We start from the raw sequence: 288,358 nt of genomic DNA, 5'->3' as shown, positions 1-288,358 counted from the left end.
TACGAAAAGACAAGGCATAGTGTTCAGTAGGATATGGTTTTATGGAATGGCTGAGGGTTTGTGAGTGGTGAGTATCGGGAACATGTTGTCTGACTGTGAGTGGGAGGTGCGTTCAATCATGAGTTTCAACGATTCAGTGCTGGAAAGAGAAGGATTGTAGGGAAAGTAGAGGCATGGAACCAGTTGCATTGCTCTTACAAACAATCGGCATGGACTCAAGAGGAGCAAGTGGCTTTCTATGCTTCTAATGAACTTGCTGGAAATATTGGTCTGTGTTACATTTGAAGACTCATTTTACCTCTGGCATTGGCCAGAACCATCCTAGAATGTTAGGGAGCTACCTATTTCCTACTATCCATTAGGGTCCTGCGATTGCTTGGCAACCATACTTCAAGAAGGGACAAAGGTGCTCGGTGTGGGAAATGGGAAATAAAGTATCACACTGACAAAAAAGATGTTCTTTAACATCTCAATGATTAAGCATGATTTTAGAAGTGCAGACCAAACTTTTTCTGGGAGAGCTAAATGCAGAACAAGTGTTGCATTCTTTCAGCTTGCTAACCATCAGAAGTTCAGAGGCTAGAAGAACCAGCAAATCTGTTATTTTTAATGATGTATTCAATTTATAGCTTCCCTAAGTATGACAGTATCGACCCACTGTGATGTTCCACTCTCTTTTACATGTACAATATAGTTCTCATTTCAATGCAAGTGCATTATAATTAAAAGGAAATCCACATTAATAATTCATCATGTCAATAGTTTGTCTATTCCGAGGCACAGACTCTGTTTAACATCTTTGCAAGTTGGGAGTTCATTGATGTAACATAAAAATAATGCATTTATTTTTCCTAGAATTACCACATCAAAATGTGACTCTGACCCTTCACTCATCCAACCTGTGACTGTGAATTCTCCCAATGTCACAGCATGAGCTGTTTGATTTTGTTTCTATGGTTCTGTGTGCCTCTTCACATCCATGCCTGATCCTATGATTACATGTTATAAACATCAGTAGGACTTGTTTAATACAGGGGACAAATATTTATTAAAAGTCTCATCACTGGACGAACACGTGGATCTGATGAAGCAATACCTCGTCACAATAATTCTGTGATTGCAATGGTGGGGTGAGGGAAAGGGGTTGGAGGAGGGAGACCAGATGTGAACATTTCTTGCATTCCACCACTCCACCGTTCTGAGAGTGTAACGTTCAAAGTAAACAGCCCCTTTATTTCCTGGGAATGTGCATTACACAGGGGCAGGAGAAAGCCATTCAGCTTCTTGAGGCCAGTTTGCCCTCCACTTTGATTGTAGCTGATATAATGGCTCTACTTGTGTCCAAGTAAGCAGTAAATTAAACATAATACATAAAAAAGTCAGGGCAGCCCAGGGGTGAAATTAAGAAGTGTTCCCTCTGGCTTCTCAGGTGTCTGAAACAAGCTCCTGTGTTTTTGCATGATTTTTCCTTACACAAAGTGGGTACAGAGTACAACGGAGTTATAGAGTAAAACAACATGGAAGCAGGCTCTTCCGCCCAACTAGTCCATGCTGACCAAGGTGCCCATCTGAGCTAGTTCCATTTGCCCGCATTTGGCCCGTATCCCTCTAAACCTTTCCTATCTATGTACTTATCCAAATGTCTTTTGAATGTTTCCATTGTACCTACCTCACCTACTTTCTCTGGTAGCTTGTTCCATATACTTCCTCTGCATGAAGAAGTTGTCCCTCAGGTCCCTTTTAAATCTTTCCCCTCTCACTTTAACCCTATGCCTTCTAGTTTTAGGTTCCCTTTGACTGGATAAAAGACTGTGCATTCACCCTATCTATGCCCCTCATGATTTTTACTGTGTCTTGGTACATGTGATAATAATAAACCAATTTACTAATTTATACACCTCTGTAAGGTCACCCCTTCAGTCTCCTACTTTCCAAGGAATAAAGTCCTAGCCTGCCCAACCTCTCCCTATAACTCAGGCCCTCGAGTCCTGGTAACATTCTTGTAAATCTTCTTTGCACCCTTTCCAGCTTAATGACATCTTTCCGATAAGTGTGTGACTAAAACTGTACACAATACTCCAGGTGCGGCCTCACCAATGTCTTGTGTAACTGAAACATAATGTCCCAACTCTTATACCCAATGCCCTGACTGATGAAGTCCAGTGTGCCAAACACCTCTTCACCATCCTGTCTATCTTTGACACCACTTTCAGTGAACCATCTGCTTGTACTCCTAGGTCCCTCTGTTCTGCAATACTCCCCAGGGCTCCACCATTCACTGTATAAGTCCTACCCTGGTTTGACTCCCAAATGCAACGCTTCACGCTTATCTGGATTGAACACCATTTGATGGTGAGGGTCGGTGTGATTCGACCTTGGACAGGTAGTATTACATGTGTGGTATCCCAGATTCAATATGTTGGCCTGGAAGTCCTTAGTGCACCCATGGATGTGACAGCAGAACGCTAAGGACCTTCTGGTGACCTCCTGCAGTTCCCATGGCCAGGTTGTGGAGATGATGAGGAGGTTGGTGGGGATGGTTAGTAATGTCTGCTGGTTGCGGGCCTGATCTGAGTCTGTACTATTGTTTGGGGAGTGGGCGGGACAAAGGATGGGAGCTTGTTTGGTTGTGTCAAGGTTTGGGCAGAGTGGGAGAGGGATTTGGAGATTGACGTCTCCATTGGGGGGCTGCTGGGATTCATAGGGTTGGGTGCTTGGCAGGGAGGAGTTTGAGGGATCAGTGGATCAGTGGGTCTTATAGCACCTCAGTCTGGGATAAAAAATTTACATTTCTTTTGCTTATCCTGAAGAAAACTCCTCTCCAGTACTTCACTTCCAAAACATTCTTTGGGGTCAATGGTACCAAAACTAAGAGGGACAGGTTAGACACAACTATCTTGTGTATATCCTGGTATGGGGGTTTAGTTACAAGGACAGGTTTCACAGGGTTGCACTCTCTGGAATTTTGAAGCTTAAGGGATGATTTGATCAATGATATTAAGGGGAATTGATCAGGTAAACAGAGGGGCAGTATTTTTGCTGGCTTGGGGTGTTTGGGCGTGGAATGTTCAAAATTCAAGGCCACAGTGGAGGGGTGAAATTTGAAGCCACCTCCACAAACTTCAGTTGATGCCAGATTAATGTTTTCAAATATGAGCTTGACATAACTGTGTTAGCCAAAGATGTTACAGGATAAAGGGAAAGGTGATTCTATCGAGTTATCTCATAGGTTAGCCACAATCTCAGTCAACGGCAGAACAGGCTCAATGGGCTGAATAAGCTCTTCCCATTCTAATCTTCCTGTGACCCTGGCAATACTCAACAAGTTAGTCAGAATCTGTGGAGAGAGAGATGTAGTTAATGCTTCAGGTTGTTGGCATCAATGAAACTTTAAGTATGTATCTCTCTCCGCATATGCTGCCTGACCTGCTGAGTGTTTCCAGAATCTCCTGCTTTTATTTCAGATTTTCGGCATCTGCAGCTTTTTGGCTTCAGTGACCCTGTATTTACTGGCCAAAAGGGGACAGAAAGGAACTTCTCTCAAAACTGGCTTGGCATATTGATTGGGTTTTACAAGCCTTTCCATCTAATATATAAATAATTCACAACTACACATTACAAGACTGGTAGATCTGAGGCTCCCTTCCCTCAGCATTAAAATCATAAACAAGTATAGAGTCACAGGGAGATACAGCATGGAAACAGGCCTTTCAGCCCATCAAGTCTGCACTGACCATCAAGCACCCATTAATAGTAATCCTACATTTTTTATTCCCCCGACATCCTCATCATGAGGGACATCGATAGGGTGAATGTACGCAGTCTTTTTCCCAGAGAAAGGGAGCCAAAAACTAGAGGGCATAGGTTTAAGATGAGAGGGTAAAGATTTAAAAGGGATCTGAAGGGCATATAAATGGAAGGTTATGTTGTTGTTGTTGAGAGCTTGGTTATGAGCCAGACACTAGCTAAGGGTTAGATTAAACTGGAACCCCAAGGCATCAGGAAAGAAAATGGCTTTTGAGCAATTCCACAATGCCCCACAGTAACCCCACTTGAGATTCTCAATTAGCTGCCATTTATATACTTCAGTCAACATAAATCCAGCTCAGCCACAACTAAAACAAAAAAATCACACAAACCAACCTCCCTTCCATTGACTCCGAATACACTGAGGCCAGCTGCCTCAGGAAAGCAGCCAATATAATCAAGGACCCCTTCCACCCTGGTCATTCTCTCTTCTCCCCTCACCCGTTGGGCAGAAGATACAAAAGCATGAGAGCACAGACTCAAGGACAGCTTCTATTCAGCTGTTATCAGACTCCTGAACAGAATTCTCATATGCTAAAAGATGAACTCTTGATCTCTCATTCTATCTCGTCTTGCCCCTTGCACCTTATTTGTCTGCCTGCACTGCACTTTCTCCATGACTGCAACACAATATTCTGCATTTTGTTTTGCTTTTTACTACCTCGACCAAATATGTATGGCCTGATCTGTCTGGATGGCATGCAAAACAAAAGCTTTTTACTCCATCTCGGTACATGTGACAGTAATAAACCAATACCAAAATTGGCCAAGTGTGGAGTCAAAGCAAGTATTTAGAAAACGGATGAAGTAGGTTTATAACAAACAATGTGTAGGGTTGAATGAAAAAGAACGAATTAATTCAGTAGGTAGCCTGGCATGGGGTGTGATCATTACCAGACCTTTACTGAGTCACCCTCTGCTGGAGAGAATGGGTTTACCACAAATTTATTCAGCCTGAGGAAAGCCAGCCAAAAGTTGTTGTTGACAATCACACTGACGTGGACCAGAGCCAAGGGACTCTTTTGCGGCCAAACAGTCTGTATGTGGGTCAACTGCAGTGCAGGTACAGAGTGACTGATGGTATTTTCCATGATGTCTCCTCTGCTATGCTGGGCTCCAGCCAAGATGAATAGTTTCCTGGCACTGGGACCACACAAAAATACTTCCACCCTCAGAATGAGTGGCATAGCATTTAACCAGTGAGCGACCGGTCCCACGAGAGAGTGTCGCTGTTAGAAATAAATCAGAAATAACAGCGGCATCGCAGAAGGAAGTGCAATCTTATGTGAGCAAATCCTTGATAATTTATTCTCCTGTTGGTTATTTTGCCAGAATGCATAGCTTCAGTCTCAGGTACAGGGGAAAATATTTAGGATAGAGATGAGGAGAAATTTCTTCACCCACAGGGTGGTGGACCTGTGGAATTCTCCACCAACAGAAGACAGTGGAAGCCAAGTTGCTGAATATATTTAAGGAGGAGACGGATAGATTTGTAGGCACTAAAGGAGTGATGGGGAGAGAGCGAGGAAATGGCACTGGGAGAGAGGATCAGCCATGATGGTATTGCATGGCAGTGCAGCCTCAAAGGGCTGAATGGCCTCCTCCTGCATTTGGAAATCACATGATGCTTCCATTGTAAGCTAAAGAGCAGGAAATCCCACCAGTTGCAATCGCATTCAAGCTGCTTTACCATAAGTGCTGCCCTGTTGTCATTTACCAACACCTACTGCTACTCTTCATCTCCTGTTCCCTTCCACAGGAAATTAACCAAACCAGAACCCAGTGAGCGATGTTGTCCAGTGCCATGCTGGGCACAACTCCCGCTGCCGAGCCAGTTACCTGGGTCATGCCTACTCCCTGGGGGTAGCTATAACGCAGTTTGGGAACCCGTGTCCAAGTCTGACGCTCCAGGTGAAGTATTGAGAAAGTGCTGCCCAGCAGACATGCCTCCCTTTGGATGAGATTTTGAAGGGACCTCATTCCCCCTTCGAGGTGCAGCTAGAGTCACGGAGAAATACAGCATGGAAACAGGCCCTTCAGCCTAACTCATCCACGCTGACCAAGGTGCCTGCCTAAGCTAGTCCCATTTGACTGCATTTGGTCCATATCCGTCTAAACCTTTCTGATACCATGTACATCCAAATAAGTGGCTTTTATATGTTGTTTTGTACCCACCTCTACCACTTTCTCTGGGAGCTTGTTCCATTTACGCACCACCCTTTGCATGAAGAAGTTGCCCCTCTAGTACCTTTTAAGTCTTTCCCCTCTCACCTTAAACCTATGCCCTCTAGTTTTTGATTCCCTTTCCCCTGCATTCACCCCATCTATGCCCCATGATTTTATACACCTCTATAAGATCACCCTCTGTCTCCTACACACCAAGGAATAAAGTCCTAGCCTGCCCAACGTCTCCCTATAACTCAGGCCCTCAAGTCCTAGCAACATTCTCATAAAGCTTCTTTACATTCTTTCCAGTTTAATGACAGCAGGATGCCATTTCAAAGAAGAGCAGGGGAGTCACAAGAGACTGCAAATGCTGAAATCTGGAGCAATAAATAAACTACTAGAGGAACTCAGCAGGTCACACAGCATCTGTGGAGCCAAAGGGATGGTCAATATTTTGGGTCGAGACCCTGAACCATGACTGAGAGCACAGAGGAGAGACAGGATACTGGTGAGGCTGCACCTGGAGTACTGCGTGCAGTTCTGGTCTCCTTACTTGAGGAAAGATATACTGGCTTTGGAGGCAGTGCAGAGGAGGTTCACCAGGTTGATTCCAGAGATGAGGGTGTTAGCCTATGAGGAGAGGTTAAGTCGCCTGGGACTATACTCACCGGAATTCAGAAGAATGAGAAGGAATCTTATAGAAACATATAAAATTATGAAAGAGATAAGATAGAGGCAGGAAGGTTGTTTCCACTGGTAGGTGAGACTAGAACTAGGGGACGTAGCCTCAAGATTCGGGGGAATAGATTTAGGACCGAGATGAAGAGAAACTGCTTTTCCCAGAGAGTAGTGAATCTGTGGAATTCTCTGCCCAGGGAAGCAGTAGAGGCTCATTAAATATATTTAAGACACAGTTAGGTAGATTTTTGCATTGTAGGGGAATTAAAGGTTGTGGGGAAAAGGCAGGTAGGTGGATCTGAGTCCACGGCCAGATCAGCCATGATCTTATAGAATGGCAGAGTAGGCTCGACGGGCCAGATGGCCTACTCCTGCTCCTATTTCTTATGTTCTCATAGCCAGTACAAGGAGGTGAACGTGAGGGGTGAGGCAGGAGCTAGCAGGCAATTAGTAGAACCAGGTAAGGAGGGGAATGATGAGCAAATGAGCCCAGTAAGGGGAGTGGAGAGTGGAGGTAGATAATAATAATTCCATTTCCTCTCACTACTTTGCCTGTTACCTATTCTTGCTCGGTAAAGCAAACAACATAATTGAAGGCCCCTCCCACCCCGGACATTCTCTCTTCACCCCCCTCCCATCATGCAGAAGATACAAAAGCCTGAAAGCACATCCCACCAGACTCAAGGACAGCTTCTACCCCACTGCTATAAGACTATTGAACGGTTGCCTAGTACGTTAAGATGGACTCTTGACTTCACAATCTACCTCGTCATGGCCTTGCACCTTATTGTCTGCCTGCACTGCACTTTCTCTGTAACTGTTACACTTTATTCTGCATTCTGTCATTGCTTTTCCCTTGTACTACCTCGCTATACTGGTGTGATGAAATGATCTGCATGGATGGCATGCAAAACAAAGTTTTTCTCTGTACATTGAAACATGTGACAGTAATAAACCAACTTACCAATTTTTTTACCAGTTTCTCTTCTCACATCCCTATCAACTCACCCCCTCCCGATTTTTCTGCTACCCACCTACATAATAGGGGCAATTAACCTAACAGCATTTCTTTGGGATGTGAGGGGAAACAGGGACAAGGAGAAAATGCAATGTCCATACAGAGAACACTCGGGGTCAGAATCGAACCAGGGCTCACTGGATTTTAGTGCAGCAGCACTAACTGCTGCAACTGTGTTGCCAACTGTTCTCCCTCGTACTTGGGGCCAATATTTCTCTCTCTGCTGACAACACTAAAACAAATAATCTCATCATTGTCACTTTGGTGTTTGCCGACCTTACTGCATTTAAAATGACCACCATGTTACCTACAATAGTGATCGCACTTAAGATGGCCCTAAAGTGCTTTCGCACAAGCTAACTTTTGAAAGGTCCTGCGTAAATACAGTTCTTTTTCCATCTTTTATCAGAAGGCATTTTCTCATTGGGCTAGGATCAGATTATTTTTTAAACCTACCGATTTTAGTGAATGATGACTCTGTCTTTAGAAATGTTGGCAGAAATTCAGCACTTCAGAGGGATGGAATTATAAATCTTTGCTCCAAACTGCAAGGACAAAATCTTTTCACAAGGATGTTGCTGGGACTGGAGGGCTTGAGTTATAAGGGGAAACTGGATGAGCTGTGACTGTTTTCCCTGGAGTGTAGGAGGCTGAGGGGTGACCTTCTAGAAGTATACAAAATCATGAGGGGCATAGATAAGGGGAATGGTCACAGTCTTTTTTCCAGGGTAGGGGAGTCTAAAACTAGAGGGCATAGGTTTAAGGAGAGAGGGGAAAGATTTAAAAGGGAACTGAGGGACAAGTTTTTCACACAGAGAGTGATGGGTATGTGGAATGAGCTGCCAGAAGAAGTGGTAGAGGTGGGTACAACTGCAAGATTTAAAAGACATTTGGGCAAGTACATAGGTAGGAAAGGTTTAGAGGGATATGGACCAAATGCAGGCAAATGGGACTTGCTCAGGTAGGTAATTTGGTCGGCATGGACAAGCTGGGCTGAATAGCCTGTTTCTGTGCTGTATGACTCTGTAACTCTATTGCAGTGATCTGTGGAATTAATCCTCTGCTATGTACCAATTTATCAGAACAAAGTTCAGAAAAGCAAAGCACATTGAAAACAAGGTTTAGTTTTGAAGTTCTGATGGAACCTCCGGTTTGGGGAAATTAATCCAGGTTTGGCACTTGGTAATCAGTTCTTTCTGGATGTGTCCCAAGCTTAAAGTAGATGGAGATGGGCCCCTTCAAATGCTGCAAAAATTAGACCACCCTGCCTCAGAGGAGACATCAAAACAGTGCATGTCTTATCTTACCACTAGCACAAACAAGCAAGTGAGATGTCACATGTGCTGTGAGTTGAAAGTGCATGCTGGTCTATTAATAGTCTCGGAATGTGAGTAATGTTTTGTGTCTGAGTGTTGAACTAAATACAAGTATCAAAGCAAGACTGTCTGCCTATTAACAAATCTGGAAACATTAATTCAGGAAAATTTCACTGACACCACCACAGTGAGGCCTTCACATTCTCCGGCTGTGCTCGCACATCTGAGAACCGCTGTCAGACAGCATCAGACCAGAAAAGAAGGTGTAAAGAGGAAAATTCAACACAATCCAGAAGACTTTGCTCTGGACACCATTAACCCTGGAACTCAGGTAACTTAATAATCTACCAGAAATGTGTAAACACATTAAAACTTACTGCATTACCAGCTCGTGTCTTTCTTCAAGCTTGTAACTTTTTGTCTTCAAGCTTGTAAACTTCTGATCTTTGCTGCTCAGTTTGAAAATATTGTTGACTCAATGATGTTATTAGGGAATAGAATTCTTTTATGCAATCGGTAAGATTCCATGACTAATTGCTCCTTCTACACGAGGTGTTTGCACCTGCCATTCATTCCAACGAATGGGATGTCCTCCTTAATTCAATCTCTAATATTCCTGGGGAGTTTGGGTGTGTCTTGCGGGGTCTTAGGAAGGAATAGGGTAGGAGGTAGGGGACCGGGTCGAAGACTGAGGTGGGACACATTTGGGCAAGCGTTACTTAAACTTGATGATGGTTCCTTCATATTCTACCTCTCCACAGTCCACTCTTGAGCATTTTCCCTTTGTTGCTGATATCGAGAGGCCTTACTTCTTTTGACACAGTGTCTATCTGGTGTTAGTAAGCTTGGAGAAGAAAGGATGAGGCGAGATGAAGAAGTCTAATATCACATCAATTTGACCTCATTCATGCCTGAGAGGCACTAATTCTCGAGGTGTCACTTACCTACTGGGCAAAAGAAGTAATTGGCATAAATACCCATTACCAGATGGAGTGCCTCTCAATCAGATGTTCAAGTCAAGGTTGAGGGGGATATGGACCAAACATGGGCAAATGGAGCTAGCTTCGTTGGGCATCTTGGTCGGCATGGACTGGTTGGATCGAAGGGCCTGTTTCCGTGCTGTATGACTCAATAACTCTAGAACAGGAAATCATTTCACCTTATTGGACAAATAGAAAAAGAACTTAGCTCAGGAATGAGGCGATACTGCAATCATCCCAATCAGATCATTCAATATGTGGTACACTGACCAATCAGAAACCAGAATTCTGCACAACAAACCAATGAATTTCTTCCCATTGTTTTTGACCACTTTTTCCTTCTTCTCTGGGGTCAGTGACAATTAGAAGGAAAATCATTTTAATTATGGAATGGGATGTGCCTGATAACACTGACATTTATTGTCCATCCCCAACTGCCTCTGTACTGTCACCCACATCGGTAGGTCTGGGGTCACATATAGGCCAGACCTGATAAAGACAGCAGATGCCCTCCTCTGAAGAACATTAGTTTGCTTAACAATCCAGCAGTTTCACGGTTACCACTGCTGAAATTTACTTTGTTTTATTATTTCTATTTAAATTTACCAGCTGTCATGATAGGATTTGAACTGAATGGTCGCAAACTCTGATTGCTAGACCAGTAGCTACTGTGTCCCCAGTTTCCAGTGTAATAACTTTGCAAGAGAATTTTATGCTTTTTTTTGGTGTGAATTGTTTCATGCTAGAGTTTCCCTGACACTTGGAGACTCCCCTGGCATTAACCCACCCTATTGGCACTCAACATGTCTCAGTTGGAGCAGGATGTCTAACCTGGACGGGTCTCACCGCATAGAATGAAGCTAGCTTTTTGAATGAGCCCTTCAATTAATCCCACTCCCCTTCCTCTTTCCTCAAAGCCTTGCAAATGTGACTTCTTCAACCAACTCTCCATTTCCCTTTTGAAAATTCATGTAGAATCAGTTTTCATTCCCCTTTTAGGCTGTGCGTTCTAGATCACAACAACTTAGTGCACAGAGTGATTTTACACATCCCACAAATGGCTTTTCTGTCAATTATCTTTAAAAAAAGCTATAAAATTTGAGGCTTCATCCAACCAAGCCGAGCACCATGAAATGTTTATAAAACAAGTGAAACTCTCTAGAATGCACTGTTATCCACAATCAACCCACATCCACAAAGTCATTATTGGTGTGGAATCATTTAGAGAATGTTTATATTATTTGCATGTTTAATTCTTCCTGAACCAAGTTGTAACAAATGCATAAAGTATGCCATAGAATTTCTGCTTAAAAAGATCTGGGTTATCTTTAATGCCTCAAAATCTTTTTGTTTTATAGCATGAATGTACCCGCAGTTATTCAGGACTCATTTAAGTTCAAAGAAATGGATCTGTCTCACCGATTGTTAAAACAGCTTAATACTCTACGGCACGAAGAGATTTTGACTGATGTAATTCTCTGTGCTGGGGGGAAAGAACTGCCTTGTCACCGAAACGTTCTGGCATCTAGTAGTCCCTATTTCTGGGCTATGTTTTGTCACAACTTTAAAGAAAGATTCCTAACGCAGGTCCACTTGTTAGGGATCAATGGGGACATTCTAACTCTGCTTGTGGATTATGTGTATACAGGGGAGATTACCATAAATGCGGCAAATGTTTTCTCTGTGATGGAAGCGGCTGCAGTTTACCAGTACCCCAAGGTGCTTGAGGCTTGTTCAACGTACTTGCAAAGTCAGTTAAATGCTGCCAACTGCCTTGGCATGGTAAGGCTGGCGCAAGTGTTCAACTGCAAGAGTCTGCAGAGACAGGCCAAGGCAATGGCACTGGAGCACTTCCTGGAAGTGGCAACTTCGGAGGAACTGAAGGAGCTCTCCTGTGCTGAGCTTGCGGGCTACCTTGGAGACGATGAACTCCGTGCTGAAGAAGAGCAAGTATTCGACACCCTGTCCACCTGGATCAGCCACGACCCGGAGACCAGGCAGCAACACGCACACGAGCTCCTCGAGAAGGTGCGACTCCAATATGTGCACCCCACCTACCTCTTTCACTTCATTGCTAACAACCCCTTCATCCAGGCCTCACCTGCTTGCAGAGGTACCTTGGAATCAGCCCTCAGGTTGTTATTTTCTTTGAGCCCTGCAAACAGCCCTAACATCAGGCCCTTGCTGCACGTACCACGTAGGTGTGCTTCCCAAGAGTTCCTTGTCACCGTTGGAGGTAGGAAGAGCAACCAACAGACCACAAGGGAGGTGTTCTTGTATAACTATATGGACCAGCAATGGCTGGCCCTTTCAAAGCTTCCTGTACATCTTTACAAACCTTCTTGTGTATGTTTACACAGGAACGTGTACGTCCTCGGAGGACTGATCACTGAAAACAAGAAGAGAACCACGAGTGCAAGAGTTTATAGTTTCTCCTTGAAGATGAACCATTGGCGCTCTGAGAAAGACATGCCTCTTCCCTGTTATTCCCATCAGAGCCTTGCGCACATGAATTATATTTTTTCTCTGGGAGGAATTGGGCCCAGTCAAGAGATACTGAACACACTGCACAGGTACGACAGTGTTTTCGGAATCTGGGAAAGGATGGCTCCCATGCCTGTTGCTGTGCTGCACCCGGCTACCGCTGCCGTCAACCAACGCCTCTACGTTTTCGGTGGGGAAGATGTAGTCCAGAATGCTGCTCGCCTGATACAGGTACAGCCACCAGAACTGTTCTCTATTGATTAATTGTGTTCAGAGAAAAGGAGATGTCTTAGCACAAGTCTTAACAATATTTAAAAGTTACTTGGACAGGTACATGGATAGGAAAGGGTTAGAAGGATATGGACCAAACGTGGGCAAATGGGACTAGCTAGATGGGAATTTTGGTCGGCATGGACCAGTTGGGCCGAAGGGCCTGTTTCCATGCTATATGACTCTATGACTCAATGATAAGTTGTGACATTTGACTATGTCAAGGTGTCTGGCCTCCTACCATCTTTCCTCCACAAACTTGAGGACATCCAATACTCTGCTGCCCACTTGCCCACATGTCCCAAACCCTAATCACCCCTCATGATTGTGCACACTGGCTCACATTAGCTCTCAGTTAAAGCCTCAGTTTAAAAATTCTCATCAAATTACTCCGTCCTACCTCTGTGACCTCCTCCAAGCTTTCTGCACTCCACCAATTTTGACTTCTGATTATCCCCAGATTTAATGCCAACACCACTGATGGCCATACCTTCAGCTGTCAAGGTTCCAAGCTCTGGAATTCCCTCCCTAAACCACTCCACCTTTCACTCCAGCCCTAAGGCACTTAAATCCTACTCTTTGCCAAGCTTTTGGTCATCTGCCTTAAGTCTCCCTGATGTGGCTTGGTGTTAAGCTTTGTTTTCCAATGCTCCAGTGAATAGGCTGGGGGGTGGTTGGCCATTCTAAAGACACAATAGTTGTTACTGTTATGTTTTTGATTTATTAGAAGTCATTAAACTCACAGAATTCTGGCAGCCTTACATTCCACCACTCAATAATGCTGCTAATCAGACAGTACAAAGCAAAAACATCAAAAAGTTTTCTGCAAGGTTAGCTTTTGTGAGGTTCAAATTGCTCCATTAATCACAATTTTTTGTGCTATAAACAAACTAGTATTCAGGATTAATGGATGGCCACCAGCAAGGATTTAGGACGACTATGCCAGGATGATTTGGCATGGATTGAATACAAGCTCCCAGAAGTGGCTAAAGCAGTGGAAGACCGATTTGACATTAATTCCCCGCCTCTCCTGATGATTGTTGTTTTAGAAGATTAGTGTCTACCCAGACTGTTTAACCAAGATGCAAATTCCATTAACTGAACATTAGCAGATAATGTCATCAAACCCAGAACACAAGACTGCAGAAGTAAAACAATCAATAAATAATGTGATCATAAATGATTGCCATCAAACATTCAAACGTTTCACCTCTCGGTGATAAGCCCAGAGCAAAGTTTTTGTTCAGAGATTGTGATTAGCCAACAGTTTGTTAAAAAGTTGGTAAATAATTCACCTACTGTGGATTAAGTGACCCAAATTACAAAACATTGGAAAGCAGACTCAATAGAGCCCTATCCCCCATCAGTGCTGCTACCCAATCAAAGGATAACTGAGACCATTACATCCATTCTGATACTAAGTCACATGATATGACTCATATCTGTGTGCAGCTTTCCTGTATTTTGTTTCTTGGACTTACACTGCACATAGAGGCCACTCAGCCCATCGTGGTCATGCCAGCTCTGAGGAACAGCGATCCAACTAGGCCCAATCTCCATAGCCCTGCAGATTTCCCATCTTATAGTATTTATCTAATTTCTCTTTGAAACTTCCAGTGAATCTACTTCCATCACCCTTTCAATCAGCACATCCCAGATCACTCACTGCATAAAAATAATTCTCCTCCTCTCATCATGGGTGTTTTCTTACTTGTCTTGTTCTGGTTACTCACCTAGATGCCAAGAAACCAAATCTCTATTTAATTGACCAAAACACTTCAGAATATTAAACAGCCTGATTAAGCTTCGCCTTAATCTCCTCTGCTTCAACCTCAACCATAGTCTCTGCACCTTAGAGAAGTCCACCAACCCTCAGGTAAATCTCCACTGCACTCTCTCAAGTTCCTGAAGTCCGTTGCCCAGATCTGTACACAGTTATAGAATCATAAAGTCATCGGGTTATACAGCATGGAAACAGGCCCTTCGGCCCAACTCGTCCATGCTGACCAAGATGCACATCTAAGCTAGCCCCATTTTCCCACACTTGGCCCATATGCCTCTAAAACTTTCCTGTCCATGTACTTGTCCAAATGTCTTTTAAATGTTGTTATTGTACCCACCTTACCCACTTCCTCTGGCAGCTCGTTCCATATACACACCACCCTCTGCGTGAAGAGTTGCCCCTTAGGTCTCTCTTCCCTCTTATCTCAAACCTATGCCCTCTAAATTTTGATTCCCTTTCCCTAAGGAAAAAAATCTCAGGCCTAACCAATGATTTAGATGCACTGTAATATCTTTATTATTTTTATTTATTCATTCACAGGATCAGACATTGCTGGCAATGTCCATCCCTAAGTGTTCCTGAACAAAGGAGACACAACCATATGGATGGGTCAGGAGCCACAAAGAGCTGGACTGCATTAAGATGGCAAATTCCCTTCCCTTGATGGACAATAGTGAATTGATGTGGTTTAAAACAATCATCTTGTTTCATGATCATCATTACTAGTTTTTTTAACTAGATTTATTTAATGAATCATCACATTCCCCAGCTGCCTATGGGTAACCACTGCAGCAGGAAAGAAATGGGACACAATCAGAGGTAAAACATTCTACAAATGAACCAAAATCATAAAATAGAACTAATCATCAAATTCCCCAGGATTCAAGCTCATGCCTCTGGATTAATTGTTAAGGTCACTGAATATCAACTAGACCAGTAACTTAACCCCTGTGTATTCAACTCAACTGTGTTGGTGTTTATGCTGTACCCCTAGATTCCTCTTGCACCGACCTGTCTCACTCATCTCCACATCTTTCTGTTCCTCTCTCCCTCAAGCATTCATCCAGCTTCGCCTTAAACCCATCTCACCTCAGCCCTCCCAGTGGGAGTGAGCCCCAAGGTCTTACCACTCATTGGGTAAAAATGTTTCTCTTCAATTCCCAACTGGATTTAATCGTGACACTCTTGTATTATCTCGTGATCCATATTATCCAGGCAGCATCCTGGTAAACCTCTTCTGCATGCTTTCCAAAGCCTCCACATCCTTTCTACAATGGGGCAACCAGAATTGAATGCAATACCCCAGATGCGGCCTAACCAATGTTTTATAAAGCCGCAACATAATGCGGTCTCTCCAACAATCCCATTGCAAAGTTCTCTGAGCACCACCACTCAAATTTCTCTTTTCTATACAGGTCCTCCCCAGGTTACAAGGTTCCGTTCCTGAGAATCATTTGTAACCCAAACAGTTTGAAAGTCGGAAATACATTCGTCCAGCAATATATTTAAATAAAAATATAGGCCAACCAAGGGCAAGGTGTAGTTAAACCAGGGCATTCAATTCAACCATTCTGACTTTTCTGCAAGGTGCAATGATGTGGCCACGAACTGAGTTCGTATGTACGGGCTGTACATAAGTTGAGCATTCATAAGCTGGGGAGGACCTGTAATCAATATCTTCAGACTCTTCATCCCTCCTATAATGCAGGCATAAGCACTTTTAGTGACACTGGGGGTTAAACCTGCTGCAATATTTAGTCAGAAGAGCTTTCTTGTAACACTTGTTTTTAATTCTGTAAAATGATTTAGGTTTACAACATATCTCGGAACATATGGTTCAGAATGGAGACAAGAATGGTTAAGAACATCTGTGGTCCTGCAGCTGTGGTTGGGGACAGGATTATTATTATTGGAGGTAAGATGCAATAGGCATTGCATTAATGGTAAGGACTCTGTCCTGAGCAGACATATTGACACAGAATTTATCAGAATGAGACGGCTAGGAGTGGGTCCCAGGAGATGAATATTTTTTCTCCTTCACATCTTGGGAACAGCCCAGCAAATGCAATGTATGGGCCAGAGCCGACAGGGAATATTGAGGCCAGCAACTACTCTCCTTAAGCAATAGGTATTATGTATAGAGGAAATACAGAACGTGGAAGGATTCTGGATGAATTAAGATCAAGTAATATACATAAAGGGAAATACAGTGAGGGAAAGAACAATTGGATTAAGAAAGAGAGAGATAAAAAGAAACAGAGATAAAAATTTAGAAGAAAATAAATTAATCATTATAAACCACTCTAGGAACAATTTACAGCTGGTGCAAATGAGACTCCTTAGATTCACTTATTCCCTTTTTGGACCAGACAGTTGAATGATATTGCAGGGAATATTCCAAAGAATCATTGGATCTTAACCTTAGCCTTCTTCTGTGTGTTTACTTTGTATTTATGGTGCAATTTCATGAACCTCACAGGGAGCATGAAGTTGTTGGCTTGAGGCAAATTACAGAGCCCCATGCCCTTCATACATTACATCCCACAGCAGTATGCTGAACAAGAGTAGGGGAGATCCCCATGATGCCCTGACCAATATTTATCACTGGACCAACATCACTACAACAGATTAACAGTGCTGGGTACTTGCTTATTGCAAAATGGCTGCTCAATCTTCCAAATTACAACAAACCACACTCCAAAAAGTGCTTAATTGACTATGAAGAAATTCCAGGTATCTGGAGGTGGTGAAAGTTGCTATAAAAATACAAGTTCCCATTTCCAAATCCCAGCACTGGGTCCAGAGCCTCTGTAACTTGGTGAGTCAAGTGCTCATCCAAATACTGAGAACCATAGAACAGTACAGTGCAATACAGGCCCTTCGGCCCACAATGTTGTGCCGACCTTTAAACCTTGCCTAAGACTATCTAACCCCATCCTCTCACATATCCCCCTATTTTAAATTCCTCCATATGCTTATCTAACAATTTCTTGAATTTGACTAATGTACCTGCCTCCACCACCACCCCAGGCAGCGCATTCCATGCCCCAACCACTCTCTGGGTAAAAAACCTCCCTCTGATATCTCCCTTGAACTTCCCACCCGTTACTTTAAAGCCATGCCCTCTTGTATTGAGCATTGGTGCCCTGGGAAAGAGGCGCTGGCTGTCCACTCTATCTATTCCTCTTGATATTTTGCATACCTCTATCATGTCTCCTCTCATCCTCCTTCTCTCCAAAGAATAAAGCCCTAGCTCCCTTAGTCTTTCCTCATAATGCATACTCTCCAAACCAGGTAGCATCCTGGTAAATCTCCTCTGCACCCTTTCCAATGCTTCCACATCCTTCCTATCATGAGGCAACCAGAACTGGACACAGTACTCCAAGTGTGGTCTAACCAGAGTTTTATAGAGCTGCATCATTACCACGCGGCTCTTAAATTCGATCCCACGATTTATGAAAGCTAACATCCCATAAGCTTTCTTAACTACCCTATCCACCTGCGAGGCAACTTTCAGTGATCTGTGGATATGAACCCCCCGATATCTCTGCTACTCCACACTACCCAGAATCCTGCCATTAACTTTGTACTCCGCCTTGGAGTTTGTCCTTCCAAAGTGTACTCCTAACACTTCCCCGGATTGAACTCCATCTGCCACTTCTCAGCCCAGCTCTGCATCCTATCAATATCCCTCTGCAATCTTTAACAGTCCTCCACAATATCCACAACACCACCGACCTTTGTGTCATCTGCAAACTTGCCAACCCACACTTCTACCCTCTCATCCAAGTCATTAATAAAAATCATGAAAAGTAGAGGTCCCTGAACCAATCCTTGTCAGACACCGCTAGTCACAGCCCTCCAATCTGAATGCCCTCCCTCCACCACAACCCTCTGCTTTCTACAGGCAAGCCAATTTTGAATCCACACGGCCAAGCATCCCTGGATCCCATGCCCTCTGACCTTCTGAAGAAGCCTATCATAAGGAACCTTGTCAAATGCCTTACTAAAATCCATGTAGACCACATCTACTGCACTACCCTCATCAATCTGCCTGGTCACCTCCTCAAAGAATCCTATCAGGCTTGTGAGACATGATCTGCCCTTCACAAAGCCATGCTGGCTGTCCCTGATCAGACCATGATTCTCTAAATGCTCATAGATCCTATCACTAAGAATCCTTTCCAACAGCTTGCCCACCACAGATGTAAGGCTCACCGGTCTATAATTCCCTGGACTATCCCTACTACCTTTTTTGAATAAGGGGACAACATTTGCCACCCTCCAATCCTCCGGTACTGTTCCCATGGACAATGAGGACTCAAATATCCTAGCCAATGGTTCAGCAATCTCCTCCCTCACCTCGCGGAGCAGCCTGGGGAATATTGGAGGCCCCGGGGACTTATCTGTCCTAAGATTTTCTAACAGCTCCAACACATCCTCTCTCTCGATATCAACATGCTCTATAACATTAACCTTACCAACGCTGTCCTTAGCATCATCAAGGCCCCTCTCCTTGGTGAATACTGAAAAGAAGTATTCATTGAGGACCTCACCCACTTCCACAGCTTCCAGGCACATCTTCCCACCTTTGTCTCTAATCGGTCCTACCTTTGCTCTCGTCATCCTTCTGCTCCTCACATAAGTGAAAAAATGCCTTGGGATTTTCCTTAACCCTACTCACCAAGGCCTTTTCATGTCCCCTTCTTGCTCTCCTCAGCCCCTTCTTGTTCCTTCCTTGCTACCCTATATTCCTCATGAGCCCTATCTGATCCTTGCTGCCTAAACCTTATGTATGCTGCCTTCTTCCTCCTAACTAGTTATTCCACCTCTCTTGTCACCCATGGTTCCTTCACCCTGCCATTCTTTCTCTGCCTCACTGGGACATATTTATCCCTAACATCCTGCAAGAGATCCCTGAACATCGACCACATCTCCATGGTACATTTCCCTTCAAAAATGTCATCCCAATTGACACTCGCAAGTTCTAGCCTTATAGCCTCATAATTTGCCCTTCCCCAATTAAATATCTTCCTGTCCTCTTTGCTCCCATCCTTGTCCATGACACTGTCCCCTAAATGTTCACCCACCAAGAGATTACCTGACCCGGTTCATTACCCAATACTAGATCTAATATGGCATTCCCTCTAGTCGGCCTGTCAACATACTGTGACAGGAATCCATCCTGGACACACTTAACAAACTCTGTCCCATCTAAACCTTTGGTACTAAGCAGGTGCCAATCAATATTTGGGAAGTTGAAGTTTCCCATAACAACCCTGTTATTCTTGCGCCTTTCCAAAATCTGCCTCCCAATCTGCTCCTCAGTATCCTTGCTGCTACTGGGGGGCCTATAGAATACTCCCAGTAGAGTAACTGCTCCTTTCTTATTCCTAATTTCCACCCATACTGACTCTAGAGAGGATCCATCTACATTATCCAGCCTTTCTACAGCTGTAATAGTATCACTGACCAGTAACACCACACCTCCTCCTCTTCTGCCCCCCCCCCATCCCTTTTAAAACACTGAAATACAGGAATATTCAATATCCATTCCTGCCCTGGTGACAGCCAAGTCTCTGCAAGAGCCACAATATCATAGTCCCATGTTCCTATCCAAGTTCTCAGTTCATCACCCTTATTCCTGATACTTCTTGCATTTAATAAATGCACTTTTGTCCATCTACCTTTCTACTTTTATACTCTATGCTCTGATTCTCCTTCCTCAAAGCCTCTCTACATGTTAGATCTGACTTGACTTCTTCCACTGACCTACCCCTTTGGTTTCCATCCCCCTTACAAACTAGTTTAAACCCTCCCGAACCACACTAGCAAACTTGCCTGCAAGGATATTGGTCCCCTTCTGGTTCAAGTGTAACCCATCCACTCTGTACAGGTCTCACCTTCCCCAGAAGCGATCCCAATGATCCAAAAATCTAAAACCTTGCCCCCTGCACCAACTCCTCAGCCATGCATTCATCTGCCATCTCCTCCTATTCTTACCTTCACTATCACATGGCACTGGCAGCAATCCTGAGATTGTTACCCTTGAGGTCCTATTCTTCAGCCTTCTGCGGAGCTCCCTAAGCTCGCTCTGCAGGACCTCATCCCTCTTTCTACCTATGTCGTTGGTACCAACATGTACCACGACTTCTGGCTGTTTTCCCTCCCGCTCAAGAATGCTGTGGACCCGATCAGAGACATCCCGAACCCTGGCACCTGGGAGGGAACATACCATCTGGGATTCTCACTCATGTCCACAGAACCTCCTGTCTGTTCCCCTGACTATCGAGTCTCCTATCACTATTGCCCTCCTCTTCTCCCTTCCCTTCTGAACGGCAGGACCAGTCCCAGAGCCAGAGACCTAGCTGCTGCCGCTTGATCCCTGTAGGTCATCCCCCTCAACAGCATCCAAAGTGGAAAACCTGTTACTGAGGGCAACAGCCTCCAGGGTCCTCTGCACTGTCTGCCTGTTCCCTTTCTCTCCCCTGACAGTCACCCATCTATCTGCCTCCTGGACCCTAGAAGTACCTGCTCTCAGGGGGGTGACTGCCTCCCGATGCACAGCATCTACATAACTCTCTCCCTCCCTGATGCTCCGCAGTGTTTGAAGCTGTGACTCCAGCTCATCAATTCTGAGCCGAAGTTCCTCCAGCCTCAAGCACTTACTGCAGATGTGGTCACCGTGCACCACAGCAGGGTCCACTAGCTCCCATGTCATGCAGCTGCAGCATATCACCTTGCCCTCCATCTGAACTATTCCTTCCCTACCTAGCTTTGTTCTACTTAAAAGCTATAACAATAACAGTTAAACCTTACCTTTACTTACCAGCTACTCACCCGCCTCGCCCCGTTACCGCCTAAGCCCATTGAGCCAAAGCCCAATCACTCTGCTCTCTCTCACTCCGCTGCCTGTTCCGAACGCTGCCTGCTGGATATGGCGGTCTTCGTTTTAACCTGTTCGCGCGCGTGTGCTACTGACTGACATCACACGTCTGCACAGTCTCTCCCCGCTATCCATGAACTGTTAGGAAAAAAAACTTATCTTCTTGAACGTTGTGGGAGTACCTGCCTCCACCACCTCTCATGCACTGAACTCATGTACTAGACTCACCTCACTGATAACATTAGTGGGTCTGAATTTTAGGCAATGAGGTTTTCCCTGGTTTGATTTGAATCCTACATAAATTACTGACTGAAGTTTAGATTTAGGTTGCTTTAGATTAAAGTAAGCTTTTCTGATTTACAAAAAGTTGAGGAGAAGGGCTTAGAACTTCTGATGCTTGGTACAACTTTATGTGTGCTATACAGTGCTGTTTTATTTTAAGGTTATACACAAATTGTGATCCAGGACTTACCAAGCATTCTATGAATTAACTAACAATCTGCTGGAGGAACTCAGCAGGTCAAGCAGCATCTGTTGGGGGAAAGGATTCCTTCCCCTTCCCCACCACAGATGCTGCTCAACCTGCCGAGTCCCTCCAGCAGATTGCTTCTTGCTCCAGATTCCAGCATCTGCAGTCTCTTGTGTCTCCATTCCATGAACTAACACAGATCAACATTCCAAGGATCCAAGTTCAAATCCCATCAGGCCAGCTGAGGAATTTAACTTCAGTTAATAATCTGGAATTTAAAAATGATGACTAGCTGTTCAGCTTTTGAATCTAACTTAGACTTTCAAACCTTGTGGGGACCTTTCTTGAATTATTTTCAAAATCTCTGATTTGGTGACTAAAACGCAGATATTGGCTGACACTGTTACGTTTTTAAGGGGTTTTCCTTGTTTTTTCAATCAAACAGCTTTGGTTTTTGGTAGTGGGAGTAGATTTTTTTTTAAATAAAATATTTCATTTTTTTCCTTTATTAACTAACTATTATATGTGATTATTAATTGAGAGTATTGTGATCTTAAGCATGATTTAACACAACGTATTCAGTAGTATTTTTACTCTCTTTTTTGATGCATATATTCTGTATTTTTTCATGGATTTAATAAAAATATTGCAGAAGAAAAATGATGACTAGGAAACTAATAAATTGTTGTAAAAATCTATCTGGTTCACTTGTCCTTTGAGGGGGAAATCTGCTGATTTTACACAATCTGGTGTGTATGTGACTCCAGACCCAAAGCAACATGGCTGACTCTTAAATGTCCTAGCGAGCCACCCTGTTCAAGGGGTAATAAAAGTTGTCTTTGCAGTCAATGCCCATATCCTGAAAAAAATGGATAAATATAAAAAAATCTGCAGTCTTCCTTTTGGATCCCTTGACCCACTCATGCACTGTGGCGGTCAGATATGCACATGGTGTTCCATTGCATGTTGGGTGCATTTTCATCCCACCTAAGTATAGGCCGTGACTGGTGCAACCTCTCTTGCGGGAGCCTGTGAGAGGTTTGCTTCTTCTTGACTTAAAGGGGGTCAGCTTGAGCAGTTTCCAGCCCCTGAAGTCCACAGACGGAACCCTGCTTCAGGTATGTTAATAATAAGTTTATTAACACGCGCCTCACAGCTGCTAATCCTTCATGCCCCAAGATATCACCCAACATCAGCCTCACCCACCAAACAGCTGATTGTAATCCTTGCAATCCATCCAGACCTGACCTGTACTCTTAATCTCTCCCCAGCTGACACCCCACAGTCTCCCAGTCATGGATCTCATTTGCTCACAATTACCCCTGCCCTGCCAATTTAACTGCAACCTATTCTGCCCTTGCACCCCCATGACCGCATGGTCTTCCTGCAGCAGTGGGACCTGGCTGCTCGCGTGCTCCACCGATTTATTATGTCTTTAGCAATGAGAGGATACTCCGACAGCACCTCCCAAACCTGCAAGCTCTACCACAAGAAGGTCAAGGGCAGCTGGAGCTTTGGAACACAATCACCTGAAGATTCCCTTCCAAATCGCACACCGTTCCTTCATGATCACTGGTCTAAATCCTGGAAATTCCCCCCACCAGCACTGTCGGAACTTCTTCACCAGATTGACTGCAGTGGTTCAAGAAGGGGTTCACCACTACCTTCCCAAGGGGTAATTTAGGGATAGGCAATAAATGCTGGCCTTGCCAGTGCCATCCAGATTCTGTAAACAAAATAACAGAAAGCACTGGAGAAAAATGTGACTTCTGTTCACTTCCTCAGTTCTGATGGAAGCTCATCAACCTGAAATGTTAACTCTGATGTTCTCTCCACAGATGCTGCCTGACCTGCAGAGTATTTCTGGAATTTCCTGTTTCCATTTCAGATTTCCACCATTTGCAGCATTTACACCTGAGAATGATGGCTTTGTTTTAAGTTTGCTTGTTATTCCCTCAGGATACACAAGGAGAACTATTGCCTTTGACACAAAGAGCAGCCAGTTTATAAAATGTGCCGATCTGAAAGAGAGGAAGATGCATCATGGAGCCACAGTTGTAAATAATAAAGTCTATGTTACCGGAGGCCGATATATCACTTCTGACCACACCATTGAAGACAGTGATGCCTTTGACTGCTACGACCCAGAGGAAGATAGCTGGACCTCTAAAGGAAGCCTCCCACACAAGCTCTTTGACCATGGATGTCTAACGCTGCAAAGCATTTCCTACAAACCCTGCACACTGTAAGTGTTGTAACAGAGCATGACAGGAACGGGTTCAAGCAGGAGAAGACTATTGCACTTGTCCTTGTGTAGTATGCCACTGTCAAATATCTTAATTACCTTGAATCCCATTTGTTGATATGGGCCTGTCACCTTCCTCCCGAGACCCATTGTCACTTCTTTGTCCCCCAACATACCAGGAAGTGAGTTCACTTTCTTACCACACTTAGTGCAAAATAATTTCTCCTTCACTTCCTACTCTGCCTATTGATTACCAAGCATTGCTGCTTAAGTTCTGGCCTTGGCAGGAAGGATTACTTGGTGTAAAAATGTGTTGGCTGTTAAGGCACAACAGGGGTATTGCACAATAGTTCCATTGACATCAGTAATTGGTAATTGGTAATTGGTTTATTATTGTCACATGTACCGAGATACAGTGAAAAGCTTCGTTTGCGTGCCACTCATACAGATCATTCCATACATAAATATATCGAGGTGGTACAAAAGGAAAAGCAATAACAGAATGGAGAATATAGTGTTACAGTTACAGAGAAGGTGCAGTGCCCTTGCACAAGGGCCACGATGAGGTAGATTCAGAGACCAAGAGTTCATTTTTCTCATACAAGTGGTCCATTCGAGAGTCTTATGACAGCGGGTTAGAAGCTGTCCTTGAGCCTGGTGGTATGTGTTCTCAAACTTTTGTTTCTTCTGCCCAATGGAATGGGGGAGAAGAGAGAATGACCGGAGTGGGAAGTATCAGGCTGAGTCCATTATAGACAGGTCATAACATATTGCCTTAATATGCCAAAATCTGCATGGATTTAAGTAACTACAGCATGTCTTTTTTCAAGAGAAGATCCTCAGGGTTCTCAGCCCATGATTGAAAATGGGTCCAAAGACCCCCAGAGTCCTTCACAGGAATAAGAAATGAAATACCTTACTTGATGGAAATACAGTGATGGGGGTGGTGTAGGGGACGAGTGTAAATGGGTGTTTGATGGTTGAAGTGGACACGTTGGGGTAAAATACCTGTTTGCTGTTATATGACTTTATGACTCCATGACACTGGACCCCATGTATAAAGGGAGGGAGATTTGCCTGGTATCCACATGACTGAAATAACAGGGTAATATTAATACAATGAAACATCACCATTTTGAAGTAATTTAGTTGTATGAGATATGCTATAACCATTAGATGATGGACATAAATGCCATTGATTAAATATCCATTATCAACATTTGCCTTAAATCATTGCCCTGCCTTAAGATTTTACACATCCTTCAGTTCCATTGCAGCAAAGGTTTAGATGGCTATGATTGAAGGTATTACTGTCATTGAGGCATTGCTGGATTAGGGCTGTAACATGACCAGAATATCAGTCTTTATCTTTCCTGACCTGGAGGCAGACTTCTGGGATTTCCTGATGGCTGTTTTTCCACTCCCAATATAATTCATGAGAAATAACCTGGAGATGGTGTTCATCAAAAACCAAATCTCATTTTAAATAGGAGATGGGGGAGAAGCCTAAAAGGATTGAAGACTACCTCAAATTAAGGCTCATCTGTTTGATTCAGGCCACCTTAGCAATCTGTACACTGCATTGACTCTGGACAAAATATGTGCTGTATGTCATAATAGCCACCAACTTTCAATTGGTGTTAATAGAAATAGTTTTTTTATATATTCATTGATGCAAGCAATTACCTCTTTGGAGCATGGAAGTGTGAAGTGGTGGGGATGGCATTTTCAAAGTTATAACTGCTTTATTTTGGTGTTTATGTCTTTGCAGGTGATTAATCCAATGATTAATATGCACATGGGTCTTCTGGTGAGAAAGTATCCGCAGCCTCTGGCCAAGAGGAGGTGGGGAACCTGAAGAGTTCCAAGCAAGAGTTTAAAGATTTCACTGCGATCACTTTCAGAGAAAGCAGTTGCTTGTAAGATGCAGTAGGAGGAAACAGTGTTAGCAGCAAGTATCACCACAAGTGCCTTCTCTGTAAAGACAAGATGATGAGTAACTGGACTTTGTGAGAGAAAACAGAACAGTTCATCCTTGACTACAGAGTGCTTCCCACTGTGAGGATCGGAAGACTAAATTGCATAATCTGCCTTGAGTCTCCTAGTGAATTGCTGGGAAAAGGGCTTTCAAGGGAAAGGAAGGGGTTAGAATTTTTGTAGCTTCTTTCAAAACATAAGGTCATTTTTGCCATCATCTAGCTAACTTTTGAAGTATAATTATTGTTGTGCTGTAGGAAACCCTGGCAGCAGAGCTATACACAGCTAGTTCCCAAAAACAGCAATGTGGTTAATCTGTACTAAATGACGAAAGGTTCAGGGATAAGTACTTGCTGGGATGTGGAGAGAATTCTCCTTTCCTTCTTCAAGATGACACCAACAAGTTTAGGGCATACAGTACTTGTTTTAAGGTCTCATTCAAAAGACGGCACTTCCAACAGTGCAGTACCCAGTCTACTGTAGTGCGTGACTCAGCCCTGATCTTATGTTCAAGTGTGGAATGGGACTCGAATTCACAACCTTCTGACTTGGATTGAGAGTGCAGCACTGAGACACAGCTGATTACTTTGTAACCAGAGAAGAAGAAAGGCATTGAAACCACTGTTAAACTAATCAGTGTAATGTAAACTTTGCTTTTTCAAATGAGATTACATAGAGATAATGATTGCTGACAATGTTGGGCTGGTCAGGCAGCTCAGGTCGATGAGCCTTCTCCAGACCTTCTGATGTTCACAGCTGCTCTCTCTCCACAGATGCTGCTGAACCTACTGAGCATTTCCAGCATTTTCTGACTTCCAGCATGAGATATATATATATATATATATATATATATCTATATCTATATATATATCAACCCCTTTCTCATCTCTGGTTACAACGCAATCATCTGCGCCTCAGTGGGTGGTACTCTCAGTCTGAGTCAGAAAGTTGGGAGTCCGAATCCCACACCACAGATTTGAGCATAACATCAGTGCTGAGACACCCATGATACCCAGTATTGAGTGGGCGCTGCAATGCTGGAGATACCATCGTTGGGATGAGACCTTAAACCAAATACCCATATGCCCACTTAGATGTCAATGAGATTTACCACTTGAGTGTCTTATTTTTCTGAAACAGATCTATCCATTTCCTTCGACTGTGTCATTAATTATCAGTGGTAGGAATATCTGGCAATAAGCATATTGTAACGTCCAGCTTTAACAACATTCAAGAAGCTTCAGATAATCCAGGGTGCTTGACTAGTACCCAGTTTAACACCTTAAACATTTATTCCCTCCACCTCCAGTGCACAGTAGCTGCACTGCACACCATCTACAAAATGCACTGCGGTTACTCACCCAGGCTACACTGACAGCACTTCCCAAACCAGTGACCTCCACCACAAAGAGGGACGAGAGCAGAATGCACCATCTACAGCTTCCCTCCAATTCATCTATCATCCTAACTTGGAAATATATCGTCATTCCTTTATCACCGCTGGGTCTAAGTCCTAGAACTCCTGCCCCAAACTGTCAGCAGTTCAAGAAGGCAGCTCACCCCCACCTTCTCAAGGGCAATTAAGGATGAGCAATAAATGCTGGACTTGCCAGCCGCATTTTTGAGAATTCTTTTTAGAAGAAGAAGAGGAAGATAGTGATTTGTCAATTACATATTTATACTCAGATTGATAGCAACATTCTTAGAGGGATATTTATTTATTGATATTGTGTGCTCAATTATCACCAGTTACTTTTTATTCATTTTGTTTCATTTTACATAATTTCAGCAGTTTTTGTTTAGCCACGTATACGAACTGAACTTTGATATTGTAAGAATGAAGAAAATAAGTGTCACTGTGTACAAATGTGTCTTACTTTAAGAACTCCGATGATGCTAAAGTTTATTTGTTGTATTCTTGTTCTGTCACTAATGTTATAAACATAGAACATAGAACAATACAGCACAATACAGGCCCTTCGGCCCACCATGTTGTGCCGACCTTCAAACCACTCCTAAGACTATCTAACCCCTTCCTCCTACATATCCCTCTATCTTAAATTCCTCCATATGCTTATCTAACAATTTCTTGAACTTAACCAACATATCAGCCTCCACCACCACCCCAGGCAGCACGTTCCATGCACCAACCACTCTCTGGGTGAAAAACCTCCCTCTGATGCCTCCCTTGAACTTCCCCCCATTACCTTAAAGCCATGCCCTCTTGTATTGAGCATTGGTGCCCTGGGAAAGAGGTGCCGGCTGTCCACTCTATCTATTCCTCTTAATATTTTGTACACCTCTATCATGTCTCCCCTCATCCTCCTTCTCTCCAAAGAATAAAGCCCTAGCTCCTTTAGTCTCTCCTCATAATCCATACTCTCCAATCCACGCAGCATCCTGGTAAATCTCCTCTGCACCCTTTCCAATGCCTCCACATCCTTCCTATAATGAGGCGACCAGAACTGGACACAGTACTCTAAGTGTGATGATTAAATGGAATTTGTGAATGATACAGAAAGTTCCATCAATCATTCAAACTGGGAAGGATTTATGCTAATGTGACAATGGAGTTTATTATGCTGTTTTTTAAGCACAGAAATATTTGGCCAACTACTGCAATCCACACACACCTCCTCCCACCTCTCTTCACCTATCACCATCCCCTTCTATTCCATGCTTCGTTGTTGTTGATCCAATTCCCCTTTAAATCCATCTCTGCTATTCACCTCAATGTGCCATGTGAGAGTGAGTTCGAGATTCTCTCCACTCTCTGAAGGAAAATCTTTTTCCTGAATTTCTGACTGGATTTATTGGTGTCCTTCTAATTGCTATGACCCCTCTGTTTTGGTTTTCACACACACACATGTGGAAACATCACTCGGTCTAAGTCCATAGATCCCTCAAAGTTGCCGCGGAAGTTGATGGGGTGGTTAAGAAGCGTATGGTGTGCTGGCCTTCATTAGTGGGGGATTTGAGTTCAAGAGCCATGAGGTAATGTTTCAGCTCTATAAAACTCTGGTTAGACGACACTTATTGTATTGTGATCAGTTCTGGTCACCTCATTATAGGAAGGATGTGGAAACTTTAGAGAGGGTGCAGAGGAGGTTTATCAGGAGGCTGCCTGGATTAGAGAACATGTTTTATGAGGAAAGGTTGAGCAAGCCAGGACTTTTCTCTTTGGAGCGATGCAGGATGAGAGGTGACTCGATAGAGGTGTATAAGATTATGAGGGGCACAGAAGGGGTGAACAGCCAGCACCTTTTCCCCAGGGCAGCAATAGCCAATGCCAGAGGACATAAGTTTAAGGTCAGAGGAGGAAATTTTAGGGGAGATGTCAGAGCTAGCTTTTTTTTTAAAACACAGAGAGTGGTGGGTGCCTGGAATGCACTGCCGGGGTGGTGGTAGAGGCTGATACAATAGGGACATTTAAAAGAATATTAGATAGGCACATGGATGTAAGAAAAATGGAGGGTTATGGGCTGTGTAGGAGGGAAGGGTTAGATTGGTCATGGAGCAGGTGTTTATTTAGGTCAGCACAACATTGTGGGCCGAAGGGCCCATACTGTGTTGTACTGCTCTATGTTCTATGGTCTATGTCTACCTCATTAAATTCTTAAAATGGGTTAGTTTGGATAGATGGGATAAATTTGGATTGGCATCATGGTCGGCACAGACATTGTAGGCCGAAGGGCCTTTTCCTGTGCTGTACTGTTCTACGTTCTATGTTCTTTCAAAATTTTGAAGCATTCTTTTAAGTATGCCCTCTACTTTCTAGAGTAAAGAGCCTTACAGTAGGGATCCCAAGTCTTCACCTTCCACCCCACCAGCCTCCATATTCCTCTGTAATTTCCAGCCCTTCCAGTATGAAATCTTCACCTGAAAGACATAAAGCTTGGCACAGTAGCACAGCTAGTAGAATTGCTGCTTCACAGCTCTGGCAACCTGGCGTCCATCCCAACCTCAGGCGCTGCCTGTGCGGAGTTTGCATGTCCTCCCTGTGATTGCATGGGTTTCCTCCAGGTGTTCTGCTGCCTTCCACATCCCAAAAATGTGCGGGTTGGTAGGTTTATAGGCTGCTGTGTATTGCCCTAGTGTGTAGTTGAGTGGTAGAATCTAGGAGGAGTTGATGGGAATGTGGGAAGAATAAAATGGGACTAGTCCTTGGCTTCCTCTACAGCCAGGGTGAGGCTGAGAGCAAACTAGAGGAACAGCACTCCCTGTTCCACCTGGGTAGTCTATAACCCGATGGCATGAACATTGAAGTTTCCAATTTCAGGTAAACTGCTCCCCCTTTGTCCCTTTTTTCTCTCATCTCAATCTACCCAGTTCTTCCTACGAGCACCCCATCACCCTGTTTCTTTCCCTCCTCCATCCACTCCATCTGCCCATCACCCATTCATGCCTCCCACTGGTTCTGCCAACCACTGTTTCCATCTGTGCTCCCCATCTGCCTCCCTCTATTCCATGCTCCACCTTCCTCTCCTATCAGATGTCACCATCTGCAGCCCTTTGTCACTTCCACCTATCACCTCCCAGCCTCTGTTGCTATCCCCACTCTCCCATCCCTCATCTACCAATCACCCCCCCTCACCTGCATCACCTGCCAGCTCTTGCTCCACCCCTTCCCCTCACCTCTTTATATTGACTATCTCCTTTCTATCTTTCAGTCCAGATGAAGGGTGTCGATCCGAAATGTCAACTGTCCATTTCCCTCCAATAGATGCTGCCTGACCCGCTAAGTTCCTCCAGCGTTTTGTGTGTCGCTCCAAAATCCAGCATCTGCAGTCTCTTATATCTCCAAACTGGGACTTGTGTAGCATTAATGTAAATGGGTGCTTGATGGCCAGCAGAGATTCTGTGGCTTCTCTATTAGAGGCACCTGAAGATGCTCAGAAAAGTTCTTGATGCATGATGAGCCGTCAAAGGCTGTTAGGGGCTTGAATAGATTGCCTAGGTCCACTCAATGGTAGCAGCCAACTTTACCTCTTGGGGTGAAAGGCCAGCTGTATCCATGGAAGTGTGGGCAGGTACAGACAGTTGTCGGTGAGTCCAAGCACAGGTTAGATCCAGGGAAATCCAACCAATATCTCAGCTGTCTTTATGGAGATTTGCTGTTCTGCTTCCTACATTACCGCATTGACTACCCCGGGAGGACTTCACAGCTCCTAAAGTTTTGGCAAAACATAACAGCACTCGAAAATCTTTTTATTAACAGAAGTTCCTTTACAAAGTTCTGATAGGTTCAACAGGGGTGGATGCCAGGAAGATGCTTCGTTGGTTGAGGAGTCTAGAAACCGTAGTAACAGTCACAGAATACGCCCATTGTGGAGTGAGATGAGGATGCGGACAGAAGATTCATAAGATATCTCTCTATGCAGATGACCTGTTACTCTATATTTCTAATCCGAACGAATCTATCCCCGCAGTACTATCACTACTAGATCAGTTTAGTGTTTTTTCTGGTTATAGATTAAATCTTAATGACAGTGAACTTTTTCCATTGAATATGCAAACCCCAATTTATAGGCAATTACCTTTTAGATTGGTAACTGACTATTTTATGTATTTAGGTGTTAAAATTACCAAGAAACATAAGGACTTATTTAAAGCTAATCTATTGCCTTTAATTGACCATGTTAAACAATTATTTACTAAGTGGTCTCCACTGTCTTTATCATTGGTAGGCCAAATTAATGCGGTTAAGATGAATAGTTTACCAAAATTTTTATATTTATTTCAAGCGATTCCAACTTTTGTCCCGAAATCTTTTTTTGACACCATTGATTCTAAAATTCTTTCATATATTTGGCAGAATAAAAACCCAAGGTTAAGTAAGAAATATTTACAAAAACTAAAAAAGGATGGTGGTTTGGCCTTGCCTAACTTTAGATTATCTTATTGGGCAATTAATATTAGATATTTAATTTTTTGGATACAAGATTTAGATGTAATTCGATGCCCCAAATGGGTACACCTTGAGCACCAATCAGTACTTGAATTTTCATTAGTTTCTATTTTAGGAGCTTCACTCCCTTTTGCACTTACCAAATTAAGTAAACATATGACTAACCCAATTGTCAAACATACAATATGAATATGGTTTCAATTTCGTAAATTTTTTGGATTGAATAAATTTAACTTGTCAAGTCCCATTCAATCTAATTTTTTCTTTCATCCATCCAGAGTTGACTCAGCTTTTTCCATATGGAAAAGGAAGGGAATAGTATGTTTTTGTGATCTATTCATTGATAACTGTTTTTCATCTTTTGAACAATTGTCTAACAAATACAATTTACCTAGATCACACTTTTTTCGATATTTGCAGACTAGAAATTTTTTAAAAGCTACTATACCCGCTTTTCTGACACCTTACAAAACTGAAACTACGGAAAAAAATTTTAGGTCTTAATCCTTATCAGAAGGGCTTGATAGCAATAATCTATGATTTAATTATGAAAATACATCTAGAATCACTGGACAAAATTAAGAATAAATGGGAAAGCGAACTCCAGACATCTATACCTACAGAGACTTGAAAGAAAATTCTTCATTTAGTTAATACATCTTCAATGTGTGCCAGACACTCGTTGATACAGTTTAAGGTAGTTCACAGGACCCATATGTCCAAAGATAAGTTAGTTCGTTTTTATCACCATATAAATCCTATATGTGATAGATGTAAATCGAATATGGCTTCTTTGACACATATGTTTTGGTCCTGTCCTCTTTTGGAAAAATATTGGAAAGACATTTTTAACATTATTTCAAATGTATTGAAGATTGATTTACAACTGCACCCTATCACTGCAATTTTTGGATTACCAAGGATAGAGTCTGGCCATTTATCTGCTTCCGCTAACCATATGATTGCTTTTGTTACGTTAATGGCCAATCGATCCATTTTGCTTAAATGGAAGGATCCAATACCTCTACTACTTTTCAATGGTTCTCTCAAACTATATCATGTTTAAACTTGGAAAAAATTAGGAGTGGTACTGTTGATCCTTCGCTTAAATTTGAAGATATTTGGAGTCCATTTATTCAATATTTTCATATAATGTAGAGCCCCTTTCAATAACTTTTCAACTTAGAGGAACAGAGTTGATGACATAATATTGCTCTGTTTCTACTGAGAAATTTTAGTCCAGTTTTTTTTTCTTTTTTTTTGTTTGTTTTTTTTAATTTTTCTGTTTAGTTTATATTGTTTATAATTTTTCTTATTGATTTGGTTTTTTTTTCTCTTTCTTTTTATTAATTTATATAATAAATTTTCTTTCCTTTCTTTTATATTATATTCATTTACTAAGAGATCGTTGGATCTACAGATTTTTTTATATCTTATTGTTCTTTATGATTATCTATGCCATGATTGTTATCCAGATCTCTTTGTATTACATGCACAAACATTGATGTTATATATTAATCTGTATTAATTTGAAAACTAATAAAAGGATTGAGAAAGAAAGAGATGAAGAGACATTTCTTCACTCAGACGGTGGTGAACTGTTAGAAGTCTCTACCCTGGAAGGCTGAGGGGACTCAGTCTTTGTCTTAAAATACAAATCAATAGATTTATATCTATTAAAGGAATCAGGGGTGTGGAGAGAGGGAACTAAGGTAGAAATCAGCCATAATCCTGATGAAGCAACAAACAATCTGCCGGAGAAACTCAGTGGGTCAAATAGCATCTGTGGGAGGAAAGGAATTGTTGATGTTTTGGGTCAAAACCCTTCATCAGTCCTGCATCAATACTCTCACTCTCTAGCTACCCTCACCTCAAAGATTTTGATCATTTTTTTCTCTCCTTAACTGCCCCCATTAACTCATCGACCACATGGCCTCTACAATTTATCCCCATGGTCTCACCCTATCAGAGATGTTCTCTTTGTCCTATCCATCCCTCCCCCAACCACTCAGCAACTTAAACGTTTCCCAGTTCTGCCAAAGGGTCATTGACATGAAATCTTAATTCTGTTTCTCTTTCTACTGATGCTGCCTGACCTGCTGACTGGTTCCTGTATATTTTGCTTTTAATTTCAAAAATAACCCTTAGGACATTAATAACACTACAGAGTAAAAGCCCAAACGCTGAGACGCACGAATGAACAAGAGAGTGAGAGCAAGAGAGAGAGAGCGAGTGAGAGAGAGAGCAACAGAGGGCGAGCGACAGAGAGAAAGAGAGTGAGAGAAATCTGACTTCTGGCAAAATAACTTGGATTGTACATCGATCAGAATTTAATCTTTTGGTTCCACTTCCAGATTCTCGAAATATAATTTTCAAAGTCGAGTCTCAAAGGGAAGGTAAATATTTAAAAGGTAAAAACAAGTGAAGAGAATCTGCTGTTGATTGAAGAGATCTACGTGTTCATTTCATAACCATGGGTATATTTATATCCATTGGACTAAGGCAGAGACTATGACAGTTGACCAACTTGCTGACATCTCTCAGTTTACAAAGCTGATTATTTTTAGCAAGACGCACAACAGTATCATGTGAGGAGAAGTACAAGAGTTGATACACATTACAGGAGACCATTCAGCCTGTAATGCCTGTGCTGGCTCTTTGAAAGTCATACAATCGTACAGCACAGAAACAGGCCCTTTGGTCCACCATGTCCATGCTAACCTTTTTGACCATCTACCCTAATCCTATCTGCCCACATTCAATCTGTATCCTTTTTAAGCCTTGTCTATTTAAGTGCCTTTCTCAATGCCTCTTAAACACAGTGATTGTATCTGATTCTACCACCTCCTCTGGCAGCATGTTCCAGATATCAACCCCTCTCTGTGTAAAAAAAATTCCCTCTCAAATCCCCTTTAAAACTCCTTTCCCCTCACCTTAAACCTATACCCTCTTGTTTTTGGTACCTCTACCATGAGCAAAGGAGCCTCACTATCTACTCTGCCTATGCCTCATAATTTTATATACCTCGACAAGTCACCCTCAGCCTCTTTTGTTCCAAGGAAAACAAACTCAATCTATCTAATCTTTTGGCATAACTAAAGTCCTTTAATCCAGGTAACATCCTGGTGAATCTCCACTGTACTCTCTCCAGTGCAACCACACCCTTACTATGGTAGTTAGAAGCAGACAGCTCAAGAGATAGCAGTCTCTGCTTTATCCCATTCACTTTGAGTTCTCCCCACATATGTTTTCCTTTACAAGCACACAAAAATTAATGGAATTGCATTAATGTTAAATCTGACATTTGTAAATTTTTGTAAAGTGAAGGGATTGAAGGGTAGGGAACAATTTGGAACTAAGCCACAGATTGAATTGGCTGTGTGATTTCGAAAACAGCCCTAGGACAGGACACTTTTACTGGAAATTAAAAGTATAATCAGATTTGTTCTGGACCCATCCAACTCTTTCCAAACAGCTTAAGAAATGCATGCTATTTTAATCAAAGCAGAACCTTTGGTAAAATAGAACTAATCTTTCAATTAATAAGCCAAGCAAAGGAAAACATACCACACAATCTGGTGCTAATTGTTGTTCATTTCACCTTGTGTGTAATTTTGCTGTCCAAAGCCTTATAAATTTTTTGAAACTTTGAAGGACATGCAGTTAGAGTTGACAGTCTTCCAGGGTTGAATTGGAAACTTCACTGATGGAAGATTAATCTCTAGGGAGCAAAAAAAAAATCAGGTGAAAAGTCATTGGGCATTAATAAAACACACTTTTTAAATTTCTTTGAAAGATTTTGTTATTGAAATGTTGAAAAAATTGACTGCCTGAGTTGTACAATCAGATAATGAAGTCTGTTCACGTTCTGATTGGCTGTGGGAAGGGTTTCCATGACGATGGATGGAGCAAGCAATTAATGGTGGAAAAGTGATTGGAGGGAAAATGTCACATGATGTCACAGGAATACAGGTGAGCAGAGTCGACAACCTGAACTCTCAGCCAGACTCAAGAGCCTCGAAAGAATGGAGAATATGGGGGTGGGGGAACCACCAAGGTTCATCTTTATCATTTATCAAGGTTCATTCTTCCCCGATACCACTCTTTGCAGAGCCAAGACTATCTCCCCTTCTATCTCTCAGAACATACACAGTGGGGGTAGGATCAGCATCTGTAGTGGACTAGGTGTTCATTGAATAGGTCCACCAGAAGGGAATGGCAACATAGCAGAAACCTTTCAGTTCTCATTATCTCATATTTTCACATTACCATTTTTTCCTCATATCCTCCTAACAACAAAAATGGTCATTTGGACCTCAGAGCATTCCCAACCAGTCCCATCCCCCCAGTGAGTTGCCTTCAACCTATTCTCTGTTGTGTGCCATCCTACAGTTCTCCAGCCTCACACTCTGCACTAGGGATAACTTACAGCAGCCAATTAACTTACCGGCTGGTCTTTGGGATGCAGGATGAAACTGAAGCACCCAGGGAAACTCAGGAGAACGTGCAAACTCCACACAGACAGCATCTGAGATCGGGATTCAACCTGAGTCACTGGAGCTGTGGGGCAGCAATAACTACTGTACATGTTACTACACAGTAGCATTTCAAGAAAGGAGGAACTGACCATAGAAAATAATGGGCTGAATCTTCCATCAAAAGCCAGGATGGACTACTGCCTTCTACTTACAATACTCTACAGAAATTCAGGACTGCCAGGAGAAGGTGGAGGTCCCAAGATTGCGCTCAGCTGATCACTGGCCCCAGGACAACTGCACTCAACTGCTGTGCACCTCACACAGTGCAACAGAGGAACACCATCATCCACAGATCTCCCACTAGATAGGTCCCATCATCTCTTTGAGAAGATCACAAACCACAAATTCTGGAAATCTGAAACAAAACCAGAAAATGCTGGAAACCCTCAGTAGGTCAGGCAGCATCTGTGGAAGGAGAAGCTGTCTGGGACCCTTCGTCATGAATTCTTCTTCCACTGCTTCCACCTCTGTGCCTATTTCTCTGGCCAGGAGTCCGCACCCTACACTGCAGACCCTCTCTCCCATCTCCAGAATTCCCAATCTATACCCCTCCCTGTAGCTTCATACCTTAGCTTGATCTATTCATTACCAACTGTCCATGGAACTTGCCCACTCTATTGTGAACCATCATTTTATGTCATTTCTCCATCTTAATCTATAATCAATATTAAACATCCATTTATCTGTCTAAATTGCCGGGCATGTCTTCCTGTTCTGCATCTTGTAAATCCTACATCCTTCTATCCATGTTCTCACTCTCTAACTGCTCCCGTTCACTCATTGACCAGGTAACCTTGTTTACAGCTTATCCCCATGGTCATCCCAGTTTTACCCCATCAGAGACTTCCCCCTCCCCACCCTCCCTGCAGCTTAACAAGCTTCTTTTCTCTCCTTCCCAGGTCTGACGAAGGATCTTTGACCAGAAATGTTAGCTCTTGAGTTGTTTTTCTTCCCACAGGTGTGGCCTGACCTGCTGAGTATTTCCAGCGTTTTCTGTTTTTGTTTTAAATTTCCAGCATCTGCAGTTTTTTTGATTTTTATTGACCTGCTCCTACTTTATTGTGTTCTTGTGACTATTGAAGAGGAAAAAGAATTTGACCTGGATAGGTGTGGTGGTAGGAATATTAGTTTATCCAAATAGTACATGTTCAATTCAACAATAACCAAATGTGCACAGAGACATCTCCTCCAGAAACACTTTGACCGAAGAAAGAAAATTTTCTATTCCTTCCAGTCCTCCAGTGTTTTTGACAGCCACACGGCTTCCAGAAGTTCTTTATAGCCTCTGTGGTAATTTTAAGATGCAGTCACGCTTGTAGGAAAAATGTCAACTTGTGCATAGCAAGATCCCACAAACAGCGGCATACTAATGACCAGATTAGAAGTCGAGGGATAGTATTGGTTCGGATGTTCCATTCGGTGAAAGTGGTGGCAAAGTAGCTTTAGCTATCATTTACAAATGCCACACAATATTCCCCAACAACGCAACTGCTTGGCGGAGCATGGGAAGCTGAAATCAGAAAATGCTGGGAACAGTCATCAGATTGGATGCTGTCTGAGAAAATAGGTTAATATGGGAAACACAAACTGATCACCATTTTGCAAAGTATTGAAGAGTCTTCAGAGGCTAGTTCAACTCTAGTTTTATTTGCATCAGGATTTTTTTTACTGAGCAAGCAGGAATTTCTGTTGACAATTCTTGAAATGCAAGCAATTACTCGCCCATTCTCTTATTCCCTTACAATCAAGTCAAGCACCCAGCCTTTGGGATATTTTGCATGTATATTTCCAGACATCACCTCATCCTGACAAGTAACAACATGATCTGTAGAATGGACCATAATAGCTGGGCACCATGTCAGTTGCCGGAATAGCTTGGACAAAGTTTAATCCACCACAATTTAAGCACAGCATTAGCAAATTACTATCTACAGACATCAGAGGAAGGGAAGGCTGGGTGTGTTGGACGGAGGGTTGCCAGGGCTGACATTGTCTGATTAGATAGAAGCTGTGCAAAACTGGATGACAAATGGGAAAAGCAGATAACAGATTCGGCCAAATTATAATTGCAAATTAACCAGAGACACATTTGACTCTTGTTGTCTTCTCCACTTTCCCAGTGTCTCCTTGTGCTTGATGTATACGAAGCTGTCTCTTGCCTTATCCAAGTTCTCCTTGCCTTACCCCTGAAAAGTTGGATTAACTTAGTTCTTATTTTTGTAATTTATAGTAATTTTTATGTCTCACACTGTACTGCTGCCACAAAACAACAAATTTCATGACATATGTCAGTGATAATAAACCTGGTTCTGGTTCTGATTCTTTCTACTTGCTCTAGTTTGGAATGCCAACACAAAAGGTGTTTGCAAGCCAATAAAAAGCTTCCTCTCCCTACGTCAGCATAAATCCATGGGGTAGACCATACAACAAAGCCAGTTACTTGATCGCAAACAGCCTGCAAACATTTCACATGTCCCATGATAGAGAAGGAAGCCATTCAGCCCATTGAGTCTATACTGGCTCTCAGAGCATTCTCATCAAATCCCACAATTATTTCCCTGAAACCTATTCTCCCTCACATGTTCATCATCTCTCCCGCCAATTTTCCTGCCACCTACCTACACTAGAGGTAATTTACAGCAAGGAGCTACCCACACATCCTTGGGATGGGGAAAGAAACTGGAGCAGCTGGGGGAAGCCCAGGCAGTCACAGGGAGAACATGCAAACTCCACACAGACAGCTCCAAAGGTCAGGATTAAGCCCAGGTCCCTGGAGCTCTGAGGCAGCAGCAGTGTCTGCTGCACCTACAGGCCATCCACTGTAAGAGAATAATTTCCTCTTTTCATTAGTTTCTCTACAGTGACCCTTCTGAAGTTCCTGAGTCCCACTGTCTGTTGATGTAAATCAAATGGAATCCCCACCGACACCTTTGCCAGTCTGAAGTACATCAAACTCGTTCAGTTTATTGCCACTGTGCACAAGTACGGTGAGGTACAGGTACAATGAAAAACTTGCTTGCAGCAGCATCACAGGCACATGGGTGGACAACACACAGAATATAAATTATACAAAGATTATATAAGACAGTGAAGAAAAAGACTGTGCAAAACAAGATATTAGTGCAAGAATAAACACCATCAGAGACAAGTCCATGGTAGTGCAAGCGGTGGTCCATAGTGTTCTGTTGCTGAGGGAGGGTTAGGGATTTGCAGGTCAGTTCAAGAACCTGATGATTGTAGGGAAGTAGCTGTTTCTACAACCTGGTGGTGTGGGACTTCAGGCTTCCATAAGCCAGATTTCTGTTCTCCCAGAGTGATATACTCAGTGATTAAACTCACCAGTGGTGCCTTCAATTCTCTCTCTAAACCTCATCGCCTCGCTATCTCATCATTTTTTTCAAAACCTACCTCTTTGAGCAAACTTCTCTGTGACTGTTCAATACTTTCTTCTATCTGGTAACACTCCTGTGAAATGCCTTGAGATGGCTTATATTATTGGAAGCTGTTGTGTGGGCCTCTTTAATACCAATATACAAGTGTGGATATGTATACATATGTTTACATTTGGAATATAGTAGATGAATTACCAGCACAGATGAATAGGACCGGATGTAATACAATTGCCATTCCTGATACTTGCTACAGAATGACCAAGGCTGGAAGATGAATATCCAGGGATTTCCTGTACTGGCGGCACAGTGGCACAGCTAGTAGAGCCACTGCCTCACAACATCAGAGATCCAGGTTCAATCCTGACCTTGGGCACTGTCTGTGTAGAGTTTGCATGTTCTCCCTGTGACCGCATGGGTTTCCTCCAGGTGCTCCTCTTTCCTCCCACATCCCAGTGACATGCCAGTTGGTAGATTAATTGGCCACTGTAAATTGCCCCCAGTGTGTAGGAGGGTGGTAGAATCTGGGAAGAGTTGATGAGAATGTGGGGAGAATAGAAAAATGGGCCCCACACAGTCAAAGAGAGAATGTGCAAACCACACACTGACAGCATGGAAAGTGATGTCATTCAATCTGAAACTCGGGTCCTAAATCTAAACAAAGGAAACTATGAAACTTTGAGGAGTGAGTTGGGTGTGATAGAATGGGGAGCTTTGATGGAAGCTATGACTGTGCGGAGGCAATGGCTAACATTTAAGGAACTACAGCAGTTACATATTTCTTTCTGGAACAAAAAAAGGAAAAAAACATCCCAAACATAGGAAAGGAAAGAAGCTAAGGATAGTGTTAAAATCAAAGAGGAATCATACAAAACTTCCAGAGAAAGCAGCAAGTCTGAGGATTGAAAACAAGCAATTGAGCAAGTAAGCTTATCACTGCAGCTCTGCCTGTATGCAGAGCTGCAATGATAAGCTTACTTGCAACAGCATCACAGGCAGATAGCAACACATAAGCAGCATTCACAAGAAAAACATAAATTAAACATAATTTTTTTAAACATAAACATGTAGCGGTTGCTACCGCGATGAAAAAAAAGACGCTAGTCGAAGGGTTTCAGAACAAGAACTGGTTTATTTTCCCGCCTTGCGCGGGCCTTTTAAGAGAGCCTGTTCCCGCCCACTCAAAACGGCAATGACGTATATGCTACGTCATCAAATCTTTCCCGCGCGCGGGTTCTCTCTGTCACTCGGGGAAGATGAAGGCCCACCGGCATCTTGGGCCTCGCTGCTCCAACGACGCGCGACCCGACTGCCGAGCCGATTCACTTGCTCGGACGGAGAGTCGCTACAAACACAACTTTTACAAGAAAGGACACAATCAGAACAAACAAAACAAAGTTAATTTTAGTGCAAAGTGATCAAAGTGGTCATAGTGTTGCTAAACTGTAGTGATTAGGGTTGTGCCACTTGGTTCAAGAACGGAATGGTTGAAGGGAAGTAGCTGTTCTTGAACCTGGTGGTGTGGGGCTTCAGGCTTTTGTACCTTCTGCCCAATGGTAGCTGCGAGAAGATGGCATGGCCCGGATGGTGGGGATCCTTGATGATGGATGTCATCTTCTTGAGGCAGCGCCTCATGTAGATACTACCGATGGTGGTGAGGGATGTGCCTGTGATGTATTTGGCTGAGTCCACTACTCTCTGTAGCAGTCCAGCAGGGAATTAAAGGAAATGAATCTTGGGTAACAAAAAAAGTAGTGTGGGAGCAATTCATGGCATGATGAGTCAATAGATCCAAGGGCCTGATATTCCATATCCCAGGGTATTAAGAGAGGTAGCCATGGAAATACCAGATACATTTGTTGCTGTTTTCCAAAATTCTATCATGTAATCCCACTATTAAAAAAGAGGGAGAGGGTAAACAGGGAACTATAAACTGTTTTGCCTGACATTAGTACCAAGGAAAATGCTTGAATCAATTATAAAAGTTGTGATAATGAGGCTAAGAAAATATTAATAGGATTAGACAAAGCCAACATATCTTTATGAAAGGGAATTCATGTTTGGCAAACATAGTGGAGTTTCTTGAGAATGTATCTGGTAGAATGGATAAAGGAGAACCAGTAGATTGGTGTATCTGGATTTTCAGAAGGCCTTTGATAAAGTCCCACATAAAACGTTAGTGTGCAGGATTAAGGCACATGGGATTGGGAGTAATATACTGCCAAGGATTGAAAATTGGTTGACAGGAACAGGGAGTTGGGATAAATGAGTCTTTAGTGGGGTAGCATAGCTATCAGTGGTTAGACCTCAGATATTCGCAATCTATATCAATGATTTGGATGAGGGAAATGAATGTACTATTTCTCACTTTGCAGATGACTGAGAACTGGGTGGGATTAAGAGCTGTGGGGAGGATGCAGAGGAGCTTCAAGGTGATTTAGGTAAGTTGAGTGACTGGGTGAATTCATAGTGGATGCAACATAATGTGGACAAATGTGAAGTAATCTACTGATAGATTGGGAAATGTTTATGTACAAAGGCATCTGGGTGTCCTTGAAAGTAAACATGGTGCAACAAGCAGTTAAGAATGCACATGGTATCTTGATCTTCAATGCAAGAGATATTGAGTACAGGAGGAAGGATTTCTTGCTGCAGTTATACAGGACTTTGGAGTATGCTGTGCAGTTTTGGTTCCCTTACATAAGAAGTGATATATTTGCAATTAATGTTCACCAGAATGACTCCTGGGATGATGGAATTATTATACAGGGAGTGATTGGATCAGTAGGCCTGTCTTCACTTGAGTTTGGAAGAATGAAGGACATCTCGTTGAAACACACAAAATTCTGGCAGGGTTTGACAGGGTGGAAGCGAGGAGGATGTTTCCCCTGGGTGTGGGGGTCGATAATGATGGGTCACTGTCTCAGGATATGGTCTAGGACTTGAGGGCTGAGAAGAAATTTCTTTACCCAGAGGTGGTGAACCTGTGGAATTCTCTCCTGTGGGAAACTGTGGAGATAGATTTTTAGATACAAAAAGCATCAAGGGATTTGAATAGGAATATGGTATTGAGATAGAGAATCAGCTGTGATTATATTGACTGGCAGAGAAGGTTCAGAGGGTTAAATGGAGTACTCTTGCTTCTATATTTCTTTGTGTGTGTGTGTGTGTGTGTGTGTGTGTGTGTGTGTGTGTGTGTGTGTGTGTGTGTGTGTGTGTGTGTGTGTGTGTGTGTGTGCGTGCGCGCGCGTGTGCGTGCGCACGTGATCATGGTGAGAACTAGTTAGATCACATGGTGAGAACTAGTTAGTAATTCTTAGTAATAGTGGTTGGTAGTTATAATAAATAATATTTACAATTATATGGGAATAATAGGCTGACATGAATTCACACACATGCCAAATGTGTGTTAACACCGAAATCCAGTTCAATCTCCTTTTAAAAGAATATCATTCGTGGTTCTGTCTCAATGTACAAAGTCAACATTTCTGTGATCTGTAGAATAATTATGGCATGCCAACATCAGGTCATATTTCACAAATGAAGATGTAAATCCTTGGAATGACATGGATTTCTCCAGACATTACACCTAGGGTAACAGGACCAGGATAAAATTATGTCCAACGTTATGAGAGACCTAGATAGCGTGGCTAGGAAGGATTGTGGGGCAGTGTGGGTGGAAAAGCAGTTGGCACAGTTGCTAACTCCAGCAACTTCAGGTTCAAGTTCAAGTTTATTGTCATAGCCATATACACTCAGGGTATAAATGCCACGAAAATTAGTTTTTTGCAGCAGCAGCACAGTACATTACAAACATGACAAACAAAAATTACATAAATCTAAATTAACATAAATTATACATAATTTACACAACAAAATAAACAAAGAGAAACATAATGACATTAGTGCAAATTGAGGGGAATATAGTCTGAGGTAGAATTAGGGTTTCTCAAGTCAGTTCAAGAACTTGATGGTAGTGGAGAAGAAGCTGTTGTTGATTCTTGAGGTGTGGGTCTTCAGGCTCCTGTACCTCCTGCCTGATGGCAGCATCAAGAAGAGGGCATGGCCTGGATGGCGGAGGTCCCTGATGATGGATGTTTCCTCCCTGAGACATCACCTCTTGTAGTTGTTCTCGATGTTGGGTAGAGCAGGACCCATGATGGAACTGGCTGACCCTTGGTTTTGATCTAGGTTTACATGTTCTCCCATGACATATCGGTTTCCCAAGGGCGCTTCAGTTTCCTCCCATGTCCCAAGGATGGTCTGGTTGATTGTTTAATCAGCAGCCTAATTTACTCCTAGTGTAGCTAAGTGGCAAAAGAGTCAAAGGGGAGTTGATAGGCATCTGGGAGACAATAAGTTGTATGATCACAGGGGAATAAGGGGAAGGGGAGAGGGACTGATGGGATTGCATGGGCCCAATGGGTCAAATGGCCTCCTTCGATGTTGTCAAAGAAATGTCCCTTATCAGAGGGATCAGTAACTCAGTGCCTAGAATTAAGGTAAGGAGTTCAGGAGGACTTTTAACCCGTAGACTGGTGGGGGATCTGGAGCTCAATGTCTGAAAGTGTAATGAAGACAGAAACCCTCATCACTCCCACTCTCCGAGCAGGATCTTGAAGAACAAACCCTACAGGTCAGAGAGCTTGTTGAGGTGGAATTGCTGAAATAGTACAGACATGGTGGGCTGAATGGCCTCTTATTTCTCAAATTTCTCCAGGAGAAGACCACAGTACTGAAAGCCTTTTACACTGTTCAATTAGATCGTGACTTAACCCCATCTGCCAGCCTTGGCTCCTTCATAACCTTGCTGAAACTTCCAGGGCTCTGGGGATAGAACAGGGGAATAGGATTAATGGGAGAGCTCTTTCAAAGAACTGGCACAGTTTTGATGGGCCAAAGAGTCTACTTCAGTGGGATATGGGTCCGAGGCAGAAGATGAGGGCCAGTGTAGCCTTGTCCTTCTTCTATTTCTTGTGTTCTCATCACAGTGATTCGAACAAAGTAACTCCTTCAATCTCAGTCCCAAAATTTGCAATTGGCTCCTTTACCCAGTTCGCCAACCTTGTTAATTTTTGGAGGGGGGGGTGAGATTTGCAGATTCACGTAGCCCTTTGTGTGATGATGTCATCACCCTGAATAGCCTGCCTCTGAATCTTCAAATTATGCCACCCCTGTCCTTATAGGAACCTCTTGAAGATCAGACAAACTTCTGTGGTTCTGAGGGGTGAAGTGTGCTTGATTCTAACAAAACTTGAATGATGCATAATACACTGAGACAGCCCTGGTAAGTGAATTAAGATTAAGCAATGCAACTGGAAAATATTCACATCTCCTTTGTGTGATCTGCAGTGTTTCAGATGTAATGACCATGTCAGTGATGGGAGCCTGAGAGTTAACCAGAGGGCTGGTGGTTTGGGTGAAGCATGGGAAGGAAGTTATTGGAACCAAGCCACTTGGCAACAAAGTCCAAATAAAATAAAAACGAAACATTATTCATTACTTGGAAATCCAAAGATTCATAACAATGTTCTTCAACCACATTTTTGTTGCATGAGTGGCAGCCATGTTGTTTCTTTAGCTGGTCAAGCAATCTCAGTAATAACTACCATTTGCAAACAAGAGTACTAGGAACGAAAACTAAACAAACAAAACAGGGTGCTGCCTCTCCCAGCCTCCTCCTCATTACCTCTGCTTCTGTCCCTTTTCAGCATCAACTTCCTCCTCCCTTCTTTGCATCCACCCTCCTCCCTCTTCTTCTGCCTTCCTCCTCTTCCCTCGTCCTCATCCACCCTTCCCTTATCAACTCCCCTCATCCTCCTCCACCTTCCCGTGCCTTCACCAACCCTTTCTCCTCCACTACTTTCACCTCCCCTCTTCCTTCATCTCCACTCTTCCTCTTCCTCCTTCCACCACCTCTTCCATGTCCTCCTCCAGTCACATTAACACTACATGCCCCAATCACTGTCAAACCAGGCAGATATTTGCCAATGAACCAATTTACTTTCTCAAACTACTGCTGTCAGTTACAGCAGCCAAAACTCCCCTAGAATGCCAAAAGTCTTGTGCTATCTCTATGGTAACAAGCTCAGTTATCAAGAGGGCTGCAGAGCTGAGAGGATATGCCATTGGCTAAGCAATGGGTAGGATCCATAACAACATTAGAAGCAAGAGTAGGTTATTCAGCCATTTGCATCTGGTCTGCCATTCAGTAAGATCATCACTGATCATTTACCTGAAGCCATTTTCCTGCACTGAACCCATATCCCTTGATTTCCTTAATATCTAATGATCTTGGGCTTCAATATCTCAATGACTGAGCTTCACAGCCCAATGAGTAAATAGTTCCAACAATCCGCTACCCTCTGGGTGAAAAATTGTCTTCTTGTCCCTGTCCTAAATGACCTACCTCTTTTTTTGAGACTGTAACCTCTGGTTCCAGACACCCCAGTCAGGAGAAACATCAACCCTGTCCTGCACAACAAGAGTTTTTGAAGTTTCAGTGAGACTTAGTGACTTAGTTGATGTGCACCAATTGCTGTTGCTGACCTTGGGGATCAGGGCATGGCCCTTTCTGCTCTGAATTGGAAGGTTGTGAGTTCAAGCATTACTCCAGTAAGGTGAGCACAAAAATGCTCCAGTGCAGGAGGAAGAGAATGCTGCCCTCTCAGAGGAGATGCCTCTTGGTCGAGCCAGCTCTGTTTGCCCTCCCAGATGGATGTAAAAAAATCTCATGGTGCTACCTCAAAGAAGGGCAGGGGAGGTTTCCCCAGACAATATGTTTCCCTCAACCAACATCATTAAAATGGATCAACTGGTCACCATTGCAATGCTATCCTCATTGCAACCCTCACTAAACTTTGGTTCTCTCTCAACTCGACTTTGCCAACCCATTGATCATGAACCGAAGCTCATGAAAACTCCACAGCTGCAATCCTAACTTTTGTTCATCATCCACCACTTCAGTTGGCTCAAACTCCCCACACTAAACCATTCTCCTTGTTTTCACCTCCTTTAATAATCACTTGTGGCTCAGTGTCAAACTTTAGTCTGGTAACCCTCCCATGAAGCACCTCGAGATGTTTGATTTTACTAAGCCAATTACACAAATCCTTTCATTGTTAGGTCTGACTAATATAACACTTTGGAGGCTGGACTGTGGGGAATACTCTCAGGTACATAAGTTGGTGCGTTACACATTGAAAGTTAGGCCACAATTAAACAATCAGCAGCACTGGAGTGAGTCTTTGATGTTATGCCTGGTATAATTTGGTCTTCATTACAGATCACTATTGTTTACTGCTGTCTTGCTCTCCCTGTTGCTGTGGGAACCAGATTACAATCGATCTCTCTTTAAAGGTATTCTCATGGGAGAAGTAATTGAGATTAAAGGGGGTTTTATGCCAAAAAAAATTCAGCTTTGGCAACATAACCTAATCTTTTCACGTTTTCAATAACATGTGAAAAATTCTGCACTTCTTGTTCCAAGTTCTCTTACATTAGAAAATCCGGTCTCCAATTGTCATGCTGTAGTTCCACCCTCCTCTCCAGCAGGGGTATCGCGCAGCTCTTCAGTATTAGTGAAATTATCAAGGCTGATTGGATGCTGACCTGGATGCTTCATCACATGACCTCCTGTCACCAGGTACCCCACCTGAACCCTTCCTGCCATTGGCCATCTGCACACACACATCATCATGGTGACTCCTTTCCCACAGTCAGAGCAAACTTTTTGTTGCCTGATGTATGATTCAGACTTTCCATCCTCAATAGTTCTATAACTAATTAGTGAAAAGATTCAAAGAGAATAGAAAAACACACTTCATCTCCCAGGCCTTTCCCACAGCCCTCAAATTGGCCTTCAATTCCTGGGCATCGGTACAATTCCAGAAATTTAGCAACCAGATCCTGTTCCATAAGGAAGGGCAGAACCAACTCCACTTCCGAAATGAAAACAGGAAGTGCTGGAAATATTCAAGCAGTATCTGGAGAGAGAAACAGGGTTAATGCTTCAGATCTGAGACCCTTCATCAGAGCTAGTGTTCTAGACATCTCTTCATGTAACAAATCTCTTCTTCCTAGTCCAGTACTTATCCATTACTGTAAATAATTGAATTCTAGTGGTGCCAGGCATACCCTACTGCATGTTCTTCCACTATAATATTCTAACTCTACCCTTACATAGAACAGTACAGCACAGGAACAGGCACTTCAGCCCATGGTGTTTGTGCCAGCCATAATGCCAATCCAAACTAATCCCACCTGCGTGCACATGGTCTACATCCCTCCATTCCCTGCCTGTTCATCTGACTGTCTAAATGCCTCTTAAATGTACTATTGTATCTGCTCCCACTACATCCCCTAGCAGCCCATTCCAGGCACCTACCACTCTCTTGGGAAAAAAAAACTTTCCTTGTAAATCTCCTTTAAACTTTTCCCCTTTACGTTGGAACTGCCCAGCTAATCATGCCTCTCTGTGGTCACATCTTCCCTCGTGACCTATCTTGGTCCTGAGTCCTCCCTGTGACATCCCTGCTCTTTGTCAATGTTGAATTTGAGACTCATGGCAACATTCTTCTTTTTCAGCATTAGTCATTCTCTAGGATGTGAGGAAATGTGGCTGTGCTAGATACCCCTTGGCCATGAAAGAGGGCAGGGACACCAGGCAGGAGATGAATTGAGTCAAGGCAGTGCCCTGTGTACAGGGCATTGGTACACAGAGTTTCCTTGAAATAAAGGACTGATACCATGGTTAATCACCTCATGGACACTTTATGGCCAATGAGGAACATTTGAAGTGGAGTCCCAGTTATATGAAACACACAGGGAAACTGCTCCCACAAACAACAACGTGATAATGACCAGATCCTCTGCTTTTAAATAATGTTGACTGAGGAATCAATATTGGCCCAGAACACTTTGTCTTCAAGGTCTGCAATCCTACCCTTGTGGAGCATTAAGAGAATGAACTCTCTTGGTTGACACAATGACCTGTGGGTTGACCATAAGGACTTAAGCCAATATCTATAATCTACAGGTTGTGTCATTGTAACTCACCAAGGCTACTTCAAAACCGTTTCCCAACATCATGATCTCTGGTGCTGAGAAGGAGCAAAACAGCTGATATATCCATCTCCTCTGAGTCCAACTTCCTATCCACACACTCTCCTAACGTGGACCTATCACTGATGCTCTTCCATTGTCACCGGTCATTGACCAGAATTCTCTCCTACAATTCCATTCAGGAAACACCATTGCCACAAGGCCTGCATATAATCAATGAAAAATTCCCAAAGCCTCATTTTAGCCTCTCATATATCCCCATTCATATTCTCTCACTAGTGATAATAATACCTATTAGCAATGCCATGTGAAGTGTTGCTTTAACATTTGTGAGTTCAGAATCAGAATCAGGTTTATTATCACTGACATATATTGCGAAATTTGTTATTTTGCGGTAGCAGTACAGTGCAAGACATAAAAAAATTACTATAAGTTACAATTACTATTTCAAGAAACAGGGTCATATGGACAGTTATTACAGCACTGAATGTACCACACTTTTGTCCAGGTGACTATCAACTATGGAAATAAACAAATGTGTTTCCCTTCTCGACTTCTAGTCAAAGCAGGTTATGTAATATTCCACAGTGCAGTACAAGAGGAATCTGATACACTGCACTATCCAAGTCCCATTTTCCAGAATCTCCTCACTCTGTACCCTCCTCTCCTTTAAGATGCTGCTTGAAATCCAACCACCTTAACTGAGCTTTTGGTTGCCACTCCTAATCTCCATTTCCTTGGCTGTGCCTTTTGCATTAGAAGTAATATAAAGATGCAAGCCACTGTGGACAGATGGCATGAGACTACTTCCCATCAATGCAGAATAACATTTCACCAGAGCCATCTCCCAAAGGACTGTGGCTGCTCACTACCGCCTTCCTAAGTGCCATTAAGGATAGGCAATAAATGTCAGTCTTGCTCTTGGTCTATAGTACTCCTGGAACTTTGAAAGAACTTGTCAAACCAAAGTCTATCTCACGTCATGAAGCTTTAACCTTCTTTGTTCCTGCGATGTTCAGCCACATTTATTGTCAAGGTTGGAGAGGGTGTTAGTGAGCTCTTCCCACCCTTGTGGTGGTAGGTGGGAAGAGCAGGATATCCTTCTAGGGACAAGGAAGGAACAGCACTACCTTCCTGAGTGTGCCCCTTATGGTCTGCTCATTACTGATAGCCTTCTTGCCTTTTTGATGTTTTCATTTTAACTCTTTCGTGGGACATATGGACATTGCTGACCAGGCCAGATTGTAACTGCCCTTACTGGAAGATGACAGAGTATATGTAGAAGTCAACCACATTGTTGAATCTGGAGTCATATATAGGCCAGATCGGATAAGGATGGCAGATTTCTTTAATCAGGTGAAATGGATGGACTTTTACATCTGTCTGGTAGTTTTGCTGTCTGTTTACTTCAGATGTACTTAATCAACTGAATCCAAATTCCAAGATACTGTGGTGGGATTTGAACTCCAAGTCAGTCTTCCTGGGCCCTTGAAGACTTGTCTGATACAAACCACTCAGATTCCTCCCTTCAGTTCCCCTCATCACCTTCTTCCCTTTATTCCATGTTCCACTGCCCTCTCCTATCAGATTCCATCTTCTTCAGCCCTTTGTCACTTCCACCTATCATCTCCCAGCTTCTTACACCATTTCCATTCTCCCCCTCCCGCACCTGCCTATCACCCCCCTCACCTGGATCCACCTATCAGCTGCCAGCTCTTGCTCCACCCCTTCCCCCCACTTTTTATACCGTCTATCTCCCCTCTTTCTTTCCAGTCCGGATGAAGGGTCTCGACCCAAAACGTCGACTGTCCATTTCCTTCCACAGATGCTGCCTGACCCATTGAGTTCCTCCAGCATTTTGTGTGTTGCTTTGGTTCCTGTACCCAGGGAAGTGGCTAGGAGGTCATCGCAGTGGACAACTATAGTGCCTCCTGTTGGCCAGTGGCCACATCAACAGTGACCTGGAGGTGAAAGGGAAGGATATCAAGTGGATTTCATACAAGAGCGCTGAGTTAGGTAACAAATTTGTTTTTGAAATGTATTTATTTATTAGGACTATCATGTGTTTTCAGTTTTAAATAGCATCAACAGAGCAGGAGCAACAGGAAAAGTTCGAACAAAGTGACTCACAGGATGGGACTGTGTGTTTGTCTTGTGATAGCTTGTAGTAATTTGATCTCAGGAAGAGAGATCATTGATTCTGCAGCAGCAACTACTGGAGAGGTCAAGGAGGGGACTATGGGTTTCAGAGGGGTGCAATTCCGATTTCCCTCTCCTGTCTTAATAAGGTTTCTCGATGTGTGCAGATCCTAGTGAACTTCCAGCTCTTGTGTCCCCATCTTACAGGAGCTGATTTTGACCCCACTCCCCATGCAAAGCGATGATGAAATAAGGAAGATCTACATGAGCAGGTGGCAATGCCAACAACATTTGGCTGTTTTCACAGCTGCCCGATGCAACCAATTGCCTCACCTCTCAACAAAATCCCCCCTCGAAAAAATCTTTCCATGGGCTTTAGACAAGTTCCAACAACAAGCTGATTTGCCGAGTTAACTGGCTGACAACTAGATCAACATTTATTACATTGATGGCTGCTGAAAAACAAATGGGTCATTAATTCTGATCTATTGCGAGCGCTGATAATTGCTTGGCCTTTAGTATATAAATACATATTGCTGCCTCCAGGAGTCCAAGGTATCTGTGACCTAAAAGAGCCGAGACCTGTATTCTTATAGCACCTTTCATAGACTCAGTTCACTTTACAGGTGAGATCACTGTTCTAAGGTTTGAAATGCACACAGCAAGCTCCCACAACTGGTATTATTGATGACAGACATACAGCGTGGAAATAAACCCTTCATCCCATCATCAACCACCCATTTACAACAATCCTACACTGATACCATTTTATTCTCCCCACGTTCCCATCAACTCCCCCCTGATTCTACCACTCACCTACACACTGGGGGCAATTTATAGCAGCTGATTAACCTACCAACCTGCACGTCTTTGGGGGATCTTTGGGAGCACTGGAAGGAAACCCACACAATTACAGGGAGAATGTGTGAACTCCACACAGTCCTGAAGATCAGGATTGAACCCGGGTCTCTGGCGCTGCGAGACAGCAGTTCTACCACTGTGCCACCCAGGAGGGTGATATTAATGTAGGATAAATACTTGCCCATGACCCCAGTGGATAGTTCTTGTTGTATTCTTCGTAATCTTAAACCTGCTCTAGGACCATCTGACCTCTGTTATAAATATGGGCAAACTATTGTTAACGTGTCCAGGAGTTGGATGGCTGTGCTCTGGGACACCACACGGAAACTAGCTTGAAGATAGCTCCCCGTCACTTAACCAAGGACACAGAAGGCTTGAAAACCAAAGAATCTGAAGATGTTGGAAATCTGATAAAGGGACTTTGACCTACACAAGAACATGCAAGAAAATAGGAGCAGGAGTAGGCCACTCGACCCCTCTATACTGCCCTGCCTATTCAATATGATCATGGCTGATCTGCCACTGCTTAACTCCTGTTTTGTGCCAGATCCCTGAAGCCCTCAATCACACAATCTTTCAAAAATTTATCTCCCTCCCCTATAAATACCCTCAATGATCCAGCCTCCACAATCCCAACCGGGTAAAGAATTCCAGAGATTCACCCACCCACTGTGAGAAGAAATTCTTATGCACCTCAGTTTCAATTAACTGCCCCATTAACTCTGTTTCTCTTTACATCAATTCTCCCTACCCTGCTGGGTGGTTTTTGTTTGTCAGCTTTTCCTGCTTTAACCACAGATTTTTTTAAATCAAATCCCTAAAATTTTCGAAATGGAAGATGTGAGATTTCTCCAACAGAAATTTCTGTGTCAAAGTTTGTCCGGTATGACTCTTACGAAGCACCCCAGCATGTGTTACAATGTTAAATGCAGGTTGTTTGAACCACATTTCCATCCTCGCCAGACCTGGTGCTGTTTCCATGGTTACAGAGCCAAGCCAAGCAAATCTCTAAAAGGTACACGTTCCCCTTGACTCTCTCCTCACTGTCTTAGGGAATATTCTACATGGGCATTCCTTCTCCTTGACATTCAAACTGGGAAATTGGCTTTTCCCTTTTCACCTAACCTCCTTGGCCTTCTCCACCACAATGGAGGGTATAATAGAGTCATATAGTCACACAGCTCAGAAACAGGCCATTCAGCCCACCATGTCTATGCTAACAATCAAGTACCTCTCTATACTAATCCCATTTACCAACATTTGGTCCATAGCCTATGATGCCTTGACGATTCAAGTGCTCACCCAGATGCTTCTTCATGTTAGTTGGCGGCACTCTTGCCTAAGTGAGAAATGAATTGAGCACAATTTAGGCTGGAACTCCAGCGAAGAGCCTGGAAAGTGCAGCAAAGTCAGGGGCACCACTGGTAAACCAACACCCCATTGCCCTTGCAAGTGGACATAAAAAAATTCCCATGTTGCATTTGAAGAAGAGGTGAATTTTAAGGAAAGGTGGAGGTGGGAGGAGGGTGAGCGAGAGGGAGGGCAAGAGAGAAATGGAGAGAGGCAGAGGGAGAGAGGGAGGAAAGGGGAAGGAGGAAGAGGGAGAGAGAGAAGGCAGGAGAGGAGGGAAGAAAGAAGGGAGAGGGGGAAGGAAGAGGAGGGAGTATGAAGAAGGGAGAGGGGGAGAAAGAGAGAGGGAAAGAGAAAGGGAGGGAGGGAAAAGGGGGAGTGAGAGGAGAAGGAAGGGGAGGGAGAGAGGGGAGGGAGCAAGAGAGGGCGAAGGGGATGGTGGAAGAGGGAAGGAGACAAAGGGAGAGAGAGGGAGTGAGAGAGAGAATGAGAATGGGGTAAATAGAGAGAGGGGGAGAGGGAGAGAGAGAAAGAGTGGAGTGAAGGAGAAAAAAAGATGGTCACCAATGGTGGAGTGTGGGGAAGTAGTCAGAAATGCATGAGTGAGACTGGCTACGTACAAATTGATTGCTGAGTTTCCTACACTATTGAAGTATTTGGTTGCGTTAAGGGTAGTTGGGTGGGGCAGAGGTGCATCAAAGTTTGGGTGACCTAGTTGGGATGAAACTTCCTTGACAGAGAGAGGGGGAACAATTTTGGACCAGCATGAATGCAATGGGCCAAAGGGCCTCTTTCTGTGCCATACATTTCTGGGACTACACTTCAGTGGCTCTACGGTGCTTCGGCACCCGAGTTAGGATCTTAGAAATTCACAGCATGGGAGGCCATTCAGCCCATCGTGCCCATGCTGCTCGTGAATGGACTTCACGTTAAGTGGGCTTCCTCGCTCTGGGTCTGTAGCCCTGCAGGTTACAACTCTCTGAAAGTGGCGGGGATACTGTATCAGTGATATTCTGCAGACCGTACTTTGCTTAAGGGTTTTACTGCGACTTCGTCGGAGTTCAAGTAAAATATGCAATACATTGCAAAGAAAGTCAACTCGTGGAAAAAGTAAAAGGAGAAGTCAGCGGAGTTGCATAAGTTACTGGGGAATGCGTAGCCTGAGATCAGGATGTTGCAGATATTGCTAACGCGGGTTGTGTAAACTGCACCAGGTCACGCTGTTCAGACAGAAAAACAATGTGCCACGTGAAAGGGGCTGAATGACGTTTCGGATCGCACCGCGCTCCCCGGGCAGCAGCCTGGGACAGGGGCGGGGCCTCGCACTCTTCCGGCAACAGAGGCTTGCGAGGATAAATAGGAGGCACGGTGCAAATCTCTCCCTTAATTAAACCCCGCAAAGCGCAGGGAGAAGGCAGAAGACAATCAGGCAGCAGCGGCAGCAGCAGCAGCAGCAGCAGCAGCAGCAGTAAACAGGCAAGACTGCAGAAAGTGCAAATGCAATAAAGTGTAGAGGAAGGAGTTACTTTGAAAGAGAAATTCTTAGCACACTTAAACTTTGTGACTGTGCAAAACTTTATCAGAGCAAGTGCATTCCCTACTTAAAGGAAGCAACGCAGCCTTTAAACAGAAGTGCCTTCGCCCAGCCCAAGGAAAGGAGGGAAAGTTCCCTTTCAGAGTGAAGCAAAAGCTTTGCAATAAGAAGCGTTAACTTTCCAGGCTCGGTCAGGATGCCCTTCTTGGGTCAGGACTGGAGGTCCCCCGGTCAGAGTTGGATCAAAACCGACAGTGGCTGGAAGAGGTCGAAGGATGATGCAAATAACAACGTGGATCCGCTGAACAGGTGAGTTGTTACCTGTACCGGAGGTCACGGTTTGCCCTGACCTGCCGTCTCCTTCCGTGTGTTAGTTGGGGTTGAAACTGCTGATCTTCATCCCACGGTTGGCAATTATTCCGAGGGGGGAGGGGGGAAGAGTAAAAAGGGGAGTAATTTTGGAAGAGCAAGCAGGAAGGAATAGGGTGACGTTGTAATAAAAACTCAACAGATCGGGTAGCAGCGGTGGGGCGAGAAACGGGTAACTTTTCAGGTCAAAGACCTTTCGCCACCAGTAACAATAAGTAACAAATTCAGGGTTTTTGAGTCGAGCCTATACCTTAAAGCTGGGTGATGGAAAATAACTGTCTCTATCCCCTTAGGAAATTGGATCATTAAAGTACACATTTCTCTGAAAACCCTGCTAATAAGTAGAATTGGGTCAGAATTCACTCTGAAGGAAAAATGCTTCATACCCGCGTTTCACTGTGTTTAAAATATTGTAAGCGTCGTTTTACTTTAAAGCATCACTTCTGTAAACGGTTTGAGTTGGCTAACTGCCCGGGGCAAATCAGACACCACAGGCAGCGTTTCTCTTCTGTGTTAGTAAATCCAAACTGGCTAGCAAACCAACGGAAACACGTCAAACACGGTGCAAAAGTCTGTCTTAAAGTGCTACTTCTGTTTTTAAAAACTTGACTGAAGCCTTAATGTATTTGCTTGGGGCTTGAAGCTTCTTACACTACTTGTTGAAAGCATTGTAACAATTGAAGATTTACTTTGTGCTGTTGTATCCCAGTAATATTGTGCAAATTCAAGAAGGCACCTCCTGCTTTTCATAATGCCAACCTCTCTTCCCTCGTGATCTAATAATTGTTGCTGTTGATGACCTGGCAAAATAATCCGTGCAACGCTTGTCGGTTGCAATGGATGTATCTATCATTCCTACCAGCCTTGGGGCAAAGTTGGATTAATGTCGCAACAAGTTTCCTGATTTGGGACCAAGGGGGGTTGCCTTGCAGGAGGAGTTTGCTGACCTTCATGGGTGAGTGTAGGCAGGCTTTGTGATGTGGGTGGCATCTCAGCCATACCCCGTTCACATCTGGATGTGTTTCCCATCTAGCTGTTGACATGAGATGATAATCAGCAGTGGCTAGACTGAACAGGGATGTTGCATAAGGTTGTCTAACTTTACACAACATCATCACTACAACTTGCATTTTTGTAGCACCTATAGCATTGCAAAGTTGCCCCATGGCACTGAACGATTACCTGGTAAACTGTTAATACTGATGGACATGAAGGCATTTTGGGTCAGTACCCCCAAAAAAAGTGCAAAGTAGATAGGTTTTAATGATTGTTGTAAGGGAGGGAATTGGAGAGCAGGCAGTAGAAAGCTGGAGGAAGTACAGATGGCCAGAAATGGATATACAGATCTTGTGACCTTCGCTTACCCAGTGAGCTCAGAGTTGGAGAGGCAGTGCTAATGTTAACTCTTCTGTGGTTTATCATCTACAAAGCCATGAGGGGTAAATTGTGGGCTTACTCGAAGGTTGTTTGAAATTGGCCTGTTATTGGACTTTACACAAACATCTCTGCATTGATACCATTTCACTCCTACTGTGTGAAGAGTAATCCAATAGATATGCTGTTTACAGAGCTTGCTGATGTCTCATCATTTCCTGCCTCGGTAATTAATAAGGAGACCTATACAGACTGAGGTCTTGGCAAGCTGCCAAAATGGTATTACATCTCAAAAGTCAATGCTGATGAATGTTGAGAGGTGCTGGGGAGAGGATGAGGGCATCATATGGGCTTGGGCTTTTCAGGGGTCAAGTTAGGGAGCACTTGTACAAGACAGTGGGAGTTTGCAACTTTCTCTGAACCTGGTGCATTAGGGGTCAGGTATGGGGATGAGCAAAGTGACTGGAGTTGGTATGTAAATCAGCCATGGTCATATTACTTGGAAGATTCAGGTCTTGAGTTCAATAACCTCCTCCTGTTCCCAGATACTTTCTATGTTTCTGTGTTTGCCTGAAGTATCCTTGAGTGAGTCAGTCAGTGAGTTTATTCATTGAGCAGCTGAGCCAATAAGACTAAACAAAATCAGATTCCAAACTGGATATGTTGGGACAGCTGTTCCAGGCAATGTTGTGGCACTCAGCATCATTTGGGTGGACGGCTGGATGTGAAGGCAAGGAGTAGCCATGTGCAGAGGTTGTTTTGCTTCTGCCTTGGTTCTTCTGGTGTGTGTGGGTAAGACCAGAATTGGGCTTCGGTTGCTGCATTCACCAGGTGAATTACCTACATGTGTCACCAATACTTTCTTGTATTTCCTCAAACCTATAAGGAAGCCATTTGGCCCATCAGGTCTGTGCTAACTTGAGAGCAATCCCATCAGTCCTATTCACCAACTTGTTTCTCTGAAACCTCAGATGCTTATCAATTCTGTCCTCCAACCCCTATTCACCTACATCTATCTGTACTGGGGATAATTTACACTGGTCAATTAATCCAGCATCTAGCATGTCTTGGGGATGTGGGAGGGAATAGGAGCGCCCTGGGGAAAACCAGGTCACAGGGAGAATGCAAGCTCCACACAGACAGCATTGGAGCTGTTCAGAAGCAGCACTACCTGCTGTGCCTCTGCTCAAGTGATCGCTGACTGGAAAAACCACAATGGGCAGCAACCTGCAAGGTATGGCCCCACCACTTGCCAAGGCTTCTTCAACAGCACATACCCAACTCCTGAGCCTTGCCTGGAAGAATGAGGGCAGCCACTTCCAAGTTCCCCAAACACATGGTACCAGCTGGGAGATGGCATCTCTGACTGCCCCTCCATCTGTGCCACCAAAAAGGACAAGGGGAGCAGGCACACGGGAGCACCATGAGGTTCTCCTCAAAGTTGCAAATGTATTATTGTTTCTTCATCACACTGGGTCTAAATCCTGGAACTCCCTCTCCAACAGCACTGGGTGCATCAAGGAGGAGGCTTCTTGGGGCATTTGTGAATCAGCAATAAGTACTGACCTGGACAGTGATAGCTAGAGGTGAAAAATTAATTTAAAAATTGCTTTGGCCATTCCTTCATTGTCACTGGATTGAGATCCTGTTATTCCCTCCCCAATAGTATTGGGAGCACCACCTTCTCCTAGGCAGATCAGGCTTGACAATGAGTTGCTTCCACTTCAGTTGTGTGGTGGACGAGGCCAATGTACGATCTGCAGACCTTGCCAGTGGGGCAGCTGGTGCTCAGTGGAGCAGGTGGGTGGGATATTGTCTCTCCTCTCACTACATGTGCATGACCTCTGTGCTCCTGTTGGAGAGACTGGGGGTGCTTGATCTCTCTGAATGCCCCTTGTTTGAGGAGTCAAGCTAGGAATTCCTGTGTTACTGAGGATGTTACATTTTCTCTGGAGATTTTAGGAACCTTCTTGAAGCTTCCTCTTCTCTTACACCATTCTCCCCCCCCCCCCCCCCCCCCCCCCATAAACTCTTGTCCTAATGTGGCTTGGAGTAGATTGCCTATTTCACGGGTCCAGTACTGGGCATGTGAATTGTGACCTGTTCACTGGAGCTGGTTGTGGGTGAAGAGTCTGATCTGGAGATGTTGCCTTTGGAGAGGACACTGTTGGTTTGCCCTTTTGGCCAATTAATTTGGAGCATTTTTTTTTGAAGAGATGAATTTTGGTATCTCCCCAGTGCTTTGAGGATCAGGATGTTGGGTTTGGGCTCTTGGCCTTTTCCCACACAGATTCCAGAGGTTTGATGTCACTTTTTCCAAGGGCCAGTGGGTATGATCACTAAGTGCTGGGCTTGTCAGGGTGCCCACAACCCAAGAATTGGTGGCAGAGTGACCATCCTCCAGTTGAGTCAACTGCAGTGGAGGGGTAGTAAGAAAACTGGCAAGAGGTTAACATTATTCTGTTTGTAAATCCTGTCTCCTTTTTCTTCCAGCCCCCACCAACTTTCTTTACCACCCATTTAGGCTGCAACCATGTACAGTCTTGCAAAAAAAAAGCAGGGGTTGTTTGGGTCACCAAGCAAGGTGATGGAAAGTACTTTGAATACACAAGATAGATTGGATCTTTAAGGTAGTTAAAGGAGATGTGGTTGTTCTTCTGCCTTGGTTCTTGTGGGCAGAGTCCTTCCTGAAGGCTGTCATCAGAAAGCCCTCCCCATGCAGGTCAGTGGTAACCTGGAACTCTATTTCCATTCCACCACCTGCCCACCACCCCCCCCCACCCCCCCAACCACTTCAGGGAGGGTCCAGGAGATGAGGTGCAGACTTGCTGTGACATTGAATGGTGGGCCAGGGTGGAGGTGCTGCCCCGCCGATAAGGTGAGGGAAGAATGAGCATCTACAGTTAATGACATAGTTTGGATAGACTGCAGAGGTCAGATATGTCATCGATCTGTGGAAGCAGTTGTTTTGTTTCAGTTCTTCTCCCCTGCGCAGCCTGCCAGAATCTGACTTTTTAACGATGAGGCTATCTGCCAAAGCAGCCAGTTTACAGCCTGCAGGGTAATGTCTTCCAAATAAGTTTCTTTCCCCCCCCCCCCCCAACTGTAGATAAGAATGGATGGAGCCCAGTGAGGTTTGGTAACTCTGTGCTGCCCCATTGTATTCTAATCTGAAATAGTCTCTGTTCTTTGTAACCCTTTTAAGCTTGCTCTAAAGATGTGGTTTGAAGTTGTGCTGTACACTAATGCTATAAATAACTTGCCCACAGAGGCCTGTTCACACATGCACAAAATAAATTCCCTCTTGAAGGGAACTTGCAGCCAAAGATTATGAAGCACTAAGTCTTGCACTTCCCCAACCTAGATAAAGAACCAAAGTTTATAATGGCCATGTAAATTTTCAGGCAACTTTTCCTTTGGCATTTTAATTGAGTGACAGAAGTTTTGAAGAAATGAAACTAGTTTATTTTCTACATGAAAATAATTAGGACTTCCAGCATTTGATTTGTGTTTGACATGAAGGTCCTCCTGACTTCTCCTACTCTGTTCTCTCTCATGTATTTCCCAAGATTAGACCCCTCTCTCCTTTGCTGCAAGTTTCAATCATTTCCCAGAACAATTTGTTCTGTCCAACAAAATACGTCAGTGTCACTGCATGATCTGGTACAAGTTTGTTTTCAAATGTAATGACCCATCAAGACTTGTGGCGGTGAAAGTTTCTTCATCAGAAGATGTGATGGCAGTCAGACAATAGAGGAAAATCTACCAGGTAGAAGCTACCTCTAAAATGGGGTGGAAATAGCGATTAATGTCAACAGATCCCAGAGTGGTCCTGCAGAAGTGACTTAAAACAGTGCTAGAGATGCTCAGCTATCTGGGTAGCATCTGTGGGGAGAGAAACAATATAAAATGTTAATTCTGCTTCTCTCTCCATAGAGGTGGCTCAGCAGTTAGTGCTGCTGCATCATAGCTCCAGATAACTGTGTTCAGTCCTGACCCCTGGTACTGTCTGTGTGGAGTGTGCATGTTCTCTCTGACTGTTTCCTCCAGGTGCTCCAGTTTCCTCCCACATCCCAAAGATGTGTGGGTTGGTAGGTTAATTGGTCAGTGTAAATTTTCCCTTGAGTGAGGGGTAGAATTTAGGGGAATTGGTGGGAATATGGGGAGAATGGGATGGCTGTAAGCCAGTGTGGACTCAATGGGCTGAATTGTTTCCCATGTACTAAGGGAAAACAAAGTAATAGGTTGTACTTTGCAATGAGTTGTTCATGCTTTACAGTACATGTTTCCTTTCCATCTTTGCACAGTTTCTGCAATGAAGAATTTGATAAAGAGAACTTTTTGAACAATGTTGGGTATGATTTGATGACAAAGAAAAGAAAGAAGGATCTCTTGAATAACAACACAAAAATCCAATGTGAGTCTTGCTCCTTTTTTTTTGTAGACCAAAACTGTTTAAGTTGACAAACTATTTAAAATGCTATTGCTCTCCAAAGCTGTCCTTCCAGAGTGCAGGCTCAGCTCCTCACTTTCAATCCCTTGAGCAGCAAAATCTTGGCTGTGTTCCCAGTGTAGGATTGGGAGAGTGACCCACTGTCAGATGCTAACTTTTGGGCAAATTGTTAAATTTGGGGCCCCTCTCCCAGAGATGTAAAACTTCTAATGATACTCTTGATTGAAAGCTGTGGAGTTCTCCTGTGTCCCTGACCAATAACTATCCCTTAACCAATGTCACTTAAATGAGTTACCATGTCTTTGCCAGACTACTTTTGTGGGATAGTGCTGTGTGCATTGTCTGCCATGCTTCCCACCTGATTTCTAGACAGTCCCTTGGGATTAAGGATGACTTGCTTCCACTCCGTTTTTGTGGGTTTGGAGATAGATGTGTGAACTACAGATTCTGTGGAGGTGGGGCAGGAGGTGCTTGATGGTGGGTAGTTTGTGAAATGGTCTCCTCCTTCCTTACAGAGAACCTCTTTGTGCTCCCAGTACATGAACAATAACATTCCTAAATGCACCTTCTCCAGTACCTGCACATCAGAAGCACTTCATGTGCAATGAAGGACTTTGGGTTGTCTTGAATGGAACTTGAGAAAAACACTATGGAAATGCATACCAGGAATTCTGATCCTGGTATGCATTTCCCTTTACCTCTGGTAGGCAGCAGGAAAGGTCCTAGAGAAGCAGATCTGACTCTCTATTGATCTTGTACAATTTTTTTAATCTCCCAAGACATTGATGGGATTACATCACTGTTCTTGTAGTGTCTTTGCCATTTTGAGATGATAGGGGTGCTGTCAGGTTCAAGGGGATATTAGATATGTGGCTGTTTAGGATATTAAATGGTTGCTTTATCTGTCTCAGATTGCCTGTTTGTTCACTGATCTGGAAGTTCTGTGAACTGCTCCTGCTTCCCCACCTGTAACTTCACCTGTAACTTGACCAGTAGACCGGCAGACTTCTGGTTTAGTGTGCAGACAGGGTTGCCTGCACTTGTGCTAAGCAGCCCTGACAACATTTCTGTGTTAATACCCAAGATGTATTTACAGCACAGAAACAGGCCATTCAGCTCAGCTGTCTGTGCCAGTGTTTCCGCCTTGCTTGAACATTCTCCCCACCCCCAATCTCCATCTCCTGCCATTCCTTTCTCCCTCCTGCTTATTCAATTTAAACACACCCCTGCTGTTCCCCTCTGTGGGAGGGAGCTCTGCATTTTTCCTGCTTTTTGGATAAAATTTTCCAAAATTCCAAATTTCCAAAATTGGACTTGTGTGTGATTTATATACTGATGATATCCAACTGTGGTCTCCCTACAAGTGGAAGCATCTTCTCCACACTTAACTAATCTTAGACTTCCAGGTCACCCTTGGACTAGTCTTCCCTTGAGATGATTGTTGCAGCCTTTTCACTCTAATGGTATAATCTCTGCCCTGGTATTATCCTTGAATCCCTTCACTTGCATTCTGGAGGAGTTACTGGTTAGGCTCATCACAACTATTGGTTTCACTGCAATCTCTGTACTGAATATTACATTCCCTAGATACTTACAGTGGAAGAAATGAAGCTGCTTTGTATAAGGGTATGTTTTGTCTGAGTGTGCTTGGGTGTTGTTGGGTCTGGGTTACTCTGACACTGATAATGGAGCATGATTGGTTGTGAATCATCTTGTAATGCTCAAACAAGTGACCAGATGCTACTTGGAGCTGAAGGAAAAGGTATCAGAATATGGATCCTTAACATTACAACATGCATAATTACTTCTAAAGTTTTTATATTATTGTCTATAAACCCCACTGAAGTGCACTTTCCACAGACAAGTATAGAATTTACAAAGCACTTACATTTGATGCTGTATTGAATAATGTCCTTGGATGGTCCAATAAGTGCTCAAGGTTACAAGTTGCTAAGGCTGGCATATGATGTCCACTATAAAATAATTCTCTATGCTACAGCACAATCAGCCAGGTGAAGGATCCAAATGATCTGGTTGTAACTGGATTAATGCTCTAAGTGTTTGTGCTGTGGAGAAAGAACAGGGGGTTTTGAACTACTTAGATTGTGCCTTGAAAGAGCCAGCATGAGCTCAGTGGGTCAAATGGCCACCTCTGCTCCATGATGGTCTGTCCTTCAGAGATGTTTGTTGTCAATTGTCCTTTTTGAAGTGGTGATGGAGATCAGTGGGATTGCTTGACATGGGAGGGAATGATGTATTGAGCCAGTCTAAGCCCATTGACAGTACCCTCACTAAAAACTCAGCATCACAAGTTGAGTGTGTGCAGAACCAGAGTTGGTGTCAACAAAATGAGACTCATCACATGTTAATTGGGGAAGAGATCATAGAAACAGCACAGAAACAGACCCTTTGGCCCACTGAGTCCAGGCCAACCAACAAGCAGCCATTTGCATAATACTATTCTAACTTTTTATTCTCATGTGGGGAAAATAAAATAAAATTACACTCCAGCACCTGTTAATAATCACGTTCATTGCTTTGGAAAACAAATTGCTTTTGCTCTGGCCATTAATGCAGTTAATAAAGTCCATTATCTTTATCTTTGCTCTCAGATTTTCACCATGATACTTGGATCTCAGTTCACAAAGGAAGCACAAAGGAGGTGAGTAATTCTGTGTTGAATTATGTGAACAGCTGTGTGTTCAAAGCCTCTGTTTTAATCCTATCCCACTGATGGCTCTGACAGTCTTTGTTTCTCCCAGCGCCATGGATATTGCACCCTGGGTGAGGCTTTTAACCGCTTGGACTTCTCCAGTGCAATCCGGGACACCAGAAGATTCAATTACGTTGTCCGGGTAGGTGGGTCTTGCATTTCCACTGAACTAAATTTCTGCCAGTTACTTTACCTTATTTATTATTTATTTGCCATTTTGCGTCATGGCACCAACTCCTCATTATTACTATTAATTCTTGATTAAACCAGTGGTAGAAGTGGTAATTCCATCTCCTGAATCAGAATGGAAATGTACTGCTCTGTAACTGGACCTGCTGGTCAGATGTAATGTAAAGCAGCATTGTGAACTGCATCATTCCTATGGCATACAGTAAGGCTGCACATCATTTTTCTAATGCATCCATCTATTTGTGTAAACTCTAACTGATCAGGGATGACTGAACAGGCTACAACTTCAATCTCTGGAAGGCTGAAAACTGATCTGATTCAGATCTTGAAGGGTGTTCATTAGGGTACCGGCACAGCAGACATTTCCACTTGTGGGAGAGCTGAACCAGAGGTTGCTGATAAATCCAAATGGAATTTGGAGAAAATCTTTCCCTGGTGAGCTGGGGGGAGGGTGGAGAGAATGTGGAGCTTGCTCCCACAGGGAGGGGGTCGAGGCAAACAGCAGTGATGTGTTTAAGAGAGCTGATGTTGTGTGGTTGGGGGAAGGAATGGAAGTTTATGCAGATGGAATGAGTAGGAGGGGGTGCCTGTGAACAGAAACACTGGACTAGTCACATGGCCAAGGTTGTAGGTTCTGTGCATCTCTTTTGCAAATCAAAAAATACTGACTTTTCACTGACTAGCAGCCTGTAACCCCATGAAATGCATCTTCATTTTGTGAAGACTGGCTGCTTCAAGGAGTTGATGAGAATGTGTGGAGAATAGATTACAGGGGAAATAAGTGGGGAATGGGAATGCTTGGAAAAGCTGGTACGAATTGAATAGCTTGCTCCTTTGTCATAAGGAAGTATTAAAATATTGTCTTTGGATAGTGTTTTGTTGTTTGTCCAGGGTTTCTGCAAATGTTAATGGTACCAAACCCTTGAAACTGATATGTTTATGCTGGTTACCCTTGGACTGATGAAAGGATCTGTTACTCTGAGTAATACCAACAGCAGTCCTGATTGTCCATCACAAGTCAAGTCATCGTGCCAAGCAACAAAGCCAACAGCTGATACAGTATCCAGTGTGTTGTTGCTGTGTTGGATAGGTGCTGATGGAAGTGGAACTGTTTTGAATTCCTATCGTGATCCCACCCCCATCCCTAGCCCATGTCTTGTGACTAATTAACTCCTACTTCAAAGTTCTGCAAGTTCACTGATCTATATATTGCAGTCCTGCTTGCTAAAGTGCAGTGAATCCATTAGTGATTGGATTATGCTTTTTATTCTAAAGAAGGAACTTGTGTTGACAAACACTTCATGGCCTCATGATGTCCCAAAGAGCTCCACAGGCTGTGAAGTACCTCCTGTTTTCTAATCACTGTTGTAGGGAAATAAAGCAGCCAGTTTGTGCATAGTAAACTCCCAGAGACAGGCTTAATGATCAGATGATGCAGTGAACAAATAATTGGTCAGATGTACTGAGATGCACTGAAAAGATTGATTTGCATGCCATACATACAGATCATTCCAAAAAAGTACATCAAGGTAGTACAAAAGGAAAAACCACAGAATGCAGAATATAGAGTAATACAGCACAGATATAGGCTCTTCAGCCCAACAAGTCCATGGTGATCATGGTGTCCACCCAGCTGGACCCAACTTCATGCATTTGGCCCACATCCCTCCAAGCCCCACCCCTCCATGTACCAAGTGCTTATAATACTATTGTACCTGCCTCAACCATATACTCACCACCTGCTGTGGAAAATGTTGCCCCTCGGGTCCCTTAAAATTTTTTCCCCTTTCACCCTCAACCTCTACCTCTAGTTTTGGACTCTCCTACCTTGGGGGAAAAGACTGTCACCATCCACCTTATCTATGCCCCTCATAAACACTTCTATAAGATCGTCTCTCATTCTCCTACTTTCCAAGGAGACCCAGCTTGCCAACCTCTCCCTATAACTCAGGCCTTCTAGTCTTGGCAACATCCTTGTAAATCTTCTGACATTAGTTAGAGAGTACATTGCAGGTAGACATTGCAAGGGATACAAGGTAGATTGAGAGATCAAGACTTCATCTTTATCATCCAAGAGCCTTAACAGCAGGATAGGACCTGTCCTTGAGCCTGGTGATACGTGTCCTCGGCTTCCGGAGGAACTCAGTGGGTTGAGCAACACCTGTGGGGGAAGGGGGGGAAAGGAATTTTTCTCACTTCAGGTTGAGACTGTATCAGGACTGAGAGGAGATGGCTGGTTATAAAGGGGGGAGGTGAGATGGGCACATGGGTGGAGGGTGGACCATGAAGGATGACAGGCAGATGGAGCCAGGAGGGGTGGAGTTGGGAGGCAGGCAGGTGGGTGATAGGTGGAAGCAGACGAGAAAAAGATGTAGTGATGTTGGTGGTGGGGTAACTATTGGCTGGAACTCTGTACTTTGAAATGGTGCCACAGAATAACCTGTGAGAGCAGACAGTGCCTCAGTTGGCCAACTCAAAGAAAGCTCCTCTGATAGTGTGGTACTCCCCTTGTACTTCATTCATTGGGGAGTCATCCTGGATTTTTTTTTGTAACTAACTGGAAATGTGTTTAAGGTGCATGTTAATTGGACAAAAGACTGTCTATCCTGGATGTGAACTGAGATGAGATTAGCAGTATTTCACTCTGATAAATCGGCACAGATGCATTCCCTGTAGGGACAGTATAGTGTGCTGCTTTGAAGAGTTGATGACAGCCTGCACCACAAAGTGTTTGCTATCAGTGATGCTGTGCACTTGAATACATAAAACTGTAGACCAGAAAGATTATGTAGTTTATCTCATTCCACCATCAGCTCTTCACCTATGTGCCAGTAAATTCATTTTCAGCAGACAGTTTTGACTCCTGTGCCTGACTGCTGAGAATCATCTCCTATTGAGGAGAGTGAGATGCAAAATTGTCCTTGATAGTGTGCTCTGAACATGTATACAGTGGTGTATCTATTGACTGCAGAAACTAATGGAGCTGAATGTCATAAGTGACATGCAATGTACAAGTGAATACATGCCAGTTTACTGTAACCAACAACTAATGTTTACCCTGGGCTCCCCTATAAGTTTTTTTTTGAAATTTTCCCCAACTGACTACCCCTCCCACCCTTCCATAAGAGCCACAAAATAGATGAAATTCCTGTTTTGTCGTCTTCATAATTGTTTCCAATGAGAAACTCCATTTCCCAGGGAAGTGGTCTGATTGAGGCAAGTGTTTGAGTTTGGCTTGGCTTTATTTTCCACTTGTTTAGTAGTAATTAAGAACCAGTACACATTGTACTAGTTGCTTAATCTTCACAAGCAACCAAAAATTAATGTTCAATTTCACTTAAACTCACTTCCCTGTTTCTGGGCAGCATTGGTGTCCTTTTGGATTAGAAGCTTTGGAAACCTGCTGTCATTGGCTGGTGTGACCCAAAATGCCACATTAGAACAGCTGCATGGTTTTGCTGTGCTAGAGTGACACTGATTTATTTTTTATTTGCAGTTGCTGGAGCTCATTGCAAAATCCCAGCTCACGTCCCTCAGTGGGATTGCCCAGAAAAACTACATGAACATTCTGGAGAAAGTTGTGCAGAAAGGTGAGTGACTATCAACACTTCTGACCTCTGCCTCTACATCCTGTTGATTAAAAACCCACTGGAGCAAACACAAAGAAATATTTACTGGGATGATACTGAAACTTCATAGTCTGAGGGTAAGACTGAAAAGGCTGGGGCTTGTCCCTCTGGAAAGGAGAAGGCTGAGGGTAGGCACGAGGATTTAAGATTATGAATGGGTGTGATTGGTTAGGTGTAGAGAAAATGTGCTTGAAAGTTGGGCGAGAGCTCATGAACATAAGGAAGACTCTGGCTGATCCAGTTGTGGGAAACTTCTTCCCCCAGAATTTGGTGGGAATGTGGAATTTGCTTCCTTGGGGAAATATCGAGGTGATTAAGAGGAATCTGGATAAACACAACAAGGGAGAGAGGAATAGGAGATGATGGAATGAAGTGGGATGTGGAGCAGAAATTCCATAAAGCTGGGGAACTGTTTTTGTTCTTTACAAATATTTGTAGTATTAAAAATGAAGATTTTCTAAAACTAATCTCTGGCATGAATTGTCTGAAATTGATTCTACTGAAATATTAAGAATACCAGTTGGTACATAAGTGGGAATTGGACACTTACAACCCCCTTAATTCTGCTTGTCAGTCCCAAATGGCCAGTCCTTTTTTCTGAGACACAATCCCTCTTGCTACCTAGATCTTGGTGAGATTGCCTCTCATTCTTGAGCTCCAGTCAGTGTAGACTAATTTTCCAGGATTTAAGCTTGCCATCATCCTAACGATGGAAAACTATCAAGAACTGGAACTGCTTGCATTCTTGTATAGTTAAGGGATTAAGAAGGCATTAGAAAATCACTGGGCAGTTCTGGTAAATCCTCACTGGTGCAGAGCTATGGATAAGGAGCAGACTGTAAACTCTGCATTGATAAGGGAAACATCAGTGGCCACTAATTGCTTAAAGTCCAAATACTAAACATTAAGATGGAATTTTAATCAATTGTTTTCAAACATAAATAGGAGTTGGTGTGTAACCACAAAATCCCAGCCTGCTTTGGCATTCAATAAGAAGCCTGAAATCCACTCCATGTTGTCCTTAACAATAAAAACAAAATGCTGGAAATACTCTGTGCCTTAGGCAACATCTGTGGAGAGGAATGGTGTTAATGTTTTGTCAGGACCCTACATCGTTAGTTTCTTGGATGCAAAGTGAATTAATCCATCTCAGATGTGAATATTCTCAATAACTGAAGAACTCTTTAAAAACTTATAACCCTCTGGCTGAAGAACTTTCTTCGGTTCTTTATGGAACTTATCCTGAAACTATTAGTTTTTCTGAAGAGTCCATAATGATTAGTCTAAAGGAACAAGTACCTGGCCACTGGGTGGGAGTGTCCCTGTCACTTGCCACAGTCAAGACAGTTCTTAATGTTATGCTACAATTGATTATTGCAAATACTTTCCATTCATGACAAAATATTCAGCTTAACCAATTTTGAATTTTGATTCCTTGCTCCTTCCTGTTTCTATAACCACCTCCAGCCTTGCAATTTCCTCCTGCTACAACCCCACCCAACCCCCTACCAACTCAAACCATCCATACCCAGCAATGGTAACACTGCTCCTGGTGCACTGTTTTCTAATGTTAAGAATATTGTTTTCTTTCTTCAGTGCTGGAAGACCAGCGTGATATCCGGCTAATTAAGGAGCTGCTCAACAGTCTGTATGCCACTATTTGTGCACTGGTCAAAGGTGTGGGAAAGTGTGTCCTTGTGGGAAACATAAACACCTGGGTCTACAGAATGGAGGTCATTCTTCACTGGCAGCAGCAGTTGAACAACATTCGTATCATCAGGGTAAGTCTGGGCAAACAGCAACTCTGGAGGTGCAATCACTGTGGTAATGTAGGAGAGAACTGGTACCCAACAGTAAAACCACAAGACCATAAGATGTAGGAGCAGAATTATGCCATTCAGCCCATTGAGTCTGCTCTGCCATTCAATCATGGCTGATTTTTATTTCAAAAACACCATTCTCCCCATAACTGTTAATCCCCTTTGTTCTTACCTGTCAATCTCTGCCTTAAATACACCCAATGACTCAGCCTGCTCACTCCATTGTGGCAGTGAATTCCACCCATTCACCATCCTCTGGCTGAAAAAACTCAATTTTAAAGGGAAGTCCCTTTATTCTGAGCCTGTCGCCTCAGATCCTAGACTCTACTCCTAATGAAAATATCCTCTCCACGTCCACTCTATCCAGGCCTTTCAATATTTGGTAGGTTTCAATGAGGTCTTCCCTCCTTCTGAACTCCATTGAATATAGGCCCAGAGATGTCAAATGCTCCAAGTTAAGCCTATCATTCTTGTGAACCTCCTCTGGACCCTCTCCAGGGCCAGCACATCCTTAGGTATGGGGCCCAAAATTGCTCTCAATATTCCAAATACAATATTGGCTGGTTAATCTTCGTTTTGTACGTGAAGCCAGATGATCAAAAATTTTGTCAAATGGATATGAGAGAGCAGGTTACTAGTGGAATTGCACTGAGGGCTGCCACAGACATGTGAATGTCCTAAGGAGATGAGGTAGATTTGGGGATGGTTTTAAAGGAGAAAAGAGATCTAGGTGTTTAGAAGGGCAATGTCAGAGTTTGAAGTTGAGGTAGCTGAAAGCCTGAGCATGACCAAAGGCCACTTGGAAGTTGCAATATGCCTCTAAAGCTCTTAACGCTTGGTTATAAAATGGAACCTTGGAGGACATTTGTTATCATTGAATAAGAATATGTAGATTTTTCTAAACTTGTAACATTTTTGTGTGGATGTGATTTTTTTTTAATACCAGGGAAATTTTTTGATCAAGTCAATAGTGGATAAGTACAAATAGGGGATAAGCAATTGGAGTGCAGAGATTGTGAATGGCATTGGGTCTGGAGAAGATTGGAGTTGGCAAGGGGCGAGGATGTGAATTTTAAAATCAAGGTCACAGATGTAGTGGGCCAAAAGGCTTGTTCCAGTGCTGTACTGCTGTTAGTGTTATTCTGAGAGCCAGTGTGAGTCGGCAGACTTAGGATGAATGGGACTTGAGTAATGATGCATTGTCTATAATATTGTGCTTGAGATCTGAGGCCAGGTGTCTTAACCTCTTTTCTTGTACAGCCTCTGTCTCCAGGATTGACTCTCACAGACCTACCAATGTGCCTGCAATTGAACATCATGGAGAGGTTGTCTGATGGGAGAGATATTGTCAACCTTGGACAGGTATCTCCCACCCTGCAAGTGCTGAGCGAGGACAGGCTTCTGTGGAAGAGACTGTGCCACTACCACTTCACAGAGCGCCAGGTATGGCAAGCTCAGGTCGCAACCTAGTTTCAGGTTAGAACACTTTTGGAGAGTGCTTCAAAAAGGACTCTACTCCATTTTTATCATCTTTTGTACCTAGATTCGCAAACGTCTCATTTTATCTGAGAAGGGTCACTTGGATTGGAAGAAGATGTACTTTAAACTTGGGAGATGCTACCCAAAGAGAGAACAATATGGGGACACACTGCAGTTCTGCAGACATTGCCACATCCTCTTCTGGAAGGTACAGTGGGCCTTCACAAATACATGGGTTTAGATCATTGCAGCCCCTCATTATCCTTGCACTGTAATAGATTATTTCCTGCTGTTGTCTTGAAATCCAGAATAGAAGATCCAGTGGCAATTGGCAATATCTCAATAGGTTCAAATCCTTTGTTTTGACATCCACTGGGGTCCAGTGTTCTTTTATTTATGTTTGGCATTAGGAAATAGAGGGGGTCATTTGCTTGGCATTCTATCCACCACCTGAAACATTCATTCCCTCTACTGTCAGCATACAGTGGCTGTACTGTATACCATCTACAAAATGTACTGCAGCTGCTTGCCCAGGCTACTCCAACAGCACTTCCCAAATCTGTGACTTCTACCACAGAAATGCAAGGGCAGCAGGCACATGGGTACACCACCCTCTGCAGGTTCCCAAGTCCCAAACCAAAAAAAAACAAGCTGCTGGAGAAACTCAGCAGGTCAGGCAGCATCTGTGGAAGCAAAGGGATAGTCTGTTTCAGGTCGAGACCCTGCATCAGGATTCCATCAGATTATCTCCTCTTGAAACTCGGTCCTGATGCAAGGTCTCGACCTGAAACACAGACTATCCCTTTCCCTTTACAGATGCTGCCTGACCTGAGTTCTTCCAGCAGCTTTTTTTGCTCCAGATCCCAACATCTGCAGTCACCTGTGTCGTAGTTCCACACCACCCTGAATCACTGTTCCTTCTAAAATCCCAGCACTCCCCAATAATTCTTTCACCAGAAGGACTGCAGTCCTTCACGACTCAATGCCACCTGAAGGGTGGTTAGAAAGGGACAATGAATGCTGGCTTTGTCAGTGATGCCCACTTTCTGTCAATGATGAAACCACAAGGGTACTTTGACAGCTAATAGTAGTCATGGTCATGGGTAGGATCCTTGCCCCTCAGGCAGGAGGAGTTGGGTTCATATCCCATTCCAGATCATTGAACAAAAACTTGGACAATCCCTTCGAGTGCAGCACAGGGAATGCAGCATTGTTGGAGGTGCTGTTGTTTGGATGAAATGTTTAACTGAGGTCCCCAGCTGCTTCCTTGATTCAACCAATATAACCAACAATAAACTTTTGTTATCACGTTGCTTTTGTGGGAGCTTGCTGTGTGCAAATTGGTAGCTGTGCTTTGTATGTTAAAACAGTGACTGCACTATAGAGTACTTGATTGGTTGTAAAGCAATGTGAGGTACTTCAAGGGATACAGAAGGTACTATAGCAATGCAAGTCAATAACAAGTTCCTTTCACTCTTTACTTTCAGGATACTAATCATCCTTGCACAGCTAATGACCCTGTTGGCTCTTACACTTCCATTTCACCTCTTGAGTTCATCAGTCTCTTCAAGTTCTGAACTTGAGAAAATTCCAGAAGATTCCCAGTCTGGAAGAGATTCCTGCTGTGCCTTGAGAACTGAGCTACTAATTTTATATACATTGCATTTACCAATGTAAATACTGTACAATAATATTTATACTTTTTACACTGAAGCTGAAATAGAAGTGGGTTAAGTTTATTTTTTATATTACAAAAAGATCATGGTGTGTAAATATTGCTTGGGATGATTCTGGGAGTAGAAATTTACTGAGGCAACATTTCAAGGAGAGGAAGGTTAAGTTGAGATGTCAGATAGGAGGCATTTGCTCCTAAGATGGGATTGATGTGCATTGTAGTGGCAATGCATTGAAAGAGTCCCATGTGCCATTTCTGGCTAATTGTTCAGATAGCTAACAGTATGTTTCTGTGATGGCCTCTATTACTGGTTTGTTGATTATAATATTAAGATGCACATGTTACAAAGCATGAATTGGGTTAGCTCCTGCCATCCCTTTCTTACCTAGTTGCTGGGATATTGTGGAAGTGATCTACACTGCCTTGAGCTGGTTTCTTCACTCATCTGATCTCAAGTTGTCAGTAATGTTGACTGTAAATTGGAGCTGCAGAAGCTGTCTTCTAAATTCATGGCGGCTACTTTGAGAATGGAACCAGTTTTTGAGCAAACAAGTTTTCAAATCCTAGTTTTCCTAACCTGGTGAATTTGCTGATTCAGTGTCTCAGCTGAATTCTCTGCAAACCTCACATAATCCCATTCTCTCATGGTGTTCAGCACATAATAATGTGGGGGTTTTGTAGGACATCTGATTGAATAGTGGCAGAGTGGAGGGGAGAGAGTTTGTTTTGTACTTGTGCTTGGTTCTGTTGTAGTAATTTTATTTGCTATTAACATTGCAGCCATTATTTGTACTTTTTATGATATGTTATCAATGTGTTGAATGTAGAGTACTGTCTGATCCTGCATCTAACTGCTGTGATGGTTATATAAATGAGTTGTTTACAAAACTCTGAAGGAATCATATTTGGAGACTTTTTTATTTTGCAAGAGGCACAGTATTGGACAATGATTGAATGGAAGGCATGATTTTTTTCAATTGAAATCAACAGTGAGGTCCCAGCCATTTCCACGATCTGGCATAGGGCAAATCTTCAGTACTGAATGAGGCAAGAGAGATTGGATTACCCAAAATCCATGGCTTCTCCACCAAGAAGGAATTGTCCTCAAAGATAGAGGGACAGTCAGTGTTGGCAGGAATGGAGATGGTAGGTCCAGTACTGGAGTCAAGGAGATTTTTGAGTTGTGTGGGGAGGGTGTGTTTAGAAGTTGTGATGAAAGTGACAGGAATATGAGCAGCATCAGTAACCTTTTTCATAAGAAGAATTGGGTAGTGGATGGAGAAAGGTCATCCCATTCCCATCATAATTTTCAATGGGAGACCAATGTGAGAAGTGAACTTTGGGTTGTATCTATATAGGACAGTCCCAGCCTAGGCAATGAACCATGTGAACATGGGCGATGGAAGATGTTCAAAGCTTGCGCATTCTAAAATGGCTTTAATTAGATCAGTAACAATGCTACTGCTAACAATACTACTGGAATCCCATAAGGCTTTAAGTGTAGACGCTTTCTGGTAATGTATAAACACTCATTTAAAAATTCCCCTCAATACAAGTCTTTTAATAGCCTGAAGTCTTCTAGAAGCAATGTTATATATGTAGTTATTTTCATAGGTGATCTTGAGAGCAATTAAGCTTCAGAATGAACACTAGAAACTTCAGAAAGCTTTATTTCAAAGTCAATTTGAGTTCTGCAGTACACACACAATTCCAGACTTTTTTCTTCACCTGAGTTCCCACAGCTGCCCTGACTGAGACTCTTGGGTCTGATTGCACAAGCTGTCAGATGTTAAGAACTGAAAATTCTCAGTGCAAGAGTAGATTGTTGGAGAGCTTGGCTTCTTTGCTCCCACAGTTGGAAAGGGAGCGATAGTTAATCTTTTAATCTCTGAAGCATATGGGAAAGGTTTCAATATTGGGGGCAAGGTTAGATTGTTTGCAAAGCTATTGGCAAAATGTGTTTGGATAAGGTGAGCAGGTCGCCCAGCCACAGTGACAAGTCTGTCAAGTCATCTGATGAAACATTTCTAATTTTTCCAGTAAAATCCTTTTAAAATTCATTCTCAGCAAAATGACATTTACTTTAGCTATTACAACTTGTTGCAAGGAATTGTTTACAGCAGCAGTAATTTGTAAAAGACCAGATAGGATAGTTCATGGATTTGAAGTGTTAACAGATTTGGTAATTGTTTTACAAAGGAAACCAGTTCCAATCTCTCAGACTGCAGTTTCAACCAAGATAATTTTGCTTCTACTTTTTCTGGATGAACTTTGCATCAATGTAAACCAGATGGCAAGTGGTTGACTTGCACATTGATTTGAGTAGAAATAAGTGGGAAGGAATGCTAGATGGCCTTCGAACTTGTGATCAATAATTGCACTGTCTCAATTTCTAAATTTGTTTTTGTGAATTTTAGGAATTTTTTTGCCTAAACATGCAGTTGAAGTGTTGCTTGTCTTTAGTATATAAAACCATTCACATCAACCTTTTGTTGCATCAGCACACTAAGCTTCTGAATATCTGTAACATAGTGCTATTCTCTGATGTAAAATACTACTTTGTAAATTTTTAATTGATATCTTTTTAATAAATGATATCTTTTGAAATGGTGTTGAGTGAGAGTCTTCAATTTGCATGTCTACATCTTCTGAAAGCCTTGTCCTGTTAGGCTGGAGATCATCTAGAGTCTCTTCTACTTTAAACCCAGCATACCAGCAGAAATGGTGAGTACTTAATCCTTCAGTACAGCACACAAAGCCAATCTGTCAGTGGGTGACAATGGGGGGGATGTTTTCCCCTTTAGAGGGCCCAGAACTAGAATGTCATTAAATTGATAAAAATCCAAGAGGAAACTTGAGAGAACCTTCAAGAAAGATTGGAACTTGGCTGTGGTCAAAAGGAACACCAGAAATGGATTTGAGGGGAAGTTGGTGTTGGATTAGGGTCCATATTGTTAGTTTTTTTTTTAAAAGTTTTGGCTCTTTACTTATGTTTTGTATAATCATCTGTTTGTCTAAACCTTTAGTAACTTGCAGTATATTTGGCTCTGGTACCTTCTCACAAGCTGTTATCAGAAGATTCCCTTTATCTAAGCAGTTTAGATGGGTATGCAGTATAAAGGGAGAGCATGAGGAAAAGTTCTTCTGTTACTTCGTTTTACTTGCTTGCTGGTAGAAGCTGACACTGTCTGACCTATACTTTGAACATCTAATAAAACTGCTGTAACTGTAAGATTTGCACCTCATTCTTGACTTCTGGAAAAACCTCTGGACAACATCGTCTCCAGATCTAACACTGGATAAACAATGTTTTCATGAGTTGAAATAGATGAAGAGGGTGCTTGCATGGAGTGTAAGCATGTGCCATAGGCCTATTTCTCTGCTATGCACACTAAAATTTGCAACTTTGTTTCCCCAGTTCCTGTGGAATTCCTGTATGACTTGCTCCTGCTTATTTGAAGTTATCAGCTTGTGATAGTGCATAACTTCAAGGATTAAGAGTGATATGTTTTGCATACCTTTGGCTGCAGTTTAAAACCACATGATGGGTTATTTTGCCACCTTGAATCAGATTTGACAGAGAACATTTGTGTTTATAAGTTTAATCTAAACAAACCTAACAGGACTTGGAAAATATAACCCTGCATTTAATTCTGGTGATGCATTATCCTGAAGAGAGACTAATTTTCAAAAAATGCAATAAGCTCCATTATCCAACAGCTGCTAAAGTTTCTGCCTAAAATAAACTACTAACGAGATTGTTTTTGATTTAATGAGGAGGGAAAGCCAGTTGCCAAAGGGTCTCTCACTGGAACACCAGTCTGGCTGCCAAGGGCTTGACATTAACCATGGCAGTGAAAAATAGTTCCTTTCATACCTGCTGAATAATAAAAAGTATGAAGAAACATCAGTAAGTTGAGTGTAGAATTTGATCAACTGGTCTTGAACATTGCAGCTCGAATCCAACTTGCAACAGTTTGCTCACTGTGTCTTGGCTCTTGGTCCAACAAGGTCTCATCATGTTGCTGAGCTTCCTCTTTGGAGTTGCAGATTTAAAAACTAGCCAGCTCCCCTACTGCAATCTCTAGTCTCCTCCAGTTCTGGGTTGCCCTAAATTTCTATCACCACACCCATGACAATTGCAGTTCAACTTTCCAAACCCCTCCCTAAGCGTTTGCACCTCTTCTTTTAAAATATTCCTTCAAACTCTAACATGGAGTCATTGAAAGATGCAACACTGAGACAGGCCCTTCTGCCCACTGAGTCTGTGCCAGTCATCAACTACCCAGTTGCATTAATCCTACATTCTCATCAACTTCCCCACCCTCCAGACTTCATGCAGATCACACTGGAGGTCAGGATTGAACCCAGGTCTTGGGTGCTATGAGGCAGTGTCTCTACTAACTGTGCTACCTAAGGTTGACCAACTGTTTGGTTCTTCATGGTAATATCTGCATGTAGCTTGGTGTCAAATTCTTAAACATACAAAACACCTTGAAGCATTTAGCAATTGGAAAAAATACAAGCTGTTGCAAACAAAAATATAAAGAGTAACTCAACCCTCTTTCAGAGAAAGTTTAAATCCATCACAGTAGCAATCGTGGGGGAATATTGAGAGCTCCAACAGGGAGGCAGTGAAAGATCTCAAACAGAGATACAGAAATTGCCAAAGCATAGCATTTGCAGAAGAGAGTTACACAAGTCTCAGAGACAGGCTGAGGACAAAAGGGAAAATTACCAAGGGTGAGGAATCTTGTGGGGAGACCAAAGAAATTGGTGATTTTTTTTGGAACAAAGATTTGAAGATGCATTCAAAATCACATGGGTTTTGATAAATGAGGGAAATTGTATCCATTGGCATTAAGCTAGGTAACTGGAGGAGACTGATTTAAGATAATTTAAGAACCAGAGGGGAGAAGTGTAAAGAATTTTTTGATAGTGAATTGTGACTTGGAATGCACTGCCATATGAAAATAGATCCAAGACCGAAATTGCAGAGAGTTGTGAATGCAGCCCAGTCCATCACACAGACCAACCTCCCCTCCATTGATTCTGTCTACACTTCCTGCTGCCTCAGGGAAAACAGCTGATGTAATCAAGGACCCCTCCCATCCTGGACATTCTCTCCTCTCTCCTCTCCCCTCTCCCGTCAGGCAGAAGGTACAAAAGCTTGAGAGCACGAACCACCAACAGCTCCTATTCCACTGTCATCAGACTCTTGAATGGACTTCTCATATGCTAAAAGATGAACTCTTCGTCTCCCAATCTTCTTCGTTGTGGCCCTTGCACTTTATTTGTCTACCTTCACTGCACCTTCTCTGTAACTGCGACACTAGATTCTGCATTCTTTTTTCCTTTTTACCACTTTGATGTAATTATATATGACATGATCTGCCGGGATGGCACACAAACAAAGTTTTTCGCTGTATCTTGTTGCATGTGACAATAATAAACTAATATAAATTTCAGAAGTGAACTGGATAAATCCTCAGAAGTGAAAAGTTTGCCAGACTCTGGAGGGAAAGCAGGGGAAGTTGGACCAGAGAGTTTCTTCAAAAAGCTGGCACAGGTATGATGGGCTCGATGGGCTCAATGGCCTCCTTTCCTGTGGTGAGGTTTTCCAACAAACCAGAGGTGAAGCAAAATCAGAAAATGCTTACAAAGACATTAGAAATTCCCAACCGTGAGTGAAGGTTGCTACTGGGATGAGTTTGCTGGGTAGATCCCACCAGTTTGTGTCATGGGATCAGTCCATTCAGTATTACCTGGGGTGAAGCCAACAGCATTCATGTTGAGTTCCTGTCTGCATACCAAGCTGGCTATAGAGGAAGCAGAAAACTTAAAACCTGCTGCAGCTGTTTAAAGGGTTTTGGCAGCTAAAATGCTCAAACCTGTCATTTACAGAAGTCCATTAAATCCTCCAACAATTTCTGGTTAGTAAAATGAAGTATTGATGCATTTTATAACACAGGAGGAGGCCATTTGGTCCATCAGGCCCATTCTGGCTCCCAGGGGAGCAATCCAAGTCAGCTCAAGTCAAGTGGAGTTTATCGTCATGTGCACAAGTATGGTGAGGTACAGGTACAATGAAGAACTTGCTTGCAGCAGCATCACAGGCACATGGGTACAGACAACACACAGAATATAAATTGTACATAAATTGTACAAGACGGTGAAGAGAGAGAGAAAAAAAAGACCTTAGTGCAAAAAGAAGAGTGCAAGAGGTGGTCCATAGTGTTCCGTTGCTGAGGTAGGGTTAGGGTTGTACGGATCTGTTCAACAACCTGATGGTTGTAGGAAAGTAGCTGTTCCTGAACCTGGTGGTGTGGGACTTCAGGCTTCTGTACCTCCTGCCTGATGGTAGCAGCGAGAAGAGGGCATGGCCCAGATGGTGGGAACCCTTGATGATAGATGCCGCCTTCTTGAGGCAGTGTCTCCTGTAGATGCTGTCAGATCTATTCCTCTCCTCATTTCACTTCAAGTTCTCTCTCACAGGCCCATCAACTTGCTCCAATTCTCCTAGCACTCACCTACATTATGGGTAATTTACAGAGGCTGATTAACTTACCAACACATCCTTGGAATGTGGGCAGAAACTCACATGTTCATGGAAGGAATCTGTAAACTCTGCACAAAATGGCACCTAAGGTCAGGATTGAACCTGGTGCCTTCAGGGAACTACACTAACTGCCCTTACCTATGGATGCATTCTTGAGTTCACTTGGATACAGTTTTATAGTGTTTTTTTTTAATTGGACTAATTAAGAAGTTTCATTAGTCCAGAGGTAACTAATATCTAGGGTTTTTTTTAGAGTTCTACTCCCAACACAGAAGTTTGGATTGAATCCAGTTAAGTTAAATATGAATTAAAGAGCTAATATCAGTGATGACACCATGAAACTTCTGGATTATTATAAAATCTAAACAGTTTCACTAAAGTTCTTTGGAGAAAGAAGCCTGCTCTCCTTAACTGGTCTGACTCCAGGCTGCAGCAATGGGGCTGACTCTAAGTACATAAGATCATAAGATATCGGAGAAAGAATAGGTCTGATGCCCTTGAGTCTGCTCAACCATTCAGCAAGATCGTGGCTGATGTGATCATGACCTCAAGTCCACTTTCCTGTTTACTTGCCATGATTCTCAACTCCCCTTAGATCAAAAGTCTGCCTTGGCCCTGAATATATTCACTGACTCTGCTTTCACAGCTCTCTGAGGTAGAAAGTTCCAAAGATTCGGAGCCCTCTGATAGAAGAAATCCCTCCACTTCTCTGCACTTCGTGAGTTCTGCAGGTTGTATCAAACTGCTGCACAAACATCACTGTACAGTCTGTCATGGTTCAAGAAAGTGGCTCACCACTCACTATCCTGAGGCAGTTAGAGACAGGCTTGGTAGCAACACTTGCATGAGGAAAATAAATAAAGCCATCTCTGGCTGGGCAAGACTCTTCCTTTCTCTGCCATCCTGATAAATCTCAATCTGAATCTAATGCACGGTATGGGAAACTGTTGAACCTAAAAGAAAGGTATTGCTTCGTGTGTATGTTATGGAGGCTTGGAACTGCCAAGAACAGGAAAGGAACAAACTTTGGAACAAAAACAATGAATTCATCTCATTTTTGAAAGAAAAATAGAACATTCTGTGATCCAACTATGGTGCAAGATTGTTTAAAAAAAGATAGGGAGGCAGACGCTCGTCTTCTCCATGGCCGTGCCCAAGAGCATGAGATCAGCAGCATAAACAAGGATTGATAGCAATGGTGAGAGCACTAACTTGGAATCTGTGCCAAAAAATGAGACATCTGCGTTATATCTTGAGGAAGTGAGACTATCCCAGGCTTGGCAGTGGACACATGAAAACTTTTGTTGAGAGGAGCTGTGGCATAAAGTGCAGGTGGTACTTCCTTGCCTGTAAAGTACTTCAGGACGTCCTGAAAGGGGCATGAAAAGGGGACAGAGCTGCGAAATAAGGGGGCTGGTTATTTAACACTGAGGTGTTTATAAATGTCTTCTCTCAGGGGGTAGTGAATCTTTGGAATTCTCTGCCCCTGAAGGTGATGGAAGACAGATCATTAGACATATTTAAGGTGGAGACTGATAAATATTTGAAAGACCGAGGAATTGAGGGTGATGGGGAACTGGCACAGAAGAGGAGTTGAGGCCAGCATAGATCAGCCATTATCATGTTGAATTGGGAGCAGGTTTGAGGGGCTTGCTGCCTGCCCCGCTCCTATTTTCTTGTGTTCATAGTATAAATGGCCTACCTTTCTCTTAAATGCACCGGCACTACTCACTTCGACTATTCCAGAGTACGTGAGCATCAGTCACACCAGATGCCTCACCCTGACTCCAAAATATGAACACTAATGTATGCATGTGCCTAATGTATACAATGTAATGTATGTGCCTCTGATGCTGCTGCAAGCAAGTCTTATATTGTACCTGTATCTCACCAAAATTGTGCATATGACAATAAGCTCGACTTGATTTGATAAGTACCTACCACTGCCTTATGATAAGAAAACCACTTTGCGGGAGGGAGTTCCACGTTCTCACTACTCTCTGGCTAAAGAAGTTTCTTCTGAATTCCCAACTGGATTCAATAATATCTGTTACATTGGCCAAACATTCTCATAAGTGGAAGTATTTTCTCCACCCTTGTCCTGTCAACTTTAAAGATAGTTTAACACTGCCATTTAGTTCTAGTTCCATTCTTGTGAATGATTTTTGCACCAGGGTCCCTTTAGTAATATGGAGACCAGAACTCTGCCCAGCACTACCAAATAAAATTGAACCAAGATTCCGCACATATTTAACACAACACTACTTTTCAGTTCTATCCACAGTACTTTGATTGGCCAAGTACTTCAAATGTGCTACTACTTTTAATGAATTGTGAATCCCTATCTCTTTACTCCTGTTCCCATTTCCGCCACGTCCAAGGAGAATTTGCCTTCCTTATTTCTGCTGCCGCATCAAAGTTAATAATATTGAGACTCATTTGTACTTCATGAACCCAATTGCATATCTACCAATTAATCCAAAATAGTTTTTAAAACCACATGAAGAATTACTTGAATAAAACCAGTAATCTGCAGAGAAGATACTCTTAATAGAATGATTGCATTGCCATACAAGTGACCCTGATCAATAAGCATGGACTTGTAGTTCAATGTGAGTACAAATCTTACTGTAGTTGATCGTGAACTTGAATTTGTTTTACCTTCAAATCTGATAATAAGAAGTTGGCTTGGAAAAAATGCCCAGAAAGCTGTCAGATTAGCATTAAAAACACAATTTGTTCTTTACTAAAGGGGTTAAAAAAAATCTGCCTTTTTATCTGGTCTGGCTCTATGTGACTGCAGCCCTATATCAGCACAATGGTGCGGCGGGTAGTCATAGTGTCATAGAGTAATCCAGCATGGAAACAGGCCCTTCGGCCCAATTTGTTCATGCTGACCAAGATCTAAGCTAGTCTCAGAGATAGAACTGCTGCCTCACTGCTCCAGCAACTTAAGTTTGATTCTGACCTCAGGTGCTGTCTGTGCGGAGTCTGCACGATCTCCTGTGACCGTGTGGATTTCACCTGGGTGCTCCGGTTTCCTCCCACATCCCAAAAATGTGCTGGTTGATAGATTAATTAGCCATTGTTAATTATCCCTAGTGCAAATGGGTGGTAGTAGAATCAGAGAAGAGTTGATGAGCATGAGTGAGAATAGGTTACAGGACCATAAGAGGGAGAACAGGACTAATGGGAATGCCCAAGAGCTGACGTAGACTTGATGGGCTGAATGTGTCATATGCAGTGTGGTTGATTGTTAAGTGTACTCTAAAGGGCCACCAAACCATTGCATTTCAACAAGAGGACCAACACCAACATCACAAAGGCAATCAGGCCACACAATAAAGGTCAGGCCTTGTCAGTGTTGCCCATACCCTGAGAATTAGTAGGTGATTGAAACATATGAACACATGAAGTAATGCAGCAGTAGTCAAAGTCATGTTTATTGTCATATGCACAAGTACTTGTATGCACAGGTGCAGTGAAAAACTTACTTGCAGCAACATCGCAGGCACATTGTATCAGATACACAACATTCATGAGAAAAAAACAGATTAAACAAATAATGCACTATTTTTACAAAAACAAACACAATTAGAACAAAAAAAATAAAGTCAATTGTAGTGCAAAGTGGTCAAAGTGTTGCTATACTGAGATGGTGATTCGGGTTGTGCAGGTACAGTGAACAGAAGACCTGAGCAGGCTGCTTTTGTGGTACTGGGCACAGTTTTTATAAACTGTTTACTGGAATGGGTTACAGTCTGGCTAGCAACAAGTGAAACCTCTAGAAGGTGGAACGGATTCAAATAACAGACAGCTGCATGGTCCAAAATTCCTTACTGCTATCTGATAATCAGACAGTGGCTCCAAGTCCAGTTTCCTTCATTTTCACCTGACACATTAAACTTGTGGTCATAATAGGAGTCATGCTGGGGGAAGGGAGAAGAGAGCCATCTAAGAGGGCTCTGGTGCCCTCAGCAGGATGCATAAGCAATTTCTCTGGTCCTGTGCTTTATTTGTGGATCTTCTGTTCTCATGCAATGTGAATTTTCAATCTCTGAATATGCTACTCTTTCTGTCCATACTTAATTCCAAGGACATAGCATTGTTGACAGTTCAAAAGCCTCAGGGTAACATTCTTTAAAATTTGACATTGCAGTTATTCTGCAGAGATTTAATCCACCTGTTTAAGTGGATTTGCATTTGTTAGCATCTGTTGTTAAGTGGTTCCCCTGTCTCCTTTAAGGGGACATGCAGTACATGGAGGGGAGGGACCTTGAGGGATTTAGGCTGAACGCAGGAAATTGGGACTAACTAGGTGGACAAGGTGGTCAGCATGGACTCTTTAGGCTAAGGGGCCTGTATCTGTGCTGTTTTGCTTTATGACTCTAAGTCCTCTTCATTCTTGCACTGGGTTGACTGTGGGTCAGTGGGCTTCAATGTCATTTCTCAGTCAGGAGGTGGTGGTTCAAGGAGAAAATGTAGTAAATGCTCAACAGGTCAGGCAGCATATGTGAAGCAAGAGACAGGGTTAATGGTTTCAGGTCAATGACCTTCCATCAGAACAAAGAAAAGTTGGAAATCAAGGGGCAGGGGTGGAGAGAACAAAGAGGGTATCTGTGACAGCATGGAGAACAAGAGGGACTGAATGGTGGTGGTACTGGCTGAGAGAGGGTGGTGAAAGCTTGTTAATTGTAGTTGATCTGTCCAGAGGAGGTGTAAATAGAAGGATAGAGAGAGAGAAAAGCAGCAATGCAGGAACTGTGAGATACTGGAAATAGCATGTCAGGCAGTATCTCTGGAGACAGAAACAGAGTTAATATTACAGGATGATGCCCTTTCATCAGAACTAGTCAGTTCTGATACAAACTGGAAAGGCTGGTGATTTGAAATGTAGTATTAACTACAGAAGGTGAGATGTTGTTCCCTGAGTTTACATTGGGCTTTGTTAGAACAGTATAAGAGGCCAAAGACTGAGAGGTCAGAATAGGAGTGGGAAGGAGAATTAAAGTGACGGGCAACCGGGAGTTCAGTCACCTTTACATATTGAATGATGGGGTCCTGCTAAGTAACAACCAAACCTCCATTTGGATTCTAACTTGGAAGAAATACAACTGAATTGAGGCTTCACCTAGAAGGAGTGCTTGGATCCCCAGATAGTACAAAGGTAAATGGTTTTGTAAGCCCTGTGCCTCAATGAGAAGGTGCTGTGTGATGGGGACTGGGCATTGTTGGTGATGGAAGAGTGAACAAGGGAGTTGTGGAGAAAATGGTTCCTTTGAAATGTTGAAAAGGAAAGGGAGGGGAAGACATGTCTGGTGGTGGTACCTTGTTGAAGGTGGCAAAAATTACAGAGGATGATCTGTTGAATGTGAAGACTGGTGGGATGGAAGGTGAAGACAAGGCGAACCCTATTCTTTCTCTGGGTGGAAGTACACAGCGAGTGGTTGATATCTGGAATGTGCTGCCAGAGGAGGAAGTAAAGGCAGATACAATCACTATGAGGCATTTAGACAGGTACTTAAATAGGCAAGGCATAGAAGGATATGATTGTAATGCAAGCAAATGGAATTAGTGTAGTCGGGCAAAAAGGTCAGCACGGACGTGGTGGGTCAAAGGCTCCATTTCTGTACTGTACAACTTCTATGAGAAGGGATGAGCGAAGTGCAAGAAATGGAATGGATGCAGTTGGGAGCCATTGTCAACACTGGTGGAAGAGAAGCCATGGGAAGAATAAAACATTGTGGAAATGCTGATGTTAAGATTTTCTCATCAGGATAGATATGGCAAAACTAGGGAAATTGGGAGAATGGAATAGATCCCCTACAGGAAGCAGGATGAGACAAAATAACCAGCCCTTCTGGTTTCTATCAGATCTAGCCAGTTCTGGTGGCAGGTCAATCCGTAATGCTAATTCCACTTTTTGCTCTCTGCAGATGCTGCCTGGGTTGCTGAGCATTTCCAGATTCTCTTTCATTTCAGATTTCCAGCAACTACATTATTTTGCATCTTAAAGATCTTACAAGCCTTTTCACTCTCCTTTATTCCAATTCACCTCACTCTATTTATATCTCCACCAATCAGATCAGCTCCAGTTAAAAATCTTCCCTCTCTCAGCCTGTACTTGGTCTCCACCTGGTCAGATATTCCCTTTACTCTCTACACCCCTCTCCCTTCACTGCAACTGTGAACTATGAAGTTTTCATAGTTCTGATCAAAGGTCATTAACCTGAAACATTAACTCTGTTTCTCTCTCTACTAATTCTCTCTCCACAGATGTTGTCCAACCTGCTCAGTATTTCCAACATATTTTTATTTGACTTGCAGCATCTGCATTTTTCTGCTTTTCAATTGTGAGTTCAAGTCTAACCCCAAGGCTATAAAATCTAGGCTGGATACTTCCAGTACATTTCTGAGAGAATGCTGCACTGTCGGAGATGTCATCTTTAAGATGAAGTCCAGTCTCTCATCATGGGTGGGTATAAAAGACTGGAGACACAAGAGACTGCAGATGCTGGAATCTGGAGTAAAAAACAAACTGCTGGAGGAACTCAGCAGGTCAGGCAGCATCTGCAGAGTGAAATGGACAGTCAGCGTTTTGGTCAAGACCCTTCATCTGGAAGGGTTGACAACTGAAACATTGACTGTCTATTTCCCTGTACAGATGTCGCCTGACCCACTGTGTTACTCCAGCAGTTTGTTTCTTTGCTCCTGAGTTTTCCCCAGTATGTTGTTGTTTACCTTGTGAGTTAAATGAATTCCCAAATGCATTCCTACTCTTAAGCAATGCCCAATCTTATCTTTCAGGCAGAGAACAGATTAGATTTATTTGTAATTAGGAATATAACAATGCAAGAAACATGCCCATGAGGCTTTTTTGTGACTACAGCAAAGACTTTTTGAAAAAAAAGTTTTTAAAACTTCATTGTACAATATTTTTGTATTTTGATATGGAAATATTGTGTGTAATAACTGAAAAACTCTTTCTGGAAAGTCTCTGTTGTAGTCACAAAAAATCTCAAAGGAGAGTAATGGGTCAAGGAAATTCATTGCTGAAATATTTGTATATGACTAAGTTTTCTTGCCTTCTAAACCACTTGGACACTCGAAGAAATGGAGAAAATTGGTCAGATGTTTTGCAAAGATTGAACTGCTTTGCAAATAACAAAGCAACCAAGCTCAAAAAGGCATTAAGGACCTGATAGGAGTTGCTCATATCTCATCTGGCACGTACATATCCATTTACTTTTTGAAGAATTTGGCTTATAACAACATTGGTATTGGTTTATTATTGTCACGTGTACCGAGGTACATTCAAAGGCTTTTGTTTATGTGTCATTCAAACAGATCATGTTATACACACGTACATCGAGCTAGTAAAACAAGAAACAGAATGTGGAATATAGTGTTACATTTACAGAAGAAGGGCAGTGCAGGTAGACAATAAGGTGCAAGGGCCACGACAGGGTAGATTGGGAGATCAAAAGTTCATCTTTTAGCAGATGAGAAGTCCATTCAAGAGTCTAATAACAATGGGATAGAAACTACCCTTGAGTCTGGTGGTACATGCTCTCAAGCTTTTGTATCTTCAACCTGATAGGAAAAGGGAGAGGAATGACTGAGGTGGGAGGGGGTCCTTGATTATGTTGGCTGCTTTCCTGAGACAGTGGGAAGTGTAGACGGAGTCAATCGTGGGGAGGCTGGTTTGCGTGATGGACTGGGCTGTGTTCACAACTCTCTGCAATTTCTGGCAGTCTTGGGCAGAGCAGTTGCCATCTGGATAGGATGCTTTTGATGGTGCATCTGTAGAAATTGGTAAGATTCATCGAGCACATGAGGAAAATTGAATGGTTCCTTTGGATCTTTCCAGTCATCTGAGAGGACAGACAAGGCCTTGGCTTAATGCTCCATCAGAGAGACAGGACTAACATAATCAATAGTGCAGCACTGCTTCAAACAGCACTAGGAATGGACAGCTTGGATTTTTGTGCTTTACTCTATGGAATTGGACTTGAGCCACTAGAAAAGGACTTGAATGCACAGCCTTCTGACAAGGGTACTACACATTGAGTCACCACTGAAGCAAGCCTACATGTCTGGGTGTTGGCAATGAGGCCACCACAGTTACCTTCAAAATCCCTGAATGATGAATAATGTCCAAAGATGACTCTCCCACTCAGCACCCAGTAAACTGTATGGGAAATGTAAATATTGAGTGAAAATAGGACCCAATTCAGCTGTGTTAATCTGCAAAAGAGAAAGCCTGATGACTCTCAGTGTATAGACCAAGAAACGGGCAGTCAAAAAAGAGGAATCAGAGGAATTAGATCCCATCGGATCCACAAAAGAAAGAAGAAACTACTGCTGGGAACTCCTATTTCTTTAAAGGTTCTTAAATAAGCCACCTGAACCTCTCAGAGTTTGGAGCTTTAGTAGTGCTGTCCTCGACTGTTCCTTTAGAGGAGACCACTGTATCTTAAAGTTGACTCTCCCTCCAATTTTCTTTCCTCTTGTGATATGTCCGCTGCAGTCCCATGTATACCTTGCTAAACAGTGTAGCTCAATAGTATATTTCCCTACCATTAAGGAATTTTGCTTTGGTTACCAATCTTTGGGCAACTCCAGTCCAAAATCACCACATATTGATGACCAATCAACTGCTGTAATGGCATAACCAAACAACACAAATCACTGAGAGTTACCATGCAGGATGGACATTCTCAAACCCCTTGTGTGTAAATAGCTACGTCACACTTGCTGTAACACAATGCAGAATCGTATCTACATGACTATCTGAACATGACATAGATGGCAAAAAGAAGTGTTAAAAGGTTACATTTTATTGAATTATTTTACATTGTGGAACAACAAGACTTGGAGGTTTTCACACTGAACGAATAGGATTGGTCCTTTCCTTGTGATACTATTGCACGAAGGGACAGTCTGCATTAGTTTCAATGGGCAAAGGTATAGTAAATGACTGTAGGAAACAGTTCATTACTGTGTGTTCATTTAATGCTTAGAGTTCATTCTTCAGCAATATCTGCAATTTAATGGTTTCTTTGCAAATCACATTCCAATGGCTATAGCTTGAATTATAGTTTCTTTAACCGCTGTATCCCTGCTGCCTCAGATGTTTTTTAAATGCCCATTTTTGTTCAATACTCAAAATACTTCCTGCCAAATTAATTATATCCCTCTAATATATTTCCTACAAATCATGCAGACCAAGGGCTGAGACTGGAACCATTGAGATTTTTTTTATTCCAAATATCATTGCTTTGTACTTCCAAACTGTTGCACAAATTCTGTGAAGGTATAAACATCGCCCCATCCGACAGCAAGGTTCATACTGATGAAGTCATCCAGGTTCATTTTTGCCTCTAGGTTTTAATCAAAATCACAACAGGTTAGGAGAGCAAAGGAAACAATGCCTCTTATCAACCCTCTCATCAGTGGAAGCAGTTTTACCTCATTTATTCTAGCAATATCCTTCACAATTTCATCTTAAGATGAGCATTAAAGTGCAACTTATTTTGTTCAGCTTGCAAACACATCAGATACTGTGTCTTATGGACATAGCAACCACCTAGGAAGCTACCCCAAGAAGCTCAATACCATTCAGGACAACAAACTTACTAGACTGACACCCCATCCACCACCTGAACACTTGATGCATTGTAACAATTCGTCTTGGCTTCTTCAAAAGCATCTCCTGAGTCTAAAATGTCTTCCACTTAGAAGGATAAGGTGCAGGGAACACCTTTTGTAGGTACTGTACCTCTTTGATTCACACTCCCAGCTTGAGTTGGAAATATATTGCTGTTCCTTCATCGATACCCAAGTCTAAATCCCAGAACTCCCTCACCTTCAGTACTGTGGGAGTATCTTTACCACCAAGGCTTCAGTGGTTTATGGTGGCAGCTCACCACCACCTTCTCAACGGCAATAAGCAGTGACTTTTCCAGCCATAAACACATCCCAGAATAAATAAAGAAGGGAGACATTACACACAGCTGCAGAACCAAACACCTTTACATAAGCACAATCCAAGCTTTAGTTATGTTAGAAAGGGTGCATAATCTGTTTTTGGAACACTTACCTGCAGTTTGAATACATGGATATGGTGGAGGAGTCATACGCCACATTCCGTGAGCATCTTTCATATGAGATCGATCTGAAGCAAATGTCTTCAGGTACAGATCTGCTCTGAGAACTCTCATTTTCCTGCACAAGTATCACAGCACAGTACGTGATGGGTGGGTTAGTACATTTGCAGATGACACAAAGATTGGTAGCATTGCGGATAGTGTAGAAGGTTGCCAAAGGATACAGTGGGATATAGATCAATTGCAGATGTGGGTGGAGAAATAGCAGATGGAGTTTAATCCGGGCAAGTGTGATGTCTTTGGAAGATCAAATGTAAAAGCAAAGTCTACAGTTAATGGCAGAACCCTTAACAGCGTTGATGTACAGAGGGACCTTGGGGTCCAAGTCCACAGCTCCCCGAAAGTGGCCGCACAAGTCAATAGGGTGGTAAAGGTGGTGGTGGGTGCCTGGAATGCATTTCCAGGGATGGTGGTGGAGGCAGATACGATAGAGGCATTTAAGAGGCTCTTAGACAGGCACATGAATATGCAGAGTATGAAGGGATATAGACTCTGTGCAGGCAGAAGGGATTAGGTGCAATTTGCTTAATTAGTTCAGCACAACATTGTGGGCTGAAGGGCCTGTTCCCGTGCTGTTCCATTCTGTGTTCTATATGTGATGTTACAGAATGTGGCTTTAGTTTCATATCTCCGTAATCTTTGCTTTCCACATTACAGCCCCAGAGAATGCGGCACAAAAAGAAACAAGCTGCTATTTTTGGATTGATTTACTGCAGGCCTGTTGGAGTGGCAGGAAGTGGTAGCTGACAGCCAGAATCACATTAGGTCTCCTGTCAACTAACCACAGGTCCTAACTACAGGTTCTGTTCCTGAGAACTGTTCGCAACCTGGACAGTTTGCAAGTTGAAAAGCAGGAATGAACTGAGTTCCCACACAGCAGAAGATGCCTGAAGAGGTGGGTTGTCACATAGGAGAAGCATTTTAAATCTTATTTAAATCTCATTTTGCCATTCTTAATAATAAAGCTGATATTAACAAATTTAGCCTGATTCTATCTCAGGCTAATAATATTATTTTGAAAGATTTTACTGCAGACAAGGCTTTAAATGGTATTGATGGTTTTTAAAAAGGACACTGCTGCTGGCCCGGATGGCGTGTCATAGATAGGATTCACAAAATGGACATCAATGTGTTAACTAGAATGTATTCTTCTTGGGTTTGATGTGGTTAAATTCCAGCTAGCTTCAAGAACAGGTGGTGCCTGCAGTCCTGCAGTAGCCAGCAAGTCCATCCCGTTGGTCTCCCAAACGCTCGCTCGTATGTACAGGCTGTACATGTTCATAATCTGGGGAGGATCTGTAAGGGGATCCTTGGATTTGGTCGTGGAGAGATGGCACCCTCCAGCATCCGGGGTTCGATCCTGACCTTGACTGCTGTCTGTGTGGAGTTTGCACATTCTCCCTGTGACCATGTGGGTGCTCCAGTTTCCTCCCACATGCTTAGTAGGTTAGTTCGGCGCTGTAAATTACCCCTTAGTGCAAGTGGATGGCAGGAGAACCGGGAGGGAGTTAATGGACAAGTAGGTTACAAGGAAAATCTGGGGGAATGGGACTGATAGGAATGCTCTGAAAGCTGGCATGGACTCGATAGGCCAAATGGCCTCCTATATCATAAGAAAGTGGTAGTTTAGTTTATTGCACTCCTGCATTTCAGCTACAAGAGGATTAATCACCTTCCAGGGAGGAACAAAAGGAAACATCTCAGTGGAAAAAGAGCAGGAAAGTGGAAAACGACGCTGGAGCCTTATTTGATTCCAATAGTTTTCAGAGCTCACCAATGTGCCTGCTGAGATTCAACTCAATGATAACAGCCTAGTTGTTTTTACTAGAGCTTTCTGGGCATATGGTAGCAACCCAGAGACCTGGATCAATGATCTGGAAACACGTTCAAATCCAGCCATGGCACCAAGGAAATTTAAATTCTGTTAATTAAGGAAACTGAAAATAAAAAGCTGGTGTTAATAATGGTGACAGTGAAACCACTGGATTGTCACATTTGTCAGGAATGTTCCTTAGGACAGGAGATTTGCTGTTCTTACCCAGCTTGGCCTCTATGCATCTCCAATGTGGTCTCTGAGTCAGTTCAGGAAGCCACTCAGTTCACTGGGAGACTAGGGGCCACTAGGAGGGTGGGGGTGGGGGTGGGGGCAGGGGCAATCAGCCAGTGATGCCCAAATCCTGAGAATCAGTAAATTAAAAAAAAACTTTCCTCACCTTCTAAAAACCGGTCTGATGAGGTCTTCAGATCGGAAGGCTTCTTTCACGTAAATATCAAAAGAACACGGAAACGGTAGTGTTGAATCCAAATCATAGACCTCACAATGCTGTCCCCCACAATCATGGAGCAGGATAACATGGTAATCCTGGTTTAAAATACATCATTGCAAAGATTGAATGATAGGTGCCAAATAATTGCACTTATTAATGCATCCATAATTTTCGCTTATTGTGGCATTTGTACTTATCTAGTGAATCCATCAAAATATCTCATAGTATTTGTACAATTATTGTGTAAGACACAGTTATTATAGCAATGTACAGCCTCTATTCTGCCATCAAAGATTATAAAGAGCTACGAAATTATTGAAGAGACAATCTGCCTTTAAACGGTATCTGGTGCCTGAGTAGCACCAAATTCCATTCACCCATCACCCCTATGCTTGCTGACCTACTTTGGTGCCCAGTCCAGCACTCAAATCCCTCCAAAGTCTCACTCCTGCTTCATACCTTAACTTCATCCAGCCCTGAAAGTCTCCAGACTCTATCATAACCTGCCTAAATACTTTCCCCTCCCTCTCCTATTATAAGATTCTCCCTAAGTCCTACCTCTGTACTCCAGCTATTGCAGATCCATAGCACAGTAGTTATGATACAAGGACCAGAGACTTGGACCATTCACCCAAAGACACCAGTTCAAATCTTTGCGCAACAGCTGGGGAATTTAAATTCAAGTAAATAAACAGATCTGTAATAGTTAATAAATAAAACCAGAATGGCAAAGTACGATACAGTCATAAAAACAAATTGAGATGACTAATGTTCTTCAGGGAAGGGAACCTGCTGCCCTTACCCAGTCTGATCCATGAGTAACTAAGACCCACAGCCTTCTGAACTGGCTCAGCAAGTGACTCAGGTTAGGGGCAGTTCAGGGTGAGCAATAAATACTTGTTCACCGAGTAATACCATGTCCCATGAATTAATAAAAAAGATCACCCAGACCAATGTTTCTTTCTTCAACTTGACAATGTCTGATTCCACTTCTGTGAAGTACTTTGAAAGACCCCCCTAAATACAAATTATTGTAGATGCTTCTGTACTAAGTTGTGCCTTGAAGAAGTTTGTCTGGAATATTCTGCCTTCCCATGTAGAATTGTGCAGCTAATCAGATTGCATGTCAGAAAATAAATGTGTCAGTGGTTGAATAATTGACAAACTTTAAGTTCACCTGGATCTTTAACAAGGACACAATCAGTTACAAAGAAATAAAAACATTTGCCTAATCAAATGTACCCCACATACCAGGATCATTTGTTGGCCTTTATAAAATCGTACTGAGCTTTCCCTGATTCCAGACCATACTGAAGTGAAACTCCTGGAGATCAATTTTACCATGCCCAATTAGTCTCGTCAAGGAACAACTAAGCACCATGGGTGATAGTTGATAAAGTCTGCCAATAACAATTGTTGTAGTCTTAAATTGCTCAGTGCTGCCTGAGTAAATTTAACGGACCCTGCTGCAGTTTGTAAGCCTTCACTGAGAAGGTTAGAAGCCTTGAAAATGGAAGCACCTTGTGGCTTATGATTTACCTAGGACAGAAAGCAAGCAAGGACAGTGTAACTCAATAATGTACAGTAAAAACTTCCACTGCAGCATATGCCAGTACAAGTCGTTAAGATGGTTAAGGAAGCATGTGGGATGCTGGCTTTCTATGTAAAAAGGGACATTAAATTTAGAGAAAAGTCACCTTGGACCTTTTTAAGAAACCTCAGTTGGAAAATGTATGCACACTTCAGGAGGGATGTCAAGATGTTGGAGACTGTTTAGAAGAGGTTTAATTGTAAAGAATAAGGGAATTCAGTAATGTGGAGAACCTGGGGATGCTGGAATTGCCCTCCTCAGAGCAAAGAAGGTCGACAGGGGAATTAATAGGGATGTTCAAAATCATGAAGGGTTAAGGCTGGAGACACAAGAGAGTGCAGATGCTGAAATCTGGAGCAACAAAAAAAAAGCTGGAGGAACTCAGCAGTTCAGACAGCATCTGTGGAGGGAAATGGACAGTCAGCATTTCAGGGTGAGACCAGATGAAGGATCTCAGTCTGAAACATTGGCTACCCACAGAGTTCTTCCAGCATTTTGTTTGTTGCTAGGTTAAAGCTGTCACTGTTGGCAATATTTTCACATGGAGAGTTATTAAGATCCAGAATGCATCATCTGAAAAAGCAATTGGACATGTATTTGATAGGACTAATTTACAGGATTACAGGGAGAAAGTTGTCATGTAGGATTTATTGAATTGCTCTTTGCGTCCTGCTGGATTCCTATATTTGAATAGGAAACAGAGATTAAAAAGATATTGGCAATACAAATGTAAATATAAATATTGGATAAGCAAGAGTATTACTTACCCAGATTACAGGCTGATCTTCATGGCAAGATCTCTGTCTCCATACGGGCACCTTTACAGTAAAGAAATGAATAAAAATAAATTAAAATCAGATTTATAAATTATATTCTGCAGTGTGCTTAAGTAGCTAATGGGCCTGTTTACTTGCTCTAATTACTGAATGATGTTTAGGCATATGATGAGATCGATTCAATTAATGTAACCAATAGAGAACCGGATAAAACAGGACCCCCCCTGCTGACTCAATGCCAAACAGTACATTGGGAGGATGAGCCACTCAGAACACGATTCTCCCTTGTCCACATCAAATTAGTCACCCTCAAATGGAGCATCTATGAGCTCCGATACTGAATGTTAATACTGACAAGTTTCTAAACCTATCTCAATACTATCATCAGTTATTGATGTTGCTAGCATTCTATTTATACTAGGCAGATAATGTTTTTGCTATTTGGGCAATGCTTAGCATACAAGCTCATAAAACTTATTAATGTAGGGGGCTATTTGGCCGGTCATGCCTATAAGGCTGTGCAAAGAGCTCTCTAATGAGCTACTCTTTCCCAACAGCCCTGCCAACATTTCTTCTTCAAGTATTTATTCAGTGTCCCTTAGAAAGTTCCTGTAGCAAACTCTTCCACCAACCATTCTGTCAGATCACAGCAACTTGCTGCATTAGAAAGAAGTGTTTATTGGCAACACTGTGCCTGCCAATGAGTTGGAGGTTTGGTAGGACGTATGACTTATAGCAAACTGTCTTCTGTACCGCAAGCAAAGAAAATTTACTTAGAAAACATTGCCTGGTTGAACAGGAAGGGAACAGAAGCCACAGCATCATCTCCTGAAATAAACAGCATAATTTCTCCCAAAAATGCAGCGAGTGGAGGACATGTACAGGAGTGGAGAAATTATGCCCCTAAATTCACACACAACAGTACAGCACTCAGCCTGATTAGTGGGGATTGCCCAATCACCATCTACCTGGCTGGCTAGAATGATGCCACTATGTGCAGTAGAGTAAAAAAAAATTATCCCTCACCCTGGCCTCTCTGAGGAAATATGAAGTGATTGGGCTCATGAAGCTGGCTCCAGGTCTAGCCTGAGAGCAGACTCCCTAGTGTAGATGCTGGAGAGTCTCAGCAAGCTCCTGCTCCACTGTAAGACTACAGTGGCAGAGCACAGCCAGGATATCACTGGCGCAGCTCACCCAGCAAGACCAAGACCTCTGTGTCAGCATGGAAACCCTGAAACTTACCAACACTTTTAAGTTCAAGTTCAGGTTTATTGTTGTCATAGGCATACATGCACAGGATATAAATGTCATGAAAATTAGCTTTTTGCAGCATCACAGTACATTGCAAGACGAGGACAAACATAAGTAACATAAACTAACATAAATTATACATAACTTAACACGTGTGAAAAATAAACAAGATAAGCATAGCAACACTTGTACAAGATTGAGAGAGAGAGAAAATAGTCCGAGGTAGTGTTAGGGTTTTTCAGGTTGGTTCAAGAACCTGATGGCAGTGGGGAAGAAGCTGTTGTTGAACCTTGAGGTGAGGGTCTTCAGGCTCCTGTAACTCCTGCCTGATGGCAGCATCAAGAAGAGGGCATTGCTTAGATGGTGGGGGTCTTTAATGATGGATTTTGGCTTCCTGAGAGATTGCCTCTTGTAAATGTCTTCAATGGTGGGGAGAATTGTACCCTTCATGGAACTGGCCATGTTTTAAGAGGCGCCAGCAGTTCTGCATGTTGCCCAGTGAAATCTGGGTCTTTACGTTCAGGTGCCGTTTATTTACCAGTTGGTTATTTTCACAGCATTAACAAAAAGTGGCTAACTGGAAGAGTTCTTCTTCCTTGCCAGTCCCTCAGGAGCGATGATCATTTATTTCCACTCCGGTTCTGTAGATTCGGAGCTGACAGATGACGCCAATATGGAATTTAAATACATCTCACAACACAGAACAAGGCCATTTGGCCCATCAGGTCTCTGCCAGCTCTGAAAAAAAACAATCAGTGCCATTCTCCCTCTACTTATTTCCCTGAACCCCTGCAACTTATTCTCTCTCTCACTCACACACACACGTCCATCAACTCCGTTTTGATTCTTTTGCCACTGAGCTACACTAAGGGTAAATTACTGTAGCCAATTAACCCACTAGCATGTCTCTGGGACGTAGGAAGCACCCGGTGGGAACCCACGTAGTTACAGGGAGAATGTGCAAACCTCGCACAGCAGCACCGAAGGAGATCAGGATTGAACCAGGATTTGTGCCACCATGCCGCTCTATAGATTCTTCCATAGTGTGGCAGGAATTGCCTGACTGATTGTTTGGGAGGCGGTGCACTCCTCCTGCCGTTTACTCTGGGCTCCTGTGTGCTCTGGTCACGAGTGAAGTTCTCACTCCCTTCCCAAATGCTCCTTCTCCAGTTTGGGCAGTCATGGGCTGGAGATTCTCACGTGTCGATGAAGATGCTGCATTTTTCCCCAGAGAGGCTTTGAGAACACACTTGAATTCCCTTCAGTCCAGATGAAGGGTCTCAACCTGGAAGGTCAACTGTCCATTTCCCTCCACAGATGCTGCCTGACCTGCTGAGTTCCTCCAGCAATTTATGTGTTGCTCCAGATTCCAGCATCTGCAATCTTGTGTCCCTCTCTTGAATTTTCTCCCTGTTTGCCTAGAAACCTCTTCCCGTGGCAGAGCTTGGATAAGGCGTCAATTTGAGGAGTCCAATGTCATAGCGATAGATACAACATGGAAACAGGCCCTTTAGCCCATCAAGTTAATGCCAACGATCAACCACCCATGTACAGTAATCCTACATGAATCCCATTTTATTTTCCCCACATTCCCGGACCAGCGAGTGGTGTGGTCTGTCCATCAGAGCTGCTCAAGTATAATTAGATCCTCAACTGACCAAGTGGAGGACACTGACATTGATTCACTTATCCTTTGAGTAAATTTGGAGGATGTCGTGGAGATAATGTTGATGGCATGTCTCGAGTGTTTTAAGATGCATGCTGTAGGTATCATAAGACATTAGAAATTTTGCTTTGATTCCAGTCATAATTATTCAGTTTCTTGTTAGTGCTCAGTAAGGTATTAATCATGGATCTGTGGATCACATTCTTCCCACTGAATCAAAAGTTGAAGGTTGAAGTCCCACTGCTGAGACGTAAACACAAAAACCTAGCCTGGCATTTCAGTGCACTGTTGAGGGCACACTGCACCACTGTAGCTCCTGCCTTTGGAATGAGATATCTGCCCTCTTAGGTACTTGAAAGAGATATCATGCCCTTATCTGAAGACGAACAGGAGACTTTTCTCCCGAGCCCTAACCAAAATGTATCATTCAAGGTATACTTTATTCATATGATTATTGCATTGCTATTTGTGGATTTCAACATTACAACAGTAATATTAGAACAAGGTACTTCATTTGGCTGCGAAGTATAATTCTAACCAAGCACACCTCCAGATGGAATAGGGGATTGGATGGTCTCATGGGCTTGGTGTAAGAAGGTTATGGGTTCAAGTTCTACCCCCCACAGACTTGAGCCTGAATCTGTGCAATCTGTGACTCAGCGTGGGATGTCTGTTTCTTTTGGGTGAGGGTGGGAGTGGAGGGAAGAAGTGTATTAAAATTCTTGTACTTCATTTGAAGGAAATGCACATTTTAATTTTAAATTGCACTTACCATCTTTTGATCATTTGATATGAAGACAGCATACCATTCTTCCAAAGGATGCTGCCTTTTGTTCTTTATATGTTCACAAAGCTTCCATACATTTTCTTCACTGTAAAGACACAAAAGAGATTAAAATGCTGGATTGTTTTTCTTTGCAAGTTAAATGTCTGAAATTGAAATGTTCTGTGCATTATATGAGAAAAGATGCAACATCAGAAAAGGGAGGCTGATGACGGGATGATAATTGGCAATTGGTTTATTATCATCACATGTACCAAGCTATAGTGAAAAGCTTTTGTCTGCGTGCCATCCAGTCAGATCATTCCATACACAAATATACTGAGGTAATACAAAAAGAAAACAATATCAGAATTCAGAATATAGTGTTACAATTACAGAGAAACTGCAGTAAAGATAAACAAATAAGGTGTAAGGGACACAATGAGGTAGACTGGGAGATCAAGAGTTCATCTTTATTGTACAAGAGGTCTGTTCAAGAGTCAAGCTGCTTTCCTGAGGCAGCAGGAAGTGTAGACAGAGTCCATGGAGGGGAGGCTGGTGTTCGTGATGGACTGGGCTGTGTTCACAACTCTCTGCAATTTCTTGTGGTCTTGGGCAGAGCAGTTGCCATACCAAGCTGTGATGCATCCAGATAGGATGATTACTCTGGTGAATCCGTAAAAATTGGTGAGGTTCATTCGGGACATGCCAACTTTCCTTAGCCTTCTGAGAAAGTAGAGGCACTGGTGCGCTTTCTTGGTAATAGTGTCCACATGGCTGAACCAGGACAAGTTAATAGAATGGAGGGTCTTGATGTTACTTTGCGAGGGATGCTGCCAGCAGATCTGGAGGGCAGCAGAAAGTGTACCCAAGAAATGTGAACAGATAACAATACCAATTAAAAAACAAACTGCTGGAGGAACTCAGCACGTCAGGCAGCTTCCGTGTGGGAAACGGACAGTCGACATTTCAGGTTGAGACCCTTCATCTGGATTGAAAGAGCAGAGGGGAGATAGTCAGTATAAAGAGGTGGAGGGAAGGGATGGGGCAAGAGCTGGCAAGCGAAAGGGGGATCCAGGTGAGGAGGGGTGATAGGCACCTGGAGGAGGGGAGAGTGGGAATAGTGACAGAGGCTGGGAGGTGATGGGTGGAGGCAACAAGGGGCTGCAGATGATGGAATCTGATAGGAGAGGAAGGTGGAGCATGGAATCAAGAGAGGGAGGTGGTGTGGGCAGATGGGAACAGTAGGGGGAGGAGACCCTATGGAAGGAGTGTTGTGTGGGTGATGGGCAGATGGATAGGGCGGAGGGAAAAGAAACAGGGTGATCGACGTTGGAAATGCCAACAACATCGGCATCCCATGAACAAATACTCAATACAAGGAGGTGGTCAGAGACGTACTTGAGGTGATGAGAGCAGCAAGGTCACCAGTGAGAAAGCAAAAGGCAGGGGGTGATAGGCAACGAACAATCCGCTCAAGGAACTTACTGGGTTGAGCAGCATCTGTGGGAGGAAAGGAATTGTCAATGTTTCAGGTCAAAACCCTACATTAGGTCTTGTGTCTCTGGGTGATCATGCAGGTGGGTTGTGACATTTGTAAAGGGAATGCAGAGGACAAGATTAAGTGAGACGGGAGGTTGAAGTCACCGAGGATGAGGAGCTGAATGAGGGAATAGTGAGGTCAATCCAAACTCTGCAGTCCTGCCACACCTGGTCGTGAATGGTGGTGGACAATTAAACAGCTAATGGGAGGAGAAAGAGACTCCAAGAACATCCCCATCCTCATTGAGGAAGGGACCCAGCATGTGAGTGTTAGAGACAAGGTTGAAGTATTCGCCACCGGGTTCGAGAGTTGAGTGGACGATCCATCATGGCTTCCTCAGGAGATCCTCACCATCATGGAAGGCAACCTTCAACAAATCTGCAGAGACGAGAGACTGCAGATGCTGGAATCTGCAGCAACAAACAATCTGCTGGAGGAGCTCATGATGCAGGGTTTTGACCCGAAACATCGATAATTCCTTTATTCCCATAGATGCTGCTTGACCCACCGAGTTCCTCCAGCAGATTGTTTGTTAATTCAACAAGTCTGATTCACTCCACAAGAAAAGGCCAAGAGCACTGGATACAGTGAAGGCTTTGGGTCTTGACAACACCCCAGCAACAGTACAAACAGCCTGCAGTCCTGAACTCAAACCAAACAGTTCCAGTATAGGTAAGAGACTGAAGGATACACCCTCGTGCAAGCAAATGGGACTAGCGTAGATGGGCAAAAAGCTCAGACTCGGTGGGTCGAAGGGCTTGTTTCTGAGCTGCATGACTCTATAACATCTCAGTCTGCCAAACAGGTTCAAAACATTAGACCAAACTAATCATGATAATCATAAACAATTCAACAAGTTATAGGGAGAGGTTGGGTAGGCTGGGACTTTATTCCTTGGCGGGGCGATCTTATAGAGTATAAAATCATGAGTGGCATAGACAGGATGAATGCACAGAGTCTTTTCCCCAGGGTTGGGGTTTCAAGATAGATTTAAGGTGAGAGGGGAGAGATTTAATAGGAACCCGAGGGGCAGCTTTTCCACACAGAGGGTGGTTCGTTACAATAACAACATTGAAAAGACATTAGGACAGGTACATGGATAGGAAAGGTTGAGAGGGATATGGGCCAAACGTGGTCAAATGGGACTAGCTTAGATGGGCACTTTCTCTGTAACACTATATTCTGCATTCTGTTATTGCTTTTCCCTCGTACTGCCTCAATGTACCTATGTTTTGAAATGATCTGTATGGATGGCACGCAAAACAACGTTTTTTTTAAACTGTTTGTCAGTACATGTGACAATAATAAACCAATTCCAATTCCATTTCCAATTCTTGGTTGGCATGGATGGGTGGGGCTGAAGGGCCTGTTTCCATGCTGTATAACTCCAGGACTCTAAGTTACAGAGCTAGGTTTAATACTCCTAAAGGTACAGCAGGCTGGGTGCAAACTGAAGCCACAATTATTGACCCTGTCCCCACAAGCACAGGCCGGGCCTGCAGCTTACCAGTAACAGCTGGTGTACACACAATCCTCCTTTACGATGGCCGGCAGCTGGCACTTAGCGCCTGGGTCCAACCCGGCGAGGTTTGATAAACTCATAACACCCCCGGAGAGACGGCACTCCAACACCGAATCTGATTTATTTTCTCCTCGGAACCCCTTCACTGTGACACAGAGCGGGAAGCAGAGTGATCCCACCCGGAACCATCCGCCGGAGCCAGTGACGAAGGCCGAGTGACGGCGGAGAGGGAAAGCGGTTGCACACGGGCCACCCCGCCCACCCTATGACGTAGTCAGGGCTATCGGCTGCGCGCGCACTTTACCCCAGTTTCCCCAGATTTTGCCCTTTTTGCAGGAAAATATCTCCACTTTGATTTGGACGTTTGCAGACAATTCTTTTTATTTTATTGGTGCCTCTGCAATGCATAAGCACAGTGCACTTAAACCTTTTTACGAATATATCTGTAAATTGTAACCGGCGTCAGTTATGATGGCCTGAAGATATGAAAAGTTAGGGAGACACAAGAGGCTGCAGATGCTGGATTATGGAACAACAAACAATCTGCTGGAAGACTCAGCGGGTCGAGCAGCATCTATTGAGGGGAGGGGGGGAGGAATTGTCAACGCCTTGTCTGCTCACTCAGCTAAGCATTAAATCTCCTACTGTACTATGAAGAAGAGTGTGGGAGTTCTCTAATACACCCTCTTCTAAATATCCGCCTGTTCCATAAATACTCTACAATTCAAAAAAGCTCATCTTATTATTAGAATTTTCCTGTTTCGAGGAGCTTGCTGCCTTTCTGAGATCTCACTGAGTGTAAAATGTTTCCCATGTTTCCTACGTTACAATAGTAACAGCGCTTCAAATGTATTTCATTGCAAAGCATCTTAAGACAACCCAAAAAGGATGAGAAGGATCCTACAGCAAGGCTTCCTTTCTTCTGCAAATTTGATCAATGTGGTCTACATCATGTATTTGCACACAGGGTTTCTGGATCCTACTTTCCATTAAATAATATATCCAGTAGTTGCTCAAGAGCATATCACAGCATTTAGTTAACCTGGGATGTTGATCCTTTCAACTTCACTTAGCTGGAAGGTTCTCCTTGTGCCACTGCTTTTTCCAAAATTGCTAGCTGTAATCTGTAAATTTATAGCTAATGACTGGTTAGTAAGACAGGCTTGCCCCACACAAAGCCATGCTGACTGTCCCTAATTAGGCCATGGTTTTCCAAATGCTCATAAATCCTATCCCTAAGAATCCTCTCAAGTAACTTCCTTACCATTGATGTGAGACTCACCGGTCTATAGTTTCCAGGATTATCCGTATTTCCCTTATTGAATAATGGAACAACATTAGCTACTCGCCAGTCCTCCAGGACTTCACCTGTGGCTAGAGAGGACACGAAGATATTGGTCAAGGCCCCAGTGATCTCATCTGTTGCCTCTCAATAACCTGGGGTATATCCCATCAGGCCCTAGGGACTTATCCACCTTAATGTTCTTTAAGAGACCAAACACTACCTCCTTTATCTTGAAATGCCCTAGCATATTAGCACGCTTCACATGGATCTCCCTATCCTCCACGTCCTTCTCCTTGGTAAGTACTGACGCAAAGTACTTCCTTAGGACCTCTCCCACATTCTCCGCCTCCAAGCACATGTTCCCTCCTCTATCCTTAAGTGGTCCTACCTGCTCCCTAGTTATCCTCTTGCTCTTGATGTATGTATAGAATGCCTTGGGATTCTCTTTAATCCTACTTGCCAAGGACTTCTCATGGCCCCTCCTGGCTCTCATAATTCCCTTCTGGCTTCTTTATAATCCTCAAGGCTCTCTTTGATTTTTGCTTCCTAAACCTTACATACACTTCCTTTATCTTCTTGATGAAATTCACCACCTCTCTCATCATCCAAGCTTCCCCTACCTTGCCATCCTTGTCCTTCCTTCTTACTGGAACATACTTGTCTTGTACCCTGTGCAGTTGGTCTTTAAACACCCTCCACATGTCAGATGTGGACTTGCCCAGAAACAGCTGCCCCCAATTAACTCTCCCTAGTTCCTGCCTAATACTCTCGTAATTTGCCTTGATCCAATTTAATACTCTCCTGCAAGATCCATACTTATCCTCATCTATAGCTATCTTAAAACTTAAGGAGTTGTGGTCACTGTGCCCTAACTGTTCTCCCACTGAAAGGTCAGTCACCAGGCCAAGTTTATTACCCAACAACAGGTCCAGTGTGGCCCATCCTCTTGTTGGACGATCTACATATTGATTTAAGAAACCCTCCTGATGCACCTAACAAATTCTGCTCCATCTAAACCTCTTGCACTAAGGAGGTCCCAGTCTATATTAGGATAGTTGAAGTCACCCACTACAACAACTCTGTTGTTTTTACGCCATTCCCTAATCTGCCTGCATATCTATTCCTCAATGTCCCAGATGCTATTGGGGGGTCTGTAATATAATCCCATCAGAGTGATTGCACATTTCTTATGTTTGAGTTCTGCCCCAGAAAAGGTTCCAGTGATCCAAGAACCTGAAACCCTGCCCCCTGCACCAGTTCCTCAGCTACACATTCATCTGTTCTATCTTTCTATTCCTGCCCTGACTGGCACGTGGCACCGGGAGTAATCCAGAGATTACTACCTCAGAGGTCCTGCTTTTCAGCCTCTTTCCTAACTCCCTATACTCACTGCACAGGACCTCTTCCCCCTTTTTACCTATGTCATAGGTGCCAATGGGCATCATGACCTCTGGCTGCTCACCCTCCCCCTTGAGAATGTTCTGTAGCTGCTCTGAAACATCCTCAACCCAGGCACCCAGGAGGCAATGCACCCTCCTGGCGTCTCTTTCAAGGCCACAGGATCTCCTGTTTGTCCCCCTAACTATCGAGTCTTCTATCACTATTGCTCTGCCTGACTTTACCCTTCCCTGCTGAGCCTCAGAGCCGGACACAGTGCCACTGACCTGGCTGCTGCTGCTGTGCACCGATAGGTCATCCCCCTTGCGGTAGCCAAAGGGGTATACTTGTTGCTGAGAGGAATGGCCACAGGGGGACATCTTGGTACACATGACAATAACCCAATACAAGAAATGAAATAGAAGGCTAAGTTAAGTAACAAGCAGATCAAGTGCAATTAAATTAAGATGGTTGTTGATATTTCATACAGTTGGGTTTCCAGTAGTTGTAATTCAATATGGACCAGTACAAGACAGAGACAAACACCCAAGAGAGACCTAGCAGTCAATAACAGGTTATTGGGGAGACCGTGGAGAGGGTGAAGAAGAGGCTTACCAGGATGCTGTCTGAATCAGAGGGTATGAGCTATAAGGAAAAGTTGGACAAACTTGGGTTGTTCTCCCTAAAGTGTTGGAGGCTGAGGGGAGACCTAATAGAGGTTTTTAAAATTATGAGAGGCACAGATAGGGTAAACAGTCAGAATCTTTTCCCTAGAGTAGAAATGTCAAACACCAGAGAACATGCTTTTAAGTTTAGAAGGGGGACGTTTAAAGACCACGTGAGGGACAAGCTTTTTATGCAGAGTGGTAGGTGCCTGGAATGGGTTAACAGGGGTAGTAGTGGAAGCAGAGGCTTTTAGATAGACACATTGTGGGCCGAATGGCCTGTCCAGTGCTATACTGTTCTATGTTATTAACAAGGAACAGAAATATGCGATTAGCATCTTTCAAGACCTCCAGATTCCCTGAACTACTTTCCAGCTAATGATGTACTTTATATCTATAGGAAGTACATCTATCTTGCATACAACCTAAACAATATGGTAGTGCAATAATTAACTGATACTTTTTTTTTGTGATGCAGGTTATGGAAAAAAAGATTAACAACTTTTGTGTTCATTGAAAAAATAACATGGATTTTTTTCTTATCTGAAGGTGTGAATATGGCCTCAGATAAATTCTTATCTGAAAGATAGCACTTCCTGCAATGAAAGGGTGGTCGAGAGAAATGCTCATCACATTTAAAAAGTACCTGGATAGGCCTTTAATGAGGCATAACTTATAAGTCTATGCACTGAGAGCTGGACAATGAGATTAGTCTTGATGACTCTTTTTCAGCTAGTAAGGACAAGGTATGGAAGAAGTCTCTTTCTGCACTGCCAATATCCGTAATTCCTGCAGTGCCACACACACTTATCCGCTTAGGTTAGTTGCTCACCTGGAGTGAGACTTGAAACTACAATCTTATGACTCAGTGAGCACACCACCACTTTATCAATATATCGGTTACGAGAGAGAAAATCACCAGCTCACTTTAGGACTATAATGAAAGTGAGCAGCGAAAAAGTCCTTGAAATGAACAAAATTGTGAAATATTGATTGACCAGACAGAAACTGGGAAGCTGCAGGGACGATAAAATAGAATAAGACAGCATAAAAAGAGCCCATCAGGCCACGTCAGCTCTTTCAGCACTCCCTGGTTCGTCTCCCGCAGCCCCACAAATTTACTTTCTTGTTTATTCCTAAATTAAGAGCTCTTTTATTTCAAAAATAAACTTCATAATAAAAAATATACAAAGCAATAAACATAGTGCAAAACTCTTTATATACTTAGTGTCATATGGTCAATGCATTCAGTCATGTTAACACTTTTTTTAAACCATAGCACCATTGCCACTCATGTGAGCCCCTGCAGTGCTACACCATTTCAATGTTTGAGGGGCTTTACCACCAGACTCAGCCCCTCAGCGTCCAGTGCTGGCAGGACCCTAGACTGTGGTCCTTCCCCACAGAGCCTTTCCATCGGCAGAAGTACATGTTGAGGGATGCACCAAGCTTCAGTGCATCCCTCAACATGTACTCCTGCAGCCTGGAATGTGCCAGTCAGCATCATTCCCTTACGAACATCTTGCTGTGCTGGAAGACCAACAAGTTTTGGGCAGACCAAAGAGTGTCTTTCACTGAGTTGATGGTCTTCTAGCAGCACTTGATATCTGTCTCGGTGTGTGACTCTGGGAACAGCCCGTACCACCAGGCTCAAGGACAGCTTCTATCCCACTGTTATAAGACTATTGAACGGTCCCCTAGTATGATAAGATGGACTCTTGACCTCACAATCCACCTTGTTATGGCCTTGCACCTTATTGTCCGCCTGCACCACACTTTCTCTGTGACTGTAACACTTTATTCTACATTCTGTTATTGTCTTCCTTTGTACTACCTCAATGCACTGATCTGATGAAATGATCTGTAAGACTGGCAGGCAAGACCAAGTTTTTCACTGTACCTCAGTACATGGGACAATAATAAACCAATTTACCAATTTAGATCAGAGAGTCCTCCCTTACGCAGTTGCTCAGGATGAACTGAGGTAAGAACCCTTGCATCCTTCTCCACACCCTCTTAGCAAATCTAGTCTGCAAAGGGGTGGGTGACCATCTCCTCCCTACCGCAGCCGTCCTGAGAGGCATGCGTTGGGAATTATATTTTGTCTGTAGAAGAAGCATCTGACTGGAAAAGCCCCGAAATTAAGAGCTGCTCAAGAATAATCAAGACCTGACTCACACCGACATTGGCAACCACCTCCCGTGAACCCAAGCCAGCAGGGAACCCACGTGTTTCTTTGTTTTGACCACGCCCCCGTCCGTCGCGTCACGCACCTAATGTTTACCAGGTTCTGATTGGACTGTTGTGATGCAATCAAGCGGCGGTTTGTACCACGTGACTCCAGCCGCCACGGATTCGCTGGAATCCTAACCAATAAGGGACCCCTTGCCTTCCAACAGGTTTGAAGTCGAATCCCTCCGCGCCAAAGAGTACACTTAATACTCTTTCAGCCAAACGGGTGGAAAGTCTCCACATTCATCAGATTTATTCACTTGCGTGAGGGTTTTGCTGGTTTTATGTGGAGTGGCAGGTCCCTGGTTGAGCATAAGGGAGGTCTATTTTCCCCGGCGGAAGGCGAGGCGAACGGTGCTACGGGAGGAGGTGCGCGGGAAAGTTCTGGCGCTGGAATTGGCGGCGGTTAACGGTCGGTGGTTGCCGCTCGCCGCCTCGCCACCATGGTGATGCTGAGGAGCGGCGCGTCCCTGTGCCTCAACTCCAGCTCCGAGTTCATCGCCTTGTCTGTCGGCGACAGCCCGGCTTTCGGCAAGAGAGGCCGGGGCTCGTCGGTGAGCGGGCGGGAAGCGGCAGTCATGGGAGGGCGAGACTCCCTGGGATGAGGGAGGGAGGTTGCTTGCTGACCGTGGGCCCAGACCAGTGACGGTATATTGTTACCGCGGGCCGGGGCGGCTATGGAGGGGCTGTCACTCAGGCCCCGGCCGATTTTGTCCTCCCTCATCTGTCTTTCCTGCACCCCTCCCCCCCCCCCCGGTCGATCACGCGGTTGGGGTCCGGCGGCGGCTGCCCGTGCGGGACCTCTTCCCCAACTGCCCTTCTTCCCCCTCTTTCCTCCCTGTCCTCTCTTCACTCACTCACCACCCACCCCCGCCCCCCGACATTGATCGAGGCTCTCTGGGCGGGAAGGAGGGAGGGCGGACTCGCGCCTTTTCGGGAGAAGGGGTGGGGCTGCTTTGAGAACGGAACCAAGGAGCCTCCGGCCGTTCTCTAACGGCTTGGTGCCGGCTTGTCCTCACTGGGACGAGGCCCCGAGAGTCGTGGGTGTCTCTCTCTTGTTCTTAAGGGCTCCGGGCGCTGGCCGCGGCTCCGGAATTAATCGGTCACATGAGCGCGGTGTCCCCATTTGAAGTCCTGCACTTCACATCCCTTCCACCGTTCACTTAACCCCGCTCACGATCTTTTCTCGTCCCGCTGCCCTTCTCTTGCTGAGTTAAGTTGGATGATCAAGGCGGATTTTGCGAGATTTCCCAGCCGCCTATGGAAGGGGCCATATCCCAGCATTCGTAGCTGTAGTGAAAGTCCTCTATCCCTAGAACAGAGCCTCTAGAACTTCTGCCGATACCCCCAGAACACGGGGCACTCCTTGTCCACGGCAAGAGCAGCGTCCCACGATGATATTGATCATGGTTACCTCCTAAAATCTGGGCTATCGTATCCAGTTCTCGGTGCACATTTTAAACAGGACATAAAAGCTTTGGAGAGGTGCAGACTAGATTTGCTAAAATAGTTGCAGGAAGAGGGATTTCAATTACGCGGAGAACTTGGTCTAGAGGAGATGGTGGGCGGGTGGTCAGATTGAGTTGTTTACGTTTTTGAAAGGCTAGAAAGTTCCCACTTGCAGAGAAACAAGAACCAGGGTTCATAGAAATATATATTTAAAAATATAAAAAATACAATCATGTTGATCATCCAAACTCAGTACCCTTTTCCTGCTTTCTCCACATATCCTCTTGATCCCTTTAGTGATTAGTACTAAATTTCGCTTCTTCATGAATATATTTAATGATTTGGCCTCAACTATCTTCTGTGGTAGAAAATGCCATGGGTTCACCACCATTTTACCTCATCCACTGCTAATTAGCCTATCCTGTATCCTTGGGTTGTGACCCTGGTTCTTTTCTTCCCTCAGCATCGGGATCTTGGCTGCATTTAGTCTGTCCATTCCCATCAGAATTAATAATCCAATCATCCTAATCTCAATTTCTATCAGTCCAGTAAATCCAGGAATAATTGCTCCATTTTCTCCATAGCGAGGGCATCCGTCCTCTGATAAGACAACTAAAATTGCACACAGTACTCAAACTGTGGCCTCACCAAGGCCCTGTACAATTGCAGTAAGACATCCCTGCTCCTGTACTCAATTCTTGCTATGAAGACAAATAAGCCAATAGCCACTTTAACCACCTACAGACTTTCATTGACTGGCATGCAAGTACACCCAGGCCTTGCTGCATCTCTCCCTTTCCTCATATCTTTCTATTCAGATAATCTACCTTTCTGTTTTTGCATCAAAATGAATAACCTCATTTATCCACAAATGCTTCTGCCATGCTTTATCCCACTCCCACGTTCTACCCAAATCACACTGGAGCCTCTCTGCATCCTCCATAGCTCAACCCCCTCTTCTCCCCCCCTCCTTTGTGTTTACAAACATCTAAGAATTAAATGTGATATCTCCATCTAAACCATTAAGGTATTATTGTAAACAGCTGGGGTCGAAGCACTTAAACTTATAGTGCATCACTAGTCACTGCCTGCCATTCAGAAAAGGATATGTTTATTCTTTGTTTTCTGTCTGCACACTAGTTCTTCTTGAAGTTACATTAACCCCAATCCCATGTACTTTAATTTTGCACTGTAATCTCTTATATGGCATCTATTGGCAAAAGGACCAAAAGTGAAATAAGGAAAAATATGGAGTGGAGTGTGCTGCTGAGTTAATCTGTGGCAGCAGTTTCAGTTGTAGCATTTAAAAGGAAGCTGTATAAAATCAAACAATGTACAGGACAGTGGGGGGGGGGGGGGGGGGGGTGAAACCAGCTGGACTGCTCTTGTGTAGAGCCTGGATTGCTTTGATGGGCCAAACGATCTCCTTTTGTGCTGTAACCATTCTGTGAGTCACTGAATTCGGTTGACTTTTCAATTGCAGATTGGGTGACTGCTTTGCAGATCACCTCCATTTTCTCCAAGGGTGACTCTGATCTTTAGGTTGCCTTTTGACCTCTAATTACACTGTTCTGATGTCGTACAACTTGAGCATGAGAAACAATATCTCATTTTCTGACCAGACTTCAGTACTCAACATGGAATTCTGTCTTTTAAATTTTCTTTGGAAGCTATAAAATTGATCTGGATATTTGGGTAGATTAAGATAACTTGCACTTGTCTTGGTGCAAAATAAATTAACTAGCCATTCATTTCATCTAATTTGGGGATTTACTACTGTGCCAAGTAAATGCCTTTGATTACTTGTACCTTCAGCTATCCAAATAATGATGCAACTTGGGAAATTACCTGTTCATGGTTTAGCATGGTTATCTCTTTGAAATGATTACAGCAGTTTTCTAATAGATATTACATTTGAGAAATGCATGGAGGACTAGTGTATAAACTGTCTCTTGGAGTTATAAAGATCTCCTTGAAATCCATTTTTGAAAATGTGACAGATGCTCAGTAATTTAAAACCAAGGTAAACAAAGTGGATTTTGTTATGACTGTTGGCAGCCAGATCTGAATAGGGTCTGAATTATTGGTTTCCTCTACTCGTTCATAGTATACAATTGATTTTTATTTACATCTGGGTGAACAAATTAATTTGTATAACCATTTATTATCCTATAATTATTAGGCATCTATTTAGCAGACTTGGATGGTAAACTTGCTCAGAATTGAGAACTATCTGCAGCTGTGTGGAGGACAGGCATCTCTTCAATCCAAAGCTGGCTCGATTTGTTTGGTCTTGCAATATTATCAATAGCCACATCTATAAATGTCTTCTCTGGGGACCTTGACCATAATTTTTTTTACTTTAGTAGAAACTTTAAAAATAGTCCATTTGAAAAGCACCATATTCAGGTGTCTCTTTAAGGCACAGGAACAGCTGTTTTTTTGTCGCATTACAAATTCTAAAATTCTCTTGCCATAGAGCTAATGTATTGGCCAATCCATTCTTTATTCAATTCATTGGCAGCAGTCTAAAATCCAAAATCAGAGTTGATACTCATTTTGCTCCACCTACTTGTTGGATAAAATGTTATTTGTGGTCTGAACTGTATCTGTCTTCAACATATTAGAAAAAAGCCATAGTTGCTTTCATGCCCTAATGTTCTGAGATGATTTACAGCTAATGAAGTACTTTTGAAGTTTGTTTTCATGTTGGAAGCCTTGCATTTAATTTGCATGTAATGAGTTTCCAGGATCAGTAATAATATTGAATGAGTTGAATATTGGGCAGATGGTTCTGCTTGAAATAGTGTTTTAGGATCTTGTATGTCATCCAGAGAAGATAGTTGGGCCACAGGTTCATATCCCTGAAAGACGGCACCTCTGAAAATGCCTACCTTTTATGATATAGCTGCCTAGATCTTCACTGGTACTTGAATAATGATGAGATAAAATGAGCATATTGGACTATGTAAATCATGGGGTCCTCACACCTTTGTTTCTTCAATATGCTGGTTTATTGTCTCCAAGGGCTGAATTAACACCTAATTAGGTGAAGATTGGTTTGATTTTTGATGGTCTTTCAGAGCGCCAACTTTGATTGTATTACAGAACATCTAGGCTTGGAATTTGGCTGATGTTGTTTCGTGACAAGACTCCTGTAGGAGCAATGTGTGGTACATGTCTCTGTAGAAAATACAGTACCTGTGTAGCGGAAAGGTTCCAGGTCCTATGCCTGAAACAGACATTGAACCCCTTGCAAATGGTGGTCCTTTTTGTATCACCTTTGTGACCAAATATCCCTTTAAGACTTTTATTCCAAGTTTGATATACTCCAAACACATTTGGTGCTTGGCAGCTGTTCTCAGGAAATCTTAATTTATTAGTGGTTCTCAATGGGACTGCTGGAAAGTAACACCTAAGCTATTGAGGTATTTTAAAAGAAGATATCTTGCTGAATGTGGAGTCTAAGATGGTTATTGGTTCCCACATTCGCTCACTTGTCTCAAATGAGGTCCTTAGACGTTTCGTTTTGCCTAGTGTTTCTTTAACAAACTGGGACAGGAAATGTTCCCAGCTCTGAGTTCATTTGACCTAATTTTAGCTGTTAGCTGTGTTAAGACAGATAAACATCAAGATAAAAATATTGAATGTGCTTTGCTGTTTCAAAGGAAGCTTGATTCCTGCCAACAGATAGTAAGACTGATAGCTAAGTGCTTGGGTGAAGGTGTATTTTAATGAATGTCTTGAAGAACAAGAAGCTTAGAGAGGGAATTATGAGCAAGGCTCTGGCAGCAGTAAGCATAGTTGCCAATAGTGGAGCAATAAAAATCAATAACAAGTCAGAGGCTGAAAAATAAAAAAACTGCAGAGATTTCAAGATTGCTAGAGGTTACAGAGAAGTATGTATAGGGCTAGGAAATGGACCTGAATTTCATTGGCTATTCCTCGGAGTCAAGAATGACTTCCGCCATAGTTCTCTGGGTTTGGAAATTTTTGAGAGACTGCTGTGAGATTTGCAGACTCTGCCACAGGTGGAGTTTGACAGGGTAGGTGGTGGTGTGTTGTTTGCTCCTCCTGCTTGCCCGTGGCTTCTTTGCTCCATTTGGTTCCTTATAAGTTGCCTCTCTGCCAGGTTGAGTGGCCTTTCTCAATGGCAGTCTTACTTGACCCTAGTCTGTATTGGGGTTAAGTCTGGTGAATCTGTTAGTATGCATCATGGTTTGCATGTTTTCATAGATTAGGTGGAGGGACAGTAACAAACTTGAGGACAATCAAATTTGAGAAGTATCCTCCATAATTCCTCTGACAGTAAAATGCTTTAGTGAAGGCTGTTTACAGTTGTTGATGCCACACTTCATTTTTCTTGACTTGTGTGGTGAAGATCATGTCCATTGTGTCTCTTTAATGGATAGAATTTGCATTGCAACTCCAGGAAGAGCATCTCTGGCCACTGAGAAGAGGTGATCGAACAGGATTCTTGTAATGACATTCTCTGTGGAAAAAGAGTAGGAATACTCTATAATTAGTTCAATTAGACTTATTTCCTTTCTTAAACATGATCATGATTATGGCATCTCTGAGATCCCTTGCATGCTGTCTTCTTTCCAGATTGGATTATGAATCGGTGCTAGAGGTACTACTTTGTCATGTTTTTGTACTTAAGGGATTTTGTTATTACTGGAGGACTTGTTTTTAGCTGTTGGGTGACCTTTTCAATTGAGCTGGGGTAGGGCTGAGGTTAGTGGAATAGAATGAAGGGCACTTGGATCTAAGGCAGGATATTCGTTGAGATCTTCAAAGTGCCCTTTCTACTAGGTGTAGACTGCCTCTGTCCTTGAATCTTCTATTCTTGCATCTTGGCGGGTTGAGTCCTTGTCTTGTAAGTAGTCTTGATATTGCTGAAGAATATGTACAAGCTGTGGTTGTCAACTAGTTCCTGGATCCTCTGGACTTCCATGTACCTTTTTTTTAAGGTGAAGGATAGTATTTTTGTGGAGCCTAGATTTTAGGGCATCTGGATAGTTTCCACCCCATGTGTTGTGATTTATTAGCTCCTGGGTCTCTGGGTCGTTCTCATCAAACTAGTCTAGGTGTTTCCTCATAGACTAAGCGTTGTCAATTTCTAATTATGGTGGATTTCAGAGCAAAGCAAGCACTAGAGATACTATAGCTTCTGTTGGTTGAAATTCATCAGATTGTTACTAAGGTGTTGACTAAATAAAGCTTTATTTTGAGGGCAGTCTTTTTTGGGTCCTTAAGTATTGATTTTCCTGTAGTCACATTTCTATTTTGGGGATTGGTTGATGGAGGTGGTAGAATAGGAAGAGGATGATTGGCATGTAAATAGAGAATGGTAGTCCATAGAGATTAAACTTTAAACAGTTTGTTAGAACTAACAATTTCCCACATTCTTCCTGTAGAGGTGGTTATATTTTGAAATAGTACAATACAGTACATTTTTAAAAGATTGTAGAGATCATCTGGAACTTACCCTGAGGCTGTGTGCTCCATTGATTATTACTGCTCAGATTTGCAGATAACTTTTTAGCCTAGCATGCAACAGATGTTAATAGATTTTGGTATTTTTGACCCATCTTTCACATTTTTTTAAACAGAGGTACTTATCCAGGAATGTGAAGGAAAGCAGCAATGGTAATCTGTTCCCTGTCTTGAATAAGAAAACTCAGTTGCACCTAACTGACACCTCCTTAGATTCAAGTTGCAATGAAAAGACCATGGAAGAGTCGTGTGATAATGGGGAAGAAGTACAATCATTTACCAGGTAAAGTACTGAACACAACTATTATTGACCACTTTGATTATTCTGCTGTTACAGGTTTCCCTCTGATGTATGGGTTAGGGTTAACCCTAACCCTCTTATACACCTGGTATTTTGCTTAACACGCAGGATGTATCCCAGGAAAGAGGGCACTTATGGATCCAGCACAAAAGAGTCAGTATTCCATTATAAATGGACTGCTGTGGTGAGAACCTGGCACAAGCACCTACCCTCGCAGATGCTGTGATGGAATATTGGGTTACGGGAAACTGGTGTGAACTGTTGCTTTCCCCTTTACTGTGCTATGTCAGGTACCTGGTGCATATTTAGCTATGTATCACACCACAGTGTGGAAAGGCTCCCTGTGAGAGCTGCTGTTGAGGGGGACCAGGGCAAGTGATACATCTGCTCAGTACTGAGGTGGTAGGGCTGAATGCTGCACCCTAGTCATCAGGGTGAGTGTAGGCCATTCTTGGATTGGAGCACCTGCTCTGTTGTCACAGACTATGGGCATTCTACAGCCTATCCCATCACCTCTCTTGGATGTGATGGCAGCTGCTGTCTCCCCTTTTCCTTGGCTGCATAGCTCATCTCAGTTGTGAGATTTCCCTGGTAACAAGCTGAAGGACCAGGCTGCAGCCTTGATACTCAATTCTCAGTGCTGAGTGGCTGCACCACTTAACCTGGCCTGCCCAATTCAGCCCTTGGGCAGACCCTACTCTCCACATTGAGCTACAGGGCAGTTCATTGCTGGATTTGCGCCAGGTTCCAGTATAGCCATGTGCAGCCAGAGAGATCTTTCTTGAAGCTCTGGAGGGCTATGTATCTGATTGTTCACCAGAGGACCAGGAACATCATAAATCAGCACTCTGGAGTAGCGCTAAGCAGGGTACCAACGTATTTCAATCTTGGCTTCTCTACCTTGAGTCCATTTGTTACCACTAGAGAGCACCATTGCATTACTGTAAATATAAATCAGTGTAATTGACCCAAGTTCAGAAATCTCTGAGAATCCTGGGCCAAGTTGATGAGAATGAAAATTGATAAATCCCATGGACTCTGATTTGCATCCAAGACTGAAAGTGGAGGCTATAAAGATTGTGGATGAATTAGTGATCATCTTTCAAAATTATATAGATTCAGCAATAGTTACAGCAGATTGAAGGGTAGCATGTATGACCCCACCAATTGAGAAAGGGGAGAGGGATGATAAGGAACTATTAATCTGTTGGTTGAACACAAGTGGAAAAAAATGCTGAAATTTATAATGAATGTTGTAATTAAAAATGCCTAGGAAAGAAAAAAAATGGGATTGAGCAGAGTTGGTACAGATTTAGGAAAGATGAATCATGTTGGATTAATCTACTTGAGTCCTGTGAGGATGTTTTTAGTAGAATGGAGAAAGTGAAACCAGTCAAAGTGGTGTATTTAGTTTTTCATAAGGCTATTGATGAAGTCCTATGTGGGAAGTCGATCAAGTCTGGAGCATGTGGAATCGGGAATAATATACAGGCATGTATTGAAAATTGGTCAACAGATAAGCAGAGTAGGAATGAACATGTCTTTCTCAGGTTGGCAGGCTGTGACTAGAAGGGTACCTTAGGGATTGGAGTTTGGATGCCATCTCTCCACAATCTGTATCAATGATTTGACTGAGAGGACCAAATATTACATTTCATAGTTTGCTGATGATGCAGAGCAAGTGGGATTGAAATTGGGAAGGAAATTCTAAATAGGCTTCAAAGGGATATGACAAGCCAAATGAGTGGGTGAGAACATGGTAGATAGAATATAATGTGGGAAAAATGTGTGGTCATCTGCAAAACACACAAGCAGAATGTTTTGGTGAAAGCTTATATAAAGATATTAATGTTCAGAGGGTCCTAGATACCCTTGTACACATCACTGAAATCTTCCTTGCAGGTGTAACGACCAACTAAGAAGGCAAATGGCATGTACTCTGAGAGAATTTGAGTACAGGAATAAACATGTCTTACTGCAATTATATAGGACTATGTTGAGACATCACCTGGAGTGTTGTGTACAATTTGGGACTCCTCACCTAAAAAAGGATATACTTGCCTTCGAGAGGATGCAGTAAAGATTCCTCAGACAAGTTCCTGGGATGGTGGGTTTGTCAATAGGGTGACTAGGCCTATATTCCCTAGAGTTTAGAATAAGAGGTGATCTCAACAAAACATAAAAATTCTTAGAGAACTTTACAGGGTCGTTGCGGGGAGGTTATTTTCTCTGGCCGAGGAGTCTAGAACCAAGGGTCACTGTCTTAGAATGGGGGGTTTGGCCATTTAGAACTGAGGTGAGGATGAATCTCCTAATTTGGAGGGTGGTGTTTCTGTGAAATACATTACCTTAGTGCTGTGTAAACTCATTCAGTTGATTTAAGGTTTGTAGATTTTAGATGTTACGGGAATCAAGAGAGTGTGGGAAATTAGAGCTGAGGTACAGGATCAGTGCCATGATCTTGTTGAATAGCAGAGCAGGCTTGAAGTGAGATGGAATGTTCCTAATTTTTATGTTCTTTTATCCTGCTGGCTGTGGCTGATTTGTTCCACCATTCAATTCTGTGCATGCACAGGTCTGGGACTCGCTAGATTCAGATGTGCTGAATTTGTCAATTCACTTCACTGCTGGACTCTGCAGAAATGTGGAAAGCATGAGGATTTTAAGTGGCAATCATCTGGCCCTTTCACCTTCCCCCTTCCAAAATGTTATCATTTCAGTGTTTGAATACTTAGGAACTCTTTTTTTTTGCAGGCAATCAGTAAGACTAAAAACAAAAGGTAGAAATAAAGGTAAGTTGATTTTTTTTTAAAGAATAATTGTTTTATGCATTTTATTTCATTGTAACCAAGTATATTTAGAAATTTCAAATGTTTTGCAATGAGCCTTATAATATGCCATGTTATGGGAATTTTCTGGACTGATGTCTTGTTCTTTAAAAATGAGACAGCTTAACCTTTTTAAAATCCATTTGGGGCTGCCTCTTTGTTTTTGTTCAACCTGAAAATACTGGAAGTGGTAATATGCTTTATTGCTCAAAGATTTTTGGCAAAGTTGTAAACTTGGTGTAATTCTGTAACTTATAAAGGACAAGTCATTGTTGCCTAATATAGAACTTTCAATTTAGGAAATAGTCCTGAGGTATACCTCCTGAGTATAGTAAGACATTTGACACTGGTCAAATGAAGGAAAAGGTGTGATAACACATGAAAAACTTTTGAGTAAGAGGTAAATTTTAAAGGTGCTCTATAAGGAGAGGTGAGAAAGGTGGAAAGGCTTAGGGATGGATTTATGAAGCTTGAGCTCTAAGCAGCGAAAGGGGTAGGGAATGTAGAGAGTAAAGATAAAGACTTAAGAATTAGAAGAGGGCTGTAGGACCAGGAGAAGTAACAGGGATAGGAAGAAGTGATCATGAAGAGATTTGAGCACAATGAAATTTTTATATTTTAGGTTGGTGGATGAGGAAACATGGTGGGCCAATAAGCATAAATCATAAAATAATTTAAGCATAGAAGGAGGCTATTTGGCCCATCAGGTCTGCACTGGCTCTCCAGTTCTACTGTTGGCCCTTTCTCTATTGCCTTGCATATTTTCCCCTCTTTATGCATCCAGTTTCCTCTTGAAAAACACAATGGAATCTGCCTCCACTACATCTGCAGACAGTGCGTTCCAGATTCCAGCTACCCCTGCATAAATATAAATTTTTCCTTTATGCCACTCATATTTGTCATCCCCTTTATACCTGTGACTTCTTGTCCTTGATTACTATACCAAAGGGAACAGCTTGCCACTGTCTGCTCTGTCCAGACCCCTCATCATTTTATATACACATCTAATCTTTACTCAGTCTTCTCCAAAGAAAACAGTCCCAACTTCTCTCATCTGTCCTTGTTCTTCCTTCTGGGAACCACTTGTAAAATCTTTTCTGGGCCTCTCTAATATCTTCACATTCTTCCTATAATGTGGTGACCAAAACTGAACTCAATACTCTAGCTGAGACTAGACCAATATTTTATAAAAGTTAATACGACTTCCCTGCTTTTAGACTCTATGCCACTATTGATAAATCCCAGAACTGTGTATGCCTTATTAACAGCTTTCTCATCCTGCCCTGCTATTTTTAATGATTTGTGCAGACATACCTGTTGTTCCTGCACGCCTTTTAGAAGTGTCCTTTATACCTTGTCTCATTCTTCCTACCAAAATGTCACCTTGCAGTTCACTGCATTCAGCTTTATCTGCTATGTTTCTGCCCTTTCCACCAGCTGCAGTCTATCACTATCCTCGTTGCAGTTCACCAGTACTTCAGACTTTTAGTGTTATCTGGAAATTTCAAAATCATGATTTGTAACCCTGTGACCAAGTCATAATACAGGGGGAGAAAGTAATGGCCCCAATACTGATGACCACTATTTAACTTCCTCTAATCTGACAAAAATTCATTCACCTGTTACTTAATCAACTTTAGCCTCATGCTATTAATGTTTTTTATGCCATATTCTTTAGCCTTGCTGATAAGCCTATTATGAGACACCTTATCAAAGCTGTCCTGAAGTCCATTACACCTCATCCAGTCTATATGTTACCTCATCAAAATAAACATTATTTGCCTTTAACAAATCCATGCTGGTTTGCCTTAATCCATCTTTCTCCAGGCGACTATTTAATCCCAAACCCATCATTGAAGTTAAACTGGCCTATGGTTGATGGGTTTATCCTTGCTCCCATTTTTGAACAACAGAGTAATATTTGCTGCTATCCAATTCTCTTGCATCGGCCCTATATCCAAAGAGCATTGGTAGATATTAATTGAAATCCCTGTGATTTCCTCCCATACTTCCCTCTAAATCCATCTGGTCCCGATGACTTTTCTAACACACATGCTATCAGTTTTTAAGATATTCAGTGTTCAGCTATCTCCTATCACTATCTCAATTATCACTATTACTTTGGAAGTACCCAAGTCCCTGGTGACGCATGCAAATATTCATTCTGTACCTTACCAGTGTCATCAGTATCTGTGTGAAAGTACCCTTTTTGTCCTTAATGGGTCCCATTCCTCCATGTTCTACCCTTTTGCTATTTATATCCCTATAGAACTCTTCAATTCCCATTTATGTTAGCAACCAATCTTTACATTCTTTTTAATTTTCATTTGCTCTTTGCTTTGTTTGGAATCAACCTGGTTCTTCCAAGTATTTACAGCCCTATGTGTCATATGCAGTTTATCTTTGCTTTATCATCCTCTGTATTTTTATCAGTTTTTCAGGGAGCTCTGCTTGTTTTTCATTTACTTCTCTTGGGGAAAGTGCTTCAGTTCTCTCTTAATCATCTCTTCCTTAAAGGCACCCCATTGTTCTGTTAGTTTTTCCTGTCATTGTTTGGTTCCAACCTGCCTAAACCAAATCCACTCTTATCTCAGTGAAATTGACTTCCTCCAATGAATTACTTTTACTTTTGATTGTTCCTTTTCTTTTTTTTGGTACCATCGATCATTATCTCCTACCAAAGTTTGATGCATTTTACCTGGTTCAATTTCCAGAACCACACCTAACAATGCTTCCTTCTTTGGATTAGAAACTAATTGCTCTAGAAAATTATTTGTTACACATTTTAGGACTCTTCACCCTCTGCTCTTAACATTATTACTGTCTTAGTTTACATTGGGGCAACTAAAGCACCCCCTACCCCTGCCCATAACTACCTTGTGGTTTTTATACTTCTGTAATTTCCCTGCATTTTTGATGCTCTATATCATTCCCATTCATTGGTGACCTATAAAATACATAACTGTAAGCTCCCTCTGCTGTTTTGCAGCTCTGATCAAACAAATTCTGTCTTTGACCCCTTTCTAGCATTAAAATATTCTTTTTGACTCTGTTCCTCCTTTCTTTCCTTCCCCATCCTTCCCATATATTCAGCAATATTTAATGCCAAAACCTGTCCTTATTTTAGCCGTTTCTGTTATCATCACTGCGTCAAACTTTTGTCAGTGCTTGCAGTTCATCAACCTTATTTATCACATTCTGCACATTCACACAATACATAGTAACCAAATGTATGCATTTCATTTCTGTTTTCATTGATTCCAGTAAAATCCTTGCACTAATCTAATCTAGTGTGAAATGGCTTCCCCATTTCAATTTGCTTTTTGACTTTTAAATTTTGTATCAATTTTCTTTGCCCTGACTCTGTTTGCTTGTGCACCCTGATGCTTGTACTTTGCATCAAGCAACCTTGTACTGCAAGTCGAGTGTAAATTAAATGTGTTGAGCTTGGTTAATGTAATGGTCATGCATGGTATCCTTTCCACTGAATATAGTTCCCATCACCCGATCAGTCCAGTGCAACAGATCTGAAATGGAAGTGGATGGAGTGCAAGAAGAAGGTGGTATTGATACAGAAGTGCGGCGCAGTTGTCGGCTCCGAAGAAATCGCTACAACACCTTAAACCAATCTGTGCTCTTTGATAAATTGATCACAAAGTAAGAGCTGAGAAAATATGCTTAAGATTCAACGATTAGGAATTGGTCTATTGCTGTGTTACTAGAAACTAATTTTTTTTGCTCCATTCCAAACATTTTGTTGACCAGCACTGCTGAAGCAGTTTTGCAGAAAATGGATGACATGAAGAAACTGCGTCGTCAGAGAATGAGAGAATTGGAGAATTTAAGAGTAATCAATGATACAGAAGAAGAAGAAGTAGGTTTATACTTTGGGCAATGCATGATTTTACTCCTGTGTAGCACTGAGGGAAAGCTTTATTGTTGATGAGGGTTAAATGATATGCATTTTGAAGTGCTATTTTGAAGAATGATAGGGGAGTTAACCCAGTGCTCTAACAATAATTAGCCTTCAAATGACAACCTAAACCATATCATCTGGTTCCATTGCTTTTTATGGGAGCTTGCTGTGCACAAATTGGCTGCCTTATTTCCTACATTACAATTGTACTTAAACTCAGACATTGGCTCTGAAATGCTTTGGACTATCCTGAAAGTGTCGTGAAAAGTACTTCAGGGATGCATGTCTTTCTTTTGCACTGATCATTTTATAAACATGGATGTTCCAACCAAGCTATAAAACTGAGCCGAGCGACGCCAGGTATGGCCCTATCAAAGGGGTAAAGCTCTTCAGTGTTGTGCAGTGATGTGCTATTGATACTGTCCTTTTCCTTTTGTAAAGGAGAATCTGGATGTGTATTCATGTGTGAAAAAGAAAAGAACAACTCAAACAATAGATGAAGAAACCACAGAGGATCATGAAGATGGGAGTGGTGGTAAGGAACACTAGTTGTGCATAAACAATCGTGTGTTTTCCTTCTCTGAAGAAGTCTTTCTATTTTTCTAACACATTTTGCATCAAGGTGCTATTAAGGCCTTTCTCCTGCTTAAAATGCTGACCTGATATTTTAAGCGCTGTCAATGAGTGGGACTGAATTGAATAGTTTCGAAGAACCTGTATGTACAGTAATTACAGCAGGCTGAATTACCAACACCTGTGGTGTAGGCTTCCGTGTGTTACTGGTGCCTAATGTCTTTTCTGCGATGTAAGAACTATGTTGTCCTCTAACTATGGTCTAATTAGTGCTTTACAGTTTGAGAATGTTCTTTATATTTCTCTGTATTCTTATGTCCTAACTTGAAGTATGTCACTTTCACCCATCTCCTCTTTGTTTATTGAGTTACACTACCTTCTGGTTAAGCAATGTGTTTTTTAAATATTTGATTCTTTTTTTTTTAAAGTCCCTTCTGGCTTTCCTGTTTTCTCTCTCCCAGTCCTACCACAATCTAAGATGTGTGCTACTTTAATTCTGGCATCTAAATCGTCACTAAATTTAATCCACTACTGGCAATCATTCCTTACGTTGCCTGAGTTCTAAGTTTTGGAAATTCCTCATTAACCTGGCTGCCCTTCTTCCTCCCTTTGCAACACTCATTGACCAAGACTTCAGTCATCTGTCCTATTATGTGCTTTTTTATAGCTTGATTTCAGACTTTGTTTAACAAAGCTCCTATGAAGTGCCTTGGAATGTTTCATCGCATTAAATGCGCTGTATTAATAGAAATTGTTGAAAGTGTTAGCTATTCTTTGCCTACTTTCAGAAACTTGAATTAATAAACAATTATTTCCCAATCTTGAATTGTAGAGTTATCTGAAGAGGAGGGTGAAGATAGAGAAGAAGATGGCGAAGAGGGCACTCCAAAGCGCTACTATTTACGCCAAAGGAAAACTGTTGTGAAATGCCAAGCCCCAGGTATATCTGCTTTACATCTGATGTGATCCAACATGTCTACTTTTGATCTTTTAACTTTTTTCTTTGTCTACTTTTAATCTTTTAACTTTTTTCTTTCTCCTGTGGGAATGTACAGTATGAATACTTCTAATAAGCTCTCTTGCTTTGCCTTCCTCCTTTCTGATCTTTGACATATTTCTGATGTACACAGCAGTGTAAATCAATGAGTCATAGAATTGTACAGCATGGAAGTGGGCTCTTCGGTCCAACTTGTCCAAGCTAACTTATGGGAATCCCTTCCGTATTAACCCCATGGCCCAGCACTTGGTCCATAGCCTTCTAGGCCTAGACAATTCAAGTGCTCATCGAGACGCTTCTTAAATGTGACCCAGCTTCAACCACTCAGTGCATTCCAGGCAATTGCCACCCTGGATGAAAAAGGTCTCCCTCATATCCCTTAGTCCTGATGCAGAGTTTTGACCAGAAACATTGACAATTCTTTCCCCACCCCCTGACAGATGCTGCTTGACCCGCTGAGTTCCTTCAGCAGATTATTTGTTGCTCCAGATTCCAGAATTTGCATTCTCTTGTCCCCTCGCATCCCCTCTACATCTCTTCCCCCTTACCCTAAATCTATGTCCTCCAGTTTATTTACCTCTATGGGTGAAAGCTTCCTGCAGATTACCCTTTCTATACCCCTCATAATTTTATACACCTCAGTCCTGTCCTCCCTTAACAGTCCTAGTTGCTCCAGCTATGCCTCATAACTGAACTCCATCCCAGGCAACGTCTCCCCTACACCCTCTCCAGCACTATCACATCCTTCCTATAGCATGGTGACCAGAACTGAGTTCTGATTCAGGTTATGCTCCAACTTTATAAAACTCAACAGGCAAAATGTGTGAAATGATTTACCAGCCATCTAAAATTTGATACAATTATGCAAAAGTCTGAATCTTGCCCAAATGCAAAAGATTCTATTAATTCCCCAGAATGTTTTAAGTTTGTTTCTAAGACTAAAGAGGTAATCCTGCCAATTCTCATTTTTGCCATTTATAGGAATAAAATTGCAGACCAATGGGTAACTGAACTGTTATACAATATGTTCAGGATTACCTTCAATGTGTTCTGTTTTTGGAGAGTCCACTGAAATGGTTTGGTTTATGTTCTTTGTACTAGAACCAGAAAGAAAGCGAACCATATTTTATCGTGGTCCCACTTCTCCTGTGAGACAAAGATATCGATTTAGTACTTCAGGCTCTCGTAGTCCCTACCGCAAGAGAAAAATAACCAGGTTTGTAACAAAAGTTAATCATTGATCTTGTTTCTAAGAAAAGTTTGACTATGGCTAATGTCTTTGTAGTCAGGGTGGTCCAAAAATTTTGTATGTCAGTTGTTTAATTCTGACCAAGTGTGTTGCAATTAAAAATTTTTATAATGTTTCTGATACTATATGTTTGCATATAGTCAGAAAGTACTAATGGCTTCTGTTGTACAAAGTAGGAAATATGTAAGTGTGGGTCTTCCCTTGCTTGTCAGCATTCACATAAGTCTTTGCTACAAAAAAGGGTTTTACTTAATGTGGTTTGTCACTTAGCAAATCTTCCATTTTACTACAGTGAAGGTTAGGGAGAGCATTTGGATACTGCCTTTGATACACAGATCCTTGAAAACCAGTAGCTTTTGAGTCTTTGCGTTGATTGAGAGGAAGTCTGTGAAATAAATAAGGTACAAAATATGTAAAATGGTTGGGGGGGTGGGAGAAAGGATACTTGAGCATCTGCATTCTGTGATCTGGCAACAAAAGTCATTGGATGAATAACTTGTAACTTGTTTCTGCCAGAACAAGTGAATTTTGCTTTTGATTTGCTGCATCTTTACTGAGGAAAAGAGACTAGCTTCTAACTTTTCTTTCTACCTACAGCAACTGGTGTCACCCTGCAAAAGTTAAGGGTTTGTTATACATCCTGCTATAAAGAATTTCACGTAACAAATGGTTCTTATGAATTTTAACCCCTGGATTAGAGGGTATGAACTATAAGGAGAGATTGAACAAACTTGGGTGGTTTTCTCTGGAGCATCAGAGACTGAGAAGAGACCTGATAAAAGTTCATAAAATTGAGAGGCATAGATAGGGTAGACAGAATCTTTTTCCCAGGGTAGAAATGTCAAATGCTAGAGGACATGATTTAAGCTGAGAAGGAGAAAGTTTAAAGGAGATGTGCGGGGAAAGTATTTTTATGCAGAGTAGTAAATTCCTGGAATGGGCTGCCAGGGGTAGTGGTGGAAGCAGATGCGATAGTGGTGTTTAAGTGGCTGTTAGATAGACACATGAATATGCAGGGAATTAAGGGATATGGATCGTGTGCGGCAGAAGAGATTTAGTTTAATTTGGCATCAGGTTCGGCGCTGACATTGTGGGCTGAAGGTCCTGTTCCTGTGCTGTGCAGTTCAATGTTAGCGAAGGGGGATCTGTACTGGCTTCAGCATGATTCCTAATCTTGAGGTATACTTTTTGTTCCATAGTCCAAGGAAAAATATTAACAATGTTTTATGCTGGTTTCATCAATAAATGATAAGCTAGCAAAGTCAGCATTCATTGCCTTTGAGAAGGTGGTTTGAGCCAAAGCCTTCACCTTGCTACACTCCTTGCCATTAAGGAGAGCATACCATGCCTCATCTGTAATAAAGAGAGTGCAATATATTTCTAACTTAAGGTAGCATGTGACTTAGAAGGGAGCCTGCAGGTGGGAGCATTCCTATGTGCTTACTGCCTTTGACCTAAGTGATGGAGGTTGTTGGTTTTGGAGCCCCTATTTGAGCTGTGGTGGGCTGCTGCAAAGCATTCTGTTGATGTGTGAAGCTTCCAAGCTAACAATAGAAACTTTTACTACTTGAAGGCGAAGACATGCAATACACAGCAGTGATTCGACCTCCTCTTCATCATCTTCATCTTCTGATGAGGAAGAGGGGCACTTTGAGAGAAGAAGAAACAAAACAAGGAGCAGAGCACTTTTGAGGTATGTCATTTGGAAATGTGTGAAACAATCTTGTTGAAATTGTAATTTTTTCTTGTATCTCAAGGCATTAAGTTGTATCATTTGTGGAGATCTTTTAACTTACATTTGTAGTGAATTGGGTTTTTAGGAAAAGAAACCTAATGCTGAAGTCATTCTCATCTATTTTCTCATCTGCTTTATTTCGTGTCGTTGACATACAGATCCCCTCTGCTGTAACTGTGACTTGTAATACTGAATAGGTACCATTGTGATTTAGTATTACCTATGGAATAGTGGCTTGCTTTCATTAATGTCTACCACACATAATTTTAATTGTATAATGTCATTGCTTTGCTTTAGAATGTTTTAGTCTAATATTGGAAGAAATTAGAACAAAAGGCGAGGTATTGAGCTTTGTGATGTCATTTGCATTATTTTAAGAAAAGATTTGCATCATAACTGTAGAATATTGTTTTTGAATATAAATCAGTCCTACAGTAAAGAATACAGGATAATGCTCAGAGACCAACAGATATGCAGCAAATGAAACCATACTTTAATGTGAAACTAATGGATAGACTTGAATTGGAAGAAGGTAATGGTTTCTTTGAGAGCTGTGTTGGTGTGTGGATTTGGATTACTAGTCACAAGTGAAGGAATTAATGTTACTCATAATTCTGAATTTTTAAAGAAAATTTCTTGTGTGGGCTGTAAATTGTGGATGGGTATGATATTATTGACCAGAAATGAGCACATCTGCCCCTGCTCAATTTACAGGCTATGGACAAGCTAGACTATGGGTAGAAGAGAGCAAAAGACAGATGACGTTCTAGTCGCGAGGAAAAAATGGTTGCAAAATTGTTTGTGGGACTGTGAAAAGGAGGTTGAGAAGCAACATCACAAAAGAGACAAAAGAAAATACTGAAACACTCAGCACATCAGATAACATGTGCAGTGAGAAGTGTTCTGAATCACCCGAAGCCTTATGAAAGATAATTTTCCTGAAATGCTGTTTTCTGAAGTTGCTGTCTGACCTGAATGTTTCCACGTTCTGTTTACTTTTATTCATATATGTTTCTTACAAAATCTAAAGCAGTAATATTCTATTTTTGTCATATAACTAATGAAGAAATCCTATGTGCTGAGGGAAGTTGTAAGGATACTTGACTGCTTTTGGGGTAAGCTTTTTGTAAGCTTCCAAAACCTTGGCAATACTATCAAAGTAGTTTACTGGTATTTTGAATGTTGTTTAAATAATTTGCCCTTTTAAGATAATCTATATATAAATTGTTTCCTGTTACACATACAAATATGGGAATACAAGCTTTTGTTTACAATCCCACTGTTGTATGTTTCTAGATGTCTCCCACTGAATGTTAGGAAAGATGACATGAAAGGAATTTACAGAGATCGGATGAAAATAGGTGCTAGCCTGGCAGATGTGGATCCAATGCAAATTGACACTTCTGTAAGTTAAAGGGAGTTTGGGCTTCTTTCTAAGATTTTCATTATTTTTCCCATCAACTTTTTTAAAATCAAATTAAAGCATCTAACTTGACAATACTTAATGGAATTGGACTTGCTATATTGTCATTGCAATTACTGTTAATCCATTGTGATTTTCTGATTCTCTTTTGCTGAAGCAACAAGAATAACCAGAGTTGCTTATCTTGGAGAGACTTGCAGTCGTTGAACTCTTGCCAAGGTTTCTACTAGTTACCTCCAAGCTTGGTTGACAAAGATGTAGCTACTAATCATTTAAGCAAGATGTTGTCCTGCTCCCTCAATTGTATCTAGTTTTCATCTTTTGTCCTTGAGTGTCTCAATGTGTGAGACAATATGCAATCATCTCTATTCAAACTTGTTTGAATTTCACACATCTGCTTGTGTGTTGTTGACTTATGCCTGGTATTGTTGATTAGGAAGATTTGCTTTTTAAGTCTTCTTATTTTATTCAGGTTGAATCAAGGCTGAGTTCTTAAAAGTTCCACAGGTATTGAATTCTCTTTTCACTGGCCACCAATAAAATTGAGGTGTGAGTTCGCAGGGTAGTGATTCTCATTTTACAGCTGAGGTTGAGCCATGGGTTTTGTTTAAGCATTTTAGCTGGTGAACCAGAAAAAGGTTACCACCTCTGATTACATTATACATGGGGATTGTTTCTCCTCAATTACAGGGTTTTTGATGCTTAAAGCAGTAAAGAAACGTGGACAGAATATCAAATATTCTTTACACCTTTTATATTTAATTTCCAATGTGCCTTTTCAGAATTTGCAATAGTTTATTTTTAGTCAGTGTTTAAACTCCTTTTCCATTTTCTCCACGACTTCACATTGTCCCCCTCCAGAACAATCTTTAGAGCAAGAATTGCCTTGCTGATTTTTAAAGTTTTGACTCTTCCCCACACATCCTTCCCTCATATGACAATAATGCTTATTGTAGTCTCTCGTGGGATTTAATTAGAAACTGAGACAGATTACCTGTGTGCAATTTACCTGGTTGCTCCACCTTGATCCCCTCCAGGGCATTTGATTCTGGTTGCAGAATGGCTGAATCCTGAATTGATTAGGCCTGAGTGGCGCATATTTTCTTGGGAAGGAGGATTTGTTTTTCAGTCTTTCTGACACTGAATGGATAAAAAAAAAGTTATCTTCCTCATGGTGTGGAGTTTATGAACATTTGTACCAGGGGTTAGCTAGGTTTACAAATCTGAAGAAATGTGGATATGTATTACAAATTCTAGTATATTCTTTAATGGGGTCTTAATTTTATATTTAAAATGCCTTTTATTTTATTTAAAGTATAATTGGTGTTATAAAGAGAGGTTTAATAGATCAAAATTGGTGTTTAAGTAGACTATGAAGGTGACAGAAGGGTCATTAAGCATAGGTTAGATAAAGGTCCAGTGATTGAATAAATGTATTTGAAAGGTTTGCTCAAGCCATGTGAAATTTGCCTACTAATATGGCAGTGCAAAGTGGCTGAAAATAGGCAAGCATACTCTTAACCATACAATATAAATGTCTAAAATGGGTGTGCACCCCTCAATTCAGTTTATTGTTTAAATTGATTTGAGGTGTACCACATTTGGGTAGTATATTGTGAATTATTAACCTACAGGCCTGAACTAATGATTTGGAATTGTCTCGGATTCTACCGTGACAACTGGGAATTTAAATTCAGTTCATGAAATAAACTCAAGTAAAATATCTGTGGAAATTGATGTTTAAAAACCTAGCCTGTTCATTCTGGCTTGTGTATGATTCTAGACCCTTAGCAGTGTGTTGAAGTCCACCAAAGCCTATAAATGGTTTAAGGACTACCTCATTCACAAGGCAAAGATGCGCAATAAGCTGCCTCTATAATGCCAAAATTATTTTTTTTAATTCTGGGAAATAAACTTAGTAACGTATACCACTTTTAACAATTATTTCCCTTTAGGTTCGTTTCAGTAGTGTGGGTGGACTTACAAGCCATATTGCTGCACTGAAGGAGATGGTGGTTTTTCCATTGCTTTACCCTGAAGTCTTTGAGAGGTTTAAGATTCAGCCTCCAAGGTACAAGAAGGTCACTTCATTAATCAATCTAAATGGTGCTTTTTTTTTGGTGTGATTCCACTGCAGATTGAAACATTGGGTCAGAACGCTAAGAGAATTTAAAGTTTCATTTTTTTAAATGTCTGGCCTGAGATCTTGCTGTACTCATCTACATCTGCTAATCTGTAAACTCCACACCTGGGTTTCTTCTAGATTTAACATCCAAGGTGCTTTGTTTAATCTTAACCTAATCTTTCTATTTATACTGTTTATGGGTTGCCAAGGATCTACAATAAGTTGTATAGCTACTAATAGGCTGATCTTTTGAACTTGTTCTTTGGAAATGAGATAGTCCATTTAGTTGTGAATATACAAAATTACTCTCAATTTGTATGTTCCAGCTCTGTTTTGGACCAGAGAGTGTTTCTCTTCTATCTTGTACCGTTCTATGTTTCAGACAAAGATCCTTCATTTACTGAAATATGTGCTGTGCAATTGCAGTTTAACAACAATGTGATTTTATAAAGCACTTTTAAAGTAAAGTATTCCAAAGCCTTTCACGGGATTATTGTCAAACAAAATTTTACATGGAGCTACAAGAGATACTTAAATAGGTAATCCAAATCTTGGCAATGCATTACACTGTAAGCAGACTTTTAAAGGACAAGTGTGAGAGAAGTTTACAGAAGGAGTTCCAGTGCTTAGGACCTTGATGGGTGAAGACATAGCTGCCAATAAAAGTGATTAAATTCAAAGATGTGCAAAAGGCCAGAATTGAAAGAACGGAGACATCTCATAGGATTGTAGAATTGGAGAAGGTTACAAATGAGTTTAGGCCATGGAAGAATTTGTAGCTTGGTATAAATAAGATCAAGTTTGCCAGCATAGGTCAGTGAAGACTGGGGCAATAGGTGAATGGAATTAGTGGCTCACATGCTGGGCTAGCAGTTAGTGCTGCTGCCTCGGACCCAAGTTCTGTCCTGACCTCAGGTGTTGTTTGTATGGACTAATCTCTGAAACCAGATGTTCTGGTTTCTATCCACGTCCCAAAGATAGTTAATTACTGTAAATGATCTCTTTTGCATGGGTTAATGGCAAAAAGAATCAAAGGGGGTTAATGGCATGTGTGAGAAAGAATAAAAGGGGGAATGGCAAATAAGAAAAGGTGTAACAAGGGTTATTTCCCTAGGAGTTGGCATGGACTCTAGGCTGAATGATGTATTTCATTTTAAGTATAAGAATTCGGATAGTTCAATTTTGGATGGACTCAAGTTTATTGAGTAAGCACTAATTCTGTGGGCGAGGTAGAAGTTAAATCCTTTTAAGTACAATTAAATAGCTCTTTGTTACTTTTTAAATCTTTTGGAATATCTTTTCTGCTTTTAGTCAAAATTATACATTTATAAAAATTAGTTAATGAATATTTGTGTGTAGAAGCATATATGGACATCAAGAATAACCAGTGAAACAATCAAATAAAATTTTCAAGAAAATCTGGAAAATGCTTTTATTTTTCACACTTTCCAACTGTCAGTGTGGTTAATTTGAGTCTTGTTTTATTCATTGCTCCTGACTGGTGCAATAAGTGGGATTGAATCTATCAGAGCTGAACGAATAGTTGCTTTAAGATGTTTTCCTTCACAAAAAAATGAACTTTAAGAGTACTGTTTCTCTTTTTAGAGGCTGCTTATTCTATGGTCCTCCTGGGACAGGGAAAACCCTTGTTGCCAGAGCTTTGGCTAACGAGTGCAGCCAGGGAGATCGGCGAGTGTCCTTCTTCATGCGAAAGGGTGCAGACTGCCTCAGTAAGTGGGTAGGGGAATCTGAACGACAGCTTCGGTTACTTTTTGATCAGGTAATTAAAACATTTGATTTTTCAAATTGATATTTTGGACATTTGGTATATAGAAGGTAAATGCCTAACTTCCTTGAGCTGCTAACTGGCTCATTAAACAGTGAATAGGAGATTGTTTACACTCTGTTTAAAGTGAAATGTGTAAAGGATAACACTTGCCCAAGGCCAGTGCAAGTAGCCCCATAGTGCAAAAGGACAAGTCTTGTTGCACCATCAGGGATTATTTATTTGAAAACTGTTTTGGGCTGGTCTTGGATCTCGTGTTTTAAACAGGTGTTGTCATCTGTCATCCTGAAAGCTGAGTATGGTGTCTTTCCTATCCTGTCTTTGCCAGGATTACATGGTGGCCTAGCAGTTAGTGCTGCTGCCTCAGACCTGGGCTTTATCCTGACCTCAGGTGTTGTTTGTATGGAGTTACCCAGAATCCTTGCCTGAGATCTTTAATGCCTTGAACCATGGGGGGGGGAGAAGGAAATCACTGTCTTGAATGACCTACCCCTTATCTTAAGACTGAGATGAGAAATTACTTCACTCAGAGGATGAACCAATCTTTGGAATTGTGTACTGAAGAGGGCTGTGGTGGATCAGTCAGTGTATTAAAGTAAGGGAATCAAAAGGTATAATGTTGGTGCAGGAATGTGATGTTGAGTTAAAAGATCGACCATGACCTTGAATGACAGTCACAAAGTGGTGAATAGGCTCTTCTCTTTCTTATGTTGTAATACTGCTGGACTTCTAAATTCAATAAAGTAAATAAGTAGTATTGGTAGCCATGAAACTACCAGATAGTCATGAAAGCCCATATGATTCATTCATATTCTTCAGTGAAAGAAACTTTGTGACTACTGACCCACAACAATATTTTAGACTCGTAACTGCTCCCTATAGTCTAAGAAATCATTAAGGAATGGGCTATTTGTCTTTGCTAGTGAGGCCAATCTAGTAAGTGAATAAGTGCATAATTTTTGCATTGTAGAGATTTGTGTCTAAACATAAAATGCTGTTAACCTTTTATGGTCTCGTTTACCTACACTTGTGTTCAGGGAGTTTCATAACTTAAACATTACATCTTCCAGCACGTTGTAGCTGAATATATGGGCATTACCATTCCCTGTTTTAGCTCCTGCATTTATTCCTCCATGTTTCCTGTATACAATTTTATCTGAGATCACTCTGTGGCTAAATCCCCTATTTTCTGTACCTACCCAATAGTTATACTTACATTCAAAATTCACAATTCAAAAAAATTCATCTAGAACAATGGGCCCAGCATTGAGCACTGAAGAATCCTGCATCCAACACTTCCTTTGTAATCGCTTGTGTTCTTTTTGTGCTGCTTTTAAAATTTCTCAAGAACAGCTGAGCTGGAATCTTACAATTTATTTAGAAGTTTTGTTGAAGAAATTCAATAAAGCAACAATTTTTTGCAGGCCTATCTTATGCGCCCTTCAATTATCTTCTTTGACGAAGTAGATGGCTTGGCTCCTGTTCGTTCCAGCAGACAGGATCAGATACATAGGTAAGCAAGTGAAAGCTCATGTTACGTGTTTTAGAGGTCAGCCTCATCGCATTTATCAAAACGGAAATAGAATTGCTGTAGGTGGTGTAGTGGGGGAATGGTCTGCAAATCTTTAATTCTGTACCTTGCTGAGTTTTGGATGCTTAGCTGATGAGTATATGCAAGGCTGTGATAGATTTTTGGGTAATACTGAACATGAGGATATGGCAGGAAGGTGGAGTAATGACAGAAGATTAGCTATGATCTTGAATGGCAGAGCAAGATCAGGCAACCAAATATCCTGTTCCAGTACCCATTTTTTCCCACTTGTTAGTAGTTTCATTTTTCAAGGAAGTTCATTGGGTATGGTTGATGTTTGTTTTATATTTGGGTATTTATTTCCCCCATTTTGATACATCAATTTCTGTTGTGGTTAAGAGAGCGAGCCTGATATTTATGACAAAGAATGTAGTGTGATGGGCTCTAAATTTATTAATTTAGAAGCAATGATGCACACTGTCTATTTTGAAACTTATGGATTTTTTTGTTGAGCATGCTTATTTTTGGGTCTTCAGGAAAAAAACAACTTAAATCCTGTAATTTTTACTATAGTGCCTTTTAAACTTTAAATAATCTCATGAACATCTAGTGCAAGTCTGGGCTTCAATTGTAGTGCATTTATAACTTTAATTGAACTGGTGTGATGATATTTTGATGTTACAATTTTTTTCAGTTCCATAGTTTCTACTTTGCTGGCATTGATGGATGGGCTGGATAGCAGAGGTGAGATTGTGGTGATTGGGGCAACAAACAGACTGGATTCCATTGATCCTGCTTTAAGAAGACCTGGGCGGTTTGATAGGGAATTTCTTTTTGGTCTCCCAGACAAAGATGTAAGTGTTCAGGTATTAGTAAGTTGTCTTGAATAATGGATTAATGTGAAGAACATTCCTTTCTGGTTTCTAAAAAGAAAGGATTGTTTGATTTGATTATTCTGGCAAGGTGTTCTTCTGTGATTTCTGTGCCATTTGGCATCTATGATAGAGTCATGTTGCTGGCCCAATCCATTGACCTTGAGCAATGTGGCACTTTGGCTGGTTTGGTATTCCGGCTGTGATGATAGTAATTAATCTGTGTTTTGCATACTTTACCTTGGAGCAGAATTTCATTGGGAGCCTGATTCTCTCTGTTTTCTGTGGGAAAGTAAAGTTTTGTTTTGTGTGTTTGTTACTAATTAGGAATTGATGGGCTGATCATTAGTGGTTAATGGACGAGATTAAAACATTGCATGGGAACAGTTTCTGTCCTTTCTCCATTGTCAGTGTACACCTTTACTTTTACCAGCTTTGTTCACTTTGTGTGGTTGTATGGCACCAATTTTATCCTTTTAGCAAAGTTCCTGTTTTTCTTAAACTACTGTAATCAGAGTATGAAATCACAAATGCCCCACTTCAGGTTACATAGATCTTCCTTGGAGTAAATGAAAATTCACTATTGTCACTAGCATGACGTCAAGTTTCAATAAAATAACAGTGAGAGATTTTCATCAGTGCTTAAATATATTCATTTGTTTAATCTGTGCCTTCCAATTTGTTTAAAGGCCCGTGAAGAGATTTTGAAAATCCATACCAGGGACTGGAATCCAAAGCCATCAGATGCATTTCTCCAGGAACTGGCAGAGAAGTGTGTAGGTGAGCATTCCGTTTGTATGTGAATGTGCCTATTTAAACTGTAATGCCTCATGAATATTAACATCAATTAACTAATCTCTTCTCTACCATAGGTTATTGTGGTGCCGATATTAAAGCTGTCTGTGCTGAAGCAGCACTGTGTGCCCTGCGTCGTCGGTACCCCCAGATTTATGTCACCACTGAGAAATTGCTGCTAGATGTATCTTCCATTAACATCACAGCACAAGATTTTGTGAAGGCCATGCAAAAGATCATGCCCGCTTCTCAGCGGACAGTGGCCTCTCCTGCACAGGCACTGTCATTTGTTGTCAGGCCACTCCTGGAGAACACCTTCAGTAGAATTCTAAATGTGTTGGAAAAGATTTTCCCATATGCAGAACAAGACTTTAAAAAGAATGGCGAGATTGGTAAGAATTAAAAATGTGGAATGTACTGTGCAGAAACAAGCCATTAATCCTAATTGATCCATACTGGTGCCAATGTGCCATATGAGCCCCTTCCAAAATTCTCTCTTTCTGTATAATCATATCCTTGTACTCCTTTCATCCTTCCTTAGCTTTTCTAGATCCCCTTCAAATACATGCTGCTCCCCTCAATGTTCCTTCACATTGTACATTCCGCATCACCACCCAGTGGCGTGAACTCAATTATGAAGTTCTGACTAAAATAAACTGATTTGTTTTAAATGTGTTAAATTATGCCTTTTCACATTCATTAAATAAATAGAATAAGAATGGGGGGGGGGGGGGGGTGAACAAAGATTCTCCAGACCCTTCTCTATTTGCTTCCTCCCAGAAATAAGAAAATTAAAAATGGAGCACTGTTCAATTTGTTTAAACTGTTCTATGGTTTCAATCAGTAATTCGAAGCAATCTTTTAGGAATCAAAAATTACGGTGAAATCTTTTCCTTAAATTAGGAATTTGCTGGCCTCTTACATAATTCCAGTGTCTTTTGCTCCATTGCTGACACCCATTTGGCTCCTTAACCCCAAGACTTGGAATTCCCTTCTTTCACTTATCCACCTTTCTCTTCCTTAAAATCCCTGTCTTTGGCCAAGCTTTTGATCACCTGAGCTAATATTTTCCATGTCAGATTTTGCTTAATAATGGTCCTGTGAAGCACTATGGGATGTATTTCTACTGTAAATGTACTTTATAAATGTAGTTATTGGTTCTGAGGATAATCTAAAGTCATTATCAATGAATCTTAATTTTTACTTAAAGCTACAAGTTCAAGGATCTGTTTTAACGAGAAAATTTTTTGACTATGTTTGCTATATAATGTACTCTTTCAGTTCTTTATATCCGTTGCAGATTTGGTGGGTTGATGTGAGAAGAGGGGAGAATTTGTAACTGTTCCAATTCTCCTTAAACAGATGGAATAAGCCACATACTTAATGATGGTATCTACAGTGATGATGAAGGTCCATCTGTTTTTGAAAATGGACCAAATCAAAAATCGTCCAGTAAACAGGACCATGGCAGATCTTTCCTCAGTTACAGCAGGTAGGAACGTCTTCTTTATACTCTACAGAAGATCTGTATGCCCATAGGAATTCAATGTGCTAATAATGAATGTTACAAAGTGGGTTTTCTGGGCATGATACTTGATTTGAAATTGGGAAATCCATTGGAGTTGGTTCAAATGTGCTGATCATTATCCTAGGAGGAGAACACCCTCCCCCACTGGCTTAAGTAATTTTAAAGTAATTATTAAGAAAGTGAGAGACATAGTTAAAGGATACAAGGTTAATACAACTGTTAGAGTAGGTTTAGCATTTAAAGCTGTAACCAATGTTTTGTCAAAGTTTTAATGGTAAACATTGGATTTTTCTCATTTTGTTCATTTTTGTCTTTTATTTTAAATGAAGCATGCATTTTGTGAGCAACTTCATCCATTATAAGTTCCCATGTCTTTATAATTCCAGAACTTAGTACAGTATTGTCAGAATTGCTCTCTTTCAGATGCAGTGTTAAAGTGTTTTTTCTGCTTTGTGAGATAGAAAAGATACAATGGCCATATTCAAGGAAAAATGGCACTCTTTTCTTGGTGTTGGCTAGCATTTATCTCGGGATTAATAGGAATGGATTAACTCAGTGCTTCTCTCATTAGTGTCTGTGGTATGTTTTTGTGTACAAGTTTCCTGTTTCCTATAAAAATAAATTACTACATTTCTAAAGTTGTACAAAACAGAAAGGAGCCTTTTGGTGCACCGTGAATGTCAACCTTTTTTGCCCATCTAAACTAATCCCATTTGCTTCCATTAGAAACATATCCTATTTAGGTATCTCTAAATGCCCCTTAAATATAGTGATTATATTTGATTCCATTACCTCCTCTGGCATTGTTCTAGATACTCAGCCACTGTGTGTGTGTGTGTGTGCGTGTGTGTGTGCGTGTGTGTGTGCGCGTGTGTGTGCGCGTGTGTGCACCCTACCTTTCCCCTCAAATCCCCTTTAAACTCCTTCGTCTCGCCTTAAACCTATGTCCCCTCATTTTTGATACCCCTGCCATTGGGAAAAGTGTTTGACTATATACCCTATCTTTGCCTCTTATAATTGTGTATACTTTAATCAGGTCACCCCTCAGTTAAAAGTAATTAATATTTTTTTCGTGAAACACTTTGTAATGTCTTGGTAAGTTGAAAGTGTTATGTAAATTCATTGTCTATCTTCAAGCAAAGTGCTTCATTGTCAAGATATAATTGCATCTTTCAGTGAAGATGCTGCATCAGAAGGATGTAATTGTAGAGTGACAAGTTTACATGGATCATTACCACATATATATATCTATCTCTCTCTCTCACTCTATGTACTTACATATATAGTGTATGTGTATATATATATATAGATGTATTTTTTTCAATGGAATTAAGAATTTGACAAAGTATATCCTCTTTTTTTTTAATCCATCTTAACTAGACAATTACATTTGGCCTTGTCATGTAATGGAAGACTGAGTAAAACATCAAATAGTGTGTTATGTTTCTGTGATCCAAGATGTTCAAGTTTATTGTTGTCATAGGCATACATTGGGTATAGATGCCATGAAAATTAGATTTTTGGAGGAGCACAGTACATGACAAACATAAGTTAATGTAAACTTAAATGACGTGATAAGTTTGTTAGATAACATGGAGCATTGGGGCTTTTGGTCTGGCTCTTCATTACTTAGTGGTCTGAGGAAATGTTAACGGAAGGTCCTGCATCAGTATTGCTATTACCCATGTGTTTTTGTAGTACACTTAAACTTTTCCCTGACTGTCATTTGAAAAAAAATCTACAAGCTTTGGTTTTAAATACCCTTTGAAATGTTTCTTTTCTTGCTAAAGTATTGCTATAAATATCTCAAGCATATGTTTACTGCTGGTCTTTGAAGAAACATTCATGAATATCTGGCCTTTCATTAGGTGTGCCTATCACCAACCAACCTCTTACAGACCAAGGTTACTGCTGGCAGGGGTACGGGGTTCAGGTCAGAGTTCTCATCTAGCCCCTGCCCTGCTTCACAATTTGGAAAGATATGCAGTGCATACACTAGATCTTCCAGTGTTATATGGTGTTAGTACCACATCACCCGAAGAAACCTGTGCAATGGTAAGATTATGTATAGCTATGATATGGAAATGTGTTTTGGTGGAATTACCTTGTATTGATCAAATTAAACATCTTAGTTTGGTTGCATGCTTCCAATGAGGAGGTGATAAATTATTTAAAGTTTCAAATTAGTATTTTTGGAAAGTCACTCTTGCAGGCAGTCAACTTGTAATTTTACTTTTTCTTTGTCAATCGATCTACCATTGGATGCTTTTCTGTAGAGGCCTTTTTAAGGATTACCATCACTGATCTTTCCTCTCTGGGTCACATGTTTAAAAATTGTTTTGTACAACTTCCATTATTCACATCTACACACTAGCTTTACCCTTCATCTGCTACACGCTTCTTTACATAGATCTAGCTTACTATGAAAACAAACAGTTTTTTTCGAGTTAGATGCTGAATGATGCTAAATGCACATATAAATTGTATTAAAATCACTTTATTACAACTGAAAGAAATGAGTGAAGTTAAACATTTTAAAGAGCATGTCTCCATTCTTTTGTTGGCCTTGCCTAAACCTTCAAATTGTAATTTGTCCTGGTTTATTTCAATTTGGGAGGGTTGAGGGAAGGAAGTGAAAGACAGAACATACAACGCTACAGCACGGTACTGGTCCTTCGGCCCACAATATTGTGCCGACATTTTATGCTGCTCTTTATCTAAGAGACATTTTATCTAAGAGCCTCTTAAATGTCCCTAATGTATCTGCCCCACAACCTCTGCCGGCAGTGCACTCCACTCACCCACCACTGTTTAAAAAAAACCTTACCCTTGACGTCCCCCTTATACCTTCCTCCAATCACCTTAAAATTATGTCCCCTTGTGTTAGCCATTGTCACCTTGGGAAAACATCTCTGACTGTCCACTCGATCTATGCCTCTTATCATCTTGTACACCTCTATCAAGTCACCTCTCGTCCTCCTCCTCTCCAAAGAGAAAAGCCCTAGCTTGCTCAACCTAGACGTTGAAGAATTTGTATGAAATTAACAGTAGCTTTTGAGAACCAACTTTAAATTCAGATCTGAATTCCCTTTGAAATGTGTGCTTCAGTTACTTTCCCTACAATGAAGGTGGGTGGTTTCCAACCTCCACATAAGAGCAAATCTCCACATCCCTTAAGAAAATGTCACATTGAATATACATTAGCCCCAAATACTCACTATGATTTTTGTGTGGAGAAACTCCATGTTCACTTCGCCTTGTTTTTAACAGAAAGTGGTGGTTTTGGCTGCCCCCTTCTACCCTAGCTGTGGAAGTAGTGCAGCATTTGATAGTAAATGCCCTCGGCACACAGACAACTTGCAGGTTTGGCTGATGTGCCTGGTTGTGGATATCTGGTTTCACATTTGCATTCCAGAGCAGCCAATCACATTGTAATATTGTGATTTTTTTTCCCCTTCAAGGGGATCTACCAGAGCTTTAACTTTAAATCTCTCACAGCATCTGTTTTTCAAAAAAAGGAAGTATGCTGCTGTTTTTGTTTATTAGAAATTTTTCCAATTTCTGCTTGATCAAGATCTTTCTAACAGTTGATCAAGGATTGTCTTATCCCTGCTTTTTAATGTTCTAGAAATGTGAACAGAAAAGGCCACACTCAAGTTTATGGTTCCCCTCTGTCCAGCAAAGCTGTTGCAGACTGCAAACCTCAGTGGAACAACATCAGATCAAATTCTATAAGTGGAATCTAGTATTGGATATTGGCTTTGTAAAGTAAAACTCCAGTAATTTGTTTGTAGCTTAATCCAAATATGGAACTGTTGATGCAATCCTTCCATCTGATTGGAGGTGTAGTTAGGATAGCAGATTCTGATAAATTGTGAACAGATGTAATTTTGTGATGTTAGTAATAAATGTAATTTTGGATCCAGGATGTGTACTTTAATTTTACACAATTATCTTGATCCATTTAGTTGTTCCGAGAAGCTCGAAAGACAGCCCCAAGTATATTGTACATTCCTCACATTGATCAATGGTGGGAATCAGTTGGAGACACCTTGAGAGCTACGTTCATTTCATTACTTCAAGATATTCCTTCGTTTACCCCAATCTTGCTACTGGCAACATGTGATGTTCCACATAATGAGCTGGCGGAAGAGGTAAATTTTCATTTAGTGGAAGTCCTATTCACTTTTCATTATTTAATTACTAGTTTGATATAGATTGTGATTTTTTTGAATGGGGCTTGAATTCTGATGTCTGGCATCCAGTTATTCTTTGAGGAGAAATTAACTTTCTCACTGTTAAAGAGTATTCCAACCAACCTCACAGCCTCTGAACACACGCATTGGTAGAATATTTTCATGATGCTGATTGCTTTGTACTTTGCCTTGAGTGTAATTGAAATGTTGCAAGAAAAGAATAGTAATTTCCTAGTAATGTTTTGATTGGAATTATTGAGCACAGTTTGCAAAACAAAAAAGGTAAGGTTAGAAGGATGTGATGGAATCAGTATTTGTAGGTCATGCTAATAAATAATTACTCTTGAAGATTAGATGGTCCTCTTTTTTTTTTAGCTTCCAACCTTAACTGTTTTAGCCATTTAAAACGTGACCAAACATGTTTACTTTTTAATTCTTATTTTAATCCCCTTTTATCTTTTCAGGTAAAAGAATTGTTTGCTCGCCATTCTGGAGAAGTTTTCAATGTTCCACTTCCTAACAATGAAGAAAGGAAGAAGTTTTTTGAAGACCTGATACTGAAGCAGGCTGCAAAGCCCCCATCGTCCAAGAGGAAAGCTAGTAAGTCAAAGATAATCTTGGAATTGTCACAAAATGGGATCTTAAGCCATTCCTTTAGTTGAATTTTAGGGGGTTAGTAACTTTCAAAGTAAGTGGGTCCATTGAATTGGGATAGGTTGGGTTTATATTTGAAGGAACCATGGTTATATATTTGGGTGTTATAAAGACTTGGATAATATGAGTAGTATCTTCAACCCAAGTATCTTCAGTAATTTCTTCCAGTTTCCACAATGTGACCTGCCATCCATGGTAATTTCAAACTCAATTCAACTTGGTAGGCTTACAATCCTGCTCTTTTTTTCCATCCCAACTACCCCCCTCTCCCCACACAAAACAAAAGATATCTTCCACCCACATACAATCTATCTTCTCCATCATCAGGGCCCCATTTTGCACCACCCTTCTGTTGCCACCATTTCCCTGACAAGGTTATCTTTCATCATCCTTTTTACCCTTCCAATTCCGCTTGTATATCTTCTGGAATAAACTTGCTATGTTTTACTGGAATACTTTATCAATTGATCTGCCCAATTGCATTCTGACCTCCTTTGCTCCTGTTGCTTCCCTGATGTGACCTGTCCTCAGCTCTCTATGTTAAGGATTTGTAGTTTTGCAGATTATGTGGCATGCAACTGTTCAACTGACCGTTGCTAGACCACAAAGCCAATTGGGACTTGCTCTTATTCGGCAAAGAATATCTTCCTAGAATGCAAAGTACTCCAAGGTACCATTCGACATTAATAACTATCCCTTACTCCTTGTATTAGGCAACGGAAAATGCTGGAAACAGCATCTGTAAGAGCAACATTTCAGAATAACGTGTTGAATTTTAGAAATGTTGACTCTTTCACTTTCCACTGGCACAGCTGAGTATTTCCAGCATTTTCTGTTTTACTTCATATTGCAGACTCTGTAGAATTTTACTTTTGCAGGGAGGAAGAGTAATGCCTATGGCCTCAAGTCTGCACTGCCAGTCAGTAAGATCATAGTTGATCCTGTGCCCCTTGCACTTTCCCACTTGATTGCCATATTCCCTTAATGTTCACAAGTTTATTGATCAGTCTTGAATATTTTCAAGAACTAAATATCCACAACCCTCTGAGGTAGAGAATTCAAAGAAATTGCACCCTTCCTTCATAGAGATTTCTCATCTCAGTCCTGAATGCTTGGCTTGTGATCTTGACTCTCTGCCCTCCCTTAGATCAAGGCTCTGTTTGCCCCATATCCCAACTAGTTGAAATATCCTATTGGCATCTAGCCTATCAATCCATTTCAGAATCTTGTATGTTTTAATGTGATGGTCTTTGGATACCCAGATAGAAAGACACAACATAGTTTGTCTAAAATATATAATTTTTCTTCCATCAACCCCCTAAGTCTGCTGTTGATTCCCGTGCCCTTAAACTACTACCTGGTCTCCCACCTTTATTGTTAAAACTGTTCATTTTACATTTTTAAGCTTACAAATATTAAGCAACATTTCAAAATGTTTCATGGTTGCACTGTTGTCCTCCAGCAGTGATGTGAATGTTAATCAAGTTTAAAATCACTCTAGTTCTTCAGGCTTTGGAAGTCCTTCCAATTGCACCACCACCAGAACCACAGCGTCTCTCTGAGGAGGAGGTAAAGCGGCTCGAAGAGGAAGAGGAAGGCACTTTACGGGAGCTCAGGCTTTTCCTTCGAGATGTGACACACAGACTGGCAAACGACAAACGCTTTAGAGCTTTCACCAAGCCTGTTGATGTAGAGGAGGTATATACTGTTGACCTTGGTGAAGTATGTTGCCCCATAAGTGTTCAGATTTTACAGTGGAGCAAAATGCCATTAGATCTCCTGAGGCAATGCAAAGGGGATTCAGGACAGGCTGAAGATTTTTGGTTTTTGGCATACATATTCATCTCGTACTGTTCATATCCCCAAAGTTGACAAAATGGAAACCAAACGACAAAAATGAGCTGGGGACCATGGCTGGTATCGATGCTGGAGGTCAGAAGGGGGAAATTTAGAAAATGTTGAGATTTTTGGGGTGAACAAAAAAAGTAAAATAGGCCTGGAATCAGAATATGGAGAAGATAGAATGAGGGGGTGGTTTAAAGGGTGAAGGAAAGGAGTTTAGACCATGGCAAGAAGCTCCTGAAGGAACTTGGAGGTTAGTAGAGAAAGTAGAAAGAGAATGAAAACTGTGACTATGGGCAACACAAAGCACAAGAGGAACTCAGCGGGTCAAGCACCATCTATGGAGTGAGATTGGAAGGTTGATGTTTTGGGTCGAGGCCCTTAATCTGGTTTGGAAAGAGGAGATAGCCATTATAAAAAGGTGGAGGGAAGGGGTGGAGCAAGAGCTGGCTGGTGATAGGTCGATCCAGGTGGGAGGAGGGGGTTGTTGATGTCAGAAGTGATGGAGGGCTGAAGATGGAATCTGGGACTATGGGCTGAGTTTGCAGGTCACAATCACAGACAGTGGATAAATAAGTTTAATTGCCGCACTGTAAAGACACATGAGTGCATTACCATTAAGGTGAGAAAGTAACATTCCTTTCACCCCTAACGTGGGCATAATAGATCCCTTGTGGGGTGCAAGTACCCACGAAGCAACTGCTGAAGTTGGTAAAATTCAGCAAACCAGCTTGCAAAAAGTCAATGCAAGCATTAGAGGAAGCTTCTGCACTTGCACCTTTCATATATTTACCATGAAGGATTTTTGTAGAGTGTATTTTACACATTCAGGTATAAAAGAATTTGGAAAATGATGGTGACACTGCCACCTAATGGTATTACAAGCAAACTGATTGCATGGGACTGTTGACCAGTTAAGTAATTAATTTGTTATTATGAGAAATTAACAAATTTGTCATTTGAGTATTTGTTGGAATTAAGTGCTTTCAGGGCATGTTGAGGGGCTGCCAACTTAAAGGCAACCAATTGAGAAGTCTGCTGTTTGTTCCAGCCCACTTCCACCTTAAGTTTACTGACATTTTTATGGCAACGACCGGCAATAATAGCTGGTGAGAGGTCATGCATGTTAGTTTAACAAATTAACTTGGTATTTAATTTTTTAAAATTACTGAAATGAATTTGGGTCCCTGGATGATAAAGGAAATGGAGATGCATTATCATGGTGCATTAAGGGTGGTGCCATCCTGGTCACCAGCTTATTCAGTTCTTTGATATGATCAGCGTAACCTGGAATAAAATCATAACATTTTGCCTGCAGATGTTTCTTGGAATATTGTAGAACTAGCAAAATAAACTGCTTTTCTATCAGGTTCCAGATTACTGCACAGTTATCAAGCAGCCAATGGATCTCTCGACAATAATGTCAAATATTGATCTGCACAAATACATGACTGTAAAAGAGTATCTGCATGACATAGAGTTGATCTGCAATAATGCACTGGAGTATAATCCGGACAGAGATCCTGCTGGTGAGGAGCAAACGAGGAAATCTATTCTATTGAATACTAAGTGTTCCAAATTTGTAATCCTGATTAGTGATGAAAGCCAGTGTGGAGGGTGAATGTTGGCAAGACTCTATCTCCTATTATTGATATTGTTTCTATAATGTACTATGGGATGGGGAGAAAAAAATAATCCCATCAAGGTAAAAATGAAACTGTATTTAATGCTTATCCTTGAAATAAAGTGCACCTGATCTTGGGGAACAGCTGCTTCATGTATTGCTGGCAAGGACACTGGTTGTTCTCTTATCAGAGGGATGATTCCCACAATCCTTCTCCATGAGAAATTATATAAGAAATAGGAGCAGGAGTAGACCAACAACCCATTCAGCCTGCTCTGACATTTAATAAAAATCATGGTTGATCCAATGTTAGCCTTTGCATCACTTTCCTGCTTTCTCTCCCTGTGCCTCTGGACTCCCTTGCAGCTTAATTATATCAAAGTCTGCATTGAATATCTTCAATGAGCACCAGCCCCCATCTTCCCCCCCCCCCCCCCACCCCGCACTTATATTGTATGCCTTGGCCACTAAAGGAATGGATCAGATATGTCACGTTAACCAGCTTGTCAATCTGCCCTGGGAGCTGCAGGGATCAGAGGACATGCCTTCCAAGGTCCATCCCCTCTTCCCTGCTAGTATCTAATTGTTTAACATAGTATGCCAAAACACAATAACATGGCATGACTTCATTTTGATGCCCCCGACTGTTGTATCAAGTCTCCCTTTGTTACCTCTGTTAGTTTTGACCTCTGTTTATTCTGTAAAATATGGAGAGCTTTGGACTTGGAGATGTAGGGGCTGATACAAGTGTCTGAACTCTGGCTATTTTCTAGTAGTAGTGGGGTTTCAGTTGTAAGTTGAGTGGAGCTATTAAGCAGTGTTTTACTACATTGCAGATAAATTTGTTCAAGTTAGTCTAAAGGTCATTTTAACAATAAGGCTTTTATTAGACTATTGATTCTCCCCTTGTAGCAAAAATGGCATTTAAATGTAGCTTATTAATGATTCCAGAGAATGAATAATGTAATACTGTCTCTTAAGATCGTTTAATCAGACACAGAGCCTGTGCTTTGAAAGACACTGCCTATGCGATTATGAAATCTGAACTTGATGAAGAATTTGAAAAACTCTGTGAAGAAACTCAAGAATCTCGAAAAAACAGAGGTATAATAATTTTCTTTAGTATTAAAATGGAAGTCTAAAATAGTCTGCTGCTGCAGTAATGTCCCCTCTAATGGTTGCAGAAACAGTAACATTTGTATCTGTCCCAGATATTTGCCAACATTAATTGAATGCCATGAGATGCCAAACCCTGATTTAGGGGCAAAAGGTGAATTTTGAATTTTATGTTATTCAATTCTTTACATATTATCTGTTGTTGTTGTTGTAGGCTGTTACTCTTCCAAATTTGCACCCATATTTTATCATGTGCTACCAAAGAATTCCACCGTAGATAAAAGGTCAGATCTGGAGCTTTCCTCTCAAAGAGTTGACTTATCCTCACCAGTATCTGCAAGCACACCTTCAACTTTAGGTGAGTGTTGCTGGAGTTTTTATGAATTTTTCAAATCAATCTGCATTCTGTTAGAATGTTCTCATTTTCACACCAAAATTAGAGGAATTTAAGTGTATTTTAACCAGTAAATGTGTAGATGTGCTTAAGCCCTCTCTTGATTTTAATTTGTCAGCTTTGTTTTCAAATACCTTTATGACCTCCATCTATCTGTGTCATTTCTTCACATCCCAAACCCCTTTACCTGCATTCCTCTAATTTTTTTTTACCTTGCTCATCATTTCACCATTGAATTTAATCATTTCACCATTGGTATTTGGCTCTAACCTTGAATTCCACTCCTCTCTCAATATTTTCTTGGGTAACCAATTTTTAAATTCCCTTGACTAATATTTTCCTGTCTGGCCCAAAGTCACTTTTGTTTAAGTGCCTTGATCATTTTTAAATGTTGTTAAAGAAGCAATGTGAATGAAATTTGTATTAAACTGTTATGAATCAAATCAAAATGACAGTCCATCCATAGAGGATGAACTGTATATGATAAAATGTCTGTTGATTATTAGCCAGGTTGTACTGTTTATTACTCTGGTACATAGTAACAATACTTTATTTATGTAGGTCATTCAAAGAGGAAATACCGTCGAAGTAGATGGCACCGTGGTATATATAAATGTAAACGCAAGAGGCCGTCACAAAACATTTCTGAGGATGCAGATAGTGAAGATGTAATTGAGGGAATAGACAATCCTGATGATTCAAGGGTAGATAAGACGGACTGCAATGAAGATGTCTTTCTAGAAACTCAAAAGCAACATCTCCATAATGGATGTGGCATCAATAAATTAACTGAAGAGATTACTGAAGAGCAGCCTGATGCACTTGTGTCTGCTGGTGAAAACGTATGCAAGAAGAGAAAGCTTTCTACCAATGAGACAAAATGGGAAGAAAATGAACTGGGTAATGGGTATTGTCATAAAAACCAGCAACTGGAGACAAGTGAGCACAGGGAAAGGAGGGACAAACCATATCATTCAGAAGGTTTGTATATATCTAAAGTACAACAGTTATGCAATTATTTTTGGCAGTATTTTTTTTCTTGGGTTTGGGTAATGTTCTCCTGTGGTTTGGGCAGTGGAGGCAAAGAAGGCACATATGAAACGTGTACTTATTGCTAACATAATAGTGGTAGAAACAAACAAGCTCAATCTCTTGTGATTTTGGGAAATTAAAAGGCATGGAAAATCAATAAGGTGCAGTCACTAACTTTTATCTTGAAACTTTAAGCTCTTAAATAATGCAATTGCATGAATAATTGTGCATAAATAATTTGTGCATGTGAATATGAAATAGCAATGTGTGTTTCAAAAAATACTTGCTTTTAATGTGTTGCTCAGTCCAACATTAAAAAGGTGTGGGGAACATACAAGTAAAATGAATTCTGTGGCAATGTTCAAGGAACAATGAGCAGGAGATTTCATCTGGTGCCCTGTATTACTACCCTGATCACCACTACCTTGACCAATACACTGTTAGCTTAGCTCATTGCAGTATGTGAGCCTTATTGTGTGGAAATTCGCTGCAGGATTTGCCCTGGTAACAACAGGAGGACTTAATCTATTAGCTGCTCAGTACTGTGTTCATAAATCCCTGAGAGAGTAACCAGGTTATTTATAATTGGAATTTTTATTTTGTTTCATTGCACTTGTGTTGATCAGGAAGAACAGCAAGTTCTGCATATTCCCTTTCAATTCCATCTAAAAACAGATGTGGAGCATTCAGTCCTTGTTGGGCTCATGCTGAGAATAGGTATCAACATTTTTTTTGTTATTCACAGAATGTGGGCATTCTTGGAAAGGCCAACGTTCATTGCCTATTCTAATTGCCCTTGAATGTGGTGGTGAGCTGCTAGGCTATTTCATATTTAATTTTTAAACTTGATTTTCTTGTACCATTCAAGTACTTGCTGCTTTTCCTTTAGTTTATACTTGTTCATTTGTATTGCATGTTATCAATTCTTCCCCCAGCTAGGAAGAAATGCTAGACATAGCTTCAGACATTATCTGGTGTTACTTCTTCATTGAGGGAAAACATGGAACTGGACTGAGTGCTAGTGTTTGTGTTGTCCTTCTAAATAACTTCCCCTCATTTAATTGCTGGTTTTTCCCCTTTGCATGTCCCTAACAGTGTGAAAGGGATTGAACTAGTTATTGTGTTTTGTGTCTTTAACTCCTACATTTTTGGCAACATTCACAACTTTGGGGAGGTTGTAACGGGTGTTGCAAATGCTTTTAGAAGTTAAATTAATGAAAATCTTAAAGATGAGTGGGAATTCCAGAGAATGACGAATACTGAAGTTGCTATGTATTTCCCCACCCAGATAATTGCTCTATTTTGCATATGACCCGGAGCAAGCGAGTTCAGGTGGAACAGCAGCAACACATTAATGTGGAGAAAGCAATGAAGGTCCTATCTGAACACACTCCTTCTGTAATTGTAGATCATGAAAGGCTAATGGTAGGTTCTTTTAAATAGACAATTGCTATCAGCATTTTTTTAAAAATAAGCTCTTGTTGCGGCTCATTCATTGTTCTGTCAACTGCATTCATCTTAAGTTTGCCTTATCCCTATATTCCCGCTATAAATAAAAGCCTGAAACTTAAAGGAATGTTAATTTACCAATTGATTTTAAATGAAAAGGTAATAAGACTTACCAGATATTTTCAGTAAGTAAATTTAAATAAAGCATGTAAATATGTCAGGTAATGCTGCAACAGTCAAAGATATCTTGCTGTTACGAGATATTTCAATGGAGGATGACTTGATTGTAAAGGCTATTGCTCTTTGGACCACAAGTTTTATTATCTGTTGATTTTGACCTAAGGAGTTTGTTGTCTAGTTGCGGGGAAACTGCATTTCCAACAAGATAAATATATAGAATCCAGTCAAGTGAGATCTTTTTACGACCAAATCGTTAGCTGCTAAATGTGTGCTTTAATTTGATTCACATGCAGGATCTCTGGAAACTGATCACTCTGAAAAGTGAAGGATGCACTGTAACTCGCCTTGAAAAATTGTATGCTGTGCTCAGTCAATGCATCTATTATCATCGTAAGGAGTTTGATAAGACTATGTTGATACATGTAAGTATTTTGAAACAATGCATATTTACTTTCACTTCTATATTTAGACAATTGATATTTAATGGCTTTACTATGATGCATTGTTTGTGGTTCAAGTAGGATGAATTCATTTCTTTTTGACTGATTACACACTTATGGGGAAGTAATATTTTGCTCTAGTGTTAGATGTCTAAAATGTCTTTAGAAATAACCTTAGGTTGGAAAGACTACTACAGTATCACTGAGTAAAAATGGGAAATACTGGAAATACTCAGCAGGTCAAGCAGCAACCACAGAGCAAACAAAATTAATGATTTTTCAGAAAAGGAAATTAAGTAAAATAAGTTTAACTAAGTACAAAAACTTGGAAAGAGGGAAGGTCAGTGATAATATGGCAGTGTTTTTTACTATAAATGTAGGTATAAAAAGAAATCAGGTGACTCTTGTACTTTGAAAGTCTGACACATGATAGTACACTTGGTGTCAAAAATTTCCAGGATTCCACTGCCACCAACAATTTTCCTTTTAGAACAATTCCTTACATTTCTTTCCCTTGATAGTTCTCGTATTCATGGCAATTCATGACCTATCACGGGTCTGTTAGGAACATGGAGTTTACTAATTATAATCAAATGACTCCCTCCTCATCATATCAGTGGATATCTTCATTACCCGTTGTTGATTAGACAAATCTTTTCTCTTTGCTTCCCACTCCTACCTACACTTAAACTTGATTCCCTTTCTGCTTGTTATGGTTTTAAGTTGCAGGGAAAGCAAGGTGGGGGAGGAAAGAAGTAAAGGGAATGTATGTGCTAGGATGGAGAAGTGAGGTGCCACCACCTGACACATCTGCTCCTGTTAGTACTCTGAAAGGAACATTCCCTCTGGGTCACTGGTTCTATTATTCCATCTCCCAATACCCACTCCCCTTATGCACCTTCCCATTGTAAGACATCCTTTTCTGTCCTTCATTTCCTGCTGTCCAAAGGTCCACTGCATTTTGCAGTTGAAGCACTGATTTACTTCTACTGCCAATTTAGTGTATTCCAGTGTGGAAGTCAAATGAAGATTGAGCTACTCCTTTGTAGAACACCTCTCCCATTCAGTGTACAAGGGTGATCCTGACGGGGTCTGGGACCTGAAATATTGTTTCTTTCCACAGATAGTTCACCTGCTGAGTGTTTCCAACATTTTCTATTTTTACTCCAAAACTTTGGTCTCTTATTTCCTCTTCCAGATTTCAGAATTTGAATTCCTGTTCTGAGATTTAGATTGACAAGTTTGAAATTCACTCTAGTGCTTTGTAACCTCTGTGGGGGGTCAGTGGTAGAGATGGAAATTGCCTTCAACTCCTCTGGATTCAGAAGGGAATTCAGCTAGAACTTCCATTGCGGAACCCACAGTGCAAGTATTCATGAATGAAAATGGATGAGAATTTGACCCACATTTGATGCACGTTGTGCTTACAGATCAAGGATAAATATTTGAATTGACTAAAGACTGCTGTCCTCTGTAAAACTACGTCTATAGTGAGGAAATCACCTTCAGTTAGGAAAAAGGGACATGGCCTTAAAGATCTTGTCATAGAAAATTTGTTTTAGGTTAAAATTTGGAATGTATTATAACAGTAACATTTCAGAATAAGTGTAAGTGAATATCATTGCCTGATGGCTTTTCCGTTTTCTCCTGTTCTGTAGGAAATGGAAAATGAAGTGAGGAAGTTATGTCAGTCTTGAGCACATTGAACGTGAATGGATTTTGAATCGAGTTTCCAGTCACTGTTTTGGACTGGTTAGTTTTTTTTAAATAATGTTAATGGTTGTAACAATTAAAAAGTATTCCCATTTATTAACCAAAGCAAGTTATATTTTTAATGTAAATATATTCCAGCAAAAAATGTATTATGTTAAGCTAAAGCTTTTGCCATATGTTTATAATCGCTACCTTTTGTAATTTGTATAAAATATAATAAATTTTGATGAAAGAACTTGTTCCTCCTATTAATGCTGTAATATTAGAGTCAGAGTCGTATGGCACAGAAACAGGCCCTTCGGCCCACCAATCTCTGTGCTGACCAAGTATCTATCTATACTAATCCCATTTCTCAGCACTTAGTCCTTAGCCGACTACACCTTTTGATGATTCAAGTGCTTGTCCAGATGCTTAAATGTTGTAAGAATACCTGCCTCTACCACCATCTCAGGTAGTGCATTCCAGATTGCAACCATTTTCTGGGTGAAAAAAATCTTCCTCGGAACCCCTCCAAACCTCTTACTTGCCTTAAACCTGTTCCCTTTGGTCTTAGATACTTGTGCCAGGGGGAAAAGTTTCTCACTATACATTGGAAATAGAGACTGGAAAGTCACAATGTATCGTGGAGAATTTTCACCATTAAGAATGCAAGTAAATACAAGGAGGTCTGGGACTGGAGGAACACTAACATCTAGAAGATTAATTAAAAACAGTGGAATAAGAAGCAAGTCTTTGAATCGTATTCTACTTTATGTTAGGACTTTTTTTTAACCTTGATAAAATTATGTTTCAATGATCTGTGCTTGTTTTGGAGAGGAGATCAGACTAGGAGGAAGCACTCCCACAGGAGTTCAATCAGTTGACATTAGATGGATGTTGTTAAATTATTTTACGGGCATGGGAGATTTGACTGACTCAGCCACAATGCCTAGGACCAATGCATAATTTGCAGTGACCTATCAGGTCTCTTCTCAGCCACCTTTGCTGTAAAGAAAACGGTCTATCCAGTCTCTCCTCATAACCTAAACCTTCCATTCCAGGCAGCATCCTGGTACCTCTCCTCTGCACTCTCTCCATTGCAATCATGTCCTTTCTATTGAGCTGGTCAGAACTGCTCACAAATTCTGGCTGTGGCCTAATCATTTATTCTGTTTTGCATGTTGCTCCATATGCTTAGACTGATATAAATTTCTAACTTGCAATGTTTACTTGCTATATAGATCACTTGAGTCATGTCAACTGCCTCTGAAAGAGAAATATATTTTTGTCCTTGACACTAAGTTGCTCAAAGTTCCAACCCAGATCCCTTATTTTTAAGAAATATTTAGAGCCAAACTATTCACACAAAATTAATAGAAGTGGGGAAATGAGTACTTGGGCCCTGTGCAATTAAATGGCAATACTGAACACTTTGTTTCAAACCTTTGTGGAAATAAATCTATCCTTGTTAGGTTCTGGTAAATAATTGGATGGATTGAGTGTGACCATAATTTTCAACTTTTTTTGTGAGGGGGAAACCTATTATGAGATAATTTGTTTCAAAAACAATTTTTGGATTTTCTGGTGTTTTTCTTTGCTGGGGAAAGAATACTTTTTCAAAATTACTTGTGTGCTCCTTAAGAAAACAATCAACGTACTCCTTTATTCAAAAAGGGACAGAAGTCTGGGAGCTGCAGGCCAATTTAACACATTGGCATATGCTGGAGTCGATAATCAAGAGGAAACAACCAAATTATACAGGAAAGGCCACAAAAGAGGCTGGTGCATAAATGAAGAGCCCTATATGTTGGAGGAAGTGTTAACAATGGATTGAAAACTGCCACATTAGATGAATTAAGTGGGTCATTTTCAGGCTGGAGCGATGTTATTGGTTCTTGTTTACTATTTATATAAACAACCAGATGGACGTGCGCGGTGCGTTCCCGAAGCTCTGTGGATTCTTCACTAAAAGGTCCTGGTGCAGAGCTCCGACCCCAGATGTTAACCATCACTCTCCCTCCACTGCTGCTGCTTGACCCGCTGAGTTCCCTCGGTGGCGGGGCATGTTGCGATGAGGACGGCGTGCTCCCTCACACGGACTCCCCCAGTGCGGAGCCGTTCCCCTCCCCGTCACTGGAGCTGCTCCGCCCGCCAGGAACTGTCGTGAAGAAACACGCTTTACGGCCGGCCCAACCAGTCGCGCGTCGATAACGTCAACGCGTCGGGCGTCGTCCCTCCCGATAAAATAAATCAGCGGATTAATTAACCGGGTTAATACCGAGCGACCGGATGGTTCTCCGGGAGCCGAGCAGCAGGCGGGCCCGCGGGCCGTTTCCGCCGGCCGGCTCCGTCAGCTGAAAGGCGGCGGAGCGGGAAAGGAAGGCTGAGGGAGGAGGAAGGTGAGGCGGCCAGCGGGGAGGTGGGGTCGCTGTCTCCCGAAAGGCCGGATGTCGGCGTCGCTCGTCGATGAGGGGCCGGCGGGAGGCCGCGGCCCTTCGCTCCCCCCCTCCATTCCCCCCGCGGGGGCCGACGCGTCACAGCACTGTCCCCCCCCCCCAACCCCCCTCCCCTGATCGAGGCTGGCGCCGTGACCGTTAGGCCCGGCGCGCACACCAATCAGCGCCCGTCCCCCGCGCCGCCAGCACCAATCAGCGCCCGTCCCCCGCGCCGCCAGCACCAATCAGCGCCCGCCCCCCGCGCCGCCAGCACCAATCAGCGCCGCCCGCCGCCCCACGCCGCCAGCACCAATCAGCGCCCGCCCCCCACGCCGCCAGCACCAATCAGCGCCCTGCCTCCCGCAGCCAGCTCTCGGCGAGGAGGGATGGGCAGGACAATGGGGGCCAGGCCGGAGGCGCGCTTGCCGCTCTCCGCCGCCTCCTATTGGTTGGCGCGGGTGGGGTGGGGGCGGGAGTGCGCGCGACCCCTGACCTTCCCCCCCCCCCACCCTCCTTCAGGTGGGTGCCTTGTGTGTTCCCTGCTGGATCATATTATTACCGCTCAGTATGGAGGCTGCGGGACGGGTGCCTCTGGGGAAAGTATCTTTTCTTTATTCCTTCTCTCTAACTCGACTTGTGGGGGGTAAGGGTGCATTGTAGTGTTTGGGGCTTAATTTGCCCCAAGTGAGATGGTTGGGCTTAGTTGCATGGCTCAAAGTGGGCTGAGTGACATTCTGTCATTACTGAAGGATGGGACCAGAGCAGGGCATTGCTGTCATAAATATATTGCAAAACAGCAACAGCAAGTCTCTTAAAACCTTTCTCTCTGGCTGTTTGTTCTACCGTCTCCAATTTTGGCTTGGTATCAGGTTTTAACAGAAGCGACTTCGGGCATAATACGGCGTGGAAGGCATTGTCTGTAGTTGTAATGTTTGTACAAGATCTTTTGGCACATTAGCGTAAATAAGCAAAAGTACCTTGCTGGGTTATAGATTTGCCGTGGCATTTGTTTCTGAATTGTATTGAAACTTGTCACGAAACCTTTGGGTGTAAACTGGGAAATATTTGAAATTGTAAAGCCAGAAGTGTTGTGATTGTGGAGCTCCCTTTTTGTTTAAAGAGGGAGGAGTGATATTTTGGAGCCAAATCTTTCAAATTAAAATAAAAAATTATTGTGTGTTTTGTTTTTATCTCAGATTTTCTGTATGTTGTTTTAATAAACTCTTGAGTTAAAATCTAAATTGGAAGCACTTGATAGCACCATGCAGGACATTGTAATCTGTCATAAAGTTTAATATGGACGAATGGTTATGTATGCCCTAATGTTATTAATCCTTCAAGTTTACAGATTCTTAAGATTTTAATATTTGCCTACTGAGAATTTAAAAAGAAATGCTATGGGAAATAAGATGTAATTAGGTTTACACAAAAAGAGAGCCAGGGGTAGGTAGGGAGAAGGAATTTACAAGCATTTTATCCAATACCAAACGTTATAAGTAAAATACACACTATAACTCACTGGTGAAGTCCCAAAACAGGGTTGCTGAACTGTGAATTCCCTTCTTTTCTTTGCCATCCTATAACTCCATATATTTGCCCTTCACTGATTTTACTCAGTTTCACAATTCTATCTTCTGCAACAGTAATGTTTGTTTTTCTCTGCCTGTTTGTGATCTCTCTTCTCCCCTTTTCTCCTTGTAATATTTTTGGAGGTTGAAAATGAGGTTCATTAGAGGAAGACCGTGGTTTAAAAGAGTGGGGATTGTTGCAAGAGTCAGCATGTAGCAATGAGACAGAAGCAGGAGTGTAGATTTGAACTGGGGCAAATAGAAAATGGGATCAGCTGTGACTTGGTAAGGAGGGAGTATACATTAGCATTAGAAACTCACCAAGGACAGAATGCAATGAAACTTGCAGCTCCACGATGTAACCTTGAATGAGAGAGATTTGATGCACCAAAGCTGAAAGTGAAGGAGCTTCCTTGGGTGGAGGATTCATTAAAAAAAAATATCTTTGAAAAATGCCTTGTAATTTTCTTCTTTGCAAATCAAAAAATTGGCCAACAGTGGAAATGTCAAGAAAACCAAAACAAGATTCAACCATTTCAGATTATTGCTTAAAAATTGACCCTGAGCTACCAAAAGACCTGCAGTAGCTCAGACTTTAAAATACCACCATGTGATTCATCCTTGTCTCCTTTATTTTGCTGTAATCTTTTGAATTAAATGTACAGAGTTTTACCCCTGCTGGTAATTTTATTGGTAACAAGGGTAAGTAGTCCAGTGGAGACTGATGTAAATCATGGTAATTTGTTTTGCTAGCCGAGGGTTTTGGTCACTGCTGATGATGGTTTTATAGTCCAGAGGAATTCTAGGTTTGAAAGGAAGTCAAAATTCACCTTTTCACCCATTTTTCATTGAACAAAAGCTTCACCCATTTTCCAGTGAATCAAATCTTGACCTCCAGTGTAGTGCAGAACCTGACACGGTTTGTGTTTGCTGCATTCAACATGTCTGCATTGTGACCATGTCACTTTCAATATAGCCATGGTCTAATGGTTGAGTTAGCCATTCATTTCTGTTTACATAAATTCACTTACCAGGAAGTGAACATGAAATATGACAGTGCCCTCAAAGCATACTGGGAGCAATTGATTAAGATCCCGTTAGAGGGTTTTTTTTGCTTTGTAGTATAGTAGCTGATTTGAACCACTGCTTCAGGGCAGTGATGATTTTCAACAGGCTGACTGTTAAGTAGGATTTGGGTGTCAGTAAATGTCATAGCGATACCTTTTTCTTTTTGGTAGTATTAAGTTTTCCACAATGTTTGTGTAAAAGTGCAAGAATAGTTTGATATTGAATTTGAAACTATGGCTTTTTTTAAAAAAAGTTCTAGATGGCAGCAAAGCTTTGAGTGGGCTTCATCTGCATAGACCCCTATTTACTCTTGGGAATGCAATGTCAATATGCAGCATGTTATCACTGGCAGCAGACACAATGGGTGCTACCCAGAGAAGTGGTTGGAAGGGAGCTTCTGAGATACCGTTTATCCAGTAAAGTCTGGGTCGGCAGATGGCCTAAAATATCAACATGTAAAAGGACTTTTGCATCAACCTGGACTGCTCTTCTCATTGTGTTGACTTATGATAGGAATGTCAAAGGAACTTATTCGAGTCATCCTATAATGAGTCACTATCTTATGGGCGATACCCAAGCTCAACCTTCATATTTAAAGAAAGAACCCTCCTTCTGGCAGAAACCCTCCTTTTGCCCATGTGGTCATCGTAAAGGCAGTGGGACCATAACAAGCAAGTTCCATGTGCAATTTTAACTGCCAGGCCAAGCTAAGATCTCTCCTATGGTTTTATTATCAATATCAATCCTATATTTTTCATGATTGGAACTTCATATCCTCTTCTTGCCAAAGAACTGAAGCTGGAGCTCATTGCCAGATTTTGGGTACTGTGAGTACACAACTTCAGGTATCACACATAGTGCTCGGTTTTGTGGTTGTTACAAACACTGCACTAGATGTTCAAAGTTAAATTAACTGCATATCATTCTGGTTTGAAAATTAAATGAATTAATTTTTGTAATGTTCTTTAAAATTAACATTCTAGTCATGATTTTAAGGTCAGGGCACTGCTGTATAGGGAGCTGGAGCATACAAAATTTATTCCATTGGTGGGGAAGTTTGTGAGTAATCTGCTTTGGCTTCTTGGAGTTCTGATGACTCACTGGACTGTTATGTTCTTTACCAAAAAATTGAGGAGTTAAGAAATTAAAAGAAAAACATTCTGTTCGGAACTTACAAGGACATTTTAGGGAATAGATTAAAAACAGAGACAAATGTTTTCTTTTTCTGCTATGGAACTTGCCCTGTAGGGTAAAATAAATTTGCATTGTATGGGGATAATCTCTAGCTTTTTTTCTTCCACCCTACTCTTACCTGTCCCTGTGTAGCTTGCTGCATGGCTATATTTGAATGTTATAGCTCCAGTAGAAAATTCAAAGTATTGTGCTGCTGTTGGTAGTATCAGATAGGGCTTATGCTGGTGAACTCTCTGTGGTTCCTGCGTAAAATGTACACAACACAATCCTCTTATTGTAGTTGACCTTTATTTGCATTGTATACTGAAATTTGGGTAAGTTAGAGTTAAAATTTATTTGAGCTCATATTTGTTTTGTACCTGGGTCAGCAAGACCAATAAAACTTGTTTCTGGCTCTAGGTATCATAGTTAAATGAGCATTACATTTATTGAGGACTTGTTGCATCATAACTCTGAGATTGCACTTTAGACTATATTTACATTTTGGTAAATTTAATCTTTCTGATCCTTAATCTTGCAGACATATTTCTGGAACTAATTTTGTACAAGGGTCCTGTGATCTGCCCATTGCTTTCCCACAGCATTTGAAAAGAACAAGCTGATGCTGTCATCTGAGCACCCTCTGAGGGGTAGGGAGAAGTCAGCTTGTGCTTCTCTGCATTCAAAAAGAATGCATAATTGTTAATCCTTGATCTTTCTTGAGCAACACATGCATATAACTGTTGCCACCAACATTGTGGAAGTGTGGGCTGTACATTCCACAAGCTTTTGCCAGATCTTGAACAACAAACAAGATGTTGGAGGAACTCAGCAGGTCAAGCAGTTTCTGTTGAGGGAAGTGGACAGTTGATGTTTCAGGTTGAGACCCTTCATCTGGACTGTCTTTGCTCCCCCGCTGTCAGATCTTGAAGCTTGGCTCGTTGCTGGTTCTATCACCCCTGTCTCCAAAGGTTTTTAGAGCTCCCAGTCTAGGGACTTGAGCAAAACTCCAGCCTGATGCTTCACTTGCTCACTATATAGTGATGAAGTACTGTTGGAAGTGTCATCTTTCGAGCAAGATGTTAAACAAAGGCTCATTCTACAAAACAAGATCCCATGGCTGTAGACTCATAGAACAGAACAGTACAGCACAGGAACAGGCCCTTTGACCCACAATGTCTGTTCTGACCATAATGCCAAATTAAATGAAATCTCTTCTGCTTGTACGTGATCCATGTTCCTCCATTCCCTGAGTATTCATGTTTATCTATAACAGCCTCTTGAACACCACTATTGTATCTGCTTCCACCACTATCCCCAGCAGCCCGTTCCAGACACCCACTACTCTGTGTAAAACTCTATTCTCAGAAAAGTTGAAAGCTCTTTAGTGTCAGGACCACCATTTATCCCTCATCCTGCATTACAAAAACAGATTACCTAGTCACATCACTGGCTGATGCTTCCTAAGGGCGTTCACCGTAGAGTGTTAAAAGGAATTGGAAATGGTTTATTATTGTCACATGTACTGAGGTGCAGTGAAAAACTTGTCTTGCATACTGTTCATACAGATCAATTCATTACACAATGAATTGAGGTAGTACAAGGTAAAACAATAACAGAATGTAGAATAAAGTGTAACAGCTACAGAGAAAGTGCAGTGCAGGTAGACAATAAGGTGGAAGGACATAACAAGGTAGATTGTGAGGTCAAGAGTCCATTTTATCATACTAGGGAACCGTTCAGTAGTCTTATAACAGTGGGATGGAAGCTGTCCTTGAGCCTGGTGGTATGTGCTTTCAGGCTTTTGTATCTTCTGCCTGATGGGAGAGGGAAGAAGAGAGAATATCAGAGGTGGGTGGGGTCTTTGATTATGCTGGCTGCTTTACTGAGGCAGCATGAGGTATAAACAGAGTCCATGGAGGGGAGGCTGGTTTCTGTGATGTGCTAAGCTGTATCCACAACTCTGCAGTTTCTTGTGGTCATGGGCAGAGCAGTTGCCATACCAAGCCATGATGCATCCAGATAGGATGCTTTTTATGGTGCATCAATAAAAATTGGTGCGGGTCAACGGGACATGCCACATTGCTTTAGCCTCCTGAGGAAGTAGAGGCACTGGTGAGTTTTCTTGGTCATGGCATCTATGTGGTTAGACCAGGACAGGCTATTGGTGATGTTCACTCCTAGGAACTTGAAGCTCTCAACCCTCTCGACCTCAGCATTGCTGATGTAGACAGGAGCATGTGCACCGCCCCCTTTCCTGAATTCAATGACCAGCTCTTTTGTTTTGCTGACATTGAGGGAAAGGTTGCTGTTATTACTAAGCTCTCTATCTCCTTCCTGTACTCCTACTCATCATTATTTGAGATACGGCCCACTACAGTGGTATCGTCTGCAAACTTGTAGATGGAGTTAGAGCAGAATCTGGCTACGCAATGAGAGATTCAGATGTACGTAATTAAATTGGAGTCAGGTCATTAAGAAACAAAATCAGGGAAGTACTTTTTCTATACAGTTGTGATAATTTGAAATTTAACATGGAACATTCTGAAGATGTGATCAGATGTTCTATCAGCAAGGGTTCCTTCCCTTGGTCTTAATACCTAATTTGCATACAAATAGAATATTCACAGGTACATTTCTTGCTACCTGATTCAACAGCATTCTTTGGTGCACCTTTACTGCTGCTCTTTTTGGGATGTATTGGAAGGCAGTTGCTTTATGTTAATGTTCATGCTACACACTTCTATGCCCCTCATTTTTTTTATCTGCACCTAATAGGTTTTCTGAGTCCTTGGTAAATTGATTTTGTTATAATGCAATACATTGGACTGAGTCTCTTGTTTTAGATTTATTTATTTGTGCTCTGCTGTTTATTCAGTGGATGTGGACAAGGTTGGCAATGGCAGTCTTAACTGCTTCCTCAGTTCAGGGGCAATTATGACTCAATGACATTGCTGTGGATCTGGAGTTGTAAATGAAACGGGTTAGATAAGGATGGCACGTTTGCTTCCCTGAAGGACATTTATGAGCCCGATGGGTCTTTAATGACAGTCCAGTAATTTGGTGCTTACTATTATTGAGAGAGGTTTTTTTTTAATTCCAGATTGATTTAGTTAGTTGAATTTAAATTCTGTAACTGCTAAGAAGGCAAGAGCTTGGGAATGAAGAAATCTATAATATTTATAGTCTAAACATGAAATCATTTCTCAAAAATTGAATGAAAAGTTAAATAACTATGTGAATGTGCGGGGAGAGTGTGATGTTTGAGGATGATCTGGTAAGAATGTGGTGAGAAAGGGGAATAGAGTTTAATTTAGCTTATGTGAAGAGTGGCAATGATGGTTCACAGACAATTAGGATCTATTGCCTATTGGCAAAACCCTCCTTTTCTTCCCAGGTGGAAAGAATGGCCCTCTGCTCACCTTGCAGTTGTCAGATCAGAGACTTCAAATGTCTAAAGAAAAGCACGGAAGTGTTAATGACTAGCTACATAGGTTTTCAGATTAGGCCCCATTAACAGAAATGATGGGTCAGTAAAGTCATCAGACATCTATGTTTGGTGTTATTAGCACAGATTTTCAGCTATTGTCTTTCGTCTCCTTTGGGTAGTTGACAGTTGGAAATTAGGAGAAGATTTATTTGCAGATGTACCCACATGATTAAGTTTTAAGGGTATTGACCTATAATTACTGAAGGAAGCTATTTGGCCTACCTTGTCTGAACAGCCAAATTGAAATTAGACTGGAATTTTTTTTTACTTTCCAGCTCTTGATCAGCAGCCTTGGAGGTTATGATACTTCATTTGTGTATTTTTGGTACTTTTTAAACTTAGGATTTCTGCTTCCACCATGCTTTCAGGCAGTGAGTTCCAAATCGCCACCACTCTCATTGTGGGAAAAAATTTCTTGTCAACATTCCACTAATCGTTATGTATATATTTTAATCACTAGATGTGTGCTTAACTACCAAGACCCACAGTAATTGGCCTTGGGAAGTTGGTGGTAGGCCATCAGTTTGAACAGTAGCAGTCCTTCTGGTGAAGTTTGTTCCCACGTAGCTATTGAGTAGTGAATTTCAAGATTTAGACCTAGCTTCCATGGAGGAATAATGATATATTTTCAAATTAGAATAAGTCTATATCTTGGATTGAAATCTGCAGGTGGTGGTGTTCTTACCTGTCTACTACCTTTGTCCTTCATGTATTAGAGGTCATGGGTTCTGTCAGAGTAGGTTGGCAAGAAACATTTTGTGAATGGGAGATGTTGCAGCCACTGTGCACCCAGAGCAGAGGGAGTGAATGGATTGGGGATCAGACAAGTGAACTACTTTGTCTTCAGTGATGTCAAGTGTTATAGGAGATGCAGTCATCTAGGCAAGCATTCCTTCGTACTCCCCTTTCTTGCTTTTATACATTGTTGGGGAATTGGAAGGTGAGACAGATGCCATAGCATAAACTGCTCTTACCTGCTCTTGTAGCTAGAGTATTTTTAAAAAAAACAGAAAACAGTGGAAACATTCAGTAGGCTGGGCAGCATCTGTGGAAGGAGAAACGGTTAACATTTCAGCTTCAGGACCCTTCATCAGAAATGCCTGAAAGGTTAACTGTTTCTCCTTTCACAGATGCTACTTGACCTGCAGAATGTTTCCAAGATTTCCTATTTTTATTTCATGTTTCCAGCTTCTGCAGTTTCTTTTGATTTTCAGCCACAGTATTTATGTGGTTTGTTCAGCTGAATTTCTGATCAATGGTGACTCACAGAATAGTGATGATAGTAATACCATTGAACATCAAGGGAGGTAGCTAGACTTTCCATTTAGAACTGATCATTGCCTTGCACTTTCACAGTGCAAGTACTATTTGCCACTTGCCAGCCCATGCCCGAATATTGTCTAGGTCTTGCTGCATGCAGGCTTTGGGTTGCTTTTTGTGAGGAGTTGCAATTGGATTTGAGCATAGTCCAATTTCACCTTGTACATTTGTATAATTAAAATATGTGGCTTTTGGTATCTTTTTGCAGAAACTGCTGAGGTTAGGGGGTCAGTGTTCCATGTTTGAATTCTTTCATTTAGTCAATGCTCTAATGATATGTATCAAAAGGATGGACTCAGTTTTGAGCAGTAAGCAGTTTTTGCAGCCCTGAAGTAACATTTTATTAATTTTTATCTACAGATGAATGCACTGTGATAGAGCTACTGCCTGTGGGGTGGAACCTAAGAGATAGGTTTGAAGCTAGATCGACCTGCAGTGGCATTGACATCTTCTGAAAAACAATCCACTTTTCACCACTGACCATGGCTAGCAAAAGGAAGTCTAAAATTCCTTGCATGGTCCCTGCAAATGAAACTCTGGACCAGAACCAGGATCTGGATATGATTACAGATGTTGATGATGATCTTCCTCCAGATATTTCTGATGAGAGTTTGACAGCAGATGGTGCTGTAGTTGATGATGAGAATATTTCAGAAAAGGAAGTACAAGATAACCAAATCAGGAAACTAGAAGGAGGCTATGAATGTAAATATTGTACTTTTGAAACACAGGATTTAAATAAATTTACAGTACATGTTGACTCAAAGCATCCAAATGTTATTCTCAATCCATCCTACTTCTGTGTGGAATGTAATTTTATGACCAAAAGGTATGATACTCTTAATGACCACAATGCCAGATATCATTCAGGTGAAATAAATTTTAAACTTAAAATGGTGAAACACAATAATCAAACTGTCTTTGAACAGACTGTTGAAGAATGCAACAGTAATGGGGTTCCTACAAATGAAGATCAGGCAGAAAACACTGACACCACTTCAACAGGAATATCAATAAGTAAAACGCCAATCATGAAGATGATAAAAAATAAAACTGAGACCAAAAGAATCTCTCTGTCTCCAAGTTTGGTGGATGAATTCGCTGCTAGACAAGAAAGCAATGATGAGTCAGTGGGAGCAAGCTCAGCGTTGGGATCTACTAGTACCAGCGGAATCTGCATTAACCAGGAAACAAATGGTGTAATAATTGATTCAGCAGGTATGAGTCAATTAATACAGCCTCCAAATTCTAATTTAATTCCAAAAGTTGTGATTCCTTTAAACAGCATTCCAACTTATAACACTAATATGGATGTAAATACTCATCTAGTGAACTCATTCAACAAATTTCCCTATCCTACACAGTCAGAAGTTGTAACACTAAAAACTCAGACAAAATATACAGAGGAACAGATTAAAATCTGGTTCACTGCTCAACGGCTCAAGCATGGTATCAGCTGGACCCCAGAGGAGGTGGAAGATGCCAAAAAGAAACTGTATAATGGAACTGTGCATACTATACCACAAACAATTACAGTCATACCAGCACAGATTTCAACATCTGCTAATGGATTGCAGCAAATCCTCCAGCCTTGTCAGATAGTTGGTCAGCCGGGCATTGTCTTGGCACAGGTTACCAGTACAAATGTGGTTGCAAGGAATTCTCCTGTCACCGTCACTGTTGCTGGAGTTACAAATCAAATGCAGTGGCCAAAACGCAGAACACAGGAGAGTGAGGCAGGTCCTGAGGCAAAACGGCCGAACAACTCTCAGCTTCCTCAACTTGCTTCACAAGGAGGTTCCCTTAATTCTGCCTCGGGCACAGATCCATACAGCGTCCGCCTCAAAAAGACAAAAGAGCAACTGACAGAACTAAAAGCCAGCTTCAATAGAAGTGCATTTCCCAGCGACGCCGAGATTGCTAGAATTATACAGGTAACAGGCCTCTCAAGAGGTGACATTAAGAAGTGGTTCAGTGACACAAGGTATAACCACAGGAATTCAAAATGTAATCAAAATGTCAACATTGCTGAGGTCAGCAGCACTATAATTTTGGATTCGGGTGATGACACAACTTCTGAATCCCTTGCAATAAATCAGCAGCGCAAACATGGGTGGAATGCTTTCCCGGATTTTACTCCTCAGAAGTTCAAAGAGAAAAGTGCAGAGCAGCTTCAGCTCCTCGAAGAAAGTTTTCTTTTTAATCCATTTCCCACCGATGATGAGATTAACAAGCTAAGGACTGACACAAAACTCACCAGGAGGGAGATTGATGTCTGGTTTTGTGAGCGGAGGAAAGTTAAAAATTCAGAAGATAAAACCGATGAGGGTGGAAAAGTGACTGATGGGGAAGTTGATATCAAACACAAGGACTCTGAAGGAGGGCGCACCAAATCACATTATGGGCAAATTCATACTACATCTTTGGCCAGTGGCTTAGCAATACCAAGAGTAATGGCAGCTGCAGCTAGTAGACTGTATAAGAAAACTCCAGAGCAGCTACATCTGCTTAAAAGTGCATTTGTCCGCACACAATGGCCATCCCCAGAAGAATATGACCAATTAGCTGCAGACAGCGGACTGGCCAGAACTGATATAGTAAGTTGGTTTGGAGATACCAGGTATGCTTGGAAAAATGGCAACTTGAAATGGTACTATTATTATCAAAGTGGTAACATGGACAGCCAAAATGGGCAAACCCAGGTTTCCTCCAGAAAGACTAAAGGTAGAGGTAGATCGAGAGGTAGACCACGAGGAAGAGGAAGGCCCAGAGGAAATGGAAGGTCTCACAACTGGAGTGGAACAACATCAAACAAAGCATCTTCGGGACTTGCTTCTTCAGGGAGAAATGTTCTTGAACAATACTACTTGAAACACAAATATTTAAATGAAGAGGACCTTGATGATCTTGTGGCAAGATCATGTATGAGTTATGAAACCATCAGGGAATGGTTTGTACAAAGGCAAACGGAAGGTGTTGTTTCAGAGAGCAATAACTCAGATGGACAGTACCCTGGTGAAGATGAGAAAAATGAGCCACTTGAAGAGGATGACGATTGGGCTGGTGAAGAGAATGAAGATGATGCTTCTGATGCAAGTGGCAGCAGTGATGTATGGAAGCCTCCTTCACAAAAAGGAAATGAAGTAATTGAACCAGATGATGAATTCTAGGTCGAGAATTCTAACCTAAAAATGTGAGTAGTAGAGGTAATCTTTTATATTTGTTTCTAAGAGTTCCCAAACCATAATTGGGAAATAGTACATCAACATTGTGGAGTTTGATTTTAGCAATTTCAATAGGTGAATCATTGGAATTGTCTATTAATCCTAATGCTGTGTTCCATTGGATATTTAGCACATCTGCATAGAAAATGGAAGACTTTTGTTTCTACATGGAATGATTTTCAAGTCATTTGATGGTGACCCATTGTACTTAAGTGTGGCCGGTGTAAAGGAAATTTCTAGCCTATTTTATGGTTCTGTACCATTACTTCAAGGTGATACCACATAATTTCAATCCACTTTAATAGCTTTCAGGATTGTATTTTGTTCCATTCGTTTGATTTTCTTTTTAAACAGTCGGTCCTTGAAATTATTAGGTACTTTCTATTGTTTGAGCAATGTGAAATGTTTACAATTGATTATACCATGGTATTTTTTTGTTTTTTTTTAACTTTATTGGGCTATATATCAAGATTTTGATATATGCTTATTTAATAGTTCCAGAACCTGTAGCAATTCTAATCATAAGTATTTTTCAGTATCTATTTTAAAAATTGATTTAAATTTTGGTTACTCATAGTCACGTAATCACTTGTCATTTTGATTTATTTTTTTTAAAGGAATTCTATTAAAACCCCATTATTAATATTATTAAATTCCTAACGCTATCTGGAAAATTGACATAATTTGTTTATTAGCTATTGACCTCAAACTGGTCGAAAGTGGTTGGTAGTTAACACACTTGTGAAACTCAAGGTATGTTTTAGAAACTAATTTGTTTCATGTGATTCCACTCATTGAATGCAAAAGTTGGATTCTTTGTGTCTTTTTTATTTTGGTTAAATATTTAATTGATTCTTCTCTACTGAGAAATAAAAATAAGCAGCCAGTTACAAGACAACCATCTTTTTTACCTGGGTAGTCTACAACCCAATGGCATGAACGTTGAATTTTCCGATTTCCAGTAGCCCTTACCTCTTTCTCTCCTTCCATTCCACTTCTGGTCTTCCCATTTTTGTTCCTTTTCCCATATCCCCTCCCCTTCCTGGTTCCATCCACTTACTAACTACACACTTCACCCACTGGATCCCCTCCCCTATCTGGTTCCATCTGTCCTTCATTTCTCCCTTAATGGTTCCCATTATCACCTTGCTTATCAGATTCCAACACTAGTAGCTTTTGTCCCCACATCACCCTCCAGTCTTTGTCTCCTCCTTCACCATCCCCTTCCCTCAACTGATTCCATCTGCCTTTTTGTTTGGTTCCACCTATCACCCACCTGCCTCTGTCTCCCAATTCCACCCCTCCTTCTCCCCTATCTGGCACCATCTGCCCATCATCCTTCACCCCTCCTCAGTCCACTTATCACCTACCAGCTCCTGTCTCACCCCTCCCCTTCTCTTTATACGGACTAACTTTTCTCTCCACTCTCAGTCCTGATGTAGGGCCTTGACCCAAAACATCGACAGTTCCTTTCCACAGATGCTGTCTTGACCAGCTGAGTTCATCAAACAGATTGCGTTAGCTGCTAGTTACAAATTTGATTCACGAATATACTTAAGTATGGTGAAATAGCATAATTGACCCCTGTGGCGAAATTGCATATTATTACAAATACTGTTCAGCCTTCTGACTTGAAATTGCAAAGAACAACCCCATACTTAGTGGCTTTACGATGATGTTGGTTCCCCATCCCACCCGCTCCAAGTGCATGAGAGAGGGCAATCATAAATATCTTTATGTGCCAGATTCTGAAGTTAGCTATATTTTATTGGAGCCCTTCAAACTGTTTCAAAAAAAAAGAAATCCACTGCATTTTAGTTACAATTGCCATTTCTATCTACATAGCAAGTATTCCAGCTCCTAAATTTTGATAAATGCACAACACAAACAAATGATCTTTGTTAAGCCTTTAAATTAACAATCAACAGAGGTAGAGTGGCTCAGTAGAACTGTCTTGTTCTTGCCGCTGTGGACCAAAGAGGGGAACATTCAACCAGGGTTTCACTTCAGCTTGCAATCCAATAAATGGTTACAAAAAATGTATTTGGTTTTAAATGAGAATGCACCAAGTACGTGCATTTATCAAATCTCAGATGCCTATGCAGTTTGTGAAGGTTTTTGGAAAAGCCTGCACATCATTGTCAGTCTTTTAAAAACAGGTGGGCTTTCCTAGAAATGCTCTGGCAGGTTTCAATAAAGTTGGCAGGGGTGTAATTTTAACTTTATACGGTTATACTATAATTTTGTGTATTAGAAATTTGTATGTTTGTAATTAAGTGCTATAAATTCATAATTCATGTATTTAATCCATTTACATTTCAATTTATTAGTTCTGAACACAAGATTTAGACATCATAAATGATGGCAGCACTCATCATCAAAACTTCATATCTAAAGGCCTTTAATTATACAAAATTAACTTCAATCATTTTAATATAAATGGAGAGAATTTGCAAAAAGTTTCATCTAAATTTTAAAAATTGAATCATCTAAAGCATACATCAAAAACTCCACAATTTGATAGTTTTGCCCAGCTTGGAGGCAACTTAGAGTGTGCAAGTGCATGCAACTAAATGTAAATTGACTGAATTAATACAAATTCACACAAGTGTAAATTTGTATTCATGATCAATTTTTACACTGGAATGGGAACAACTGATCTTGTCTTGAGTTCTTTCCTGAAAGACAGGTCTTTGCTAATCTTAAAAATGTACCACTGTGCTGAGAGCTTCGGTCTTCTAGAATGTATGGGTGTACTAAATTCAGCAGCTACTCCAGAGAATTTCTTTATGCGAGTTTAGACTTGTGACGTTGTCAGGTTTCTACATTTTCTTTCCCTGTCTGGTATCTTACAGAACTAACTTTTCCATCCAGTCAGTGCTATAATTGTGGCTTCAGCACTTCCGGCCCTTTCCATTTGAAAGACAATCCCAAGGGACTGCCCAGACCCCTGCAGGTTCTGTGATTATAAAAATTAAATGTGTAGCGCCACCTTAATTGACATGTGGAATCAGTTTGTCTCCGACTCGTCTTGTATTTCTTTGGTTATGGGTAATAGAAAGGAAATCTCTCTTAAACCCTAGTAATAACGCAGATGAACCAAATGGCCACAGAAATACCTGGCTGGTTAGAAGAAAAGGAGAACAGAAATGACCATTGAGGGAATTTTTGATAACAAGGCAGAATAATCTGTTTCATTATATATGTTTATAACAAATGAATATTTAGACTTAGTTGCAGGGTTATAAATATTAATCTATCTTGAAGCGAATGGAAAATGCAACAGTGTGAAGCAGCTACTGTATCTATAGCAGAGTTTTAGTAGACTGTATATAAATTTCCTAATAGACTTACTTTTATTCTGTAGGAACAGCAAATATGTGGAAGTCTTCAGTGGACAATTGGGATAAAGAACCAATTCAGAGAATCATCAGTTGTGGTTATCCTCTTTGAGCTGCAAGATTATTTTCATAAAGAAGTATCCATATACCACACATTTTATTTCTCAGTAAAATATAGGCTTTTTTTAATCATTTCCACATTGCCAAAGTTTTAATACTGCAGCTAAAAGGACTTTTGTACATAGCTATTGTTATGGGTCAGATTTGTACAGTTTGGGATTTTACTACATTTTTACTGAGGTTTAATTTTGGAGATATCTTTGAGCACAATTTTTCTTTAGATTTGGCTACCACATTTTTCTCATGCAGGCTTTTAACATTATCTGCATAGTTTGCCTCTGTGATATAGTAATCTGCCTTACTCTGGTACTGGCAGTGAGAGTCAACCTTGAGCAATCAAATTACATTTCAGCATTAGTTTAAAGTACTGATAATTGCTCATCAGTAAAGAAATGTAAACTTATATTTGTGACTTAGTTATGCATGGTGCTTTTTGTATATGCATTGGAAAAATCACCTGGTCAATTTTATGCTTTAATCTTTAGTAGCTACTTGAAATGACACTTATTGTAGGTGTAGATAAAGCCAGCAAAATTGTTTTCCCTAATTCCTTTCTTCAGAAGCCATATTCCAATCGCTAGTATTTTTCGGTATCTTCTGCAAGTCATTTTGTATGCTGAAATTAGGAAAATGCTGCTTCTATATATACAGTACTACATTTATATAATATATATAGTATTTAAATATTATAAGCATTAAGGGGGTTGCAAGCTGTGGTTTGAAAAAAAAATCAGTGTCCAGTTCTAATTTTTCACGCTATTTATTGTATTTTTGAGTATGTGTACTGTGAGAATAAACATTCAAGTTGATTAGTATGCTTTTTTTGTAGTTAGCAATTCACCATCATAGTTATTTGCAGTTAGTTTGTTTCACTTGTTTAAGAACCATTTGTGCTCATTCATTTCAGTACTTATTGTTTAGATTATTTTCTGAAAGTTTTAAAACAAAATTATAAAGCACTAATGGTGAAGTAAACCAGTCAATATGTACTTAGTTTTAGATATTTTCTATTTCTATAGAAAATGTTGATCTCTATACAAATTTTAATCATGGTTACAGTAATGGCTGGTGAATGCGCAATTTTATTATGCAAAAGGTATTTTGCACGGTTATTATACAAGTACTGTATATTAGATTCTTCAAAGTTTGATCATTATTAGATTACAACTTTGGCTGTCTAACCTCTACTGGCACACTCAAGTCATTGCAGTATTTGGACCTGCACTAGTAATTCCCAAAAGTAGTTTAACTTTTTTTTTCCATAACAGTTTTAATACTTATCAAGGATCATGGTGAAATATGATGTCTAAATTTGCCATAATATGGACATTAGTCTTAGTCAAATTTTCAGGTTTATAGAAACAATGTATTAGTATTTAAATTTGGCAAAGGCTTATTGTTGCACATTACTACACAGTTTGTTGTTTATCCATACACCTTTGGGAAATACTAGCTTGTTAGACCTGATGCTTATTCTGGCTTGCTGGTGCTGCAGGTTTTAGTTTGCACAGAGAGCTGGTCATCTTAAAGATATGTTTTTAAAGATATTGATGATGATGATCACTGTAGTAATGAATGATTTGAAAGATGAGCAGACCATGCAGTTTTTTAAAAATGGAACTCAATAGTACTACTTATCTCCTGTCAGCTTTTTAGCCCCATCCCAAGAAGACTTGTGTAGGAAATAAAAATGAGAAGTTTTTAAATGTCAGAGCTACATTTTTATTCAAAATTTTAGAAGCCTTAATACATCACATGTTGATTTTTTTTTCCCAGGATACTTTAGTATCTAAGACATTTAAGAGACTCTTCAATAGCCACATGAATGTTAGAAAAATGGAGGACTATGTAGGAGGGAAAGGTTAGATAGATCTTAGAGCAGGATAAAATGTCAGCACGACATCGTGGGCCAAAGGGCCTGTACTGTGCTGTAATGTTCTATGTTCTAATGCCATCTTTTTGATAAGTAACCCAGTGGTTTGGGTCTGGGTAGCTATGGCATTACTTACAGACCTTGTAGAACTCTTATTGCCTTTGACAAGTAATCCTCGCCCGACCCACCGCCGCCCCCTCCCCCCCCAATTCAAAGTCCCCAATAAATCAAATCTTAAAAGTACACTCACATTTGCCCTTCTTTTGGGTTTGCACTGTAATCTTGTTTGTCCAGCCATTGCCTCTGTACGTTCTGTAACACTTGTGTAAAAGATGCTCAAAGAGAATTTTAATGTTTTTAAGAATATCTGTGATTATCCAATGTAATCAGCCAGCACATTTGCCATTCTGAGTGGTTTCCAGGTAACAGCACGTTATAAGGGTTCATGGAGATTTTGTATAGGCTTATTATTTTTTTGAAATATTTTATCTGCTATATTGCCACAGATTTTTTAAACTGTTTAGCTCTCTACTGCAGTTCTGTCTTGAAGGTTGTGTTTGTAGATCTGATGTCATTTTCCATTGACTACAAAACAATGTTTGTAATATGTGAATATAACATGTTTCAAAATAAACCTCTGTTCTGTGATTTATAGAGTTGGGTTTTGTGCTACTTTCTGTGTGACTGCAGCAGAAATTTCAGTTTTTATTACTATACATTTGTACATCTTTACTGACTAATCTGCAGAATGTGGAAATTGTTTGAACAATCTATAGCTGGGTTACTAGTAACCTTTGTTAGTATTTGAAACAATTATGCAATTTTTTCCCCAAAAATAAAATCTGTGGATGAACAAGGTAATGGATTGAGCTTGCAAATCTGTGGCAAGGCTCTGAGGGAAGAAGGGAGCAAACACAAGGGAACTAGAAAATTCAGAAGGTGGGTGAGACAGTGGGAATACCTAAGACTGAGCAAAGCGCAGCTAAAGCAATGATTGATTTCTTCGAGTCTACATTCTCACTCATCTATTTACTTCATCTGTCCATTGTGATCTCTTCTCCTTGCAATGAAGCCACAAACCTTCCCCTGACGCCAGTGCTCGTGAATTACTTGGGGATCACAAACTTTAGCACATAAGCTAAATCACGCAAAAGTAAACATGGTGAAAGCCTACTTAAACAGCTGTCATTTAACCTCTTAAGGAAAAAGAAACTTGTCCTAGAATAGTATATCATATGATCACTGGTTCAAAGTACTTTTCAGCCAATGTGAAATGTAGTCACATATAAGAAACTAGGCAGCCATTTTGTCAATGGCAAGCTTCCATACAAACACTGATGTGATGATAACCAGATAATGTTTATTAAATGATGTGGATTTGTGGTACAAATATCGATCAGCACACAGTGGATGATTGCCCTGCTCTTTGACATAGTGTCATGAAATATTTAGTGGTCTACCTGGGAGAGCAGACAGGACCCTGGTTTAATGACTTATAAAAAAGACTACACCTCAGTAGAATCTCAGCCTAGATTCTGTGCTCCAGTATGTAGAGTGGGATGAACCCCCAAACCTGATATGGAGGCAGGAGTGCTACTCACTGTGCCTCGCTTGAATTTGTAAAGCACTTATAAGCATGAAATTGTAAAGTTAATCAGCTTGTGATATTCCAGTAAAAACAGTGTCAGGTTAATATGTCAAGCAAAAATATAACTGAGACAGTATTGCTATAGCTTCTCCAAAAAAAAAATTCTCAAATCTCTGGAATGGCTGAACTGTATATTTAAAAAAATGTTAATATGGGATTGCAGAAAGATTAGCTGATGGAGATGATGCACTTGATTAGTGACAGAATAAAAGTAGAAAGCATTCTAGCATTGCTCAATCTAAAAGATAGCAAAACTAAAAATTTCTGTACTGACTGAAAATAAGGAAGAGTGTGGTAGGGATGGGTTGAAAGTTATTCAGTCCCTCAAACCTATCTGTCATTCTGAAATGTTGGCTGATTTGTACCCGTCTCCATCACTTGGTTGCCCTTTTATAATTAAGCAAAACTTGTCAATTTCAACCTCAATTGGTTCCCCTTCATGGAGGAGTAAATTCCAGATTTCCACTGCCCTTTATGAAAAGAGTGTTTCCTGATTTCATTCTTCAATGGCCTGGCTGTAATTTTAAAATGATATCTGCTTTTTCTAGATTCCCTCATTGGATTTTAAGCTTCTTAATTAGATCATCTCTCTTCCAAACTCCTGAGAGTACAAGCCAAGTTTATACAATGGGATATCATAAACTTATCCCTTTAAGTTAACCTTTCTGCTGATTTGTGTTGCACCATCCACAGCCAATAAACTTATTGAGGTGCAGGGTTCACCAGTGGAAGCATAACTTTCTCACTCAACACCATTAAAGTAAAGATAGGTATTTCGACTATCTCTTACACCAGTGAAGTTGTTTTCAGTGATTCACCCAAATGAACATTTCCTTCTCCGCAGCACTCAGTCACTCTCTATTAATATTACAATTGCCTTTTTTGTTTGGATACTCATGCTTTCCATGTTGAATTTCATGCCCATTCTTTTGACATAGTCTATGTAACTTTGAAGTTTTTTTTCCTCTCAAAGCATCAAAGTGAAGTATTTTTTAAGTGTAATCACTGTTGTAAGACAGGAAAAATAGCTGTGTACAAGTTGGGTGCCATGTGAAAAGGAGGTGATAATCTTTGAATGTTAATTGAGGGATAAGCACTGGCCAACTCAAAACCAGAAAATCTTGGAAACACTCAGCAGGTCAGGCAGCATCTGTGGAAAGGGGATCTGTTAACATTTCAAGTCCCACACCTTTCATCAATTTTTCATTAGGGACAACAGCCCTGCTGTTTGAAATAGTGACAAGGAATAATTTGACCCACTTGAGAGAGGAGTAGACTGCATTTTGGGTTCAATATCTGCAATTGCCAGGTAGTTCTGTTAGTGTAGCATACTCTAAATGCTGCCACTAGAGTGTCAACCTTTTTCTACCTTTATTTGCTCACAGGATGCTATTTATTATCCATCCCCGACCACCCTCTGATCCCATTGGGTTGCTAGGTCATTTTGGTAAAGAGTCAACCACATTAATAGGTCTGGAGCCACATTTGGCCAGGCTGGTTAAGGATGGAACATTTCCTTCCCTGAAAAGCATTAATGAACTCTGTTTTGTTTTAGTCACCAGTAATATGTTTTTGGATTTATTTAAATGCAAATTTGCTAGAGTGAAATTAGCTCAGACCTCTAGATACTGGTTCAATAACTTGACCGCCATTCTTAGATGATGTGATAATTGGTTTATCATTGTTGCATGTACTGAGATTCAGTGAAAAACTTTTTTTTTGCATGCCATCCATACAGATCATTCCAAATATAAGTACATCGAGATAGTACAAAGAGAAAATCAATAACAAAATGCAGAATATAGTGTTGCAGTAACAAAGTTTATTGGAGGGAGTTAACCCTTTGTGCCTTAGAAACAAAAAAAGTGACCCATGGCTAACATAACCTTTAGTCCTCAGTTATAATGTAGTGAATTTGATTAGCCCGTGTTGAGGGGGATAGGGAAAGGCTCGGAACGTTTGTGCTGCTCCGCTGTGCTCTGGACGAACTGTTTATCCGGTGCTGAGCAGTGCAGCAAGATGGTGGATGTGGGCCGCGAGTTCGACGAATCGGTCTTCGAAGAGTTTCAGGCGAGGAAGGCGGCGCGGGGGACGGAGCCGGGTGGCTACAAACCGAGGTTCTGCGAGCCAGAGGCAAGGAGGCGTCGCCTAGTATTTGGAGAACGGCGGGTAGAGCGAGTTGCTGGTGTAACGTTCGGCGGGGCTGCGGTCCAACAGCAAACGAGGTCCGGGCTGCACCCTTGGGTGAATGGACCAGGCGGGCAAATAAACACTCGCTGGGGTATAATGGGCAGCTTCAGGGCACTCCCGCACCTGCCCGGTCTCTGAACCCTTAATCCTCATCCTCGGCAGCTTTGTAAGGACATTGTTGGCAGTCAGAGAGAAAGTTATTGTGTGGGAACTATTGGAGTTACTTGGCTGAAATGTTTGGGGGGTAAGTCCCCTGAAATGTACAGTTGTACAAGACTGAGTTATAGAGAAGTTGAACAGACTGGGACTTTCTTCATTGCAGCATAGGAGAATGAGGGGTGATCTTACAGAGGTGTATAAAATCATGAGGGGCATAGATAGGGTGAATACACACTGTCTTTTTCCCAGAGTTGGGAAATCAAGAACTAGAGGTTTAGAGTGAGAGGGAGAGAGATTTAATAGGAACTTGAGGGGTAACTTTCTCGCCTAGAGGATGGTCCGTATATGCAATGAGCTACCAGAGAAAGTGGTTGAGGCAGATACGTTAACAACATTTAAAAGGCACTTGGACAGGTACATGGATAGGAAAGGTTTGGAGGGATATGGGCCAAATGGGCAAATGAGACTAACTTAGGTGGGAATCTTGGTCAGCATGGACTAGTTGGGCTGAAGGGCCCATTTCCATGCTGTATTACTCTATGAGATGGTCTTTCTTATGATTGAGAACAGATTAACTGGCCATTGTCACTTTGTTGTTTGTGGGAGCTTGCTCTAAGCAAATTGGTTGGTGCACTTCCTACCTTTAAAAGCATTTCATTGACTTTTACATGTGTTTATCCACTCTCCTCTCACCCCACCAGTGGGAGTAGATTCTCCCAATGTACAATGTCAAGATCCCTCAGAATTTTAAGCATTTTCATTAAGTTTAGAAATTTAAAGTAGTTTGCCTTAGGGTTAAAGCAAACAATTCCAACTTCCCCAGTCTGTCCACATAACTGAGGTCCCTTTTATCTTGTGGAGATGCAGTCTCATCTTCACACCGAGAACATTGTCCATCATGTTGTGTGGCATTCATTCATTCTAAATGGGATAGGTTTAGAGCAGATCTAGCAGTCAAAACAGGGTATTCTTGAAGTGCTGTAGACCAGCAGCAGCAGCAGAAATGGTCTGCGCCACAATTTGTAACCTCGTGGTTCAGCATATCCCTAGTTGTACCAAGTCTGGGGATTAACCCAGGCTTGATGAGAAGTGCAGAAAGGCATTTTGGAAGTAGCACCAGCCACAAGACAAAATTCCTGTAACTGTTACACTGGATTGAATGCATGCTAAAGAGCAAAAACAGCTTGTACAAGGCAGATCTAAGTAATTACAGAACTAATAGATCAGATCAAAGCTTTGCAGAGCTGTCACATCCAGCAAGAAAGTACAGATGCTCAACAGTAACTAGGTGCAGCACGTGAATGCTAAAGACAAGGCTAAAGTGTTCACGACCATGTTCAACCAGGATGGATGATCCACCTCAAATTCCCACTGAGATTCTCCCACTGGAGTCTATTTGACAATGTGGAAAAGTGCCCAATTCACAAACTGCAGCAGATAACTTGACTGTCAATCATCAGCAATGATGATTGGCGAGCATGCCTTATGAAAACAGGTTGAGGGAACTCGGCCTTTTCTCCTTGGAGCGGCGGAGGATGAGGGGGGACCTGATAGAGATGATGAGAGGCATTGATTGTGTGGATAGTCAGAGGCTTTTTTCCAGGGCTGAAATGGTTGCCACAAGAGGACATAGATTTAAGGTGCTGGGGAGTAGGTATAGAGGAGATGTCAGGGGTAAATTTTTTACTCAGAGAGTGGTGAGTGTGTGGAATGGGCTGCCGGCAATGGTGGTGGAGGCGGATACGATATGGTCTTTTAAGAGACTTCTGGATAGGTACATGGAGCTGAGAAAAATGGGCTATGGGTAAGCCTACTAATTTCTAAGATGGTGACATGTTCAGCACAGCTTTGTGGGCCGAAGGGCCTGAATTGTGCTGTGGGTTTTCTACGTTTCTATGAAAGATGTCATCAACAGTGCATTCAAGTGGCACTTATTCATCAATAACCTACTCATTGATGCTCATTTTGGGTTTTGCCAGGACCACCATCACAGCATTGGTCCAAACGTGGATTAAAAAGCCAAAATCCAGAGATGAAGTGAGAGTGACTGCACTTAACATCAAGGCAGCACAACTGAGTGTGACATCAAGAAGCTCTGGTAAAATTGAAGTCGATGGCTGGCATGGTGAAAGCAGGAGACAGAAAAGAGTGCAGATGCTGGCATCAGGAGCAACAAACAAACTGCTGGAGAAACTCAGTGGGTCGAGCAGTATCTGTGGAGGGAAATGGACTGTCGATGTTTCAGGTCGAGACCCTTCATCTGGACTAAAAGATAGTGGGGAGATAGCCAGCATAAAGAGGTAAGGGGAAGGGTGGAGCAAGAGCTGACAAGCGATAGGTGGATCCAGGTGAGGAGGAGTGATAGGCAGATGGAAGAGGGGAGGGAGGAAATAATGACAGAAGCTGGGAGTTGATGTGGAAGCAACAAAGGGCTGCAGATGACGGAATCTGATAGGAAAGGAAGGTGGAGCACGGAATGGTATAACGGAGGTGGGGAGGGCAGATGGGAACAGTAGGGGGAGGGAACCCAGTGGGAGGCGTGTGTGGATGATGGGCAGATGGAGTGGATGGAGGAGGAGAAAGAAACAGGGTGATGGGGGAACTGGGTAGGTAAGGAGGAGAGAGAAAGGGACAGAGAGGGAGCAGTTTACTTGAAAGTGGAGAATTCAATGTTCATGCCATTGGGTTGTGGACTACCCAGGCAGAATATGAGGTGCTGTTCCTCTTTGTGTTTAGCTTCACCCTGGCAGTGGAGGAGGCCGGGGACAGACAGGCCAGTGTAGGAATGGGGAAGGGAATTAAAACGGCTAGCAACTAGGAGCTCCAGAAGGTCATGGCATATAGAGCACAGGTGCTCATCAAGGCAGTTGCCTAGTTTGTACTTTGTCTCACTGATGTAGAGGAGGCCACACTGGTTGGAGTCACTGGTTGGTGAAAGCACTTCACTGGTTAGAGTTGTACTTCGTAAAAAGGAAGATGATTGTGGTTGTCAGTGGGCAATCATCCCATCCCATTCCAAAAACATCATTGCAGGAATTCTTCAGAGAAGTGTCCTTGGCCCAACCATCTTCAGCTTCATCAATGACTGTTATGAGGTCAGAAGTGGAGATATTTGCTTATGAACATGCAGCTCCTCAGCAAGTGAAGCAGTTCATGCCAATGTTCAGGAAGCCCTAGATAACACTTAGGCATTGCTGGTATGTGGCAGGTAATACTGTTTCCATAAAAGAGCTGAGCAGTGATCATCTTCAACAAACTGTCTATCCTTAACATTCACTGGCATCAAGATCTTGGGTGGGGGGGTGGAAGGTGGAAGTCACCATTGACCAGAGACTCAACTGGACCAAACACACAAAAATGGAGCTACAAAACCAGGTCAGAAGCTGACCACACCACACTAAACATTCATTTCATCCATCACCATCACACTGTGGCTGAAGTGTCTACCATCTACAAAATGCGTTGTATTTATTTACGTAGGCTATTTCCAACAGTACCTTCCAGACCTGCAACCTTTACTGCAAAGAAGAAAGGCAGCAGGCAGATAGGAGCATAAGTTATAGGTTCCCCTGTAAGTCTCTGGAGTATCTGACTTGGAAATATATCACCAGTCCTTCTTCATTACTGGGTCTAAATATGGGAACTCCTTACTGAACAGCACTGTGGGAGCACCTTTGCCAGAAGGAATGATTCAAGAGGTAGCTCACCACTACCTTCTCAAGGGATATTGAGGATGGGTCATGATTGCTGGACTTGCCAGCAATGCCTAGATCTTGAAAAATAAATAAATAAATTCTGGTAAGTCTCTGCCCCTTAGTATCTTAAAGTGTGGTGGCCCAGAATACTCCAGCCATGTTCTACTCAGTAATTTATAAATGTTCAGGCATAAATATCCTGTCCTATTTTTTCCACTTGGGTAAAGGTAAATGTTTCTAGTCTGCTACATTTTTGTGTTTGCCTTTTGAAAACAGTCATTAAGTTCTTATAAAAGTAACCTGGCCAAAGTGAAAATACCCCAATTGTTTCCTTATCACAAAGTGACCAAATCAGCCAATTGTTCAGAGTTTAAAAACAAATTACATCCTCCTTCTGTTTCAATATTTACTGCCTTGATCAATTCCAGTGGTTTTGGGACGACATCTCTACAGCAGATGATGTGGAGAAACTGACTGCCCTGAAGTTTCGAGGAGACCTAGCATTTAAGCGGCAGGATTATCAGGTAACTAGAACTGTAGCCCACCTCTGATCTGCAAATATTAATACTTACACTTTCAGAAGAACTTTGGCATTTCTTTTGTCCATTCAGTCAAGTGGACAGAAAAGAAATACATGGTCACCTTGTTTTCACGACCAGAAGCATGTCCAGGGCTGCATTGGCATAAAGTTTTAAATTTGGAATAAAACCATATGTTATGTTCTTTTGCTTTATTATGTTTTGTTATTAGTCTAAGTAATATGTAATAAAAGTTCATTTGATTACTGTTGACTGTATCATGACTATTGTGCTATACCTTTTTTTCTTTTCCGCAGAAAGCACTGTGTGAATACACCAGTAGCTTGGCTCTTGTTCCAGACACAAATATAGCTCTTAGAAGAGACCTACAGGAGGCTCGAGCTCGATGTCTGAGCTACCTTGGCAGAGAAGAAGATGCCTTACATATAGCACAAAAATTGGTTAGTCATAACAATGTCAGTGCAAAATTAAACTACATTTTAGTCTCTACAAATTCTATAAGTATCACAAAGTGACTTAGAGTAGTTCCATTAGCTCTGAATTGGAAGGTCATGGGTTCAAATGCAAAAGACTTGATCATTATAGTACAATCCATCACTCTCTACACAGTACTGAAGGTGACACCTTTTGCTTGAGAAACTTTCCAAGGAAAATGTGAAAGCTCCCTCAGCATTATTTCAAAAAAAGAGCCGGGGAGATTCCCCTGATGTCAGCATTTATCTTGACAGCAGATAACCTGCACATATTGTGGGAGCTTGCTGTATGCACATTGGCTACGGTGTTTCTTATATTACAACAGTAACTACACTTTCAGTACTTAATTTTGTTTTTTGCTTTTGTACTACCTCGATGTACTGATGGATAGAATGATCTGTCTGGGTGGCATGCAAGCAAAAGTTTTTCACTGTATCTCAGTGCAATGCACTTTCTCTTTAAATGTAACACAAACACTATATTCTGCATTCAGTTATTGCTTTTCCTTTTGTACTACCTTGACGTACTTAAGTTCTGAAATGATCTGTATGGATGGCATGCAAAACAAAGTTTTTCACTGTACCTCAGCACATGTGACAATAATAAACCAATTAGTAATTAATTGGCTGTTTAAATACTTTGGAAGACTATTATGCTTCTTAACTGAAAGAACTAAACAAGAAGAGAAATTAGAATAAATTGTGTTGATGAGTATTATCAGAAATATGCAACGTAACTTTTTGTAGATTCTAGAAAACAAAATATTATTCAAAGCAGATTTTAAAAATAGATATCAGTCCAGTAACCACAGGACCATAGACAGTGCCTTATAAAATATGGATGAATTAAGTTCTGTGGAGATGAGAAATATTTGCAGTGCAGTGGGTTGATGTAGATTTGCTGCATTCTGCAGTGTTGGAGTAGCAAACCCCTTCTATTAATTGGTTTATTATTGTCACATGTGCTGAGGTACAGTGAAAAACTTTGTTTTGCATGCCATCCATACAGATCATTTCAGAACTTAAGTACGTCAAGGTAGTACAAAAGGAAAAGCAATAACTGAATGCAGAATATAGTGTTTGTGTTACATTTAAAGAGAAAGTGCATTGCAGGTAGACAATAAGGTGCAAGGGCCATGACGAGGTAGATTGTGAGATCAAGGGTTCCTCTTTATCGTACAGGAGGGCTGTTCAAGAGTCTTATAACAGCGGGGTAGAAGCTGTCCTTGAGCCTACTGATGCGTGTTTTCAAGCTTTTGTATCTTCTGCCTGATTGAAGGGGGGAGAAGAGGGAACGACCAGGATGGAGGGGGTCTTTGATTATGTTGGCTGCTTTCCCGAGGCAGCAGGAAGTGAGCTGTAGCTGTGATGCAGCCGGATAGGATGCTTTCGGTGGTGCCTTTTAAATGTTGTGTATATGGAATGAGCCGCCAGAGGAAGTAGTTGAGGCAGGTACAATAGCAACATTTAAAAGGTACTTGGACAGGTACATGGATAGAAAAGGTTTAGAGGGATATGGCCCAAACGCGGGCAAATGGGACTCACTTAGATGCGCATCTTGGTTAGCATGGACGAGTTGGGCTGAAGGCCCTGCTTCTGTGTTGTATGAGTCTTATGATTCTAGCTGAGACTGCTTGACGGGGGCCTCAGATTGGAGGGATAATGACTGTGTAGGTTTACCAAGTGATGTTGAAAGAGGTCTGTGAAAATCAGAAAAACTGCAGTTGCTGGAACTCTAAAACAAAAACAGAAAATGCTGGAATAGTCAGCAGATCAGGCTGCATCTGTGGGAAGAGAAACAAAGTTAATGTTTCAGATTGGAGACCCTTCGTCAGAACTGAAAAGGAGACAAAAGAAGCTTGTTAAGCGTGGGGGAGGGGGATGTCTCTGATGGGGTAGAACAGATGTGACCATGGGATAAGCTGTAAACATGGTTGTCTGGGTAATGAGTGAATGGGAACAGGTAAGAGTAAGAATGTGGACAAAAGAACCCACACAAAAGAATGTGGGAGTTGTGAAATGCAGAGCAGGAAGATATGCCCGGCAGGTCAGGCTGGGCACGTGCTCCACTCAAAGAGACAAAAAAAAACAAGGTCTATTGGAGGTCCTTACTCTAATGGAAAATAGGAATAACTATAAATAAATTGTTAGCTAGCTTATAGTAACATTCAGAAGTATAGCTAACTGAAAGAGATGTTAATTAAAGAGTTATGGAGTTGTACAGCACAGAAACAGGCCTTTTGGCCCACCACATCTATGCTGACTATCATGCCTACCTATATTAATCCCACTTGCCTACATTAATTCCATGTCCCTCTGCCTTGCTCATTCAAGTACCTATCCATATGCCTCTTAATTGTTTAGAAGGAAAAATTTGCGGGACTGTTTACAGGGGAGTTCCATCAGTTGGAGAAATCTGTCTAAGTACTAGCACCAGGTGCAATTGACCAGTAGCATTTAGTGTTGTTTCCTTCAGTAATTTTGTGTTCTAGATACAATAAATGCTAATTGCACTGCAAAGTTAAGTATGTGTCACTTCTCGGCCAATTTCTTGCTTGCTTTAATGTACCTTAAATGCTTAGGCCTCCTTAATTCTGTTTGCTGTGCTTTTTTTTCCAAGAGAACAGAGGTAACGAACACAGACCACCTCACCACTGTTCTAAATCTCAACATTCAAATTTACCGGAATGCTGGAAATCTGACTCAGGAGATTTGCTGTTTACAACAGTTAATTTCCTTGCATCCTCTCAACCCATGGTACTGGAAGAAACTAGCTGAAGCCTACCTAGGTCTTGTTCAAGCCTTATCATCTCCAACAGTACCGTCTGTCCCAGACTGCAAGGACGGGCACTGCCTCAGAACATCACTGCAGCCAGCGAGACAGGCAGAATCATCTAAAACTGGACCTGACTGTGCACAGCTTCAAAACGTGAACAAAAGATCTTCTATGTCGGTGGTTTGTGAAAGGCAGTCCATTTGCCCCGCACATGTGTCCACAGAAGAGAATTCAGTTCTGATGTTGACAGGCAGTAGAAAGGCACCAGGGAATGTTTCGTCTTCCTATTCAACCTTTGGCATTAACCTAGAAACCGAGTCCAAAATTGGAGGAGAGCTGAGGGATCAGTGGTTATTTGCATGTTCGTCCTTTGTAAGAGCAAGGTATGTCTTTAGCATGCAAACTTCATTTGTCATTTATCAGAACTGGTTTGGAAATATTCAGCAGGTCAGGCAGCATCTATGGAGGGAAATGGACTCAATCTGCTGAGTTCCTCCAGCAGTTTGTATTTTGCTCCAGATTCCAGCATCTGCAGTCTCTTGTGTCAACATTTCAAGTCAATCGTCTTTCTGTTTCTCTTCACAGACACTGACTCACCTGCTCTGTATTTCCAGCATCTCTCTTACCTCTTTAATAGCTGCAGTATTTTCCTTTTGCGTGTCATTTATCTCGCTGTTGCTAGGCAGCGTACAGGACACCCAATAATCAAACGTTGTTCTGCACTCTTCAGCTCAAAATATTGTGACTTGCTGAAAGTGCAAGTTAATAGTAACACGGTGAGAGCACCGGGAGATCTGGGATCTCAGTGAACAGAGGAGTGAGGGAGAAGAGCCTAGCTAACTTACATTCATTTTGGATACAGAAAGAGATGTGCAATGAGGGAAAGAAGATCTGGATAAACATGAGGAAAAATGTGTAACAATTTTAACTATTTCTTAAAAACACTTCAAATTCTGCCATGTTCTGAGTCAGAAAGATTGTTGCTGTATTATTGATCACCTGGTACTTAAAAGGGTTAAGTTTAAGCCAACCAATATGTGCCAGCCATTTTTCATTATAAACAATTAATGGGCCTGTTTTTGCTTGTCTATGGCCGTAGAGAACTGCTGGCAGGAAGAGCAAAGCCATGCTCTTTGGTAACTGGCCCGTCAGGTCCGACTACCTGAAGATGCTGGGATCTGGTTCAGAGGGGCTAAGGCATGTGACAAGAATTGGCTGGAGCAGTTTGGGAAAACAAAAATTGGGTCTGTGGAAAGTGTTCTCTGTCAATAACTGGGAAGAACTTGGTTATCAGGTGCAATATGCTCTCAATGCTGCTGTACTTGGCACAAGTGTGGACTATTCCCCGCTCCCCTGCCTCGGTAATCACTTGGGACATCCTCCAGTTTACCTGCGAGTCCAACGGGTCACGCTGCACAAGTCCCCAGAGAATGGGGGCAAAAGTGTACCCAAAGTTGCCCTCATCCTGATGACCACCTTCGTATGTGGCTGTATCAGGCGGTGCGTGGATTCAAAGTATGTGGGCACCAAGTGTAACTATGTGCCCTGGTGATGCAGAAGATAGGCCTGGCCCCTCTACCACTCAACGTCCCAGTCAGGTGGACGTTGCCGCACTACCTGTCCTTTGTGGAAGAGTTCTTCCAAGTAAACACCTTTGTTCAGAAGTCAATCAGGCAGTGGTCAGCGCAGAATGTACTTCAGACACTGTGGGACAGGGACACTGTGGATTCTGTGGGTTTGTTCCTGGAGCAAATGGTCCAAACCATATGGCAGAATGCCGCATCACCAGGTCTGACCAACAAGCACCAAGACCTCGCTTGGCTGGCGGTGAGAGGTGCCCTCCCAGTCAGATCTTTCCTCTGCTGATGACGTATCATCCCCAATGCATGCTGCCATCGGGACAGCTGCGGTGGGGAAGAAACAGTCACCCACCTCTTTGTTGACTATGGATTTGCTATTTGACTATGGGTATGGAGACTGTAACAAAAATACTTTAAAATTTCGTTCCTTGTTCTTTCTTGATTCAGGAGCAAGAGGTATTCGCAAACAAAAGGAGGCACTGTACACACGTAATGGTTATAAAAAAACTACTTTATTAGGATTATATAAAGACTATTCACTAATTACTTCAATAAAATACAGAAATAAGCAAAATAATACTTAACAACAATCATTGAACCAATCTACATAATGCCGGAGGGAACCTCAAGTAACTGACAGCCTTTTCTGCAGCCTCCTCTCTGTCTCTTAGCTCTAGTCGCGGCCCAGCCTAAGACAAGATTCCAATTTGCACAAAGAAGTCGCCTCTTTTTATACCTTTCAAAACCTAGCATAATTCCTACCCCAGTATTTTTCCATTCAGTCATGGTACCAGGCTGTACCCTCTTAACCCTCATGGCCTTCAGCCTAGGCACACATCTTAAAGACAGAGACAGCATGTTTGTAGAAGGACATGTTTGTCATCATTATCTACTCTCAAGACTGTGTATCAGTACTCCTGTGCATTCTCAAAACTTTCCCACATTCCAAGCTGACACCACTTTGTGTTACACACTTCTGCACTTAATTCTCTCCTTACAGAGATGATGCAAGGGTCTGTGTCCTGGTTCACCCCCAGCAGCCGTGTAACAGAGGACTCTGATCTACGGACTGTTCCCAGGACACACACCGAGACAGAGATCAAGTGCTGCTGGAAGGTCATCAACTGGGTGAAGGATGCCCTTTGGTCTGCCCAAAACTTGTTGGTCTTCCAGCACAGCGAGATGTCCGTAAGGGAATGCTGCCGACTGGCACAGTCCAGGCTGCAGGAGTACGTGCTGAGGGATGCACTGAAGCTCGGTGCAGCCAATGCTAAGGCTCTGTGAGGAAGGACCACAGTCTGGGATCCTTCCGCTACCGCACTTGGAGAGCAGAGTTAGGTGGGGAAGTCCTTGAACAACAAAAGAAGTATCACCTCAGGGAGCCACATCAGTGGCAATGATGCTCTTGTTTGTGTTTTTAAGTTTACACTACTAAATGTAACGATCATGAATGTAAAAGTTTTTGTTTTGCATTTTTTCTTCCTTTGCATATATTTTTTATTATGAGTAAAGTCTATTTTTGAAATTAAAAAAAAGTAGAGAACTGCTGGCCCTTTCCTGCTGGCGGGTCAGCTGTTCTCAGACTTCTCTGTAAGTGTGTTACAAAATGCAGCTAACTTCCCTCTTGGCTGAGCACAGTTGCACTGAGCTGAAGCACTGGATGCCCTGTGCTAGGGAGTAGCACAACACCATTCATTTGAATGGGAGTACCAACCTCAATTAATGAAGTGCTTTATTTACTCTCCTTTATGTTATGTTAGATTTTTAATTAATTTCTAGTAGATTAAGCTATTTTCATTGTTTTTTTAACTATTCAAATCTATACAAATAATTTTAATTATTCAAATTTAGTCATCTCTGAGGCATTTAAAAATAGTTCAAAGGCCTCTGTGGGCTGCCAGAAGGCCAAGATGGCGGTCCAGGGCAGGGCCTCAGATCCACTGCTTGTGACTTTGTCGCTACTTGTGACCTGCTTCACTTGGCAGGTGGCAGCTGCATCTCCTGCTTGATTAGTTGTGCACTGCCACAACATGAAGTGCAGAAAGGGGCAAGGCACAGAGCGTGAGCGTAGTTCTGTAGACGAATCAAGGATGTTATTTAAAGGAGAGGTTATTTAACCAGGTGCTATCAGTACAAGCAAACATTGAGGCTGTTTCAATTGATTGACAAATCTCTAAATTAGTTGCTTGGACTGGTAGCACAGAAAGATGGCTAAGTATAGAGAGTCATGTGGCATAGAAACAAGCCCTTTAGCCAGTCATGGAGACACAAGAGACTGCAGATGCTGTAATCTGGAGCAACAAACGATCTGCTGAAGGAACTCAGTGGGTCGAGCAGCATCTGTAGGGAGGAAAGGAATTATCGATGTTTCGGATCAAAACCCTGCATTAGAACTCGTCTCAGTATTTGAACTTAAGCACAGAAAACTGAGAATGGTTTTGATCCATTGTCTTCTGGGTTATAGGCCCAGCCTGTCTCTGCTGCTCAGAACTTTGCTCTAATATCCTCTAAACTTACTAGCTACTTTGCACATTAATGATTCTGTGCACTTCTAATACACCTTTATTCTGCTGGAAATATACTTGGTATGTAAACAATGGTTTTCTTTGTTTTTACCACTTTCTCCTTGTATTCTTACTACTCTCTTGAACTTATTTTTCAAAAGATTCCAATGTAGATAGAAGTATTCAGTCATTGATGCCTGTTCTGCCTTTCACATTTGAAGTCTTCCCTTCATTCCATCCCAACAGCTTCCCCTTCCCGGTGGTGCTGCCGCCACGTTCTTGAACCCTTAATTCTAGCTCCTCTGTTATTGTCACTTTAGCATTGCTTTTTGCACTACTTCAGTTTGCACTACTATACTTCGCACCATTCTGTTGTTTTGTGCTCGTTGCTGTATTTATTGTTGTGTTTATTATCACCATGTACACTGTTTACTCTGTGAGCTTCAGGTGAGCAAGGAATTTCATTGCACCCTGGATGTATCTGACAACAAACTAATCTGTATCTGAATATCCAGCTATGATGCTGAGAGAGACACGGCAGAAACTTTCATCCCACCCACACTTGCATTCAAATCTAGAAATGTTGTAACAAATGACACTGAAGGAAATCAGCAGGTCAGGCAGCATCTGTACTGGCAGATTCCAGCATCTGCAGTCTCTTGTATCTTCACCTTGTGTGCTAAAATAGATACCTCAAAAATAACCCTTTGAGAAGTTTCTGTTACTAAATGCAGTTTTTCTTGAGTTTGAGTAGAGCAATTAAGATATCTTCATTAGTCACATGTACAACGAAACATACAGTGAAGAACGTATAAACTCCTTACAGACAGCAGCCGGAATTGAACCTGGGTCGCTGGTGCTGTAATAGCGTTACGCTAACCGCCACATATTCAATGCTTACAAAGCACAGCAGGAGTTTCAACTCTCATCAATACAAGATGAGCTTGGACTGACTGGACTTTGTTTTTAACATATCGCTTACTATCTGATGCAGCTTTCTCTGCAGTGTGAAAGGTTAACTTGTAAAATCATCTGTGCTCAGGCTTCTGTTGCAGATGATGAAGCCTCAGCAGGCATCATTTGTCCTGGAGAGGAGCCAGGCTGTGCAAGAAGAGATCAGTCAGCAGCTCAGCAGCCTAAATCTGAGTGAAGAGGTGCTGAATGCCCTAACCAAGGTATTGTGAGCTTTGGTTGTTTGGGAGTGCATTTTTATATTACTAGAAACTGAGTGAGTTTTTCTATATCCAGAACTCCTACAGATGAGATGACTGGCATTTTCTACTCTTAAACTCCAATGAATAGAAATTTGTCTTCGATCACTAATCTCAAAAGTGCAATGTGTTTGTGGCTGTATATTTTATTCTGCTTCCAAATTTTGATGCCATTTGATCTTGGACCGATAGATAACTCCAGTCTCACACAGACAAGAGAACATAGAACGGTATGGCGCAGGAACAGGCCTTTTGGTCCACAATGTCTGTGCTGGACATAATGCCAAATTAAACTAATTCTCTTTTACCTGTACATGGTCCATATCCATCCATTCCCTGCATGTTCATGTGTATATCTAAGAGCCTCTTAAATGCCACTATCGTATCTGCTTCCACCACTGTCCCGCACATCTCGTTGAAATTTTCTCCCTCTCATCTTAAATGCATGTCCTCTAGTGCCTTACATTTCTACCTTGGGAAAAGGATTCTGACTATCTACTTTATCTATGCCTCTCATAATTTTATAAACTTCTTTCAGGTCTTCCCTCAGCCTCTGACACTCCAGAGAAAACAACCGAAGTTTATCCAACCTCTCCTTTTTGCTAATTCTCTCTAATCCGGGCAGCATTCTGGTAAATCTCTTCTGCATCCTTTCCAAAGCCTCCACATCCTTCCTGTATTGGGATGACCAGAATTGCGCACAATACTTCAAGTGCAGCCTAACCAAAGTTTTATATAGTTTTACATGAGTGATTCTCTCCTTCTCTCTGAAATGACAGCAGATTGTAAGACCCCACAACCAGAGATGGCTGTCCCAAAAGTGACAAATAAATGAAATTTGGTGCAGATCCTTATAGCCATGTACAGGAACTCTAGTGGTCATTAACGTTTCCTTATAAGCAACGAAATGGATTTTAGTAACCTGGGATTTGTCCACTTTTTGGAAAGACCACTGTAAGTTCATAGATCTCAGCACAACGCTGAGTCTTCATCTTGGCTTAGTTCATTATACACTTACCACTGAGATGAAAGTTTATGGATTTGAGTTTAAGGTAAAGCAGAAAGTATTCAAGTTCAAGCTTATTAAATGGGCATACATACCCAGGGTATAAATGCCATGAAAATTAGCTTTTTGCGGCAGGAGCACAGTACATTACAAACATGACAAACATAAATTATATAATCTTAAATTAACGTAAATTGTCTGACACAATAAACAAAAATAATATAACGACATGAGTGCAAGTTGAGGGAAATATAGTCTGAGGTAGAATTAGGGTTTTTCAGGTCGGTTCAAGAACCTGATGGCAATGGGGGAAGAAGCTGTTGTTGAACCTTGAGGTGTGCGTCTTCAGGCTCCTGTACCTCCTGCCTGATGGGAGCACCAAGAAGAGGGGAGTGCTGCATTGTCAACAGTGCCTTCTTTGGATGGAATGTTAAAGGTAGAATCTGTTAGCTTTTTCAGATGTTCATTAAGGATCCCGTTGGTGTTATTTCAAAGAAGATCAGAGAGTTCTCTCGGGCAATATTTCTCCTTCAACCAACATCATCAGATTTGCTTCTTGTGCGACCTTGCATTGTGCTGCCATATTAACATGCATAACAAGGCTTTGCAACAGCAAGTAACTCTTAATACATACGGCACTTTAAAATGTCTCTGAGGTGGTCTGACGGTGGAAATCTGTTTCTGATTTTGCAGAAAATATCACAATTGATATTTCTGGGTGCTTTTTTAATGATGGTTATATTTTATTTGATTTCCTTTGGAATCCATTTTAACGACTCTATATGATTAATGTTCAAAAGTATGCCATTTCACTTGGCAAGGGTTTGTTTGTGGTTATATAGTTTAAAGGCTCGGCTGGCAGAACATAATGTACAGTTTATTTTAGACCATGTCAAAATTGTTGGGCCTGCAACACATGCATGTAATTTGGCCTGTTGTGAGCCAGAGCATCTGGATGTGAGCCTAATGTGTTAACAAACAGTGAGGTTCATTTTACTGAGGGTGCATGAGACAGCATGCAACAGGAAATTGTCCTCTAAATAAAACAGTTCACTATATCCTGTACATCAGTTGGTTTGACCCCTTCATTATCCACGGAGCCACCCATTTGTTATGGGAGGATTGCATTTAACTTACTCAAAGGGTTTTTTTTAATGTAAAATGTCTTTAATGCAAAACATCTTCAGCAAAAGCCTTCTACTCCATACGCGAATCATGTCACTGTTAGGCAATTGTATTTTGGGCAAGGAACCACACTATCCCATCTAGTTCTCCATAAAACATTGCTATAATGGTTGATTAAGCTTGTTGAGTGCTTCCAGCTTTTCTCTCCAGGGGATATCCTCAATGCAAAAAAAGGTCTCTTTGCAAGTTGTTAGCTTACATATAATACAATAAGAACCGGAAGCTTGCATTAAATGTAAGCAGCCTAATTTTTGAAAGAAGCTTTGGGATGATTTTATATTTATCACTGCTTGGCAATGTGTATCAACTTATTTCCAGGTGTACATTAGGAGGTGATATGGGATTCCCCTCTAATAGAACATAGAACATAGAACAGTACAGCACAATACAGGCCCTTCGGCCCACAAGATCGTGCCGACCTTTGAACCTCGCCTAAGACTATCTAACCCCTTCCTCCCACATATCCCTCTATTTATCAGCCTTTTCTTTCAATATAGTACAATCTTTAACCTCTCTTGATTGCCATAGCTGGACCACTCTTCCTCGAGCTTCTTTTGCTTTGTAGGGACATACATTACTTGTGAACTGCATTTAATTTCTTTAAATGTTAGCCTGTTTTTTTGCTTTCTTTCACATTTATTGACGTTGCTTCCCAATTTACCACAGCCAACGCACACCTCGTGTCTTCATAGTTATGACCAGTAGCCAATTTCTTCCATTTACTTAAATAGGCTCACTGCACTCATGCTGGATTTCCGCATCCTGAGAGTTGGGAAAGCTGTGGAATGCTTGTTGGACTCCATGAGAAGTCCACGGACGTACATCTAAAGGCACATGACAGAGAAGAAAAAATTAAACTGCTAATTGAATGATAAAGAGTTTATCCACAAAACTTAATGCCATACTACATCATAAAAATGAATATTTATAAGATAACTAACAAAATGCAGCTTTTAAATTTATGACTAGCTAGAGTAATACGGCATGGAAACAGGCCCTTCAGCCCAACTTGTCCATGCCTACCGAGATGCCCATCTAAGCTAGTCCCATTTGCCCGCATTTGGCCTATATCCCCCAAACCTTTCCTATACTAATTACCTGTCCAAATGTCTTTTAAATGTTGTTATTGTACCTGCCTCAACCACTTCCTCTGGCAGCTCGTTCCATATACTCACCACCCTCTGCGTGAAGAAGTTGCCCCTCAGGTCCCTTTTAAACCTTCCCCCTCTCACCTTAAACCTTAGCCCCTGGGAAAAAGACTGTGTGCATTCACCCTATCCATGACCATCATGATTTTATACACCTCTGAAATCAGCTCTCAGTCTCCTACACTCCAAGGAATAAAGTCCAAGCCTGCCCATCTTCTATCTATAACTCGGGCTTTTGAGTCCTTGGCAGCATGATCATAAATCTTTTTTTAAAAGGTATTTATTTATTAGTCAAATGTACATCGAAACACATAGTGAAATGCACCTTTTTGCATTACTGAGAATGTTCTGAGGGCAGCCTGCAAGTGTCGGCACTCTTCCAGTGCCAACATAGCATGTCCACAACTTCCTAACGTATACATCTCTGGAATGTGGGAGGAAACTGGAGCACCCGGAGGAAACCCATAACAAACAAACACTTCAGATGGAGCTGTTCATGTACCATTGAGAAACATTATGACAAGAGGCTACACTGAAGTAGAGAACGATAGAGGCATTGATGGAGATTTGTTGCATGTTAAGCAAACCATTAGCTGTGCCCCAATATGAACTGTGCCAAGAGGCATTTAATGTGGGTGCACCGAATGATGAGAAAGACCTTGGCCTTTATTGCAAGGAGGTTGGAGCAGCAGATTGAGAACTTTAGTGTAACATTGCTTGGAACTCTGTGGTCTCTTTACCTCAGCAAGTTATATTTGTCCTGAGAGGGGGTGTAATGAAGGTTTACTGGACTGATTCCTTTGTAGAGAAGCTTGTTTCGTGGGAGCTATTGATCAGAATGTATCCACATTGTCTGGAGTTTAGAGTTGTATATGAGGTAATCTCTCTGGAACATATGAACTTGAATTGTCCTCAGCCCTGAGGAACTGAGATTGCTCTAGTAAATCTACTGTAGCTCCTCTAGAATGAGCTTCTGGAACAACTCTCCTCACATTTACCTTGAATCCAGGACATGCTCACTTCTTGTTACTACCATCGGGGAGGTGGTGCAAGAGCCTGAAGACCCACACTCAATGATTCAGAAACAGCTTCTTCCCCTCTGCCATCAGATTTCTGAACGGTCCATGAACCCTTGAATACTCGCTTGTTATTCCTTTTTGCACTATTTTTGTAATTTATAGTAATTTTATGTCTTTGCACTGTAGTGCTGCCACAAAACAAATTTCACATCATTTAAGTTATTGATAATTCTGATTCTGAATTTTTGAATCTTTCATTTCTTCTGTATGGGCAATAATTGTCAGACATCAGTGTGGAGAATCTCACAGACCTCACTGTTAACCAGAAAATGTTTCGGAGGGAACACGGTACTTCATATTTATTGAATTCTGCAGTGCTTTCCCTCTTCCATGCACTATCCAGTTCAATTCTGTGACCTTTTAGAAGGAATGATACTTCAAATTTGATACTAACACTGACACTATAAATTTATTTCTTTTGGAAAAGGCTGAAAGACCAATTTTTTTTCTGACTGAGCACCCTTGATAGCATGGAACAGCTGAACAGTATTTTTAACTGGGGCCTACTTGTTCCCTGTGGTTAAAATTGAATTGTTTTAATGTGGGTAATGCTTCTTTAACACTGCCAATGGATTTGCATAATTTTGCAATTAATAGCTTGATTTTACAATAATAACAACATGTATTTATAATCAATGAGCAAAAGAACTACAGATGCTGTACATGTAAAATAAAAATAATTAAACAGGAGGCGACACTCCATTTATATGTGGACCTTTAATGTTATAAGTTTACATCTGGTGGGAGATGGGAGAGTACTGGAGATCAAGTCTGGAGTTACCAAAGGCATGGATGAGGCAGGGATAGAGTTAGGTGTTGTTGGTGAAAGTATTGTTGATAGAGTGAGTTAGGGCAGATGAACAAAAAGGAGAGTCTAAATAGAGAGAAGAGGAGAGGTTTGGTAAGAGAAGTTCAGAGATTTGGGCCTTGGTAGCTAAAGGTACAGATGTCATTGGCAGGGCAATGGAGAAGGGATATGCAGAAGGTCAGAATTGAGGGAACTTGAAGATCTCAGAGGGTTATAGGGCTGGAGGAGATTACAGGGCTACCAAAGTGCGAGTCCAAGGAGGGATTTGAAAATTGAAACGTTGCTGAATATTATTTAAGGTAATTTGAAAAAGAAATTCAGGGATAAATGAAACATTTTCTTAATCAACAGGTTGTAGGGATGGAGATTACACTGTCTGAAAGGGTGATGGAAGCAGATTTGGTACCGGCTTCCTTAAAGGAACTGGATATTTACTTGTAAAGGGAAACTTTCAGCGTTACAGGGAAGGAGTGGGGTAGTTGAATCGTTCCTTCTGAAGTGTCAGCAAGACCCAATAGACAGAGTGGCCTCTTTGTGCACTGTTTGATTCTATGATCTATTGTAAATATTTTGTTGTTTCAGTAAATATTAAATGTGTTTACCCATTCTTTTAGACAATGGGCAAGGATCTTTTTCCAGAAAGGATTAAGAATGGTGCTGAGGCTGAAAGGTGTGCTGCTCCTCCCAATTCATCTGCTCTGGTCAACCTTGCCATCGGGTCAGGCTCAGACTTCGAGGAAAGGTGGTTTAAGAAACCCAACTGCAAATCCATACCACAAGCACAGTAGGGTGGGGAGGAGAAAGAAGAACTTTGAATATTGCAAATGTGGCTTGATCATTGCCAAGAAGACTGGAAGCAATCTGTGTTTATCGTGGACAATTAAAGAACTATGTTGCTTTGAGTAAGTTGAGCGAAATGCAGAGCTTGGCCAGTGTGGTGAAGTACAAAACAAAAAAACACTCTTGTGGTGGATTGATCACGTATTACACAATCTTGCTGAAGCAACTGGCTCCCACAGACTTCAGAAGTGGTGAAAGAGAAAAACAGATTTGTACTTTACCTCTGCAGAGTTCATTGATATAACACGCTATGTTCACTTAAGTTTGTTACTATAAGATCACTAATATAACTCAAAAGCCAGCAGTGTGAAGAGTGATGATCTTATACAGTGATTTCAACTTATGTATTTAAGATATTCTGACATCATGATTTTCTCCCCACAGTTTTGTTTTTATTTTATCCATATTTTTCTTTAAATGGTGGAAATAGGCAGGGGGAATAATTAAAGCTTTTTTTTACATTTTCTACTAAACTTATTGTTGAGTTGATTGTAAATACGTCACCTTGCTGTACACACAAATTTGGGTCATCAGGCATAGGTTGTGAGTACAAACTGCTTCAGTGACTGAGCACATAATTTAGACTGATATTCCCAGTGAAATACAGAGGGGGCGCCACTTTGTCAGCGGTACTGTGTTTCAGATATAATGCTAAATCAAGATCCCCTCAGCAGAGTAAAGTGGATGTAAAAGATCTCATTACATGTTCTGAACAAGATTTTGGGAGTTGTTCTCCCTGGTGACCTGTCCACTATTTATCTCTTATCCAACATACATAAAACAGATTACTATTTGTGGGAGCTTGCTGTACACAAATTGGCCATTGCATTTCCTACATCACAATAATGACCACCCTTCACTGGTTGTAAAGTGCTTTGGAACATTTGAAGGTTGTGAAAACCATGTTCTAGAAGCCTTGGAGATTAAAGTTCTTGCTTCACATTAAGAAGCCAATTGTGGATGTACAAGAGAGGGGAAGCAGATGAAGACTTCAGAAGTCAAAAGGATGTGGCTACTTGAGGACACCAGCTTGTTCTCTGAGTACATGCAGTGAAATGCATGGACTGGATAGACCAATGGGTGATCTTGGGTTTGACAGTAGGTGTCCATTGGTCTCAGTCTACATGTACACAGGACCCATGACGCTCCTCGGTCAGAGCAACCAGCATCTCCACACCCCATCACTACCGAGCACCTCCTGCTGGAAATTCACTTCTGAGGCACTGACTGGGAATTGGTTTGAATGAACTTAACCTGGAGCAGCCCTAAGGTTAGGACCACAGAACTCATGCGATCTGTATTTGGATGGATCTACCCGCACTGATACTGAGACTCGGATACCCCACGGAAGTCCGTTTCCTAAACCAGCACAGCAACCTCCGTCTCTACCTGGGCTGTGGGTGCCCCTGTGGAGCCCAACGAGGCAGCTCTCAGGCTTGGAAATCGGCCTCTGAAGCTGTACCAAGTCAACCCTGTTGCAAGCACATCCGTCCCTCTTCAGTGAACGGGGATAGAAAGTAAGTAGTTTTTAATTATTTAGCTTCAATGTTCTTAATTGATATTTATTGTGCCAATGTGTTTATTGGTGTTTAAATATAAGACTTTTTATCAGTATTTTTAATTTTTTAACAGTATCTTCCTATTTGAAATGGGTGCTGCTGACAGTGTGCGTCAGACATTTACCATCAGTATCAGTGACACCTGTGCTAGACACCTGAGGGCAGCTCACCAGTTGTCAGAGCCATTGTGTGAGTGCAGCCGGCTGCCCTCACTGGGATGGACCCTGCACTGTGCTGGGCAGCACTAGGGGGCCACGACGGAACAGACACTTGGTGAGGGGAAGGGGCAGCAGCCTCAAGGTCGTGGATAGATGGACGTGCAAAGTCCTGGATCCACAAACCGTGCAGGGGAGGAACATGTGCATTGCCTCGACAGGTTAGTCAGCATCTGCTGAAAGAGGAACAGTTTCTCTCTCCACACTGCCTCCTGACCTGCTGAGTGTGTCCAGCATTTTCTGGTTTTATTTCAGATTAATTTTCACAGTAACTTGTTTTCCTCTGTTCAGAAAGGGACATAAGAATAGGAGAACATTAAACCCCTTCCATCGATTTGATCATTGCTGATCTGTGGCTTGGTCTATCTATCCACACACCTTCACACCCTTGTCTAACAGTAAACTACCATCTGTCCCCCTTTAGAAATTTTCAATTAAACCACCCCCCCCCCCCCCCCCCACCATATCAGCAGCCCTTTGTGTGAAGAGGTGCTTCTTGACATCACCTCTGGTTTCAATAAAGACGTTTTAGTAAGGACCTCATAGAGACTTTAAAAATCATGATAGCTGTGGCCAAGTAATACAAACAAGATTCTTGGAGCAATTCAGAGTGCATGGTAGGAGACCATTTTATCTCCGTGGGGAGTGTGGGATGAGGGGACACCGTCACAGCATAAAGGGTCAGCCGTCATTAGGACCCATATAAGGAGACGTTTCTTCACTCAGAGGGTTGTGAGTTACAATGTGGGGATTGGGTGAGAAAGGGTGTTGAGGCACAGAATCATGTTTTAGTTTGGGGGGGGAGTGGAGCAGATTCAAAGGGCTGAAGAGCCCACTCCTACTCCTGTTTCCTATAAGGATGTATTCTGCAGGTTAGCGAATTGTTAATAAGGAGTGTAAATTTCAGAATTATAACAATAATTCATGTAACTATAAGGGGCATAGACAGAGTTAATGCGAGTAGGCTCTTTCCACCTAGATTAGGAGAGATAAGTACGAGAAGACATGGCTTTAGGGTGAAAGGGGAAAAGTTTAGGGGCAACATTAGGGGGAACTTCTTCACTCAGAGAGTGGTGGGAGTGTGGAATGGGCTGCCATCTGATGTAGTAAATGTGGGCTCACTCTTAAGCTTTAAGAATAAATTGGATAGATATATGGACGGGAGAGGTCTGGAGGGTTATGGACTGGGTACAGGGAAGTGGGACTAATGGAATAACGTGTCGGCACAGACTAGAAGGGTCGATTGGCCTGTTTTCTATGCTGTATTGTTCTATGGTTCTAAGAATTAAGTTGGAAAACTTCCATGCAGATTGTTATTGGAGTGTTTAATCACAAATACCTGTTGAGATGGTCTGCAACTTCACTTAAGGTGGGCTTTGGTGGTTTCTTCCTATCTTTACAGCACTGTGTAACCCTACAACAGTTCATAGAAGGTTTACCGGACTGATACCTGGAATATGCAAGTTGTCTTGTGAGGAAAGGTTGGACAGGCTGGATTTGTAGCCACCGGAGTTTAAACGAGTGAGAAGAGTCTTGATTGAAACATCCTGATGGGCTCTCGACAAGGTGGATGTGGAGAAGATATTTCATCTTGTGGGAGAATCTCCAAATAGGAGTCACCATTTAAAAACAATGGGTTCCCCATTTGAGACGGAGATGAGTCAAAGTTTTCTCCAAAGGTTGTGACTCTTTGGAACTCTCTTCCTCAAAGGGCAGTGGAAGCAGAATCTTTGAATATTTTTAAGGGCAGAGGTGGATTGATTCTTGATAAGCACTGAGGTAAGAGGATATAATCAGATCTTATCAGGGTTGAGTTGCCTGTTCTGCTCCTAATTCACGTTTGAGTGTTCATGTATAACATTCCAAAACCTCTGCCTTCTCTAATTCTGGCCATTTCACTCTCTGATTTTAATTGCTGTACCAATGGCAACCATGCTTTCAGCTGCCTGGGCCGCAAGTACTAGAATTCCCTCCCTAAAACCCTCTGCCTCTCCTGGATGTGCGTATGTGTAGGAGATTTATTTGATGTGTTGGGAAGAAGGCTGGGAATATTAATGCCAAGATCTGGCAACCTCATGTTTCTCCCTCACAAAGGAGTTAACAACTTTGTCAATGGGACAAAGTAAAACTGTGTTTCTGCTGAATGTTGACTGCAACCCAGATGCTGAGAAGATTCATTTTGTTCTTCAAATCCTTTCAAGTGGCGTGCAGGGTCACTACCAAATTAAATAAGAAACAAATCCTTCGATTCCAAATGTGCCACTTCATAAAAACAGAGCTTTTGAGATTTTATTAGAGCATGGAGCTGAAAATTCACAAAAGGATTTACAAACATGATACTGTATTTTTAAAAAAAATTCTCTGGCTGTTTATGTTGCTGGCAAAGTCAACAGTTATTCTTCATCCTTGATTACCTCATGAAGACTGTTAAATGAATCCAGTAGTTGGCAACTCCACTAACATGTTCAGTTTCTCTTGCATTATCGGTAGTTAGCAATTGGTAAAGCATGTGCTGAGGTGTTCTATACAGAAAAAAAGTAAGTATACAGAAAAGAAGTAAGGTACAAAAAGGCAGTAATTATTTAATATACATAGAAATATATTTATAACTAAATTATATTGAGCAACTACATTCTGTGATGAAGGTGCACCCAGAGAACTGTTGGTGACGCATCTCTAGGATTTGGACTCGGCCATGGTGAAGGAACAGCAGTATACAATTCCAAGTCGAATGGTTTGAAGCCTAATTATTTTTTTCAAAAAGAAAAGTTTGTACTTAGAATTTGAAAGATTATTTTTATTTCCTTGTGATGGGAAATGAAGTTACCATGAGACCTTTTAGCTTGAAAGTAGCCCTTAAACCCAATTAAAACCAACAGTCTCGCACTGTGCTAAAGACTTGTGCCTCAGTAGCTAATCAGGTAACGTTCCAGTTTCATTTGTACAGGATAGGGTTGGTCTTCTGATTGCCCAATGTTATACATAAATCATCGTCAATTTATTAGAGGCTAGAGAAGTAGATGTGAACTGTGAATAACTCAGATGCTCAGCCGTAGTATTTGAACACTTGATTGTTGACTTTGCTCAGTAGTATAGGATTCAATGTGAACAGTTTCTGTGTTATTCTTAGTCCCATTTCTTTTCTTCCCCCACAAACTCCCCACTTCCCTGAATCACTGAGTGATGACCAGATCAAACCATTAAGGCCAAGACTTTTCATATTTTGGGAAACGAAGCAGTGTTGGGGCAGAGAGAATCAAGAGGATCGGTGAGAGATCATAAACAATGCATACAGGAATAGAAAGGTGGTCATCTGCAGCAGTGTACTGAGGGAGAACAGGTCAGAGAGGAAGAGAGTCGGATAGAATCAGGAACTGTGTACACTCTACCTATTCTGACAAAGGATGGTGAATCTCTAATTGTCTACTCGAGGGTTGTGAGGCTAGATTTTTGGAGTATTTAAAGAAGTGGTAGATAAATTTTTGAAAGATCTGGAAATTGAGGGGCATGGGAAACAGGCACAGGAGAGGAGATGAGGCCTGGGGCAGATCAGCCATGATCATAGAGAATGGTGGGCAGGTTTGAGGGGCTGAGTGGCCTACTTCTCCTCCTATTTTCTTGAGTTGTTCTTGTGACGGAGTGGGAGAAACTCACGGAAGCACTTAAGACAGAAAACCTCACATCTGAGTAAGGACGTGGAGAGAATCAGGCATAAGCAGCCATAGAGAGAAAGATGTCATATAATCAGAATCACAAACAGTGGATGGGAGAGAAAGATACATTAGACATCATCCCAGATGTTTAACAAGCAGCGTTGAATGTAGTCACTGTTCCAATGTGGGAGATGCAGTAACTAATTTATACACGGCAAGATCCTGATAACTGAGAGGTGATCTTATAGAAGTGTAAAAAATCATGAGGGGCATCGATAGAGTGAATGTACTCAGTCTTTTTCCCCAGTGTTGGGGAATTAAGAACTGGAGGGCATAGGTTTAAGGTGAGGGGGAGAGATTTAATAGGAACCTTTGTTTTTACACACAAAGGGTGGTGTCTATGTGGAATAAGCTGTCAGAGGAAGTGGATGAGGCAGGTACATTAAAAACTTTTAAAAGGCAGTTGGACAGGTACATGGATTGAAAAGGTTTAGAAGGTTATGGGCCAAATGCTGGCAAATGGGACTAGGTTGGATGGGGCATCTTGGTTGGCATAGACCAGCTGGGCCAAAGGGCCTGTTTCCATGCTGCATGACTCTATTAACAGCAGTGGAATAAATGACCAGTTAATCTGTTTTAGTCGTGTTGACCAAGGGATAATGTTAACCACAGACAATTCTTTAGTTGCTCCTCATTCAATGCCAGTGGGCAGCGCAGCTAATAGAGCTGCTGCCTCGCATCTCCAGTGACCTGGGTTCAATCCTGACCTTAGGTGCTGTCTGTGTGGAGTTTGCATGTTCTCCTGTAACCACGTGTGTTTCCCTGGGCGCTCCGGTTTCCTCCCACATCCCAGAGCTGTAAACGGTCCCTGGTGTGTAGGCGATTGGTAGAATCTGGAGGGAGTTGTCGGGAATGTGAGGAGAATAAATTAAAGTGTAGGACTGGGGTAACTGGGTATATTGGCGTGGACTCGGTGGGCTGAAGGGACTGTTTCTGTGTTGTACGATTCTGAATCATCATCTCCATCCAACTACATCTGTATGAAGGGTCTGTGTGAAGCAGCACCTCTGACAGTGCACCACTCTCATGATTATGTGGTCAGGTCTCTGGAGTAAGTCTCGAACCAGAGGTAAGAGTACTAACACTGAGCTGAGGATGACACTGAGATAGAACAGCAGATATATACACAAGGATTGAATGACAGAGTCAACCAGATAGACACAAAGAACATTGGATAGCTATAAGGTTGGAGAGAAAAATGTACATAGAGGAAAAAGAGTGTTTGATCTTTGCCAGTGAAACCTCTGTGTAGCTCAGTTGAAAAGACTTCATTTGTGGACACATGACATTGATCTTGAATAATGTAAGCCCTAAGCTGACAGGTTGTTATGCTGCTGATTTACTCCCTGGCCAACCTTAGGTTCCTTGATGTGAACAGAACCAAGTACTGAGTGGAGCTGTAATTCCCTTTCCTTCTCTGTAACTTAAAACATGCTTGTTTTCTCATTTTCCAGTCCAGATGAAGGGGATGTTTTCCTGAAATGCTGACTCTGGTTCTCTCTCCACAGATGCTGTCTGACCTGTTGAGAGTTCCCAGCATTGATTTTGTTTACTAAGCAAGGTAGGCAGCTAGAGAATGGGACTGGTGAAGGATTTATGCCCTTGGATGTCCACCCAGTAGATCATTATTTCCACACTCTGACCTCCAGAATACTGCGTGCATGTTTCCATGCATATTTTTAATATCTGTTGTTGAAGAGCTTGGGAACCATCAGATTGTTGGGTCTGAACAGCAGGTCTGTGGTGTATTTCCCTCTATGAGTTTGCTCTGGACTGAACCAGTGTTTGGTGTCTGGCGGTGAGTAAAGTTGCCCAAGTGACAACAGTTGGAATGAACTCTGTGGCTCCCCCCTCTCTGTCCTGACAACGTTAATGTCCTTGGAGCACGGAACAGGTTTCAGAATCTCCCCGACGAGGCAGGTGGCCGGAGCAGGGCAAGGTCTGTCAGCAGGGGTCAGGAGGAAGGGCTGTTTCCTGTGTTGGACAAGGGGGGTGTACACCACCCTATACTGAGGGGCAGCCCCACTGTGCCGCCGTTGTTCGCTCACCAGGGGCGGGGAGTGGGGAAGGTTGTGTGGGTCGCTCAGGTTGGACAGGCTGCTGAAGCTGTCTGAGTGAGTGTTGCGACTCTTGGGCCACACGGCTGTGGGGGTGGTGAAGGGCCGTGGCTGGCTGCTCACACGGGAGCAGGGCACCGCTTCCACTGAGCTGAACTCCTTCACCTGCTGGGACTGAGAGTACAGTCGACGGAACTCCTCATCAAAGCACTCCACAACATGGCCGGAATAGAGGGTGATGAAGTTCTTGTGGACCTGTGCCGACAGCCAAGTAAAACTGCAGAGAGAGAAACCAGGTCAAACTTTGACCAAGACAGGACGAACTATAATCTATGCTGCACCAGTTGATGACAAAATCTGTCTTCTATCTGCATGGACTGTTTAACCTGTGGTTCAGTGGGATCTAACTTGCCTCTAACCAGAAGGGGTGTGGGTTCAAGTATCACTGCACAAAACCCAGGCTGACACTCCCAGAGCATCATTGAGGGAGTACAACATTGCTGGAGGTGCTGTGGTTCAGATGAGCTGTCATACCAAGGCTCTGTCTGCTCTCTCAGGTAGAGTAAAAGACACTATTTTGAGGAGGAGGGGAGTGCACCTGTGGCCGACTATGTATCCTTCACTCAACATCACTATAGCAGATTATCTGGACTTTGCTGTCTGAAAGAGCTTGCTTTGCACAAATTGGTTACAGTGGTACCCATTTTACAACAGTGACTACATTTCAGAACTATTCCCCCCAACTGTGGCAGGTGGAGCCCTCACCTGCATCTCCTCCAATTCCCGATCGCTATCTCCACCCTTCCCTCCCTCACTTAACTCCATCTGCTGAGCAACCCCTCCTCACCTGGATCCACCTATCTCTTGCCACCTCTCCCCCTCTTATACTGGCTATCTCCCCTCTATTCTTTCAGTCCAGATGAATGATCTCAACCCAAAACTTCGACTGTCCATTTCCCTCCACAGATGCTGCCTGACCTGCTGAGTTCCTCCAATAGTTTGTTTTATGCTTCAGATTCCAGCATCTGCAGTCTCTTGTGTCTCCACTTCAGAAGTGTGCCATTGGCTGTAAAGTGCCCTGGGACTTCCTGAAAAGAATGGCTTGTTTTTTTTCCAAAGTTTTTCTGTTCTCCCTACTCACATTGTCTATAACCGCATTGAATTTTGAACGGTGTTGAAGGATCGGCGATCCACTCACCTGTAAGATCCCGCTAATGCATACAGGCAGTCTATGATGATGAAGTTTTCCTGAACTTGGCCTGAGAATTTCTTTCCTGACTTTGCACAGTAGAGATCACCAGAAACCTGTCGGACTCCAATATTCTGCACCACGAGAGAGAGAGAGAGAGGGAGAATCTTAAAAAAGTCTCAACAATGTGAAACAACAAAATCTGCTGGAGGAACTCAGTGGGTCAAGCAGCATCTGTGAAGAAAAAAGGAATTGTTCAGTTCCTCCAGCAAATTATTTATTGCTCCAGATTCTAACATTTGCAGTCTCTTGCATCTCAACAATGTGAAATTGTCCATTGTCTTTACATGTTCCCAGATCAATTACTTGCTGGTTTCTGACGTGTAGTTTTCTAGTTTGTTAACACTTACACCCCTACACCTGCACTCTAAGATTGGTATCTTACACATCCCTCACTTCCATCGTATCACCATCGGCAGCCCTGGGACCTCTGGCATTCCCTCATTACATGATAGTTACTAATGTATCCAGTAGGAAATTCAGGAGAACTTGGAGTGAATGTGGAACTCACTTCCACAGGGAGCAGGCAAGGTCGATAGCAGAGATGGATTTAAAAGGAAGTTAGATGAACACATGAGAGGGAATGGAATAGAAAGATGTGATGGCAGGGATAAGGAGGTGGGATGAAAGTAGAAGAACAATTGGAATAAAGTTCACGGGCTGTAGTTCTATGCTGAATAGTCTATGTAACTCTACCTAGATCTCTCTCTCTCTCTCTCTGTCTCTTCCTTCTTTTAGGATTCTTTAGAAGCTCTTGATCATTATTCCAGTTACACAGAATCACAAAATCTTTACAGCAAGGAAGGAGGCTGTTTGGCCCATTGAGTCCATACTGGCTCAATGCAAGAGCCATCCAGTTAGTTCCACTCTCCTGTCCTCTCCCCAAAGCTCTGCAAATTCTTTATTCAGTTACCCTTTGAGCACGACAATTGAATCTGACTCCACTACCCCCCGACAACATCTTCCACACTCCAATCACTTGTTACATTTGGTTCTTTTTCCATTCACCTTTATTTCAGGGTGGCACAGCTGGTACCTCCGAGCTCCAGTGACCTCCAGTGCTGTCTGTGTGGAGTTTGCAATGTTCTCCTTGGAATCCTATGGTCTTCCCCGGGTGCTCTGGTTTCCTCCCACGTCACAAAGATGTGCGGGTTGGTAGGTTAATTGGCTGCTGTAAATTGCCCCTAGTGTGTGGGTGAGTGATGGAATCGGCAGACAGTTGATCAGAATGTGGGGAGAATAAAATGGCTGAGTGTAGGTTGGAGGAAGTGTCCGAGAGTTGGCCCTACCTACCCCTGAACTATGACCCCACCAAGGACCACCAGGACATTATCTCCCGCGCCATCACTGGGTTTGCTAGTGTGGTTTGGGAGGGTTTAAACTAGTTTGCAAGGAGGATGGGAACCAGAGGGATAGGTCAATGGAAGAAGTACATGGAGTAAAGTCAGATCTAACATATAGAGAGGCTTCGAGGAAGGAGAAGCAGAGTATAGGGTATAAAAGTAGAAAGGTGGATAGGCTAAAGTGCATTTACTTAAATGCAAGAAGTATCAGGAATAAGGGAGATGAATTGAGAGCTTGGATAAATACATGGAACTATGATATCGTGGCTCTTGCAGAGACTTGGCTGTCACCAGGGTGGGAATGGATACCGAATATTCCTGGATTTCAGGTGTTTTAAAAGGGATGGGGGGGGGATGGGGAAGAAGAGGAGAAGGGGTGGCGTTACTGGTCAGTGATACTATTACAGCTGCAGAAAGGCTGGATAATGTAGATGGATCCTCTCTAGTCAGTATGGGTGGAAGTTAGGAAGAAGAAAGGAGCAGTTACTCTACTGGGAGTTTTCTAATAGGCCCCCTGGTAGCAGCAAGGATACTGAGGAGCAGATTGGGAGGCAGATTTTTGGAAAGGTGCAAGAATAACAGGGTTGTTATCATGGGAGACTTCAACTTCCCAAATATTGATTGGCACCTGCTTAGTACCAAATGTTTAGACGGGGCAAAGTTTGCTAAGTGTGTCCAGGACGGATTTCTGTCACAGTACGTTGACAGGCTGACTAGAGGAAATGCCATATTAGATCTAGTATTAGGTAATGAAATGGGTCAGGTGACAGATCTCTCAGTGGGTGAGCATTTGGGGGACAGTGACCACCGCTCCATAACCTTTAGCATTGTCATGGACAAGGATGGGAGCAAAGAGGACAGGAAGATATTTAATTGGGGAAGGGCAAATTATGAGGCTATAAGGCTAGAACTTGCAAGTGTAAATTGGGATGACATTTTTGAAAGGAAATATACCATGAAGTTGTTCAGGGATCTCTTGCAGGATGTTAGGGATAAATTTGTCCCGGTGAGGCAGAGAAGGAATGGCAGGGTGAAGGAACCATGGGTGACAAGAGAGGTGGAACATCTAGTTAGGAGGAAGAAGGCAGCATACATAAGGTTTAGGCAGCAAGGATCAGATAGGGCTCATGAGGAATATAGGGTAGCAAGGAAGGAACTTAAGAAGGGGCTGAGGAGAGCAAGAAGGGGACATGAAAAGGCCTTGGAGAGTAGGGTTAAGGGAAGCCCCGAGGCATTTTTCACTTACATGAAGAGCAGAAGGATGACGAGAGTAAAGGTAGGACCGATTAGAGACAAAGGTGGGAAGATGTGCCTGGAAGCTGTGGAAGTGGGTGAGGTCCTCAATGAATACTTCTCTTCAGTATTCACCAAGGAGAGGGTCCTTGATGACGCTGAGGACAGTGTTGGTAGGGGTAATGTTATAGAGCATGTTGATATCAAGAGAGAGGATGTGTTGGAGCTGTTAGAAATCTTAGGACAGATAAGTCCCCGGGGCCTGACGGAATATTCCCCAGGCTGCTCCGCGAGGTGAGGGAAGAGATTGCTGAACTATTAGCTAGGATATTTGAGTCCTCATTGTCCATGGGAACAGTACCGGAGGATTGGAGGGTGGCAAATGTTGTCCCCTTAATCAAAAAAGGTAGTAGGGATAGTCCAGGGAATTATAGACCAGTGAGCCTTACGTCTGAAATGGGCAAGCTGTTGGAAAGGATTCTTAGAGATAGGATCTTTTTAGCATTTAGAGAATCATGCTCTGATCAGGGACAGCCAGCATAGCTTTGTGAAGGGCAGATCATGTCTCACAAGCCTGATAAGGTTTTTTGAGGAGGTGACCAGGCAGATTGATGACGGTAGTGCAGTAGGTGTGGTCTACATGGATTTTAGTAAGGCATTTGACAAGGTTCCACATGGTAGGCTTCTTCAGAAAGTCAGAGGGCATGGGATCCAGGGAAGCTTGGCTGTGTGGATTCAGAATTGGCTTGCCTGTAGAAAGCAGAGGGTTGTGGTGGAGGGAGTGCATTCAGATTGGAGGGCTGTGACTAGTGGTGTCCCACAAGGATTGGTTCTGGGGCCTCTGCTTTTCGTGATTTTTATTAGTGATTTGGATGAGGGGGTAGAAGGGTGGGTTAGAAAGTTTGCAGATGACACAAAGGTCGGTGGTGTTGTGGATAGTGTGGAAGATTGTCAAAGATTGCAGAGGGATATTGATAGGATGCAGAGCTGGGCTGAGAAGTGGCAGATGGAGTTCAATCCAGATAAGTGTGAGGTGGTACACTACGGAAGGACAAACTCCAAGGCAGAGGTCAAAGTTAATGGCAAGATTCTGGGTAGTGTGGAGGAGCAGAGGGATCTGGGGGTTCAGATCCACAGATCCCTGTAAGTTGCCTCACAGGTGGATAGGGTAGTTAAGAAAGCATATGGGATATTAGCTTTCATAAGTCGTGAGATTGAGTTTAGGAGCCGCAAGGTAATGATGCAGCTCTACAAAACTCTGGTTAGACCACACTTAGAGTACTGTGTCCAGTTCTGGTTGCCTCATCATAAGAAGGATGTGGAAGCATTGGAAAGGGTGCAGAGGAGATTTACCAGGATGCTGCCTGGTTTGGAGATTATGCAATATGAGGAGAGACTAAGGGAGCTAGGGCTTTACTCTTTGGAGAGGAGGAAGATGAGGGGAGACATGATAGAGGTGTACAAAATATTAAGAGGAATAGATAGACAGCCAGCGCCTCTTTCCCAGGGCACCAATGCTCAATACAAGAGGGCATGGCTTTAAAGTAATGGGTGGGAAGTTCAAGGATCAGTGGAAGGTTTTTTACCCAGAGAGTGGTTGGGGCATGGAATGCGCTGCCTGGAGGCAGGTACGTTGGTCAAATTCAAGAGATTGCTAGATATGCATATGGAGAAATTTAAAATAGAGGGATATGTGGGAGGAAGGGGTTACATAGTCTTAGGTGAGGTTTAAAAGTTGGCACAACATTGTTGAATCAACATTCTATGATCACTGACCTCATCACCTCGGGAGATCTCCCCCCACCCTCTCCCCACAGTTACTGACATGATAGTCCTGCAACCTAGAATTGTCCACTTCTACCTCCTCCCCAAAATCCACAAGATGGACAGAACCAGCAGACCTATTGCCTCTGCATGCTCTTGCCCCACGGAGCTCGTAGCCTCGTACCTGGACACTATCCTGTTACCCCCCCCCCCCCAGTCCAATCCCTTCCCACCTATGTCCGTGACACATCATACGCTCTCCAACTCTTCCATAGTTTTAAGTTCTTCGGCAAGCACAACCTCATCTTCACCATGGATGTCCAGTCCTTATATACCCCCATTCCCCATCATGATGGCCTCACCACCCTCCGCTTCTTTCTTGACCAGAGACAGAACCAGTCCCCTTCCACTAACACTCTCCTCTGCCTGGCTGAACGTGTCCTCACCCTAAACAATTTCACTTTCAATTCCTCTCACTTTCCACAGACAGGTATAGGCCCCAGCTATGCCTGTCTCTTCGTTGGCTACGTTGAAGACTCTGTTCCAAGCCTACTCCGCCCCCATTCCTCAACTCTTTCTCCGCTATATCGACAACTGCATTGGTGCCACCTCTTGCACCCGTGTGGAACTCGACAGTTTCATAAATTTCGCCACTAATTTTCACCCAGCACTCCACTTCACTTGGACTATGTCTGACACCTCTCTCTCCTTCCTCGATCTTTCCATCCCCATCTCAGGAGATTCCTTATCCACTGATGTCATCTATGAACCCACTAACGCCCACAGCTACCTTGATTACAGCTCTTCCCACCCTGTCTCTTGCGAGGACATGATCCCTTTTTCTCAATTTCTCCGCCTCCACCGCATCTGCTCCCATGGTGAGGCTTTCCACTCCAGGACATCCGAGATGTCCAACTTTTCTAACTGGGGCTTCCCCCTTACTGTGCTCAAGAGAGCTCGCACCCATATCTCTGCCATTTCCCACACCTCCGCTCTCACCCCCACCCCTCCCAGACCCAACAGGGATAGGGTCCCCCTTGTCCTCACATTTCATCCTACCAGCCTACGTATCCAATACATCATTCTCCACCACTTCCGCCATCTCCAACAGGACCCCACGACCAAGCATATCTTCCCCTCCCCACCCCTTTCTGCCTTTCACAGGGACGACTGTCTCCACGACTCCCTCATTCACTCCTTCCCCCCCCCCCCCCACCCATCCCGCTCCCACTCCTGGAACTTTCCACTTCCCCCGCCATAGGTGCAACACCTGCCCCTACACCACCTCCATCCAGGGACCCAAACAGTCCTTTCAGGTGAGACAGAGATTCACCTGCACCTCCCTTAATATCATCTACTTCATTTGGTGCTCCAAGTGTGGCCTCCTCTATGTTGGTGAGACCAAACGCAGACTAGGTGACTGTTTCGCAGAGCACCTGCGCTCTGTCCGTAACCACGATCTGCATCTCCCTGTTGCCAGTCACTTCAACTCCCCCTCCCACATTATCACTGAAATGACAGTCCTCAGCCTCCTCCACTGCCAGGAGAATTCCAAGCGCAAACTGGAGGAACAGCACCTCATTTTCCGTCTTGGAACCTTGCAGCCTCGTAGCATGAACATTGAATTCTCCCACTTTAAGTAATCCCCACACCCCTTCCCCCCCACCAAACCATGCCTTTTCTTCCCTTTCCTATCCTCTTTTTTTATACCCCCCTTTTTTTTCTCTCCTTACCTTTGACCCATTCCCCCAGTGGATCTGCTCTTCCCTCGTCCTCCACACCTGCCTATCACTATGTCTTACCTGCATCGACCTATCACCACCTTGTGCCCAGCCCACCTGCCCTCTTTTGTCCACTTATCACTGCTCTGCTCTTCACTTCTATATATTGGGCTTCCCCTTTTCCTATCTTCAGTCCTGAAGAAGGGTCCTGACCTGAAACGTTGACCGCCTGCTTTTCTCTACAGATGCTGCCTGGCCTGCTGAGTTCCTCCAGCATCATAGTGAGATTTAAAATTAATTGAATAAAAAGCTTGCCTTCACAAAACTACTGGGATTATAAAACCCTATCAAGTTCACCAAACTCCTTCAGGGGAGGAAATGTGCCGCCCTTGCCCAATCTGGCCTGTGTGTGGCTCCAGACCCACTAATGTGGTTGACTCTGAAATAGCCCAACAAGCCTCTCAGAGTCATAGAGCCACGCAGAATTGAAACAGGTCCTTTGGCCCAACTCGTCCATGCCATCAAAGTTGTCTACTGGAACTTGTCCCATTTCCCTCGATTTGGCCCATATCCCTTTAACCTCTCCTTTCCATGAACCTGCCCAAATGTTTTTTAAGTGTTGCAATTGTACCCGCCTCTACCACTTCCTCTAGCAGCTCGTTCCAATATACCCACCACGCTCTGTGTGAAAACGTTGCCCCTCAGGCCCTTTTTAAATCTTTCTCCCCTCACCTTAATCCTATGCCTTCTAGTTTTAGACTCCCCTATTCTGGGAAAAAGACAGTGGCCATCCACCTTTTCTATGCCCTTCATGATTTTATAAATCTCTCTAAGGTCATCCTTCAGTCTCCTATGCTTCAGGGGAAAAAAGCCCCAGCCTATCCAGTCTCTCCCTATAACTCAAGCCTTCCAGTCACAGTAACATCCTTGTTAAACTTTTCTTCAATGTTTCCAGCTTAATGACATCCTTCCCACAGTTAGGCAAACAGAACTGCACACAATATTCCAAGTGTGGTCTCACCAATGACTTGTACAGTTGTAACATGACATCCCACCTCCTGTAACTCAATGCCCTGACCGATGAAGGCATGTGTGCCAAATGCCTTCTTCACCACCCTATCTACCTATGTCTCCAATTTCAGGTAATCAAATATCTGTACCCCTAGGTCTGTCTGTTCTACCACACTCTCCAGGGCCCTACCATTTACTGTGCAACTCCTGCCCTGGTTTAACTCACCAAAATGCAACACCTAGCACTTATCCGAGTTAAATTCCACCTGCCATTCCTTGGCCTATTTTCCCAGTTGATCTAGATTGCATTAGATAACCCTCTTCACTGTCCACTACACCACCAACTTTTGTATCATCCACAAACTTAGAAACCGTGCCAACTATAAACTGGCCTCTCCAGTGACACCCAGATCCTGAAAATGAATAAACAAAACCTTTACGTGGGCTAGTCTCTCTTCCACCTCTTGACCATGGCTGCACTGAAGTATCTACACACATGTACTATGTAGTATTTTGTTCTTTATATGATGTGGAATTCAGGTGGAACAACACGTACCTTTAAGTGGTTGCTTGTTAACTGGAGTTTGTCACACATTTCAGTGAAGTACTGTAATGAGCACTGGTCCAGCAGCAAGTAAACGGTCACATTCCGCTTGTTGGCAGCTTCAAGCACATCACAGAAGATGTCGATGTCAGTGAATACATCCATCACAATGGCGATCAGCTGTGGGAGAGGGGGTTGGAATCACCAGGGTCAGAAGTTTTAACTTTTCTGCTTTGATTTCAGTTCTGTGGAGAGACTGGGATTGTTTGAAGAAGAGATGGTTCAGGTGGAAATGTAATAGATGTGTTCAAACGCACAAAAAGTTCAGACAAAGTAAATAGCTTCTAGTGGCAAGGAAGGTCATTGAGCAGAGGGGAGTCAGTGAAGGGGAATGGCAAAAGAGCCAGAGGAGAGAATGTTTTATATACTAAATTGTTTGATGTACAGAGGGATCTTGGAGTGCAAGTCTGGAGCTCCTGAAAATGGAACCACAAGTGGATAGGGTGGTAAAGGTGAACAGTGTGCTTGGCTTCATCAGTCAGGGCACTGAGTTATATATAAAGAGTCAGGAAGTCATGTTGCAGCTGTATAAAGCTTTGATTAGGCCACATATGGAGTATTGCGTCCAGTTCCGGTTGGCCCATTACAGGAAGGATGTGGAGGCTTTGGAGAGGGTGCCGAAGAGGCTCACCAGGTTGTTGCCTGGATTGGAGAGTATTAGCTATAAGGGAAAGTTGGATAAACTTGGGTTGTTTTCTCTGAAGCGGAGGCTAAGGGGCAACCTGATGGAGGTTTATAAAATTATGAGAGGAATAGACAGAGTCTTTTTCCCAGGGTGGAAATGTCAAATACAAGAGTTTAAGGTTAAGTTTAAGGGAGATCCAGGAGGCAAGTTTTTTTTTAAAAACAGAGTGGTGGGTGCCTGGAACACGCTGCCAGGGCAAGCGGTGGAAGCAGATAGGATAGTAATGTTAAAGGGCATTTAGATAGGCACATAAACAGGCAGGGAATGGAGGGGCACGGACCACATGCAGGCAGATGTGCAGTTTAAATTGGCATCATGGTCGGCACAGACATGGTGGGCCGAATGGCCTGCTCCTGCGCTGTACTGTACTGTTCTATGTTGAGATCTCGCGTGTGAATTCAACAGGAACTTCCGAAAGTAAATTGGAAAGGTACCCTAACATTTGCAGGGCTATGGAGAACCCTTTCAAAGAATAGACAGCGGGATACCTGAAACCTCAGTGAATGAAGGATCCCGTGGCTTATCTCCTCAATCAGTCCAATTTAAAGGTTGGGAAAGAAACGGAAAGGGAAAAAGCTGAGACAAATCATGAATGGAAATAATAGAGAAAGAATGGTTGAGCAGAGCGAGGGGAGTCAGGAAGGAAATACGTTTCATATATATTTATATAAAAGATTCAACGTCAAAGTTTAAAAACCTCCAGAAACAATTCACTGTCAGTAGGAATGAGAACTTTGGAGTTTTAATCGTTCCCTTTCTGGGTCAGAGAGGTCGAGTGAGAAAACTCCTCATTAACAGGGTCGTTGTATCGTTCAATTCCAGCTCTAAAATCACGGCCATTCACAGCTCCGTGCACACCTCTCCTTGGCCCAAGTTGCTGGAGATTTTTCCCGGTGCATTTAACCGGGTTTTGGTTCCCAACAGGTTCAGAATTCATTCCCTCACCCGCGCTGCTCTGTAATAAAAGTATTACCTCGGCAGCCTGGTTGATGTAAAACCGCAACACATCTTTGATGCTGTGAGACTTCTCGGTCTGAAAGTAGACGCTGATGTTTGAGGGCCCCTTCAGGTAGTACTTTTTATTTGACATTGGCCAGCCCTGCTCCAGCACCGGCCCGTGGCTGTCAGTTTCCATCGGGAAGTAAGTGTCGCCCGTGTTGGAGGGGACTTCCACCGCCTGACTGTTAATTTCTCCTTCTTCTGAATGTGGTTCCTGGAGTTGAGAGGGACCCTCGGCGTTTCTAATAATGTACTGGATTTCAGAAGGAGATAAGAAGCTCAGCTCCCCCTCCCAAGACAACATTTCATCATAAGCTCCAGGTCCAGAGTTCAGCAGCGCGTCCGTGGCCAACCTAACGCTCTCGTTGTGACTGAGATCGAAGGCGAGCGGTGGGCTCCAGGAGCTTTTCACCGCCTCCAATCGCCTCTTCAATTTGCCGACATTCTTCTGTCCATACCAGTTGCTTTTCAGATAACTTTGTGCGTTCATCCCTCACGGTGGTGACCAACTCCTCAGCAAGACGGACACCTCTGTACTTACACCTGCATTAATACGCGAGGTAAGTCACGCTATTACTTGCCATTAGGGGATTTTGTGCCACCCTTCCTCCAGGCAAAAGCCGAATCGGAATGATCACATGTTCAAAATCCTTCCCAGGGGAATGTCACGTCACACAAATCCAGAAGATCCACTCATTTAACAGCTCCCTGAATGTTGGTGTTCCCAGCTGCAAATCCTGGAGAAGTCGCACTTCTCCCAGTGTCAGCTGGTTGTAAGGGACAGTGTCAATCACGAGTGTTCCCGCTGTCCAGTGTTCCTTCGATGTCAAACCCTCAGAGTGTTTGCCTGGTTTGCAGGTTCAGAAAGCCCATTATGTCAACGCCCCAAAGCATTGCTGAGGGTGTGCCGCACTGCCAAAGGCTCAGTCTTTCTGATATGTTAATCCATCCCCATCCCTTAGGCAGATATAAATGGCACCGTTTTGAAGAGCGGTAGGACTTCTCCGTGTCTTGGCTCATTCTTTTATCTCCCAGTCATGAAAAGACACGGAGACAAGGAGACTACAGATGCTGGAATCTGGATCAACACACAAGATGCTGGAGGAACCCAAACAGCTCAGGCAGCATCTGTGGAGGGAAATGGACTGGATGGAGGGTCTCGACCCGAAACGTCGACGTCTGTTTCCTTCCATAGATGCTGCCTAACCCGCTGAGTTCCTCCAGCATCCTGCCTGTTGCATTAAAAGACACGGGCTTGGAGTATCAGTTCAGGAGTGGTGGGGGTGTAATTTACCCAAAATCAAAGAATCAATTCAAACAATTACAGACTTTTAAGTATAAATAATGTTTCACTCAAACTTGGTTTCCACAATCCCTGGTCACAAAATGGCCCGTCACAGAATGAATTAATCCTGCCAATTGTCTGTTTTTATGGCCCTTTGCTGAAATTCTTCTATCTTAGATGTTTTTGAATATATTTTGTGAATTTACTAGAATTTACACAGAATTTGTGAAATTGAATCCAAGTGCTGTAGAATGAAATAATTAAATTGTTCTACCTCATTTGTTTTAAAGTTACTGATTTTTTTTAAAAATCCACTGACTCTCAATAAAACCAATTAAAATGCTTGTGTTTAGATAACCTCATTTTCACCTACGTTACTCAAACCACACCGATCTGACGCTCAACGGAGTCAAGCAACCTTTTCTAAAAATATATTTTTAAAAAAACACCCAGAAAGGCTGTCTTATTGCACAGCTTCACAGCACTTTTACTTTTGACATAAAATGAAGAGGTGTGAATGAGAAGGGGTACAGAATGCTTCCCAAAACTAATCTAATTTTGGGTCCAGTTTGCAGATGTTCTGCCCCATTATCACGTTTCTGCTTTGGGGAGCTTGGTGGGGGTAAATCTGTTGTAGCCTTTCATACAACAGTTCTGGTCACCTACCTACAGGAAAGATATAAGCTTGAAAGAGTGCACAGAAAATTCTCAGGGACTTGAGGACCTGAGTTATAGGGAAAGGTTGAATAGGTTACGAGTTTATTCCCTGGAGTGCAGGAGAATGAGGGGAGATCTTATAGAGGTATACAAAATTATGAGGGGTATAGATAGGGTGAATGCATGCAGGCTTTTTCCCCTAAGGTTGGGTGAGATTAGAACTAGAGGTCATAGGTTTAGGATGAAAGGTGAAATATTTAAGGGGAATCTGAGGGGGAACTTCTTCACTCAGAGCGTGGTGAGAGTGTGGAACGAGCTGCCAGTGGAAGTGGTGGATGCAGGTTCAATTGTAACATTTAAGAGAAGTTTGGATAGATACATTGATGGGAGGGGTTTGGAGGGATATGGTCCGGGTGCAGGTAGATGGGACTAGGCAGAAAAGTTCAGGTTGGCATGGACTAGATGGGCTGAAGGGCCTATTTCTGTGCTGTAGTACCCTATGACTCAATAACAGTAATGAAACTCAGCTTGGAGTCAAAAATGATGCCAAGGTTACAGTCTGGGTCATCCATAGACAAGGGGGGCAAGTTGGGCTCAACCGAGCCCACTAACCATCTTACCCCTTACATACTCTGGTGGCCCTGTAGAACCAACGGAGCTGGAGGCTTGGTTGTCAAGGCTGTTCCTTCAATGAGCCACGAGTGGTGAGGTGGCCTTGGGCAGCAGATCCTGAGGTTTGCCTCTGGATTAGTCCAATGACAGGTTGCTGCTGTCAAAGGACTTTGAATTCTCTCTTCAATCAATCAATTAAAATAATGCAAATAATTTTTAAAAATTATAAATACACTCAAAAACACCCCAGCTTAGAAATAAACTAAGAAGAACGTAAAATAAAGAAACAAATAACATCACTTACCTTTTCAGTGAGGTTGGTGAACCTACTGAGGTGATGGGACCAGCCAGCCAGTCCAGGCATAAAGTTAAAAGGTGCATTCCCTCAGGGTGACTGAATTCAGCCCCTGGACAGTCTGCCGGTGGAGTGGGAGGTCAGATGTACCAGTACCAGAACTCCAGCTGGTCTCCCACTTCCACGTTGCAATGTACAGGTGTCAGAGACAAGCTGACCTGTGAAGAGGCATGTACGTTTCAGACCACTGTGCCAGGCAGTGGAAGGAGGCAAATAAGGGAATGGAATTTATCACAGAGATTCCAGTCTTCCTAATGTTTAAATGAAGATAACTGTGCACATTCAGAACTTCCAAGGATGAGGGACTGCAGCTGCAAGGTTGAACTGGAGAAACTCCCTGGAGCAAAGAAAGACAAGAGATTTGACAGGAATGGGTAAGATCACAACTGGTTTAGGCACGGTAAATAAAGGGAAGCTGTTCCCATTAGTGGGTGGCTCAAGGAGGCACATTTAAATTTTGGACAGAAGATCTGATAAAGTGCGAGGGGAAAAAAATCTGCTTTTACAGAGAAAGCACTGATGATCTGGATCTCACTGGTCACAAAAGTGATCAGGGCTTTAGAAAGAGAATGGGACACTCACCTGAGAAAATGCTTTAGAGGGCTACCCGGGGAAAGTGAGGGATTGAGACGGATTGGATTGCTCTATCATGAGCTGGCATAACCTCAATCGGCTGAATGGCCTTTGCTGCTGTAATATTTTTATTATTCTATGACAGAGGAGTCATGAGAAGTGGTGGCAAGGAAAAGTTGGATGTTGTCACTGTCTATGTGAAACGTGACCCTATCTTCAGATGACACTACAAAGGAAGAGCTGGTTGAGGAGAAACAGGACAAAGTGGTTGGGGGATTCCAGAGGGAACTGTGTGGTTGCTTGAAGAAACTCCACCACAGGTGATGGTCTAGCTAAACCTTTGTCATCTCCAGATATTATTACTCTGATGTGTCCGCCTGAAACTTGGTTCTCCCAACCCATGAGGGAGATTTTTTAAATTATCATGAAACTATTGGACTAAACTATACTCTGCTTGATATGGATATACTTCAAATCAGCTTTGCCTTTGCTTATTTTTACTGATGTCAGTTCACATATAGCAATTTTTGTGCTTAACATTTAGTGTGCCAAGTTTGCACAGGTTTTGATTCATTGCAGCCACTCCTTTGCTAATCAATTAGTTCTGTAACTGACAGATGTGTGAATTGACAGGACAGAAGTATTTACATAGCACTCAGAGCTTGCTTAAGGCCATGAAGTGTATGAAGTGGTTTGTGATTTGAGGTTGTATGGATGACACAAAATTAGTTCAAACAGCAACCTGTCAACATCCATCTGTGTATTTAAGGCTACATATCTAACTTGATGTGAACACACTAAGATTAGTGTTTTCCTTTCTAAAACCACCATCATTCTATTAATTACCTCCACTGAAATGGTCTAAGTATACAAAAATACTATGGCAAAATGCTGCATATATGAAACCTGAAATAAAACTAGGGAATGCTGGAAACACTCAGCACAACAGGCAGCATCTGTGAAGAGAGAAATGGAGTTAACGTTTTAGGTCAACGAGTTATCTGAGGAAACATTAATTTTACCTTTTCTCTCTGCACAAATGGAAAGAAAACAAAAGTCCTGTTTTCATGTCACTTTCTGTGTGCGACACAAAAGGAAATAGTATCTTTTTAGAAATGTTACAATATTTAAAATGAGTGAATGCTTGCCTAATATTCATCCCTTCTCAGTTTTTCTCCCCAGTAACACTGTAGGTGCTCAGGGCAAAGTCGTCCTCCTGATGCTCAAACCATGGCCATCACAGGTAGTCATAATCACTGAAAGCATCCTATCCGGATGCATTATGGCTTGGTACGGCAGCTGCTCTGCCCTGGACCGCAAGAAACTGCAGAGAGATGTGGACACAGCTCAGCACATCACAAAAACCAGCTTCCCCTCCATGGACTCTGTCTACACTTCGCTGCCTCAGTAAAGCAGCCAGCATAATCAAAGACCCCACCCACCCCGGACATTCTCTCTTCTCCCCCCCACATATCGGACAGAAGATACAAAAGCCTGAAAGCACATCCCACCAGGCTCAAGGACAGCTTCTATACCGCTGTTATAAGACTATTGAATGGTCCCTTAGGACAATAAGATGGACTCTTGACCTCACAATCTACCTCGTTTTGGCCTTGCACCTTATTGTCTGCCTGCACTGCACTTTCTCTGTAACTGTAACACTGTATTCTGCATTCTGTTGTTTTCCCTTGTACCACCTTGCTGTACTGATGTGGTGAAATGATCTGCATGGATGATATGCAAAACAAAGTTTTTCTCTGAACATTGGTACACGTGACAATAATAAACCAAATTACCCTGCCTTCACTCCACCTGGTCTGGTGTACCATCATAGTCACTCCAATGAGATCAGTTACCTCAGCACCAGTCGGGTCAAAAACTGGCATCTTCCTCAACAGCATCACAAGCAGGGATATTCTAACACGATGGTTAAGTTACTGCAACAGTGATCAGGTCACTGGAACTACTGATTTTAGAGTCAAGTTACTACCATTGGGGAGGAGGTACAGGAGCCTGAAGACCCACATTCAATGATTCAGGAACAGTTTCTTCCCCTCTGCCATCAGATTTCTGAACTTTCCATGAATCCATGAACACTACCTCGTTATTTCTTCTTTTTTGCACTATTTATTTATTTTTTTGTAATTTATGGTAATTTTATGTCTTTGCACTGTACTGCTGCCGCAAAACAACAAACGTGACATCATACTAGTCAGTGACAATAAATCTAAGTCCGAATCTGAAATCTTACCATGGCAGTTGGGAAATCTTAAATTCAGGAAATTAATCTGGAATAAAATCTTGGTATCAGCAATGGTGGCCATAAACTACTGGATTGTCGTAACTGATTCACTTCAAGGAAGGATGCTTAGCATCCTTATCCAGGCTGCTCTAGAGGCGACTTCAGACCCACCAACAGCGTTGACTCTAAACTTCCCTCTGCAATTTCCAGTAAGCCTTGTGCTTCTGGGGTAACTGGGGTTGGACAATAAATGTTGGGATAGCCAGCAGTGCTCACATCCTCTGAGTATATAAAACAACAACAAAATCACCCCACGGGAAAGCCACGATCAACCTCCAACTCTAGATTTTGTATGCTTTCTATTACGTTTTGGAATTGTTCCAGTTATGAATGCAAATAACATAATTGAAACAACTGGGCTGGAATAATAACTGGAGTTGAATATGTGTGGGAGCTATTTTGAATTAATTGCTGCAATTATGATTAATTCACTGATCTCCCCAGATGATGGTAAACCCACCACTGCCAATTCACCCCTACCCCACGAGCAAGAACATTTACCTGTATCTTTGTAGCTTTGAGAAAGCAATGTTTAAATCTAAATTAAATTGTCATTTTAAACTAAAAGTTCACTGGAGTAGATGTGTGGTGGAGCAAGTGTTGTTCTCCTGAGGTCTGATGCATGGTCATTCTTTAGGCTGCCACTTAACATTGTACTCGAGCTCATCTGATTTATATCCAGCCAGGTAAGACAAGTGACAGCTTGCTAGATGGCTAGGCTACAGGAAACTCAGATCAGCATCAATAACCAGATTAAAGCTGTCAGAAATAAGTAAAGTAGAAGCATACAACTTTTATTTTTTTTTGAAAGGAGTAATTGACAGTAGATGGAAACACATCTCGTTTGTGACTAAATGTTGCAGAGGATCAGAATGCATTGTCAACTTTAACACCATCCAGTTAATGTACCTGCTCCTGGGGATGTTTTTTTGAAACTTTATCACAGAGGCCATTCCCATCACAAATCCTGGCTCTTTTGAAGAGTCATACAGATGTTTCCAGGCTGGAATGCCATCGGTTCCTTAGGGATCTTATAAATTTTTTCCCTGAAGACAACCTCCACTATCTTTCAGTGAGTGTTTTCAATCCTGACAACACTGGAAAAATACTTCTCATCCGCCCTCGAGATCTTTTGCTGACTATGTTAAATCTGTGATCTCTGGTTATTGGCTTACCAGATGAAATCACGTCTCTTCATTAGAAATTATCCTTCTGAAATCTCTAAACCAATTCTGTTGCAAACTTCCCCCTACCACCTTCTCACAACTGAAGTTCCCAGTAACACCTTAGAAAGCAGACACAAGTTTTACTGAGGTCTTTGCATCTTTCCCTAAAATTGGTGCCTAGAATTGTCCACAATACTCTGGTTGAAGCCTAAACAGTGGTTTGAATATAATTAGAAATCCTTTTAAGAACCCATCAACTGGCCTTCAGGCGTTTGTGTACATGAAGACCAAGTCCGTTTGCTTATCTACAGTTCTACAATGTTGTGTATGTTGTTTTTCCACATTAGTTCTTTGAAGAAGGTTGAGGATCTCCCAGTAATGAAGCTAAGTATTTTTCAGGACAATCATAGACCTATGATTTATTTATTATTTAAGTACAAGTGCAGAAAACAATACCACCCCGAAGGCTGCCTCACCATTCAAAAAGATAAATCTGAATCTCGTCAAACCTCATCCCCATACCCCTAGATTTCCTTTGAAGTTCAAAGGTCTATCACTTTTGGCATTGAATGTACTCAATAATTAAGCATCCAAGGCCCTCTTGGATAGAGAATTCCAAAGATTCACAACTTTCTTGCAAAGAAACTTCTTATCTCAGTTCTATATAGCTGACCCCTATCCTGAGACTCTATCCCCTAGTTCAAGACTCTCCAGCTAGAGGAAATGGCATCTTTGGATCTACCTGGTCAAACTTTCTCACTTCTAACAAGTTTTGGAGACATACACTGTGTTTAGCTTTAAGTCTCCACACATCAGTAATTGAGAAAGGTTATGGTTTTACAATTTTGGAGTAGCAGAAAAGATTTAATCAGGAAAGCACATCTACAAGAGTCAGGCCACAGTATGTGAACGTCTAAGCAATAAATCTTAAAGCTCTCTTCTGGGATATGGACAATGGGGACACAATTCCGTGGTGTGTAGCAAAAATGATTTTATAAAAAAGGGCTCCATAAACATCTGCACATCCAAATCCTTGCTGCACTGAGTCCCATTACCCATGCTTGTTAATCTAATGTCTTCTGGGCAAGCAACATTTCAATTTTAAAATTCACTTCCTTGCTTTCCAATCTTTCTTCCCTACCTCTGTCATCTCTTCCAGCCCTTCAATCCTCTGAGATTTCTCCACTCCTTCAACTCAACTCTCCTGCACACACACAATTTTAATTACTCTGTGTAATTTCTGGCTCCCTTCTTAATCTAACAATGACAATCTGCATTGATATCCCATCTCCAGTGTAGTAACCAGAGGACCAGGCCACTTAATGTAATATTGGATTTTTAAAATGTCTGAGGCTTACTGAGGAGGATTTGGAGTTTAAACTTTGGATTATCTCAATATCTACCCTATCACATGATACTGAAGACTTGGTTTATTCTTTGAAAGGAGTCCCAGACTATCAACGTGACAAAAGCTACTAGAACAACACCAAGTCTTCCTAGCACCTTCCTTCAAGATGAAGGGGACCTGGAAATCATATCGAAGACTGAGAGGACTGCCAGGGCAACATAACAAGGGCTTGGTTTCTAATCTGCTGCTGACTTCAGCATCTGCCAGGCAATGACAGCAAGCTTTATAGTGTCATAGAATTATACGGCATGGAAACAGGACCTTCAGCCCAACTTGTACATGCTGACCAAGATGCATAGATATATTCCAAGAAAAAAGGTTATGAATGGAAAAATAGCACAAATGTGGATAACGAGAGGTGAAGGCTAAAATAAAAGCAAAAGGGAGGGCATACAAGTAAGCAAAAATTAGTGGGAAAACAGAAGACTGGGAAACTTTTAAAAACTTACAGAAAGAAACTAAGAAGGTCATTAGGAAAGAAAAGATGAATTATGAAAGGAAGTTGGCAGATAACATTCAAAAAGATACCAACAGTTTTTTTTAAATATATGAGGAGTAAAAGAGAGACACAGGTTGATATAGGACCAATTGAAAATGATGCAGGAGAGATTATAATGGATAACGGAGAGATGGCAGAGGAACTAAATGAGTATTTTGCATCAGTGTTCACTGAGGAGGACACCAGCAATATACCGAATAGTCAGGGATCTCAGGGGATAGAACTGAATTCAGTTAAGATTACTAGAGAGAAAGTGCTCGGGAAGCTAAATGGACTAAAGGCAGATAAGTCTCCTGGACCTGATGAGGTACACCCCGGGTTCTGAAAGAAGTGGCTTCAGAGATTGCAGAGGCATTGGTGATAATTTTCCAGGAATCGACAGACTCCGGCATGGTTCCGGAGGACTGGACGGTCGCAAATGTAGTTCCGCTGTATCAGAAGGGTGGGAGGCAGCATAAAGGAAATTACAGACCTATTAGTCTGACATCAGTGGCGGGTAAGTTATTGGAATCGATCCTCAAGGATGAGGTTATGGAATACCTGGAGGTGCAAGGCAAGATAGGTCCAAGCCAGCATGGTTTTGTGAAGGGAAGATCCTGCCTGGCCAACCTATTGGAGTTTTTTGAGGAAATCTCAGGTAGGGTGGATAAGGGAGAGGCTGCGGATGTTGTATATTTGGACTTTCAAAAGGCCTTCGACAAGGTGCCGCACAAGAGGCTGATTAATAAGATGAGAGCTCATGGGATTTCAGGTAGGGTAATAGAATGGGTGGAGCATTGGCTGGTTGGCAGAAAGCAAAGGGTGGGAATAAAGGGATCCTGTTCTGGTTGGCTACTGGTTACTAGTGGTGTTCCGCAGGGGTCGGTGTTGGGGCCGCTTCTTTTTACTTTGTACATTAATGATTTGGATGATGGAGTGAATGGTTTTGCGGCTAAGTTTGCAGATGACACCAAGCTAGGTGGAGGAGTAGGGAGTATTGAAGGAATAGGAAGGTAATGGACAAAGAAATGGCAGATGAGATTCAATGTTGAGAAATGTGCCGTTGTACACTTTGGAAAAAGAAATAAATGGGCAGATTATTATCTAGATGGGGAGAAAATTCAAAGTACAGAAGTACAAAGGGACTTGGGAGTACTCGTGCAGGATACCCTAAAGGTTAACCACCAGGTTGGATCGGCGGTAAAGAAAGCGAATGTTATGTTGGCATTCATCGAGAGGTATAGTGTATAAAAGTAAGTAAGTGTTGATGAGGCTCTATGGGGCATTGGTGAGGCCTCATTTGGAGTACTGTGCACAGTTTTGGGCCACTTATCTTAGGAAGGATGTACTGATGTTGGAGAGGGTTCAGAAAAGATTTACGAGGATGATTCCTGGAATGAAAGGGCTTACTTATGATGAGCGTTTGTTAGCTCTTGGGCTGTATTCATTGGAGTACAGAAGAATGAGAGGGGACCTCATAAAAACATTTAGAATATTGAAAGGACGAGACAGAGTAGATGTGGTTAAGCTGTTCCCCCTGGTGGGTGAGTCCAGGACCGGAGGGTACAATCTTAGAATTAGAGGGTACCAGTTTAAAACAGAAATGAGGAGAAATTTCTTTAGCCAGAGGGTGGTGAAATTATGGAATTCGTGGCCACATACAGCTGTGGAGGCCCAATTATTGGGGGCACTTAAGGAGGAGATTGATAGGTATCTAATTAGTCAAGGTATCAAGGGATATGGGGATAAGGCCGGAAATTGGGGCTAGAGAGAAATAGTATTAGCTTACTCATGGAGCAGATTTGATGGGCCAAATGGCCTACTTCTGCTCCTTTGTCTTGTGATCTTGTGATGCCCAATTTGCTTGCAATTTGCTTGCATTTGGTCCATATTCCTCTAAGCCTTTCCTATCCATGTACCAACTATACGTCTTTTAAATGTAATTGTACCCTCTTCTACCACATCCTCTGGCAGCTTGTTCCATATATCCACCACCTTCTGTGTGAAAAACTTGCCGCTCAGGTCCCTTTTAAATCTTTCCCCTTTCCCTTTAACTCTGTGCCCTCTAGTTTTGGTCTCCCCTACCCTGGGAAAAAGACTGTCACCATTCACCCTATCTATGCCCCCTGTGATTTTATAAACCTCCATAAGGTCACCATTCAGCCTCCTTCACCCCAGGGAAAACGGTTCCAGCCTATCCAGAGGAGACGCAAGAGGCTGCAGATGCTGGAATCTGGAGCTCAAATCTGCTGGAGCTCAGGTGGTCAAGCAGCAGCTGTGGGAGGAAAGGTCTGCAGAGTTTCAACCCAATTGCTTTCCTCCCACAGACGCTGCTTGACTCGCTGAGTACCTCCAGCAGAGTATTTGTTGCCTCAGCCTATCCTTACAACTTAAGCCCTCCAGTCCAGGCGACATCCTCGTGAATCCTTTCTGCACCCTTTCTACCTTAATGACATGCTTCCTGTATGAGCTTTTTCGAGCAGTGCAGCTGAGCGTTAATCATCGAGTTAATTACCTGACTGGGTGCGTCATAGTACAGGCTAAATAAGAATTGGATGTGTCCACAAAGAAGGGAGAGGGAGGCAGATAGAGCCATAGACTGGCTCCCCTCAGCAAGCAGCAGCCTCCTCCACCACACTAAATAAATAGAGCCCAGCAGTGTTAAAACTTGAAGTTCATTGGGATTTCCGTGTTATGCCCACTGCAGAGGCTGACGTTTCAGAAATGGCTATGGCACAGACACAGTTTTCTGAAACAAAACCCCATTAACTAAGTGCAGTGTGCTATTTGCTTTATTTACAATCTCTTCACAACCAACTCAACGCTGCTGATTCCACCCCTCACCTGACAAGTAATGTCCTGAGACTAATTGGTTCCCAGGTGTCCTAAATCTGTACGCCCACATCAGCCAGTTAAGGCCTGAACTGTGGCCACTGATAGAATCTCATTAAAATTCCTTCCAATGGGACAATGGGATAAAAATAAGACTTTAATTACAAGCATAAAAGGATAACTATTTTCAAAATAAGCAAACTTTAAAAAATTCCCCAATTTTGTCCAATGAATTACATGATATGCATAGTTCAACAATTCTGTACATAGCTACAAAATCAAACCTTAATTTTGATCTTAATCAGATCAAATTAGAAGAGAAATCAATACAAGTATAATAAAAAATGTCAATAAATGGACTCAAGTTATTAAATAACATGAAAATAAAAAAATAGCCGCAAATGTGACAAAGGGTCTTTGACCTGCAATGTTAAAATTTGTGTCTCTCAAACAGATTCTGCCTGACCTGCTGAGTGTTCCAGGATTTTCTGTTTTCATTATTAAGTGACATGATTGCTCTATGTTGTACTGTCTGTGAGGGAGTTGGTTGAATATCTCTGACGAGCCCGTGTTGCAAGCTTTTGTCTTAGCTCTCGTACGCCAGTCATTAATTCACGCTCCTTTCTTTCCAGATCCATTCTTCCTCTGTCTAAAGACACTACAGGAAAAGGAAAAGAATACTGGAGTCAAAATGGACAATATCATGCTCATTTGGCAGCAATTAATAGAAGAGCATTCATGAAATATTCAGCACTAAATAACAGATAGCTACAATCATTTAACTATAGTTAGAGAATATTTCGAGGGAGGAAGGATGGGATAACAAGAGTGATCTATAAAACTGACATCATAGAGTAATAGAGTACAGAAACAGGCCCTTTGGCCCAAGTGGTCCATGCCGACCGATTCCCATCTAAACTAATCCTATTTGTCCGCATATGGCCCATATCCCTCTAAACCTTTCCTATCCATGTACCTGTCCAAGTGCCTTTTAAACATTGTTAATATACCTGCTTCAACCACTTCTCCAAGGTCTTGCAGGGAAAGTCACATTGCACCCCCTTGGCCATTCAATAAAGCAATAAAGTTTGGGAGATTAATTTCCAAATTTTGCAAATTAAAAGCATCAATGGTCACCTGTTCTGGTTAGATGAAGGGACAAAGAGGAAAACCCTCAATCTACATTACATTAGTAATGAATTTTCAAAGTACTACATTTGTAACAGTGTTTTTAAACATCCTGATGAGAAAAACAGATTCCCCATCAATGCCGGGATGCAAAATAATGTTAATCTTAAAATAAATTATAACAGAAATTAACAAATTGGCTTAATAGATGAAAATGTAATTTGGGAAAAGAATACATTTGTAGAGTGGCACAGAAATGGGCAAAAAAGGTTAATTAAAAGATGAAAAAGAACTGATAAAACAGATTGAAATAGATTGTCACCTGGCTCAGGTTGGTGGGGGTGGTGTACAAGGGAAGGGATCTGTTTTCCCAATCAGGTGGCTTTCAGTTTGATGACAAAGAAAATAGCAGAGCTAGCTCATATGATCTGTACATTCTACAAGTTTGTAATGTGGGGATTTCTGATCACGTGCATACAAATCCCTCCCTCCAACTTGATTATAATTTACACAAGGTAGAACAGTCAGAACTAAACAATTTTCTCTACAATTAACAATCTATAAAATGTGTAGACTTGTGCAGTTTTGCCAGAACCAGATTTCACTAGCTTGTGTGTGTGCAGTGTATTATTTACTGGCCTGCTGCTTTCACCTGGCTAGAGGGCTTTCAGTAGGAACATGTTTACCTCTCTGCCCAAAAAGACCAGCTGGAGAGGTCTCATTTGTATTGACTTTAGGCATGAACATCTATTTGATTAAACTTGTATTATACAACAATGGTCAGTTTTATGGAGCATCAGAAATCAACATTGTAAGAGGTGATGAGATTACTGGAGATGGAAAGGTGCTTCAAGATAACCTGCTTTTAGAAATCAAACTTGTAATAAACATTTAGATCACACACAACTGACATGCAATATTTTGGAAAGCAATGAAGGCTAAAACTCAATTGCACAAAATATGTGACTGTACAGAGATCTGGAAAAATATTCATAGCTGTGAGCAGGTTGACAGCGACTTCTGCCACATGCTTACATTGAATAGAAGAATCCAATGACATGTCATTCAAACACAAACTGGCATGCTTTTGGTCCCCACTGCCCAGTAATAGATCCCGTTCCCTCTTTGTTAGACCTTTGGTTCTTGAGTCATAAAGCCTCACTGGAAAAGAAAAAAAAAAGCAAATCATTGCAACAGAATTCAATGTATAATTGTTCTAGGAGCAAGGTGACATCACACAAGAAGCAGGAACATTGCACAGTAATGAACTATAATGTGGTCTCTCATTTCAATTCTTTAACTCCTTCCCAGCCCCTGTTCCAGTGACAACTTTTTCTGACAGGTGACAGGTTCTCACCAACCTCTGGTGTGGCCTCCATCTGGCTACTTAGAACAGCAAGAAAGCATGTTTGATGGGCAAACTGATTTCCCTCTGTCTTGTGTTTGAAGTCTAAAACCAATAGGACTTTACCTCAATTGACAGTCTGTATTTACACTGGTGCTTGCTCTTCTCAATTACTTATGCCTGATTAAGCTCCAAAATTTGCATTGTAGTAGAAAATCTTCATGCATCACTCTGTGAAGAATACTTTGGCAGCCTTTGACAAAAGTAATTTTGCAGCTGAAACTCTAGCTCATAAGTTGCTCCCTCCCTCTGTGCCTTGCTGAAATCTCTGAGTACTGGTTCATATTCTTCTCCATATCAGAGCACTGCCTAACTCAATGTTTTTCCAAAGATTTCAATTTTAAAATAGTTAAATGCTGAAGTGAATTTGTACCATCTGCAGTTTAGACCACAAGTGGTTACTGACACCATTGTGAAAACAGCCTATTTGAGATCCTGATATCAACCAGTTGTTCTCTCTGACCCACACCATCCACATCCCCAAACAAGCCAGACCCAGTGAAGGCTTACAACTGAAGCGTTGGCCTTCCATTTCCAGCATGAAATTCCATTTCCAATAACGTTGAGAAATGGTTTGGATATTTACCATAAGGATCGTGGGAGTTTCTGTGGGTGTGATCACCGAGTTCCATGCCTTCATTCACTCCATCAGGCAACAACTGCCGCCTCCAAGCAGCACCGTCACCTTTCCTTTGCTGATACACTTGTGGTTGAGCAACCTCTGCCCACTGTGCAAGGAAACAAGATTAAAATGGGCTTTCAGATCGGGAGTGAAATTAAAGTGGACGTTCACCCCTCTAACCAATTCCTCCCTGAAATGACAATTCATATCTCAAAACAAACATCAATGGTGGGTAAGTTACTGGAAGGGATTCCGAGGGACAGGATCTGTCAACATTTGAAGAGGCAAGGTATAATTAGGGATAATCAGTATGGCTTTATTTGAGGGAAATAGTGTCTCACAAATCTCTTAGAATTTTTTGAAGGCGTAACCAAAAGAGTAGATGGGGGTTGTCTATATGGACTTTAGCAAGGCCTTTGACAAGGTCCCACATGGCAGGCTAGATCGCATGGGATCCAGAGAGAGAGACCTTATTGGATTCATAATCAGCTTGATGGTAGGAAGCAGAGTGTGGTGGTTGAAGGTCATTTCTTGGACTGGAGGCCCATCACTAGTGTACCACGAGGGTCAGTGCTGGGACCCTTGTTGGTTGTTATTTATATAAACAATTTGGATATGAATGTACAAGGCATGGTTAGTAAGTTTGCAGATGATACTAAAATTGGTGGTATCGTAGATAGTGAAGGTGATCAAAAATTACAGGGGCATCTTGATCAGCTAGTTAAGTGAGCCAAGGATTGGCAAATGGCTTTCAATTCAGATAAGTGTGAAGTGTTGTATTTTGGGAAGTCAAACCAGGGTAGGACTTATACAGTGAATAGTCAGGCCCTGAGGAATGTTGTGGAACAAAGAGACCTAGGAGTACAAGTACATAGTTCGCTGAAAGCAGTGTCACTGGTAGACAGGGTGGTGAAGAAGGCACTTAGCACGCTGGCCTTCATCAGTCAGGGCACTGAGTATAGAAGTTGGAATGTTATTTTGCAGTTGTACAAGACGTTGTGAGATTGCACTTGGATTATTGTGTACAGTTTTGGTCACCCTGTTATAGAAAGACATCATTAAACTGGAAAGAGTGCAGAGAAGATTTATGAGGATGCTGCCAGGACTCGAGGGCCTGAGTTATAGGGAGAGGTTGTGCAGGCTAGTATTTTATTCCTTGGCATGTAGGAAATTGAGGGGTGACCTTATAAAGGTGCATAGAATCATGACAGACATAGATAGGGTGAATGCACATAGTCTTTTCCCAGGGAAGGGGAACTAAAAACTAGAGCGCACAGGTTTAAGGCAAGTGAAGGATTTAAAAGGAACCTGAGGGGCAACTTCTTCATGCAGAGGAATGAGGTGTCAGAGAAAGTGATTGAGGCAGGTACAATAGCAACATTTAAAAGACATTTGAATCAGTACATGGATAGGAGGGGTTTAGAGGGGCATGGACCAAACACAGGCAAATGGGACTAGCTTGGTGGACACTATGGTCAGCATAGATGAGTTGGGCCAAAGGACCCGTTTCCATGCTGTACTACTCTATGAGTCTATATTGAAGCAACTGTTTACTTGAATCTTCAGAAGTCAATCTGCAGAAATAGCAGAAGTTCCCTCATGTTGAAGAATTTATGTACATTTTTTTTTCTAGAATGCAGACTAGTATAGCTTGGGAATACTTAGTACTAAAGAGCAGAGCAAAAGCAAAACAGAAATTGCAAGTTTCACATATTAAGGATGCCCCAAAAGTCATTGGTTACAGGATTCAGTTTTCCCATAGAAACAACTTAAATGTCAACTTTCCAGTTTATTAATGTATGTTTGCTTACTTGACAATGACCAAGCTGGGCTTTGCCCTTTGAACAGAAGATCAGCATTGTTCTGCTAACTAATTCCTGAAGGAATACTTCAGAATTACTTGCCTAAACAGTTGTGATTAAAAACAAATGTAGTGCAAACCATTTGTTAATGAGAGATTGCTAGTTAGTCCCCAGGGATAACATGTCTAAATAAATGCTTGTGGAACATGGATGTGTAATCTGTGATTCCAGCACTTCTCTATACTGATCTTGAGATGCAAAATCTATGCATAAATAACCAAGTGATAAATCACTGGAGAGGTCTGAGCTGCCATATTGTGGACAATTCCGGACATTACACTTTGGAAGAGATAAGATGGTCTGGAAAAAAATCTGACTAAATGGGCAGTGAAATCAGCCTGAATGACACTTTTCAAAAGGGAGCAGAATAAATGCACAAAGGGAGAATTGCAAGTCTATGGGAATGGGAAGAGAACTGGGAAGAACTGCATTGAAAAATCAGCACAGGCATGACTGGCTGAGTGGCCTTCTTCTGTGCTGTTTAAATACATCATAAACTTAGAGTATGTATCTGAACATATTCACCCAGAGAAGATCACTCTTCTGAGCTGGGAACCAAATATCAGCTTCCAAACAGTGAATGGGCTGCTAGCTTGCACAGAAATGTAAAAGATAGTTATAATTTTGCTCATATTAACTTTATAATTTTCATTCACTTCACATCTGTATTACAGATCCAGTTGGAAAATCCAGCTGACAAACTGTTCCTCCCCAGCCTTTTGCCAACACAATGTAGAATTCTAAAGATACTTTAACTATTTGATGCCAAGCAACATATTCATGTTGCCTTTGAATAGAACTTTTTTTCTTATTATGTGCGTGTGGGAGGAGGGGTGATAGGGACAAGATGACATAGTTAAAGCACTAGTGAATAGGAGTCCATTTTACCTGCTTATCTTCAAGTTCCTTCATCATATCCAACAGCTTGACCTCTTTTTCTTTACTCTCGCTGGCAAGACGTGCCAACTCTCCCTGGGATTTCTTCCGATCCAAACTGTATTCCCTTTGTTTGTTCAGCATCTGTGCTTGCCAGTCCTCATTGTTAGACAGCTGATTGGTTCCAGCTAGCTCCCCTATAGTATTCTGATCAGGAAAATAACAAATTAACTTCAATGTTCCTGTTCTCTACAGGTCTTACATTTCCATGCAGACCTATAAAACATTCATAGGGAGTAAATGCTGCAGGGAAAACACAATTCTCCCATTTTGAGTTGAGACCTTTCATCCAGATGAAGGGCCTCAACCCGAAATGTTGACTGTCTATTTCCCTCCACAGATGCTGCCTGACCCACTGAGTTCCTCCAGCATTTTGCGTTTTGCTCCAGATTCCAGCATCTGCAGTCTCTTGCGTCTCCCATTAATTCTGATGGTTAGTGCAGCAACATTGGGTTGGACAGTTCCTAAATCCCATATTGATCCAAATTAAAACTAATAACCTAATAAAGCTAATAACCTAATAAACCTGGTGACTACTTTAAAATCTAAAAGAACACAAATGTCTACTTGTGATACGAGTGCTGTGTTACAATGCAATGAGTTTAAACATCAATATTTGAATAAGGCACATTATTAAGAACAGCTTCCTTCCCAAGTCCCCTCAAAAAAGTAATTTGATAACAATAGTCCAGGCAAAAAAATTAATCAATTTCTGATAAACAGGAAATTCATATTGAGATACAAGAAACTGCAGATGCTGGAATCTGAAGCAACAATCAATCTGCTGGAGGAACTCAGCAGGCTGAGTAGGATCTGTGGGAGAAAAGGAATTGTTGACATTTCAGGTCAAAACCCTGCATCGGGACTCAATGATGCAGGGTTTCGACCCAAAGTGTTAACAATTCCTTCCCCCTGCCCACCCCCACAGATGCCGCTCGACTTGCTGACTCCCTCCAGCAAATTCATATTGAATTTTGTTTTTGTACCTTTGTAATGACAAATTAGAGCAAGTGCTCGCTGGATCATTTAATTGCCTGACTGGTCCAAACATCAACATTTCTCCCGTGGCCAAAGCCAGTTCTGTAGGAATTCAGAGGCTGGGTCATCCTTCTATGATGAGAGGGCTTTTAAGAGCTTCCACAACCCATACGATTGCTTGTTTTGGAGACAATATGTAATTTAACTACTGGCATTGCCTACTATTTTGCATTCTTTGCATTACTAAATATTTCTGTACAAATATTATCTTGCATCAGCACCGATTTAAAAGGCAATGACACTGAACAAAGCTGGTGCATACTGAGGCAGCACCCCAGTGTAAAGCACCTTAGTAGAAGATGCCTATTAATCCTGGGAATGCATGAACTGCACACAATGAATGTTCCCAGAATCTCATCGCCTATTGACCATGCTTCACCTTATATTCCTCAACATCTGGATGTTGGTCCATTTCCAACTGGTTCTTAAACTCTTGTTCTTCGATATCGCCTTTGATCCAGTTGATGCCCAGCTGTCCTTTCACACCCCGTGATGTGGCTTCTTGCTCCTTGGCAAGTTGCTGCAATTTAAAATAGCAGGAGTTACATGTTAAGTAAATACAAGTGCCTTTTAATTATCTGCATATTTCAGCTTGATTATTTAAACTTGACCCAATGAATGTATATACAATGTCAAAAAGAATACAGCTACTCTCCCAAGTACTTAAGATTCCACACAAATGCTGAGATAGCATGAATGCATGCATTTCCTGGTACACTACCATGGATTTGTCTCTGATTGCTGTCTTTTTTCTCCCTCTCTTTACTGTATAAATATAATTTCTTGTATAATTTATGTATCATTTATATTCTATGTGTTGTCTGTACTTCTGTGCCTGTGATGCTGCTGCAAGCAAGTTTTTCATTGTACCTGTACTTGTGCACATGACAATAAACTCAACTTGACTTTTTAAACTGGGCTATGCTTAAACAAAGTCTGCAATGCACAGAAACAACGTGTATTTAAGTAATATGATACATTTTGAATTTAACAAAAATTGAGGAACCACATTTATTCCAATGGAAATAATCAAAGAGTTGATATTAATTTTATTTCCACATCAGTTCCTTGAAAATTAAAAACTGGACTAATAGCAAGCTTCTTTGCTATGCTGATATTTCCCACAGACCATACAATAAGAGCAGCAAAGGGCAATTCATACTTGCTCAAATATTCGCTTTTGCATCTCCAGTTCCATATTTCTCACTTCGATGTCTTGAATTAATGCAGCAGTTTCCTTGTCCCGGAGAGCAATCTTAAACCAAAATGAAAGACAGCTTTCGTATATCCATGAAATGAACAAAAGCACAACAAAGGTAAGGTACTAGTAAGTTTGAAGAGAGTGGGTAGGGTAGGGCAGGAAGTATTTTGGTTTCTATTATGTATTTACTTGATGCAGATTATTTTCCAGCAGACTAGATTTGAAGAGCTGAATGGCCTACTCCTGCTCCTTAATTATTACATTCTTAATTGAATAAATTTCTGCCAATGTATTCATCAAAGTGTACAATACCAGTGATGCATTGGGGAAATAGAAAGGATTGTTCAAGTGGTATGCCATATCATTATTTAATATTGTGTCCACAAAGTCAGTAGGAAAATAAGTCCACAATTGTTTTTGTGGTTAAAACTTCCACCCTTCCACTGGCTGCAGACTTGGAACGGCGAAGTCTACCCATCTTTACTCCAGTAAAGATGGGTACTGAGTCTCTTAAAAAAAAAAGAGAACAGTTGCTCATACACCTCTTCATGGCTGCTTATAGAGGGGCAAAGATATTGGAACAAGTTGGCAACCTGCCAGGGAGTGCCAAAAAAGTCAGGGGTGTGGGAGAGGGTTGGAGTTGTCTGGCAAGACTTTATAGTGAGGCCACCAATAGATACTGCAGATCAAGGCCCTCATACAAATTAATGTTAACTCACTGGTTTCACACAATTAAAGAGAGGAGAATTGCACAGACCTTTCTGTCAATCTCATCATCAAGCCGCCTCAATTCAGATTTCTGTTGTTCTTGCTGATGTTTCAGGAAGCGCCTTTGTGCCGCATCCAACACTTGAAGTTCTTTTATCTTCAATTCACGGTTCACAGCAGCAAGTCTTCAAGAGGAGAAACATCATATTCAATAAAGAGAGACACTAGCTTTGCAGCCAGTTAAAACATGCACTTTGATTGGTTACTTGCATTTCATTGGAGTATGTCCTTTCCCTTTCATCAAACAACTGGAACTTACCGCACACAAAATAAAATGATCTACTCAAGTGTTACACTTTGCACAGTGTTTGGAATTCTCACTTCTGATTCAGAAGACATTTGCAGAGAGTTTGCGGGGACATTTTAGGGACTTGAACACAAATGATACACTGTCACTCACAGTGCAGTACTGAAGGGTGCTGCACTTTCAGAGATTGCTTTTGGATGAGATACTGAAGTGAGGCTTCTTCCACCTTCTCCTGTACATGTACAAGATCCCGCAGGACTGTGCGAAGGAAAATGGGGAGTTTTCTCTGGTGTCCTGACCAACATTTTATTCCAAGCAAATTATCTGGTTGTTTATTGCAGTTTATCGGATTTTGCTGTGAATAAACTGGCTGTCACATTGCTTCCATTACGCTCCAAAGGAGTATTTAATTGGCTGTGAAGTGCTTTGGGACACGAAGGTTGTGCAAGACTGAAGTTGTATAACTGCAAGTTTTTTTTTACTGTTTTTATAGTTGATTTCCCACAGCATAAGAAATGAAACAAGCATAACTTTGGTAAATTCATTAAGTGAATTTTACTGTTTAAAAGCACATCAACTCCTTAGCGAACAGGATTTTATCTGTGATTTGATGTGACTGCATACAATTCAAAAGCACCCTCTCTCCTCCAGTGCTGCATTGAACTGCTGGCCTAGTTTATGGATTCTGTCGACTGGAATGGGACATAAACACATATGCTTCTGACCAGGAGGCCCCTGAACTAAAGCTGACATTCAGAAGAGAAGGGATCTAAACAACAAAAATAAAAATGGGGCAGCACAGTGGCACAGCAGGTAGTGCTGCTGCCCTAATGGTTCAGCAATGTGGGTTCAGTCTTGACCTCTAGTGCTGTCTGTGTAGAGTTTGCATGTTCTTGTGACTGCATGGATGTCCCCTGCATACTCTTCTTTCCTCCCACACCCCGATGATGTGTTAGTAGATAGGTTAATTGGCTGCTGTAAATTACCCCTCGTGATAGGAAAATCAGAGTGGTAGGAGAGATAATGGGTTGGAGGAAAATGGGTGGGGGAATGGTACTGATGGGATTCCTCCAAGACTCATGATGGACTCAATGATCTCCTATGTTCTGAGGAAATGTGAGAATAATACAACAATTTTGGAAAAGAAATATATAGAGAAGAAATTTGAGGAGAGAAATAATTTGCAAAAAAGTCAGTCACAAATATTAATAGAAAACAGAAATCTGTCCAATGGCTGACTGTAAATGATAAATGCCATTCAGAGCAGGGTTGTGGACTATTCAATACACCAAGGTCAAACAGTTTGCTGCCACCCACACTCCGGGTTTGTGTGCAAAGAATGAACATTCAGGCGAGGGCAGGGTCACCTACCAGGTCAGTCAGATGGTGGAAAGAGAGGAAAATTATGGGGAAAAACCCCACAGCCATCAGGAGTGCATCTGTTTTTAATGGTTCTTCAAGGTATATTCCAATTCACTCAAGCACTATTGAAGGAAATTGTGTACAGTAAATATTTGACCTGGACGTTAAAACACAGTTTGATGCAAAAAGTTACAGCCAGCCATTTGAGTTCGTGGAAGCACCTGTGCAACAGTGGTGCATAAACTGGGATATAATATACAGAGAGATGGGAAATATTCTTAATGTTATGCTATACTGTAAAGATAAAAATAAGGCAAATACATCAATGGCATTATACATAATGTCTGGTGCGTAGCAATGTAGCAGACCATTAAAAATAGACATCTTGGAGAATCTTCCTTAAAGTTACTATCACATTTTAACTGGACTTCTGATCATTTTGCATTATTCCACACTGAAAACACCAATGCAAATTACCTCACTCTCTGTTCCACGAGCTTCTGCTCCTCTTCATGTAGGATCCTTCTCCTCTGCTCCTCAGCTTCCTGGAGTAACTCCTGCTGCCGATACCAGGCAGCGTTCTCAGCCTGCCTCCTGACACTCTCAGCCTGAAGTTCATGTGCCAATTGCCTAGCAGACCATGACAGCAAAAATGAGTGCACTACAGTGAGCTTTACACTGGGCCATAAGCAGGAGAACTATGTCCTTGTACAAAAATAACTCTTCATCCATAGACAGGAGCAACGAAGCCTCTTGAGCTGCACCACCACTGGAATGGATCACACTTTGTTTGTATTGGATCAGTATTCCACAATACCCTCACCCAACACAAATATATCGATCTCCATCTTAAAATTCACCACTTATTCCCCCAACTAAGTAAATAGCAAGTCTCCTTCCACCTCTACCCAATTAAGCTGGATTGGATTAGATCACCTCTTAACCACTGAAACTCAAGAGAATTCAAGCTTAGTCTATTGAACTTGTTTTCACAATTTAAATACTGGTGTAAGGGAATAAGTTGCTCCAGTGTGGGTATGTGGTAGAATCTTGGGGAAGTTGACAGGAATAGGTTACAGGAAAAGTTAATGGGGGAAACGAAATTGCCTGGGATAGAGTCAATGGGTTCCTATGGCATAAGGAAATAAATATGGATGCCACAAAGCACGTCTTCACACGTAGAGAGGTAGAAATCTGGAACTCTCTCCCACAGACAGCCCTTAGGTTTACAGGAGGAGTCAACTGAAAATTTCAAAGCATTTTCATTAGGCAAGGGTATAAGGATTATGAAACCAAGGTGAGCAGATGGAATTGCAATATCGATATTGACTGAATATTGATTACTAACTGACTGGCAAAAGATCAAGGAGCTGTAAAGCTTACTATTGTTCCTGTACGGACACTCTCATTAGCTAACTTAAATCCACAGGTCTGCATTTTTCCACATGCTGTGCCCCAAAATGCAACTAAATCTCCCAACAAGGAGAAGACAGCTCTCTAATGCTGTTCATTAGAGATGCCAAGGTCACCTTGACTGTGCACCGCACAAATGGAGCAACTATACAAGGTATTACTGGAAACTGGAAGAATATATTTTTTTGATAAGCTAAAAGAGTTAGCAATGAATGAGGCAGCTGATTTACTAGCTAAGTCATAAGTTGCAGCTTTGACAATTGATAATCATCCCTTTTCAAATCATAAATCGAGTTTTTGATAGCAATAGTGAATTGGTAACTTTAAAAATATTCCTAAACAAGCAGGGAAAAAAAACAATGCCTTAGTCACACTCCTGCCATGAGTATTCCTAAATTTCCATCATCTCATTAAAAAACAAAACTAGTGATAAATCTAACTTGGATGAACTTGAGGGCACCTACACCATGACTGCAGCAATAGCAAAAGTTTCATTTTGTTTTAATGCTATAGAGCACTGGTACCTCACAGAGGCAGAGAAAAGGTTCAACCCAAAGTGGATTACCAAGTTTCTCTGAAGGTGGGAGTCTACAGCCACACTAGAATTTCTCTGGCAGTAACACTTAAATACTGCACATATTTAACATCCAACTGAAGTCAAATCTTCTTTGCACCAGGATTTAATATGCAACGGACAAGAATTATAGATCCAGATTAACTTGTGCACCTGCAATAAAACTGCACAAAAATGGAACAACTCTCTCTTAAACTTAATTGTCATGTTTACCTTTCCTTTAAGTATTTCAGCTCTTCCCGCCAGATCCTCTCTCGTTCTTGAGTCTGATAGTTAATTATAAATTCTGGATATTTGTTAAATATTGGATACTGGCCCTTGGTTAATGGTACAAAGTCATCCAGCATACACTTGGGATGGACATCCTCAGGTGTGGTATCCATTAGATGGTATGCTTCCTTGATTACGGCTTCGAGGTCCAAGTTATTGCGGTGATGGAAGAAATTCTATATCAGATAAAAGATTGTTTGAATTTTCTAGTTAATGTATAAAACTTTCATAACGTCTCTTTCTCACTCCTAAACATTTTCATATGTAATCATATTAGAAAAGGACTTGCATTCCTATAGTACCCTTAACATCCCTTCCATAACACATTAAATTACTCCTGAAGTGTAGTCACTATTACAAAATGTGGCAGCCAATTTGGGCACAGCCATCTCCCATGCACAGCAGGGTGATAATGATGAGAATCTATTGTGGTAATATCTCAAGGATAAACATTAGCTAGGACGCCATGGATAACTGTTCCGTTCTGCTTTGCTAATATCCACCCAAGAGGTAATGTGGCTCCACAGTTTAAATTAGATTAGATTAGTTTATTGTCATATGCAATCAAATTCCTTGGTTGCATGAGGCTCATAGAGTAAACAGTAGACATGCTAATAGCAAACACAACAATAAATACAAAGACGAGTGCAAAAACAGCAGAATGGTGCAAAGATTGGGGTTCAACGTGAAGTAGTGGAACAAAAATAATGCTAAAGTGACAACAGCAGAATAACTGAGAGAGGTAGAGTTAAGAGTCTGAGAAAGTGGCAGCATCACTGGAAGAGGGTGTGAAAGAGGTGATTGTTCAGGGGTCTGATAGCAATGGGGTATCACCCGGTGTTGCACTCCCTCAGTACTGAACTGAAGTATCAGGTCATTTCAGTGCTACAATGTCAGAAGTGGGATTTGAACCCACAACTTTCGGACTCAGAGGTGAAAATGTAACCTGCTGAGTCCTGCCTCGCACATTGAATAGGATTTTAACAACTATTCTGAAGATATTCATCTGAAACAATTTTAAGATCATATCAGGACTTTAGGGCCATTAACAATGAGAAACCCATTAATGGGAAATGCAAAGGAATAAAACATGGGAATGCAGCACCACCAGACGGGGTGTGTAAAAGAGGTGATTGGTTTAGGAGTGTTATAGCAGTGGGATACCTAGATGTGCCATTCAAAAAATACAGAGGGCAGTAGTTATGATCTTAAACCATTAAACTTCATGTTAATTCCAGAAGTCCCTAAAGATGATGAAATAATTCTCAACCACACATTGAACTCTCCATGCTTTTCCCATGAAGCCAAGAACAGGTCTCTCACTGGGAGTGGGGCAAACTACTAAAGCGACAGGCAACCAACACCCTTGTTGTTTGATGGATCTGTTCTGTAAACATAGATTATTTCCCGAGTTTTCTTTGCTTTGAGACTATGCCACAGGACTGGCAGTTCCACAGAACCTTTTCGTATTTTACAATAGACAGAGTCTGAATGAGTTCTGCTGTTAAATAGACATCCTCCGGTGTGGCATCCATTGGTACAAGATTGAAGTTTGCATCTATGGTTTGTTTTACTACTAACATCAGCAAGTATTGTTACCATAAAATGCATTATATCAGAATTTTTGAACTGAAGTATTTAGACCTCCTGATTGCAAGAGTGCTGACTGGGGATGAAAAGAATAGAGGCAGAAGAATGGGCAGAAGAGGAGAAAATAGCAAAAAAAGAGCACAGGGAAGGCAGTGTGCATCTATCAGGACAGAGTACTTTTTAATAGATACAAGAAAAAGATGTTAAAAATAAATTTACCATTAATAGTAAAACTTGGAAAATAGCATGCTCTCCACTTAACCAATAAGTTTAAAGTATCTTTTTCTGCTCACCTCAAGGTCTTCTTTTATATTGCAATGAAGCAGTGGAGCTCGAGAACAGATTAAATAGGCTGCTACTGCCATCAACAGGAAGGACGGATGATTGGAAAAAATATTATCAAATAGCTTCAGCCATTCGGTTCTTGTCAGTACCTCCGAGAACAGTGTCTCAAGAAGAGGCCAGGCATAGGACTGTTGATAGAATCAAGATCAGCAATCTTAGAAATGCTGCTCAGATAAATAACAACTGAAAAGGACTTTATTCTATTGGGACATGGGCTGATTTCAGGACTCTTTAGTTCTCAATGAAAATTGAACTAATTACGCTGATTTGACATTCTTGGTAAATTTACACCATTAACTGAAAACTGGACCATTATATTTAGTACTGGAACATGTAGTATCATTGAAACCGGTATCTGAACTTACAAGACGGAAAAAAAGTTATAAGGTGGAAGTTTCCACCTTTTATCTATAAAATGACAGTGTAATAAATGTGGATATGTCATAAAAGATCCAGACAACATTACAACACTTGTAAAATAAGAAGTGCTCAGATACAACACTAAATTTCTAACCTGCTCACGAGGCCATGGAAAAAGCTACCATGGAAATATTACTCTGGTTAAATAGGAAGCTTTTCTGGGGTTTGAATCCAGGTACCTTGGGTTAAGGTATGGGAGGTTTCCTTGGCATTCATTTCTACTATGCCTGACGTAGGATTGCTCTACACCCCAGCTTCTATGTGTTTAACAAAGATAAGTCATAAAGAAAACACAATAAAAAGATAACTTGGTCAATTATTTAGATGCTTAGCTACCTGTGAGGTTATGTTGTAGTTCACCAAATGCTGCAGCAGTTCCTTGTCATGGTGAGCCAGAATGTTCTCAATCATGCCCAGGAGATTTATTGGAGGATTTGGAAAATATTCAAACCAGTGCTGGCACCAGTTTACTAAAAAAGGTAAAGTTAACAGGTGATACAGCAGTTTTACATTCAATATCAAAACTTCTTTTTATAAAGGAAAGATTATGTAATTAATCAAGAGTGCTTCCCTTCTACTTACCTATAATTGTAGCAACAACTTCAAACCCAATCAACTGGTTGTTCTGAAAGAGTTTTACAAATGGGAATGCTAGTAGTGGAAGATAAGAGACCTCACTAAAGATGGTTGACCAATGAGCCATGGCTGACAATACCCTGATGAACAAAAATGGTGCAATAAATTAAAACAATGACTTTATTTCCTTTCAATTGAATCTCTCTGCAATGCACATGGTCTCTGAAACTCAATCATATATACATTACCTTTCCAAAGTAGATCAAACCTCCTCCTAATTATATTATAATGATAAAATCAATTCAGCCTATACAGAACAGTTCAAACTTTTCATGAAAAGGTTATGTCATTTTTGTTTATTGTAAGTAAGAGCCCAAATCAAATCTGCCTGCAATACAAGTACAATTATTGGAATTGGTTTATTATTGTCACTTGTACTGAGGTACAGTGAAAAACTTGTCTTGCATACCATTCATACAGATCAATTCATTACACAGTGCGTTGAGGCAGTACAAGGTAAAACAATACAGAATGAAGAACAGTGTTACAGTTATAGAGAAAGTACAATGCAGGTAGACGATAAGGTGCACAGTCATAATGAGGCACATTATGAGGTCGAGAGTCAATCTTATCGTACTAGGGAACTGTTCAATACTCTTATAATGGTGGATAGAAGATGTCCTTGAGCCTGGTGGTATGTACTTTCAGGCTTTTGTATCTTCTGCCTGATGGGAGAGGGGAGAAGAGAGAATGTTGGGGGTGGGTGGGGTCTTTGATTATGCTGGCTGCTTTACCAAAGCAGTGAGAAGTATAAACAGAGTCCATGGAGGAGAGGCTGGTTTCCATGATGTGCTGAGCTGTGTCCACAAGTCTCTGTAGTTTCTTGCGGTCCTAGGCGGAGCAGTTTGCAGATGATACCACCATTGTAGGCCGTATCTCAAACAGCGATGAGTCGGAGTACAGGAAGCAGATAGAGAGCTTAGTGGAATGGTGTCATGACAACAACCTTTCCCTCAATGTCAACAAAAGAGCTGGTCATTGACTTCAGGAAAGGGGGTGGTGTACATGCACCTGTCTAGATCAATGGTGCTGAAGTCGAGAGGGTTGCAAGCTTCAAGTTCCTGGGAGTGAACATCACCAACAGCAGTCCTGGTCAAATCATGTTGATGCCACAACCAAGAAAGCTCACCAGCGCCTCTACTTCCTCAGGAGGCTGAAGAAATTTGGTTTGTCCCCTTTGACTCTCACCAACTTTTACCAATGCACCATAGAAAGCATACTATCTGGATGTATCATGGCTTGGTACGGCAACTGCTCTGTCCAGGACCACAAGAAGCCACAGAGAGTTGTGGACACAGCCCAGTGCATCACGGACACCAGCCTCCCCTCCTTGGACTCTCGTTGTCTTGGTGTAGCAGCCAGCATAATCAAGGACCCCACCCACCCGGCACATTCTCTCTTCTCTCCTCTTCCATCAGGTAGAAGATACAGGAGCCTGAGGGCACATACCACCAGACTTAAGGACAGCTTCTACCCCACTGTGATAAGACTATTGAACGGTTCCCTTATACAGTGAGATGGACTATGACATCACGACCTATCTTGTTGTGACCTTGCACCTTATTGCACTGCACTTCCTCTGTAGCTGTGACACTTTACTCTGTACTGTTATTGTTTCTACCTGTACTACTTCAATGCACTCTGTACTAACTCAATGTAACTGCACTGTGTAATGAATTGACCTGTACGATCAGTTTGTAAGACAAGCTCTTCACTGTACCTTGGTATAAGTGACAATAATAAACCAATACCAATACCAGCAGTTGCCATACCAAGCTGTGATGCATCCAGATTGGATGCTTTCTATGTTGTATCGATAAAAATTGGTGAGTGTCAAAGGGGACATGCCAAATTTCTTTAGCTTCCAGAGGAAGTAGAGGCGCTGGTGAACTTTCTTGGTTGTGGCGTCTATGTGGTTGGACCAGAAAAGGCTATTCGTGATGTTCACTCCTAGGAACTTGAAGTTCTCAACACTCTTGACCTCAGCACTGTTGATATAGACAGGAGCATGTGCACCTTAATTTATCTATAGGTAAGCTGTGATTGCATGGGGAGAAATTTATCTCTAGTGCTACAAGATTGAGTGTTACCCATAAGTTACACACCCTCACGGGAAGGTCATACCTATGCTCTGCCTTGGAGCTAGATTCTTTCCCAAAGCATCCACTCTCATTTGAGATGGAATTTCACCATCCATAAGCTGATAGTGGGTTGCCTCAGGAACAAAATCCTAACACAATCCTAACCTATCGGAAGGAAGAGTTTGGGCACTTTAATTCATCGGTTATACTTCTTAAATTGCTCTCGTTCAATGTCTGGCCAACAAAATATCTATTCAGTTCAATCTAAGTCCACTGAACTAAACATTCATACAATGATGATTTCCCCTCAACCTTTGCTAAAATATTCCACACATCTTCCTTCATTTGCCTATTACTGTGATGCATTTGGCCCATTATTTTACTTCTATACATAGATATGCACACACACACACCTGTATCTAACATTTATCAATTACCTTGTCATTATAAATCAACAATTAACTTATTCAATGCTGAACCTATGACTACTGTCTTTAGATTTTTTGTTATTGTAAACCTAGGTAGCACGTTTCATAATGGAATAAATAATTATTGGATCTAAATAAAATGGTCTAATTTCTCCAATGAAAAGAATTTTCATGCATTAACCACAAAGTCAAGAAAGGGTGCAAATTAATCAAAAGAAAACTTTGTTCTTAAAATGCAAATGACATTGGTAAGACAGTATTTATTGGCCATTGCTAGCTGAACCATATTGGTAGTTTTGGGCTTCCTTCTTGAATCACCACAATGCTTGTGGTTAATGGTGCCCCCACATGGTGCTACAGAGGAAATTCCAGGGTGATGGCTTAGCAGAGAGAGGAAGAGCAAACAATAAATTAAAACAGAAAATGCCGGAAACGCTCAGCAGGTCAGGCAGCATCTATGAGAAGAGAAACAGAAGTAGTGCTTCAGGTCGAAGACTTTTCATCAGAACTAGAAAAAGTTTGAAACTGAACATGGTGGAGAGAACAAAGGGAATGTCTGTGGCAGCATGATGAAGAGAGATTGAATGAGAAAACAAAATGGTAATGCCAGCTGCCAATCATCTGGAGGGGATGAATGAAGACAGAGGAGAGAACAAAGAAAAACAACAATGCTAGAACGGTGAGATATAAAACACTTCAGTTGCTGAAAATCTGAAATGAACAGTCAGACACGACAAGTTGGGAATGAAAAACTGAGTTAACATAATATGCTGATGGCATTTCATCAGAGCCAGCCAGTCACAAACAGGAAAGGCTGGTTATCTGAAGGTGTTGAATTCAATGTGAGTTCTGAGGCATGTGGCATGCCAATATAGAAAATAAGATCCTACTTCTTGGGCTCACATTAAATTTTCTGGATGTTGCCTGAGTATTTCCAGTACTTTGTTTTTTTTTTCCAACTTTCCAACATCTGCAATTTTTGGCCTTTTGAATACTCGTCCAAGTTAGACAGTTACTTGAAGGGGTCACCTCAATTACCTGCTGCCTTTATCACTCCAGAAGGTGGAGCTTATGGTATTGTAATGTGCCTTGGTGAGTTGCTGCAGTGTGCCAACAGGGGAGCAAACAGTGCAACAATGATAGGTTGACTAGCACAAAGATTTGTAGCAGCTCAGTTCATGGGAACAACGTGAAGCATGTAACTGCCTCAGAGACCAATCTGTCAGCTGCAGCCTTTAGGATTTGGATAACTCAGTTAATGGTATCCAAACAATTAAATCCATCAAGAGCCTTTTATTCCCTTAGAGGTTCATCCAAATGATGTACAACATGCAGCTGTATTGCTATTAGTTCAAATGGCAGAGACGTGCTAACTGGTTAAAAATTAAAACAAATGAGATAGTTGTCATGATGAATTTTTTTTATATTGGAGAAAATCAGGGCAATTAAATGTTAAGCAAGGCTGGTAGATGTGAAGTACTGAATCATAGGACTCTCACATCAGGATCCACCTGAGCAATTGGTGTTTAAATTATTGTCTCACCTTTCTGGATGCCTTTTTAATATTACAAATTTTATTGATCCTATTTCTCCCTAGAACTGACAAGGCTACTATTTTTGGAATTTGCAACTCACTTATATCAGGTAATTGCTTCAGAATCAAATAATGCATGCAAAAGAAGGACATTGCTGAAAGACACCAAATGTTAGTAAGCACAATGTTTTTAAATGCATTTGTAAGAAAGTTACTTCTAAAGAAAAAGCAATTTTGAAACACACCGTTGAAGAATTCTTAGAAGCTTTCGACTTTTGATGGGATATTTTTCATGTATTCCTAGATAGGCAGGATGTGTACCCTTGTCGGTGAGGCTACTGAAGGCTGCATGGTTCTCAGGCAGCTGTAGCAAAGAACGCCAAATAAACATCCTGCAATATAAAGTCAAATACATAAAAGGACTACTTCTTCCTCTGTACGAAACGACAAAGAATTAGCTACACAGAAACAGATTGTTTGACCCAAAATGGGCCTTAATGGTGTTTGTGCTCCACACAAGCCCTCTCCTATCCCTGTTTATTCCATTCCATCTGTAAAACCATCTTCTCTAACATAAAAACAGAAAACACGGGAAATACTCAGCAGGTCAGGCCGCATCTGTGGGAAGAGAAACAGAATTAACATTCCATGACCTGCTGAGTATTTCTCGCATTTTCAGTTTTTATTTTAAGATTTCTAGCACCTGCCATTTTTTTGATTTTCAAAACCATCTACTTGTGCTCCTTATATCCTTCTCCAGCTCCCACTTCAACACATCAATGCTATGTGCCTCAATTACTCCTTGTTATATAAAGTCCTAATCTCACCGCTCTCTGGGTAAAGAAATTTCTCCTGAATTCCCTGGTGATTGTATTAGTGACTTGTATTTTGTTAACAGTTTTTCTTTAGGCATCCAGTAAATATAAAGTGTTTATGAATTTTCAGAAGTGCAAATTACATTATAACCTTCATTCATGGGTCAGTTGATAAAGGCAAATTTTTTTTTTTGGAAGCAAAAACTGAGTCATACAGTACAAAGAGGCCTAGATTTGACTCTCAATCTTAGCTGCCAGCTGATCTCAGCTATGAGGGCAATAGCAGAAAGGCTAAAAATAGCCCTAAGCCTCTGCTTTAGCAAGAAGGGAAAACAAAATATCAATTCCATAAGTTCCCACTGTATCCTTAATTTCTAGCAATTGGACAAGAATTGGGTAGGGGGGTTGTGATACCTCTGTGAACATGCAGATATAATCCACTTCTGGTAAGATTACATCTCTGCCCCCAACCAAGTCCTGAACAAACTGAACATGGGAAGAGGTGGAAGAATGCTGTAGAAGTGGAAAAGCAAAACTGGCAGAGGAGAAGAACATCAAAATTCCTTCAGTCTAGTTTACATGTACAAATATTATAGCCACATGGATATTTTCAGACAATCTAGTTGCAAATATTAAATTAAGTTGTAGGCATTTTCTATCAGTTCAGCAGCACACCTGTACTTCTCTGGATATTCTCCAAATTCTTTCAGCAGAGCCCGCAGCCGCTTTTTATTAAGACCTGCTGGAAGCATGTTCTAAAATATTGTGAAGAGAATAAGAAATCACCAATTATTTCTGTGTATACAGAAGAAAATATGTCGAAACTTTATTGTTAACTGTTCACTATGAAGAAAACTATGGTTCAAGAGTATCAGATTTAAATAACAAGTAAAAAATTTCATTTTACTCAACATTCCCAGATGGCTTAGCAGGTTGGTGCTCTCTTTGACATTGACTTGTGCAGGCCATAAGTGTTCTGGATTAAATACTTGGTACATAGTTAATTTCCGCTGGGCAACATGTATCCAAACTCTACCATTTGTAAGCATTTTAATGGGTGAAGGAAAAGTACCTGAATTTATATGACCTCAGGATACCCCAAAGTCCTTTTGAAAAGTAGTCACTGCTCTAACACAGATACATAGCAACAAACTGCACACAGCAAGATCCTACAATCAGCACAAGATAGTGATACTGGTTACTGGATAAATATTGGCTAGTACACTGGGGAAAACTTGCCTGCTTTTCTTCAAATCACTGCTGAGGAATGTTTTGTCTGAGGGGATGGGCAGGGTGCAGCACCTCTGACACTGCAGCACTTCTTCAATACCGGCACTCAGTGAAGGTTAGTCATTCAACTGTATGTGTGGGACATGACAATATTATCTTCTGACTCTCAGACAAGAGTGCTACATATAAGATCACAACTCAAGCCTTCAGCTTGTGCTCTTTTAGCAAATCTCAGCGAGGTCGTGAAGGCGAGCCATAATTGGCCTCAGTACCCTTGACCTTGGGAGATGGGAGAACAAAGGAGAATGAATGTCATCTAGTGCTGTATGTTGAGAAATAAGTGATCACACTGAGACTGAACCAACAACCACGTGAAGAATGGTCACTCAGGACAACGTACTGGAGGGCACTCAACACCAACAGAGTGAATTTGAAAAGGAGTGCGTCATTTGGGGGAAAAAAAAAGAAAAACAAATGTCTCAAATTAGTTTTGTCACATTCTTAGCTTCCAACACAAATATGAAGTGTATAGCTAGTCTATTAAGCAACTTACAAGCTACTATTTAGCTTTCATCCAGAAGTTTATTGCAAAAAATCTAACTTTGGGTCAATTACACTTAACCATTGCTCCTGCATCATTCCCGACCAACCCAGTCAGACCTTCTGGCCTCTTACCTCTTTGTCCTCCAAGATGGTGCCAGATGGTTTTAGGATCCTAGCCTGGACTTCCCTCCCGGCTGACTTTCCCCTCCTAGGTCTTTCTACTTTTCCAGATGTCACTCGCATTTTCAGGCCAGATGGAACACTCCCATTTTTAGAATCCTCAGTCTTCTCCCTGTCTGCAACAATTTTAACCAGTGGAGGTGGTGGCTGGAGGAAACAAACACAATTTACATGAAATTGTGGCTTGTACTGGTTTCTTTCCAAAGTTTGCCGATAACAGAAAAAGAGAAACACTAGTAACCAGAATTAAAGCTTCTTATGAACTCAACATGTGAATGATGGCTCTACTGCAATCACTGCAGAATAATAAACTTCAAGAGAATTGCACATATGCACTTGATGGAAGACCTGCAGCAGTGTAATGGAGAATGAATAATCTATTCCTCATATATACTATTTCTCCTGAACAGGTTAAAATGTTTTAGATTGTCATGGAATACCCCAATCAACACTTTTAAAAAATACATAAAATGATCCAACATTGCATGGCCTAGAGAGACAGCCTAGATTTTTGCGCCTGGGGTGGGATTTGAACTTGTAACCTTCTGACCTATCCCAGCTTTAGAACATTTTCCTCCTTCATAACTATAAACAAGATGCCCCAAAAAAAACTATAAACAGATGCCTCAAAGGCCGCATTAGCCAAGGAACATCAGGTCCCAGAAAATCATCCCACTGTTCCTGTCATCTCTGCAAGGTCGCCACTTTACTGCACTCTCTAATTCTTTCCCCCAAAACACTGTCAATTTTTGTTTTTCCCAAGTTTTCATCCAATTCCTTTCTGAAAGTTATTTTCTTCAACCATTCTTTCAGAGTGCATTCCTGAATGTATTTTATTTCACCTTGTGAAAATCAAATTACTGTAGGAATAAGGCAGGTAATGCCTTACTAAAACTCGGCAACAAGTACGTTGGATAAACTAGGGTGGTTTTCTCTGCAGAGGTGGAGGCTGAAAGGAGACTTGATAGAAGTTTATAAAATTATAAGAGGCATAGATGGAGTAGACAGCTGGTATCTTCCCCCCCCCCACCCAGGGTCGAAATGTCTAATACGAGAGGGTATGAATTTAAGGTGAGGGGGGATGTTTTTGTGGGACAAGTTTTTTATTAATATATATATATATATATATGTAACACAGAGAGTGGTGGATTCCTGGAATGTGCTATGCTGCCAGGGTGGTGGTGGTGGAGGCAGATACAATAGAGGCATTTAAGAGGGTCTTAGATAGGTACATGAATATGCAGAGAATGGAGGGATAGGGATCACGTGCAGGCAGAAGGGATTAGTTAAATTAGGTGTCATTAGCTTAATTAGTTCAACACAACATTATGGGCTGAAGGGCCTGTTCCTGTGATGTACTGTTCGGTGTTCCAAGTACTGATCAGATGCAGCCTTTATAGGAAATATCCACTTTGTATCTGCTTTGCTAAAAACAAAGAAAATAACATTAGGAAATTATTCATTTACTCATTAACTCTGATGCCAACCTACAGCTCAAAAAGCTAAGCTTAAGTTGTAGTTCATCACTACAATCCCTCTCTCTTTGGCATTTGCATAGCATTCATCAAAGTTAAAATAAAAATCCAAAATAAATCAAACCTAAATTAAAGATCAATAACAGTAAAATTAACTAATTTTCTTGCTGTACTTTTGTGATATGAAAACCCTCAAATCGCTACTGATATTCACTGCGTAGTGGTCAACATCTTTACATTCTACTTAATGAGCCTCTGAATACCTTATTTATTTCCTGTGATAAAGCTCTGACACTGTAAATGGTAAGACTGCCATCCTCTAGGACAGCTGCAATGTAACGTCCATTTGGACTGACTGTTGCAGTGCTAATTCCATTATCAAGGCTTCCAATGTCAAAGAGGAGCTTGCAAGTCTGAATGTTGATGAACCTCATGATGCCATCCTGGCTCAGTACTCCAATAACCTGCAACATTGGTCAAACATATCATTTGCAGCAACAAGAGAGATACATTCAAACTGTGATAACACACCAAAGGAATACATGACACACCAATAATGAAACAATCCCATTTTATGGTCAATTAAATATTCACTACTGGACTTGCTCTAATTAAGGAACTTAATGCTCTGACTTTAAATAGTTTTTTTTTTAAATATCTGTATTTTTAAATTTACTTATACCAGATAACTATTCAAGCCACTAATGTTCAAAATCTAGAACCACAATTCTTAATTGTAATAACTTTTATAATATTAGGATTTTTATCTTGATGCATCAGGGCTTTGTATGATAATCACTTTGCCCAAGACCGCAAGAAACTGCAGAGAGTTGTGGACATAGCTCAGCACATCACAGAAACCAGCCTCCCCTCCATGGACTCTGTCTACACTTCTCGCTGACTTGGTAAAGCAGCCAACATAATTGAAATCCCTCCCACCCAGACATTCTCTCTTCTCCCCCCCTCCCATCGGGCAGAAGATACAAAAGCCTGAAATCACGTAGCACCAGGCTCAAGGACAACTTCTATCCTGCTGTTATAAGACTATTGAATGGTCCCCAAGTAGAACAAGATGGACTCTTGACCTCACAACTACCTCATTATGGCCTTGCACCTTACTGTCTGCCTGCACTCCACCTTCTCTAAACTGTAACACGTTATGCTGCATTCTGTTATTGTTTTCTCTTGTACTACCTCAATGCACTGTCGCAATGAAATGATCTGTGTGGATGGCATGCAAAACAGAGCTTTTCCACTGTACCTCAGTACGTGTGACAGTAATAAACCAATTTACCTTGGAAATATGTTTCACCAGTAGCCTGGATTGGCATTTTTGCTCAAATTCCTCTATTTATTTGTTATTGAACAAAACATCTAGGTCCAGATCACCTTTAGGCAATGCTCTCAATGACCACTTTGTGTAAGGGAAAAGCCCATTCTTTGTTCATCAGTCAGTTCTCACACAGTAGTGATCAACTCCATTGGGTCCTTCTCTGTACCACTCCCTGGACTTTAATGTCACTTTTCTAATTAAAGCTAGACACAGGTAGAGTCTTAAATGTGGCATCCTACATTAGAACATTATATTGGGCATCAATGTAAACACTCCCATACCCTGACCCCAATCTCCCGTCAACTAATAGCTTACCTGGCTTGATCCACCATCAAAAGTATCAGGGAGAAATTCAAGATGGCGAATTGTTCGCACCTTTGGTGGCATCTGAATTATCCGCTGCAGCTGTCTCGTGGTCAGGCACCAGAGATGAAGAAAATTTGATTTTCCTCCTGCTACTAAAACTCGACCATCCCTGCAAGCATTAACGTTTTGATATAAACGTACGATCTACAGGGCTCAGACTGCACCAGTGTGGAAAGGAAGGGGAAGATGGTACGGCAACCATATTTACTGCACGAGAAGTGTAACAACCACTCTCCATTAACTCACCGAGTCACACAGAACAGGAAGCCCTCAGGTTTGATCCCAGTTTTATGACATTAATTGATAGCAGTCAGGGTGCCTGCAATGGCCCTCTATTCAGCCTCAGCTGATAGACTGAGGGCAGTGATTGGGATAGCTAATTAGCATCTCTTGTTGAGGTGCATGTGTGAAGATGGTGGATTCAAAGTGAAAATAGGTTTAGATGTATTATCCCCTGATCAAGGACAGGTATGGAGACTCAAAGGTCTATAATCCAAAGCTCTGGACCACTTCTCTGGAGAAATGGGTTTGGATCCCACTAAAAAGTTAAATAAATCTGGAATAAAAAGCTCTTAATATAGTGGCCATGAAGCTACCAGACTGTTGTAAAATCCACCTAGTTTACTAGTGTCCTTCAATGAGAAAATCTGCCATCTTTACCTGTTCTGACCTAAATGTGATTCCCCACCACTAATGTGGTTGGCTTTTAAATGACAAAGAAAAGTACTAAGTTCAAGAGGTAATTAGGAATGGACTATCTATGCCAGCTTTACCAGCATCCTTCTGTAAAGGTGATCATTCAGGTGAGGTATTCGAGGACATCATATGCCTGGGGATCTATTCACCAGCAAGGAGTCAAATGCTTTTTAAAGATGAGGGAAGAAACCAAAGCTTATTAAAATGTTTTATTAACTTGAAAATATTAAGCCTGTTGCTCTTTCTTTATGTTCCTGACTCACTATTCCAACTCTTTAAACTATTTCAAAAGAGAAGTTAACTAGCTGAGCTTTTACTGACCCTTGATGAAGGATAGTGTTTGATATAGTGCAGAATTTCTTGAATCTATAATTTTTTTTTGAGAACTATTTTAAAAAGTACTTAGTTTAACAATCTTTGCCTTTAAACCATGATTGCCAAAAGACAAACTGAATACAGCTGTCTCCAGGACGGAGAAGTCCTAATGGCTAAAATATGTAAGCAAATCAAAGTAATATAATTATCTGCATTGTCAATTAGAAAACCACGATAGGGTAAATGAGGAGCTGTTTCCCCTGGCAAGAAGGTGAGTAACTAAAGGACGTGGGTATAAGGTATTAGCAAAATAATCAGAAGGGGAGATGAGAACGTATGCAGTGACTTGTCATGATCTGGAATGCACTACCTGAGTGGGTAGTAGCAAGCAGATTCAACTGGTACTTTCAAAAGAGATTTGGATAAGTATTCAAATAGAAGGAAAAAATATAAGAGCAACAGAGAAGGAACAAGGGAACGGGATTAATTGCCAGCACAAGCATGGTGGGTCAAATGACCTTTTTCTAGGCTGTGATGTATAACCAGTCAATTTTTTTAAAAAATCCCACAAAGCAAGCTAATTAGAATTAATTTCTCAATTTAAAATTAATCAAATAAAAATGAAGCACAAATCCTACCTGGTGACAGCAAAGGATTTATAATGTATCCGGGATTCATCTAGAACTGGCAATTGGTACTTGCAATGGAGTGTATCACTTTCCCAGGCAAAGACAGAATCATCTTTAAAACAACTAAGGATTGTATTACTCAGTGGAAGGAAATAAACCTGGATTACAAAGGAAAAACAAAATTACCATACATTTAGAAAGTCTCCTGTTGTTGTGAAACTGAACAACAGTGGCAAGACCACACCTGAAGCACTGTGCAAGTTCTGATCTCCTTATTTGAGGGGTATACTTATATTGGAGGCAGTTCATTGGTTGGCCCCTGGGATGAAGGAGTCATCATATGAGGAATGATTGAGCAGGCTGGCTCTAGACTCTTCGGAGTTTAGAAGAATGAAAGATATTATCAAAATAGAAAAAATAGATTTTGGAGGATTGGGGGTAAATGACAAGTTAAATATTGAAAAGGTGTTTCTCCTCATGGAAGAATCTAGAACCATGCGGCATAGTTTCAGAAAATGGACTTGATTATTTAAGTAGAGATGGAGGAGGAATTTCTTTTCTCAGATGATTGCGGACCTTTGGAATTCTCTGGACCAAAAGTCAAATCAATGAATACATTCAAGGCCAAGACAGACAGATTTTCAGTCTACGGGGTGTCATGGGTTAAGGGGAAGAGGAAGTAATTATTTTATGCAAAGGTAGAGTGTGAGATATGGCCTACCCCGCTCCTATTCCTTTCATTCTTGTGATAAGGGCTCCTTCAATGGCTAAATAGACATAGACAATAAATATATAATTTCCCCCCTCAAGAAGGAGTATGGTTTTTAAGAAGATTTGCATCAATAGGCTTAGGGGTAAAAATTCATTCCCTGTAATATGCACATCATGAGCAATGCAGTAATGTACTATATCAAACACTGAAGTATGAAGTCATTGGAATGACATTTCAGAAGCAGAGTTCAGTGCATTAAAGGCATCACTTCAGATTGCCAGTCCTCCAGCTGGAATTATACCTCACAGTAAGGTGGTTCAAGGGTGCATCACAACAAAGTGTTAGTTATTCCATTCCAGAGTACTCAGGAGAAACATGAAACATCAGGCAGTTATCTGCATCAAGAGTTTCAACAACGTATTGTTCATTCTTCGCTGGTATCTGTGGATCTACATGTCACTCTCCTCCACTACTTTGTCGAATCTCAAGCAAACCCAGTGGCGTAACAGGAGAGATGAGTAAAAAAAATGCAAGAATGATACTATAATTGAGAGGCTACAGCCATCAGGAAAGCCTGTTCTTTTCTCTGGAAAACTGAATAACAAAAAAAATGTAGATGCTGATAACTAATTATCTTGTTATTGATTCAACTGAAGTTTTCAAAGAGAATTCTGGACGTGTGTACTGTAATGAAATCAATAGTTGCACCATGGCATTCTTGTAATGGATGCAACTGCAGTTAATGCAACTCACTGTGGATGGAATGGTGAACAACTGGAAGTTAGTGCTGGACAGAATTTTGAAAGTTAGTTTTCATGGTAAGTGGGATATCAATATCCACTCCCATTCCAACATATTCCCCCTAGCTTCCAACCATCAGTGCTCTGTGTACTAACCATGGAATGCACTGCGATCATTTACTGAAGATTGTACGAAGACCCTAGGAATATTCTGGTTTCATGCATAATCAGTTACAATACGTAAATGAGACATAAATATTATTAAACTTGTTTGAATGAGCGATATTTGTTAAAATATCTTAAGGATATTAATCTACCATACTTTATTTTAATTTCCTGTACTAACCTTCTGAATGCCAACAGACGAGTTCACATTTAGCTTCCTCTTTCGCTGGAATGTATCCAAGTCCCAGAGTTGAGCTGTATCAACTGATGTAGTGATAGCATATCTTCCAGATCCATCAACAGAAATGGATGAAACTGTTGACTCGTGTCCCTTCATCCAGCTCACCAGCTCTTTAGTCTCTGCCACCAGCAAAGCAAAAGTATGTGGTGTGTGAGTGTTCCTTGTAAACAACTCAAAAGTCCTACACCGTTACACATCTATTGTAAAATTACTAAAGTTAATGGTTATCAATTTTAAAAATAAATTGAAACCACTGGTCAACTTGCTACTTTTATGGCTGATATCAAATCGGCACCTCCTGAAAACACACTAACATAAACGGAAGCAAACACAAATGGTAATTCTTTGTGGCAATAGTTTACTGAGCACTAATGATCGGCTGTTAAGAAGAAACAAGAAGTTCATGCTTCTACAGGAAACTGCTAGAAAACATGGTGCAGTGTGCATGTTTCTATACGCCACAATGTTATAATACTGAATTTTATTTTTTCATATCTTTTCTATTATTCTTGGTTCCATAGACCTTTCTACTGAGAGAGGGAAACAACAGAAATACAAAGCAATTAAACTTTGTCCACACGTCCCTGCCCCTCTCCAGCCCTCAGAAAATTATCTTCTATCACAAGAGGTTTTGATTCACAAAAGGTACAATTTCAGGACTGCCAACTCTTTTCTATAACCTCATCCATCTATCCATGATTTATGTGCAAGCCTCAAAAGTGAATGCTGAAATCTACACAAGAAGAATTGCAGCTGAACCTTTCAGCAGACATTTACACACACATGCACTTTCCTCCATGATCAATGATCGATGTTTTTGAGCATTAATAACAAGGGATCCTAATTTTTTCCCCTAAATCAATCCTGGGTTTTTGAGTTCAATGGTAACCACCTCCATCATCGCCCATCTGAGGTTTAACTAACTCAGTACAGACCAGAATCCAATTTATCCGTATGCCTCAGCTGCTCATGACATGATAAGAAATGCAATGCAAGAAGGCTTTTAAACCTTTGAATTATATGCTAAAATTTGCTTATTTACCACAAAAGACATCTTATTGCATGAACTTACCTGAATATTTCATTCAAAGTCAAAGTCGACTTTATTGTTATATGCACAAGTGCATGTATGCAGAGGTGCAGTGAAAAACTTACTTGCAGCAGCATCACAGGCACATAGCATCATAAAAGCAGCATATGATTCAGCTCATTCAACATTTGCACTTTTACATCTTTTATTTAATCACTGAACAGAACTTCCCCATGTGCAAAGCAGTCATTTGATGGCTATAGACATTATGGTACCTGTGTCGAAGCATTTCACAGAATAATCTGCTAGAGCGACCAAGTACTCTGTATTCCTTCGGAGGTTGTAAGCTAATGCTGTACATGCCTGCCCAGTTCGCTGCACCAGTTTAAAGCTAGAGAAAAAATAACAAACAGGAACTAGCACAGTGAATAATCTCCCAACAAGGTGGTTGACATGAATATATTGAAACAATAACTCCTGTCATGAAATATCAATGAATTACTAATTGGGAAGATGGGCGTGAAATTAAGCACTAGAACCAGTGCACCTCCCTACAATGCATTTTACCACATTCCTGTTTAAGGTTGCAGTACTGCATGCATGCAGCTCAAACAGTCTGTGCTCTGTCAATGCACTGGAATAATTACTGCTTAGAAAAAAAACAATCACCAATCTATGCACCCTCTCCCAAAACACAGGATCTTCTTTTGCCAGTTATTTTATTGCACAGCAAAACTCTACATATCATTAACTACACACAATGCATCTTTCTTGGATGACTTTAAAGGAGAGAAAATTACAATTGCATGCCCTGGTTCAATCATACCATTCTTCCTAACTGACATCACTGGAAAACTACGATTACTCTTGGCAGGAGCTATGACCATGTTGTGCAAATGTTTATTCAGCAATGCAGAAATCTTACACTAACTTGGCTTTCTTTTCTCTCTCTAAAAAAACGTTCTATTCCCCAGTGTTTAGCTTTATTTAACAATTTTATTGCAACTCCCTGGTGTGGACTGCTTCACTGGGTTACAACATGGTCTGGTATGATTCTGTGTAAGCCAACAAAATCACCTGTTTGATCCTTGCAGGAATTACAGTGGATTATGATGATCTGGCTTAAAAAGGAAGTAGCTATACCAAAGTAAAAGCAGGCTGCCTAGCAGAGACTTTAAGAGAGAATTCTTGATCTGAGATAATGCTTCATGGCACACTGCCAGTTAATCTATTGAATGTTAAATAAAAATTTTAAAATGCTCAGCAGGTCAGGCAGTATATGCGGAGAGAGAAGAAAAGAGTGAATGATTCATGTTTCAGAACTGGGAAAAGTTAGAAATAAAAGAAGTTGCAGAAAAAAAAGGAACAGGGCAAACTGAACGAAAGGGAATGTTTGTGATAGGATGGAGGTCAGAAGAGAATGAATGACACAAGTGGTGATGGTGCCAGCTGAGAGGGGGTTGATAGCAAAAGGTAGTATTTGGGAGGGGTGTATGTAGGAGACGAGTGAATTCTGAAATTACCAGAGAGAAAACAACTGAATGCTGGAGATGAGATACAAGTCTGAAATGCATGATTATATGAAATTGATGAATTTAGTGTGCCTAATTGGAAGGAGAGGAGCTGTTTCTCAAACTTTTATTGAGCTTTGTTGAGTTTTTGTTTCTACAATCACAATAACCTGCATTAATGTTGCACTTTAATATGTTAAAACATATAAAAGGTGCATCACAGACACAATGTTCAATGATGACATGGAGATACTAGTTAAAGAAGTTTTAAGGAACATTTGATAGGAGGAGGAAGAGAGAGAGAGCTGCCTGTGATGAGGCAATTATATTTAAATTGCATGAGAGGATACAATATATATTACTATAAATGCATATTGCCCTATGTTTTTTCTTCAAGTAAAAAAAATACTTAAAGTAACTTACCTATTCCTACTCAAGTCAAAGACATAGATATTGCCCTGGTGATCACCAGCAAGAAAGGCTTCGCCTGCAGTATCAAATGCAACGTGAAGGAATCGAATGATCTTCGAGGGATAGCCCACCACATTATGAACAACATTTACTATGACACTGCTCGAAAACAAAAAGGCATGGATTAAGAAAACTTGGTAAAACTATCAAAGTTATAATATTCTATGAGATTCTTACCCTGGTAATCATTGGAAATAATAAACACCAACTGGGCAAACCTACATTTATTTTGTGTTTACTGTTTTAATGGCATTTCGTCAAAGAAGCTTTGTTCCCATCATTAATTTTAAGATTTCACATCTCCATTGAAGCAATTAATTTGAAATAATAAATAAATGCATTAATTTTGTCTCAATTACATGCTCACAGATTGGTGACCTGCATTAATCATCCCTGCAAGTAGATAGGCTATGGAGAGACTGCAGACGCTGGAAATCTGGAGCAACACACAAAATACTGGAGGAACTCAAGTGGCTCAGGCAGCATCTATGGAGGGAAATGGACAGTCAACGTTTCGGGTCAAGACCCTTCATCAGGACTGGAAAGAAAGCGGGAGAAGCGAATATAAAAGGGTGGGGGGAGGGGGTGGGGCAAGAGCTGCCAGGTGATAGGTGGATCCAGGTGAGAGGGGGAAGGTAGGCAGGTGAGGGAGGGGAAAGAGTGGGAATGATGTAAGAAACTGGGAGGTGACAGAAGGAAGTGACAAAGGGCTGAAGAAGGTGGAATCTGATAGGAGAGGACAGCAGACCATGGAATAAAGGGGAGGCAAGGGGAAATGGAGGGAGGAATGTGTGGGTGATGGGCAGACTGAGACGGCGAGGAAGGGGAGAAGGGGCCGGTAGGATAAGGGAAAACAAAGGGGGGGACAGAGGGGAGTGGTTACTGGAAGTTAGAGGAATCAATGTTTTCAGGTTGGAGACGACCAAGGCAGAATATGAGCTGCTGTTCCTCTAATCTCATCTAGCCTCAATTTGGCAGTAGAGGAGGCCGTGGACAGACATGTCGGTGTGGAAATGGGAAGAGGAATTAAAATGCCTGGCCAGCAGGAAATCCTGGCTGTTACAGTTGTATGGAATAAGCATCCCTCTCTTGGGAAATGCTAATGTTACTAATGCTGTCACATTTTCATATTATTCTAGCTTAAAATATGCAAGAGTATGGTTGGTGAAGGTATAGAACATAGAACTCTACAGCACAGTACAGGTCCTTCAGCCCACAATGTTGTGCCGACATTTTATCCGCTCTAAGATCTATCTAACCCTTCCCTCCCACATAGCCCCCTATTTTTCTATCATTCCAATCTCCTGCTCCTTCCTCATAGAAAATATTTTCTGTTTAACATATTCATCTCGTTCCTTTATCAGAACCATAACTGAATCTGCTTCCACCACCCTTTCAGGCAGTGCAGTCCAGCTCACATTTCTCATCTCTGGTTCCCTTCCCTATTATCTTTAGTTGGTGGCGCCCGTGGATGTACTCTCAATCCTTAAGCATATCTATTAATCTCTTATTCTGCTCCAAGGACAGTCCATGCTTCTCTGCTGAATCCTCCCCACCATTCCTGGAACCAGTGTGGTAAATCTCGTTTGCACTTGACATCCATCTTAAAATGTGATGGCTGACACAGTATTCGAACTCAGATCTAATTGAAATGTGTCAATAATTTTTATAATTATATTCAAAGTAGATGCATTCATGTATATTTTTACTGAAGTGGTGGCTCTGTGAGGTACCAACAGACTGCAGTTGTAGGGGATTAAGTGAGAGGCTATGGTAGTATGTACACAGATCAAAGGTGGAGAACAGACTGTGGAACTTGACGTTGGTAGATCTGACAAGCCACATCAGACATGGACAGTGAGAGGCCCAGAGTATTTTCTGTCTGAGTGACCGCAATTGGAACTAAAGCTTGACTTGCAATGAGGGGCTTGAGAGCCATGAGTCTTGTTCAGAAGTAACTGCAGGTAGCTCTGAGTGAAAATGTCTGTGAAGTGCTCTGTGACTGATGGAGGTGGTGACATTCCTGCTTTCCCAGCTACACGGCTGGAGGAGTCGGTAAATCTGTCAGACCTGGGAAGCTTTTAAAGGCCTGCTGAGCTGAAATGCCACTGGTCTGGATTTTGCCACTGTGACTGTTGATGAATGCAATCATTTCTCAATCTGATGAGACTTGTCCGTGTCTTGGAGAAGTCTGCGAAATGGAAAGCAAATTGCACTGTCCCAGTAGTGGCCTAGGGAATGGACTGACACTTGAGTAAGATGATTTCATTTGGACACTTGTTTAGGCTGGCATTTCACTACGGCTTGGGAAAACTTAACCACTCAGAGTGAGAGGACAGATTCACTCAGCGAGGTGGAAAGATGGGCATACAATATACTACATCGCTTGGCAGCTAGGATGCATTCCCAGGGAGGGAATGCTAATGGATCAGCAGATTCCACTAGAGATGTGTTACTGTCAGCACTGACGTGACATCCTGCTCTCCCAGCTGCTGAGGGCTACGGTTTTGGGAACCTGTTTGAGGCTCAGCCCTCTGCTAGCATTCCTGCAGCAATTAAACAGTTAAAGTAATCGCATTGCCTTGTGGCTCAGTGTGTATTGAACCACAGAGATGGTCTGTGGGGAGGGGGTGGGGGGGGGGTTGGTTTTGGATGGGCGGGGGCAAGTGATGCAGCCACTTGGTGCCGGGAGGGAGGTCTCAGGGCTGACGCAGGTGGGCACAGTGAGTGTGTACCGTTACTGGCACCTCCATCTCCAATCCTCTTACACCTCCACTATTACTAGTCTCCCTGCATTTAAAGCAGACCTTGCATTGGTATAACTGCATTAGTCAAGCAAGCTTCAGATAAGCATTATCAAACACTATCTGACACCAAGCTTCAAAAGGAGATAATAAGGCAAATAATCAAAAGCTTGGTCAGTCAGCTGAGTTTTAAGAAGCATCTCCAAGGAGGAAGGAGGGAGGAGGGACAGGATGGTGAAATTTTTGATCTCAGGCTCCTGACATTGCAGTGCTGTCAGCAATGTATCTACAAGTCTAAACCGTTCTGACCCCCTTTAGCACTGACTCATTAGCACCCCCTTTCCTGAGAATGCATCTGATGCCCTAAGCAAAGTACTGCTGTGTTGTGGAATAATTAAAATTGAGGATGATTCCACTGTGCTGCAAAGTGAGCACGTGGAGCCCTATCTGCCATCCATCGTACCCCCATCTGCAAACACCTGCTCCCATGTACACATCCTACTGTTTCATCCTACACTTTCCTGGAGCTTTAAGGTATTCTTGTGCAATTCACCCCCACTGATAATGTCTCTGCTTTAAGATAATCCAGGTTATGACCCCACTGCAACAATAGCAAGTTAAAATAAAATTTCAAGAGCAACAAAGACCTAAAACAATAATTTCAGTACTCAAACACTGAATCTAATATTTTTTTAAGGTTCAAATAAACATTTTTATTAGGTAACTCTAGTAGTGATGTGAGTGAATTTAATTGTTTGAGGCTATTCACTTTAAGAAAAAGCAGTTTATTAAGGCAAACCTAACAAGAGACTTCTGACATTTTTGGTTAAATTTAGAGTAACTTGAAAGGGACCACAGATTGTCCCAAGCTCTGTTTCAACTGCTTATCATTTTCAAAGGAGAGTGTGGAAAGCCTTGTTCAAATATTGGGAAGCCAAAGCTATTGCTCTTAATCATTGCCAGAAAGTTCACCCCTCTCCCTGGCAAGCTGAACTGGACCGTTTATAACCACACACCTGTACCATCACTAAAACTCGTATTTCTATACCCAAACTCTTGTCTGACTGTGCCCCTTCCTCGGCTCATCTGCTGCTGAAATTCTCACCCATGATCTTACTACCACCAAATGTGATGATTTCAACCTCAAGGTCACCTAAAAATCTTGCTGCCCATGTCCTAATTCTCACCAAGTCCCATTCACCAATCAGTCTTATGCTCACTGATCTACACTGGCTTCTGATTTAACACTTGGAGAAGTTACTTTGTTTCAACTCCCTGTCTTTCCTTACCTCTCCTCAAGTCTGTAACCCACTCCAGTCTGACGACCCTCCTAGTTGCCCATGCTCCACCAATTCTCAGCTCTTGATTTCCACCAGCTTCAATTACCTCAGTGCTGGCAGCTGTACCTTCAATTGCCAAGGCCCAAGCCTCTTGACTTCACTCCCTCAACCTCTCCACCTCTAAGCTGTTCCTTAAAAAACACCCTACAGTAATGCTTTAATCTACATGTGGATTATTAATCTCTTGCAAACCATCTTTTACCATATTAAAAGGTGGTATAAAATAAATTATACTTGATTGGTAAATGGCAGGAATAATACATTTTTTTTCACAGAGATATTGACATAAAGGATTAGGTGATTGCATTAAATCTTTTGATTTAATTTGCACCATCTAGTTAGCTGGCTAACTACAATAAATACATTTTCAATAACTTTGTTTTACAAGACCAAATCTATTATTATATAACAAGTTGAACAAATTGAACACCCGGATGGCTTAGGAAATAAATGCATGGTACAACATGGAGCTGTTAAAATCAGGAAAGCAGATGAGCTGAGGTAGGGGCACAGGCGGGCAAAGTTATGGGAGTGCAAATATTACTGGCCCACAACAAATTAGCTGATGTTAGCCATGAGAAGCAGAACAAGCCTTGGTTATTTTCATTTGAAGAAACTTTGTAAGGAGCAAGGGCCAAAGAAAACCCAGTCAGGCTTCTTCTTCTCCAGCTACCAGTCCAGAATATAGGAATTGATCCTGAGTGACAGATCACTGGGGCTTAGTGCAGGTTGCTGACTTGGTTGCATAAATTCTTGAAGGTTTCATAATGTGACCTTCTGCTTCCAACTGCCCTGTCAGGCAACAAGAGTCATAGTCATAGTCATACAGCACGGAAACAGCCTTTTGGCCCATGACAACCAAGGTGCCCATCCAAGCTAGTCCCATTTGCCTGCGTTTGGCCCATATCTTTCCAAACCTTTCCTATCCATATACCTGTTCCAAACCAATTTCTGGGTTTGCCAGGCTAATAACAATAGACCTTACATTTCTATAGCATTGTTCACAACCACAGGACATTCCAAAGCAAATTACACCCAATGGTGGTCTTCTGAACTGCAGTATCCCAGAAGATACTGTCATGATCTCTGAAGACAGGGCAAGTGAGACTGAATAATCTATGGAATTTTGAGATGAGGATGTTATAAATGACCCCAGTAAACATCAGCTTGATTTGGGGGGGGGGGGGGTGGAGGTGGTGGGCAAAGGGACAATTCCCGATATACTAGAGGGGGAAGAAGGAAATAATCACTGAAAATTTTGGGGAGGAAGGGGTGTACAATCCCTAAAGATACACAATAAATAGCAGGGGGTGGTAATGAACAGAGAAACCTTAGGGTACAGGTTCATAAAACCCTGCAAGTCACAACACAGGTGGATAAAATGGTGAAAAAGGCATATGGGATGCATCCCTTAATGGATTGTGGCACAGAATATAAGAGCTGGGATGTCACATTGCAGCTTTACAAAACATTGGCTAGGCCACCCTGGAGTATTGTGCAGTTCTGTTGCCACACTACTGGAAGGATGTGATTGCACTGCAGAGGAGATTCACCAGGATACTGCCCGGGATGAAGCATTTCAGTTATAAGCAGAGACTGGATAGATTGGGTTTGTTTTCTGTAGAGTGGAGGAGGCTGAGGGGGGAGTTGTACAAAATTATGAGCGGGATAGATAGGGTAGATAGTAAGAATCTTTTTCCCCTGGTGAGAATGCCTAAGAGGGGGTGATCTGAGTGGGAATTTTTTTTCACCCAGTGGGGGTGGTTGGAATCTGGACCACACTGCCTGAGGGGGTGGTGGAGACAGAGACTGTCAAAACACTCAGAAAGCATCTAGATAACAAGATGAAACACCAAGGGAGACACAAGCAACTGCAAATGCTGGAATCTGGAGCAACAAACAATCTGCTGGAGGAACTCAGCAATGTCAAGCAGCATCTGTAGGAGGGGAAGAAATGGTGATGTTTCAGGTCGAAACTCTGCCTCAGGTCTGAGAGTGGAGAAGTTAGATGGCCAGTATAAAAAGGAGAGGGGGAGTGGTGAGACAGATGATTGGCAGACTGAGGAGGGGTGTAAGATGACAGGCAGGTTACACCAGGTAGGGGAAGGAGTAGAGTTGCAAAACAGTGGCAGGTGGATGATAGATGGAGGCAGACAAAGAGAGAGAGAGAGGAAAATGGGAGGCAGAAGGAGCAAAGAGGGGAGGTGAAGGTCGGAGATAAACAGGAATACCAAGTGCTACCAGTGCTGGACTCTGACAAGGAGGTGAGAATGGGGATCATTATGGGAGAGGTGCAGGGCAGATGGCACCAGAACCAGGTGGGGATATGAAACACCAAGGCGTAGAAAGCTATGGACGGAATGCAGGTAAATTAGGTTAGTGTAGTTAAATACAGCATGGACGTGGTGGGCCGAAGGGCCTGATTAGAGGGAGGGAGTTGACGGGTCCTTGCCGTCTGCTCCACTCTCTCCTCTCCCTCCCCCTTCGGCCCGGGGCCCAGGTTTACCCGTCGCCCGCCGAGGCACTGGGCTTGCGGTGCCAGATCCGGCCGCGCTCCTTCTGCCCGAGATCCGTGACCCGCTGCATCCCGCCGCCTTCAGGGCCCAGACATCGCCCGGTACCGAATGGCACGCCGAGAACTCCCGGAGTGAAACCGCCTCCGCCGCGTTAACCGAAGCAAACCGAGACCCCCCCGCGTGGAAACGGAACAAACTTGGTCCCCTAGCGACGCCGCTTCCCAGAAAATGCGCAGGCGCTGTGTCGCAAAACCAGCTGGGAACTGTAGTTTCTCCGAGACAATTGCACACACAGTATATTGATTTAATTTGTTGAAATTTCCTTTTTGATATGACTTGATTTTCCTTTTATTGTTTGAGCCTCTCTCATAAAAAAGGATTATTTTATTAGGTTTATTTTGTTTGGTTTGACAGTCCAAGTGCCTCCTCAATCAATGAAGAAAGCTATGTAAGGCAGAGTGAAGTGGTAGCAAGGATTACTCAGGGAAAAAGATTAAACCGCTGGCCATTGTTTCAAATAACCCATGAGGGAAAAGCAGGGAGTGTACTAAGAAAGGAATTGCTTATCATCAATTTAATTAAATCTTAGTTATAAAAAAGAGACACAAGAGACTCAGATGCTGAAATCTGGAGCAAAGAAGCAAACTGCTGGAGGAGCTCAGCAGGTCAGACAGTATCTGTGGAGGCAAAGGCATAGTTGATGTTTCAGGTTGAGACCACATATTAGTCCTCCTCCATGTTCTCCTCTAACAACTCTCCCTGTCACATTTTTTGAGCAAATTTGTCAAACATTATTTACCTTTCATGGAACCATGTTGACTAGGTGTGATTATATTCAGCTTTCCTAAGTGATTAGGCGCAGACTTGGTAGGCCGAAGGGCCTGTTTCTGTGCTGTATGTCTTTGACACTATGATCTCCACATGAATGTGATTCTGAAATGTCCTCCTTCTTCCCCTCTGTCATAGGTGATGGAGCCCTCACATGCACTTCCTCCATTTCCTGCATATCTGCTCTCTTACCCCATCCCCGCCCTCCGCCCCAGACAGAACAGTAATAGAGTTCCCTTGGTCCTCATCTTTTCACCCCACCGGCCTCCACATCTCTCACATCATCCTAAGCCATTCCTGCCAGCTCCAGCGTGATCCCACTGCCAGTCACATCTTCCCCCTCCCCCTCTTTATGTTTTTCAGAAGGACCACTCTGTGACTCAAGAACAGCTTCTTCCCCACTGCTATCAAACCTCTGAATCAATCATCTCTTTCACATCCCCTTCCCGGTAATACTATCATGTTCTTGGACTCTTAATTCTACCTCTTTCAGTTATTAATCTGTGGTCACTTTAGCATTTCTTTATGAACAACTTCAGAATGATCTACAATCTTTGCACCATTCTGTTGTTTTGCATTCATCTTTGTATTTACTGTTGCATTCTGTTATTGTTCTCCTTTTGTACCACCTTGATGTACTTATGAATGGAATGATCTCTTTGGATGACATGCAAACAAGCTTTTCACTGTATCTCCAATTATCAATTAAAGTTTAAAGTCAAGTTTATTGTCATATAACATCAGCAAGACCAAGGAGGCTGCGTCCTCAGCCCTCTACTTTACTCCCTATATACTTGTGACTGCGTGGCCAGATTCTGCTCTAACTCCATCTGCAAGTTTGCAGATGATACCACCGTAGTAGGTTGTATCTCAAATATCGATGAGTTGGGGTACAGGAAGTAGATAGAGAGCTTAGTGACATGGTGTCATGACAGCAACCTTTCGCTCAATGTCAACAAAAGAGCTGGTCATTGACTTCAGCAAAGGGGGCGGTGTACATGCACCTGTCTACATCAATGGTGCTGAGGTCGAGAGGGTTGAGAGCTTCAAGTTCCTAGGAGTGAACATCAACAATAGCCTGTCCTGGTCCAATCACTAAGACACCACGCCAAGAAAGCTCACCAGTGCCTCTACTTCCTCAGGAGGCTAAAGAAATTCTGTATGTCCCCTTTGACACTCACCAACTTTTATCGATGCACCATAGAAGGCATCCTATCTGGATGCATCACAGCTTGGTATGGCAACTGCTCTGCCCAGGACTGCAAGAAACTGCAGAGAGTTGTGGACACAGCCCTGTGCATCATGGAAACCAGCCTCCCCTCCATGGACTATGTCTTTACCTCTTGCTGCCTTGGTGAAGCAGCCAGCATAACCAAAGACCCCACCCATCTGGGTCATTCTCTCTTCTCTCCTCTCCCATCAGGCAGAAGATACAAGAGCCTGAAGACACATACCACCAGGCTCAAGGACAGCTTCTATCCCACTGTGGTAAGACTATTGAACGGTTCCCTTATACAATGAGATGGACTCTTGACCTCACAATCTACTTTGTTGTGACCTTGCACCTTATTGTCTACCTGCACTGCACTTCCTCTGTAGCTGTGACACTTCACTCTGTACTGTTATTGTTTTTACCTGTACTACCTCAAAGAACTCTGTACAATGTAACTGCACCGTGTAATGAATTGACCTGTACGATCAGTTTGCAAGACAAGTTTTTCATGGTACCTCGGTACAAGTGACAATAATAAACTAATACCAATACCAATTGATTGTGGACTTCAGGAAGGGGAAGTCAGGAGAACACACACCGGTCCTCATTGAGGGGGTCAGTGGTAGAAAGGATGAGCAGCTTCCAAGTTCCTAGGTGTCAACATCTCAGGGGATCTATCCTGGGCCCAACACATTGACGCAATCATGAAGAAAGCACGCCAGTGGCTCTACTTCATTCGGAGTGTGAGGAGATTTGGTATGTCACAAAAGACACTTGCAAATTTCTACAGATGTACGGTGGAGAGCATTCTGACTGGTTGCATCACCACCTGGTATGGAGGCTCCAATGTGCAGGATCGAAAAAGGCTGTGGAGGGTTGTAGCCTCAGCGAGCTCCATCACAGGGACAACCCTCCCCACCATCGAGGACATCTTCAAGAGGCAGTGGCTCAAGAAGGAGGCATCCATCAATAAGGACCACACCATCCGGGATATGCCCTCTTCTCGTTACTACCGTTAGGGAGGAGGTACAGGAACCTGAAGATCCACACTCAACATTTTAGGAACAGCTTCTTCTCCTCCATCATCAGATTTCTGAATGGTCCATGAACCCATGAACTCTACTTCGTTATTCCTCTTTTGCAGTATTATTTATTTATTTTTTTGTAACTTATAGTAATTCTTATGTCTTGCACTCTACTGTTGCCTCAAAACAACAAATTTCATGACATATGTCGGTGATAATAAACCTGATTCTAAATTCTGAATATGCATTCAGAGACTTGGCTGTCACAAGGAATGGCTGCTGGATATTCCAGAGTTTAGATGTTTCAAAAGGGAGAGACAGAGGTAAAAGAGGTGGGGGAGTGGCTTTGCTGATCAGAGGCAGTATCACAGCTGTAGAAAGGGAGGAATCATCTACTGTGTGGGGGAAAGTCAGAAACAGGAAGGGAGCAATCAGTCTATTGGAAGTATTCTCCAGACCCCCCAGTAGCAGCAGAGACACTGAGGAGCAGATCGGAAAGGTGCAAAAATAACAGGGTTGTTGTCATGGGTGATTTCAGCTTCCCTAATATTGATTGGCACCTCCTTAGTGTAAAGGGGATAGATGGGGCAGAGTTTGTTAGGAGTGTCCAGGAAGGACTAGAGGCCATACTGGACCTGGTACTAGGCAATGAGCCTGATCAGGTTTCAGATCTCTCAGTGGGAGAGCATTTTGGAGTCAGTGACCATAACTTCATAGCCTTGAAGAGGGATAGGAGCAGACGATATGGGAAAGTACTTAATTGGGGGAGGGGGAATTATGATGCTATTAGGAAAGAACTTGGGAGTGTAAATTGGAAATAGATGTTCTTGGGGAAGTGCACAACGGAAATGTGGAGGTTGTTTTGGGAGTACTTGCATGGGGTTCTGGATAGGTTTGTCCCATTGAGGCAGGGTAAGGATGGTAGAGGGAAGGAACCATGGTTGACAAGATACGTAGAATATCAAGAGGGTGGCAAATGTTGTTCTTTGTTCAAGAAAGGGAGTGGGGATAACCCTGGGAATTACAGGCCAGTGAGTCTTACTTCAGCAGTGGGCAACTTACTGGAGAAGATGCTCAGAGACAGGATTTATGGGCATTTGGAGAAGCATAGGCTGGTTAGGGACAGTCAGCATGGCTTTGTGAGGGGCAGGTCATGCCTCACGAGCCTGACTGAATTCCTTGAGGATGTGACAAAGCACATTGGTGAAGGTTGAGCAGTGGATGTGGTGTACATGTTTAGTAGGGTCTTTGATAAGGTTCCTCATGGAAGGCTCATTCAGAAAGTCAGGAGGCATGGGATCCAGGAAAACCTGGCTGTGTGGATTCAGAATTGGCTTGCCCATAGAAAAGAGGGTGGTTGTAGATGGAGCGTATTCTACCTGGACGTTGGTGACCAGTGGTGTTCCACAGGGATCTGTTCTGGGACCCCTGGTCTTAGTGATTTTTATAAATGACCTGGATGAGGATGTGGGAGGGTGGGTTAGTAGTTTTGCAGATGACATGAAAGTTGGTGGTGTTGTGGATAGTGTAGAAGGTTGCTGTTGGTTACAATGTGACATTGATAGGATGCAGAGCTGGGCTGAGAATTGGCAGATGGCCTTCAAACGAAGTGATACACTTTAGAAAGTCGAATTTGAAGGCAGAATACAAGGTTAATGGCAGGACTCTTGCAGTGATGGAGGAACAGAGGGATCTTGGTGTCCCCATCCATAGATCCCTCAAGGTTTCCACACAGGTTGATAGGGTTGTTAAGAAGCTGTATGGTGTGTTGGCCTTCATTATTTGGGGTACTGAGTTCAAGAGCTGTGAGCTAATGTTGCAGCTCAACAGAACTCTGGATAGACCACACTTTGGAGTATTGTGTTCAGTTCTGGGTGCTTCATTATAGGAAGGATGTGGAAGCTTTGTATGTGCATGCACAGCTGCAATGAAAAACTTACTTGCAGGAGCATCACAGGCACATCATGTAGGCAGCATTCACAGGAAAAACATATATTAAACATTTTTTTTACAATTATTATTACCATGCGTACTGAACAAATGCAATAGAGAAGGGAGTAGAGACCCTGCCAATCACTCGTTGCTATGCTGCTGCCCTCTAACCCCGGATTGCCGACGTGGACCAGTGGCGGGTGAGCACGTCAGAGGTGTTTCTCCCAGCATCCCCCGGCGCGGCGATGGCGGACAGCGGGCTGGGCGAGTGGTACCGTGGCATCCCCCTGGTCACCCGCTACTGGTTCACGGGCTGCGTGGTGCTGCCGGTGCTGGAGCGGCTCAACGTGGTGAGCGGCAGGTCCCTGGTCCTGTGGTCCGACCGCTTCTTCAACGACTTCCAGGTAAGGAGCAGCCCTGCGCTGAGCGGGGCCAGAGGGGTTCGAGCTCCCCGCCCCTCCCTCAGCTGCTGCCCCTATACCCCCCACCCCACTGGCTCCTGTCACCATCGAGCGAGGTGGGGCAGGAGGGTGTTGGGGGGGGGGAGCTGGGGTGGGTGGGTGGGGACAGGGAGGAAGGGGGTGAGGACTGGGGTTGGAGTGGCCAGGGAGGAAGTGTCCCCAGGATTCGCGGATGACTTCCAGTCTGGTTTTGTGGGTGTTTGAGTGAGTGATGCGGCCAATGTGGGGACCGCAGACTGCCACAGGTGGGGTGGGAGGTGCCCGATGAGGTGAGTGGGTAGTCTGTTAGAGGATCAGCATCTTTTGATGTGGACTGCAAGCTTCTAGCAACACAGTACATTTATGACTTGGTGACCTGGAGCTGGTATCTTTGCTTTGTAAATATTCCTCTCCTGCAAATAAAATTTGCATCTTCCAAGTCAATTTTACTTTGATTCTACTTCCTGATGAATTGTTATTTTACATTAGCAGAAAATCCAGAATGGGTAATAACCCAGCTGGCAAGATGTAGTTGTGTTAAGAGAAATCACTTTTTTAATCCAATAATATTTTAAATTTCAATTCGGCCCATTTATAAGGGTTTAATACATTCACTTTAATTAAAAATTTGGGAATATATTTCAAATGTGTATGTAACTGTATGAATATGATTCTGTAGCTGTTGCAGTTTGCATAACTGAGTCTGATAATGTCACTGACTGCAATTGATTATGACTTGCTCTTGGGTCTGGATTTTCATTTGTGCCACCTTTTCACAAAGTAAATCTTGCAACTTTATGTCATGACAAAAAACAAACTGCCAGAGGAACTCAGTAGGTTGAGCAGCATCTGTGGAGCCCACTGAGTCCTCCAGCAGTTTTTTTTGTTACATCTCAATTAACATTGTTATTGAAGGATTTGAAGCAAATTAAAAATTATAGAATGGAACATCAGATTAGGTTGTAGGTTGATTAATTTTGTAACTAATGCACTTAGTTTTCAAATTTCACCCTTGGTTTGAATATTTCTGAGCAAAATATTGAACCCATCAGTGGTCCTACAGTAGTCTGTTTGTCAATGACAGCAACAATCCTTGCAGTTAAAATAATGAAACTTCGTTTTCTGAGCGGCATAGAATATATTGATTTACCTTGTTGATTCACTTCCTTTTAATTTTTAAACCACTTTCGAAACCTAGTTTTCCTTCCTCTATTATTGGAAGTTGTTGACGCTGGCTGATTTTTGTAGACACCAGCAGCCTGCCTTTGGCCTACCTAATTTCCACACCTCCATAAATCGGGTTAGAGTGAGTGCTAGTGGTGCTTTCAACTTTCCTGATCATCCTTCTGATTCTGTTCATGTATATTTTTTGTATACTCTTAAAGTCAAGTTTATTGTCATATACACAAGTATGTGTATGTACAGATGCAATGAAAAACTTGCTTGCAATGGCATCACAGGCACATAGCATCATATAAGCAGCATTCGCAAGAAAAACATAAATTGAACCAATTATACACAATTTTTACAAGAAAGAACACAATTAGGAAGAAGTCCATTTTAGTGCAAAGTGATCTAGTGTTGCTAAACTGTAGTGATTAAGGTTTTGCCGGTTGGTTCAAGGAATAAATGATTGAAGGGAAGTAGCTGTTCTTGAACCTGGCGGTTGGGTCTTCAGGCTTCTGTATCTCCTGCCCAATGGTAGCTGCCAAAAGATGGCATGGCCTGGATGGTGGGGATCTTTGATAAGGGTGACTTAACACAAATTGGGGATCAAATTGTAAATCAATCCAGTGTAACCTTCTGTAACTGATGGGCACTGCAGGGCATTGAGAGTACAGTGGATTATAACACCAAGAGTCTGACTTGGTTCCCATTGTCTCTTTTGCATTGATTTTTATTGGAGTTACTTAAAAAGGGACATGAGATAGTACTTTCTGTCTAAAAGATTTGAATTTATTTGGAAGCATTCATGTTATCATTTAGATCTTTCTTTATCTCAAGAAGGAAGTTTGGGAACCTATTTCCTGTGGTAACCAGAGAAATTTGGCAACCTAGTTGTGAACAGCAAGCTCCCACAAAGAGCAACATAGTGATGACTAGATGATCTGTCTATTACATGATTTATCCACTTTTTTTTCTCTGAAATAATATCATGGGATCTTTTACATTCACCCTAGAGAACATGCAGGGTGTTGTGTTAACATCTCATTTGAAAGATGGCACTTCTGACTAGTGACAGTGCAGAACCTGGGGCCATACTTCTTCCTTTAATTAAAATAAATCAGTTCTGCTTTTAAATGTTTGGTTTTCTAGGAACTTCCTAATCATTAGAAAAGTATTGTGTTCAATAAATTTGACTGCTGGCATTTCCTCAAATGGCTCCTCCCACATCACTGGGGAGAGGGATTAGGCTGGTGAGTTCTAGCATTACTACTTGAATCATTTACTGAAGTAGTGAAGTATTTGAGAGTTGCACATAATGTAAATGTATTATGGGTGTCAGATAAAAAGATTTCACAACTACAGCCTCACAAATGATCGGGGAAAGCAATTTCCACAGCTTGCAGTCAATGTGCAATCTGTTTTGTATTTGTATATTAAAATACACTTAAGATTGTACAACAATGCCGTTTGTTAACTTCAGCGGCCTTTCAGAGTTAAGCCAGATCTACCAGAGGATTTTTTAAAAATTGAAACTGTTTAGATCATAGCCACTATATGAGATATTGAACCACTTGAACACAGGCAGAGATGAGATTCCATGTCACTTTCATCCTACAGTGAAGGAGAGCAGGGGATTTATCCCCAGTTGACAGCCCAATATTTATTACACACTCAACATCACTAAAGCAGATAGTCTGATTATTGTAATGTTACTGTTTGTTGGAGCTTGCTGTGTACAAATTGCTGTTCTGTTTCCTGCATTAAGCAGCGACGATTCAAAAGTACTTCATTGGTGTGAAATGCTTTGGGACATCAACAAAGATGCTAGATTAAATACTATCTTTCATTCCCTTCACTTTATTTCACTTCATTCATAATAGCAAAACAGTTTTGAAGCTCTCAGTAATACAGATTGTTAGATTATCAGATTCAATGGTGTCAGGCTGATACTTTTAAGGAATTTATTGTAAACCTTGGCCATTGCACTGTTACACTTCCATACAAGGTAACAGCCTGGATTGCATTATTAATGAAATGGTCCAGCAAGCCATTTGATGAAGAGGACAATAAATGGTGGACAATAAATGCTAGCTAGTGACACCTATCTTCCATGAAGAATATATATAAAACAAATTCTAATTGTAATTTTTCTATTATTGTTCCTAATATTCTACAACTGGTGGCTTTCTAGGTAATGGTAATCAGGATCTTCTATGATTATAGAATAGGTGTTCTAGAAAAGTTATATTGTGTGAACCTAGTCAGTATTTTTTCCATGACCATGAGCGGAATTCTTTACATACAAAAATCATATTAGCAAATGTTGTGGTATTGCTCATTGAAGGTCTGAAGTGGGGTACTACTGTTTTGTTTCTGGAGCATTTTCATTGCCACCCATAAAATAAACATTGAAAACACCTTTTAATGTGCACTGAATCTCTTGTAGTATTTAATGAGATATAAACTTATAATGCTGGAAGCTTTCAGGTTAGGAAATATCTCCAGAGAGAAACAGTTAATGTTTCAAGTGAGTGATCTTTCATCATAACTGATTTTAATAAAACATTGTTCTACAGGATTGCTCCGATGAAAGACCCTTTAATTGAAATGCTACCTCTGTATTCCCTCTCCACAGATGCTGCTTGACCTAATGAATATTTCTGTTTTTAACTTGGATTTCCAACATCTTCCATGATTATTATGTATTTGTGTACAACAAGAAACCAGGGAAAAATTCAGAATGCCTATAAGTATGTGAGAAATAAATCTTCTATGAGCATTTGACCTAAACAGAATTTTCAATTTAGCAATAAAGACAAATATCTGTGTACTTGAGCAGCAAATATTTGCATAGGATTTGCTTGAATGGGGCATCTTGCTGCCTGTCCTTTTTTTTTTCTCCCCCCCACCCTTGTTCTTTGGGATATTGTGGAGCTTTTACAAGTTATTTAGGTGGGTTTAAGTGGGGTGGAAACTCCCTTCTCCCATTGATGTATTTTATAAGTTTTAAATAACTCTTGTTTCCATTAAGTGGATTTTATCTTTTCTCAATTGTCTACCTTTTTTTTGAGGAAAAGAACAACTGAGTGTATGCCTTTCACGGCCTTTGGGTGGCTCAAAGTGCATCTCATCCCCCACTGAAGTCAAACCAAATTTCAGAAGGGGAATACAATGTTCATGTGCTGCTGTGTTTACGTGTTTAGCATACGCCACTCAGAATTAATTTTAGTCATGGTATATTTTGCACTCATACAGACAAGGATTCCAAGCAATACTCTGTTGCCATTGATAGGCCAAATGTCTTGATGAGACACTTTTGCCAGGAATATGATACAATAGTATTCCCAAAGAGTGAGAAAAAATGCAATCTCCTAGCAAGATGTGGAAGGTGTCAGGGAGACTAACTTCAACAAGGTCCTTTTCCTGACAAAATCCTTGGAATACAGAATTGTTACAACTAACATTGTTTTGTCAGATGGACAAACACAAGACCACGTGGTAACGCTCCTGTTGCAGACGCTGCACCTGTTAAGATTACACCACCATTTGAGCAAGGGACCAGAAAGATGTCCTTGTGACCTGTGCCTTAAGAGGTACTGATGATTGTTGGACTGATAATCTTCTAACCCGCTATATTATTCCCATCAACCTGGCCCCAAGATGTCTGCAGCAACAGAAGTGTTGCTGCAAGAAGATCAATGTTGAACCTGAAAGACTCCACAAAGTTAGCTCTGGCACTGGAAAGATATCACTAATGCTGTCTCTATAAATACTCCAAATTCACTGGGAGGACAAGTGAACAAATATGTGTCTTCTCCCAGGCCATCATCCCCAGAACTGAGGACCCAGTTATACTCATTTGGCTCAGTTATCCGCTCACGTTGTTTGACACTAAATCTTCGAAGCAGATATTTGTGCCAAGCTCTCGTAGGAAGAGATTACCACAGGGTATCAATTCAAGGATATGTCAAAGCTTCCTTGAAATGTAAACATTCCCACTGACACTTGGGAATGCTTTGCTGATGACCATGCAAAATGGAGAAGTACCATTTAGGATGGTTTTGACAACCTTGGGTCTCTGCATTGGGAATGCACAGGGTCTACGGGCAAGTGAGAAAAGAAATGTGGTGCTTCACAAACTATCCCCACCATCCCCCATTTGCCCCCAGCAGGCAACTACTCCCTCATCTGTGGAATAATCTGTAGTTCCCACATTGGCCTCATCAGCCACCTCAGAAACCACTAGAAGTGGAAACATCCTCTATCTCAGGGCCAGCCTTATCGGAGAAATTATTACATTTAAATTTGCTCTTGTTTACTTTTTTTAAACTGGCCCTAATTCTAAAATAAAATGGGATTAGTGTAAATGAGTACTTGTTGGTTGGCATGGACTCAGTCAAAGTCGAGTTTATTGTCATATGCACAAGTACATGTATGCACGGGTGCAGTGAAAAATTTGCAGCAGCATCATAGGCACATAGCACCATAAAACAGCATTCACAAGAAAAAATATAAACATTTGTACATAATTTTTACAAGAAAACACAATTAGAACAAAAAAAAAGTCCATTTTAGTGCAAAGTGGACCAAAGGGCTACTTCCATGCCGTATGAGGATTTGAAGATATCCATCTAAATATCATTGTGATGTAAAGGTGAATGACGTGTGGATGCTTTGAAGCAAACCTCATGATAAGTAGACTATGTCATTAATTTATGCATATATATGGTAATGTATTATTCAGTTGCTAAAGCAAAACCATGCCTGTACTGAGACTAGAACATCAAATTTAGAAGCAAATTATTCTGGTTGTGGGTCAGGTTGCAAACATTGACTAATATTTTGTCTGCATTCCAAATGATAGACCTTGCTGTAATAAAGGCAAAGAAACAGTTTGCAAAGTCAGGTCATTTATGATAGACATATAGCTTTGTTATGAATACTGCGCAAAGTTTGTTCTCTTTCCTATACTATAAGCATTGTGTATGAAGCAAACGAATAACCAACCTTGTTTCTTGCATACAGATATGGAGACCTGTGACTGCATCTCTGTTTTACCCTATGGGATTCCATTACTTGATTCAGCTGTACTTCCTGTATTCGTATTCCTCCAGCTTGGAAAGAGGTAGGATTTCATCCTGTGTTTGCACTAGATCCCATTAGCACTCTGAAGCATTTACTTGTATTCTGTAAGAAAAGGGAATGCAATTTTACTGGAAATTGGCTAAGACATTTTAGAAACCATTTCTCAAAGCAAACACCTTGCAGAGTATTTTGTTCAATCTTCCATTACCTTAAAGGAGCAACATTTCCATTGAACGTTTTAAGCATTTAATTACAGAATGAGGAATGTCATCTGTTACAAAACATTAATTGAATGTCAGGCTACCATATCTTACCTTTCCTGCAAAAACTGCAGCTGTACAAATCCCAGTGAATCTGTTCTTGAAGCTTGTTCAGTCTCTTTGGGCATGATGTGAACTGGGATTTTGTTTTTACTTGAGACTGAATTCGCTGACCTGTTTTTCTTTTCTATCAAAATATGGAATAATCAAACATGGAAAAACGTAGCTGGTCTGGTGGGAGAATATCCTTGGGAACCTTTTACGTCTGGAATTGTTATTTCAGGAAGGGAAGCTCAGTTACAAGTGAGTTTAATTGCTGGTCTGGAGGCATTTTATCCTTAGACAGAGCCCAGATCTACGTCTGAGTTTTGATTTTGTGAAATCAGCTAGCTTTGGACTGAATGGTGACAAAATGAATGAGGAATTGGGCATAAAACAACACCATGTTCCTTCCTGCTTTCTGACCTGCCTTGGCATTTGTGATTGATGGCTTTTTGGAGAATAAGAGTATAGAAGAAAATGCAGGTGATGGAACAAAGATACAGATTTGGCCACGATCTTATTAAATGGCAGCACAGGTTTTGGGGCTGCCTGACCTCGTGTTCCTATGCTTACGAAGTTTTATTTAGCCTGTGGATTTCCATTCCCATACACATAAAGACACTTTCGCATTGGGGGGAGCTGCAGAGATTGCAACTGGGATGGTATATCCACACGGTTCTGATGCAGGGTTTCGACAATTCAAAACATCGACAATACCTCCTCTTCCCCCCCCACCCCCCCCCCCCCCCAGATCCTGCTTGACTTGCTGAGTTCCTCCAGATTGTTGCTCCAGATTCCAGCATCTGCGTTCTCTTGTACACCCACACAGGCAGCAGAACAACATGAGAAAACGAGAATGGGAAGATTTCCCATAACCTAATACACGCTGCAGCAGTTATGCACATGCCAGCATGCTGTGTTTGTGAGTATGCACAGAATGCTTTATATTTTACACTGAGACTTGTGTAGTTGCCCGGCTTATGAACAGAAAGCCCTTGTAGAAGAGGAGCTAAACTTGCAATGAGATTGATGGCAACCACTTGTTTGTTAGAAGTTGGTTATGACAATGTCGACCGGAGGTAGAGTTTACTATCACAAAACAGAAGATATAAAATTGAAGGAAGTTTATGTAAATGTTTTATTTTGTTTCTCAACTCATTTGCAAAAGGAATAGTGCTGTTTGGATTCTCTCTTGAATAACTGAGGATGTATTAAAAGCATTTATTTCCTTTTTCTTTTTACTTAAAAATCCTGAGTAGAGAATTTATTCTTTGTTCAAAGGAAGATGATTGTGTGGTCTCTTCTTTCTCTCCCACCTCTAAATGTACAGTCTGCCTTCTGGTGTCATCAGAGTGTCAACAGGCTATTTGACCAGAGAGGCTGGGCAGAAGTAGCAGTCAGACATTCAGCTTATTCTCTTGTGATGCCCATGCACATTACAGAAGGGTAGTAATCGGGAAGATGGATATTGACTGTCCCCCAAGTTCCTTGCCAGGGTCACTTGAAATGTACTATGCTTTCTCATTTGTAGCATCAGCAGATTTGGCACAAAACAGGACTGAACCTTTGGCATTATTGATCTGGCACACTGACAGATGCATTAAGTTGTTGAACCATTGGAATACTGCATGGGGGTGGGTGCAGGGATCACTTCCAGATACTTATCTCCGGGTCAGTTTGCCTTACAGACTCATTGCACTTGCTCTTTAAACCAAGTCTTTGTATAATAGCATTTCCTCAATTACATCAGAGGAAAATTATAGGACATGATTGATGGTATTCCATATTCTTTGATGTGCATAATTTTGTACTTGAATGACTGTAAAGCCAATCTACAGTTTAACTTTCTTTTTAAATGTATAGGATTCTTTGATGGGAGGACAGCCGACTATGTATTTATGTTGTTTTTCAACTGGATTTGCACAGTGGTATCCTTTTCCAAGTAATGCTAAAGAGTATTTGTACAGCATTTTTAATGACCTCGCGATACTCCATGACATTTTGTCGCCAGTGGTCACTATTGTGGGTAAGAAATATGGCTGCCAATAAATAGTGTCTTAACAGCCAGTTAATCTGTTTTTTATGATTTGGTTGAGAGCTAAATTTTGAGCAGGACACCAAGAAGAGTCCCCTACTTTTCTTCAAAATATTAGGCTTCAGGTTTGCTGCAACTCCTAAAATGAAGGCATCTCTGATACTGCAGCAGTCCATTAATTGTTACATTACATTAGTGTAATCCTAGACTTGATTTCATGTCTCTGGGATGGGGCTGTAAGTCGCAGCCTCCTAACCCATGGGATATTAATGAGCCATGGCACACAGAATTAGTAATGCATGCAGGCCAGAGCAATCTGGGTTGAATGTCTAACTTGTTCTGAAGTAACTGACCTTAGCCAGAACAGAAATTGAAGAACTGCTGCCTGCACTGCTCCTAGCCTAGAGTGAAAATAGTCCTGATGAAAATTATTTATTTATGGGAAATGTATACTAACAAAATGTATTAATAATGTAATGGGCATTAACATGCTATTAATGTTTTCCTGATCAACACTGTAACAGATTGTTGCATTACTCATTGGAATGCCTGTAAGTATTTTTGGAGGGGCAGAGCAATATGCTTCAGAAAAAATCATTTCTATCTTTGTGATAATGGAAAACTTGGCTGTTTTATTTTATTCAAAGTACTTTGTGTTATTGGGCAAGGGTGGTGAGGAGGAGGAGGTGGTGGAAGGGGAGAGAGTGTGTGGAGAAGGTGGTGACTTGCCTTTGTACCCAAAGACAGCCAGAGTTGATCATAGTAGGTGCAAAATGACCAAACAAACAGTTGGCTTCCATCTGTAAGGATGAGGTTTAGTTTTAGGAGGCCTGATATGAGATGTCTGCCTCAAAAGGTACTCTCTCTTGATTTCATTCTTGTTGGCAAAGTGTTCACTAATGGCGATTTCAAATCTGCAACACCCTTCCTAACTCTGCATCTATCACTGCCTATGAAAGTCTCTACAGTACTCCACAGTCCAACAACTCTCTGAGAACTTTGTCTGTGATACTCTCTCATGCTTCCCCAGTTTACTTCCTTGGCCCTGACCTGTGGAATTACCTCCCTAAATTCCTCTTTCATCATGATAGACTTTTAAAATCCGTCATCCCTCTTGATCATTGCCATGTTAAAATGCAAATTGTTTAAAAGCTCTAAGCAATTCCTTTAATTTGCTCCATTGTTACCTGAGCTGTTTCCATATCTCCCTTTTCCATTATGTGCCTAGAGGCATTTTTTGCTCCAAAGATGCAAATTGCAAATACTTGATCTGATAAAATTTCTACCTTGGTGCTGTCCATTGCATTTTAAAAATTGTTTGTATCCTGTTAGATCTTACAGAATTTCTCATTTTATCCTTGCTCTTCTTTCCTCCCCTGGGTTAACTTTAAATTGATGGGAGCACCTGGAATAATGTTTAGCCTGAGAGCATGGCTATTATGCATGTCTTTTGTTACAAGAGTGAAACTGCAATTTCTGCCGTACGCCTTATATCAGTGTCAAAGGGTGGTGGTAAAAGGGTCTGTCTGTACCTTGAAACTTCAGTGGCTTCTGTAATGAAAGTGCTTTTAGATGCAAACACCCTCCCCCCACCCCACAATTTTATATTTTTTCTTTAGTTTGTTCCTAATTAACCTTTTATTTTATTTTCATAATATCCAGTGATAGGCTTTCAATTACATAGAACAGTACAGCACAAGAATGGCCCCTTGCACCCACAATGTCTGTGCCAAATTAAACTAAATCCCTTCTGCCTGCACATGATCCATATCCCTCCATAATCATATACCTCTTAAATGCCACTATCGTGTCTGCTTCCACCACTACCCCTGGCAGCCTGTTCCAGGCACCTTCCACTCTTTGTATAAAGAAAAAAATAACTTCCCCCTCTCACCTTAAACCAATGCCCTCTAGTTTTCAACATTTCATCACTGGGAAAAAGATTCTGGCAGTCTACCCTATCGGCATCCTGGTAAACTTCTTTTGAACCCTCTCCAAAGCCTCCACATCCTTCCTGTGATGGTGTCCAGAACTGCACACAAGACCCCAAGTGTGGCATAGCCAAAGTTTTATACAATTGCAACATGTAGGCAGAAATCTGTTTCGTATGGGATTGTGAACCATGAGTGACGATGTATTAACGTTCTTCACACTACACTGTATGATGCTGTGAATATATCACAGACTGCTGGATGCAGATAAGCTGTAACTATGCACTCTTAGCTGTGAGCCTTAATATTGGGTTTCGACTACTTCAATTCCTCTCTCCCCCACCCTGCCACAACAGATGCTGTTCAACCTGCTGAGTTCCTCCAGCAGAATGTTTGTTGCTAGCTGTGGTAATGTAGACTCTTGTTTGTGAGCATGAGTCAAGGAAGATGGTAGACAGACACCAGGGTCAGTTTCCTTTATTGTTGAGGCAGATGACTATCAGTTTTATGATGTGATAACCTTTTCCTTTTGGCAGATATTGTTTATCCCACTAATTTTGACGATGGTTTATGTGTGGGCACAACTGAACAAAGACCAGATTGTGACATTTTGGTTTGGAATGACATTTAAGGTAGGAGAATTTCTAGCTGCTGTTAATCTAGATGCTGAAGCTAAAACAGCTGTTCTGTTTCCAGTTCCTCTTGGAAAAATACAGTAGACCTGTATGCTCCTGCGTCTGACCTCCAGTCTGTGCATTGGTGGCTGATTCAAACAGGACAGCAGCAGGGTGCCATAGTTGGCCTTTATATAGAGTATGTCCTTGGATTCCAAAGGGCTACTTTGTTCTTGAATTACTTATATTTACAGTTATAAATTATGCAGATGTAAAGAAAAATATCCCACAAGCAGCAGTGAGAGAAATGATTGAATATTGTTAGTGATCCTGGCTGAGGGATATTCATTGATATATGGTACCTCATTTGAACATCTTACTGTACAGTCAACACTTCCTCACTGCTGTGTTGAGTCTTGGGCTAGATTGAGTGTTCGCATCTTGTGTTGGAACTCCAGTTCCTGATCCACCGATCTAGATGCAAGGTGGAATGCTGAACATTACCAGTTCCTTGGTGATTAGGTTTTTTTTAAACCCCTCCTTTAGAGAAATGTCGTCTTCATTCTGCACTCTCCCAGAGATTTTGTACAACCTAGGAACTTGATGAGAACATTTAGGGGAGGCTGGAGTTGCAGCTCCTGTGCTGTACTTTGAATAATTACCTTATATACAACCTTTGCCACAGTGTCCTGGGCCACCCAGTGATCACCTTTTCAACAATAATAGGATGTAAAATGGAAGGAAGGGGAGTAATCACCTATTAGTTTATGTACATTTTAAATTTTCTTTTTCACAGGCTTGTTATCTACCTTGGGCTCTGCTAATATTCAATTATATACTGAGAAATGCGTAAGTATGCAAATTATATACTGTCTGTCTGTCTGGTATATGCCATTGCGAATTTGAATGTAGAACAAATGATTCTAGGCCTTGTAGACCAGGATTTGAGATTGGTATTACTGGGTTATCAAAAGGGAGATGATAGCAGAGCTGTGGGACATGCCCAGCAGACCAGACTCTATATAAGGCAAGAGAAAAACTGAACCAAACATCACAGATGGATGACTGGCAGAAATGGTCAATTCTGAGACAGACAAAAAGATTAGTTCTTAAGTTGTCTGGAAAGTTGCAATGTACCCAGATGGAAGATGTTGTTCCTTGATTACATCAGGCCTCATAAGAGTGTAGCGGGCTGCAGACAAAGATTAGAGTGGAAGTGGGATGGGGGTTAATATTCCCTATATCTATTGTATGCCTTTTTTTCCCCCCCACATCAGACACACATCCCTTCTCCCCCTACTGAAATCTAATTTGTTCTTTCTCAGTTCTGATGAAGGGCTGTGGAGCTGGAAGGTCGATGGAAGCTATCTAGCCTGTATCCACCATTTTTGTTTCTCTGAAAAGGAGGAGCGTGCTGGCAGTTATTGAATTTTTTCCCCCTGCACTAAAAGATCTATTTGTTTTGGAGGGCAGTTGGTTACATGGTGCCTTGATCGGGAAAGGACATACCTTCTCCCATTAGGTTTGCACATCACAAGATTTCACTCTGTCTGATCTTTGCACCCATAGCACATACTAACTTCAAGAAAACCAGGGAGGTTACACCCTATGTGCCGAGTTCACAAACCTTCTGCATTACTATATTGGAACTCGGTTAGATGCAAGGAGTGCACCTAGGATGATGTTTTTTCTATTGTTGCCTCCCACAGTAGTCTCTACTGCAAATCTATCATCTCAAGGCTGTTACTTGTAATTCAATGGCACTGGGGGTAAATCTCCTACCTTTTATTGATGCATGATACCATGCATTGGTGTCAATTACCTTTCCCCTTCAGAATATTAAGCGTTAGAAATTTTTTAGCAAAGCAAGATAAAACCCAATGAGCCTTCTAGCATTAAAACTGGTGCACACTAGAGCATAGAACATGTACATGCTGAAATAAATCTTAGCTGTGCCACTTCAATTTAATCTCTTATGAGATCTGTTGCAAGGTTTGTTGAAGTTATATTTTATTAACCAGAATATTCTTTAACTGCTTTTGAATTTTTATTGATCTGTGTGCAATTCCAACAGGATAATGGATGAGCTGGTTGGTATCTTTGTTGGCCACATGTACTATGTTCTTATGTTTAAATACCCTCAAGAGTATGGAGGAAGAACATTTCTTAGTACACCACAATTTCTGTAAGTAATTATAATTGATACTGTCTTTTACTTTAGTTGCATTTATCCAGAAAGTTTTTAATAACATTACTTTCTCCTTCTGCTTCCCCACTCCAGGGTCCGATGGTTTCCACCAAGGAGAGGTGGTGTGTCTGGCTTTGGAGTCCGGCCGGCTAGTAGAAGACCAGAAGCTGGAGGTCAAGGAGCTCGATGGGGAAGAGGGTATTTCTGGGGCCAAGGTCAAAGGCTAGGAGACAACTGAACTTTTTTTTTTACAAAACATACAGCCCAACAGCTGCATTTGAATCACTTTCTGTACAATACGTGTTGCCTGACAGTATCTTGGTGTTCTGAAGTTATACCTGAAAGATGAATAATGACAAGGGATACCAGTATGAGTACAACTTTGAAGAAATAAAATATTCTAATATAGAACAGTATAAACATACTCCAGCAGGTTGTAGCTGCCATGAATCTGATTTAAAAGGTTCTATAGTTGATCAAAGCTCCTAATTTTTAAGTTGGTAAATACTTGCAGCCAGATGTTCTTCCAATTACCACAAGTAACCCTCAAAGGATATCTTCCTTCCAACCTTTCCTTGGGGTATTCCACAAATTGACAGGATATATATATGATTGCAAAATTCCCATACTCTCTTGCTCCCCTCCACTTAACTATGCTAGGCAGGCCCTGCATGTACCAGGTGGCAGGGAACTTGTAGAAAAGGATGAATCAGCAAATGGCATTTTGCCCCTGGGCTAATGGGAGAGAGAGAATGTTACTTTGTCTTGCACAAATTCTGATTAAATTAATTAATAGTCCCTTTTGTTTCTGTTCAGTACAGATAGAACATTAGGTCTGCCAGCTGATGAGAGAATATTTAATTTTGTGTACTCAGTTGTTCTGCTCATTTCTTCAATACAGATGTTGGTGAAATTATCACCAAACTGTCTGTTATTGTGTTTGAGAACCAAAACAGATTGGGTTGATCCTTCAGTCAGAATTAACACCCTGCTCAAACCGATCTTTTGTTTTTCTTGATTCTTCCCATTCTTTTTTTAACAGGTTGCTGAACAGTACCAATTGAGGAAAGATTTGCAAAGTTAGCTTGCCCAACCTCAGCCCTGTATTTGATCCATCCTTTGGTGAGGAGCTGGTGGTGCACTGTTTACCTCATATCACAAATCAACCCCATGGCATAGAGAGCATGTATATTATTTGCCACCATGCTTTGCATTTCTGATTTGGAGGTAGTGGATAAAAATTTGAAGTACTAATTTATACACTTGCAAAGTCAGCTGCAGTGCATCTCTTCTTGCAGTTGGGTGGCCAAACATGCCAAAATTTCACACCTCTTGAACTTCATTTAATGTATGCATCCTCAATCTAAAAAAAATGCTTTCCTACATTAACTTTTGTTAGAGAGACTGACAGGTAATATTTAACATCCTCCTTTAAATACTTCATGCTCCCACAGGTAATCTAAGTTATGTTACAGGTCTTGTGTACCCATACTTTTTTCCATTTAAATTAGACTATCCTTTAAACTGGAATGTTGTTGCACTGTAATTATGTCAACACTGGCAGTAGACAGTGCAGCACCTCCACTGGCAGAAAGGTGTAATTATTGAGCAAAGTTTACATAGGCTATTACAAATGTGGGAAAAGGTTGAAGGTGTCCAGAATAGAATTGCAAGAGGCCAGTGATTTTATTTCCATCTCCACTTTCTGCTTCATCTGAGAACCTTACTATGTTCAATTTACACCATGCCATGAGAGATTGAGTATTTCATTTTAATGTAGTCTTGCAATTGAATTTAACACCACCCTTTCGTAGTTGAAAAGAACAAAATTGCAAAAGGCCCACTGATCCTTAATCCACTTGTAAATTAACAGTTATGAATGGGAAAGCTTCCTACCGGAGTACATGGACACGTAATTAAATATTGTCTTGCCACATCAGTCTGTGTGAGGGGATCTTCAGTCCAGTCACTTTAGGCAAAGCTCCTGGGTGGGGGTGTGGAGTTAGTGAATTAACATTATTCTGCAGTAAGCTAGACTATTGGTTTGGTTAAACTCCATTTTAAGTTGAATGTTATTGTATGGTCCAGTGTAGATTTGAGGTTTGATAGGCTAATTACCCTTTTGATTCAAAGTTTCAAAAACGAAATTAAAGCTCTGACAGATCTGGGTATAGTCACTGAAAATAATTTGAAAAGCCTAGAATTATTTTTATCTACATTATACTATATTTAAATACATTTATCTCAGCTTGGATTATAAAATGTATGCTCCCAGAAAATTATTTAAGAAAAGACTTTGTTGTATTTGGCTTTTCTGCTACTTGTGGAAAAATTAATCTTTAGCACAAAAACCAATTTATATTGAATAATCTGTTCCATTAAGGATGAATAAAAAAATTATTGGTGAATCTCACTGCATACAGTTGGTGTATATTGATCCCTTTTGTACAAAAGATTTATGCTTTTGTAATTAAAGTACAAACTGATAATTCTACACTGAATAGAAGACTCTTCATTTATCTTGATCTTTTCCATAAGAGTTTAGACATATTATCCTACAGTGTGGTGCTATGAGCACATTTGGAACTTACTGAGTCCAACACATTAAAAATGTGCTCACTAGTGAATGAAAGGGAAAGGGAAAGGCAGACCAGTTCAAGATTTTCATTCTTATCCTAAATTCTTTGGTATGTTGTCTTTAAGTAGAGACCTGAAATATTACAAAATATCAACAAACCATTCAACCCAACAACCACCCTATCCCTTTTATTGAAATACCACCAATATATCCTTGCATTTCCTTTTAATATTTTAATTGTTTTGTCTCAGTTAAAATGTTTACAGGGCCTAAGAAATAAAAGGAATGGGTAACTAAGACAATAGTGCCCACTCCACTGTTAGTTACTCTCAGTCCCACTTTCTCATACTTTCCCCTTAATATCGAGAAAGCTATTACTCTGTTTTGAATACATTTAGTGACTGATGCTCTGTAGGCCTCTTGGAATTCTCTGCAGGCTGAAGAAATGAATTTTCTGAGTCTAAACTAGAAGCAAGCTGTCCCTTAGTACAGTGTTTTAACCATTCCGCAGCCCTGTGCCATTGCTTTGAAATTTCTCTGTGTAGGCTTTAGTGCAGAGAATGCAAATCACCAACTGCACAGAGAAACAACATTAGGTGAACTGCTTAAACAACAAACAAGATGCTGGAGGAAAGGTCGACTGTCCCTTTCCCTCCACAGATGCTGCCTGACCCGCTGCATTCATCCAGCATCTTTTGTTTATAGAATCATACAGCATGGAAACGGGCCCTTTGGCCCAACTCATCCATGCTGACTGTGTTGCCCAGTGAGCCAGTCCCATCTGCCCACATTTGGCCCATAGCCCTCTAAACCTCTCCATCCATGATGGCTTTTAAGTGCTGCTAATGTGCCCACCTCAACCACTAATACTGGCAGCTCATTCCAAAAATGCACATGAAGATATCGTCCCTTTAAATCTTTCACCTTAGATCTTAAACCTATGCCCTCTTGTTTTTGGCACCCCCTCCCTAGGAAAAAAAAGAGTATGTACTTTCACCCTGTCTATGCTCATGATCTTAACTCCTATACTCAATGGCCTGACTGAAGGCCAGTGTGCCAAACGCCTTCTTCACCACCCTATCTACCTGTGACACTGCTTTCAGCAAACTATACACTTGCCCCCATAGGTCCCTCTCTTCCATAACACTCCCTTGGGCCCTACCATTCACTGTACAAGTCCTCGCCTGGTTTGATCTCCCAAATTGCAATAGGTCACATTTAACTGGATTGAAAGCCATTTGTCAATCCTCAGCCCACATACCTAGCTGATCAAGATCCCCCATAATTTTTCATAACCTTCTACAACACCTATCATCTGCAAACTTACTAACCATGCCTTGTACATTCACATCCAAATTGTTATATAAATTACAATGGTCCCTGTGCTAGATACAGGCCTCCAGTTTGAGAAACCACTGTCAACCAATGCCCTCTGCTTCCTCCTACTGAGCCCATTATGAATCCAATCTGCTGGATCTCCCCCTGGATCCCATGCAATCTAACCTTCCACACTAGCCTGCCATGAGGGACCTTATCAAAGGCCTTGCCGAAGTCCATATAGACAACATCCACTGCCCTACCCTCCTGGTTACCTCCTCGAAGAACTCCAAGAGATTTTTCAGACTTCCCATGCACAAAGCTATGCTGACTGTCCGGAATCAGACCCCCTCTCTCCAAATGTTGGTAGATCCTGTCCCTCAGAACCCCCTCCAGCAATTTACCCACCATGGATGTCAGACTCTGGCTTTAGATTCTAGTTTCCTGGCTTGTTTTTGCTACCCTTTTTAAACAATGGTAGCACATTAGCCGCTCTTCAGTCCTCCAGAACCTCACCTGTGGCCAAAGATGAAACAAAAATCTCTGCAAGGGCCCCCACAATTTCTTGTTTAATTTCCCACAAGGTCCAAGAATACACTAGGTCAGGCCCTGGGGATTTATCCACCTTAATGCACTTTAAGGCCTCCAATACCGACTCCTTACTTATTCGTATGTGGTCCAAGACAACACCACTCATTTCCGTAGTTTCCATTGTTTTCTCACAGTAAAAACTGAAGAGAAATGGTCATTCATAGGGTTGAAATGTTTAATACCAGAGGACGTGCATATAAGGTGAGAGAGGGTAAGTTCAGGGAGATGTGCGGGGCAAGTTTTTTTTTTAAACACAGAGTGGTGGGTGCTTGGGATGCATTGCCAGGGGTGATGGTGGAGGCAAATACGATAGAGGCATTCAAGAGGCTCTTAGATTGGCACATGAATGCGCAGGAAATGGAAGGATGTGGGCGTTATATAGGCCGAAGGGATTAATTGTGCATTCGATTACTAATTTAGTTCAGCCCAACATGGTGCGCTGAAGGGCCGGTTCCTGTGCTGTACTGTTCTATGTTATTAAAAATCTCACCCTTTTACTTTGGTTCCACACACAGGCAGCAATGCTGATCCTCAAGGGGACCTATTCTCCTAGCCACCTTTCTACTCTTTATATACCTATAGAATCTCTTGGGATTTTGCTTCACCTTGCCAACCAGATACTTCTCAGATACTCTTTTTGCCCTCCTAACTTCTCTCTTGTGTACTCCTGCACTTCTTGTAGTCATCAAGAGATTCACTAATTCCCAATTCCTTATGCACAGTGTATGCCTCCCTCTTTTTCTTAACCAGAGCCTCAATACCTTTTTATCAACTAGGGTTCCCTAAACCTGCGAGCCTTGCCCTTCACCCTAACGAACATGCAGGCCCTGAACTCTTGGCATCACATTTTTAAAGGCCTCCCACTTGGCAGACATTCCTTTCCCTGCAAACAATCTTCCCCAATCAACCACTGCAAGACTCCACCTAATGGCTCCAAAATTTGCTCTACCCCAATTTGGGACCTTAACTTGTAAACCAGCCGTATCCATCTCCATAACTATTTTAAAACTAATGGAATTATGGTCACTGGACCCAAAGTACTCACCGACTGACACTTCTATCACTTGCCCTACTTCATTCCCCAGGAGCAGTTCCAGTGTTGCACCCTCTCTAGTAGGTCCCTCTACATATTGATCAAGGAAGCTTTCTTGGACACATTTCACAAATTCCACTCCATCCGAGCCTTTTACACTGTGGTTGGCCCGATCAATATTAGGGAAGTTAAAATCTCCCACTAACACTACCGTTTTATGTTTACAACTAGCTGCAATCTCTCTACGTATATCCTCCAATTCCCGCTGACTGTTGGGGGGGGGGGGCTATACCACAATCCCATCAGAGTGACCATCCCTTTTCTATTTCTAAAGTTCTGCCCATACGGCATCACTGGATGATCCCCCGAGAATATCCTAAGGACGGTTGTTATGTCCTCTTCCATCAAGAAGGCAAATCCCCCTCCTCTCTTACCTTACCTGCACCTCCGTCACACCTGTAGCATCTGTATCTTGGAACATTGAGCTGCCAGTCCTGCCCTTTCCCTCAGCACGTTTCTGTTGTAGCTATGATATCCCAGTCCCCAGAGCCAATCCACGCCCAGAGTTCATCTGCCCTATCTGTCAAGCCTCTTGCATTGAAATAAATGCAGTTTGAACCAATGGTCTTTCCTCCCCTTTTATTGTGCTCCTGTCTGTCCTGATGACTAAGTTTATGACTAATAGTATTATCCCCTGATTTCTCATCAGCCACTCTACTGCTCAGGCCCCCAGCCCCCCCCGGAACCCTTGTCTAAACCCTCCTGAGTAGCACTAACAAATCTCCCAGTCAGGATATTGGTCCCCCTCCAGTCCTGGTATAGAACTGGTCTCTCTTGTTCAGGTCACCCCTACCCCAGAAGAGATCCCAATGATCCAAGTACTTGAATCCCTGCCCCAGCTCCTCAGCCACACATTGAACTATCTTTCTCTTTCTATTTCTACCTTCACTAGCACATGGCACTGGGAGTAATCCGGAGATTACTACCCTCAAGGTCCTGCTTTTTAGGCTCCCTTCCAAGTCCCAATATTCACTGTGCAGGAGCTCATCCTTCTTCCTACCTATGTTGTTGGTACCAACATGCACCATGACCTCTGGTTGTTCACCCTCCACCTTAAGAATGTTCTGCAACCGCTCTGAGACGTCCCTGACCCTGACATCTAGGAGGCAACACACCATCCTAGCATCTTTTGCAGCCACAGACTCTCCTGTCTGTCCCTCTATCAAGTCTCCTGTCACTAACACCCAGCATCTGCAGCCTCGTGTCTCCCATGAACTGCTTAAGCCTTGCTCACCAGAGACTAATGTATTCAATTTTGTACCCAGGTGAAGCCATGGAGCAACTTGTCCCCAAATTATCTGTTGTACGACCTCCATTTACATGGCTTCTTTATGATTTGCAGCCTCTGTGATCCCTGTACTCTCCACATTTGGTTTCTTGTGTGTCCCATTTTCATTGGTGGCCATGTCTTCTGCAGCCAAATCGCAAACTCCAGCTTTCCACCCCCACCAAAATCATAGTCTCTCCCACTCTTCCGATCTGAGATGCTCTTTAAAACCCGGCACTTTGTTCAAGCTTTTGGATATCCATCCTAACACATCAATGTCAGGTTTTGTTTGGTAAAATGTTTCTGGGAAATACCTTGGGATGTTAGTAGACTGCTGGTTTTACTGGTCTGACAATGCAGTCAGAGCACAAGTGCAAGTCCAATCACTGCAGTTTCCAATTTAAATTCAGTCTGAAAAAATTTTAATAATGATAAAAAAAAATCAAAACTGATGTCCTTTTGTAAAGAGCCAATTCTTTGGGGCGCTGCTCCCTTATCTCATTGAAACCTACTTGATACTGAAAGGCCTGGATAGAGTGGACGTGGAGATGATGTTTCCATTAGTAGGAGAGTCTAACATCTGAGGGCACAGGCTCAGAATAAAGGGATGTCCCTTTAGAACTGAGATGAGGAGGAAAGGTGAAGCTGACGAGAGTGAATCTGTGGAATTCATTGCCACAGAGCGCTGTAGAGACCAGGTCACTGGGTGTACTTAAGGCAGAGGTTGATAGTAAGGGGGTTAAGGGTTACGGGGAGAAGGCAGGAAAATGGGGTTGAAAAAAAATCTGTTAAGCCAAAAATTTTGCCAAATCTCAATAGGCCAAATGACCCAAATCTGCTCTTATATCTTGTGCTCTTTGACTCAGCTCTGAAAGATCCCAGGAATTTTTTTGGGATGTATCATTGACAAGCCTCTTCAGCAACCAAACACAAAACTGACAAAGAAAGCCAGACCAGGCCAGGATAGTCACCACTGTCTTATAAACCACATTTATTTTAGTTATCTGAATTTAAACATCCCAGCTGCTGTAGTGCATTTGAACTCATGTTCTTTGTCTATGGCTCTGAATTCTAGTTCAATAAAGACAACCAGTAACCTACTGAACCCCTGGTTTAAAAAGGGTTACAGTCAAAGTGATCACTAGGGTTTTCGATTGGCTGAAAGATTCAGATGGTTCATTGTCCTTCAGGAAAAGAAAATACCCATTTAGCAGAAAACACATGTAGATACAGACCTCTACGCAAATTGTCTGTTACGGTGCTGTAAAAACTTTAAAATCAAACAATAAATGCAAAGCAGCGCTACCATACTCGAGTCAAAAACCTCCATTTACCTCATTCACATTCTTAAATCATTTCCCACAAGATGGAGGGTAACAGTGAATCACCAATGTTCCTCTCCGTCATTGAGTAAGAAGCCATTGTCTGGTGAAAACTACAGAACTGTCTGTTGTGGGCAGGATATTGGCCCCAAATTTCTGTAACCATTGGCTGTTTTGTTGATTTGCTACTTTTTTTTTGGCAGCAGCATGCTTTTTTCCACTGAATTTCATTGTAACAGATATTTGCTCTCCTCTTGGCTGATAATGAGAGAGTGGGTGTCTGAAGAACATTGAGAAGTGAAGAAGGAATCTTAGGAATTATAAGAAAATTGGGGAAGTTAGTAATATGGTTAACTTAAGTGTCATATAAATTAGGGATGATGGGAAAATAGGTCAAAAGTGGAGATGGCTTAAAGGTCATTTGGAAGAAGCAGGCTACTACTAAGAGCAGGGAAGTGTTTATATTACAGGACATAGCTAGGCTGGAGCAGAGGTAAACAAATGGAGGTTAGAGTACAGCTTAAGTGCAGGACAACTGATCGTGAGTCACCACAGAAGGCCAAGACCATAAACCAGAGCACCTAATTGCAGGGAGAATGGGGGAAACTGCTGTTTGGCAAAGGAAGCAAAGTCCCATTTGTCAGGCAGTTAGAGGCAACCTTTGCAGAGATAAAACAAAGATCAAATACTACAAAGAGAAGTGGGTTATTGATGAAATTGTGAAATCTGCATGCAACTATTGTAATGCAAATACTATAAATTGCTGGAAGTCTTTTGGATCAGTGGAGTA

General features: G+C 41.8%; 9 protein-coding genes across 15 annotated transcripts; 6 read left to right on the top strand and 3 right to left on the bottom strand.

Moving 5' to 3' along the window:
* Window positions 1-11,324: 11,324 nt before the first annotated feature.
* On the top strand, window positions 11,325-24,106 carry LOC127574498 (kelch-like protein 38). Its single transcript, XM_052023527.1, has 3 exons — window positions 11,325-12,680; window positions 16,312-16,417; window positions 23,817-24,106. The coding sequence occupies exons 1-3, from the start codon at window positions 11,325-11,327 to the stop codon at window positions 24,104-24,106; spliced, it is 1,752 nt and encodes a 583-aa protein (XP_051879487.1).
* Window positions 24,107-54,534: 30,428 nt separating this feature from the next.
* Window positions 54,535-75,166, top strand: fbxo32 (F-box protein 32). The gene is made up of 9 exons (XM_052022837.1): window positions 54,535-55,170; window positions 60,912-61,021; window positions 63,670-63,719; window positions 63,820-63,912; window positions 67,456-67,549; window positions 69,185-69,369; window positions 70,669-70,851; window positions 70,952-71,095; window positions 72,375-75,166. The coding sequence occupies exons 1-9, from the start codon at window positions 55,058-55,060 to the stop codon at window positions 72,462-72,464; spliced, it is 1,062 nt and encodes a 353-aa protein (XP_051878797.1). The 5' UTR covers window positions 54,535-55,057; the 3' UTR covers window positions 72,465-75,166.
* Window positions 75,167-87,940: 12,774 nt separating this feature from the next.
* On the bottom strand, window positions 87,941-100,876 carry ntaq1 (N-terminal glutamine amidase 1). The gene is made up of 6 exons (XM_052023897.1): window positions 100,655-100,876; window positions 97,614-97,713; window positions 93,916-93,966; window positions 91,504-91,652; window positions 89,224-89,348; window positions 87,941-88,504 (listed from the first exon to the last, which is right to left on the bottom strand). The coding sequence occupies exons 1-6, from the start codon at window positions 100,747-100,749 to the stop codon at window positions 88,395-88,397; spliced, it is 630 nt and encodes a 209-aa protein (XP_051879857.1). The 5' UTR covers window positions 100,750-100,876; the 3' UTR covers window positions 87,941-88,394.
* Window positions 100,877-106,568: 5,692 nt separating this feature from the next.
* Window positions 106,569-149,710, top strand: LOC127574191 (ATPase family AAA domain-containing protein 2-like). 2 transcript variants are annotated; one of them, XM_052022979.1, is made up of 28 exons: window positions 106,569-106,782; window positions 113,293-113,459; window positions 116,232-116,269; window positions 119,800-119,962; window positions 120,071-120,179; window positions 120,663-120,756; window positions 121,627-121,734; window positions 122,893-123,007; window positions 124,614-124,733; window positions 126,072-126,180; window positions 128,154-128,269; window positions 129,929-130,103; window positions 131,534-131,622; window positions 132,335-132,494; window positions 133,202-133,292; window positions 133,385-133,699; window positions 134,670-134,799; window positions 136,704-136,890; window positions 138,804-138,989; window positions 139,496-139,631; window positions 141,187-141,383; window positions 142,897-143,056; window positions 144,133-144,255; window positions 144,482-144,625; window positions 145,223-145,642; window positions 146,982-147,118; window positions 147,616-147,744; window positions 149,421-149,710. In XM_052022979.1, the coding sequence occupies exons 1-28, from the start codon at window positions 106,672-106,674 to the stop codon at window positions 149,457-149,459; spliced, it is 4,068 nt and encodes a 1,355-aa protein (XP_051878939.1). In that variant the 5' UTR covers window positions 106,569-106,671; the 3' UTR covers window positions 149,460-149,710. The 2 variants fall into 2 exon arrangements, with proteins under 2 accessions (XP_051878939.1, XP_051878938.1); XM_052022978.1 differs by having other exon boundaries at window positions 106,609-106,782; window positions 132,335-132,506.
* A 1,630-nt stretch (window positions 149,711-151,340) lies between these two features.
* LOC127574541 (zinc fingers and homeoboxes protein 1-like) lies at window positions 151,341-169,709 on the top strand. The gene is made up of 3 exons (XM_052023597.1): window positions 151,341-151,853; window positions 160,869-163,701; window positions 167,100-169,709. Exon 2 carries the CDS (start codon window positions 160,991-160,993, stop codon window positions 163,676-163,678), a length of 2,688 nt encoding a protein of 895 aa, XP_051879557.1. The 5' UTR covers window positions 151,341-151,853; window positions 160,869-160,990; the 3' UTR covers window positions 163,679-163,701; window positions 167,100-169,709.
* Window positions 169,710-172,724: 3,015 nt separating this feature from the next.
* On the top strand, window positions 172,725-192,429 carry zgc:101716 (uncharacterized protein LOC492784 homolog). Of its 3 annotated transcripts, XM_052023247.1 has the most exons (7): window positions 172,725-172,847; window positions 177,187-177,282; window positions 177,594-177,737; window positions 180,391-180,929; window positions 185,673-185,805; window positions 190,485-190,547; window positions 191,682-191,991. In XM_052023247.1, exons 1-7 carry the CDS (start codon window positions 172,734-172,736, stop codon window positions 191,853-191,855), a joined length of 1,263 nt encoding a protein of 420 aa, XP_051879207.1. In that variant the 5' UTR covers window positions 172,725-172,733; the 3' UTR covers window positions 191,856-191,991. The 3 variants fall into 3 exon arrangements, with proteins under 3 accessions (XP_051879207.1, XP_051879208.1, XP_051879209.1); XM_052023248.1 differs by lacking the exons at window positions 172,725-172,847; window positions 190,485-190,547 and adding an exon at window positions 175,054-175,308; XM_052023249.1 differs by lacking the exons at window positions 172,725-172,847; window positions 185,673-185,805; window positions 190,485-190,547 and adding an exon at window positions 175,054-175,308 and having other exon boundaries at window positions 191,682-192,429.
* Window positions 192,430-195,940: 3,511 nt separating this feature from the next.
* Window positions 195,941-210,982, bottom strand: LOC127574117 (protein FAM83A-like). The gene is made up of 4 exons (XM_052022821.1): window positions 210,035-210,982; window positions 208,329-208,496; window positions 200,650-200,774; window positions 195,941-199,728 (listed from the first exon to the last, which is right to left on the bottom strand). Exons 1-4 carry the CDS (start codon window positions 210,548-210,550, stop codon window positions 199,074-199,076), a joined length of 1,464 nt encoding a protein of 487 aa, XP_051878781.1. The 5' UTR covers window positions 210,551-210,982; the 3' UTR covers window positions 195,941-199,073.
* A 2,009-nt stretch (window positions 210,983-212,991) lies between these two features.
* Window positions 212,992-260,878, bottom strand: tbc1d31 (TBC1 domain family, member 31). Of its 4 annotated transcripts, none has more exons than XR_007956866.1 (23): window positions 260,631-260,845; window positions 253,993-254,139; window positions 252,334-252,449; window positions 250,969-251,147; window positions 249,180-249,328; window positions 247,480-247,639; window positions 246,095-246,295; window positions 244,309-244,503; window positions 243,079-243,158; window positions 241,834-241,980; window positions 237,492-237,625; window positions 237,246-237,379; window positions 236,438-236,617; window positions 234,498-234,730; window positions 232,775-232,927; window positions 230,678-230,813; window positions 229,882-229,974; window positions 229,099-229,239; window positions 227,634-227,828; window positions 224,848-224,989; window positions 223,892-224,017; window positions 222,195-222,386; window positions 212,992-213,127 (listed from the first exon to the last, which is right to left on the bottom strand). XR_007956866.1 is itself a non-coding variant. In XM_052022819.1 (22 exons), exons 1-22 carry the CDS (start codon window positions 260,708-260,710, stop codon window positions 222,247-222,249), a joined length of 3,261 nt encoding a protein of 1,086 aa, XP_051878779.1. In that variant the 5' UTR covers window positions 260,711-260,878; the 3' UTR covers window positions 216,649-222,246. The 4 variants fall into 4 exon arrangements, 2 of the variants coding, with proteins under 2 accessions (XP_051878779.1, XP_051878780.1); XR_007956867.1 differs by lacking the exon at window positions 212,992-213,127 and adding an exon at window positions 213,186-213,306; XM_052022819.1 differs by lacking the exon at window positions 212,992-213,127 and having other exon boundaries at window positions 216,649-222,386; window positions 260,631-260,878.
* A 4,893-nt stretch (window positions 260,879-265,771) lies between these two features.
* On the top strand, window positions 265,772-281,894 carry derl1 (derlin 1). Its single transcript, XM_052023774.1, has 8 exons — window positions 265,772-266,042; window positions 272,271-272,370; window positions 274,496-274,560; window positions 275,192-275,218; window positions 277,135-277,230; window positions 278,009-278,061; window positions 279,287-279,397; window positions 279,494-281,894. The coding sequence occupies exons 1-8, from the start codon at window positions 265,884-265,886 to the stop codon at window positions 279,636-279,638; spliced, it is 756 nt and encodes a 251-aa protein (XP_051879734.1). The 5' UTR covers window positions 265,772-265,883; the 3' UTR covers window positions 279,639-281,894.
* Window positions 281,895-288,358: the final 6,464 nt, after the last annotated feature.

This window comes from Pristis pectinata, chromosome 9 (assembly GCF_009764475.1).
Source record: "Pristis pectinata isolate sPriPec2 chromosome 9, sPriPec2.1.pri, whole genome shotgun sequence".
NCBI lineage: Eukaryota > Metazoa > Chordata > Chondrichthyes > Rhinopristiformes > Pristidae > Pristis > Pristis pectinata.
This window is presented reverse-complemented; position numbering and strand designations above follow the sequence as displayed.

What these genes read in the sequence shown, in the direction of transcription:
- LOC127574498 (XM_052023527.1), top strand. Translation starts at nt 11,325, where the DNA reads ATGAATGTACCCGCAGTTATTCAGGACTCATTTAAGTTCAAAGAAATG. An exon ending in ATGCTGCTCGCCTGATACAG is followed by an intron (nt 12,681 to 16,311) that starts GTACAGCCACCA and finishes AAAATGATTTAG; the next exon opens with GTTTACAACATATCTCGGAA. An exon ending in CAGGATTATTATTATTGGAG is followed by an intron (nt 16,418 to 23,816) that starts GTAAGATGCAAT and finishes TTATTCCCTCAG; the next exon opens with GATACACAAGGAGAACTATT.
- fbxo32 (XM_052022837.1), top strand. Translation starts at nt 55,058, where the DNA reads ATGCCCTTCTTGGGTCAGGACTGGAGGTCCCCCGGTCAGAGTTGGATC. An exon ending in TAACAACACAAAAATCCAAT is followed by an intron (nt 61,022 to 63,669) that starts GTGAGTCTTGCT and finishes CTTTGCTCTCAG; the next exon opens with ATTTTCACCATGATACTTGG. An exon ending in GCCACATCCTCTTCTGGAAG is followed by an intron (nt 71,096 to 72,374) that starts GTACAGTGGGCC and finishes CTTTACTTTCAG; the next exon opens with GATACTAATCATCCTTGCAC.
- ntaq1 (XM_052023897.1), bottom strand. Translation starts at nt 100,749, where the DNA reads ATGAGTTTATCAAACCTCGCCGGGTTGGACCCAGGCGCTAAGTGCCAG. An exon ending in AAGATCAGCCTGTAATCTGG is followed by an intron (nt 91,653 to 93,915) that starts GTAAGTAATACT and finishes ATTTTAAACCAG; the next exon opens with GATTACCATGTTATCCTGCT. An exon ending in ATCAGACCGGTTTTTAGAAG is followed by an intron (nt 89,349 to 91,503) that starts GTGAGGAAAGTT and finishes ATACTTGTGCAG; the next exon opens with GAAAATGAGAGTTCTCAGAG.
- LOC127574191 (XM_052022978.1), top strand. Translation starts at nt 106,672, where the DNA reads ATGGTGATGCTGAGGAGCGGCGCGTCCCTGTGCCTCAACTCCAGCTCC. An exon ending in TAAAAAGAATGGCGAGATTG is followed by an intron (nt 133,700 to 134,669) that starts GTAAGAATTAAA and finishes CTCCTTAAACAG; the next exon opens with ATGGAATAAGCCACATACTT. An exon ending in ATAAGACTATGTTGATACAT is followed by an intron (nt 147,745 to 149,420) that starts GTAAGTATTTTG and finishes CCTGTTCTGTAG; the next exon opens with GAAATGGAAAATGAAGTGAG.
- LOC127574541 (XM_052023597.1), top strand. Translation starts at nt 160,991, where the DNA reads ATGGCTAGCAAAAGGAAGTCTAAAATTCCTTGCATGGTCCCTGCAAAT.
- zgc:101716 (XM_052023247.1), top strand. Translation starts at nt 172,734, where the DNA reads ATGGTGGATGTGGGCCGCGAGTTCGACGAATCGGTCTTCGAAGAGTTT. An exon ending in TTAAGCGGCAGGATTATCAG is followed by an intron (nt 177,283 to 177,593) that starts GTAACTAGAACT and finishes TCTTTTCCGCAG; the next exon opens with AAAGCACTGTGTGAATACAC. An exon ending in TACATATAGCACAAAAATTG is followed by an intron (nt 177,738 to 180,390) that starts GTTAGTCATAAC and finishes TTTTTTTCCAAG; the next exon opens with AGAACAGAGGTAACGAACAC.
- LOC127574117 (XM_052022821.1), bottom strand. Translation starts at nt 210,550, where the DNA reads ATGAACGCACAAAGTTATCTGAAAAGCAACTGGTATGGACAGAAGAAT. An exon ending in TAACAAGCAACCACTTAAAG is followed by an intron (nt 200,775 to 208,328) that starts GTACGTGTTGTT and finishes CTCGTGGTGCAG; the next exon opens with AATATTGGAGTCCGACAGGT. An exon ending in GCATTAGCGGGATCTTACAG is followed by an intron (nt 199,729 to 200,649) that starts GTGAGTGGATCG and finishes CTCTCTCTGCAG; the next exon opens with TTTTACTTGGCTGTCGGCAC.
- tbc1d31 (XM_052022819.1), bottom strand. Translation starts at nt 260,710, where the DNA reads ATGCAGCGGGTCACGGATCTCGGGCAGAAGGAGCGCGGCCGGATCTGG. An exon ending in TATCACAGGAAATAAATAAG is followed by an intron (nt 244,504 to 246,094) that starts GTATTCAGAGGC and finishes TGTTTCCTCCAG; the next exon opens with CCACCACCTCCACTGGTTAA. An exon ending in CCATCTTGGAGGACAAAGAG is followed by an intron (nt 243,159 to 244,308) that starts GTAAGAGGCCAG and finishes ACAATATTTTAG; the next exon opens with AACATGCTTCCAGCAGGTCT.
- derl1 (XM_052023774.1), top strand. Translation starts at nt 265,884, where the DNA reads ATGGCGGACAGCGGGCTGGGCGAGTGGTACCGTGGCATCCCCCTGGTC. An exon ending in TCAACTGGATTTGCACAGTG is followed by an intron (nt 274,561 to 275,191) that starts GTATCCTTTTCC and finishes ACACTGTAACAG; the next exon opens with ATTGTTGCATTACTCATTGG. An exon ending in AATTATATACTGAGAAATGC is followed by an intron (nt 278,062 to 279,286) that starts GTAAGTATGCAA and finishes CAATTCCAACAG; the next exon opens with GATAATGGATGAGCTGGTTG.